The sequence below is a fragment of the Homo sapiens genome, chromosome 10 (assembly GCF_000001405.40).
Source record: "Homo sapiens chromosome 10, GRCh38.p14 Primary Assembly".
Taxonomy (NCBI): domain Eukaryota; kingdom Metazoa; phylum Chordata; class Mammalia; order Primates; family Hominidae; genus Homo; species Homo sapiens.
The window spans coordinates 100,830,155-101,055,684 of record NC_000010.11 but is presented as its reverse complement, the minus strand read 5'-3'; the positions used below and the strand labels follow the sequence as shown (position 1 = coordinate 101,055,684).

General features: G+C 47.9%; 7 protein-coding genes and 1 non-coding gene across 88 annotated transcripts, besides 24 other annotated features; 2 read left to right on the top strand and 6 right to left on the bottom strand.

Annotated features, from left to right (window-relative positions):
• Nucleotides 4,848-5,349: an enhancer, noted in NCBI's record as "H3K4me1 hESC enhancer chr10:102810093-102810594 (GRCh37/hg19 assembly coordinates)". NCBI's record gives its function as "activates a minimal SCP1, AML or CMV promoter by ChIP-STARR-seq in naive H9 embryonic stem cells {active_cell/tissue: H9 hESC(naive)}" and the evidence as "EXISTENCE:reporter gene assay evidence [ECO:0000049][PMID:30033119]".
• Nucleotides 4,848-5,357: a biological region, named in NCBI's record as "H3K4me1 hESC enhancer GRCh37_chr10:102810093-102810594".
• Nucleotides 5,168-5,357: a silencer, noted in NCBI's record as "silent region_2715". NCBI's record gives its function as "represses an Ori minimal core promoter by ATAC-STARR-seq in GM12878 lymphoblastoid cells {active_cell/tissue: GM12878}" and the evidence as "EXISTENCE:reporter gene assay evidence [ECO:0000049][PMID:35858748]".
• SFXN3 (sideroflexin 3) lies at nt 14,444-24,451 on the bottom strand. Of its 19 annotated transcripts, none has more exons than NR_170876.1 (12): nt 23,936-24,451; nt 23,203-23,371; nt 20,830-20,993; nt 20,018-20,188; nt 19,584-19,741; nt 19,124-19,199; nt 18,877-18,962; nt 18,482-18,609; nt 18,254-18,303; nt 16,993-17,042; nt 16,463-16,510; nt 14,444-16,196 (listed from the first exon to the last, which is right to left on the bottom strand). NR_170876.1 is itself a non-coding variant. In NM_001388031.1 (12 exons), exons 2-12 carry the CDS (start codon nt 23,209-23,211, stop codon nt 16,100-16,102), a joined length of 978 nt encoding a protein of 325 aa, NP_001374960.1. In that variant the 5' UTR covers nt 23,212-23,371; nt 23,743-24,451; the 3' UTR covers nt 14,444-16,099. The 19 variants fall into 19 exon arrangements, 11 of the variants coding, with proteins under 11 accessions (NP_001374960.1, NP_001374959.1, NP_001374956.1 ...); NR_170877.1 differs by having other exon boundaries at nt 23,971-24,451; NR_170878.1 differs by having other exon boundaries at nt 18,877-19,018; nt 24,151-24,451.
• Nucleotides 23,929-24,138: an enhancer, noted in NCBI's record as "active region_3906". NCBI's record gives its function as "activates an Ori minimal core promoter by ATAC-STARR-seq in GM12878 lymphoblastoid cells {active_cell/tissue: GM12878}" and the evidence as "EXISTENCE:reporter gene assay evidence [ECO:0000049][PMID:35858748]".
• Nucleotides 24,556-48,006, top strand: PDZD7 (PDZ domain containing 7). 16 transcript variants are annotated; one of them, XM_011540177.4, is made up of 18 exons: nt 24,556-24,612; nt 25,001-25,173; nt 25,301-25,691; nt 31,617-31,757; nt 32,075-32,249; nt 33,300-33,476; nt 33,740-33,887; nt 35,007-35,067; nt 36,468-36,863; nt 37,389-37,586; nt 39,258-39,308; nt 39,874-40,049; nt 43,427-43,518; nt 43,669-43,760; nt 43,924-43,995; nt 44,802-45,413; nt 46,335-46,435; nt 46,835-48,006. In XM_011540177.4, exons 3-18 carry the CDS (start codon nt 25,466-25,468, stop codon nt 47,216-47,218), a joined length of 3,102 nt encoding a protein of 1,033 aa, XP_011538479.1. In that variant the 5' UTR covers nt 24,556-24,612; nt 25,001-25,173; nt 25,301-25,465; the 3' UTR covers nt 47,219-48,006. The 16 variants fall into 16 exon arrangements, 15 of the variants coding, with proteins under 15 accessions (XP_011538479.1, NP_001424358.1, NP_001182192.1 ...); NM_001437429.1 differs by lacking the exon at nt 25,001-25,173 and having other exon boundaries at nt 39,261-39,308; NM_001195263.2 differs by lacking the exon at nt 25,001-25,173.
• Nucleotides 41,394-41,443: an enhancer, noted in NCBI's record as "active region_3905". NCBI's record gives its function as "activates an Ori minimal core promoter by ATAC-STARR-seq in GM12878 lymphoblastoid cells {active_cell/tissue: GM12878}" and the evidence as "EXISTENCE:reporter gene assay evidence [ECO:0000049][PMID:35858748]".
• Nucleotides 42,412-42,541: an enhancer, noted in NCBI's record as "active region_3904". NCBI's record gives its function as "activates an Ori minimal core promoter by ATAC-STARR-seq in GM12878 lymphoblastoid cells {active_cell/tissue: GM12878}" and the evidence as "EXISTENCE:reporter gene assay evidence [ECO:0000049][PMID:35858748]".
• Nucleotides 46,046-46,726: an enhancer, noted in NCBI's record as "H3K4me1 hESC enhancer chr10:102768716-102769396 (GRCh37/hg19 assembly coordinates)". NCBI's record gives its function as "activates a minimal SCP1, AML or CMV promoter by ChIP-STARR-seq in naive H9 embryonic stem cells {active_cell/tissue: H9 hESC(naive)}" and the evidence as "EXISTENCE:reporter gene assay evidence [ECO:0000049][PMID:30033119]".
• Nucleotides 46,727-47,408: an enhancer, noted in NCBI's record as "H3K4me1 hESC enhancer chr10:102768034-102768715 (GRCh37/hg19 assembly coordinates)". NCBI's record gives its function as "activates a minimal SCP1, AML or CMV promoter by ChIP-STARR-seq in naive H9 embryonic stem cells {active_cell/tissue: H9 hESC(naive)}" and the evidence as "EXISTENCE:reporter gene assay evidence [ECO:0000049][PMID:30033119]".
• Nucleotides 47,852-59,097, bottom strand: LZTS2 (leucine zipper tumor suppressor 2). 14 transcript variants are annotated; one of them, NM_001394952.1, is made up of 5 exons: nt 59,014-59,097; nt 52,739-53,188; nt 51,519-52,178; nt 49,970-50,227; nt 47,852-49,200 (listed from the first exon to the last, which is right to left on the bottom strand). In NM_001394952.1, the coding sequence occupies exons 2-5, from the start codon at nt 53,144-53,146 to the stop codon at nt 48,517-48,519; spliced, it is 2,010 nt and encodes a 669-aa protein (NP_001381881.1). In that variant the 5' UTR covers nt 53,147-53,188; nt 59,014-59,097; the 3' UTR covers nt 47,852-48,516. The 14 variants fall into 14 exon arrangements, with proteins under 14 accessions (NP_001381881.1, NP_115805.1, NP_001381880.1 ...); NM_032429.4 differs by lacking the exon at nt 59,014-59,097 and adding an exon at nt 58,451-58,614; NM_001394951.1 differs by lacking the exon at nt 59,014-59,097 and adding an exon at nt 58,510-58,614.
• Nucleotides 55,736-56,115: a silencer, noted in NCBI's record as "silent region_2714". NCBI's record gives its function as "represses an Ori minimal core promoter by ATAC-STARR-seq in GM12878 lymphoblastoid cells {active_cell/tissue: GM12878}" and the evidence as "EXISTENCE:reporter gene assay evidence [ECO:0000049][PMID:35858748]".
• Nucleotides 56,216-56,625: a silencer, noted in NCBI's record as "silent region_2713". NCBI's record gives its function as "represses an Ori minimal core promoter by ATAC-STARR-seq in GM12878 lymphoblastoid cells {active_cell/tissue: GM12878}" and the evidence as "EXISTENCE:reporter gene assay evidence [ECO:0000049][PMID:35858748]".
• Nucleotides 58,416-58,705: a silencer, noted in NCBI's record as "silent region_2712". NCBI's record gives its function as "represses an Ori minimal core promoter by ATAC-STARR-seq in GM12878 lymphoblastoid cells {active_cell/tissue: GM12878}" and the evidence as "EXISTENCE:reporter gene assay evidence [ECO:0000049][PMID:35858748]".
• Nucleotides 58,789-59,658: an enhancer, noted in NCBI's record as "H3K27ac-H3K4me1 hESC enhancer chr10:102755784-102756653 (GRCh37/hg19 assembly coordinates)". NCBI's record gives its function as "activates a minimal SCP1, AML or CMV promoter by ChIP-STARR-seq in primed H9 embryonic stem cells {active_cell/tissue: H9 hESC(primed)}" and the evidence as "EXISTENCE:reporter gene assay evidence [ECO:0000049][PMID:30033119]".
• Nucleotides 58,856-58,985: an enhancer, noted in NCBI's record as "active region_3903". NCBI's record gives its function as "activates an Ori minimal core promoter by ATAC-STARR-seq in GM12878 lymphoblastoid cells {active_cell/tissue: GM12878}" and the evidence as "EXISTENCE:reporter gene assay evidence [ECO:0000049][PMID:35858748]".
• Nucleotides 61,282-68,142, bottom strand: TWNK (twinkle mtDNA helicase). 10 transcript variants are annotated; one of them, NR_160738.1, is made up of 5 exons: nt 66,232-68,142; nt 65,801-66,041; nt 65,022-65,249; nt 64,675-64,816; nt 61,282-62,495 (listed from the first exon to the last, which is right to left on the bottom strand). NR_160738.1 is itself a non-coding variant. In NM_001163812.2 (5 exons), exons 1-4 carry the CDS (start codon nt 67,472-67,474, stop codon nt 64,660-64,662), a joined length of 1,749 nt encoding a protein of 582 aa, NP_001157284.1. In that variant the 5' UTR covers nt 67,475-68,142; the 3' UTR covers nt 61,282-62,495; nt 64,631-64,659. The 10 variants fall into 10 exon arrangements, 5 of the variants coding, with proteins under 5 accessions (NP_001157284.1, NP_068602.2, NP_001157286.1 ...); NR_160742.1 differs by having other exon boundaries at nt 64,631-64,816; nt 65,801-65,979; NR_160740.1 differs by having other exon boundaries at nt 64,631-64,816; nt 65,142-65,249; nt 65,801-65,979.
• On the top strand, nt 68,188-77,865 carry MRPL43 (mitochondrial ribosomal protein L43). 11 transcript variants are annotated; one of them, NM_001394981.1, is made up of 6 exons: nt 68,188-68,372; nt 68,489-68,595; nt 68,710-68,936; nt 71,611-71,737; nt 71,868-71,930; nt 76,674-77,865. In NM_001394981.1, the coding sequence occupies exons 1-6, from the start codon at nt 68,242-68,244 to the stop codon at nt 76,865-76,867; spliced, it is 849 nt and encodes a 282-aa protein (NP_001381910.1). In that variant the 5' UTR covers nt 68,188-68,241; the 3' UTR covers nt 76,868-77,865. The 11 variants fall into 11 exon arrangements, 9 of the variants coding, with proteins under 9 accessions (NP_001381910.1, NP_001381911.1, NP_789764.1 ...); NM_001394982.1 differs by having other exon boundaries at nt 76,313-77,865; NM_176794.2 differs by lacking the exon at nt 76,674-77,865 and adding an exon at nt 74,142-74,309.
• Nucleotides 68,360-68,429: an enhancer, noted in NCBI's record as "active region_3902". NCBI's record gives its function as "activates an Ori minimal core promoter by ATAC-STARR-seq in GM12878 lymphoblastoid cells {active_cell/tissue: GM12878}" and the evidence as "EXISTENCE:reporter gene assay evidence [ECO:0000049][PMID:35858748]".
• On the bottom strand, nt 70,069-86,181 carry SEMA4G (semaphorin 4G). 9 transcript variants are annotated; one of them, XR_007061978.1, is made up of 17 exons: nt 86,094-86,181; nt 85,761-85,993; nt 82,649-83,156; nt 82,408-82,556; nt 82,076-82,138; nt 77,955-78,053; nt 77,297-77,390; nt 77,045-77,158; nt 76,667-76,836; nt 76,414-76,583; nt 75,693-75,837; nt 75,341-75,563; nt 74,992-75,107; nt 74,688-74,863; nt 74,456-74,517; nt 71,328-72,380; nt 70,069-71,195 (listed from the first exon to the last, which is right to left on the bottom strand). XR_007061978.1 is itself a non-coding variant. In NM_017893.4 (15 exons), exons 2-15 carry the CDS (start codon nt 82,770-82,772, stop codon nt 71,554-71,556), a joined length of 2,532 nt encoding a protein of 843 aa, NP_060363.2. In that variant the 5' UTR covers nt 82,773-83,156; nt 86,094-86,181; the 3' UTR covers nt 70,069-71,553. The 9 variants fall into 9 exon arrangements, 3 of the variants coding, with proteins under 3 accessions (NP_060363.2, NP_001380854.1, NP_001190173.1); NR_172054.1 differs by having other exon boundaries at nt 74,703-74,863; NR_172056.1 differs by lacking the exon at nt 85,761-85,993.
• MIR608 (microRNA 608) lies at nt 80,601-80,700 on the bottom strand. Its single transcript, NR_030339.1, has one exon. It is a non-coding gene; the product is annotated as a microRNA 608 (primary transcript).
• Nucleotides 86,165-86,224: a silencer, noted in NCBI's record as "silent region_2711". NCBI's record gives its function as "represses an Ori minimal core promoter by ATAC-STARR-seq in GM12878 lymphoblastoid cells {active_cell/tissue: GM12878}" and the evidence as "EXISTENCE:reporter gene assay evidence [ECO:0000049][PMID:35858748]".
• Nucleotides 89,559-89,853: a silencer, noted in NCBI's record as "tiled region #3697; HepG2 Repressive DNase matched - State 14:Gen5'". NCBI's record gives its function as "represses a minimal TATA promoter and a strong SV40 promoter by Sharpr-MPRA in HepG2 cells {active_cell/tissue: HepG2}" and the evidence as "EXISTENCE:reporter gene assay evidence [ECO:0000049][PMID:27701403]".
• SLF2 (SMC5/6 complex localization factor 2) lies at nt 90,551-142,722 on the bottom strand. Of its 8 annotated transcripts, none has more exons than XM_047425461.1 (20): nt 140,616-142,722; nt 139,643-139,686; nt 138,385-139,115; nt 137,244-137,301; nt 130,713-131,710; nt 129,666-129,736; nt 126,246-126,368; nt 125,688-125,855; nt 124,607-124,709; nt 118,208-118,283; nt 116,949-117,090; nt 111,557-111,659; nt 110,179-110,355; nt 108,549-108,646; nt 107,838-107,925; nt 105,478-105,609; nt 104,932-105,009; nt 99,148-99,234; nt 96,189-96,257; nt 90,551-93,808 (listed from the first exon to the last, which is right to left on the bottom strand). In XM_047425461.1, the coding sequence occupies exons 3-20, from the start codon at nt 139,105-139,107 to the stop codon at nt 93,773-93,775; spliced, it is 3,330 nt and encodes a 1,109-aa protein (XP_047281417.1). In that variant the 5' UTR covers nt 139,108-139,115; nt 139,643-139,686; nt 140,616-142,722; the 3' UTR covers nt 90,551-93,772. The 8 variants fall into 8 exon arrangements, with proteins under 8 accessions (XP_047281417.1, XP_047281418.1, XP_011538246.1 ...); XM_047425462.1 differs by having other exon boundaries at nt 130,713-131,707; XM_011539944.4 differs by having other exon boundaries at nt 142,184-142,722.
• Nucleotides 142,573-142,622: an enhancer, noted in NCBI's record as "active region_3901". NCBI's record gives its function as "activates an Ori minimal core promoter by ATAC-STARR-seq in GM12878 lymphoblastoid cells {active_cell/tissue: GM12878}" and the evidence as "EXISTENCE:reporter gene assay evidence [ECO:0000049][PMID:35858748]".
• Nucleotides 142,643-142,712: an enhancer, noted in NCBI's record as "active region_3900". NCBI's record gives its function as "activates an Ori minimal core promoter by ATAC-STARR-seq in GM12878 lymphoblastoid cells {active_cell/tissue: GM12878}" and the evidence as "EXISTENCE:reporter gene assay evidence [ECO:0000049][PMID:35858748]".
• Nucleotides 142,933-143,202: a silencer, noted in NCBI's record as "silent region_2710". NCBI's record gives its function as "represses an Ori minimal core promoter by ATAC-STARR-seq in GM12878 lymphoblastoid cells {active_cell/tissue: GM12878}" and the evidence as "EXISTENCE:reporter gene assay evidence [ECO:0000049][PMID:35858748]".
• Nucleotides 164,498-165,697: an enhancer, noted in NCBI's record as "BRD4-independent group 4 enhancer chr10:102649745-102650944 (GRCh37/hg19 assembly coordinates)". NCBI's record gives its function as "activates an origin of replication core promoter dependent on BRD2, P300/CBP, MED14 and CDK7 cofactors, and independent of BRD4, by STARR-seq in HCT116 cells {active_cell/tissue: HCT116}" and the evidence as "EXISTENCE:reporter gene assay evidence [ECO:0000049][PMID:35650434]".
• Nucleotides 164,679-164,973: an enhancer, noted in NCBI's record as "tiled region #13917; HepG2 Activating non-DNase unmatched - State 7:EnhWF, and K562 Activating DNase unmatched - State 9:DNaseU". NCBI's record gives its function as "activates a minimal TATA promoter and a strong SV40 promoter by Sharpr-MPRA in HepG2 and K562 cells {active_cell/tissue: HepG2 | K562}" and the evidence as "EXISTENCE:reporter gene assay evidence [ECO:0000049][PMID:27701403]".
• Nucleotides 180,997-181,663: an enhancer, noted in NCBI's record as "H3K4me1 hESC enhancer chr10:102633779-102634445 (GRCh37/hg19 assembly coordinates)". NCBI's record gives its function as "activates a minimal SCP1, AML or CMV promoter by ChIP-STARR-seq in naive H9 embryonic stem cells {active_cell/tissue: H9 hESC(naive)}" and the evidence as "EXISTENCE:reporter gene assay evidence [ECO:0000049][PMID:30033119]".
• Nucleotides 183,138-183,207: a silencer, noted in NCBI's record as "silent region_2709". NCBI's record gives its function as "represses an Ori minimal core promoter by ATAC-STARR-seq in GM12878 lymphoblastoid cells {active_cell/tissue: GM12878}" and the evidence as "EXISTENCE:reporter gene assay evidence [ECO:0000049][PMID:35858748]".
• Nucleotides 207,455-208,654: an enhancer, noted in NCBI's record as "BRD4-independent group 4 enhancer chr10:102606788-102607987 (GRCh37/hg19 assembly coordinates)". NCBI's record gives its function as "activates an origin of replication core promoter dependent on BRD2, P300/CBP, MED14 and CDK7 cofactors, and independent of BRD4, by STARR-seq in HCT116 cells {active_cell/tissue: HCT116}" and the evidence as "EXISTENCE:reporter gene assay evidence [ECO:0000049][PMID:35650434]".

Here is a 225,530-nt window from a genome sequence, read left to right as displayed (position 1 = left end):
CAGGAGTTCAAGTCCAGCCTGAGTGAAATAGCAAGACCCCGTCTCTATAAAAACAACAAAAACCCACTCTCACACATTTGCACACTGTGCGTCTACCTGTTGGGGGAGCTGTGCACATGGGTAAAGTCCCAGGGTCACTGGTTGAAGTTCACTTTGCATTATGACACACTCAGAAGGAAAGATAAGTTTCTGCCCTTACATCCAATTTTACTTGAAGACAACTTTCTGTAGGTGAGGCCAGTGAGATAACTTTCTGCTGACACCCCACAGCATCCTCGTTCCTTCTGCCGGACTTCCAGATTTCTATTTCTGGCCCAAACCTCTCTCCTGAACATCACTCCATGGATTCGTCTACAACCACTTCTAGTATTTTCTTCCACAGCCAGGGAAGAAGTCCATAAACAGCTCCCGGCTACATCATACTTAGGACGCCCAGAAAAATGTATCAGTATATCACATCTCAGGGAAACCTTTTATTGACTCTGTTTAGGTGATGTGCTCAACAATAATTCACCACATGGCCCAGGAGCCACCACCCTGGACCACAAACCCCATAGCAGATGCAGTCAGTACCTCACTCATATACCCTTGGCTCACTCCAAAGGTTACCTGCAGATAGTTCCTTTATGACCCGGTGTGTCTGTCTGTCGGAGGGAGTTCTTTAGCCCCTAGAGTCAGCTTGGCTGACATGCAGGGCAGGCTGGAAATGCTGTGGAGGTAACAACTCAGGAGCAAGCCACATCCGGTGAGGAAAAACAATAGAGGACAGATAATCCTGTTCCTTACCCTTCAGTGGGATAATTTTGAGGTGTGTTCTCCACAGTTTTGCAGAAGGCTTAGAGAGACTGAGTCACAGTTGTCCTCAGTGGTAACCTGCTCATTAATGCATCCTTTATTTGGTTTTCCTCCTCTCTCTGACTTCCCTTCCCCCTCACTGTGTTTTCTGGGATAAACTCCCAAATAAACTACTTGTACCAAAATCCTTGCCTTGGGATCTGCTTTCTGGGAAATCAAAATTAAGACAACCCCTGTAAAGGGAGGAGGCCATCTTCCTGAGTGCCCCATCAAGACCACAGGGACCAGGGGGAGATCTTAGACCCCAAAACCACATTGTGACAATATCTTTGCTGACATCCCACTTTATTTCCTTCCTTTTTTTTTTTTTTTAAGAGATAGAATCTTTTTCTGTGGCCATGGCTGGAGTGCAGTGGCATGATCATAGCTCACTGCAGCCTTGAACTTCTGGCGTTAAGCAATCCTGCCTCAGCCTCCCAAGTAGCTGGAACTACAGGTGCATGCCACCACACCTGGATAATTTTTTTTGGTAGAGACAGGGTCTGGCTCTGTTGCCCAGGCTGATCTTAAACTCCTGGTCTCCCAAAGCACTGGATATCCCACTTTTTTCTTCTTCTTCTTCTGTTTTTGAGACAGTGTCTCTGTCACCCAGGCTGGAGTGCAATGGCACGATCTTGGCTCACTGCAAGCTCTGCCTCCCGGGTTCAAGCAATTCTCCTGCCTCAGCCTCTTGAGTAGCTGGGATTACAGGCACTTGCCACCATGCCCGGCTAATTTTTTTGTATTTTTAGTAGAGATGGGGTTTCGCCATGTTGGCCAGGCTGGTCTCGAACTCCTGACCTCAGGTGATCTGCCTGCCTCGGCCTTCCAAAGTGCTGGGATTACAAGCATGAGCCACTGCACCCGGCCTGGATATCCCACTTTCAACCTTTGCACTTGAGAAATAACAGAGTCTAGTGTTGGCTTCTGTGGAGTGTTGGGACTCCCCTCAGCTGACCAGTTCACTGAAACTAAGGAAGAGCCTGACAAGTGTATGCTCAGAACTCCAAGCAAGAAACAGTGGGGGCTTTCTCAGGGCTGATGGGAAATAAAAAGGACTAATTAGCTAGGAACTACTTGGCTTTTAAGCAACCAAACCACATGGAGAATCTCAGGTCCCAGCAGAGCATCAGAATATGATTCATAGAATGCTGTGCATGTATAAAAGTTCATAAGCATTCCATGTCAACATACTCAGCCTGCCAAAATCCAGAATTTTTTGTGCCTTTTCTATCATTTTCCCCAAGGGTAAGATACAAGAAGAGAGGTAGCAAAATGTCACAATCACAGGACCAGGAGCAGTGGCTCATGCCTGTAATCCTAGTGCTTTGGGAGGCCAAGGCAAGAGGATCACTTGAGGCCAGGTGCCTTGGGCACATAAGGATACCCTGCCTCTACCCCCCTCCCCAAATAGCTTAGCATGGTGGCCTGCACCTATAGTCACAGCTACTTGGGAGGCTGAGGTGGGAGGATTGCTTGAGCCCAGGAGTTCAAGGCTGCAGTGAACCACGATTGTGCCACTGCACTCCAGCCTGGGCGACAAAGCAAGACCCCGTCTCCAAAAACAAAACAAAAAAGTGGCAATCAGGAGAACTTCCCAACAAACCTGCTGGATCTGTCCCCCAGTGTGGGGGATACAGATGGGAAATCTGTTGAGTAGAATTAAATAGAAGTTGATGAACTAAAGAAGTGTGTAGAATTTGAGGGCTCTAAATTGGGGGTTAAGATCCCCTGGGTCCTGGGACTTTTTGACTTGCTGTCACACTCCCCTCAACAACTTTTTTTTTTTTTTTTTTTGAGAAAGGGTCTTTCTTCATCTCCCAGACTGGAGTGCAGTGGCGCAATCACAGCTCACTGCAGCCTTGACCTTCTGGGCTCAAGCAGTCCTTGTGCCTCAGTCTCCCAAGTACCTGGGACCACCGCCGCCTGTCAGTACACCCAGCTAATTTTTAAAAATTATTTGTAGAAACGAAGTCTTGCTATGTTGCCCAGGCTGAACTCAAACTCCTGGGCTCAAGCAATCCTCCCACCTCAGCCTCCCAAAGTGCTGGGATTACCAGCACATGCCACCACACCTGGCCTAACATTTTTGTTTTGTTTAGAGACGGAGTTTCGCTTTGTCACCCAGGCTGGAGTGCAGTGGCACCATCTTGGCTCACTGCAACCTCCGCCTCCCAGGTTTGAGCAAATCTCATGCCTCAGCCTCCTGAGTAGTTGTGACTACAGGTGTGTACCACCATGCCTGGCTAATTTTTTGTATTTTAGTAGAGACAGGGTTTCACCATGTTGCCCAGGCTGTCTCAAACTCCTAAGCTCAGGCAGTCTGCCCGCCTCAGCCTGCCAAAGTGCTAGGATTACAGGCATGAGTCACTGTGCCTGGCCTGGCCTAACATTTTTGAAAGTGTGGCTGCATCACAAGAGACAAAGCTGCTGTGACCCAGGTCTTATGCTTCTGGAGCTGCCAAGTGCAAACAATAGCTCAGCCACTGGGCACTGCCTGTGACGGGCAGCATCTATGGTAGGTGGCAGCTAGAGGCCCCACAGCCTAGGAAGGGCCTCCCAGAAGTTTTTATTTTGACTTAGAATCGAGGCTTTCAGTCTCAGCTTTGCCAGCAGCTGAGACCCATCTGAACCAAGGTTTCTTCTGAGAAACAAGGGTGAATTTGGACTTAAGGCATGTCATATTTGGCATGGTGTTTTTAAGTTTCTACTCAAACGTTGAGACATTTTATATAAAAGTCCAGAATTTGGGGCCAGAATTTTCAGGCCAGGATGTTCAGAGAGGCTTTGAGGAGAACCCCCAGCTGCTCCTAGTGCTAGGATAGAGAGGTGGGAGGGGTAAGGTAAGAAAGGCCAGAGATGATATCCAAGCTGCTGATGTTGCCAGATTGTTTTGAAAACAAACAACAAACAGTGGGGAATCTGGTCTACCCAGCAACAATTGAAGGTGAGTACTGGCTGCCGTTTTAAACAGGACTAGCCCTCTCCAGCTCAACACAATCCCAACCTAGTGTGCTTCCCTTATTTAAGATTCCTGACATAGCCTTTGAGTTCATGTTCCTTGAACTAGATGGTTCCTTCAGCTCTAACATGCAATAATAACAACAGGCCAGGCATGGTGGCTCATGCTTGTAATCTCAGCACTTTGGGAGGCCGAGGTGGGAGGATCTCTTGAGCCCAAGAGTTCAAGATCAGCCTTGGAAACATAGTGAAACCCCCATCTATACAAAAAGTAAAAAATTAGCTGGGTGTGGTGGCACATACCTGTAGTCCCAGCTACTAGGGAGGCCGAGGCTGGAGGATGATCACTTGGTCCCAGGAGTTGAGGCTGCAGTGAGCTATGATGGTGCCACTACTACACTCCAGCCTGGGTGACAGAGCGAGACCCTTTGTCAAAATAATTATAATAAAGATGATAACAATAACAATAATAGCTATCATTTATCAGTGCGCCAGGCCCTATGGCAAACAACTTGCATATGTTAACTTGTTTCAGACTTACAAAACCGTGTAGGGTAGGATTATTAGAAGAGAAAGCTGAGTTTCAGACCTGTAGGAAAGTTTGCCCAGTGTCACTGGCCAGTAAGCAACAGAGCTAAGACTTGAACCTGGGGCTGCCTAGGTCCAAGGCATGATTCTAACATCACACTATCCTGCCACTATTAGAGTATCTTTGCCAGCCTAACTTCATTGCAGCTGGAGCCAGAATAGCAGCAAGTGTTTTATAAATGTAAATACCCCATATTCAGGGGACAAGCTGTGGAAATGCAGGCGAGTGTGTGCCCAGGTGGCAGGAGATCAGGAGGTAGGGAGATGATGGGGAAATCGCAGGTCACAGCATCTGGGCACCTGAGGCCAAAGTGCTTCAGGGTTGGCCTCAAGAGAAGACAAGAAAGATGAGGTGGGGGGAGGAGAGAGGAGGCCAGGCTGTCTGAGAGTCCCTGGGGAGAACCTCCAGGTGTTCCTCCTGCTGAGATAGGCAGGTGGGAAGTGAGAGAAGCGAGCGCTGATGACTGAGCTGCTGGCGTTCGCAGGAACCTAACTGACTCGGTGGTTGGAGCGGGGGAGTGAGGTTAATGGGAATCAGGAGGCTCTCTGAGCCCCGGGGCCTAGTCTTCCTCGTTCTTGTTCCCCTCTCCTTGCCTGAGTGGTCTGTGGTGACCAGCCAGGTTCCTTTACAGGAAACAGCCCAGCAACCTTACAGGGGGAAAAATGGAGTCCTCCTTAGGTGCAGAAACACAGCAACTTACCTAAGGTCTTGGGGCCCCCTCCCAGGGCAGTGCATCGAGGTGGGACGTGAGAAGAGAAAAGGGCTTGTCCAGAGGCGCGCGGTTCCACAGCCCATAAGGTTGGGGGTGGCCCGAACCTGAAACGGAGCCTTGGCCAGGATCCTGCAACCAAAGTCTGAAGCGCCCCCCGGTGGGGGCCGAGAGCGCTGCAGGCAGGTGGCGGCGCGGGGCAGGCGGGCGGGCGAAGGGAGCTCCGGCTACGCAGAGAACGCGGTGCGCCCCCTTCCCACCTGCGCGAGGGCATCCTGCCCGGGGGAGGAAAGGCGGGAGTCCGAGGCGGGTCGGATTCCCAGCCAGCTCCCTCCTCACAGGAGGCGGCCCATTATCCGGCGTCGTTAAAGAGCAATTAGATGGAAATTAAGCCGAGAACAAGTATTGATTATCTCATTAAGGCCGGGGGAGCCCGCTCAGTCGGGGAGAGTTTACCGCCGCTCACCCCATTATCTGCAAGGTGAAAGCCTGCGGTCATCAAAACCCAGTGATGTATCGATCTTGCCCCCATCCCCAAACCCATTCCACCCCTCCCCCCTAGAGTAAGTGGGTTCTAGAGAGGTGACACCAGGGGTGTGATGAGCTGGAGGAAGAGCTCAGGCCCCTACTGTCTCTCTTAGCACTTTCTCTTTAGTTCCCTTTATTTCTTCAGTTTCTGGTCCCAAATTTCTTTCTTTCTTTTTTTTGAGACGGAGTCTTGCTCTGTTGCCCAGGCTAGAGTGCAATGGCGCGATCTCGGCTCACGGCAACCTCCGCCTCCCGGGTTCAAGCGATTCTCCTGCCTCAGCCTCTCGAGTAACTAGGATCGCAGGCATGTGCCTGCCACAACACCCTGCTAATTTTTGTATTTTTAGTAGAGACGGGGTTTCACCATGTTGGCCAGGATAGTCTCGAACTCCTGACCTCAGATTATCCTCCCGCCTCAGCCTCCCAAAGTTCTGGGATTACAGGCGTGAGCCACCGAGCCCGGCCCACATTTCTTCTAATGGTGGGGAGGGAGGGAAACCAGAGACAGTTCACCTCTCTCCGAGATTGGAGAAAGAGGACTTCTGTGGTTTTACATCCAAAGAAGAGAAACTGGAGTTGAGATGTAATTGAAAGAATTTGCCCCTGTTGACACACAGTACAGGGCACCCCTGCGCCCCGAACTCCTTTACCTCCCAGGAGAGGTTGAGTTCTGGGTCACCATCATCGCCAAAGGAAGAGATTCCTAGGACAACCCCACAGGCTCCCCAAAGCCCAGCAACTTCAGAAGTCAGAAGGGGCTTCCTTGGGGTCCCTGATGGTGTGATCTTTGTAGAAAAATCACAGTGTCGAAGAGGAAAGTTTTCATCCTGGCTTTGCTTCTAACTGGCTATGTGACCTCCTGCAAGTCACTCTGCCTCTCCAGACCACAGAGTCCTCAAAAGAATGGGGCCAGAAGAGCCCCAAGGCTCCAGTCCAAGTGCCTAGTTCCCTGCTGGCAGGCACTGGGGAGGCGGCTGTGTGCTCTGCTCCACCTGCCTCAGGAGCTCATGGTCCCAAGGGGGAGAAGACGCTGAACTGACATCATGGAAATCAGTGTTACAATTATAATAGGAGTCAGGAGAAAGAGTGCAGGTGCTGTGAGGAAGTTTAAGCAGCCAGGAGGCTTGCACAGGAAGCAGATATTCCAATAAACAAACCGGGGACAAGCCTGTTGCCCACTCATTCATTCAACACACAATTACTGAATGCACATCGGAGCCCCTGGTGAGCAAAACTGCGGCGTCTTCCCCCTGGAACCCACAGTCCAGTGAGGGAGCCAGACATCAATGATATAATCGCCCAATAATTGCCGCACAAATAAAGGCAAAAGCACAAATACGGTAGGTATGCTGAAAAGTATGACGGGGCGCACGGAGAGAGAATAAGAGAACTGAATTGAGGGAGGGCGGGGGCCAAGGAAGCCTGTCCAAAAAAGCGATGGTCGGCCATCATTTAAGGTTGGAAGTCCTTAAATCGAGGCAGCAGGAAAGCTGGAGGAGTCTCCTGGAGAGGGCGAGCCCTTCTTCCCCGAAGTGCCAAGACTTGCCTTCGAGCGCGCCCAGGTCGGCGACGCAGCAGAGAACACTGACGCTCGCAATCCCATTGCTGGACTCACCTGAGAGCCTCAGGTGCGCGGGCGAGTGGTAGGAGGAGAAGAAAGGAAGGCGGAGTGGAGCGACAGCAGCGGCAGGTGGTGCGCCCAGCCCGTGCCGGGTTGGCTCGCGCGAAGCGAGCGCCGCCGCCGCAGTATCTGGGCTCATCTCCCTGCCCCGGAGCCGGGCAACTATTAATCTTGGTTGACGGTTTCTAATGTCCTGGTTGGGAGGCGGGGAGTGCGGCCCAGTCCGCCCTAAAGGTAGAAGTGGTTAATGGGCCTCTTCATCACCGCCAGGAGCCGGTACCTTGCGGAGCGCGAGGGGCGCTGCAGCAGGTGAGCTGCAGAGCTGGCGGAGGCCCTTAATGAAGCTGCCCGGGCTGGGGCGGACGGAGAGGGAAGCCGGGGGAGGGAGGCGGTTCCAGGGGTGAGAGGTAGGTTCGTCCGCCCCGACAGTCCAGCTTTGGGTGTGTGGAGTGGGGGAGCTCACCTGGGCGCCCTTTACCTGAGGGGGCCTTCTGAAGGCGCAGTGCTGGGGTAGGATGCTGAGTTAGGCCTGCCTAGATATGGATCTTTTCTAAGGTGACAGGAGTTGGGTGGGATTGGGGTGGGAAGGGGGGGTGTCCGATAACCCGGGTCGTCCTGCAATAAGCGAGGACCAGACACAAATTGGGTGCTCCGAAATGTTTGCTGACCTGCAAGGCCTGTGCCTCACGTGTGCAGGGGAGAGATGTTAGGGTCAAGTGAGAATTTCGGGACCTCCGGACCCCAGTGATCAAGAGCGTCCTGTCTTTTTACTGCCGCTCCCGTTCCTTCTCTGTGACTCAGTTTCCCCTCTGAGGCGGGTTTTCAAGCTCCCCAGCCCTCCAACTCCCAAGCCCGTCCCCTCCTCCAGCATAAGCTAGTGGGACCTGTCCCTAACCCCGTCCTTTCAATGCAGTCACCACCACCCTCGCCCCCATCCTGGCCCAGACTGCTGGGAAAGAAGAGGTGGTCCCACCCAGCCGCGCTGGCGCCACTCCATGGCCCTCCGCTGGGACCCGCTGCCTCCCGGAGACCGGGCTTCTCTGCGGGTTTGGCTGTCTCCCGTTTGCTGTCAGCTTCTCTCCCGCCCTCTCCCGCCTCCAGCTGCATCAGAAATATATTGTATTCTCACCTAATCCTGTTCAATTACAGCATAATAAAACACATAATAAAAACCTAATTCATTTTTCTCCTGCGCCCCCCATCTCCCAGCATGTTCTTGCTCGGGATTAAAAATTTGTCTTCATGTTTGTGGCACGCAGTCCCAACGCCTCCACATATTTAATGTATGAGCTGGGGACCCGCGGGCTCTGCGGTCTTTGAGCCGGGACGGCGCCTGCCAGTCACCTGAGGATGCCGGCAGGAAAGAGGGAGGGGTGTGGACCTGCGTGGAGCCCCAGCGGTGCCCACTCCCCTCCTTCTCCTGGATGAGGCGCTTGAAGGCCCCGAGGTCTCCAGTGGCGGAGAGAGATAGCACATCCTTCCCTTCCAGCAGACCCACAGTAGCTTCCAGTAGTCACAGCTTGGAGCAGGTCCTCGGGGATCGAGTTGGGGAAAGAGACTCCGCCTACCTGGTGCCGCTCGGCGGGAGATACAGAGCATAGACACAAAGAGGGGCCCCTCGGTCCTCAGCCTCCATTCCCTCCTCTGTCTCTGACCTTCTGAGATGGCTTGGCCTGGCCTGGCCAGTGAAGCTCTGCCTTCCCTGCCTGGACCACCATGCCCAGTCCCGATGGGTTCCCTAACACCCTCTGATCACATTGTAAACAACCTTGAACTGCTGAAATAAGGTTAGAACTTCCCACCAACAAGGGAAAATTTCCTGCAAAGGCACAGTACCTGGTGGGTTTACAGAGGGCAGGTCTGACACCCAAATGCAGCCCAGTGATATTCCTTTGTTTTCTTTTCTTTCTCTTTCTCTCCCTTTCTCTCCTTTCTTTCTCTTTCTTTTTCTTTCTCTATTTCTTTCCTTTTTCTTTCTTTTGACAGGCTCCACTCTCTTGTCCAGGCTGGAGTGCAATGACATAATCATAGCTCACTGTAACCTCGAACTCCTGGGTTCAAGTGATTCTCCTGCCTTGGCCTCCTGAGTAACTACGATTACAGGCACATGCCAGCACACCCAGCTAGTTAAAAAAAATTTTTTTTTTTTTAGAGATGGGGTCTTGATATGTCCCCCAGGCTGGTCTTGAACTCCTGGGTTCAAACCATCCTCCCACCTTGGCCTCTGAAAGTGTTGGGATTACAAGTGTGAGCCACAATGCTTGGCCTGTATTCCTTCATTTCTTCCTTCATTTATTTAGGACAGAAGTTCTCAAACTTTCTACATCCATAGAACCCTTAGTTTTTCAGTAATTTTTTTCACAGCACCTTAAGTCAAAAGAAATAGCTAACAGCCGGGCATGGTGGCTCACGCCTGTAATCCCAGCACTTTGGGAGGCCAAGGCAGGCGGATCACCTGAGGTTGGGAGTTTGAGACCAGCCTGACCAACACAGAGAAACCCCTTCTCTACTAAAAATAAAAATTAGCCGGACGTGGTGGCATGTGCCTGTAATCCCAGCTACTCGGGAAGCGGAGGCAGGAGAATCGCTTGAACCTGGGAGGCAGAGGTTGTGGTGAGCCAAGATCGCGCCATTGCACTCCAGCCTGGGCAACAAGAGTGAGACTCCATCTCAAAAAAAAAAAAAAAAAAAAGAGAGAGAGAGAAAGAAAAGATCATTAGCAGTGATGAACAAATCCAGCAGGATGAACCAGACTCAGAAGACTTGAGAATTTAGAAAGTAATGCTGCCAGGTAGAGTGCAGGGTGATGTTTTACCTGATACCGTCACTGACCAGCATCACCATCCCACCCCACTGTGCCTTGGTGCCTTGGAAAGAAGGTCATGAAAATGAAATCCTATATCACTAAGGCCAAGCAACACAGCTGTGGGACCACTCTCTAGGAACTGGACAACAGTACGGTGAAGTTGTCTCCCTTCCAGCCTGCCTTAAGCGATAGCAGCTTGGTGCCAGCCCCAAGAAGCTGCAGATGTGAAGGGTAGGTCAGCCCCACAGGGAACTGCCAAAGGAACTAGGCATTGGCTTGTGCAGGGAAACAGATAAACAACAGACTTGGAGAGAGTGGCTCTGATTACACATGAGACACTCTCTCCAACACCCCATTCTCTGCATTGGAAACTCCTGAAGAGACAAGAGAAGAGGGAGGGAGGAGCTGAGTTCTTCCTTCATCTTGCTGACTATAATAACTAGGGGGCAAGCGTCACTTCCTCAGGGGATTTTTCAAGGCATGCTACCCCCAAGATTCTGATATGACTCCCTGGGAGGACATCCTTCCCCATCCTCCAGGCTGAAAATCACTAAAGCTGTGAGCCATCATTTGTTTTGAAGGTGTCACATTTTTACGTTTGTTGAGGTATAAAACAGATTGAGAACCACTGTGTTTGTGACCTTACCTGAGATCAATATATGGGTGGGAATTAGGGCACATTTGGATTCCTCATTTATTTATTGAGCAAATAAGTATTGAGTACCTACTGTGGATCAGGCACTATTGTAGATGCTGTGGGCATTTAAAAGTAAATATATGAATTGGTGTTTAATGGGTATATAGTTTCAGAATTGCAAGAGAAAGTTCTGGAGCCTGTTTCACAACAATGTGAAAATATATATATGTGTGTGTGTATATATATATATATATATATATATATATATATATATATATATATGTAAATTTTTTTTTGAGACAGTGTCTCCCTATATTGCCCAGGCTGGTCTCAAACTCCTGGGCTTAAGGGCTCCTCCTGCCTTGGCCTCCCAAAATGCTAGGATGACAGGTGTGAGCCACCATGCCCAGCCAACAATGTGAATATAGTTAACATTATTGTACACTTAAAAATGGCTAAGATGGTACATTTCATGTTATGTGTTTTTTACTACAATTTTAAAGTGAAGATATGGTGCCTGCCCTCAGTGGGGCTTTCATTTAAACTGGAAAGAAACATCTGTATAGGGCCAGTAGTACATGTTGTAGTAAATACCAATCAGGGTGATTCCCAGTTCACAGCAATTGCCCTTCTTTGGTTACAGCCTCAACGTCAGAGGTAAACCTGAATGTCCAATGTCCTTGCCTGTTGACCCTGACCCCTGGCCACCTCCTAGGGGTACACAACTGATCTAAGCTGCTCCAGTTTTTGAAACTTGGAGTAAGCAGGGATAATTCTGTTATACAATGTTCTTAAGGGTTTTGTTTCGCAGAGATTTCTGTACCTCACTTCCCAGATGGGGTTATGTTACATAGATTTTCCAGTAAAAGTGTTAGGTTGGTGCAAAAGTGATTGCAGTTTTTGGCAATACAAGGCCTCTTTTCAAGGGGATTGCCATGCCCATAAACTCCAGCTGCTGACACCCCCAAAGTTGGCTTTGTCCTTTCCAGTCCTATTGTTCACCTCCATCTCTGGGTATGAAAACTATAGCAGAATCCTTCCAATATCTCCCCCTATTTACTGAAGCTAGCCACAATTATTTTCTGTTGGTTTCAACAAAATAATCTCAAAACCCAAACCAAAGTGTTCCTTTTGGGAAATAAAAATTGTCAATTGATGAGGACTTGCTGGTGATAGAGGAGGAGAGGTCGGAAGGAAAATAACATAGCTGGTTAATTTATAGGTTAACATAGCAAACTCTTGCCCCATAAGCAAGCACTTCAGCCTGAAGGAGCTTCTCGTTTCTTTATTAAAGGCATGGGGTTATTTTCCTACTGGATGTGTTGGATGTGGGATTGTGTGTGTAGTCCAAGCTATGCAAGGTTCCTCCTGCCTTCTCCAGGTCGTTATTTAGTTGCAAACATTGCTGGTCTGAGAAGACAGGAAGGAGGAAGCTATGGGAGGCTGTGGCCTGGAGCGGAGGCTGCCTTTGTCTGGCAGCCTGAGCTGACACTGGAGCCTAGGAGAGACCCAATGAGGGAAAAGATGTGTATAATAAAAGAAGAGAGAAGGGAGCATCTTAGGAAACTCCCCTTTTGGGGATAATACAGCTGAATCAAGATTCCTCCACAATTCCTAGCAAAAGGTTGTCCTTCATGCCTTTCGGGCACGCGCGGTGTCCCTGCAGGTGAGAGGGTAGCTTCTCTGTTCACCCAACCGCCCATTTCTACCCAGCGCCGGCCACAGAGCCACAATTAAGAGTTCAGCAAACGTTTCCTGGACTGTTAGGCGCAAGGGTGGAGAGAGGGAAAGGAGGAGGACGGCGCCGAAGAAAGAGCCAACAGCCTCAGAGGCAGCTGAAAAAAAAACCTGGGCTTGGGATCCAGGAGGAGAGTCCTCGCGTGATTCCTCGAAAACCTCGCGGATTTTTGGGCAGGAAGTCAAAGGGCTGGCGCTAGGGAATTCGTGGGTTTCGATATTGGAAAGGAGGGAGGGGGACTTGGTGGATTTAACGGCGCAGGATCGAGGTCAGCGGGAAGGCGGATCTGAGACGTAGCTTCCAGGCTCCGACCCGGAAGGTGAGCGAGAATCGGGGCCTGAGGTACTAAAGCCGTTGCTCGGGAAACGGGAAGGAGGCGGAGCCGAGCCTAGCTTTGACTGACAGGGACCACAGCAGGGGCGGGACTCTGCTTCTGACTGTTCCCAGAAGGTGGTGGCTTACTTTTGACCGCGAGGGCCCGGGGGCGGGGCTTGAAATGGACAGGCTTCACTGGGAGGAAATGGGGCTTGGCTCTGACCTGTAGGGCATCAGACCCAGCAGGACTAGGCCAGAGTCTGGCATAGCCCCACAGTGCCAGAGTTGAAGCTGGTCCTGATTACCTGTCCTTAGGAAGCAGGTGTCATTGGTTCCGGTGATCCTGGAAAGGAGCAGAATATCCCTACTTGACCACCTCCCTATGGCCAGGCTAAACTTAAAACATGGGCAGGGAGAGAGGGAAGGTTGTGGTCTTTCGGGTCTTCATAATAGGCAGGATGGGGGCTCTGGAGCAAATGAGGCCAGGCAAGGGGAAGAAGATGGGAGGGAAGGTCAAAGACACCAATTCAGGCTTCCAGAGAAAGTTCCTAAAGTCTGAGGTCTGGGAGGAAGACAGGAGGCCCACCCAAGAATGGGGCAGAGCACTTTCTAGTGAAAAACGTGCTGCGTCAGCCCAAATGCTGACTTCTGAGGAAATTTCCAAGTATAAGGAGGCAGTTTGGAAGGTATGATTGGCTAAGGTTTGTCCCTAGAGAGCCTGTGATGTGCCCTATAGCTAACTCTTTTGACGTGTTTGAGAAACTGGTGTGGAATTAGGAAGGAAAGATGACAGAGAAGCCCACTAGTGCCCTGGCCAATCTTTTCTCTGACATGGTTTAGTGATACCTGTGGAGCACAGATAATTCTGTTATAAAATGTTCTTAAGGGTTTTGTTTTGCAGAGATTTCTGTACCTCACTCCCCACATGGGGTTATGTTACATAGATTTTCCAGTAAAAGTATTAGGTTGGTGCAAAAGTGATTGCAGTTTTTGGCAATACAAGGCCTCTTTTCAAGGGGATTGCCAAAGGCCAAAAGTGTAACTGCAGAAAGAGCTTTAAGAGTTGACTAAGGATTCCAGTGGGCTTGGTGATTGACAGGACAGGATGAAATTAAAACTGGTTATCTAGGCCGGGCACGGTGGCTCACGCCTGTAATCCCAGCACTTTGGGAGGCCAAGGCAGGTGGATGGCTTGAGCCCAGGAATTGGAGACCAGCCTGGGCAACTTGGCAAAAACCATCTCTATAAAAAAATACAGAAGATTAGCTGGGTGTGGTGGCACGTGCCTGTAGTCTCAGCTACTTGGTAGGCTGAGGCAGGCGGATCAATTGAACTGGTGAGGTTGAGGCTGCAGTGAGCTGTGATCCATGATGGTGCCACTGCACTCCAGCCTGGGTGATAGAGTGAAACCCTGTCGCAAAAAAAAAAAAAAAAAAAAAAAACAGAAAGAAAGAAAAGAAAAGGAAAAAAAAAAAGGTGAAAGCATCTACATTCGCCCTCTGTCTTAGTACATACTTGGGGGTGCCAGAGGGAGGACTGATTTTCTAATCTCAGAGCTCCCTCTGCTGGGGCATGAGGCTCCCTACACAGGGGGAGGAATGAGACAAGACCTGGACTTGGGGAGAGTCCAGGGAGAGACGGAAGGCTGCAAGCAGGGGACTCTTTCTGGGCCCTCAGGACGTGGAATCAAGTGAAGACCAAGAAGTAGACAAGTTTGCAGTTTATTGAGTAATGGCTGGCTTCACAGATGTTATCACTGGGGGCGGTTGATAGGGGGAACAGGAAAATGCTCTCAGAGGTTCCCACTGAAGCCCTTTCATCTGCCCTGCCCCACCCACCACTGAAGCCAGAGGTCATGGGAGTTGGGATCTAACTACACTCTGTGAACTTACCACCACCCATTCCATCCCCAAGCCCATATTTTATTTGGACTAGCCACTGATGCCCGGGCCCTTCCTCTTCCAGGGGGTGGGAGGGTGGAGGTGGGGACAGGACCAACCCTCAAGAAAGAAAAGAGGTTAAGGTGGGGGTTTTGCTGAATGTCTAAGAAATGTCAGTGGAACAGGCTGGGCACAGTGGCTCATGCTTGTAATCCCAGTGCTTTGGGAGGCCAAGGCAGGTGGATCACCTGAGGTCAGGAGTTCGAGACTAGCCTGGCCAACATGGTGAAACCCCCATCTCTGCTAAAAATACAAAACTAGCAAGATGTGGTAGCACACACCTGTAATTTCCACTACTCGGGAGACTGAGGCAAGAGAATCACTTGAACCCAGGAGGCAGAGGTTGCAGTGAGCCAAGATCGCACCATCGCACTCCAGCCTGGGCAAAATAGTGAAACTCCATTAAAAAAAAAAAAAAAAGTCAATGGAACACAAAATTCCCTGTCTTAACATTGTACATTCGGGGCCTAGCTGCCCTTGAGGATGTCCTAGTTACACCCTCTCTGATACCTGTGGAGTTTAAGCACCATTCCTACCGCTGTGTCCCTTGGGAGGGGGTGCAGTGGAAGCTCTTAAAGGGGAATGCTTGCTCTGCCTCTGTGGCTTTTTGTTTGGGAAAGGGAGTTGGGATTGGAGGATTTAGATTTGAGGTCATGATGTCAGAGCACACCAGGAACTCCCAAGGCTGTGCCTGAAGATGCCCACGCTGTCAAGTAGGGTGGTGGGGGAGACAGCGAGGGCAGTACAGGACACAGGCACTCCTTTGTCTGGTAGAGAGGAGGAGGGGAAATGGAGCTATTCCAGGATACAAGGGATGGCACTGAGGGATGCATAAGTCCCCTGCCTCCCTTGTCTCAACATGTTCTCCTCTGCCAGCCCAGTCAGCTTGGGGAGCTAGGTATCAGAAACCTGAAGGATTCAGCCCGCTTTGTCCTACTAGTGTCTATAAGTCTCTGTCCTGAGATCCTGGGGCTCCTCCTATTTCTAGAAGGGATGAGGTGCCATCAAAAATAACTTGGCTGGTGTAACAGTTTAGAGAAGGAAGTCACACCTGTAGCCTGGCTGGCAGGCAGGTGGACATGAGGCTGAGAAGGGAAGCCAGATGTCAGAACATACTAGGCTAGCATGCCTGCTTCTAGCTTTCAGGACCCAATGTACACATACACATGTGTATCATGTATGTATATGCATGGACACTCAAGCACAGGAGGGGTTATGTGCTCTGATCTTTGAAACCAGAGAAGGGAGGAAAAGCCTTATGGAGGTCCCTCCCCCACCCTAATAGGTTGCTACCCTCAATTGCCATCTGCCCACCAAGGCCCCTGCCCAGTGCTAGGCAGATAGCCAAGTGGTAGGGGTGACATGACTCCACTAAAGCAGCAGCCCAAGGAAGTGAGGGAGGGGACAGAGGCTGACCCTCCTCAAAGCCCCTTGTTGTAGTAGACCACTTCAACGCTGGGGTTTTGCTCATGGATCTGAGCTCTCAGCTCTGGTTCCAGGTTGCTTATGTGTATGGAGCTGCAATAGAACAGCACAGGCCAGTTAACGTCCCCTGAATCCAACCCCACTCAGGCCCAGGGATTGCCATCCCACCTCCTCCCAGGCTGAAAAATCCTCTCCTTCTACTGCCAGAAGGACTGGCTCACTGTCATTCCCCCACTCCCAGAATCAGTGGAGTGCCTGCCAGGCCTCCTCCTGAACACCCTGGAAGACCCTAGGTCAGCTGGTCCAGAGATGCAGAGTCCAATCCAGAGTCCCCCACCCAGCCCAGGGACAGCACTTACCTCTTCTGGGGGAATAGGGCACAGCACAGGGGGGTTGCAAATACCAGGCTGGGGGAGACAAGTGTTGGAAAGGTTTGTAAAGCTTTGGCCTTAGGGTGTTCCCTCCCTGCACCCCACCCCATCCTTGGAGATAGGCCCTAGGGGTGGAGATTGATAAAAGCTGAAAGGACCTTTTAGGAATAGTAAACCCAACCTGGACATCAGGTTCTGAGGAAAGAGAGCCCCACAACCAGTAAGTGGCAGAATCAGGAATTAAATGGGCATGAATCTCCTGGATGGCACCAAAAGGTACATTTCCATGGTTTCCTCTTATAGATGAAGACTGGAACCCCCTCACTAGGATCTTGACCTTCAAGGACAGGGACCACCCCGTAACACACAAAGTAGACCCTATAGTTGTTCCAAACACACACCCACTGAATGTATGAATGGATGATGTCTATAAACATCTTAAAGACAATCCATACCCACCCACATCCACCATGGACAAGGCACTCCCACACACCCCAGCTAACTCCTTGCACACTTACCAGAAGCCCACCAGTCCCACCTGCAGGGGTGCCCCCAGCCAGGGGCGGCGCTGTGGAGAGACAGAAAGACAATGGAACGGCTTGTGTCCCCTGCCTCACTGTCACCCCATTTCACCCACCATAGCTCTATCCCATCAGCCTTGCCTTGGAGCCCTTAGACCTGTGGCCGTTTTCTTTCTCCCAAGGCAATGACAGGGCTGGGACCTCCAGATCACGCCCTTCCACTCCAGCCAGGCCTGTCTGCTGATCACCCTCCCCGGCATCCCATGACCTCTCACCTCTCAGAATTGGTTGCCATGGCACTCCCTGGCCCTTTTTTTTCTTCCCTCACTTCCTCCAGGAGCTGATTTCTTCAGGAAACCTCCTGTGAACCTCCACTTACCTCTTCCCATCCCAGTGGCATGAATCTGACCCTTTCCAAGCACATCTCTTCCTCGGCACTCTTCTCAATTTGCTCTGGCCACAGGGACCACCAACCTGTTCCTCAAATGTGCAAGCCCCTCCTACTGCAGTGCCCTTGCACTGACTGTTTTCTGTACCCCAAACACTCTTCTCTGCGTTATTTGGCTCTCTCCTCATCCTTTGCGGCATTAAAGACCCCTTCTCTGATCATCCTATCTAAACAGCTCTCCCCCATGAATCTCAATTACACTACCCCCATTGCTTTCCTACAAAGCACATATTACACTTTCTAAGAATGTATTTATTGGGTGCCTCCTTGTTTATTGGTTTCTGCATCAGACTATAAACTTCATGAGGACAGGGGCCATAACCATTGTGTTCAGTGCCATCTCCTCAGCCCTAAAACATGCCTGGTGCATGGCACTCAATACATTTGTGAATAAATGATTCTGTGAATGAGCCAGAGCTTGTTCCTGTGCTTTGCTTTCGTGTCCTGTTCATGTCTGTGTGTGCGTGTTCACCCGTGTGTACCTCTCAGTATGGAGGCACTAGGGGGTAAAAGAATGAGCATGAGATCAAGCATGACTATGACAGTCCCCTTCTGTGTGTCAGAAGCCACTGGAGTAACACTGATGAAGTTGGTTTCCTTCCTTTGTCCTCTCCTCCTGCCCCTGCAGAGTTCCTTCACCCCAGCCCAGTTCATTCTTGCTGAATGAACGAAGGTGGAGGAGGCGGTGCAGGGGTCAGGAGAAGGGCTGGCAAGTCTTAGAGAATCAGGCGAGGCTGGAGAGAGAGTTGGGGCCTGGTCACTTCTCCCAGCCATCGCCCATTCCAGGACAAGAGAGGTACAGTCGCCTACCTTCAGGAAGTCTTTCTTCTCCAGAGTGTCCATGATCAGTGGTGGGATGGCTGTGGGGAGAGCAGGGCCAAGAAGGAGAACATTAGTAGTGGAGTTAAAGTCAGGAACTGTGAAGGGTGACCCCCCTCAAAGCTCCTCCCTCTCTCCCCAGAGTCCTCCAAAGTCCCTGAGAACTGCACCTGCTTCTCTCAGAGTCTCCTATGCCCCACCCAGCCACTCCCGCCTTACCCATGGCAGGAATCGCCATGCAGATTCTTGAAATCACCACCTGGAAGATTCCCTGCTTGGCTGCAGTCACCGAGTAGCCAAGCCTCTGACCTGCCTCATCAGCCACCGGGATGCCCACCTGCAGCTCTCTGCAAGGGAGGGGGGTTGGGGTCAGATCACAGGCCCCGGATCCCACCTGCAATGCCCGAATGAGCAGCGGCTCCTCAGGGTCCCCTCACACACCCCAGGCTCAAAGGCTGGTTCTCCCACCTGAGGATCCCAGGGTCAGACTGAGCCAGGGCCCAGCAGCTCATGTCTGGGGAGGGAGAGGGATGTCCCCATTCTGAGGTGGTCTGCGTGGATGGACAGTGTGCTACATTCTGGGCATGCACATGCCAGGAGCCGGGGTCACTCACCTCTGCCTCATCAGGGGGATGTTGATGCAGTTGGCAGCTGCCACTGCTGCAAAGGGCACAAATCTGCCGACCAAGGGGGGCAGGTGCTGGGGAGGAAGGGTGTTGTTCAGTGGCCCTAAGGGCCATGGGGTGGTGAGGGACTCTGGGGAGATATAGGGGGCATATAGGTCAGAACTGGAGGTGTGATGAGGAAGAAGGAGGCAGATAGAGGATGAATGGGGTGGTCAGGGGAGTGAGGGGCCTTTACCTTGGTGAGGGATTTGAGTCCCAGGGCCGTGGCCACAGCTCCAGTGGTGGCACTCACATAGGCTGTCCCCAGCTGCCTGTGGGTGGAAAAGCCAGGTCACGGGGAGAGGTGACAAGTCCAGCAGGTGGCCCTTTCCTTTAGGGATATGCCAAGTCCTCAATACATGAGGCATAAAAGGGGAAGCTCCTTGCAGAAGAAGCCTTCCCTCCATCTCCGGCGTAAACTTGTCTAGAAGCCCCAGTAGCACCCTGTGAAGAGGGGTGGGTCCCCCACAGCATACATAAGAGGACCTCATGCCTTCAGTTAGGCAGGGTAATTCGGGGTGGGGCAGGCTGAGGAGAGGGCGCTGAGCACTGGCTGCATGGTCCACAGGGAACCGGAGAGAAAGGAGAGGGCACTGCAGGCTGGGAGGAGAGGGTCAGATGGGACAGTGCAGCTGCTGCTGGGGGCTGGCTCTCACCTCACAGTGATGGGAGTGTCACCACTGCGGTTGGAGTAGTTAACAATGGCATTGAAGGACTGATTCACCCACTGCCAGAACACCACGGTTGGGGTCTTCCTGAGGGAACAAAGACACTCACTTCTGCCCCGTCTACAGTGGCCCTCATCTTTAGACCCCTGTAATGAAACCAAAGGTTATTCCCCAAGCCTAAGAAGGGACCCAGTTAATGGCCCTAGAACCTGTTCTGGTAACCCCTATGTACCCCCACCCCCATTTATACAAACACACCTACTGTCTCTGGGGTGAGAGACCTCCTGAGGCTGAATTCTGAGGAATGGAAGCGATTCTGACACAATCTTTCACTCACCCAGTTGGCCCAGACAAGAAGCGCACCTAGTCAAGCTATGCTCTAGCTTAGGGCACTGAAGAAGGGGACGTGGGACAAGACCTGCCTGTAGAATGTGAGCATGCAGCCAGTGATGGTCATGTTCATGGGCACCTGGGCTGACATGCGGCCAATCAGGACCACCTTCTCCCCTGTGTCCGGATGGAAGGCGGAGTCATACACATACTTGGCCCTCCACAGCTGGTCCTCGGTGATCCCTGGGGTCACCACGCCGGCCCTGCAGAAGTTGGCAAGGAGCAGACAGGCTATGCCAGGGGGCAGATCTGCCCTCACAGGCCCCACCTGCCCAGCTCAGGGTAACTCTGGACAGAGAACCAGGAACTTCAGCCCCCAGTCTCAGCATAAGGAAGCTCCTTATCTTTGGGAGAGGGCCAAAGTTTCCCAGAAGTGGAGGCTCCTATTTCTATTTCCCTTATAGCCACACAAAGAGGGGTACCCTTCTGTTTCTGCCAAAATGCTGGGTCAGGGATGATGGTGGTTTCCAGTGGGTCAAAAATGGCTGCAAGCATTGCAAGAGTTTTTCCTCCCAAAGATAAGGGGATTTCCCTCCTATCTTCCTGGGACTCCACTTTGAGCACCTCTATCCTTGCAGAGGGTGACCCCGCAATGGGATAGATCCCTGTAGAGGTTTGTGATGCATAGAGCAGCCCCTCCCATAAATATCAATGCCATCTTCTCAACCCAAATGCCCTAAAATCCTTTGGGTTAAAGCTCTGTGATGCCAACAGACGGGGCTAGAGAGTGAGGGGATTGAGGGACAGGGTCACTGTCAAGCTTGAGGAGGCAGGTACAAAACATATTATATTAATCACAGAAAATGAGATCCTGGCACACAGGGTCAGATTGAGGGGTGGTCACCTGTAGTTCTGCACGATGTTCCGAGAAGCTTCCAGCTGTGCCCCGGACAGCAGCAGATTTCGAGGATCAGTAACAGTGAAAAAGTGCCGGGCTCTGCCCAGGAAAGTACTTTGGTCCCAGCGAGGTTCCTGGATGTTGATGTCTAAAGGCAATTCACCCATTTTCTGCAGGACAGAGATAAGGGTCAGAGCGGGAGTCCAAGGGTCCAAGGGCTCCAGCTAGGGGAAATCTTTGGTGCCCCTGCCCTGGCCCCTGAGCTTATCATCAGTCCCTTCAAGAGCTCAAGGTGACTAGATGTAGGGAAAAGAAAGAGAGATCAGACTGTTACTGTGTCTATGTAGAAAGGAAAGACATAAGAGACTCCATTTTGAAAAAGACCTGTACTTTAAACAATTGCTTTGCTGAGATGTTGTTAATTTGTAGCTTTGCCCCAGCCACTTTGCCCCAGCACTTTGACCCAATCTGGAGCTCACAAAAACATGTGTTGTATAAAATCAAGGTTTAAGGGATCTAGGGATGTGCAGGACGTGCCTTGTTAACAAAATGTTTACAAGCAGTATACTTGGTAAAAGTCATTGCCATTCTCTAGTCTCAATAAACCAGGGGCACAATTAACTGCGGAAAGCCACAGGGACTTCTGCCCTTGAAAGCGGGGTATCGTCCAAGGTTTCTTCCCATGCATAGTCTGAAATATGGCCTCGTGGGATGAGAAAGACCTGACCGTCCCCCAGCTTGACACCCATAAAGGGTCTGTGCTGAGGTGGATTAGTAAAAGAGGAAAGCCTCTTGCAGTTGAGATAGAGGAAGGCCACTGTCTCCTGCTTGCCCCTGGGAACTGAATGTCTCCATATAAAACGCGATTGCACATTTGTTCAATTCTGAGATAGGAGAAAAACCGCCCTATGGTGGGAGGTGAGATATGTTTGCAGTAATGCTGCCTTGTTATTCTTTACTCCGCTGAGATGTTTGGGTGGAGAGAAACATAAATCTGGCTTACATGCACATCTAGGCATAGTACCTTCCCTTGAACCTAATTATGACATAGATTCTTTTGCTCACATGTTTTTTGCTGACCTTCTCCTTATTATCAACCTGCTCTACTACTACATTCCTTTTTGCTGAAATAATGAAAATAATAATCAATAAAAACTGAGGGAACTCAGAGACCGGTGCCGGTGCAGATCCTTGGTATGCTGAACGCCGGTCCCCTGGGCCCACTGTTGTTTCTCTATACTTTGTCTCTGTGTCTTATTTCTTTTCTCAGTCTCTTGTCCCACCCTACTAGAAATACCCACAGGTGTGGAGGGGCAGGCCACCCCTTCAACTAGGTAGGTAAGCAAGGGTGTGGGGAGGAGCTGTTTCCTGGGCAATGTCCCAGCCCAGGGACCTGCAGCCACTGGAGGAGGGGGAAGGGAAGACCAGAAACAGGAAAACAGATCTCCTTGTGCTCTATCCTGGTACAGATTTTCATGAGTGAGGATTTACATATATGTGGTTGACACATAAGCAGCAACAAACATCCCAGCCACGTGTGCTACAGATGCACAAGAATATATAATATATATATTACACACCCATGCTCAGGTGAGCTTTAGGCCCCAGCTGCACTGAGACCTGGATACAAACCCCCAAGGCTGTTTTGGAAAATGGCACAAGACATCCCACACTCCAGTCCCTGATTGGAGGAGAGCAAGGCCTTACTGGCCACCCAGGGCTTATCTGTTCCAGATCTCAATCAGGGGACTCTGATGTCAGCCATGTGTGTGCATGTGGGCACGCACAAGTCCTCTCTACAGACCCATTTTTCTCCAACTCACACTGAATGACCCCAGGCTCTCCCTGGTCCCTGGCCAGGCAGGGCTGGCACAGACACTCATCCACCTCTCTCTGGGCCACTTGCCTCCGGATAAGAGCAGGATTCAGTGGCTGCTCCCTCCACCCAGCACAGAGAGGAAAGCCTGGTGCAGCCATCTGGCTGAGTTGGGCAGAATCCTACAGAATGACTAATCCTCTCCAGCCACACTTCCTCCCGCAGAGGCAGAGACGCCCTCCCCTCACACTCACATACCCACACACAAAGACACTATCATGCACACCCTGCCCAGACATACAGACAGAGTGGAGGTGTCCTGTATACACCGGCCTTCAAACACCTTTACAGGCGCACACTGTGCCCATCTGCAGACACTTGAATGTGTGACTACACACAGCCCCACCCTGACATTCCTCCCCCCAACCTCCCTTGTGCCCTGTGGACTTGGACCTCCACAGAGCCGAGGACATTGACTGCACCAGGACAGACAGTTTCAAGGCAGGCCTCCTTCTCTGACCCCCATTCCAGAACCCCGCCCGCCGGGGAGAGCGAGCACTTACGCTTTCCATCGCTCTCTGAAGCTCTCAGAACCGCCTTCCTCTCTGCCTCCGCTGTCGCCGCCGGGCCCTCCCAGCCATCACGCGGGACGTCACGCGTGACGCCGACCAGCAGGGAGGGGCAGGAGCTTCCCGGCCGCGCCCACCCGGTGGGCACGGGGATTGGCAGAACCTGAGGGCGGTGGGTGTCATTCGAGGCGATGCCCCCAGCCTGGGCCACCTGGACCAGGCCCTAAGCTGCTTCCCAGAGCCAATCCCACCTCGGGGATCAGTTCTGGCCCCCTCCCCAGCCAAAGGGAGGAGGGGCTGGAGCCGCGGGCGCTGCTCCCTTGGTTTACAGTCCCCTGGCGGGCCTCAGCAGACCCCCAGCCCTGCAGCAAGCGGTCTAGGTGCCCAGAGAGAAAGCCCCGGGCGCAGGTGGGCGGTGTGGAGGGGCGGTCCTCTGCTGGCGCGCCGGGAGGGACTCGGGTTACCGCCTGGCTTGTTTACTTGATGGCTGCCTTGGCAATGGCCTTTGGCTTGCTTGTCCCCCTGGGCTCCTACCCCAGTATCCACAAGCTCCTCTTGTAGCAGCGCGGCATTCGCATCACTTCACAGCCCCGTTCCTGTCGTGCCTGTGCCTCTTCTATGTCCCCAGCCCTCTCCCTGCTCCCCCTCTGTAACCCCTAGCTCCACTGTGTCCCTGGTCTCCTTACGCTCCCAACCCCTAGCCCTGCACCCCAGACCGTAGCCCCACCCCTGAGATGTGGAGGGGCAGACGACCCCAGGAACCTCGCGGTCTGCATCCGAGCAAGTGCATCAGAAGGATTCTTAGGATTCTTCCGGTCCTGGGACCAGCTGCCCCACCCTGCGACCATTCCAGAACTGGGTAGCCAGAGACGCCTTCTGACAGAGGAGGAGGATGCAAGTGAAGAAGGCACCCCCTCCGCCACGCACATACTCACAACTCACCCAGCCACCACACAGAGCACGCCTGCAGCAAACTCAGGCTCACGTCCCGCTCTGCCCCGTGACGTCCCTCCACGGAGGCCTCAAGGGTGCCCAGGGAGGGGTGGCAATTCCAGGAGCCCCGGTAGCTGGCTCGGCTCAGAGAAGAGGTGGTTCGAGCCGGAGGGGAACAAGCCAGACCCAAGCCCTAAATTTGCGGAATGAGCTAGGGCGTCAGAACCAGAACTGGGGTGGGTAAAGAACTCCGCTGCCCGGGACCAGGTAACGCTCGGCTGTCCCTGGCGCCTAAGGGAGGTGCCGGAATAGAATGACTGGCGGCCCTACCAGCCAATGGGAGCCCGGGGCGGTGCAGGCCAGCCCAATTCCCGCAGCCTCCGCGCAGCGTGGGTGGGGTTTGCCGGCTGCGGCAGTAGCTCTCGCCTGCGGGTGGTTTGACAAGGCTGGCGGCGCCACACCAGCGACCAGGTGAGGCCGACCAGGCACAAAGGGGTGGGGGGCCTGGAGGGCCGAGTTGATGTTGGGGTGCTTCATTCTAGGTCCCAGAGCTTCTCTGAGGGAACTGGCCCTGGGTTTTGCGCGGGATGTCGTGGGACCCCTCTCCAGCAGATCCTCCCCAAAGCTTGGGAGAGGTTCATGCAGCCTCTTTAGACCCGGAGCCGCAGCCTGGAGCCCGCGGGTGTCTGGGGGTCTTCCTGGGCCTCAGCTGTCTAAGGTCCTGAAGCCCTATCCTCGAGGCCCAGCCCGCCCCACGCAGCCCCCGCCCCACCCCGGGCCACCTCCATGCCCGCATATGCATGAGAGAGGTGATGCCATGAGCTGTCCTGACCTCTCTTTTGTCTCACACCTCTCTAAGCCCCAGGGCCCGCAGTAATCCCAACTCCACTCTCAACCTCTACTGAGGACTGGGGACGGGAGTAGATGACTCAGCCCCGAGCAGGAATGAGGGGTGAAAGGTTCCCACCTGCCTTGTATAAAGTCAGCGAGAGTCCAAGATGGTGCCTGGACGGGGCAGTTCTCTGGCCTAGGGTGAGACAGGAGGGGGGCCTAAGGCATGGGAGGGCAGGATGCTTAAACCAGGGGGAGGGGTGGAAGTTTTAGGGGGCAGCAGGGGAAACATTTACACCCCTCCCTCATCCCTGCTCTCCCTGCCCAGGCCTGGAGCTCACACTTCTGAGAGGCATCGCAAGCGAGGGCCTTCACGTTACTGAGACCCCAGCCCCGCACAGAGGCTCATGGAGCTCGAAGCACGCAGGGCTGGCCTCTCCAGAGCTAGCAGATTCCTTCTGGACCTGTAGGGTGCCGCCCTAGCCCAGCCGCCATGGCGCAGGGTTTCGCAGTGGGCTTCGACCCACTGGGCCTAGGAGACCTGAGCTCCGGCTCTCTGAGCTCCCTCTCCTCCCGAGGCCACCTAGGCAGCGACTCAGGCTCCACCGCAACGCGATACCTGCTAAGGAAGCAACAACGGCTGCTGAACGGGCCCCCCCGCGGAATCCGAGCCTCATCGCCCATGGGACGCGTCATCCTCATCAACTCCCCCATCGAAGGTAGGGGCGGGACCCAGCCACTGGCCTGGGTTGGGGAGGGTGGGGGTAGGGGACAATGGGAACTCAGCAGGAGGAGGCAGAGCCAGTATGATTGGGGGAATTCAAGAGATGGGAGTCACAGGGAGGTGGCAGGCCGCCTGGGAACCCATACACTCTTCCTCACCTGCCCTTGGCCTCTCCTCCAGGCCAATCCTGCAGGGGTCCAGGGTCGTAGAAGGGTCAGAGGAGGGAAAGAAGGCCATGGCAGCAGGGACAGGCATGCGTGTGGTATGCTAGCCCCTGGTGGACAAGGCAGGGGATTGAACTGGCCTCTCTCCCATGGGCTCTGCCCTTCTCCAGATCCATTGTGTGTACTTCTGGGGGATGGGGCAGGATAAAGAAGGACATCCTCCATCAACCAGTCCATTGTGTGACAAGCTCTGTGCTGGGCTGCGAGGAGTCAGTGCCCAAGCGGGTAGACAGAATTCAGGGCTTCCGTGCTGAAGGAGGGGAATGAAGGCAGCACAGCAAATGTTCAGAAGAGGAGGGTTGAGGGTGGAGAGGGAGCTCCATCAGGGAAGGGGAGACCTAAGCTTATGTAGTTGCTTAATGCCGCTTCATGGAGCACAATTCTATACCAGCCCTGGGGAGGTGTTACAAGGGACCTAGAGAGAAATCAGGCTCCCTCTTCACCTTCCAGGAATCTACAGTGTAGCAGGACAGAGCAATAAGAACAGCTGGTGGCAGGGGTGAGCTGTCACCAACAAAGGCTGGAAGTGAAAAGCATGGAGCATGGTAGGTGGGCACTTAGGAGCCAGCCTGGCTGTAGTGACAGATGTGAGGTGACTAACAGCTGATGAGCAAGACAGGACCTAGAATGCCAGGTGCGGAGCCAGGCCCCCTGAGTCTGAGCTTTCTGTGAGCAGGACCAGATAAATATCTCCAGCTCCTCTCCTCTTTCTTAGCCAGCAGAGCTCCCCTGGCTGGATCCCAGACTGGACTGTTCAGGCCCTGCTCCTCCCCCTCTGACCCAGCAGGGCATCTCTCTTCCCCTCCCTAGGCCACTGGAGCAGGGTGGGGCATGTTGCTCAGGGAGCAGGCTTTCCTCCACCAGTGCCCTGGCACGCTCACCCCTGTCATACACCAGTCTATGCTTCACCCTCTGGTGAGCACAGGGCACTGCTGAGGGTCACCACGGTCATTCTGGTGAGGGAGCAGAAGTCCCCAGAGGAGTTAGGAGACATTGGGGAAAAGGGAAGCAGGCACCGCATAACTGTCTTTATTAGTCCCATTCTATTAAAAGAACTATGCTATACTCCCTCTGATACACTCTTTCTGTTTCTCTCTCTCTCCCCTTCCCTTTGCCCATGTATGATGCAAGCGCTGTTTATAACGTCTTTTTTTTTTTTTTTAAGAGGGAAAGGGTCTTGCTCTGTCGCTCACCCAAGCTGAAGTGCAGTGGTGTGATCATAGCTCACTGCAGCCTCAAACTTCTGGGCTCAAGTGATCCTCCAGCCTCAGCCTCCTGAGTAGCCAGAACTATAGGCATGCAACACCAAGCCCAGCTAATTTTATTTTATTTTATTTTTTGTAGAGACAGAGTTTCACCATGTTGCCCAGGCTGGTCTTGAACTCCTAGGCTCAAGTGATCTTCCGGCCTCAGCCTCCCAAAGTGCTGGGATTATAGGCATGAGCCACCATGCCTGGCCTATACTGTCCCTCTAAAGATCCTCTTCCAGGGGTTTCATGATTGCTTTCTCCCTCTGCCTCATGCTAGCGCCACTGTGCAGCCAAGGAAGCAGCATCTCCTAGCAGTGAGGGACTGAGGAGTTGCTCTGACCACTTGGCTTCTCCTCTGACTGGACTGGGACCCTCTGAGCTCAGAATTCTCCCCTCTGCCTGAGAACAGGTATCTCCCAAGTCACCGCAGCCTGGAACCCTGCCCCATGTTATTATTTAGATCACTCCCGGGGAGTAAAGTAACTGATAAGGAATAAACGGTGACATTGCCACCTACATCGGCCCCATGAGATCCCACCAGCTCCTTAAATTCAACTGGTCCCAGAGAAAATGCATTACCTTTAATCCAGGAAAGCATTACCCTTAATGCATTTCTCCTCACTCTCCTAGTTTGACCATCCATCCATCCATTTATTCTTTCACTTATTCAAAAAAAATACCTATCAAATACCAAGCACTGTCCAACATATTGGAGATATACTAGAAGAGTATTACGAAGTCCCCACCATGATTGAACTTATGGTCTAGTGAAAAGAGACAGATAAATCACAAATAAGCGAACGACGACAAAGGATGGGAAGAGTCAGAATGTGATCATCTGATGACATGATAGAATGGTGCTTCTCAAACCTCAGATGCCTCAGAATTGCCGGGAAGGCTCATTCAGGGATAGATTGCAGGGCTCAGTCCCAGAGCTTCTGGTCCAGTGGGTCTGTGGTAAAGCGAAGGAATTCCCGTTTTTAGCAAGTTCTCAGATGACACTGACGCTGCTGATCCAGGATTACGCTTTGAGAAGCCCTACAAGAGGTACTCACTGGGAGGAAGGGAGGACACTCCAGGAAGCCTTCTCCAAGAAAGTGGTGTCTGAGCCAGGAGGGGAACGAGGAAGAGGAGCTGACCTTCTAAAGGCCTGGGCAGGAGCACTGCAGGCAGAGGGAACACTGGAAGGGCTTGGCCTCCATGAGGAACAGGAAGATCAGTGTGGCCAGAGCTCAGTGAGGGAGGGGAGGGTGGAGGGGAGGGCGGAGGGGTGGGCAGAGGAAAGCCCAGGCAGGGCCTTATAGGGCATGGTGAGGAGACTGGAGTTCTAGAAGCAGGAACAGGTGTTGAAGTTTTTAATCAGGGAAAAGACATGAGCTAATGTAAAAGCTGACTCTGGGTACTGTATAGAGAATAGCTAAAGGCGGCAAGAGTGGAAGCAAGGATAGTGCCGGGGCTGCAGTGGAGCACCTGGGGGAGAGGCTGGGGCAGTGGAGGTAGAGAAGATTCCATCCTTGCAGGGCTCAGGCTCCTGGAAAATCTCAGATTTCACATTCCCTGACCTAGGGCCCTAGGGAGGCCCCAGTGAGGCCCTGAGGAGAGAGGGTTGGTAGCAAGGGAGTAAAAGGCTCCTTGGCTAAGGCTGAAAGTGTCCTGAGATCTGTGTAATCTAATCAGCTGGGAAAGCCCTGGCCCCCCACATCTGTCCTGCACCACCCCTCCCCCCAGGCTGCCCTCGGGGATTTCTTTCTGAGCTGCCCTGGCCGTGCCCTGTAACCTGACTTCTCTTAGATCAAATTGAAGTGTGTGTGTGTGTGTGTGTGTGTGTGTGTGTGTGTGTGTGTGTGTGTGATTTCTCCCTGTCAAACACCTCTAGAGTAACCCTTACCTATGAAGAAATCTCAGCTTCTCACCTGGGACCCAACTTACCCCTCCAGCCTTCTTGCTTTTCTGTAACTGGAAGGCCTCCTCAAGGGCCCACAGCTGAGCCTCCCTGGCTCTTTCCCCCTCATCAGTGCCCCCCCTTACCCCCCACCCATCAAAATCCCACCCATCAGAGTCCTTACAGAAACCTTACCTGGCCTGGGCAAGGTGGCTCACACCTGTAATCCCAGCATTTTGGGAGGCCGAGGCAGGTGGATCACTTGAGGTTAGGAGTTCGAGACCAGCCTGGCCAACATGGTGAAACCCTGTCTCTACTAAAAGTACAAAAATTTGCCCGGCATGGTGGCACATGCCAGTAATCCCAGCTACTAGGGAGGCTGAGGCAGGAGAATCGCTTGAACCCAGGAGGTGGAGGTTGCAGTGAGCCAAGATTGAGCCATTGCACTCCAGCCTGGGAGAAGAAGCGAGATTCCGTCTCAAAAAAAAAAAAAATTCTTCCCCGACAGGTTCAACCTTTAGGAACCCCCTTCCCCGCCTACTTTCCCCAGCGTGATGGAGAGGGCCGCCTTGGGCACATACGTATTGCAGTGTGGTGTGGTCTGGGGTTTCTTTCCCTTTGTAGCCAGGTAGTTCCTAGAACTCTGACTTCCAGAATCACAGAGTCTAACAGATGGGAGGACCCTCAGGGATTCCATAACATCCCAGACAGAGATTTGCTGGGTCCCAGCTTGCATGCCTCCAAAGATGGGAGGCTTACTATCTGTCTTAGAAAATCTCTTCCATTGGCCGGGTGTGGTGGCTCACGCCTGTAATCTCAGCACTTTAGGAGGCCAAGGCGGGCAGATCACGAGGTCAGGAGATCAAAACAATCCTGGCCAACACGGTGAAACCCCGTCTCTACTAAAAATACAAAAAATTAGCCGGGCGTGGTGGTGGGCGCCTGTAGTCCCAGCTACTCGGGAGGCTGAGGCAGGAGAATAGCGTGAACCTGGGAGGTGGAGCTTGCAGTGAGCTGAGATCGCACCACTGCAGTCCAGCCTGGGCGACAGAGCGAGACTCTGTCTCAGATAAATAAATAAATAAATAAATAAATAAATAAATAAATAAAATCCCTTCCATTTCAAGGCTGGGGTGGTGGCTCACTCCTGTAATCCCAATGCTTTGGGAGGCCAAGGCAGGTGGATCACGAGGTCAGGAGTTCAAGACCAGCCTGGCCAATATGGTGAAACTCCATCTCTACTAAAAATACAAAAATTAGCCGGGTGTGGTGGCACACGCCTGTAATCCCAGCTACTTGGGAGGCTGAGGCAGGAGAATCACTTAAACCTGGGAGGCCGAAGTTGCAGTGAACCGAGATTGCATCACTGCACTCTAGCCTCAGCGACAGAGCAAGACTTTGTCTCGGGGGAAAAAAAAGAAAGAAAACCCATTCTATTTCCAACAGCAGAATGTTTTAGAAAGTTTTTCCTTACAAAATCTGCCTCTGTCTAATTCCACTGTGTGAGCAAGAGTACTGCAGGCAGGTTCTGTTTACACAGATGAAAACATCTAATGCCTTCCACAGGGTAGCTCTACAAGCATTTGAAGATAGAGCTAATATACTAATTTATGCTGCAAGCTGATGAAGCCAGACACCCTCAACCATCCCCCATAGAACAGAATCCTGAACCTTCTTGTCTGTCCATCTGACCCTGGGAGTATCAGAATTGTTTATTAATTTGGCTTACCCCAGGCCCATGGGCATGTGAAGCTCAGAAAGCACTGATACACACACACACACACACACACACACACATATTAGGAAGGAAGGAGAACAGTATCTTTTTTTTTCTTTTTCTTTCTTTCTTTTTTTTTTTTTTTGAGACAGGGGTCTCACTCTGTCACCCAGGCTGGAGTGCAGTGGTGTGAACACAGGTCACTGCAGCCTCGACCTCCTGGGCTCCTGCCTCAGCCTTCCGTGTAGCTGGGACCACAGGCATACACCACTACACCTGGCTAGAGAATGGTGTCTTTAGCATAGAGTCCTGTCCCGCTGATCTCACCTTCTTTCACACCTTCCTGGCCCATGGTCTCAAAATCACTCAGAGCGGGCAGGATATGCGGCTCATACCTATAATCCCAACACTTTGGAAGGCCAAGGTGGGAGAATTGCTTGAGGCCAGGGATTTGGGCCAGTCTGGGCAACAAAGTGAGACCCTGCCTCTACAAAAAATTTAAAATTAATCCAGGCACAGTGGTGTGTGCCTGTAGTCCTAGCTACTTGGAAGGCTGAGGCAGGAGGGTTACTTGAGCCCAGGAGTTTGTGGCTGCAGTGAGCCATGATCACACCACTGCACTCCAGCCTGGATGACAGAGCAAGACCCTGTTTCTTTAAAAAATAACATAAAAATCACCCAGAGGGGCCTTAGAAATGGGCTGACCTGCCCCACTGCATTTAGGCCCCTACGTGCCTGTGTGACTGTGCCCAGCAACCTAGCCTTTGCAGGCCCCAAGTTGGGGAACCCAGGGGCCCTCTGTGCCCACAATGAACATGGGGGCATCCCTAAATCCCTGTCCTCACAGCCAACAGTGATGAAAGTGACATCATCCATTCAGTCCGGGTGGAGAAGAGTCCAGCAGGGAGGCTGGGCTTCAGCGTGCGCGGGGGCTCAGAGCATGGCCTGGGCATCTTCGTCAGCAAAGTGGAGGAAGGCAGCAGTGCAGGTAAGCAGAACCCCCAGGCTGAAGTCCACGCTTAGGATGTGACTCCAATCTCAGTGAATGGCAGGGGATGCTGCTGTCAGGGACAGACGGAAGAGTCCCCAGCTCTGGAGGGCCTGATTGATGGGGAGACAGGGCCAACCCTCAAGTCAGAATGGTTTAAGGGACAGATCCCTAGGCACTGGGAACACTCAGCCCCTGCTCTGACAATCCTCACTCTGATTGAGAAGCTCAGTTTGACCCCAGGGAGCTCCATCTGATGGGGGAGGCTCAGCCCCACCCTGGGGACCCATGCCAGCCACTCCCATCCTGTGGTGCAGAGCGGGCTGGCCTGTGCGTGGGGGACAAGATCACGGAGGTGAATGGGCTGAGCCTGGAGAGCACCACCATGGGTAGCGCCGTAAAGGTGCTGACCAGCAGCAGCCGCCTGCACATGATGGTTCGGCGCATGGGCCGTGTGCCGGGCATCAAGTTCTCCAAGGAGAAGACCACGTGGTGAGCAGCAACTCCCTCATCCTAGCCCTGGCCTTGCCCCAGCCCACCCCAACCCTACCAACACCCAAAACCCACTGGCAGGAGAGGCTTCTGTTCCTCCTGCTCGCTGGCTCAGGAAACGCAGGGGATCCAAAGGCCTGACCTCAAAATAAGGAGAGGCTGCATCTTTCCCCTGCCCTCCTCCAATAGCTCTGCTCTCCCAGATCCCAGTGGTTCTGCTGCCACATTGCCGCTGCTCCTGCTGTGAAACCCAGAGGCAAAACACCACCTCTCTACAGGGGTGCTGTAAGGATTAGAAATGGGGCCTAGCCTGGGCAACATAGCAAGACCCCTTCTCTAAAAAAAAAAAAAAAAAAAAAAAAAAAGCCGGGCATGGTGGCTCAAGCCTGTAATCCCAGCACTTTGGGAGGCTGAGGCAGGTGGATCACCTGAGGTTGGGAGTTCAAGACCAGCCTGACCAACATGGAGAAACCCCGTCTGTACTAAAAATAAAAAATTAACCGAGCGTGGTGGAGCATGCCTGTAATCCCAGCTACTTGAGAGGTTGAGGCAGGAGAATCACTTGAACCTGGGAGGCGGAAGTTGCAGTGAGCCGAGATCATACCATTGCACTCTAGCCTGGGCAGCAGGAGTGAAACTCCATCTCAAAAAACAAAACAAAACAAAAACAAAAAAACTGGGCATGGTGGGCATGTACCTGTAGTCCCAGCCATTCAAGAGGCTGAGGTGGAAGGACTGCTTGAGCCCAGGAGGTTGAGGCTGCAGTGAGCCATGATCACACCACTGCACTCCAGCATGGGTGGACAGAGCAAGACCCTGTCTCAAAAAAAAAAAAAAAAGGAATGGTCCTGGCACATTGCAGCTGCTCAATAAAAAGAGGCAATTAGGCTGGTTTCCCAGCTAATGAACCTATGCCCCACTGCAGGTCTCAGGCCTGGGGAGTCCCCCAAAGGCAACCCCCACTTTCCCTGCAGTTGTCAGAACTGCTGGGAGGGTGGTGGGTGGCAGTGGATGGAGGACCCCACCTGAGGGCCCCCTGCTGTTGTCCAGGGTGGATGTGGTGAATCGGCGCCTGGTAGTGGAGAAGTGCGGTTCAACACCCTCCGACACCAGCTCAGAAGATGGTGTCCGGCGCATCGTCCACCTATACACAACCTCCGACGACTTCTGCCTGGGCTTCAACATCCGTGGGGGCAAGGAGTTTGGCCTGGGCATCTATGTGTCCAAGTGAGGGCTGAGGCAGGAAGTGTCTTCGGGTAGAACTGAGAATGGGGTCTGGAGTGGGGCCTAGGCTGGGATGTGGGGATGGTCAGCAAGTGAGGCCTGGCCAACCACCTGTCTCAGTGAGGGCCTGGGAGGGGGCGGGAGGCCCCAGTAGGAGGGTCAAGGACCTTGACTGGTGCAGTCTTGTGTCCAAGAGAAGGGGGTCTGGAGTGGGGTAACGGAGGGCAGGCCAGGGGCCTATCAGACTGACGCCTGTCTGGCCTCAGAGTGGACCATGGTGGGCTGGCCGAGGAGAATGGCATCAAGGTGGGGGACCAGGTCCTGGCAGCCAACGGTGTCAGGTTTGACGACATCAGCCACAGCCAGGCCGTGGAGGTGCTGAAGGGCCAAACGCACATCATGCTGACCATCAAGGTGGGCAGAACAGTGGGGGTAGGGAGAGGTGAGGCTAGAGTAGGGGCTTCCCAGACCACCCTAGTTCTTAATAATGCTCTGCAATTTATGACGTTCCCACAGCCACTAGAAGGTAGACAGGCATTGTTCTCATCCCTGTTTTGAAGAAGAAGAAACAGGTTTAGAGAGGCACAGCAACTCACGAACAGGTCACTTACTCAGCTGGTCAGTGGCTGGGCTTGGTTCCAGTCCTGCTCCCCACAGTGCTAGAGTGGTGCCCCCTTCTTATGAAGGGTGGAGGCCTAGGGTTGAAAGGAACAAATGTCTTGCCCAGAAGGGAGGGGTGGTGGCTGCGGTTTGGACAGGACCTGGGTGATGGGCATCCCCAGGGCATACAGCTAGGAGGGCTGGGCTGGGGCCAGAGGTTGGATTTCACGGGAGGTGGCTGGATTCATTATTCATGTGGGTCTCACACTTGTCTGAGGATCAGGTCTTCTCATTCCGGCTCCTGGAGGATGCCACCTCACTCTCCCCTGGTGCCCAGCCCTGGCCCCTGCTCTACCTTTCTGCTTCCCTAAGCCTTCACTTGGGGTGAAGGCTTCACTGGGTGCCTCCTCTGCCGCCTTCCCCCGCCAATTTCTACCTCTCCCCCATCCCATTTTTCCTTTTCCTTCCTCTCAGATTATCCCAAACATCTTTCCTCACTCCCACTCTGCCCCTCATTCATTCAACAATATTTTTGAGCACCCACTATGTGCCGGCCACTGTGCCAGGTACTGGGGCTGCAACAGTGAACAGGACAGATAAGTTCTCTGCTACTGGAGGGAGACAGACCAATAAACTAGATGCTTGCAGATAGTGACAAATGCTCTAAGGAAATTAACAGAGAGATGGAATGGAGTAATTCAGGAAGGCCCCTGTATCTCAGGGTCAGGGCTGCCTCCAGGCAGAGTGAACAGCAAGTGCAAAAAGGAACTTGGCACGTTCAGAAAGAAAGTGGCCTGTGCGGCCAGAGCATGATGAATTTGGAGGACAGAAATGAAGTTGAAAGTTTACTCCCATCCTGTCACCCCCGCCCCATTCTCACTCTCCCTCCTCACTGCTCCCCCTTCCCTCCTATGCCCACCATCCCCTCCCCAGGAGACCGGCCGGTATCCTGCCTACAAGGAGATGGTTTCTGAGTACTGCTGGCTGGACCGACGTAAGTGGCTCAGATCTCCCAAGGTTGGAGGGAAAGGGCTGAGGCCTTAGGGTGGGGCCCGGCTCTCTGAAGAAGAAAAGGGCCAGGCTTGGTGGCTTACACCTGTAATCCCAGCATTTTGGGAGGCTGAGGTGGGAGGATCGCTTGAGTACAGGAGTTCAAGACCAGTCTTGGCCATATAGGTAGACCTCGTCTCTACAAATAATAATTTAAGCCGGCCGCGATGGCTCACGCCTATAATCCCAGCACTTTGGGAGGCTGAGGTGGGCGGATCACCTGAGGTTGGGAGTTCGAGACCAGCCTGACCAACATGGAGAAACCCAGTCTTTACTAAAAATACAAAGTAGCTGGGCGTGGTGGCCCATGCCTGTAATCCCAGCTACTCGGGAGCCTGAGGCAGGAGAATTGCTTGAACCCAGGAGGCAGAGGTTGCAGTGAGCAGAGATGCCATTGCACTCCAGCCTGGGCAATAAGAGTGAAACTCCATCTCAAAATAATAATAATAATAATAATAATTTAAAAATTAACTGGAGTGGTGGTGAGGGCCTGTGGTCTGTGCTACTTGGGAGGCTGAGGTGGGAAGATTGCCTGAGCCCAGGAGTTTGAGGCTGTGGTGAGCTGTGGAGCTGTGATTGTGCCACTGCACTCCAGCCTGGGTGACACAGTGAGAGCCTGTCTCAAAAAAAAAAAAAAGCCTGGCGCGGTGGCTTATGCCTATAATCCCAAAACTTTGGGAGGCTGAGGTGGGTGGATCACCTGAGGTCAGGTGCTCGAGACCAGCCTGGCCAACATGATGAAACCCCGTCTCTACTAAAAATACAAAAATTAGCTGGGTGTGGTGGTGGGCACCTGTCATACCAGCTACTTGGGAAGCTGAGGCACAAGAATCGCTTGAACTCAGGAAGTAGAGGTTGCAGTGAACCGAGATCACATCACTGCACTCCAGTCAGGGCCATAGAATGAGACTGTCTCAAAGAAAAAAAAAAGAAGAAGAAGAAAGAAGAAGAGGAGGAAGAAGAAGAAGAAGAAGAGGAGGAGGAGGAGGAGGAGGAGGAGGAGGAGGAGGAGGAGGAGGCAGAAGCAGAAGCAGAAGGGGAAGCAGAAAAGCACAGGAACCAAGACCCTTCACACAGTCCAGAGCTATTTCTGGGCTCCCCTCTGAGAATCTGCGGATAAAATGCAGGCTCTCCTAGGGTCTGGAGTCCCAGTGGGTGATTTGAGAAGTGACATGCCTTAGGTCAGTGGCAGCATTTCGGAGCAGCGGGTTCCTCACCACTGCGGTTCTAACCCTGGCTGCTGCCTGACCTTGCCTCCTCCACCCCTAAGCCCAAGGGTGGTCTGCAAGCCGGGCAGGGCTCTGAAGCAAGCCCGCTGATCCCTGGCTTCTCTACTCCCTGCAGTGAGCAACGGGGTGCTGCAGCAGCTGTCCCCGGCCTCTGAGAGCAGCTCCAGCGTCTCTTCGTGCGCCTCCAGCGCCCCCTACAGCTCGGGCTCCCTGCCGTCGGACCGCATGGACATCTGCCTCGGGCAGGAGGAGCCCGGCAGCCGCGGCCCAGGCTGGGGGCGGGCGGACACAGCCATGCAGACGGAGCCCGATGCGGGAGGCCGGGTGGAGACCTGGTGCAGCGTGCGGCCCACAGTCATCCTCAGGGACACCGCCATCCGCTCGGACGGCCCCCATCCCGGCCGCCGCCTTGACTCTGCGCTCTCTGAGTCTCCCAAGACGGCTTTGCTGCTGGCCCTCAGCCGACCCCGGCCCCCCATCACGCGCTCCCAGAGCTATCTGACCTTGTGGGGTACGTGGGGGATGGGTGGCGGCTGCTCCCTCCACAGCCTCTGGTCCAAAACCTGTCTCACATCCTGTCCCGGGCTCAAACCTCCCTTTGCCCCAGGCCTTGACGAAGCCCTTGCCCAACCCAAGCTCCAGGCTGCTCAGACCCTGCTGTGGGCTCCACTTTAAATTAGTCCTGGACCCCACATTCACCCTTAGTCTCAGCCCCTGTTCCCCGAACCAGCCCTAACCCCAGCCCCTGGATCCTGGAGTTCCCAGGCCTATTTACACACACAGTTGCTCAAACACACGCACGCATGTGTGCCCTTCTCTAACTGGGCCTCAAGGGAGATTCCTTACATAGCCACAGCTGTGCGGTGGGGAAAAGGGTCAGAAAGTCGGAAGAGGAACCGCACTCTCACCCCGGCGTAGCTGCAGATCCTGTCTGCCCTCTCCTCTCCCTTCTCTCTGTCCCTCCCCACACCCCTGCCCCTCGTCCTTCCCTTCTGCCCACCCCTCCAGCTCCCCCGTTGCTCCCTCGTGTCTGCAGAGGAGAAGCAGCAGCGGAAGAAGGAGAAGTCGGGGTCCCCTGGGGAGAAGGGTGCCCTGCAGCGCTCCAAGACGCTGATGAACCTCTTCTTCAAGGGAGGGCGGCAGGGGAGGCTAGCGCGGGACGGGCGCAGAGAGGCCTGGACACTGGACAGCGGGAGCCTGGCCAAAACTTACCCTCGCCTGGACATAGAGAAAGGTAAGTAGTGGGCTGATCAAACAGGAAGGCAAAGTGAAGTCCACTAGCTTCGGCATTCAGCAGTTCTGAGTTGAGATCCCACACCGCGTCTTACCAGCTGAGTCCCTACTCAACCCCTGAGAGCCTCAGTTTCCTCATGAGTAAAATGGGGGTAATAATACCTATTTCTTTTTCTTTCTTTCTTTTCTTTCTTTCTTTCTTTCTTTTCTTTCTTTCTTTCTTTCTTTCTTTCTTTCTTTCTTTCTTTCTTTCTTTCTTTCCTTCCTTCCTTCCTTTCTTTCCTTTCTTTCTTTTTCTTTCTTTTTTTTTTTTGAGATGGAGTTTTGCTCTTGTTGCCCAGGCGAGAGTGTAATGGCACCATCTCAGCTCACTGCGACCTGCGCCTCCCACGCTCAAGCGATCCTCCCACCTCAGCCTCCCAAAGTGCTGGCATGACACGTGTGCATCACCATGCTCAGCTAATTTTTTTGCATCTTTTTGTAGAGATGGGGGTTTCACCCTGTTGCCCAGGCTAGTCTCAAATTCCTGGACTGAAGCTATCTACCCGCCTTAGTCTCCCAAAGTGCTAGGATTACAGCGTGATCTACCACACCTGGCCAATCCCAACTACTCTGGAAGCTGAAGCAGCAAGATCACTTGAGCCCAGGAGTTTAAGACCAGCCTGGGCAACATAGCAAGACCCTGTCTCTAAAGAAAAAAAAAAAGTAAAAGAAAAATAAAGCACGTCTTGGCTCAGCTGCTGATTTAAGCTGGGTCTAAACATCTGAGCAACATCATCAGACATCTGTCCCCCTCCATCTCTCCCATGAGTTGACTTCGCTATTGTGGGGCTTTGCCCACCTGGGGGTAAGATGACCTCTATTGCATAGCAACCCCAGGGGAAAGTGCTTCTCCTTAAATAGTTCCAGCTGAAGTCCCAGGGTAGGCTCTCCCTGGCCCAGCTGAGATCCTGTGCCATGCAGAATAAATCGCTGTGATGTGGGAGGGAAAGTGCTTTTGTTGGCCAGCCTGGGTCATGTACCCACCCTGGAGTACACGGGCTAAGAACAGAGTGGGGTGGGTCCCCAGGGGAAAATCAGGGTGCTGTTTTCAGAAGAGGGGGGTGGATGTCGGATCAACAAAACAACCAGAGGATGAGGAGCTGGACCCTGCTTTGCCCTGGGGTGGGATGTTCTGGGGTCTCAAGGTGATTGTACCATGGGAGAGACAATCCCTTCCAATTACGGCTGCCTGGCCCCTCTCCGTCAGTGCATCTCTCTTCCCACAGTTCCCAAGTCCCTGCCCTCTGCTGGTTCTCCTCCCACCTCTCTGGCCACTCCTCTATCTCCTTCCAAGGCTCCTCTTTTTCCCTCTGTCCCCTGAAGGTAGGTACTTCTCCAAGCTCTGTCCCTGAGGTTCTTCCCTCCATACATTTGCTTCCAAGTGAATTTGCATAAGCAGTGCTCAGACTGCACCCTGTTTTGATCCAAAACCGTCCTGACTCCCCATTGCCTATGAAGGAAGTCCATAGCCTGAGCATTGCCTTCAAGCCCCTCAGGGCCAGGCCTCTTGCCTCCCTATCCCACCTACTTCCAGTCTGAATTCTCCATTCCAGCTTGTCCTGAGCCCTCCTGAACCCCATTTTCAGACTGGGGGCCAAGGCCTGCAGCTGAGCCTCTTTCTTCTTCATAGCAGGGGGCGTGGGCCCGGTACAGAAGTTTGTCACCTGGAGACTGAGACGTGGTAATTCATGCATCCCTTTACCAAGGCCTAGTTTACAGTAGAGCGGCAGATGAGGGTGCATACTGGGGGCCAGCTGAGTGGCTCTGGACTAAATTCAGTCAGGGTCAAGCATGGGGGATCAGGCAGCTAGAATGGTATGTATTGGGGGCAGCTAAAAGAATTGGACTAAGCTGACTAGGAAAGATAGGGTGGCAGACAGATATTGGGATGCATTTTAGGAGCTTGTGTTGGGACTCCCAAAGATATATTTGGGGGTGATGAGGGAGCCTGTGCTGGGCCTCCACTGGGCAACAGACTACTATGACAGTGCATGTTCAGGGGGCCCTGGGGGCACTGGGCTAAGACCCCATTAAGAAACAGACTGGTATAGGGGTCCATGTTGGGGCTGAGGGCTGGGGTTTGTGCTGCATTGGTGGGCAGGTTGCTGTGGGCTACCATGGTGGGGAGCATATAGGCTAGGCTAGGATTCTGCCCCAGGTACCTGGGCTCTCAGCTGGCCAATTCTGGGGCCCAGCCCTGCTGAGGGAAGCCCCTCTCCCCTCCCCTGATGGTTCCTGCCCTGCAGACCAGGAGAGGGGCCGGGCCCTGCTGTCTGCCAGGTCTGGGAGTCCCTCCAGCCAGCTGCCTAATGTGGATGAGCAGGTTCAGGCCTGGGAGAGCCGGCGGCCCCTCATTCAGGACCTGGCCCAGAGGCTGCTGACTGATGACGAGGTGCTGGCTGTCACCCGCCACTGCTCCCGGGTAAGCCTTCATCCCATCCGCAGCCCTGGCACACGGTCCTTCAGTCACCCAGCCCATCATTCATTCAGGCCACTGTCCACTGACCAGTGTCTGGGCTTGACACCAGGAGGCTAGTGGTCAGTAAAATCAGAAGTCACTCCTGTCACACACACACACACACACACACACACATCTGCCAGCTCACAGGAAGAAGAGCTAGAAAATCACTAGAACCTAAACGCCCATGGTGATGAGTCACATGAAGAGCTGAAGAAAAAGAACATGAGACGGTAACCCAGGAGACACACATTAGATGGTGTGGGCTGGGAGGCCCTCCTAGAGGAGGTGATATTTAAGCTGAGAAGAGAAGGAGCGGACAGGTGCCACGTGGGGAAAGTGAGTCCCTGCAGTCGCCTGCCTCTGCCCTCTGCAAGCCTCCATCCTTCACTGCATGCCACCCTCTGCTCCTAGGTCAGCCAGTAAGCCTGGCTTCATGCCAGGTCCTCTCCCCTGTTGCCCAAGTAAGTAATCCTTTGCCTCCCCCAACACCTAAACTGTCGTTCTCTGTTCTCTTCCACTTCAAAAAGAACCAGAGCGCCCCAGGGTGGAGAGAGAGTCAGATTTGAAGGAGTCTCTGGGGCCCACCTGTTGGGGAGGCTGTGGGGCACAGGTCACTCACTCCAGGACTGGCAGGTCCTCTCCTGTCCCTGTCTCAGGAAGGCCTGTGTGTGTACACTGGGCTCTTTGTGAGGAGTCTGCACACTGTGTGTGAGGGCGAGCTGGGGGGTCTTGAAAAATTGTTTGTGGATTCCCTCACCCTTCATCTTACTCAAAGTGGGGCTGTGTTGTATGTCTGTGTGGTGTGTGCACTGGCGTGTCTGTGGGGTACCTGGTTTGTACTGATATGACTGCATGATTGTGTGTGTGTGTGTGCATGTGAGCAAGCACGTGTCTGGCTAGCGTGTGTGTGTGTGTGTGTGTGTGTCCATGCATTGTCACCTGGAGACTGAGACATGGTCATTTATGCATCCTGTTATCAAGGCCCGGTTTGCAGCAGAGCTGCAGATAGGGGTGTGTGCTGGGGGAAGCTAAGGGGCTTTGGGCTAAACTCAGAAAGTGTCACCCTTAGCTCCCAGCGCTAAGTAGGGCAGCGTGTACCAGCCTCCAGTGGGCCGGCAATGCAGGCTTTGGCCACGAGGTGGGGCTCTGGGTCTGTCTCTTTGGAGGCTCCTTTTCCCTCATCCCTCCCTTCTCCTCTGCCCAAACCTCCCACTTGTGCCCCCATACCACCTGCCGAGCTCAACCACCACCCAAACCTGACCCAAGCCCCCCACACCAAGAGATCAGACCCTCTGCGATGGAGCCCTGGCTGGAGTGATGAGTAAAGTTCTCCTAGTGACTGGGGCATGTAGCCCTGAACTCCAGGCTTCCCTTCTCTCCCCATGTGAGCCATCTCTCTACAGCTGCCAGACCAGGAATCAGAAACCCCTGTCTGGTTGGCCAGGCACGGTGGCTCACGCCTGTAATCCCAGCACTTTGGGTGGCCGAGGTGAGCGGATCACCTGTAGTCAGGAGTTCGAGACCAGCCTGTCCAACATGGTGAAACCCCATCTCTACTAAAAATACAAAAAAAAAAAAAAATAGCTGGGCATGGTGGTGGGCGCCTGTAATCCCAGCTACTCGGTAGGCTGAGGCAGGAGAATCGCTTGAACCCTGGAGGTGGAGGTTGCAGTGAGCCAAGATCGTGCCATTGCACTCCAACCTGAGAACAAGAGCGAAAATCCATCTCAAAAAAAAAAAAAAAAGAAAGAAAAGAAACCCCTGTCTGATCGCTGTACACTCCCCAGGCCACCTGGTGACCCATTGTCTTTGGCAGAGGTGACCCATTGTCTTTGGCTCTCACATTCGAGGTCCTCCCAGATTCAACTCCCTAACCCACCAACCTCCACTTTCCCACGGCCGCCGCATAGGTTTATACAGGTTACAACCTGCACAACCTCAGAGACGCTACTCATATAGTCACAGCCTGTGCAGCAGCCCTGCAGGGAGGCTCTTCATGGACCCCATGGCCACGTTTAAACCACTATCTACTCGTTTTTCCACACCACCTTTGCAACACTTTCTTCCCAACTTTTGTGCTGTTCCCTACGTCTATCTTCTAAGAGTCAGTCAAAATACCACCACCTCCATGAAGCCCACTGGGATCTTCCCACCTTCCTCTGAGACTCCCTGTGCCCCATTGCCCATGGTTTGTAGTTCACCAGGGTATGTGACTCATCTTCCCCTCGCTCCCACTAGACCCAGTTCCTGAAGATCTGAGACAGGATCATTGTGCCCCTGCTGGCCAGTACAGGGCCTGGCACTTAGTAGGTACCGAATCCAAGTCCATGGACTTAAAGCGTGTGCACATATGAGGCTGGTTCTGCACCACATGTGTCTCTCCAGACAAAAGGGAATGTATTATTGATATGTGTATGTGTGAGTCGCTGTAACTGTGTGTGGTTTGGGGCCACACACATCATTTGTATTGTATTTATTTCCAGATATTTATGAATGACTCACTCTGACCACCAAGGCATGCTCTGTCTCTGTGCCTGTGCCCATAGAAAGTGTTCTATGCGTGCGTGTCCCTGACTCAGTCTCCCTCTTGCCACGAGGGGGCGATGTGCTGTCCAAATGGGATGGCTCCCAGTGTTCAGGTCTTCAGAGTCAGTGGGGTGTGGCTGGTGGCATCCGGGCAGTGCCAGGCAGAAGGGGCTCCACCCCGCCCCCCTCCAAGGGAACTGATTGGAGAGGCCCTTCCCCAAGGCTCCTATTCTAGCCCCGAACAAAGCCTAATTTGTAGGTCTGTGTGCAGACATATGCTGGGACAGCCAGGCACACAGCCTAGAGTTTGGCTCAAATTCCTTCCTTCTGCCTGGGATGTGGGGGTGGGGAGGAGAGTCCACTCCCTGCACATCCTTTTCCGGCACCAGAGCAGGCAAGAGTTAGACTTCCCGGGTTCCAGTCCCTCTTCACACTTCCTTATCTGTGTGGCTTTGAGTGAAGTCCTTCTCTCTGAGCCTGTTTCCGCATCTGTAAAACGGGAATAATTAATGCCATTTCTCAGGGTGGTTGCTGAGAGACAGTATGTAAAAGGCTTAGAAAAGTGTCTGTCCCAAAGCTGTTATCGATGCTGTTGCCATTTATTGCAGGTCTGTTATTACTGCAGGCTTCCACCCTGTCACCAAGATCAGACCACCCTGTGGCAGCTGGGGGTGGAGTGAACCTTTCCCAAGGCACGCAGGGCTGGATAGGTCCCTACATGCGTAGAAGAAACACCTGCATGCCCTGGTGTCCCCCTCACTCAGCTCTGGAAGCCCCCACTGCTGTCTGACCTGTGCTGCCTCTATCTGCAGTATGTGCACGAGGGAGGCATAGAGGACCTGGTGAGGCCCCTGCTGGCCATCCTCGACAGGCCGGAGAAGCTGCTACTGCTGCAGGACATCAGGTGGGAGGAGGTTGCAGAGAGGGCTTGGGGGCAGGAAGGGGATCCCTGGTACCACCCCCAACCTCCCGAGGGCTGAAGGGCATCCTGGCACCTCCGGAACTGAAATCCTGCCTGCCCCTCCCACCCCTGCTGTCTCTCGCCCTCTCCCAGGAGTGTGGTGGCCCCCACAGACCTGGGCCGCTTCGACAGCATGGTGATGCTTGTGGAGCTGGAGGCTTTTGAGGCCCTCAAGAGCAGGGCAGGTCAGCAGTGGGGGGCGGGGCTTCTGGGTCCTGAGCCCTGCTGGGGGTGGGGATGGGACCCCGTGGTGGAGAGGGCTGCAGAGATTGCCGAGCCCCTTGAGCTGCCTCCGTCCCGGAGCCTGGCGGGGTACCTTGCCGCTGACCTGTTCATCTCTCCAACCAGTCCGGCCTCCTGCTTTGAGACCAGCCCGGCAGGACACGCCACCCAAGCGTCACCTTATCACCCCCGTGCCTGGTCAGTCAGAGTCCCAGAGCCCAGGGAGGGGCACAGCCCTGGGGAGATTAGGGAAAGGAGGATGGGCCTTCTACTTCTTTCCCCACTAGGGGCAGTTGTGGCTTCCAGGCACATTGTGGTTCCCTGAAGGAAAGCTCTTGTCCACCAGAGCCATTTTATCACATCTGCTGGTCACCACCTGTACTATTACTTAATAGTTGGTTTGAAACCCACTCACTTTTAAAATCTAGTCTCATTCTATGCAGTAACCTCTGAGAAATTACGTTTGGTGTGCTAGTCGTATTTTTTCTTAGACACATTAAAATAGAACGGTAACGATTCCAGCAGGAAGCATTAAAATGTAATTCTAGGCCGGGCGCGGTGGCTCACGCCTGTAATCCCAGCACTTTGGGAGGCTGAGGCGGGTGGATCGCTTGAGGTGAGGAGTAGAGACCAACCTGGCCAACATGGCGAAACCCCGTCTCTACTAAAAATACAAAAATGACCTGGGCTTTTTGGTGCACGCCTGTAATCCCAGCTACTCCGGGAGGCTGAGGCAGGAGACTCGCTTGAACCTGGGAGGTGGAGGTTGCAGTGAGCCAAAATCGCGCCACCACGCCTGGGCAACAGAGTGAGATTCCATCTCAAATAAATAAATAAGCGATTCTAATAGAACATGTCTGTCTGCCTCCCCGGTGGGTGGGCCGCACTGCAGTGGTGCCTGAACAAACTCGGGCCTGGCTCTCACAGGCCCCACACAAACCAAAGCAAGGCCTGGGTCCTGGAGAGGGGAGGAGTGGGCAGCTGACCTTGGCGCTCTTCCCCAGACAGCCGCGGAGGCTTCTACCTGCTGCCGGTGAACGGCTTCCCGGAAGAGGAAGATAATGGGGAGCTGAGGGAGCGGCTGGGGGCCCTCAAGGTCTCCCCAAGTGCCTCTGCCCCTCGCCACCCCCATAAAGGGATCCCCCCTCTACAAGACGTGCCAGTAGATGCCTTCACCCCCCTCCGAATTGCCTGCACACCCCCTCCCCAGCTACCCCCCGTGGCTCCCCGGCCCCTGCGGCCTAACTGGCTGCTGACAGAACCCCTGAGCCGAGAGCACCCTCCGCAGAGCCAGATCCGGGGCCGGGCTCAGAGCCGTAGCCGCAGCCGTAGCCGCAGCCGCAGCCGCAGCAGCCGGGGTCAAGGCAAGTCTCCAGGTAGACGCTCCCCATCCCCGGTGCCTACCCCTGCCCCCAGCATGACCAATGGGCGCTACCACAAGCCTCGGAAGGCCAGACCCCCTCTGCCACGACCTCTGGATGGGGAGGCAGCCAAGGTGGGGGCCAAGCAAGGGCCCTCGGAGAGTGGAACTGAGGGGACGGCCAAGGAGGCAGCCATGAAGAACCCCAGTGGCGAGCTGAAGACAGTGACACTGTCCAAGATGAAGCAGTCCTTAGGTGAGTCCACGTGGGACTGGGCCCGGCAGAGGACACTAGGAAGCCTGGGCCTAGGAAAAGAATCTGGAGGAGTATTGGGCCAGGCGCAGAGGCTCACACCTGTAACCCCAGCACTTTGGGAGGCTGAGGCAGGCGGATCACTTGAGGTCAGGAGGTCAAGACTAGCCTGGGCTACATGGCGAAACCCCGTTTCCACTAAAAATACAAAAGAATTAGCCGTGTGTGGTGGTGGGCGCCTGTAATCCCAGCTACTCAGAAGGCTGAGCGGGAGAATCACTTGAACCCAGGAGGCGGAGGTTGCCGTGAGCCCAACTGAGGTTGCGCCACTGCACTCCAGCCTGGGTGACAGAGTAAGACTCTGTCTCAGCCGGGCGCGGTGGCTCACGCCTGTAATCCCAGCACTTCAGGAGGCCCAGGAGGGTGGATCACCTGAGGTCAGGAGTTCAAGACCAGCCTGACCAACATGGAGAAACCCTGTCTCTACTAAAAATACAGAATTAGCCTGACATGTTGGCACATGCCTGTAATCCCAGCTACTAGGGAGGGTGAGGCAGGAGAATCGGCTGAACCCGGGAGGCGGAGGTTGCGGTGAGCCGAGATCGTGCCATTGCACTCCAGCCTGGGCAACAAGAGTGAAACTCCGTCTCAAAAAAAAAAAAAAAAAAAAAAAAAGACTCTGTCTCAAAAAATAAATAAATAAAAGGGAATTTGGGGTATTGGGGTGCAGTTGGGTGGGGTCTAGATTTGAGGGGCTGGGATCTGGAGGATTTTGGAATGAGTTGAGATTTGAGTAGTAACAGAATGTAGGGATGTGGGAGAAGTTGGGGCCTTGGATTTGGGGATGGGATTCTAGGTTTCTCCAGGGAGCTTGCATTTTGGGGTCCGGCTGCACTCTCACACGGTGTTTCTCCCTGTCACTAGGTATCAGCATTTCTGGGGGCATTGAGTCCAAGGTGCAGCCCATGGTGAAGATAGAGAAGATCTTCCCTGGGGGGGCCGCTTTCCTCAGTGGGGCCCTGCAGGTGGGTGAAGCATGCCCTGGCCCACCCTCTCAGAGCACAGCTGAAACCAGGCAGGAGGTGGGGCTGGCCATGCTCAGCTTCCAGCCAGACATGTTTAGCCCGGGTTGTGGGAGGAGGCTTGGGGTGAGGGGGTTCAGGTGAGCAGGATGAGCAGGCCCAGGGAAAACTCTGTCCCCTCATGCTAGCCTGAGCCTGAGCCCCAAGGGACAAAGAGCCCTTGTCTGTGCCCCACCCTGCCCCCAACAACTGCAGGCACAAAAGTCTCATTGTCCATCCCCTCCACCCAGATGGGGGAGGAGTGTCCTCATGGGTGGAGGTGAGAAGATGCTGCCTTCAGGTTGGGGGCTGATGCAGGGTGACATGAGGAGGGAGGGATGTGACTCTCTCACCCCACCCTAGGCTGGCTTCGAGCTTGTGGCAGTGGACGGAGAGAATCTAGAGCAGGTGACCCACCAGCGTGCAGTAGACACCATCCGTCGGGCTTATCGAAACAAGGCCCGGGAGCCCATGGAGCTTGTGGTCAGGGTCCCCGGGCCCAGCCCACGGCCCTCACCCTCTGACTCATCAGCCCTTACTGATGGGGGCCTTCCTGCTGACCACTTGCCTGCCCACCAACCCCTTGATGCTGCTCCAGTTCCTGCCCACTGGCTCCCAGAACCTCCCACCAATCCCCAGACTCCTCCCACTGATGCCAGGCTCCTCCAGCCAACTCCCAGCCCAGCCCCCTCCCCAGCCCTCCAGACTCCTGATTCTAAGCCCGCACCCTCCCCACGCATCCCATGACCCTCCCCCTAACCTCAGATTCACCCACTGACTCCAGCATCCCGTTATCCCCAGGACCTCTCCTACCAACTTCTTCAGGACTCTCCAGCTCCTGCCCACCCTGCCTCCTCCCAGTGCCACACTGGTGGCTCACATCTTTCCACTTTCTTCCCTCCTCAGCTGTCATTAAGGCTCTGCCTTAGTGTCCAAGGACAAGGTGCTAGTGGGCAGCCTGTGTCACCTGCACTCACTGCTCCCCAACCTCCCAAGCCAGGATAGGGGGTGAGAAAGCCAAGGTCTGGAGCTTGGGATTGGTGGGCACTTTCTCACATGCTGTCCCTTATGAGTCGCCCAAGCCTCCAGGGACACAGACTCTCAGACAGGGCCCTGAAGGGGTCAATGCATCCATTCCTCAACCCCAAGCAGCATTCTGTGCAAGGAAACGGATGAAAGGCTTTTCTAGTCCCTGAAATCCTGAGAGATCATTTCACGTTGGGGTCCACTAAGACCTCAGACATTCTACTGGATTTGTCCTTCCTCCATCACCTTTTCTCCCCAAGAGAGCTCTATGAGGGGGAGGAGAATAGCCAGCAAATGGTGGGGGGGGGGGGGTCAAACAAGTTCCTGTACTCTTTATCCAGCACATTCACATTATTTTTAAACAAAAAAATTTTTTTTAATTTTTTCTTTGGGTTTGTACAAGAAATTTACAGTGTGAAAAATATACAAGTGAAAACGAGGCCATAAACCTGGGTGAAGGGAGAGGCTGCTTGGTCACAAACACAAATAAACAAGACATTTCTGAGTTCTTCCTTTGGTCTGACTTCAGCCCCCTCACTCCAGGAGAGAGGCTGCAGAGCTCAAACCTGGGAACCGAGCCCAGGCCCGGCCCTGTCCCCCAATGTGGGCAGGCACATCCGGAGCAGCTGGTGCCATCTGGCTTTCTCTGGCTTTGGGGTCGGGGGGAATGTGAAGAGGAGGGAGCCCCTTCTTCTTCCCTGCTCCCCTGGCTGGAGTGGGCTGGAAGCGCCTGTGAACAGGGTTGGCAGTGGCACTGGCAGCGGTGGGGAATGAAGTGGGTAGTAACAAGAGCCTCTGGGTAACAGTGAACACGGGGACCTTTGAGCGGTCTGATCTTGCTCCTCCAAGTCATAGGGCCACCCTGAGTTCTTGGCAGAAGCCCAGAGGCCTGGATCCTAGGAGACAAGTGGCTTTGGGGCCCTCAGCCTTTGGGGCCATCCGTGGACCCTGGGGCCTAAGTGGATCTGCAGCTGCTGCCCCTCTGGCAGAGCTCCCTACAGAGCTGGTTGCTGAGGGCCCTAGATCTCAGTAGCAGTGATCTCCTCCAGGCAGATGCAGGGGGCCTGCTCGGCCAGGCCCAGGTCAGCGAGCTCCCGGGCCTCCAGCTCCAGGCTGAGCTGCTGCAGCTCCTGCTCTAGCTGCCGGTTGCGCCGGTACATCTGGATGTAGTTGTGCTGCAGCTGCTTCTGGTAGCGGATCACCTGCTCCTTCTCTGCCTGCCAGGCCAGCCGCTCCCCCTCAAAGCTGTCCCGCTGCTCCTCACCCCGCCGCCGCTCCCGCTGCAGCTCCACCCGCAATCGCTCCACCTGGGCCCGCAAGCTGCCCCCAACCCCGGCTGCTGCCCGCTGCACTTTGGCCTCATCACTCTCTGCCAGGAGGAATGGGTCAGCGGTGGCAGGTGGCACAGGGGGCTCCCGGAGTCCGGCCGCCTCAGCATCCAACTGCCCAGCTTTCTCCCGCAGCTGCTCAGCTTCCTGGCGGTGTCGCTGCAGCTCCTGGGAACAGGCTTCCAGCTCCAGCTCCCGAGCTCGGGCGGCCTCCTGTAGACCCCGCGCACGGCCCTCACTGACCCGCAGCGTAGCACGGGCCTCCCGCAGCGCCACCCGCAGAGCCACCAGCTCGCTGCCCTTCTGCACCAGCTCTGCCTGAGACTCTTTCAGCTGCTGCTTCAGCAGGGAGATCTCGCCTGATTTCTGGCACACCTGGGGGTGGGAGGAAGTGGGGAAGGATGGTGAGACAGGTTCTCCTGGGGGGACAGGCCCTGCACATCATGCTGGGCATTTGGGAGAGAAGAGTCCATCTTTATCCCCATTTTACAGATGGAGACACTAAAGCAAGTCTAGTGACATGTCCAAGGTCATACAGTTAAGATGGGGCTTAAGTGGAAAGCAGACCTAGAACTTTTTGCTTCAAAGCTGGTGTCTTCAAAGCATCACAAGACACTGCAAGTACCACCAAGCCCTGGGGACTGGGGACTGGGGACTGGGTCCTGGCAAGTGCTGCAGGAGTGGGGACAATGGAGGGCAGTGCCCAGGTGCCTGCTGGAGAGGTACTACAGTGACCTAGTTAAGAGCTCAGATATTGGAGCCAGACTGCCTGGGTTCAGATTTGGGGCTTCAGCCTTTATGGGCCTCAGTTTACTCATCTCTAAAATGGGGAGACTAATGGTAGCCCCCTCAGTGTTGTTATAAGGATGAAATGATCTGTTCCATGTAACATGCTTAGAATAGTGCCTCCACACCACAAGCACCACATTCTTACTACTGGCTGGAAGCGTGGCTACGTGCCACTAGACAAGGCCAACAAGGAGACCCCCCTCCCAGAAAGGGACAGAGGGGAACCTCATCTCACGGAGGTGAGAAAGGGGAGGACCTCTGGGGGTGGCAGGCTGAGGGAGGGTGGGGCTGGGCCCCTTTTTCCAGGGTTTCTCCCTGTGTGACCCTGCTCCCTGCCCCTCCTGGTCTGGCCCACCTCCCACTTGGTCTCCTCAAGCCTCGGCCCGAGCTCCCGCTGCTCCCGCTCCAAGGTGGCGCAGCGCCGCTCCAGCTGTTCGCGCTCCTGCAGCAGCTGTGCGAAGTCGTCCTGCAATTGCCGCTTCTCCTGCTGCAGCTGGAACACCTGCAGCTGCAGCAGCTGTTGGGCCCGCTGTGCCCGCTGTGCCTGGGCCGCACAGTCCTCTCGCAGGGCCTCACGCTCTCGCTGCCAGTGCCGCTGCCGCTCCTCGTATGCCTGCAGGCGAGAAGAGAGACCTGGCTCCTGGGCAGTTTTCCCAACTCCCCACTCAGTGTCTGCTCTGGCAGCCCACTTCCGAGGGCTCAGGAAGGGTGGATTCCATTAAACAACAATAGTAATTGCAACAACAATACTAACTGCTTTTATGATGATCATAGAAACAAACACAAGAGCAAGCAGACCGGGCTCGGTGGCTCACGCGAGGTGGGTGGATCACTTAAGCTCCGGAGTTCGAGACCAGCCTAGGCAACACAGCAAAACCCTGCCTCTCCAAAGACCAAAAATTAGCTTGGTGTGGTGGCATGCGCCTGTAGTCTCAGCTACTTGGGAGGCTGGGGTGAGAGGACTGCTTGAGCCCAGGGGGTTGAGGCTACAGGGAGCTGAAATCACGCCACTGCTCTCTAGCCTGGGTGACAGAATGAGACCTTGTCTCAAAAAATAAAAAAAGCAAGCACTTGGCCGGGTGCAGTGGCTCACGCCTGTAATCCCAGCACTTTGGGAGGCCGAGGCAGGTGAATCACTTGAGGCCAGGGGTTCGCGACCAGCTTGGCCAACATGGTGGAAACCCTGTCTCTACTAAAAATAAAAAATAATAAAAAATTTTAAAAAAGGCAAGCATTTATATAGCACTTCCTAGGTACCAGGCATTAGTCTAATCACTTTACACCTTTTGCCTTATTTAATCCTCATAATAATCCTACGAAGCTAGAAATATCCCTATATAGATGAAGAAATAAAGGCTGAGTAAAGTTAAGCAACTTGCTCAAGCCCAAAAACTAGTATTTGGCAGTGGGAGGTTTGAATCCATGCACTCTGACTCCTTTCCACCCCACAAGTTTTGTTTTTTGTTTTGAGATAGAGTCTTGCTCTGTCGCCCAGGCTGGAGTGCAATGGTGGAATGTCAGTCCATTGTAACCTCCTCCTCCTGGGCTCCAGTGATCCGCCCACCTCAGCCTCCCAAGTAGCTGGGACTACAGGTACATGCCACCACACTTAGCTAATTTATTTTTAGTAGAAATGGGGTTTCCCCATGTTACCCAGGTTGGTCTCAAACTCCCGAGCTCAAGCAATCCGCCCACCTCGGCCTCCCAAAGTGCTGGGATTACAGATGTGAGCCACCACACCTGGCTACTCCACACATTAAACCAGACAACTGGTGGGGAGGGCAGGGGGGTCACAACTACAACTACCCAACCCCCGTTCCCTGCCAAAATGGAAATGCCGCTTGCATCCCAGGGCCTTGGGATGTCCTGCCATGCCCCTTCCCCATCATTGCCTCTGACCACACCTGGCACATGGTAGCCTCATTCTCGTCCAGACTGTCCCGCAGCTGCTGAAGCTCTGCCTCCCGGTCTCGGAGCTTTCCTTCCAGGACACAGTGCAGCAGGGCCTCATCCGAAGGAGGTGGAGGCGGGGGTGGTGGTGAGCGCTCCCCACAGGAGCTGCTGTCAGGGGAGGCCCGAGTACCACTGCCCAAAAGCCCCCCAGCCACACGGCCCCCTAGGGAGCCTGTGCTCTTGCTGGAGGAGGACCGGCCACTGTCTGAGTGGGAGGGCCCAGTAGGGACCCCTCGGGCTGGCCCAGGCAGTGCCCCTCGCCCAGAGCCATGGGAAGGCAGGTGCCCGCCTGGGGAGCTGGTGGTTGGCTCGGCACCTCCGGTGCTGTAGGTGGGCAGGCTGGACAGTGAGTTTCGGCCAGAGTCGGATAGCGTCCCTGATGGGCAGCCACTGGCCCAGCCACTAAATGCCAGGGGTTTGTCAGCAGCTGAAGAGGAGGAGGAAGAGGAGGAGGAGGAGGCAGGGCCCCCAAACAGCTGCGTCAGGCTGCCCTGGCTCCCAGACAGCCCGGTGGCCCGAGGACCCATGAAGCTAGGCAGGGACGGAGCCCCTCGAGGTTTGGGCAGCACTGGCTTGAAGGCTGTTGGGCGGATCAGGATCTTCTCCATGTTCTGAAATGAGGTGCCATGTGACACTGGAGATGAGCTGCCCAATCTTGCAGAGCCCTTATGACACTCCCTGCCCTCCCGTCTTGGGTCCCCAGTGCCCATATATTCATAACAATTGCGGCCACTGGTGGAGGTGGCCACCAGTGTCAGCTTTGTGTCAAGCAATTTGAAAAGTTTATCTCCATTATCTAAATATGATCACTATCCCCATATTACAGATGAGGAAATGGAGGCTCAGCAAGGTTAAAGGCCTTGCCCAAAGTCAAACGTATAACTGGTGCAGAATAACCAGAACGTAAGCAACTAGCACTTACTGCGTACATGCTACGTGCTAGGCACTATGCTATACATTATTTGACCTTCATGTCAGTTCTAGAAACTGAGGCTCAGGTTAAGTGACTTCCCTGAGGTCACACATCCAGAATGAGAGAGAGCTGGGATTAGGACCCAGGTCTGGTGAATCTGGAGCCCACACTCTTTCCTCTATATAAGCTTCTAAATTCCAGTTTCCCAAGCGAGGACTCCCGTTCTACCCAGGCCCACAAGGAAGAGCCGGTCCTCACCTTCTCCAGCTTTCCAGAGACAGGGATGAGCTTTGGTGGTGGGCCGCGGAGGTGGGCATTGTGTGCCCGCTGCTCTCGGGCATCCTCAACATCACTGCTTGGGCTGGGGGGTGACTCTGTCCGGAAGTCCTCATTGATGTAGGTGAAGCTGGTGACAGGGACAGCCTTCCTAGGGGGCACAGCTGGGCACAGCGGCTCCTGTGCCTCATAGCCACCCCGTAGCAGGCCATCCTGCTGGCGGAAGAAGGTGGGCCCAGGAGGGCCGTGGTGGCGGGGAGGAGCTGGCCCCCCGGGACAGGGCCGGCCTGAGATAAGGCTGCTCACACTACCCATGACTGGAGCTTGTGGGGCAGTGGCAGCTTCAGGAGCAGGCTCCAGTGGCACTGGCAGAGTCTGCACAATGGCCATGGTGGCAGAGGCTCAGGCCTGGCCAGCGGCCTCGCAGGCGACCTGTAAGCAGGGCAGTGGTGTCAGAGTCCCTCCACCTTGAGACCCCTCCTGACCCACTGATCCTGACCAAACACCTCCTTGACATCAGTAACAAGCCCTGATCCCCACCAAGACTCCCCCTTCAAGTGCTGGAATGAATCTCAATTCCCCCTGGGCCCCAAACCACACTGCCCAATGCTGGTCTGAACAGGGCTGAGGAGTGAATTCACTCAGCAGAGATGCTGAGAGGCATGGGAGGCCTGGATGATTACCGCAGGGCCACCTGGCAGCAAAGACCCAGGCCCAAGCCCAATCCTGCATCCTCCACAGAGGCCAGGACTCAGGTGAGGGAGGGGCCTTCTCTACCAGCTTGAAGCACAGGTCCCTGGTCCTCTCAGCCAGGTGGCCTCATTACAGGGCAGTTTGGGCAGAGGTACCTCAGGGGTGCAATCAGCACCTCAGATGGTAATTAGGGAACAAAGAGCCAAGGCCAGGCAGTGCCCTGCCTCCCTCTGCTGGGCCTCAGTTTCTCTCAGACAGAAAGGCGGCTAAACTGCCTCTCTGTCGATCTGGCTAAATAAGAAACCCGCGGCTCTTAGGGAGTCCACAGGTGTCCTTTGGGGTCTCCTGCCTCCCAGAGGTGGATGCAGGCTCATACCAGTTTCCATGACAACTCCTAGCCTCTGCACACCCAATCGGTGAGGCCTGAAGGCCTGAAGGAGCCTCCACAGGCTCTGCCCCACTGCCAACCTCTCTGAAACCCTACAGCTTCAGAAGGTCCCCAAACTAACCCTGAGGGGAGGAAGGTAGATGCCCTGCCTTCACCTCTGGAGGCTGCTCCAAAACCTCACTTCCACAGAGCCCAGGCAAGAGGGCTCCACCTCCCCAGGCTCTGCTCCTTCCTGGAAGCAGCTGCAAGCCTCCACCCGGAACCCCCTCCCTAGTCCCAGTCCCGAGGCCGCTGATGACCAGGACTTAGGCATCTGCTGAAGTCATCATGCAGAGCGGGGCCAAGAAGTGGACAGAGAATTGCACTGGGAGTAGGAGTGTGTGCATTTAGTTATTTGTTGTGTGACTACATGCACAGGAGCATGAAAATGAACACGTGTGTATGAAAATGTGTGTGAAAACATCATGTGAGTCTATGCATGTTTGATATATCAGTTCATTCACATACATATGAGTTCATGTGTGAATTCACATGTGTATATCTTAGAAGAGTATGTGGATCAGGGGTCATTAGAAAGCCTGTGAAAGTTATAAATGTGGATCTAACAAGTGAATTTGTGGTGTGTGGGAGAGACGGTGCCTGGACAGACTTGTCAGTAAGTTCATGAGTTTATGTGTGAGCTCCTGTGTTTGTGTGTGACTAGGAAGGTGAGTGGTGCAGTGGAGCCTGTGAACGTGGGCACGCAGGTATGAGAGTGGTGGGAGCCTGGGTGGCTTGAGGGCCCATTGGTGGGGGGAGCCTGTTTCCTTCTCTCTTCGGCGTGTGGGGAGAGGTGGGACATTATCTAACTCCTTTGCCTGATCTGTTCCCCTTCTTTCTCGCATGCCCTCCATTAAATCCACCGCCCTCCTTCCCACCCAAGTCAAAAGACACTGCGAACCAGGAAGAGGTGTCCACGCTGGGGCAGGAGCTGCGGGGAGCTGGGGGAGGGGTAGGCCAGGAGCAGGGAGTGACCACAGGCCCCTCTGTAGGGCTGGGGCTCAGACCACCCCACACACCCCAGCCCCCAGCAGAGCAGATAGAGAACCCCCTCCCCTCCCCTCTCTGGGCCCACTCCAGGGTGTGGAGTGAACAGTGGGGAAGGGACTTCTTAGGGGGCCAAGGGGGCTGGCACCTCTGTTGCATTTCCCCACTTCAGCGAGCACGGAGAAAGTGAAAATTGAAGGAAGGAGACAGGCTCAGAGAAAGACAGGGACCCAAAAGAGACAAAGACTCGGAGAGGCCCGAGGGTCAGGCCGACAAGGGGACAGCCAGCGGGACCCAGTGAGCCAGGGCCCCCCAACCCCACGGAGCCGAGGGCCCATAAGTCCAAAGTGCCACAGAGCCGGGCCCTGAGAGCCACACATCCAGGGAGCCAGAGCCAGGAGTCTGGAAAGCCAGGCCCAGCCAGGCCGGCTCCCGCTCTTGGAGCCCGAAAGAGAAGGAGGGGCAAGTGGAGGCTCCATTTTGAGAAATGCGTTTGTGGCTGTGGGAGATGGGAACCCCTCATTCTCCCCAGCACTCCCTGAGCAATCACTCTGGCCCAGGAGCACCCCCCTTTTAGTGGGCTGAGGAGAGCAGAGGGCTGGAGCTGGTTCAGGGCCGGAGACGGATCTGAAGAGTTGGGGAAAGTCTCCCTCCCACCCAAACTCCAAGGACCAGTCAAGCGGGGTCAAGTCTGCGATCACGAGTTCCCATTCTGCGGCGGGAAGCCAGGAGCCCCTGACCCATTCTCCAGAGTCCAGCCCCCCTTCCAGAAAGTGGGGGCGACTGGGGAACGCCGTCCCCCCGGCTGGATTCCACCGCGCATAAGTTGGGGGCTCCCCAGGCCGCCTCCCAGACCCGGCCCCCCTCACCTCCGCCGCGCTGCTCCATGCTCAGCCCCAGGCCGCCCCCAGCGCTCCACAGGCGCGCCGCCCGGCCCCGGCTCCGGCTCCGGCCCCGGCCCCGGCCCCGGCCCTGGCCCGCGCGCCGCCACTCGGAGCTGCCCGGCCCAGCCCCGCCTCCGCCTCCGCGGCGCCCCCGGCCCTGGCCAGCCCCCGCCCGGTGCGAGTGGGCGGCACCGCGCAGGGGAGGGTCCGAGGGGCGTCTCCGCCCCGGGGCGCGGACACGCGCAAGCACCCGCGTCACGCGAATCCGCCGGGGCGCACGTAGGGGCTGCTCGGCGGCAGTCGGGAGCCCTCCCTCCGACGCCCTGTGACTGCGTGTCTGGGGGCTCGGTTCGGCTCGACGCGGCGGCGGCGGTGGTCACCCTCAACCCCAGCCGGGGCCCCGGGGCCAGCGGCAGCTGGTCATTGTTCCAGCACAAAGGGCCACGGCGCGGCGGCGGCCGCCCCTCCCCCTCCGCTTCTCCAGGCGAAGCTTCCCTGACACGCTCTCAGCCTCAGAGTCCCAAGCGAGAGGCCGATGGCCGGCCGTCCCCCACTCTCCGGTGCCGGGACCCCGCGCCCTAGCCCGAGTAGGAGGCCGAGGCTCGATCCGCGCCTGCCCCACGGCGGGTTGGAGGCGGCAACCTGGGCTTCGCGGAGGCGACGCCACCTGGCGGCCGGCTCGGAGAACACACCCAGCCGCCCCCAACACGCGGGCCCTGCCCCACTCCCCGGCACGGTGCCCTTTTCCCCGCGAACCCAGGCCGGCCTCTGGCGCGACCGCGTGCTCCCCAGCCTCCCCTCGGGATCACTTGCTAAGAGAGAGGTCATTTATCGGAGAGGAGCGGCCCCTGGCTCCCCAACAATCACTGGGGCGAACCGGTGCAAGCCTACAGCCCAAACCTACACCAGCCTCACGGCAGACAATATTCCACTTCCTCAGGGTCAAGTAGTCTCACCTTCTCGCACACAATACAGTCTCCCTAACACCCACAAGACCTTTCCCACATGCAGCCGCAGTCTCAGCCGTCACGTGGGTCCGCGTTCCTTCTTTCCATAATCTTCCAGTCCACCTCACACACAGACACGGTGTCACAGGCCTGTTGGGCACAGGCTTCCACAACAATCCGCAGTCCTTCGCACCCAGTCACAGTCTCAAGTGCACTTAGTCTCCTAACCATCTTTCACGCATTGACAGCCTCTATTCACAGTCACTCACACAGACAACTTCTTACACGCCGTGCTTCACAAATATTCTACCGCACAGCCTTTCCCCTAGGGGTCTCGGTGACCCGGTCAGGTCAGCTGATGCCTGCATCCCTGGGCAAAGGCAGCCTTTCTCCCCTAACCACCCCCTCCCCCGCAGGGCCAAGGCCTGCCGGAGCTCGCCCGGGCCCCAGGAAGGAGCATCCCCCCCTTCCAGGCCACAGCCCTGGCCGGCTCTCAGCTCTATTTTTAGCTCCATGGACAGGGTTGTTTTTCTTTCTTTTTCCCTGGAAAGGGAAACACAGCCCAGCCACCCTGACTCACCCCAGACCCTCAGCCTCACAAGAACAGACTGAGCCCCTCTCCCCAGCAGAGCCCCCTCCTCTGGCCTTGCCCTGATCCCTGCCTCCTGGGGCACCGAGAGCCTCCTCCTCTTTCTGGCAGCCTGCCCAGCTCAGGCGGCAGCTGGGCTCAGCGTGTGTGTAGGGGTAGGGGGTGGGGCGAGGAGGAGGCATCGGGCTACTGCCCACTCCCTCATTCCCTGGGGGGAGGGGCTCGTCCTCCTTTTTCTAGGGGGGCAGGCCCACTCTGGTATTGAGGGAGCGTTTACACTCATGCATTTTCTGGGGGGAGGAGACTCCGACTCCCGCAAGGAGTGGAGGTGAGGGTAGGAAGGGGACCCGCAGGCGCTCAGGCAGCTGCTCTCTGGGCTGGCGGTAACAGGCGGGGGCAGCTGTCCACTGCCATCAAGGGCCTGTCTCCGAAACCTTCAGGGATGCAGACACCAAGAATGTGCTGGGGAGAAGGACGTCCAGGAGCCCGAGTTAACCCCAGCCCTGCCCAGCAGCCGGGCCCTCCTGCTCCGCCCCGGCTCCAGGGGGCGCTGTGCTCCGGTTCCCGGGAGAGGGCTTATCCCCGCTCCAGGCGGAGAATGGAACGCCGTCCGGCCTGGGACCAAGCAAACGCGCCCCGGACTAGGGTGGATTTCCGCCCCGTGGTTGGGTTGGGGGCACAGGCCACTGGTCTGCGGAGCTGTCACGTGCTCGGCGTCTGTTTACGTCTTGGTCTTCACCTGCGGGAGGCCAGGAAGCAGGAACCTCCGGGTGCGTCCCACCCGGCCCGCCCCCGTCGGTAGTCACAGGGCTGCCCCTTTCCCGCACCCAATACGCGACCGCAGAGTGCCCTGCCCGCTGTGGGTCCGCGCGGGCCGGCTGGCGCTGTCCCTGGGAGTGCAAGGGTGGCCAACTGGGCGCGTCCTTTCCGAGTGCATGTGTGTTCGCGTGTCCCAAGTGCGGGCGTGGGTCTGTGCACGCGTGTGTGGGGCCCGTCGGCGTGCGTTTTCGTGTCACTTCCCTGTTCGGACTCTTCGCGGGGACCCCACCAAGTGCGGACCCCCCTCCTCACCCCAACCCCTAGCTTCCCTAGAAGCGGAAAGTTCGTTCAGGAGCGGGGATGAGCGGGAGGCGGGAGTTCCTGCACCTCCGCCGCCCCACCACTCACCCAGCGCCACCTGCGCCTCGGCTCCAGTTCCGGCCCCGCTCCTGCTCCAGCGCGCCCACCTCCTCGCCGCGACAACGCCGGCTCCCTAGCCGGCTCCGAACTCTAGGTTCCGAACTCTGGGCTCCCGGCTCCCAGCTCCCGGCGCCCGCCTGGCCCGACCTGGTGGAGCGGGGCGGGGCGGGGCGGCTCAGGCCGCGCCCCCCACCCAGGGAGGGGAGTGGTCTGCCCCGCACTCCACCAGCAGCCGACCCAGTGCCCAGCCTAAGAGTGACTCGACGGTGGCCGAGGCTGCCCCTCTGGCCTCTGACTTCACAGCTTACTGGATTTGGTTTTTGACCTGGGGAAGGGGGCGAGCATCACGTGACCGAGAATTCGGCTACCTGGCTGCCTTAAACTAAGCTTAAACTAAGAGCTTGACTCTGCCACCCTCCCTGCTCCGATGGGAGCCCAACCCGGTCCACTCTTGGCCCAATCCCCAAATACAGGGACAACCCCTGGGAAGCAGACAAAGAAGGCTCAAGTTTCACCAGAGCAGCTCCCACCTACCCCTACCACGCACACACCTCAGCGTGGGGCTGCCCAGGCAGAACCAGCACAGCCCCCTCCCTAGAGTAGGTATCTGCCCAGGTGAGCAGGCCTGCGGGTTCTGACCCCCACGGGGCATGGCTGGGCTTCTCGAAGACTCATAAAGTCCCACCCACAGGCACAAACAGGAAGTTGGCCTGTATTGCAGGGAGGCCCCAAGGGCTCCCTCCCACCATGGCACTCAAGGCAGCATGTAGGAAGGTCTACAGGTATCTGGCCCATATGGGCTACAGGAGACCTCGGTGAGTTGTTTTTTGAGACGGAGTCTCGCTCTGTCGCCCAGAATGCAGCGGCACGATCTTGGCTCATTGCAACTTCCGCTTCCCAGGTTCAAGCGATTCTCCTGCCTCAGCCTCCAGAGCAGCTGGGACTAGAGGCGCGCACCACCACGCCCGGCTAATTTTTGTATTTTTAGTAGAGACGGGGTTTCACCATATTGGCCAGGCTGGTCTCAAACTCCTGACCTCGTGATCCACCCGCCTCGGCCTCCAAAAGTGCTGGGATTACAGGCGTAAGCCACCGCACCCGGCCGAGTTGTTTCTTCTTAAACCCATCCACAGCAGAGAGGAAGCTGCCAGAGGACCAAAGCTGTCCCCTCATGGCCAAGTGTGACATACATTATCAATTAGAGGACAAGGCTGTAGATCCAACTGGACCTGGCTTAGCCAGGCCTTTCCTGAGATCTCAGGGAAATTTTTTTTTTTTCCTCCCAATCCACCGAACCTGTGAGTCAGGGAGATTCTTAACATCCAGTTGGGTGTAGACAGACCAGTCCTATCCCAGGGAATCCGCACAGGCCCTAGGGACCCCCCACTGCTTTCTAGAATCCAGGGATCTGAACAGACTGGGTGGAATCATGATATGGGGTATTTAAGGCAGGTATGGAATAGAACGTGTTTGTGCAGCGGGTAGGGCTGGGGGGAGTATTAGCTTCCCCTCCCCCTCATCATTCTGGTTTGTGCTGTGTGGGGGTGTCTGCTAGAAGGGTGGGGCAAGACAAACAGCCAAGTCTGTATCTATCCCTCTATCCCCAGTTCACAGAGACCTCACAAAGGTCCCCTACTGGAAACCCCTAAAAGATCTCCTGAGAACCCACCAGGCATTCTAGGGAGACAGGAATGTGGAACCCACATCCTTACAGGTATGACTGATATGGTATTGTGCCTCTGGAAGGCATGGCTGCCGTTCAGCGTTACAGACTCTGGATGAGGCCTAGACCAGCCAACGGCTGGGAATGATTACTGCGGGATTAGGGAGGCCTGGCTCCAGCCAGTCTGGGAGAGACCCCCAAGAAGGGAGGCCCTGGAGGAGCTCTCCCCACCCCCCCAGGTTCTTCCTCACAGAGAGCAGCTTTCCAGCAGCCTTGCTCCGGATGTTTCAGGAGACATTTGTGACCAGAGTTCTCACACTCCAGAGACCACAGACCCCTCCATCGGCCCCAGAAGCCCCTTCATAGGTTGAAAGGAAGAGCCTGACAAGGCAGCCCTGCTTCCAAACGGAGCAGGAAACCTTCCCCCAACCCTTACAAAAGGATTCTCCCCAGCCCCCTCAGAACATATTGCATTCTCACGACTCTTTCAGGCAAATCCAAAGGGAAACTGGGACTTTGGGATATCAGAGGACGAGAGATGAGAAGGTGTCATCATTTAGGAATACTTCTGACAGTCCCTCTGGGTCACCTATTTTACAGTCTCCTCCACGGCTTGTTAAAAATGAGGATTACTGTACCCGTCCTCAAATCCAGAATGAGAAATGTACGTGGTGGAGGATGGGGGGAGAATGGGGCCTAGTTTCTGCATTTTTCACAAGTCCCCAGGAGTTCTGGCACGCATTAGCATATGAGAAACACGGAGAGGGTACAGGAGGGAGATGGATGGGGGTGGACAGAATATGTTGAGTCTAAGTCCACTTGAGAGGTGAGTGGCTCACATCACAGAGGAATGGCCAGTCAGGCAGGGCACTGGGCTCATGTGGCCCAGTGATGAGTACCTGTGCCAGGAATCACTCGAGATCCTCAGGGAAGTTAGGTATGAGGACAGATCATCTTGTCTTCCCTAGGCCAAGAAGAGATGTAAATGGAAGGTGGGGTGTGAAGGCCCTTTAATGTCCCTGCTTCCTTGGAAGCCCACCGCTCAAAGGCTGCAAGCAGTGGGAGGGGACCCGTCCATTCCCAATCCCGAAAGGGAAATTCAGCTACGGACTGGGGAGACACCTGGTGGATGAATAAGAAAAAGCACAGAAACAAAGGCAATGGAAAAATTTTTTAGTAAAACTGGAAAAGGCTCTATAAAATGTCCTGACTCCAGCAGTCTTGAGGCAGCACACAATGGCATCAGTGTCTAGGTGGCAGGCACTCCGGGCTGACAGCTTCCTTCTATGGCTCTATGACCAAGCAACCCAGCCCGAGGCAGCTCCCACCAGTGAGGCCCTGATATTGCAGGGCTAAGCACCTAGGATCCAATTCTAGTACATGCCACCTCATGCTAGGCTCTACAAAGTGGGGAGCAGAGGAGCTTGGTACCCACTGTATCACCCTTTGACTTTGAAAGCCTAGGCTGGAGTTTCGCATGAAGTCCCCGATTCCCCTCCAGGTTCATGCGGCCTGACCTCACTGCCTTGAATCTGACCTGCTCATTCCTACCTCAGGGCTTGGATTTCCTTTTCTCTCTGCCTGGGTCCCCTTCGCCGGATGTTCACGTGGCTCTCTCCTTCTAGTTGTTTAGGCCCCAGCTCACATGCCCTCGGCTCAGAGACACCTTTTCAGACCACTTATCTACACTAGCCTGCCAGCACTCTATCGCATTTCTATTTTCTTTACAGCATTTTTCACTAAAACTAGGTTTTCTGCTAATTTGTTCATTGCTTGCTTGTCTCTTCCGCCAGAATGCATGCAGGCAGGGACTTTATCTCTCTTTTCAGTGCTGTATATACAGGACCTCAAACAAAGCCTGAGCAACACAGTAGTTTCTCAGTAGTCTGCTACATTGAATTTTCTCACTATGGAAACCTGCTCTAGGTTAGGCCCCTCAGACTGAGAAGGGCACACAGCTCAGGACCACAGGATAGAGGAGCCCTTGCAGAGTTTTATGCTCCAGCCTATCCTATCAGGCTCATTTCAGTGACCAGCTCTGCACGGCCTTCACTTTGAACGCTTGGAGGTGTCTGGCTGGTCGGGAGTGGGGGCCTGGCCTGAGCAAATCTCAGAGTTCTGTGTCGTAGCCCCCTTTTTGCCAGAAGAGGGCTTTTTGGCCACTGGTCCAGTGTCATCCTTGATCTTCTTGAGCCGGGCCTTGTTCTTTGGTGGAATGGAGAAGGTGAGGGAGTTCTTGTTGAACTCAAGCGGGAAGACACCTACATCTCCATCAAAGCGGTTCTTGGACACCTGCAGATACCGTTTCCCTGGCCCGGTTACCAGCTTCCTGTCCTGCAGGATCAGAACATTGTCTGCTTCCTGGCTTGCCTGGGGAACAGGGGGCAGAAGGAGGAAAGCAGGAGTAAGAGGACATGAGCAAAGCAGAAAGGGGGGCTGACAGGGCAGGGAGGAGTGATAAGAATGGGGAGAGGGGCTGGGTACAATGGCTCACGCCTGTAATCCCAGAACTTTGGGAGGCCGAGTCGAGTGGATCACGATGTCAGGAAATCAAGACCATCCTGGCTAACACGGTGAAACCCCATCTCTACTAAAAATACAAAAAATTAGCTGGGCATGGTGGCATGCACCTATAGTCCCAGCTTCTTGGGAGGCTGAGGCAGGAGAATCGCTTGAATCCGGGAGGCGGAGGTTGCAGTGAGCCAAGATTGTGCCACTGCACTCCAGCCTGGGCAACAGAGCGAGACTCCGTCTCAAAAAAGAAAAAAAAAAAGAGAAAGAATGGGAGAGGGAAAAGTACTTCCCCCCATGACCAAAGCTCTTTGAACTACTGACCACGATGCTGGGGCCACTCAAATCTTTCAGTTCCCTGACAAGCTTGCTACTGTTTCAGACGCTGCCTGTGCTGTTCCCTCTCCTTCTCCACAGCGGGCCACCCCACTCAACCTCAGCTTCTTCTCTTTTAGGTCTCAGTCTAAATGTCACATCTCATGAAGGAGACCATTCTTTTTTTTTTTTTTTTTTTTTTTTTAAAGACAGGGTCTCAGCTGGGCACGGTGGCTCACGCCTGTAATCCCAGCACTTTGGGAGGCCGAGGCGGACGGATCATGAGGTCAGGAGATTGAGACCATCCTGGCTAACACGGTGAAACTCCGTATCTACTAAAAAAATACAAAAAATTAGGCGGGTGTGGTGGCACATGCCTGTAGTCCCAGCTACTTGGGAGGCTGAGGCAGGAGAATCACTTGAACCTGGGAGGTGGAGCTTGCAGTGAGCCGAGATCGCGCCACTGCACTCCAGCCTGGGTGACAAAGCGAGACTCCGTCTCAAAAAAAAAAAAAAAAAAAAAAAAAAGATAGGGTCTCACTCTGCTGCCCAGGTTGGAGTGGAGTGCAGTGGTGTGAGCACGGCTCACTGCAGTCTCAACCTCCCAGGCTCAAGCAATCCTCCCACCTCAGCCTCCTGAGTAGCTGGGACCAAAGGTGCATGCTACCATGCCCAGCTAATTTTTAAATATATATATATTATATATATATATTTTTTGAGACGGAGTCTCACTCTGTCACCCAGGATGGAGTGCAGTGGCGCGATCTCCGCTCACTGCAAGCTCCGCCTCCCGGGTTCACGCCATTCTGCCTCAGCCTCCCAAGTAGCTGGGACTACAGGTGCCTGCCACCACGCCCGGCTAATTTTTTTTTTTTTTTGTATTTTTAGTAGAGACAGGGTTTCACCATGTTAGCAAGATAGTCTCGATCTCCTGACCTCGTGATCCACCCGCCTTGGCCTCCCAAAGTGCTGGGATTATAAGCGTGAGCCACCACGCCTGGCCAATTTTCAAATATTTTTGTAGAGACAGGGTCTCACTACATTGCTCAGATTGCCAAACTCCTGGGCCCCAGCAATCCTCCTGCCTCAGCCTCCCAAAGTGTTGAGATTACAGGTGTGATCCACTGTACCCTGCCATTTTTCCACTTCTGCATTACTCTCTTTCCCAGCTCCATGTTTGTTCCATCATGGCACATGATTTGTGCTCCTTGCTCTGAATTCCCTAGGCCCAGCCCAGGCCTCGTATGTAATAGGCATTCAGTGTAACACTAGAAGCTCCAGGATTGGGCTGGTCCTGATGCCCAGAAGGCCCTCACATTTATCTGATTGTCTAATACCCATTGTCTACCAAACCTCAACCCAACCTTTGTTGTCACCTCCTCTGGAAGTCTCCCAGATGTCCCGGGCTGACTCAGACATCTTTTCTCTTTGCTCTCCAAATACTTGTGCTGCCTATCATACTCTTATCATACTGAATTGCAATCACTGTCTTACTGTTTCCCCAGGAGAGGATGTGAGCTCCTGGGGGACAAGAAGAGCATAAGAACCAACTATCAGCCTTTGTATTTCCAGCACATATATTCCTCATGTCATGGCCCCAGAGGCATTGCCTCCTGCCTGTTCGGATGGACAGTCAAGACGATTAAGGCTGAATGAGGGCTGTCCCTGGTCACACCTACCCACTCTATTTTCCAAAGCTTGAGCTCCGCTAAAGGCCACTCACTTTGGCTGAGCCAAAAATGGACGCTGTCTGCAGTTCCTTGTCATCATCCTCTTTCCGGGGGTGAATGACCAGTGTCACATGGCAGTTATTGTCTGTTGCAAACTTCCGAAAGACCCCGATGATGTAGTCTTGAGCTGCGATCCTACGCCATCCCAACAACACAAAGAGCTTATCAGACACAGAAGGACAAGAACATACACATACTCTTGATCCATTCACATCTCCCCACAAACTACCACAACCCACTCTACCTCCCTCTACCCAAGGACTCACACTCAGATCCCTGTCCATACATCCTGCTGCCATACCCCACACCTCCATATGATACACATGGGGGTGGTACGTGCCTGCACACATCTCAGAAAATAGGAGAGCACAGCATGTGTGCCTAGAGGCCAGCTGCCTGAGAAGTGTGTGTTGTATGTCCAAGCGGGCTCAAGCTAGACAAGAGAGGATGTCACCGTCACCTGTCTGTGGACAGCTGCTCGTGACCCATCATGAACTGCAGGTTGTCGATGATCACATGACAAATGTCATAGACGTAGACTGCATGTTGCATTGTATCTATTACAGTCCTGGGAAGAGGAAAGGCAAGGAATTTGACAAGTTGTCTCTAGACCACCCCAGGCAGAAGAACTAGCATCCTGAAAACTCTCTTGGCTGCCTCCTCTGCCCTTCTATTATTATTACTATTATTTGAGACAAGGTCTTGCTCTGTAGCCCAGGCTGGAGTGCAGTGGTGTGATCACAGCTCACTGCAGCCCCAACCTACTAGGCTCAAGCGATCCTCTTACTTTAGCTTCTTGAGTAGCTGGGACCACAGGCATATGCCATCACCATGCCCAGCCTAATTTTTAAAAATTTTTTTATAGAGAGGGGTGGTCTCCCTATATTGCCCAGGTTGGTCTCAAATCCCTGGGCTCAAGTGATCCTCCCACCTCAGCCTCCCAAAGTGCTGGGATTACAGGCGTGAGCCAGTGTGTCCAGCCCTGCCCTCTCATTCTTTGAAAAACTCCAAACCTAAGGAGATGGGGGAGTTCCTACTGGAGCTGGAAAAGGAACCAAAGGTTCCTGAGTGCTGGGATATGTCTGGGAAAGCAAGGTGGCTGGAATCTGGGAGTCTCACCTGATGCTTTGCTGTCCATGGAAAGTCATGAAATAGAGGGGCAGGTCCTCAAAGCGGTCAGCCCAGTGATCATATTTGTCCAGTTGATCTTCCAGCCGCCCCTCGGCAAACTGTGTCAGCATGACCCGGGCTAGTCTCACATTGCTGATCTCGAAGCTACCCCACAGTGTGTTCACCCCCTGGGAACACAAATCCAGGGCATACTCACTGATGAATGTCGTCTTTCCACTGCCTGTTGGCCCTGCAGTGGGGTGGAACAGACCTGGGTGAGGAGGAAGTCCTACCCTTGAAACCAAGACATAGGTCAGGGCTTTAAAACTGGGGGGAAAGGGCCAACCTTCTTTTCAACATTGTCATGGCCCAAACCCACTTGCTTTTGTCACCTGATCTTCTGCCCCTTTACTCTAAGTAGTGATTTCTCAAAGGGTTACCTGTGAAGACCGTCAGCTCGCCCTTTCGATGTCCCTTCAAGATACGATTGAGGTCTGGAAAGCGGCTCCAGCGGAGGCCAGCTGCTTGCTCCACATTTGACAGTTCTCCTAGCACCTCCTCCCGAAGCTGCCGGAAAGATACGATGGACTTGTGCCAGGCAGGCAGGGCGGTACGAAGAATACGAGAAAGATTGAAGCCTCCGTTCAGGGCCTCCAGGGGACGGGGTTGCTGGTCTCCTGGTCGCACCAAGAAGCATCGTTTGGGGTTCAGTTTTCGTGCAAACAACTTGGCGGCTTCCCAGGACCGAAGGTCATCCCCCAACCAGAATACAATCCGCCGGAACTGTTCCAGGTAAGGGAGTAAGGCAGGGGGTAAGCAGGTCGTTCCTCGGGGTAGAGTAAGGGTAGGCAGCCCCGTGGACTGGTTCAAGGCCAGGCTGTCAAGCTCACGACTCGTCAGTACCACCTCAGCATCTCGACGACTAATCAGTGGTAATCCAAACAGATTGTGGTAGGCGCTGGGTCGGGGAATAGTGGTTTCCTCGTAGCTCACTCCATCCCCCTGGCATTTAGCCTCTAGGAGCTTCAGGCCTCGTAATCCTGAGCCCCCAGGGGAGAACCAAGGGAAGACAAGACTGCGAGCAGGTCGCAGATATCGCACACTGAAACGCTTGAGTGTGTCATCTGTAACCTTGGTAAGGCCAAACATTGTATCAGCCAGCTGAACCTCCTCCTGATCAGGCAGCTCCCAGAGAGGTATTGCTCGGTTCCAGATCCTCCGGACCTCCTCGCTGTCCTCAAATTCTGGTGCCTTGCTAAGCAGAAACCCCTCCCTGGCCCCATCCCCTCGCCCCTCCACGCTGGCCTGGAAGTCTTCCCAGCTCCCTTCTGCTAGGCTGGTCATGCAGAGAAAGTGGCCTGTGGTCTTGTCAATGAAGAGGCTGAAGGAAGTGGTAACACCAGTCTGGCCTTTGAGCTGTGAAGACTCTGCAAAGGGGCTCAGTGCCCGCAGGCAACTGTGACCATCCTGGAAGGGGATCCCATGCCCCCGCAAATACTGGCGGATTTCAGTTGCAGTTACAGGCAACACTGGCATATCCAAGGCTTGGAGAGTCTCCTTCCTGTAACGTCTGCGAGGAGGGCCTGGGGCCAAGTTTCGGGGCAGGCCCCTCCGACCCATCCACTCCCCACGCAGGGGTAACAAGATACGGAGGGGGTACCCACTTCGGAGGAGGACCCACATTCCTAGCCAAATGTGGGAAGTCACTACTTGAAATGCCTTAGGTGCCTGGTTAGCGTGCCTTCACTAGACCAAACTCTAGGGATATCCCACGCAGCACTCTGCAGAGCTCACTCTAGGTGCATTCTTTCTCTCCATGAATTTCTCCTCTTCAGCCCCTCTACGTTGCTGCTTCACACATATGCCCATCTACACGACCCTTTCGCGTCCACGTCCTTCTACAATGGCTCCCCCACCTCTATGGTCCGTTAGTTAGTTTCTCTCCGCCACCTCACCTCTATGACCCTCTATACAGTTCCTCACTGACACAGTTTCTTTGCATCATCTTCTCACCTCTACTGCTCCTCCACAGCATCTCCTCGTCGTCCTCATTTCTATAGTCATCTGCATCCTTTTTGTAGTCCCTTTGCCCTAGGCCCCGACTAGAGACCCTCTTCCGCTTCTCCTTCCCCTCACTGGGACCTCAACACGGCGAGAGCACCCAGCACGACTCCCGCCAATCCCCCGGCCCAAAGGAATGCCAGTCTCTATCCTCCCCCGTGTCTTCACTCCGCTCTACTACTCCGAGCTCCGCCGCGCCGGCCCCCAGCCCCAGGTTACCACTTTTCTCTCTCCCACTTCGCCGGCAACGTGAGTCTCCCGCACATGCTACTCGCCTTGACCTCGGAAGCAAAACTCCGGGAGCGGTCGTCCCGGAACCGGAAGCCTCGAGGTTTAGTCCCGCCCCCCTCTCCTCGCTGCTTAGGCTCCGCGGCCTCCAAGCTGTAGCTATGACGGCGCGCGGGACTCCGAGCCGCTTCTTGGCCAGCGTTCTCCACAACGGACTGGGTCGCTATGTGCAGCAGCTGCAGCGTCTGAGCTTCAGCGTCAGCCGCGACGGCGCCTCGTCTCGCGGCGCCAGGTGAGCCAAGGGAAGTGCGCAGGCGCGGGTCGGGGTGGGTGTGGAGGTGGCAACGACTCCCCGGGTAGGTCGCCCCCAGTCAGGGGTCATACTGCTCACTGTCCCGGGTCGCTTAGGGAGTTCGTGGAGCGGGAGGTGATCGACTTCGCCCGACGGAATCCAGGGGTCGTAATATATGTAAACTCGCGTCCGTGCTGCGTGCCCAGAGTAGTGGCCGAATACCGTGAGTGGGGCCGGGCTCGGGCTGGAGGGCGGGATCAGGGGCTCGACCCGCTATCCTCCTTCTCGCTTGGTCGCACCGGCCAGCTTCCACCCACTCTCACCCCTCTTCTGCCAGTTAACGGGGCTGTGCGCGAGGAGAGCATCCACTGCAAGTCGGTCGAGGAGATCTCGACGCTGGTGCAGAAGCTGGCCGACCAGTCGGGCTTGGACGTGATCCGCATCCGCAAGCCCTTCCACACCGACAACCCTAGCATCCAGGGCCAGTGGCACCCCTTCACCAACAAGCCGACCACGTTCCGCGGGCTACGCCCCCGAGAGGTTCAGGATCCTGCCCCAGCCCAGGTGCAAGCACAGTGAAGAGTTGCCCCACCAACTGCAGCCCCAGGCTTTGGACTGTTACTCCGGTAAAGGTGGTTCTTCCCCTTTGGGATTCCAAGCCCAGGCAAATGGAACCCATCAATGGGCAAGTTGACAGAGGTTCTGCTTGGGATAATGAAGAGCTGCCTGTTTCTTTCCAGTGCCTGCTTCTGGGGGCAGTGACCTTGTGAACCACTCATTTTTATGCAAGTGGCATCCCTAAAACCTGAGATGAGGAAGACTTCAAGGGTTTTACAGGGCCCTTGTTTTTTAAATCCAAATTGATAATAATGATCTCAAAACACAGTGAGAGGTCTGAAGGCTGGCTTCTGAAGAATCCCTGATGTCTTATTGGAACAACCACTGAGCTACGGAGAGCTCTGCTGTGATGGGCTAGGCACTTTATATCTGTGTGAATACAGATTTATAAAACAGGTTAATAAACTTATCCAAGGTCACATTTCAGGTCTGTCTTCAAAATGTGTGCATATGTTAAGCACAAGCCTCAGTTTTCATTATTTTAAAACTAGACGCAGAACATATAACAACTGTCAGGTGGTTAGTATCAAAGGCCAAGTGATTAATCTAGGCCTGACCCCTGAAAGGGAGAGGGGAGTGATTCTCAGACCAAGTCCTGGCTGACAAGCTTTCTCTGGTCTTAGCTATACATCTCCTTCCCCCCACGTCCCTCTTTGTGCAGAAATAAAATCCATGTCCCTTGAGCCAGCTGGTGGGGGGTGCTGAGAACCTTGGGGAAGGGCAGGAAGGCTGATATTAATGAGTATTTTCTAATCTTAGTTTAAAAAGGGGGGATGGTGGGGAAATGAGAGGCAGGAAATGAAAATCTAGAAACCCCTGTAAGAATTCTTGAACTGTTGTCATTTTCTTGTCATGCCCTAACACCATGATCAATGAATAGTGTGAACCTTACTAAAGAGGCCTGTGTGCCTGCCAAGGAGTCAGGATGGAAGCGGAGGATCCCAATTTCCTCTGCAAATAGTTGTATTGGGGAGCAGAGCCAATCCTGGAGGCAGATATCACCTTCTGTATAGGCTCAGGAGCCTGTCCCCTGGTGATCAGGGGTGGGCGCATCTAGATGAAGCAGACTAGTCATAGCTGTGGGGAAAAAGGGTGTTTATTAACCAACGGCAGGGGGAGGAGCTGAGCCCAGGCTCCCCACTCTGTCACATGCCTGTTCCACCCACCTGGTTGTAAGTGGGGGCATTCCTAAAGAAGTGTAGCCATTCTCACAATAAATACATTCATTGTGGGGTGGAGGTGGGAGAGGTTGGGTGAAGGGCAGTAAAAACCCGTGGGATTCCACGTTCTCAGCTACAAAAATAACAGTCATCCTCACCCGAGGGGAATGGGGGAGCTCAGTCAGAATTGATTGTCCCATATAGGCCTAGAGACTTCAGAGGCCCCTGGCCCCTGAAAGTGCCCCGGTGAGGTAGGACAGGGGTAGGAGCTAAGCGTCCAAACTCCCAGCCTCTGCCCTTTGCATAGTTCCAAGAATGGGCTTCATGTGCCAGTTGAGACATCAGATTTCTCCTCCCTTTCCCTGCTGTAGTCTAGAGGAAGCAAATGCTTGATTCCCCCAAAAGAGAGGCTGGCTCATTGAGTGCAGTGTTGGTCATCCATCCTAGGCAAGGGCCTGTGAGGACAGTTAAATGGGAGGGGGATCTCCCTCTGAAATGTCCACGGACTAAACCCAACAGACAGGTCCAAGACAGCAAGGGAGGCTCAGAGGTGCATGTGAGTGGAAATGTAAGCACATGTGTGATACAGGTGTGTGTTACCACATGTGCATGGGGATGGGACATGCCTGGAGCTCTGTCTCTCATACTCTTGAGAATGACCAAGGAGAGTGGGGAGGCTGATTCACAAGGGCCACACAGGAAGGGAGAGGAGGGGAGTGATGCAGTCTTACCTCCCCAGGCTGGCCCGTTCCCAAGCTCTTGACAAAGAGGTCACCACATGGGGCTGGGGAAGAGGACCAGATAGGATGTGGCAATTGGGAGGGTACCCCAAGTCCAGAAGCAGGGATGAAACAAGAATGCACCAGGAGAAGGTGAGGGTGGGGGCACTGCAGCCCAGCCGATAAACATTCTTCCATGTGTGCATGTGAATGTACGCAGGGCTTAGGTGGCTGGCAGAGGTCTTGTCTGGTTTCAGGACCATCCAGCACACAGGGCCATGCAGAGGGTGGTGACATTGAGCCCATATGGACCTGCAGAGCCCTGCCTGGGAGAAAGAGAAAGGGTTTGGGCAGATGAATGGAACAGGAGGATGGAGTCCTCACCTATAAGTGTTTAGGTTAGGGGATAGGAACTGGCTCTGGGTCTGCAGGGCACCTGATCCTGAGGGAGCACCTACCTCTGAGGAGCACCGATGGGCCTGGGCTGCTCACATGTGGGTCTGTGGAGACTGAGGAGGGGGCTTTGGCTGGGCCTGACTGGCCAGCCCTACAGGGACATCAAAAAGTTGGGAGAAGGGTATGGAGTGGGGGTAATGAAGGGAGGGTGGCTGTGTTAGGGAGGCAGTGGCCCAGCCTGGGACAGATAGGCTGGCTTGGAAGAGCATTTGTTCTGGGAGGCTGGGCTCAGACAGAGCTCTCATCTAGCTGCTCCACGAGCTGCGTGTGCTTCCTTTTTTCCAGGATGCGGCTGAGTTCCTCGGCGAAGGAGCAGGGCCCTGCTGGTACTCCATTGTTGCTCTGCCTCAGAAGCACATAGCTATTGCCATTCATCCTCCGCAGCCGGCTGGGCAGTGCCACCAAGCCATTGGTCAGCTCAGCCGGTGGCGGTGGGGGCGGTGGGGGTGGTGGGGCTGGGGCTCCCTCCCCAGGGATGATCTGGAGACAGCTGCCCTCCAGGCCCCCAGCCCCCTCATCATCACCCTCATCTTCCTCTCCAGGACACTGGCCTGAGACTGTCTGCAGTTGCACCGCAGATCCTCCTGCCCGGCTGGCCCGACCCAGTGAGTATTTCCGTCGGCGCCCTCGTCTGCCTTCCCGCAGACAGGCCACATAGAGGAGGGAGGAGGCCAGGATGAGGCAGAGGCCACCAAGCGCGGCAATGGCTAGCACATAGAGCAGTCTCACATCAGGTGCCAGCTGTGCCCCAGGTGTGGCAGGGGCTTTTGGAGCTGGGGCAGGAGTGGCTGGCCGGACTGTGAGACTATAGGAGGCCAGCAGGGTGCGGAGGCCATTTTCCTCGGCATAGCAGCCATAGTTGCCACTGTGCTCAGGCTGTGCATCTGTAACCAGCAGCCCGTCCACGCCCACACGGTAGCCACCCTGCCCATCGCTCAGGCCCATGCTCCCATTGAGTAGCCACAAGGCCCGGGCCAGGTTGGATGGCTGGTCACAGGGCAGGAGGACATCATCACCCCGGAGCACAGAGCGGGTCTTCAGTGGTGGTGGTGGCCCTGTGGGGTTTGGGGGAGAGGTCAGTACCAGCCCGTCCCAGGAAGGGATTAGAGATGGCAAGCCAGACTGTTCACTGCCAAGTCCCTGGCACCAAGCACAGAACCCAGAATCACAGTGACAGCTGACCCAGGCTCTGTGCTCATGCTTCCACAGAAGGTTCACGTTGGCCCTTCCCAGGAAGCAGGCAGTGCCTTGGGCCCTTTTCCATTCTCTCTCCATGCTCTCATCCTCTCCTGTGGTTTCAATTTCTGCCATCTGCCAGTAACTCCTAATCTCTACCTCAGACTTCTCTCCTGAGTGCCAGACTCGGATATCTACCATGTGCTGGGCATCTCCACATGAGGTCTCTTGGACACCTCAAAACCAAAGCTTTTCTCCCCAACGACACCAAGTCCTTTCCTTGAATCGCCACCACTGTGAATGGCACCACCAGCCACACAGTTGCTTAAGTCAGAAACCTGGGAGTCTCCCTTCTCTTTCTTGCTCGCCTTTTTGTTTTGTTTTGTTTTTTTGAGACGGAGTCTCATTCTGTCGCCTAGGCTGGAGTGCAGTGACGTGATCTCAGCTCACTGCAACCTCCACCTCCCTGGTTCACGCGATTATCTTGCCTCTGGCTCCTGAGTAGCTGGGATTACAGGCATATGCCACCATGCCCAGCTAGTTTTTGTATTTTTAGTAGAGACAGGGTTTCACCATGTTGGCCAGGCTTGTCTCGAACTCCTGACCTCAAGTGATCCACTCGCCTTGGCCTCCCAAAGTGCTGGATTATAGGCATGAGCCACCGTGCCCGGCCCTTCTTCACGTTTGTATCTAACTGTCACTAAGATTCTGTTTCTGGCATCTATCTTAGACCTGTTGATTTCTCTCCTTCCATGACTCCTGGCCCACTCTGGCCCCATGTAATCCATTCTTCATGAGAGGTATTTTAAAAACACAAATCTGATCATGCCACTCTCCAGCCTAAAACTCTTCAGAGGTTTCCTATTGCTTTTCGGATAAAGACCAAAATCTTCAACATGGCCTTTGCCCACTTGTCCAGCCTATTCTCCTGTCACTCAAATGTGCCAGCCTCCCTCTGCCTGCTGCTCCCTCTGCTTGCATGTCACCCCATTACCCCATGTCCTCTGCTTGCCTGGCTAACTTGTGGGAGATAGCATAGTATAGTGACCAGAAGCACAAAGTCAAATCAGACTGCTTGGGGTCAGGTTTGAATTCTTTTTTCTTTCTTTTTTTTTTTTTTTGAGATGAGATGAGGTCTCACTCTGTTATCCAGGCTGGAGTGCAATGGTGTGATCTTGGCTCACTGCAACCTCTGCCTCCCAGGCTCAAGTGATCCTCCCACCTCAGCTTTCCAAGTAGCTGGGATTACAGACATGTGCCACCACACCCGGCTAATTTTTGTATTTTTTGTAGAGATGGGGTTTTGCCATGTTGCCCAGGCTGGTCTCCAATTCCTGAGCTCAAGCAATCCACCTACCTCAGCCTCCCGAAGTGCTGGGATTACAGGCGTGAGCCACTGTACTCAGCCAGGTTTGAATTCTGGTCCAGTTTCTTAATAGCTGAATAAGTTTGAGCAATTTACTTACACTCCCTGGGCTTCAGAGAGGTCCCTCATGGGGATAATAATAATGGCACCTTTCTCATAAGAATGCTGTGACAGTAGATGACATCATGCATAGAAGTATTTAGATCAGTGTCTGGCACACAGTAAATACTTAATACATCTTAGCTGTGATGATTAACTTTTGTTCTTTCTTCAGATATCAGTTCAGTCATCCGATCTTCCTTGGGGAAATACCCATTACCGTCCTGAACCCTTGTCATCCACTACTTGGCTATAAGCTCCAGAAGTGACAAGACACTTCACATCTTAAATATGTTTCCTAGTTTATAATTCATTTGGGCAGTAAATGTTTGTTGAGCACTTACTCTGTGCCAGGCTCTGTGTTTGAGTCATCCTTACCAAATGTACATAGCCACAGCCACTCAGATACAAACATATACGTACACATGGCAGTAAATGGCAAAGAGGACAGTCTGCGTAGCTAGACCCACACTCATATGAGTCACTTACCTGTATCCCTGCTGCTCTCACAGCCTCGATTTCCTCTCTCTATGTCCTGTATCAGTGCTGTCCTGGGACAGAAGATCAGGTTTTATGAACAAGGGGAACTGGGTTTCAGTTTCCCAGTGAAAGGGTAGATAGGTCTGTTACTAATAACTAGCCCCTGCACTCCCCCAGTAGCTATCAGGCCTTCCTCCTCCACTCAGACCACATGTGACTGTCACCCCCCACCACTTCCCACCTGCTTCCCTGGGACCTGTTGGCTATGGTGGTGGCTGCTGCGCAGGCATGGGTGCCAGGGTCCCAGCCACAGTAGGGGTCTCGGGCCAAGATGCAGTCATAGCAGGATCGGTAGCGGGAGCAGCTGGAGAGTGGTAGCTGGATGACTCCGCTAGGAGCCCCCACATAGAGGCTGTGCTGGGAGCCAGATAGGACAGTTGGTCGGCAGCGTCCCCACTCATACAGATACACAGCCTCTGCCCAACCTCCCCACTCCCTCTTCCTATTTCAGCAAGGCTATATTAAGGGTCACAGAGAAGGGCTACCTGCAATAGAGAGATGACTAGATTTTCCACAGACTGGGACTCCCTGAACACTTGTGTCTCTTCAATAATGTGCATCCCAGAGCCCAGGACTACGGCCTTGTGGATCCAGCCATCAGCTGGTATGGAAAGAGCAGAGAGTTAGACCCCAACTATGGGATCTGCTCTCAGCACCCTGCAAGAGGCCTAATACGAACAGCTCAGGAGTCCTGAGGTCCAGAACAAGGACTCAGCCAGGAGCAGTGGACCCTCAGGACACTGGGAACTCCAGACTAGTCATGGCAGGAATTAATGGATTCAGAAGCATTAGTGATCAGGGCCAACAGGGATCAGGGATTGGGATCAGAAGCACCTGTGCCCAGAAAGAGCAGGTCATAGGTAGGTCCAGCAGGCGTGGTGACAGGTGTCCCTGTAAGGTGTGTGTAGCGTATGTTGCGCTTGAGCAGCAGGGGCCGTCCACGTGTGGGCACAACGGGCCGAGCCATCAGTGGGTGCAACTTTACAAAGTCCAGGACCAGGGATGGCAAGTCTTGGGATGAATTGTAGCCTTGGCTGCGCAATGAATCTGTGATACACTGGCGTGGGGGACGAAGGTGGTGAACCTCGGGACTCCACCACCTGCCTGCCCTCTCCACAAGGCCAGACCCTTTGACCCTTCCCTGGGCTCTGTCTACTCAGCACTGGCCCCAGGCCTGGGCACTCACCGAGCCAGGCCGGGGCTCAGGCACCCCACCCTCATAGCGACCCCAGCGCCGGGAACCATCCTGGTATTCCATATAGGGTCCTGCAAAGACAGCCTGGATCTCTGCCAGGTCATAGCGGCAGATGGCTGAGGCCTCCAGGGTCTTCCTAGAATGGGACATAGGGCAAGGGGGGTGAGTTACATGGAGTCAAGCCTGCCCCCCAACTCGTGCTCAGCCTGAAGCTCACTGTTACCCTGGCCAACCCCAGCTATAGTCCCACAGGGCCTCTCCTGTGAGTCAGTGGACCACTGCATTCATTCTCTGGCTCTAGCCTAGCTTGATGTGCTTAAAATTCTCACTTTGCCAGCACTTTGAGAGGCCGAGGCGAGCAGATCACGAGGTCAAGAGATCGAGACCATCCTGGGCAACACAGTGAAACCCCATCTCTATTAAAAATACAAAAATTAGCCAGGCGTGGTGGCACACGCCTATAGTCCCAGCTACTCGGGAGGCCGAGGCAGGATAATCACTTGAACCCGGGAGGCGGAGATTGCAGTGAGCCGAGATCGCGCCACTGCACTCCAGCCTGGCAACAGAGCAAGACTCCCTCTTAAAAAAAAAAAAAAATTCTCACTTTGCAGCCAGACCTCCCCACAGTGGATCCTATCTCATCCTCATTGACCTCTGCTCCAGCCCCTATGCTGTCCGCAGTTTCTTGCCTCCCGATTGTCCCTGCACTGACCACTGTGTGCTCAGCGTGAAGGCTGCATAGAAGTGTGTACGGCTTGAGGTTTCAGCATCCAGGCTGCAGACCCCACGCAGTGTCTCATACAGTGGAATGTGGCAGATGAGACGGGCTTTCAGGAAGGAAGTCCACTTCTTCTGCAGGATCTTCTTCCCTCCCAGGTCTCCCTGGGGAGGTAGAGGCACGGGATAAGGGGCCAGGGTCAGAGGTCCAGCCTCTATACCCGTGCCCCAACGTCAGCCCAATCCACCTTGCAGACACGAGCCACACGGGCCACACGGTGACTGCTGCGGCTCTGAGTGAAGCTGCCAGAGCCCTCCTCAGTGGCACGCTCCGTGAAGAAGTAGTACACCTTGTCATCATCACCCACTGCACTGGCCTTGCTCTCCCGCACGAGGACGGAGAACACAAACTCCGCATCTGTGGGTCAGGCAGTTTGAGAGGCTTTTGAGACAGGCTGGGGATTCCTTTCCCTCACTCTGAGGCTGACCCCTCACTTGACAACACACAGGAATGGAATGGACAGGCTCACCTGGGGATTTGGGGGTGGGGTGGTCAGCTGGCCAAGGGAGTAAAAATGAAGAAATAGTCCCCTACCCCCCATCATCCTGTGCCTCATCCTCCTAACCATTGAGCCAATGCATTGGTGTCTCCTCAGTTCTCAGGGAGTGTGGGTGGCGGCTCCGGCGGATGTCAGGAATGCTCCGGAATTCATACCTAGTGGCTGTGTAGAGGCCTCCATCTGGCGTGGGGATATTCCAGGCATGAGAGACATGTCATATTCAACAGGGCACATGACATATACATGGTGGCAGGTCCTAGAGATGAGATCCACATCCTAAAAATACCATGTCTGTGATAGGGAAGAAGGCCTGCTCACCAATGATGAGGCCTGTGAAGCCACGGGCTGGGTCATAAGGACACTTCTCCTTCCCCTCCTCGAAGCTGGTTGGCAAGGTGAAGGCCTCAGCATCCTAGGGAACAAGGAACCAGCAGTAAGTGGTTCCGAAGACAGGCAGGGACAGTGGCTCAAAGTCAGATCAGTCTGGGGTCAGGGATCAGCGATCAGGGATAGGGGCAGGTTGTATGGCAGATGCACCTGACAGCAATAACTTAAGCATCCCCTGAGAATGACCTTATGGCCTCAAAACAATGTATGTTTGGAGTTCCAAATCTGCAAGTGGCCAACCTAGAGATTCACTCCTTATCTATGAAGAACATCTGAGCCCCTAGCCCATCCTGTGGAACACATGCTGTCCAGGGGATCAAGGCCCTTTGTTTTGGGTTAAATGAAGTTTGCCAGGTGGAGGTGATTAGGGGGAGGATGCTAAGTGAAAATGCTATAAAAACTGCATGGTTTTTACAAAGGGGAATGGTTCTCCAGTGCAGCCCGCCGCCACTGGAGTGCCCTGTATGGAAGTCCCCTTAATAAACCATCCGTCTCCTTCACTGGCTCTGAGTCTCTTCTTTGGCATCTTGAACATGATCCCATCCCTAATGAAGTCAACAGAGATCTGGCACAACACAGGTATACTCACAATGGCTGCACAGAGGGGCTGGAAGGCGTGAGTCCCACATGCATAGAGGTGGGTAGAATTGAGCCGCTGCAGGAACCGCACATGGTTAAAGCACTCCGTCTGTGGGATGAGGTGGAGAGGGCTGTGAGCCCCCTGCCTGACTAGAAGCCTCCTCCATTAGTCTAGCTTTGTAGTTTGGCTCTTGCCCCCACCCACAGGACAAACGGTTCTTTCCAAGATACCTGTGATCCTTCTCACTGCTCCAGAATATTTCCTGGAACTCACTGTCCTTGGCCTCCCAGTAACATGACCCTATTTCTCTCCTCTGTCCCTCAGATTACCTGACACCATTCTGCCAATATCTCCTGTGTCTCTTGCAGTTCCCTCCACCTCTGGTTCAAGAGCTCCCAGGGATTCCACCATCCTGAGGTGCTTCTCCTCTCCCATCCAGCTCCTTCTCAGCACCTCTTTCTATTCTTGGAACTCCTGCCCTCCTCGCTGGGGTGATACAACCAAATCTATCCCTAGATGCCAGCTTGCTCTCCACCCGATATCCCAGGGATGTTTCAAACTCACCTTGTCAGAAGCCAAGTTCATCCCCTCCTCCATAACCTACATCTTTCCTAAACCTGTTTATCCAGTCTTTCCCACCTCACTTCATCCAACCTACGACTCAACCTAGAAGCCAGGGATCATCCTTGCTGCTTCCTACTTCCTCACCCCCACATTCAGTCCCTCTCCACAATTAATTCATTGTCCTAAAAGTCTCTTGACTTGGTCCACTTTGACTCCACCACCAGCACCCAGTCCAAATGACCACCATGACCTCTTCCTTAGACATCTGCAGTTGCTACCTGATAGCTCCTCCCAACCTTCTCTTTTATAAAAACGACTTTATAAAGCTATTTATTCAGTCAATGAATACATGTACATAGTATAAAACTTAGAAAGTACAAAGGGGTATGTTATAAACAGGGAGTCTCCCATTTATCCCTGTCTCCCAGGTTGCCTGCCAAGAAGACTGCTGTTACTATTGTCTGAAGTTTCCTTCCAGAGATATTTTACCAAACAACACACTTTTGCTACTCTCCAACCACTTTCCAAGGGATATTCTAAAAATGTAAACCTAGCCAGGTGTGGTGGCTCACACCTGTAATCCCAGCACTTTGGGAGGCTGAGGTGGGAGGATCACTGGAGCCCAGGAGTCCAAGACCAGCCTGGACAATATAGCAAGACCTCATCTCTATGTGGTGGCATGCACCTGTAGTCCTAGCTACTTGGGAGGCTTAGGCAAGAGAATTGTTTGAGCCCAGGAGGTCGAGGCTGCAGTGAACCACTGCACTCCAGCCTGGGCAACAGAGTGAGACCATGTCTGAAAAAAAGTCAAGTGGATCACACCACTGTATCGGCTCATCAGTGACCTGAATATAGAGTCCCACATGCTCCTAGCCCTGTGTGATGGGACTCTGCCCATTCCTCTGGTCTCACTCACCCTACTCCAGCCACACTGGTCTTCTCTGCCTGTCAAATGCCCTCAGCTGCCAGCCTCTTGACTCCTTTGCCACGTTAATGATTCCTCCTCTTGCCTGTTACCCAGGGTTTAAATCCATACAGGCCTCTTTGTGTCTCCTCCTGCTCCCTCACCTGGTACAAGCCACTACCATCTGTCCCCCGTCTCCATAAGCCTGCTCAGGCCCCTTCCTCTGACCCAAATGATGCCCCCAGCCTCCTCACTGCTTTTCCTGCCTCCAGACTCACCCTATTTTCATCCATCCAGTGCCTGGGGCCAGATAAATATTCCTAAAGTGATGTTTCCCCAAGATGTTTATTTATTTTTTTAATTTTATTTTTTTTGAGACGGAGTCTTGCTCTGCCGCTAGGTTGGAGTGCAGTGCATGATCTCAGCTCACTGCAACCTCCGCCTCCCGGGTTCAAGAGATTCTCCTGCCTCAGCCTCCCGAGTAGCTGGGACTACTACTCTCAACACCATGGTGATGTGACTGGGACTACTACTCGCATGGATGTGCATCACCATGCCGGGCTAATTTTTGTATTTTTAGTAGACACAGGGTTTCACCATGTTGGCCAGGCTGGTCTCGATCTCTTGACCTCATGATCCACCCGCCTCGGCCTCCCAAGGTGCTGGGATTACAGGCCTGAGCCACCGTGCCCAGCGGATGTTTACATTTTTTAAAGGGGGGTAGGGAGGAATTCTCTGGTCAAATAACTTTGGAAACCACAGGTGAAACCTATCTTTACTGGGCTTACTTCCTAGAGCCTGAAGGATGTTGCTGTGCATTGTGGGACTGGGCATGTAGTGTTTCCCAAACTCATTTGACATTTAAACCCCTCCTTTGAAAATTAATGTTCCTCAGAACATGCTTTGGGAACTGTTCTATAAAGCCTTGCTATCCAAAGTGTGGTCTGGGGACCAGCAGCATCAACTTCACTTGGGAGCTTGTTAGAATTGCAGACTCTTGGGCCCTTCCCCAGACCTACTAAGTTTAGCATCTGCATTTATAATATACCTGGGTGATACATTAAAGTTAGAGCCTCTAAAGTATCAAATTCTGAGGGTGTTCACTGTCACAGAATAAAACCCAAACTCCCAGCTGGGCATCTGTGGCCTTCCATGACCTGGTTCCATCTGCCTCCCCAGCCCCATTTTCTACCTGTGCTGCACCAAGAGGCAGCCTTTGATGGAAGCTCTTGGAGATGCCTTTTTAAACGGAGCTGTCCCAACACCACCCCTGGCCCACCTTGGCCCAGTGGATCTTGGGAATTTTTTTTTAATTATTTTTTATTAGAGATAGAGTCTCATTATATTGTCCAGGCTGGCCTCGAACTCCTGGGCTCAAGTGATCCTCCTGCCTTGGCCTCCCAAAGTGTTGAGATTACAAGTGTGACCCACCATGCCCAGCCCAGGGCCGTTTATTTTGTAAAAGCTCTCCAGATGGAGCCATTACCTAGCCAGACATGGGACCCCTGGAGACACCCTATTCTTTAGCTGGAAAGGGCTGATGCTTCATTAATGCCTGTCCATGGAATACTGGGTATTTGACCTATTCCTTGACCAAAGACTCATTTTTCTCATCTGCAAAATGCAGGATAATACTATTTCATAGGGTTATTTTAGAATTAACTGAGATAATAGCTAAATCATCACTTGCTGTAGATAGTTGCTGACTTAACAATGGTTCAATTTATTATGATGGTTTTATTGGTAAGTAACCCATCGTAAGTAAGCATCTGTAGAGGTTACTTACTGTTTTTTGTTGGTTTGTTTTTTTGAGACAGGGTTTTGCTCTGTCATCCAGGCTGGAATGTGTGGCTTAATTATAGCTCACGCAGCCTCAACCTCCCAGGCCCAAGTGATACTCCCACTCAGCTTCCCAAGTAGCTGGGACTACAGGTGCACGCCAGCATACTTGGCTAATTTTTGTATTTTTTTTGTAGACAGATCTCGCTGTGTTGCCAAGGCTGATCTTGAACTCCTGGACTCAAGTTGTCCTCCTACCCTCAGCCTCCCAAAGTGTTGGGATTACAGATGTGAGCCACCGCGTTCAGCCTACTTATTGCCATTTTGATTATTTGGGATCCCAGAGGAGATGAAGATGCCACTGCGGGACAAACTAGTAGGCCACCAGATGGTTGAATTAGAAGTACTGTGCCCAGATGCCGGGGGCAATGGCTTACATCTGTAATCCCAGCACTTTGGGAGGCTAAGGTAGGGGGACTGCTTGAGGCCAGGAGTTCAAGACCAGCCTGGGCAACATAGCAAGACCCTGTTTCTACAAAAAATAAAACACTTAGCTGGGCGTGGCATGTGCCCGTGGTCCTAGCTACTCAGGAGGCTGAAGTGGAAGGATCCCCTGAGCCCAGGAGTTTAAGGCCACAGGGAGCTATGATCATGTCACTGTACTCCAACCTGGATGACAGAGTGAGATCCGACCTCAAAAAAAGAAAAAAAAAAAAATGCTGTGCCCATGGCTTGCCACTCTGGCAATACTTACAATGTTTACTGTGGTTGCTGAGATTGACTGGCAGGTCTGTACCTACCCATCTGTGTCCCCAACAATCCTGGCATCCCTGATTGAGGAAGAAGGGGAGGAAAGGAGCTGGGGACAGGGCAGACCACATACCTGGTTGTTTTTCCCTTTTTGATGACATTTGCTTTGCATCTCTGGGGAGGCTTCCCAGTGGATCTAGTGGAGGCAAAGGGAATAGGCTGATGCACTGACCCCAATACCTATTACTCATAGGACCAGGCAATAGGACCCCACAGAGTTGGGGAAATTGGGGTGGGGATCAATTTCAGGAGGAACACTGAATGCAAGGAACACCTGGGCTGGGAAGGGCAGTGCTGTCTGACCAGGGGGCTATGGAAGGCTGGCAGGGTTTTAAGGAAGTTGAGGTCCCAGGGAGCTGGATAAGCATAGAGACCCTCTGGGTGGTCCAGGTTCCAGGGCCTGACCTCTTTGTGAGCCCCATCTCCTATGTCGTTGGCACTGAGAGAGAACAGGGCACCTCGGGCTCCCACCAGCAGCCTTGCTGAGGCCTCCTCCAGCAGCAGTGTTGAGTAGTTCTGGGCTTGGCCCTTGAAGTGCCGGGTCCCAGAGAGCTCTGGGGAGAGCAGGAACAGTGAGCCCTAGTTCTGGGGTGCCTCCCCACCCCCAGCCCTGGCTTCTGCTGCCTTTTGAGGTTGAGGGTCTAACCTTCATAGGGTATGGTCATCCGAGGGGTGGCATCTAGTTCTCTAGACGGTCTCCGCAGTGAGGGTCCTGGGACTGCAGTTGCTGTGAGGATGCTGAGGAGGAGGGGCCAGAGCCTCCCCCACATCTTCCTGGGGAGGCCCAGACTAACAAGACCCCCAAAGGGAGCCAGAGTCACAGGTTGTGGGGGCGGGGAATGGGAAGCACAGTCACAGGGGTCAAAGTCCAAGGAAGTCACTTGGAAGGTCAGGGGTCATAAGGTCATAGGAGTCAAGGAATCATGGGGCCATGGGGGGTCCTGGAATCGGGGGGACATGGAGTCACAGGGTTGTGTGGCCATGGAATCCCCAGCTAAGAGGTCAGAAGGAGGGAGGGATCACATGCCTTTCTGCATCAAATGCAAACTCCATGGTGAGAGGGAGTTGTGAAGTTCTAGAGGGGTTGTAGGTTACTGATGGGGTCACCCTGCCCCCGACAGTAGAGCTAGTCCTGGTTTTCTGAGGTCCGTTTTCTGAAGAAAAAACGGGGAAAAAAAAGCCCTTTGATCTGTATGTGGGTGGAAGATGGATGGCGTTACCCAGACTTCAGGGGGCACTGAAAGAAGGAGGCCCAGCATCCACAGAACGCCCACGCCAGGATCGACTCACAATCATTCTGTCTATCGCTTTGCTCTGATGCAGGAGGCTGGGGTGGAACTTACCTTCCTTACAAGACCCTAGATGCCCACAACCCGAAACCCAAGGTCATGACCCTCTTCTGGCCAAGTCAGAAGCTCCACTAGGCCCTCAAGTCAAAGGAGCTGGGGTTCTTGGAGAGAATGCCTGCTTCTCCCAACAATGAGATGCAACTCGGTCAGCAGCTGCCCCTGCTGCCTGCGGGGGTGCCTTATGCAGGAGGGCCTAACCAGAGAGGTTTAATGGACCTTTGTTTATTTTGTCCTGCTTTCCCTTTGTTTTTTCTTTTCCCTGGCCTGAGAGCTCCCTCTGGAATTTCTCTTTAATTATAACTTCTTGGTATTCCTCTCCAAGGGGGTGCACATCTCTGCCCACGCCAGTCTGTATTGCACCCTCTGGCTAGGCATCCACACGTGTCCCTATCTGCAAGTAGGCATTCACAGGCATTGGGGTGGGTACCTAGGATCCCCCTGGTTGCACAGGTATAATGTCTGTGCAGAAGGCTGTAGTGTGCAAGGCCAGTTGAGACATAAGCAACGTGAAGAAGGTAAATGATGGGATCCCTGAGCCCTTGGCCCCTCCCGACACATCTTGGACCCTCCCTCAAGCCAACCAGTTGGGGATGGGATGGGGGTGGGTGGCAGGCCTCTCCCAACCCCTGTAACAGGCCTCCTAATCACCAAGGGGTTCCTTGAAGAGTTCCTGGGCTGGGTGAGGTGTGGAGAGACCTAATACATTCCATCTCATCAGCCACCCACAGGCAGGGCCAGAGGGTGCCACTGGTGCCTCCTCTCCCAGGTCAAATATTAACTATCTGGCCTTGGAAAGAGGGGAGGAATCAGGAACTGGCCAGAGGGATAACAGGAGCAATTATTCAAGAGGTAAAGGTCAGCACTGCAGGGGCAGAGCCCTGAGGGGTAGAGTCAAATATGAAAGGGAGAGAAGAGGATTCCCTGACCCTGAAAGGGCATAGGCTCCCTGTTTGGGATCTGGGACAGCAGGAAGCTTCAGGCAAGCCGGCCATGCCCCACCCCTCCCTGTGGAGGCACACCTGTTTACCTTTGGGACCTCCTATTTGCTCAGTGCAAAAGGCATGTGTGTGGGGAGCACTATGGCTAGGAGGAACATGCCCCAGGTTAGAGGAGCCACTCAGTGTGGTGCATGTCACACTTATAGTTTAAGAGTCACATGGGTGACTATTAGGAAGGTGATATACATGCACATGGGTGCACACACACACACACACACATGTTCACAAGGAGGACTGTGAACACGTGGATTCACAGGGGTCATTCACACATATACTCACAGGGAGTTTTGTGCACACATATGCTCATACAGAGGGCCACAGCCACAGGTAATCATACATATTCACATGTGACGTTGAATTTACATGCCCATCCATTCAGCAGGTCACACAGCCTCAGACATTGAGGAGAGATAAACCCACACATGTGGGTTTGTGTCAAGGACTGTGCACCTATTCAACAGGAGGGTCCTATACATACACATGTATGTGTAGGGACATGCACACAAACCCATTGATATAGTGGGCCAGGCAATCATGTTCACAGAAGGGTCAAGTACATGTGTGCTCACACGCAGTTCTTGAACACACAACTACATCCATGCAGAGACAAGCACACATGCATACAGGGGTCCAGTTTTTGCCATAGGCTTGGAGGCTGCCAGTGTCCACTGGGGTGAGATGCAGAGCAGAACCCTGCCTCTGTTCCTGAAAGTCCCAATTCTAAGGCCCAATTTCAAGTGTGTGTTTGTGTGTGGGGGTGGTGAGGGGGTTGTGTGTGTGTGTGTGTGTGGTGATGGGGGAGGCTTCTGACCTTGGATGGGCAGATGGGATGGGTGCATGAGTCAAGGCCGCTCTACAAGGGAGGGAATGGGAAAGTAACTCAGGCAGGAGGAGGCCCCTAGCTTCAGCAAAGATGGAATGGAACGCATAATTTAGTACTCCTCCACCCCTATGTATATTGCGGTTCTAAAGGTGGGAGACGGGCTGGAGCTCTCAGCCCCCACTTAACCTGTGGGAGGGGGCGGGGCTAAGTGGGCGGGGCGGAGCATATCACCCCTCCCTTCAGTGGCGAAGTACGGGTTTAAGGTCTCCAGTCCACGCCCCACACTCCACCCCAAGTTCCACAGTTCGGGTTCTTCCCCAGGGCCAGCCCCCTGAACTCTGATCACCTTTCCTCTATTAGATCTTGGGGTGGAGGGAACTGGGGAGGAGAGACCCTTCAAACAGGATCAATGGAGGATCAGCAGGCTCTCGACCTTCATCCCAGATGTCCACCTGCCTAGTGTAGGCGGTATTTCCCTCTGCCTAGTAGGATGGCGGTCTCTCCTGGCTTGAGAGAGCCCCTCCCCCGGGACCCCCTCCCTCCAACATCCTGGACAGTCCGCGGTCCTCTCCCTTCGTCAGGTCTAACCTCAGTCTCTACTGCTGCAGCTCGAGGACAAGCTCTCCTTCGATCCCGCCGGACGCCGGGAGACGTGACCCAGATCCTGGGGAACACTGTTCGCCACGCGGCCCCCTCCCCGCGCTGGTCCCCGACTCCGTGGTGGCCGGTTTGCACCCCGCGCAGCCCGAGGCCTGGCCCGCGCCCCTCTAGAGCCGTCATGCAGGACCGGGGGACTTGGTGGTGAGAAAGGCCTGGCCCAGCTTGGAGGGTAGAATGGACGTGGGGGAGGCCTTGCCCGACCCCCGGCCCGCAGCCCCAGGCTCACGCCAGGGCGCCGCCCGCACTCCTCGCCTTGCTCACCTTTGCGCTCGGATCCGGGGCCATAGAGACAGCGACGCGCGGCTCCGCGGCCCCACAGCACCAGCTGCGAGAGGAAGGGGCCGCGGCTGGAGGCGGGGCGGGGGGGGGGTGGTGGAGGCGGAGCCGGGGGTGGGGCGGGGTCCTGAAAGGCGGGGCCGACTGGGTGGGGTGAGGGGAAGGTCGCCACTCTCTTCTTTGCGCCCCCTACTCTAGCACAATAGAGGCGGTTTGAGGGCGAGGCTCACACACAGCCTTCGGCCATCGGGCGACCCCCCACCTCTAGGCGCTGCGGCCCTGAAATCGCCCCCTGGTGGTGGCCTCGCCACCCCGTGCACCCTCCACATGCTTATAGCCCGTCCTCTCCTCCGCTGTAACCCTAGGACCCCCCTGACTTGCCTACTGCTGGGGACGTGCAAACCTGTCCTGGCGTTGCGGGGTTGGGGGACCCTCTCGGAGGGCCTTCTGGCCTGTCCTCTAACCTGGACCTCACTCCCTGTGCTCCTGCCACCCGCTTCTGCTCTCGGCCTAGGGTGTGGAGGGAAGGCTACCCTAGGTGGCGACTGGACGTTAGGGAAGCTCTGAACACAAGGTAGGGGCTTGATTCCCAGCTTCAGGGGCTGTTCAGCTTGAGCTATGCGTGGGGGAGATGGGGTCAGGCCTGAAGGGGATAAAGTAACAGCCTGACCTGAAAGGCACACAGAAAATGCTTTTTCTGGATAAATAAGCCACAAGCGTTTGCACCTGTTCACTCACCAAATCTTAACCCTAACCTAGGCTCACCTCAGGGACTGGGTCATTCAAACACTTGCCTTCCCCTCCAGCTCATCTTGGGCACCATTCTTATCCAGAACTTAGAGTGCACCCTTCTAGGCAATCAAGTACCCTATCCTTCCCAGATTCAATCACCTTACCCAGCAGCAATCTAGGAAACCCCTCACAATCAACTCCCCAACTCCTTTAACTCAACTAGGATGGTCCTTCTGTGCAAACTTGGTTCCTGCCTCCTTTAATAGGTCACAGCCTATTAAAGTGAACTTAGCCCCTATAGTCCAAACAAAACCTGCATTCAGGCCCTGACCCAGCCTGGTCCTTCCTCCTCCATCCATGACAGTATTCATGTGGGCTCAAGAGATGGACCAAAATGATAAAGGCCACAGGAACATATGTGATTGACTCTTGCATGTGCCTAGGAGTCAGAACAGGATTCAAGTGGCACATTTAACTAAAGGAAACTTGGGAAAGGCTTCATCCTTCTTTCTGGATTCCCCAAAGCTCACAGTTTGGCACTGAATCATATACAATCTCGTAGTTTGGATGGCTGTGTGTGACTGCAGACTGCTAGACAGCAGGGCCCACATCACAGTTCCACCTCCCCCAACACTCTGCAAATAGGATGTGTGTGGCGGGGAGAGGGAAGGTAGCTGGGGAGAAACACAATAAAAAATGTACACACACTTTTACAAAGAATATCCTGCTTCATTTTTTATTTGTACCCTCATCCCATCCTGAGGAATTTATAGCCCCATTTTATGGATGGGGAAACAGGCTCTAAGACATTAAGTAACTTGCCTTGAAGTTCATTCTTGTGTTTATGGAGAGGACAATCAAGACTGGAAAAGTCTGAGAAGGAGGAAGCAGGGTAAGCCAGAAGGGGAAATACCATTGGCAAAGGTAGAAATGTTCAAGCTTATGCACAGGCTTGTGTTGGGGAACTAAGGAAGGGGCATGAAAGAGGGCAGTGAGTTTGATTTGATGAAATGGCTGGGGGGGGGGGGGGGGCGGGGAGGGGTTCCTAGTGGGAAATAAAAGGGAAAAGTCAGCTAGTAGTTTGAAAAAGACCACAGAAGAAAATCCTGAAAGAGATGATGGACTGAGTAAGGACGTCTGAGGTGGGAAGACCAGTCAAGGCAGGGCTAAGAAAGATAAATCTGCAGTCCTTATCAAAAAGTGGGTTGGTGGTAACAGTGGAGGCAGGGTAGGAAGACTGCTGGTCCTTCAGTAGCAGATAGGAGAGCAATTAAACTGTAGGGGCCCAGGGGGCTAAGAGGCACAGCTTCCCAAATGTTCACAGAACCTGCAGTGCTGACTTCAGATAGCTCTGGAGGTGGCGAGTAGGCCAGTGTGGTAGGCTCAGTATCACTCAACTTCACTTTATGAACCAAGCTTTGCTCCTCTGAGGTGCTGATGGCAAACTCAGACATTGTTAAATGAGCAAAATGTGTGATTTCAATGATCACTGGGCAGTTACTTCAGTACTTTTGATAGCAGACCACAATCCATTTCCTTCTGCTAGCCTCCCAGTAAAATCTCTAAACCTAATGAGAGTATCAGATGTAAAAGCAATTAATGGAGCTGCCCATAGGAAGCCCTTTTGATTGACAGTATGTCTCTCTGCAAATCCAGCTGGTAAAATAAGAACGGGGGAATACTGACAGACAGTGGAAAAGAAAACTGGAAATCAACTAAAGAAATTAACCCTAACCCAGCCATAAATCTGCATCCTGGGACACAGGCAGGTCATTCTTTGAACAGGCTGTCACTCATCCATAAGGTCACTACCCTGGCTGCTTCGCAGGGTGGCTGTGAGAGGATTCCATTTGGAAACCTTCTGGAGAACTTCACACACACAGAAAAGTATGAGTTTTGTTTTTGCTAGTCTATTTTCCCCAACTTTGCTGTAAGAAAGTGGCTGAGGGTAGTGCTGGCCGTCTTCAGCAGTGATTGTCAGCCACTTACACACCAGAGTTTAGCTCCACTTTGCACAGAACAGTTACTTACTGTAGCAGGGATCCTAGGTGAAGGGGGTGGGTATGAATTCCTGAAACTTGAGCAGGTTCCCTGAAGCAAGAGAACTCTGGCCTAGTCAAGTTGTCCTGCTTACTGTTCAATGTGGCAGCATTTCTGTTCCTGCTTTGCCATCTCCATCTCTGGTTTGCCCAGCACTTTCCCTTTAGGTGGTGTGGTCTTTATTTTGGCTATATATACAGCTGAGGTGCTTCTTCTGTAGGGGCTGTCACCAGTGCAACAATGCGGAAGTCTCACTATTCCACTGTGCCTCAGAAGCCTGTTTAGTTTTCCTCCCAGCCAGTCGTCTTGGAGTCAGACCCAAAGCTGGGCCTTCTGGTTTGCCCTCTCTTGACTCCAGCCTAGGGAATGGTTAGTAAGGGAAAGGGAGTGTCAGGACATTCCCACAAATGCTGGAAAACCACCACCCATCACCAATTTCTCAGCTTTAGCATGCTGGCTTTTAAAAAGTGAAAATTTTAATTAAAAAAAATCAGCAGAGATAGCTGGACAGAGAAGCTCCAGCTCCCGGTATCCAAAGAAATAGGGCACACTTACAACTATAATTTTTGGAGATATGGTTTGCTCAGATGTCAGTACACCCTGAGGTGTCTGCTTAAGATCAAATCTGTCATCAGAGAAACGCCTCGTTAGAGCAGCAAGCATTTGCTGAGTTCTTGCTATATGCCAGGCACTGTACTAGGCACTTTTCATGCATTAGCTCGCTTAGTCCTCACAAACCCTGAGGTAGACACCATTATTCAACAGATGAGGAAACAGTGAGTTTAAGTAATTTGGCAAAGATCAAAAGGCTAGTATGATGAATCTGGGATCTGAGGTCAGGCCTTGGGGCAAGGTCAAGGCCCTTAACTTGCATAAAGCTGTGCTGCCTGCCCTCTAGTAAGTACTTACGGCAATGTCTCTGCTTCTTCCTGGGCTGTCATCCCCTCATCCCTCCGCCCCACTGTCAGAGAAAAATGCTCCCATTTAGTCTCTTTCTAGCCAGCCTGTCAGAAGGCAGAAATACTGGCATGGTTTTGGAACTCAAGGCCTCTGACAATGCCAAGGCCTTCTATGAGCTCCAAAGTTCCTCCTATGAGGTTTCAACCTCTGCCTCCCAAGTTGGCATACCCAGATCTCTATCTGCTTGGCAGGTTGGAGGTGATCTCAAGCCCTGCTTCTGCATTGTACAGCTTCTTCTTTCTTGGTCCTGGGCTCAAGAACAAGGGAGTCAGGTTAAGGGTATTTGTTTCTAATTCTCTTTGCCCAAGAACAGAAAGTATTTTAACCTGGATACCAGGAGGTAAGATTCATGAGTTCTCTATGTTGTTCACCATCAAATCCTTACTGAATCCTAAAAAGAGTGCCTAGTATGTAGTTGAGACTCAATTGTTAGAATGAATGGTGGAATGAACATAGTGAATGAGGTAAGAATGAGATTACTGAATTCCTGATTGCAAAGTATACAGCAATTAACTGGGTTATATAAAAGTGAACTGTGTACAATGGTGGCTTTATGTTTTCCAGAAACAGGAGACATCAAGCTAAAAAACTGGACAATCCAAAGCAAGAAGAAATGTTTAAAAGCCAGGGGACTGGGGTGGGCTGAGGGAACAGGGCATTCCAGATAACTTAGCCTCCCCAACTCCCAAACAAATATTACCAAACACATGTTCAAACTGAGAAAAAGCAGTTTTAATAGCACACACACACACACATTCATAGGACTTTAACAAGATGTAGTATAAAATCTTTAAAAAAAAAAAAAAGGAAAGAAAAAAATCTGTATTTACTTCCTAAGAGCTGGTGGATTAACTGGCTGACAGGACTGCCCAGGAAAAACAAATGCACAGATAATGAGGTGCGCCGACACTGTTCATGAGTAAGGAATAACCATGGATCATGCTAACTGCTCTACGTGCCCCGCCGCCTGGACCCTACTGTTGCCTCCTTAGCGACAAACCACCACAGTCATCCCCTAATTCTCCAACTCAGTAGCTTGTTTAATGGGCTACCTCTTAAAATTTTCATTTTTAATTTAAAAATTACTCTTGGCTTAAAGACGCCACACATTATTACTGGCCAGTCCCCACCAATTATATTTGTTTTGATAAAAATAAAAATGCAAATACTCCAACTAAGCCTGGATGATAACACGCCATTTTGTATCTTTTACATTTGAGGAGATTTTTGTGAAGCTGAAAGCAAGCTACTATTTGCGCTTGAAAGCAGAAACAAAATGCAAACCTTCCAAAAGGTGACAAAGGCACCACTGCCATCAGGAGATAGAAAATGTACAAATGCTGTTACTTTACGGCTACATCAATGCATTTTGTGCATGGAGAGCCTCTTAATGTGATAAAACTAGTAGAATTATATTTTCAGTAACAAGAAAAGCAGTTAGAAAAGGCAAACAGTTACACACAAAAGCATAAACACTTACAAGTACCTTAATGTGCAGCTTGCAAGAAGGGTAATAAGTTTGCCATACATATCCATAAAATTAGACAAGGTGATTTTTGGCACAGTAATATTGCCAAACACACCACCACTCAGTGCAAGCTTCGTTTGCCAAGTCCCCAAAGTGGCCTGACATTCTCTGTGCAATGAACATTTCTCCCTCTCTACCATCCCATTCACCGGGCAATAGCAGCAGGAGGGAGACAAAGCATGGGGACTCAAGGGAGAAGTAAAATACTTGATTTGGAAGAAAAACCATGGGCTACTTGTGCTAAAAGAGAGTCACAAAGTTTTCATGAGAACCCAAATGCAAATACTGACTGGACTATGACCTGGAGTCTGAAGACCTCTACCAGAGTCATAAATACAAGGGCCTAAACTGAGGTCTGGCCATTTATTTTAGAGGGACCATGAAGTATTTTTTTTCTAAAGGAGAAATATAATTAAAAATAGAGATTTTTTTCTTATTGGAACTGTTAAATAAAAATGTATCAAAGTGGTTTTAAATTTGATGGACAGTTATCTGTTGAAACTGCAATACAAAAGGGTCATTAAAAAAAAACCTGAATAACCCACTTGTCCCCCCCATCAATGTACACAATTAGAAAATATTTACACACTGTAAATTACAAGCAATATAAGCAGTATTTTATACTTTGAGATTTTGTACACTTTACACAATGCAAAATGAGAAAAATATGAACACGTATAAAATTACACACAAATAATGTATCTACAAAGGATTAAATTACAGAACGAAAGCCCCCATCGTTGGGCAGATAGATGCCAGAGTTTCAAGCTTCTGTCAAATAGAACTCTTTGTATCTATCTCTTTAACCATAAGTGGCATTTTGTAACAATACCCTTGAGAGGTAGTATCAAGATAATAATATTCTTACCAGTAAACAACACAGAATAAAACTTTTGTTGGTCTGACTCTTGGAGCCTCAATCAGTTTAGGTTCTTGGAAACTGGATTTACTTAGTCTTCCCTATAAAATCTCTGACTGCCAATGCTTGATTGACATGAGCTCAAAAGTTACTGATGCTATTTTAAATGATAAATTTAGGACAAAATGCTTTTTACTCCTAAGCCTCAATTTAGAGGTAGAAAGTTATTTTATTTTCTTGCCTCTCAAACCGCAAACATCAAGTCCAGTTTCTGTTCCCCTCCATCATCTTTCCCCCCCACAACTGGAGACACTAGAGCACTCAGGAGAACAGGTCACTCAAGCCAATACTGAAAGAACAACAAAAAAAGTTGGCATTCTTTCAGGAAACAAACCCTCCTAAAAGGGACATCTCGTCAACAAAATAATTTTCTAGTTGGCTAGTAAGAGTTTGTTACTACCCCTGGGCTAAAAACAACGTGTGCACTTCCACTAACCCTCTACCATTTAAACCAAAGGATGGCTCTCCAGTGTTTAAGAATTTACAGCAGCTGTGGTTTTGAAGTGCAACAACTTCAAGATACAAGCGCACACACACACACACACACACACACACATACACAGACACAGTGTCCCAAAGAATTCAGGTGTCTGCCAAAATTATATACTCATGGAAACAAGGTTGTTGGAAACTTGTCCAGATCTTTAGGCTTTTACAATATAGACTTCTGTAATATGGTTACCAAGAGCCAGAATTCTAAGATATAGCCAAGATTCTAAGATTTAACCAGTATTTAAAATACATGCATTTAAAAGAAATCCAGAACAAACAGCATATGAATGTTCTGGCATCAAAACAGGGCCACTACTTTACAGCTTAACCTCTTCCTCTTAAGGGGATCTGACAACATGCCAAACTTTTGTTTCTCAACTGTTTGTTTAGATGTATTTTAAAAACAGATTTATAATCTTGAGTAATGAAGGAAAATGCATGGATTGAAACCTCCCTGTGGTTTATAAAAGTTACAGAAGAGATTTATGCTTTTTATTACTAAACTCAGTTTTAAGCATTCCCTTTGTGTCCGAAAATAACCAAGAGGGAAAATTAAACCCAACTGGAACTTGGTCTTGCTTTCCATGTCCAACTTCTCAAGTTAGTCCAAGCTCTTTTCTTATATATTTCCTGTGATTATCCAAGTGACAAAAATACTATCTAAAAAAGATAACTGGCTTATAATTTAACAAGAGGAGTTAACTGGGGCAGGTTAGACATATGACTATTATTCTGCTTCTACCCCTCCCCTCTTTTAATAAGACTCTGCACTTTTGAAAGGTCAGTTGCCTTAACAATTAAGCAGATCATATTTCATATCTGCTTCAGAAATGGCAATTTCTTCATTACCAGCTTCATACTAGATATTCAAGTGGCACATTTGCTGTACATTTTCTTGGCATTCATTGGATTCTGTAATAATCCTTTCTACTCCTCTATGAAAGGCTCTTATTGAATTTCTCTTGGTTCATATTTTTGCTGCTGCAACTCCTATTAAGAATCTGGTACCCAGAAGTCATGAAGCTGCCCCTAAAAAAGGGAAGGAGAAAAAAGAGGGTAAAGCAAAATTTAATCATATTATGAATTAATCCTTATAAAACTACTAATCATCAGACAATGGGCTTTGATAAGACAAGTAATAAAATCTTTATATTGACTTCTCTGAAAATTTATGGTAATCAGATTCAAATTTCACATTCAGTAGTCAAACAACAAAAAACAGTAAAAAATAAGTGCAGGATGTTTTTCTCACCACTGCACACATGGAGGGGCTTAGTTAAGCAGATTAAATAATGTTAAGCTGATTAGTATAGTTTTGCTATTAAATTATTTTCTGTTTTAATACCACATCAGTACATGACCAGCATTAAAAGAAAATCTATTAAGGTTAGAAACAAATACAAAAACAACAAAACATAAATATAAGATTTCTCAAAGACTTAAAATAGAGAGATTGCTTTATCTACTTAACATTCAGTGTTCCTATTATTTTGATATAAAATATAAGCAACTTCTAGGCCCTGGCTACTCAAAGTTTAGTCCCTGAAGCAGCAGCATTGGCATCAATCTGATAACTTGCTAGAACTACAGAATATCAGCCAGGCGCGGTGGCTCATGCCTGTAATCCCAGCACTCTGGCAGGCCGAGGCGGGCGGATCACGAGGTCAGGAGATCCAGACCATCCTGGCTAACACGGTGAAACCTGTCTCTACTAAAAAATACAAAAAAATTAGCCAGGTGTGGTGGCAGGCGCCTGTAATCCCAGCTACTGAGGAGGCTGAGGCAGGAGAATGGCGTGAACCCAGGAGGCAGAGCTTGCAGTGAGCCGAGATTGCACCACTGCACTCCAGGCTGGGTGACAGAGCAAGACTCCGTCTCAAAAAAAAAAAAAAAAAAAAAAAAAAAAAGAAGTACAGAATATCTCAGTTCTCACTCCAGACCTATGAGTCAGAATCCATATTTCACCAAGTTCCTAGTTGATTCCTATGTACATTAAAATTTGAGAAGCGTCATTTTAGACAATCCTATGCCAGTTACTCTGTAAACAAGCAGGCTGGCACACTTACTAGCAGGTGTTAAAAAAAATGTCCCTCTTAGGCAAAGACTCCTTAGATATAACATCAAAAAAAAGTGTCAAAAATATATACATAATAAATAAAAATAAAGGAAAGGCAACACACAGAATGGAAGAAAATATTTACAAATTATATCTCTAATAAGGGATTTGTATCCAGAACATACAACTCAATAATAAAAAGACAAATAACTATATTCAAAAATAGGCTTTTTGAAATGAAGTATGGGATGAAAAAAATGGGCAAAGGATCTGAATAGACATTTCTGCAAAAAAGCTATACAAATGACCAATAGGCATATGAGAAGATGTTTAACACCATTAATCATTAGGGAAATGCAAACTAAAACCACAATGAGATTCTACTTCCCTACTCCCTACTATGGCTTTAGTAAAAACAAGTGTTGGTGAGAATATGGAGAAATTAGAAACCTCAGACATTCTGGTGGGAATATAAAATGATGCAGTCACTTTGGAAAACAGTCTGGTAGTTTCTTAAAACACTTAACATAGAATTACCATATGGCCCAGCAATTTGACTTCCTTTTCAAATGTTTCATTTGAGAACACATATTCACATAAAAACTTGCATACAAATGTTCATGGAAATATTATTTGTAATAGCCAGAATGTGAAAACAATACAAATGTCTGATAAGTAGATAAATAAATGTGACATATCCATACAGTGGAAAATTATTTGGCAATAGAAGGGATGTACATGCTATAACATGGATTCACTTATTATTATATTAACTGAAAACAGCCAATTACAAAAGATTACATAGTATATCTCATTTACCGATGTCCAGAATAGGGAAATGTATAGGGACAGAAAGTAGATTAGTGTTTGCCTAGGATTTGGGAGGAGTCAGGAGGGGAACCAAGGTAGTAGAGGAAAGGGGAATGAATGACTGCTAATGGGTATGGGATTTCTTTTTGGGGTGATGAAAATGTTCTAAAATTAGACTATGGTGATGTTATTCACTCTGTCAATGTAATAAAAACCACTGTACACGTTAAGTGGGTAAAATCTATGGTATGTGAATTCTATCTCAATAGATCTGTCTTAAAAATGCTCTTAATTGAATAACCTCCATTTGATGCAATGCAATATTTTTAAATGGGCTCAACCACTTCTGGAAATAAATTAATGAATATAAAGCAAACGAAAACTAAAAAAATTACAAACCATGTATTATACTGGCGTTTTCAGTTTATCTTAAGATAACTAGAAGCAAGTGCACTGTTATACCCTATTTTATTTCAAACAGTATGAAGAGTGCCATTCAGCAAAACTATTAAGAATACATGAAATTGTATAACAAAATGACACCTGAGTAGGCCGACAGTTCTGGATTATTTCCTGCCATTTTCCATGTATCCTGGCGACCAAGTCTTTCACCTTAAAAATATCAAAAACAGGAAAAGGGATCAGATTAAAACATTCTCACCTACAATCAGCTTAACACTACACAAAATATCTGACAGCTGCAACAGGCCCACACTCAACAACTCAATTTGATTTCTGTCAACAAAGAGAAAATAAACTACTCATCTTTTGAAGGAGATTTCAAATCATAGAAATTAATAAGACTCCCTTTATCATCATAATCTAAACTATTGAATGCTTATGATTTAATTTTCCTGTTATTGAAGATCATCCCCAAAAACACATTCTCTGCCTTCAAAGGAACTTAACTTTAACTCGCTGGCTTTTGAACAACCAGATAGAGAAGCTGAAGGGTGGTCTGTGTCAACAGGGCCCAAGGCTTTGGCTGTTCTGTGCCTTCCCTTCCCAGCTTCCCTTTGAAAGGATCAAAGCCATAAAAAAAACGTTTATTTGTCCCTCTCCACATTATTAGAAGATCCAAAATTCACTGTTACTCCTCTCCATGCTTGTGCCCAAGTACTACGAATCCCCTTTAAATACCTCGTATTTTCCTACATTTGGAGGTTTAGCAAGTGTCTGTGCACAACTGAAACTGTAACACAAAACCCAAACTCTATCACTCTAGAGATTCTCAATTAGCTATTGAACATAACTGCTTGAGAAACATGTTTTCAACAAGTCAGGAATTTTATAGCAGCTTTAAATTTATAAAGTAAACTACAATCTATGCTTTTTTCTTCATCTACAGTTCAAATTTCTCCAAAACAATCACCAACTTTTCTATAATAGAGGCTTTTGGAGAGGCAGGCAACTCATCTATTTCAGCAGGACCATCCCTTGAAGCAATTTCCACAGACCACTGTGTCGCTTTCCACTTTAAGTAAGAGAAGCACTGGCAACAATCTGTGCCAAGCCCTTGTCTTTAAGAAACATAAAACTTGGGTGGTCCCCTTTTAGCATGGCTGTCAGTAGTAGCCACTACCAAGTTCTACAGGCCAGCAATTCTGGTCAATGAATGCTCAAAAGAATGTGCTTCTGAAACTAGAGTTCTACTCTTGGGGAAAGAGCTATCCCCTACATGTATTTGAAAATCAGAAATCTGATAACTTCATTAGTTGCTTATTTTTGTATTTAACTTAAATTTACTAAAATAAATACATATGTTAAATCTGAATGGGCATTGTTCAAATGACTAACCTTTGCAGCTAATTAATGTAAGATATTAAGTTACAAAGCTGAGGCTTCACATTCAATGACTATCCAAAGACAAGAGGCAAAAAGAATCAGCATTGTATTACATTATCAAAGCTAAAAGATAATCTTGGAATAAAAAAATCTTTAGAAAAAAGTATGTTTATTTTATTTTGTTTTATTTATTATTATTATTTTTTGAGACAGAGTCTTGCTCTGTCGCCCAGGCTGGAGTGCAGTGTCGAGATCTCAGCTCACTGCAAGCTCTGCCTCCTGGGTTCAAGGGATTCTCCTTCCTCAGCCTCCTGAGTAGCTGAGACTACAGGCACGCACCACCACACCTGGCTCATTTTTGTATTTAGAAAAAAGTATTTTAAAAGTGTCTGATTTTATGTTTCAGGAAAAACTGTCAAATCATTCTATTAATACTAACATTATTTTCCTACTCCATACTCATATATTTGGCTTTTCTACTGTCTTTGAGTATATAAAACCTTTAAGAAAAAAAGCTTAGCAAGCTTAGTGCTGAAATCATTTCCACCCTAGAGCTCAGACTAGGTGTTGTACGACCCAAAGATTTGAAGACTCCTGGCTGGGTGTGGTGGCTCACACCTCTAATCCCAGCTCTTTGGGATGCCGAGGCAGGCAGATCACGAGGTCAGGAGTTCGAGACTAGCCTGGACAACACAGTGAAACCCCGTCTCTACTAAAAATACAAAAAAAAAAAAAAATTTGCCGGGCATGGTAGCGGGCGCCTGTAATCCCAGTTACTTGGGAGGGTGAGGCAGGAGAATCGCTTGAACCTGGAAGGCGGGGGTTGCAGTGAGTCGAATTTGTGCCACTGCACTCCAGCCTAGGCAACAAGAGTGAAACTCCATCTCAAAAAAAAAAAAAAAAAAAAAAAAAAAAAAAAAAAAATTGAAGACTCCTTCCTTTAACATATTCTTCAATGAAACATTCAAAGAATAACAGCTAATCTATTTGTACTCTATGAATAAAACAAGTTTTCAACCATCATAAAATTTCAAAGCCACTGTTTCATAACTTACGTATTTATTTAAATAATGCTTCAATCCTTGATGGTAACTTAAGCATGAAGGTTTTAATTTGTGTAATGGGGAAAAATATGTATCATTAGTACTAGAAGTATTTTTCTCCTTGGGTGTCAGGAGTTTCAGAACAGAAAGTAAAGTGAAAAGTGTATTTGCTTTGAGATTTTTTTTCCTTTCACTTTTAATTTAGCTACACTAATTTAGCAGGAGCTGATTTCTGTTATTAAAAGAGAAAGTCCTATTTCTAATCTTACATGTTTCTTTTTGTTTTCGAGACAGAGTCCTACTCTATCTCCCAGGCTGGAGTGCCATGTGTGTTCATAGCTCACTGCAACCTCAAACTCCTAGGCTCCAGTGATCCTCCTGCCTCAGCCTCCCAAGTAGCCAGAACTACAGGTGCATGACACCATGCCTGGCTATTTTTCAAAAATTTTTGTAGAGATGGAGTCTTGCTATGTTGCCCAGGCTGGTCTTGAACTCCTGGCTTCAAGCAATCCTCCTGTCTCAGCCTCCCAAAGTATTGGGATTACAGGCATGAGCCACCATGCCTAGCCTTATATGTTCTTTTTCTGAATATAGGCCTGTATGCTTCTATCCTTAAATATTAACGTAACCAAGATTAAGAAAAAAAAAAAGAAAAAAAGAAAGAACACACTTACCTTAGTTCTGTAAAAAAGTCTTGCATCTTCCCTAATATCACATTTAACATGCTTTTCCAAAGCCCCACAGAGTAGCACAAAGTGTTTCTGTGCAAAACAAATGCAAGGGATGAAAACAATTCTGAAGCATTACAAATTAACAAAGAAATTATGCAGCTAGAACAACTAAATCATTTAAAAATCTATTATTCCTGTTAGCAATGACTGATATTAACTATTCAACGTAACAGTAGTTGTATCAGTGAAAGCTGCTTCCATGACAATAAGATTACTAGTTTAAAAAATACACACTGTAACAAAAGTTGTTTTGCTATGCATTAACTCGCATTAATGAAAATTAACCCCAGAGCTCTAACTGGGTAATATAGTACTCAGAAATTTAAAGAGTCCTTCCTTTAACATACTCGCTAACAAAATATTCAGACAACGGCTAGCCTTTTAAAAAAAAAAAAAGAAAAAAATTTTTTAAAGAAATGGGGTCTGGCTCTGGTGCCAGGCTGGAGTGCAGTGGCACAATTATAGCTCACTGCACCCTTGAACTCCCCAGCTCAAGTGCTCCTCCAGTCTCAGCCTCCTGATTAGCTAGGATTACAGGCATGCACCACCGTGCCCAGTTCTTTTTTTTTTTTTTTGAGACAGAGTCTTGCTCTGTCACCCAGGTTGAAGTGCAGTGGTGCGATCTCAGCTCACTACAACCTCTGGCTCCCAGGTTCAGGCGATTCTCTGCCTCAGCCTCTTGAGTAGCTGGGATTACAAGTGTGCACCACCATGCCCAGCTAATTTTTATATTTTTAGTAGAGACAGGTTTTGCCACGTTGGCCAGGCTAGTCTCAAACTCCTAACCTCAGGTGATCCACCTGCCTCAGCCTCCCAAAGTGCTGGGATTACAGGTGTGAGCCACCGCGCCCAGCCAATATTTTTTTAATTTTTAAATTTTTTTTGTGGAGACAGGGTCTCACTTTGTTGCCAAGGCTAGTGTCAAATGCATGGCTTCAAGTGATCCTCCCACTTCAGACTCCCAATGTGTTGAGATACAAGCATGAGCCACTGCGACTCGCTAGCACAACACTGGCCCATTTGATATTTGGTGATGTTGGTATCTTATGAATGTATTATACTGCTGCCAAGGTATAATGGTTAAATTCCACTCCAACAAACAGAGCTAACATTTGTTGACAAATAATGTTTTCAATATGACATGATTACAAGACCACTATCATGCCCCTCTTTCTGGTATATATGGGAATTCTTATAGCAAAATCAGTTTGTGACTTTTTTTTTTTTTAAGAGATAGGGTCAGCCGGGCGAGGTAGCTCACACCTGTAATTCCAACACTTTGGGAGGCCGAGGCGGGCAGATCACAAGGTCAGGAGATCAAGACCATCCTCACTAACATGGTGAAAACCCGTCTCTACTAAAAATACAAAAAAATTAGCCGGGCGTGGTGGCGGGTACCTGTAGTCCCAGCTACTCGGGAGGCTGGGGCAGGAGAATGGCGTGTACCCGGGAGGCAGAGCTTTCAGTGAGCCGAGACTGTGCCACTGCACTCCAGCCTGGGTGACAGAGTGAGACTTCATCTCAAAAAAAAAAAAAAAAGAGAGTCTTGCCTTGTTATCCAGGCTGGAGTGCAATGGTGGGATCATAGCTCACTGCACCTTTGAACTCATAGGCTCAAGTAATCTTCACATCTCAGTCAGTCTTCTGGGTAGCTGGGACTACAGGTACGTGCCACCACACTTAGCTAGTTTTTGTTTTTTTGTAGAGACAGCATCTTGCTATGTTGCCTAAGCTGGTTTTAAACTCCTAGGCTCAAGCAATCCTCCTGTCTCTGCTTCCCCAAGTGTTGGATTACAGGCATGAGCCACCACACCTGGCCTATTTTTTTTTCTATAGGAACAAGATAACCTTTCATTAATAGAGGTTCATACTTAATTCTTTGAAAAATTATGCATCTTAAATTTTAGAAATGTATAGACCTAAGCAGTTCTCTCACATATACTTGGTGAGAACGTAAATGAACACTTTCTGGGATGAAAATGTGATAATAGCGATTTAAAATAATTAAAATTTGAAATATTTATAAACTTTGATCTAACAATTCTACTTCTAGGAATTTACCTTATAGCTATGCTTGCAGAAGTGGGCAAAGATATATGAATAAGCATGTTCATATTAACACTATGTGCAATCACAAAAAACATACTGTTTATCAATAAAGGTTTCAAAATACTATAGTTATTAGATAGAAGTACAAATATTTGATTTTTTATATATTTTTTTGAGACAAGGTCTCACTCTGTCACCCAGGCTGGAGGGCAGTGGCATGACCACAGTGCATGGCAGCCTCAACCTCCTCAGGCTCAGGTGTTCCTCCTGCCTCAGCCTCCCAAGTAGTTGGGACTACAGGCATGCATCACCATGCCCGGTTAATTTTTTTTTTTTTTGTAAAGATGGCATGCTGCTCTGTTGCCTAGGCTGGACTTGAACTCCTGGGCTCAAGCGATCTGCATGCCTCGGCCTACCAAAGTGCTAGTATTACAGTTGTGAGCCACTGCGCCCAGCCAAGTGCTAATGTCTTAAAGAGGAGGCCGGGCACAGTGGCTCACGCCTGTAATACCAGCACTTTGGGAGGCTGAGGCGGGTGGATCACTTGAGGTCAGGAGTTCGAGACCAGCCTGGCCAACATGATGAAACCCCGTCTCTACCAAAAATACAAAAATTGGCCAGCATCATGGCACATGCCTCTAGTCCCAGCTACTCGGGAGGCTGAGGCAGGAGAATCACTTGAACCCAAGAGACGGAGGTTGCAGTGAGCTGAGATCGTGCCACTGCACTTCAGCCTGGGTGACAGAGCAAGACTGTCTCAAAAAGAAAAAAAAATTTTTTTTTAAAGAGGAAAAAAAGGAAGTTGCAAATGATACTATGATTACATTTTTGTTAAAATAATTGTTAGTATATTATATGTAATATATTAGTAAATTGTGAAGAAATTTACAGGAGGGCACTGGATTGTAGGAGTCTTTCAGGTTTTACTTTATATAAGTTTTACAATAATCACTAAATTTTTTTTTTTTTTAAACAGAGATGGCATTGCCCAGGCTGCTCTTGAACTCCTGGGCTCAAGTGATCCTCCTGACTCAGCCTCCCAAAGTGCTGGGATTACAGGCATGAGCCACCATGCCCAGTCACTGACTTTTTTAATCATAAAAAGTAATTTATAGCCGGCATGGTGGATCAGGCCTGTAATCCCAGCACTTTGGGAGGCCGAGGTGGGCGGATCACAAGGTCAGGAGTTCGAGAGCAACATGATCAACATGGTGAAACCCCATCTCTACTAAAAATACAAAAATTAGCTGGGTGTGGATGTGGTGGCAGGCGCCTGTGATCCCAGCTACTTGGGAGGCTGAGGCAGGAGAATCGCTTGAACCTGGGAGGCAGAGGTTGCAGTGAGCCAAGATTGTGCTAGTGCACTCTAGCCTGGGTGACAGAGCAAGACTCCGTCTCGAAAAAAAAAATGTATAAAATATAAAAACCATGTAAGAACATTACAGATGACTATATTAGCTTCTAATCAGAAGAGCAAACACTTTTTGTTTTTGAGACAGAATTTTGCTCCTGTTGCCCAGGCTGGTGTGCAATGGCGTGATCTCAGCTCACTGCAACCTTCGCCTCCTGGGTTCAAGCAATTCTCCTGCCTCAGGCTCCCCAGTAGCTGGGATTACAGGTGCCCACCATCACGCCCGGCTAATTTTTGTATTTTTAGTAGAGACAGGGTTTCACCATGTTGGTCAGGCTGGTCTCGAACTCCTGATCTCAGGTGATCCACCCGCCTCAGCCTCCCAAAGTGCTGGGATTACATGTGTGAGCCACTGTGCCCAACCGCAAACACAGTTTTATATACAACAGCATTTATAAAAACATAAGAATTAGTCTTGTGTCTTTTCTATCATGTCTAGGAGATACTATGTATTTTTTTCTTTTTTTTTTTTTTGAGGTGGAGTCTCCCTCTGTTGCCCAGGCTGGAGTATAGTGGTGTGATCTCAGCTCACTGCAACCTCCACCTCCTGGGTTCAGGCAGTTCTCCTGCTTCAGCCTCCAGAGTAGCTGGGATTACAGGTGTCTGCCACCATGCCCAGCTAATTTTTTTTTTGTATTTTTAGTAGAGACAGGGTTTCATCATGTTGGCCAGGCTGGTCTCGAACTTCTGACCTCAAGTGATCCGCCCGCCTTGGCCTCCCAAAGTGCTGGGATTACAGGCATGAGCCACCACGTCCAGCCTAAGGTTTTTTTTTTTGAGATGAAGTCTCGCTCTGTTGCCCAGGCTGGAGTGCAATGGCACGATCTTGCCTCACTGCAACCTCCGCCTCCTGGGTTCAAGCGATTCTCCTGTCTCAGCCTCCCGAGTGGCTGGGATTACATGCACGCACCAACACGCCCGGCTAACTTTTTGTATTTCTGTAGAGACGGGGTTTCACCATGCTGGCCAGGCTGGTCTTGAACTTCTGACCTCAAGTGATCCACCCACCGCACCCTCCCAAAGTGCTGGGATTACAGGGGTGTGCCACCGTGCCCGGCATGTCCGACCTAAGTTTTAAAACAGGAATTGGAATAGTTAAGATATGAAATAAAAGGAATTAAGCAAGATCTTTCCCCAGGAGTATGGGAAGAATAATTCAAAATGAAAATCTGAATATTAGAAATGCATTTCCAAAGCAGCCTGCCTTACCATCAGTTTAATTTTGAAGGCAAATGTTATTTCTAAAGGAACAAAAGGGGAATGGCAAAGAAATGGGAAGAAACGAGCTAAAAGCTGGCTGTATGGCAGATGCATCTGACAGCAATAACTAAAGCATACTCTGAAAATGAACCTATGGTCTAAGAAGAATGTGTAACTGGAGTCCCAAGCCAAATAATCTGGGAGTGGCCAACATGGAGTTTCACTCCTTACCTATGAAGGACATCTGAACCCCCGGCTCATCCCTTGTAAGGCCATACGGGATGCAGGCCCTTTGTTCTTGGTTACATGGAGGTTGCTAGGTAAAGGGTGCTAAGTGAAAATGCTATGTAAACTGCATGGTCTCTACAGATGGTAGCAGTTCTCCTGTGTAGCCTGCTGCCACCTGACTGCCATTTCTACTGGAGTCAATATGGGTCCAGCACAACACCAGCCCATTTGGTATTTGGTGATGTTGGTATCTTATGAATATATTATACTGCTGCCAAAGTATAATGGTTAAGTTCCACTCCAACAAACAGAATTAACATTTGCTGACAATTCTTTTCTTCTTTTTTCTGAGATGGAGTTTCACTCTTGTTGCCCAGGCTGGAGTGCAGTGGCGCAATCTCGGCTCACTGCAACCTCCACCTCCCGGGTTCAAGCGATTCTCCTGCCTCAGCCTCCCGAACAGCTGGGATTACAGGCACCTGCCACAACGCCTGGCTAATTTTTTTGTATTTTTAGTAGAGATGGGGTTTCACCATGTTGGCCAGGCTGGTCTTGAACTCCTGACCTCAAGTGATCCACGCACCTTGGCCTCCCAAAGTGTTGGGATTACAGGCGTGAGCCATGGCGCCTGGCCAACAATTCTTTTCAATACGATATAGTTACAAGACCATTATCATGCCCCTCTTTCTGGTATACATGGGAATTCTTATAGCAAAATCAATTAGCTTTTATATTAAGAAAAGTTTACATAGTTTTCTCCTATATAAAGCATGCTCACTCATTCCATCATCAGTAACACCTATTTAAAAACAGCAGCAACAACACTAAACACTACCTACCCGTTGTCCAGAAGAAAAAGAATGAGAACAACTAACTTCACCGACTAAATGAAGAAGAATGTAGGTCAGGTAATATGCCTGTTAGAGAAATGAATAAAATTAACACCTATGAATTAGCTAGCATAGATGTCATTCCAATTTACACATTAGGAAAATTGCCCAGGAAGGATAAAGGATACGGTCAAGTTAACCCAGCTGGTCAGTAAGTAAAAGCGAAGCATCTAAACTAGGCTTTCTCATTTCTAACTCAAGTGCATTCTTTTTACCATGATTCATGACCTCACGACTGCCCTAATAAAGGGCTACAAAAAATACTCTTGGGAGCAAATTACCAACAATCATCCTTTTACCTAAATTTTCAACTCTCAAATTTATGGAAGAATTTCATGACAGTGATAAATTAAAAATATTATTCGCTTTAAAATTATGTTTGCTAGAATGTGTCTAGTGTCCAAATCCAGAAATGCCTACATATCAGTCTATGGTTAGTAAGCTGATAACAGTTATGCTTCTATGTACTCTTTGAGACCTTCTAGCACTGGATACCTGCTTTTCAAGTTCTAAATGAAGACTGTCATCAATAATGCCATCTGGTTGTTCAGCCTTTTTCTTCAAGACCATTTTCTTTAACAAATCAGAAGGCTTCATCTGCACAAGATAGCGATGTAGGACTGATACCTATCAAAAGAAAGAGGAGACATTGAACAAAGCTAAATAATATAGTTGTTCTTTCTTAGGCTATTTTTTTCCAGTGTGTACTCTTTCATTTTGTCCTTTTATTATAGCTTTCTTTACACTTAACAATATCCATTTTCCCTTTATGTAAAACCCTGAATTGCTTAAAAAGGGATTTTAAGTGGTCGGGCACGGTGGCTCACACCTGTAATCCCAACACTTTCAGAGGCCAAGGGAGGTGAATCACCTGAGGTTAGAGGTTCAAGACCAGCCTGGCCAACGTGGAGAAACCCCGCCTCTACTAAAAATACAAAAATTAGCTGGGCATGGTGGCACATGCCTGTAGTCCTAGCTACTCGGGAGGCTGAGGCACGAGAATCACTTGAATATGCGGGGTGGAGGTTGCAGTGAGCCGAGATTGTGCCACTGCATTCCAGCCTGGGTGACAGAGCAATACTACATCTCTCAAAAAAAAAAAAAGGGATTTTAAGTTAAAGATTTAGTACTTGTAACTTAGGATAAATGCTTAGGAGACCAAACGATATTATCATAGAGGCCACAGGGAATGCTTTCTCTGTTAAATTATTTGAAAGTCAACAAAGTTGACTCTGTGGTTAGAAGTCATTGAATTCTGAGAAGAACTACAAGAAGTTGTGGTAAAAATCACAACTAGATTGTTACTTGAATATCAGTTAGTGAGTTTGAGGGTTAATTATTCATGTAATTATTCAGCTAATTATTCTATTTTACATGGGCAAAAAAGGAAAAAGTAACAGAACAACAAAAGTTAGGAGAAATGGTAGAAATCCTATCCCCGGATCTCTTTTGAAGGCAGTAAATATCAATGAAAGGAATGAGAACTATCTGCTAATTATCCTGGTAGCTCCAGCATGATCCCCATATATCTGGAATCAAATCTACCTCAATTCTACTAAAGCAGAAACCAGCTGTGCCCATCAGTCTCTCCATCCCACAGCATCTCGTGCATGCTTCGATTACTGTTCTTACCACACTAACCCATAAGAGTTGGTTAATTTTGTTTCAACCATTAGATTATGTTTTCAAGGGCAGAGTCTCTAATCTAAATCTTTGTTTGTTTTAATTCCTAGGATCTGGTGGCATACCTTGTACCAAATTGCAATTCAAACAAGAACAAAGGGACATCCAGATCAGGTTCTATGGGGCTTTTTTTTGAGACAGAGTCTCGCTCTGTTGCCCAGGCTGGAGTGCGGTGGCGTGATCTCGGCTCACTGCAAGCTCCACCTCCTGGGTTCATGTCATTCTCCTGCCTCAGCCTCCCGAGTAGCTGGGACTACACGTGTCCGCCACCATGCCCGGGTAATTTTTTTGTATTTTTTTTAGTAGAGACGGGGTTTCACCGTGTTGGCTAGGATGGTCTTGATCTCCTGACTTCGTGATCCACCTGCCCCGGCCTCCTAAAGTGCTGGGATTACAGGCGTGAGCCACTGTGCCCATCCTATGGTGAGTTTTCAAATCCAAGCAAGGGCAGCCCCATTAGTGCTATCAATGTTTATAAAAAGCCTTCAGAATTTTACTCAGAGTGGGACTTCCATTGGACATTTTTTTTAATTAAAAACATTCATATATATATTAAAGACAAGGTCTCCCTATGTTGCTTAGGTTGGACTTGAACTCCTGGATTCAAAGGATCCTCTGGCCTCAGCCTCCCAAGTAGCTGGGACGATAGGTGTGTGCCACCAGTACCCAGCAACAGCTGGACATGTTTATCCACACTCTCATATATACATGATATATTCTTACTGAACAAGTACTAGAGGGCAACTACATTTAAGCTCTATGATCTAAAAAGACTCATTTTAAAACAGGTTAAAGATGCAATCAATGTACAAGGGTTTTGCAATTTCTAATCTTGTGATAAAATTGCTAACTTGGAAAAGCTGAACTAATTCAATAAATGAAATCATATTCATATAATTGCACATTATGATTTTCCCAGTAGTTTCTTTATACATTAATTCACATCTGATTGTCCACAACCACCCTAAGTGGTGGAGGGTGCAATATTATCTCCATTTCACAGATGAAAAAATTGGATCTTGTTAGTTAAGTGTGCTAGAGATTACATGAACAGTATCAAGCTTAAGAGCTGAGCTCTGACCCCAGGACCTTTGACTTAGGGTTCATCAATTTTCCTTACACCTCTCATTACCTCTCCCATTTATTAAAAATAAAAATGTATTTATTTATACCTGCAGATTACTGGCATTAGGAACATCTTCGTGTTTCTCATCCAAAAGCTTTGAAATAATCACTAGACTGAGGCACTGTCTCAGTTGCCTAGAATTAGAAGTTAAAAGTATTTAGAATGTATTTTAATTAATACTGCTTGAAAAGCAAATGAATGAGCCAAGAGGAGCTCTAGTTCTAATTGGAAATATAGGCAATGTTTCAAGAGAAGTCTGTACAGGAACATATAAGCTGTTATAGAACAGTAAAATTTTCATGTAAAATATCTGTACATAAAACTTGAGTTATCTGAAGCTCAATAAATCATTTAACGGCCTTATCTTTGACCCTGATGATTTACTGACAGAAAACCTATTTTTTTACTGATGAAATTTATTTTTACTAAAGCAAAAAAAAGCTAATTCATTTATTTTTGTGGAATATGTCATCTGTATTAAGGTAACAGATAAACTAAAATTAAAAATAAAAAAATATTCAGCTTGGGTGACAGAGTGAGACTCTTGTCTCAAAAAAAAAAAAATTACATAATGACCTGAGTTAAGAATTAGAATAAGGCAGAATCAGGCTATCAATGCCTTTTCTCGCAACTGAATATGAAATAAACATATCTGATCTAACATTCAAAGAATGATGAATGGAAATAAACAACCCAAGGCATTTCATTAATGTAAAATTATAAAATTTCTTAATGTTTAATTTTCACTTTTTAATACCTTCCACGTGATGTCCAATTAGGGACCAGCTGTACCAACCACAGGAGGTTGTGGGGATGACTGGAGAGTTCATTTATGCCCAGACAGAGTTCAGGCACCTGAAAAAAAAGAACATGTAAGATTTCTTTTCAAACAGAACAGTAGAATAAAACACCCAACAGATCATCTACAACCCTTCTTGACATAATGGAAGCACTAGTACAAAACAGAGCACATTTTTAGAAATAGCATGGAGTCTAGAATCTGCTAAAATGTACACAATACACAGATTCAGTTTTACTTATACTATCTTAAATGGACTGAACAGATACATTTAGCAGAATTTCACTTGGCTTTCACGTTTTGTACTACATCATATCTCCCATTGATATTTAAACAGTCCTTCTTGGAAAGATAAACTGATCTAAATACAAATGTGTATGAGAGCTGTACAAGACCATATATGTTCCTGATTTGGGATTTCTTGCACTTTAGGGATCCTATTCCAGTATTTTTAAAAGCCTAACACCTGGCCAGGTGTGGTGGCTCAAGCCTGTAATCCCAGCACTTTGGGAGGCCGAGGGAGGTGAATCACTTGAGGCCAGGAGTTTGAGACCAGCCTGGCCAAAATGGTAAAACCCTGTCTCTACTAAATACACAGAAATTAGCTGGGCGGAGTGGCATGTATCTATAGTCTCATCTACTCGGGAGGTTGAGGAATGAGAATCGCCTGAATCCGGAAGGCAGAGGCTGCACTGAGACAAGACTGCGCCACTGCACTCCTGCCTGGGTGACAGGAGATGCTGTCTTACAGAAAAAAAAAAAAAAAAAAGCCTAACACCCCCAAAATATGTATTACCATTGTGTATCAATTTTTAAAAAAGCGTAACAGTTGCTTCAAAATAATCTGATGAGCAGGGAAAGGAAATATAGGGTCGGTTTTACATTAGGCAAGATTATGTCTCAATTATTGAAGCAAAGTGATACTTAGGAATTTATTATACTCTTTGCCTTACTTTTGCATATTTTAATTTTTCCACCAAAAAAGACTGAAAAATATAATTTTTAAAAAGGCCTAACAAAAATTATACATGTTCATCCTCCATATGGTTGCAGAAGTTCAACTCAAATTCTGGTTGTAGGTATGACTCACTCCATCATTTCATTTAGGTCTCTGCTCCAAGGTTATTTTGGAAAGGCCTTTCCCTGCCAGCCTTATATGAAATAGCATAGCATCTGGTCTTGCTGTACTCATGTCCTGCTTTATTTTCATTTGTAGTACTTAACTACTACCTGACATGATAATATAATCAACATTTACTTGTTTATCTAACCCTTTGACTAGGACAAAAGCCCCATGAAGGCAAAGGCTTTGTCTCTTTCACAGCTCAATCTCTAGCACCTACATTAATGCTTAGTCCATAGGAAATCCCCAATAAACACATTTTTGTTGGATAAAGAGTTGAAGTTTTAGAAAAAATTCAATTATCACGAATTTAAATAATACAGCTCCAGCAAACATTCCCTTCCTCAGTTCATTTTTAATCCGCCAAAGATCTTGAGTTTAGAAACAGTATTAATTCCATATGCACTATGAGTCAAATTGTAATGCTATATAAAAAATGAATAATGAAGTTTTAAGTAACATTACCTTTGTGTTCCAATCTCTGATGTTTTTCATCAGGTTTATCAGGAGGCTTTGAAAGTCTACTAAAGGAATCTGTTTCAGCTGTTTTTCCAAACTCATTTTAAATAACATTAAAATCAGCAACATTATTTCACGATCCTGGTAACCTTCTGGATGTATAGATGTACACAAGCCTAGAAACTGTTTAACATAAATGCACAGACAAAAATATTTTAGGAGGTATATTTTACTTTTAGAGTTTTAATTATAAACTCTTTTTGACAAAAGATGCAAAAAAGAACTATAAAGAAAACAAACATCCGATGTCTAGAGAAAAGAAGGCAAGAACTACTCAATGTTAATAGTTGAATTAAGTGGCATTTTCTTCTCCATTTTCCATTTTTGAGATTTTCTTAATGGTTCTGTATCACTGATTCAATTCAGCAACTAAAAATGTTTCACACTGTCATTAACTCTTTTTTTTTTTATCTTCTTTTTTTTGAGACGGAGTCTCACTCTGTCGCCCAGGCTGGAGTACAGTGGTGTGATCTCGGCTTACTGCAACCTCCACCTCCCGGGTTCAAGTGATTCTCCCGCCTCAGCCTCCCCAGTAGCTGGGATAACAGGCACCTGCCACCACGCCTGACTAATTTTTTTTTTGTATTTTTAGTAGAGATGGGGTTTCACCATGTTGGCCAAGCTGGTCTTGAGCTCCTGACCTCAGGTGATCCACCCGTCTTGGCCTCCCAAAGTGCTGGGATTACAGGCATGAGCCACCGCGCCCGGCCTCTGCCATTAACTCTTGATTACTAAGTTGTATTGTAAGTCTTTTTTCTTCATACATCCTACTTATAAAAAACTATTGGTTTCAAAACTATTTAATGATGTAACTGACTTAAAGTTCTGTTCATCACTAATATTAAAACAAAATAAAAACAGCAAAAACAATTTTTAATACAAAGATTATTGCTAAGAAATTTCAGAGACTGGAAATCACCTGGTAAGAAACTAGAGAGTTTTTTTTTTTTTTTTTTTTGAGACAGAGTCTTGCTCTGTTGCCCAGGCTAGAGTGCAGTGGCACGATCCCGGCTCACTGCAAGCTCCGCCTCCTGGGTTCACGCCATTCTCCTGCCTCAGCCTCCTGAATAGCTGGGACTACAGGTACCCGCTGCCATGCCTGGCTAATTTTTTGTATTTTTAGTAGAGACGGGTTTTCACCGTGTTAGCCAGGATGGTCTCGATCTCCTGACCTTGTGATCTGCCCGCCCTGGCCTCCCAAAGTGCTGGGATTACAGGCGTGAGCCACCGCGCCCGGCCGAGACTTTTTTTTTTTTAAAAACCATTAACCACAGACTAAATGGTTCTAGCTCTGAGCAGAAGACACATAAAAGTTCTTTCCTACCTTAACCACATTTAAAATGTTGGTTTCAGGAAGTGTTGAAAAAATTGGCTTATAAGATGAATCTTCACTTTCTTTCCCCCTTGATGTTGTCTGTGTTTCAGAACTATTGAGAAGTGAGTAAAGCAATGTGAAGTTAGGCACAAAATATATAACTCACTTTAAGAAATTCTGGGCTACTTTTTAAAAACTATGTTTTATCGAGGTATAATTTACATACAATAAAAGGAATGTACCCATTTTAAGTTTTGATAATCATATATACTAATGTAACCACCATCCAAATCAAGAAATAGAACATTTCCATTCCCCTCAAAAGTCTCTTTATGCCAAATCCAAGTCAATCTGCTATCCCTGACTCAAGGCAAACACTAATGATTTCTATCATTATGCATCAGTTTTCTCTTGAACAAGCTACTTTTTATATGGTACTATCCTCATTGCTGTTGGTGTTAGAGAGCTATGTAGAAGATGGCTCTGACTAAAAAGAATTCATAATAGGTAAAAGACTCATAAATGGCCTAAAGAAACTGCTATAGCAATATACAGAAACAATTCAAAGCACTCTAGTTATCAGAGGTTATCAGTGAAGATTCATGAAAAAGGAGATGCATGAACTTAGCTTTCAAAAGATAGATAACATTTTTAATTTTTTGAAAAAATAATACTTTTATATGGTTTTAAAAAATCAAAATATATTAAGGTACAGTATGCTGTGATAAACTGCCCTCCTAGCTCCGTTCTTTATAACCACTCGTTTCCTTCCTAAGATAATTACTACAAGTTTTAGTCCTTCCTTCCATTGGCATTTTATGTATAAACAAACAAATATGAATATATGTCCCACTGTGGTATAAGAAGAAATACATTTGATCTTTGTCCCCAATTCCTGGCACAGAGCTCCTAAAACCTCTGGAATGTCTGATAAGGTAGAAGGAGCCTCTTTTGTTATTTATAATAAGCCCTTTTCAACCATACCTAAATTTATGCTAATAATATTGTGACTCCTAGAGGATGGGGGCTGGTTGCCAGAGTTATCAATCATGTGACTAGAAGGCTGAAACTTTCAGTCCCACCCAGAGGGGTTAAAGATTAAAATGGCTAATGCTTTAATCAACCAGGCCCGTGTAATGGGCCCTCCATAAATACCCTAAAGTTCAGAGAGCTTCTGGATTGGCTAAGGCATCAAATGATGAGAGAGTGGGTGGGGTGGGGTGGGCTCACACCTGAATCCCAGCACTTTGATAGGCTGAGGCAGGCGGATAGCCTGAGCCCAGGAGATCAAGACTAGCCTGGGCAATACGGCAAAATTTGGCTGGGCATGGTGGCTCACGCTTGTAATCCCAGCACTTTGGGAGGCTGAGGCAGGCAGATCACCCGAGGTCAGGAGTTCGAGACCAGCCTGGCCAACATGGTGAAACCCCATCTCTGCTAGAAATAGAAAAATTAGGCTGGCGTGGTGGCGGGTGCCTGTAATCCCAGCTACTCGGGAGGCTGAGGCAGGAGAATCACTTGAACCTGGGAGGTGGAGGTTGCAGTGAGCTGAGATCACACCACTGCACTCCAGCCTGGGCGACAGCAAGACTTCAAAGGCAAAACTCTTGTCTTCTCTATTAAGGAAGAAAGAAAAAAAAATGATGGGAAGGTGGAGTACCTGGAGAGGCCAGGGAAGTTCTATGCACTCCCATCCCCATACCTTGCGCAACGTATCTCTTCCATTTGGCTGTTCTTGAGTTGTACCCTTTACAGCAAACCAATAATAGTAAGTAAACTGCTTTCCTGAGTTCTGTGAGCCATTCTAGCATATTATTGAACATAAATGGGAGGAGGACTGTAGGAACTCCTGATTTATAGCTAGTTGTTTAGAAGAAAAGGAAGCCCAGACTTGTGATTCCATATGAAGTGGTGGCAGTCTTGTGGGATTGAGTCCTTAACCTGTGGGCTCTGTGCTAACTCTGGGTAATTAGAACTAGAATTGCATTAAACTGCAGGACATCTAGTTGGTGTCTACAGGGAACTGGAGAAATGACAATGTGTAGAAAACCTATATATTTGATGCCAGAAGTGTTGTAAATGTAGAGGAAACATTTTTTTACCCTTTATCACTCCCCCTCCACCTTTAATACAAATGTTAGTATATTACATACCTTTGCAGCTTCCTTTTCTCACTTAGCAATGTATCTTGGAGATACTTCCACAGCTACATGTGAAGAACTTGTTTTTCAAAATAGCTGCTTAGTACTTCTTTGCGCCCCTTCCTAGTTGTATAACCTTGGGCAAGTTACTTAACCTCTCCGTGCTGACCTTACTTGTAAAATGGAAATGAAAATCTTACTAGTATTTGTAGTAACTACTAAGTGAGGTACTATGTGAAGCCCTTAGAACAGAGTCTGGCACACAGCAAACACTATATAAGGGCTAGTCATTATGGTGTGGAGGGACAGCAGGCAGATCAATTTGATTAGAAAGCCGACAACAAAACAGAAAACAGGTCAGGGTAAAATCGTAAAGTCTTAAATATAGGGTATAAAGGTTTGAGAATAGTAGAGAGCGAGTTCCTGCAACAGTGAAAATAATACCTTGCAGGTGGAAAGGCCCTGGAAGAAAGATTTTTTTGCCAGGCTAGGCATGAAAAGAGAATCTGAATTAGACTGACTCAGGAAATGAAAAGGAATGAATAGATATGACATAGGTGGAGGAAAAGGAACATAGGGATGTGAGAATTGAAGGGATACAGAATTGAAGGAGGTTAGAATGTATTTAGACTTAAATTTTAAGTCTATGTATCTAGCAGAATAATGGTCAAGAAAAGAATTGTACTAGTATCCCTTAATATCTGAATTTTCTCTATCTAAATATTTACTCTGACAATCTGCAAACATTTTCACTCTACATCTACTATTTGTATAGAGAACTTGCCATGATGAATATGCATATACACACCAGCAAAAATGGGTAAGCTGTGAGTCCTGGTTAAAAAAAGAAAAGTGATGGCCAGGTGCAGTGGCTCATGCCTGTAATCCCAGCACTTTGGGAGGCCAAGGTGTGAGGATTGCTTGAGCCCAGGATTTTGAGACCAGCCTGGGCAACATAGCCAGATCCACTCTCTATAAAAAGATTTAAAAACATTGGCCAGGCATGGTGGCGTGTGTCTGTAATCCCAGGGTACTCAGGAAGCTGAGGCAGGAGGGCCACTTGAACTCAGGAGTTCGAGGCTGCAGTGACCCATAACCGTGCCACTGCACTCCAGCCTCAGTGACAGACCAAGACCTCATCTCATGGAAGGAAGGAAGGAAGGAAGGAAGGAAGGAGAAGGGGCAGGGGCAGGGGGAGGGGCAGGGGCAGGAGCAGGGGCAGGGGAAGGGGGAGAAGTGGGGGAAGATGGGGAAGGGAGGGAAGGGAGGGAAGGAGGGGAAGGAAGAGAAGAAAAGAAAGAGAACAGTGAGTGGGGTTGTATCTTAACAAGTTCAAGCCAGGCACAGTGACTCACGCCTGTAATCCCAGCAGTTTGGGAAGCTGAGGCCGGCGGATCGCCTGAGCTCAGGGGTTCGAGACCAGCCTGGGCAACATGGCAAAACTTCGTCTCCACAAAAAATAAAAAAATATTAGCTGGGCGTGGTGGTGAGTACCTGTGGTCTCAGCTACTCAGGAGGCTGAGGTGGGAAGATCACTTGAGGCTGGGAGGTGGAGGTTGCTGTGAGCTGAGATTGTGTCACTGCACTCCAGCCTGCGCAACAAAGCAAGACCCTGTCTCAAACAAACACACACACACACATTTCCAGACTCATGCTCATGTTGTTTAAACAGGCATTTTGTTACACAGCACTCATTCCTTCACCAGATCACTTTTGTTAAGCTTGTGCCCATCTTTACTCACCAGTATACAACAATAGTGACTATAGCCACTACCAGTTTATTTCCACTACTGTACATGCTCACTAAAGTAAGAAAAATTCAAATTGTTGTATACAACATACAAAATTACTACACACTACTGAGTTCACTAAATGTTAAATAATAAAGTAGGAGGTATGTTAAATGTTTATATTATGCAGAAACTTGTGGTAACTTTTAAAATGTAAGTGTTTAAGAACATTCTTGTAATATTTAGGGGAAATAGTTGGGATTTTTGGATGGGCTGGGTAAACTATTTTTCCTATTTAAAGTGATGAAACATAGTCTCTAGCTGAAATGTTGCTATCCAACATATTTTCAGATACAGATTACATCTGAGTAACCAGGGATCCTATATGGAGTAGAAAGAGAATTTTCATAATGTTTAAGTGAAAACATTCAACTTTTTCCTCTTTTATTTCCTTTACCTTTCCATTTTTACTTCCTTTTCTGTGATCAGTCTATTCATTTCCTCTGCCCATTTTTCTAATAGGTATTGATCTTTTTCTTATTGACTTGAAATTAATACTTTGTCTGTAACCAGTTTCCTTTTTTTTTTTTAGATGGAGTCTCACTCTGTCACCCAGGCTGGAGTGCAGTGGTGTGATCTCGGCTCACTGTAACCTCCGCCACCCGGGTTCAAGTGATTCTCCTGCCTCAGCCTCCCAAGTAGCTGGGACTACAGGTGCGTGCCACTACACCTGGCTAACGTTTTTGTATTTTTAGTAGAGACAGGGTTTCACCATGTTGGTCACTGGTCTCAAACTCCTGACCTCAAGTGATCCGCCCGCCTTGGCCTCCCAAAGTGCTGGGATTACAGGCGTGAGCCACCATGCCTGGCCCCCACCTTTTTTTTTTTAAAGACAAGGTCTCACTCTGTCACCCAGGCTGCAGTACTGTGGTGAACTCGCTGCAACTTCCAATTCCCGGCCTCAAGTGATTCTCCTGCCTTGGCCTCCCCAAGTGTTGGGATTACAGGTGTAAGCCACCACACCCAGCCCAGTGTATCTTTTAACTAGTTACACTTCAGATATTTGAAGGTTATTGATTTCTCTTTACTAATTTTATACCCAGACACCCACACCAAATTTTCTTAGTTATTTGTCATAGTTTTTCACCTGAGTCTTAGGCTTCTATGTCTAGATTAACTCACATCTACAAATAATCTTTCAGCAACTCCTTTCCAATTTTTGTATCTCTTGTTTTTTTTCTCTTGTCTAATTACTTTGGCCAATACTTCCACCAAAACAATGTTAAATAACAAAGGAAAGTCTTTTAAAAAAGAAAACAAAACTTTTATGAGAATATTTCTATTATTTGCCTGCTAAACATGATGATGGCTTTTAGATTAAGACATGTTAAAAATGTATCTAATTCAAGATTGATCTCAACTTTGAGAGATCTTTTTAAAAATCAGAAATAAATATTAAACTTTAGCTATAATTATATATAAGTCGTACGAAATGATATTTTTGGCGTTAATTATGATGAGAAAACTTACACTAGATAGTCTTCATTAAAGTCTGGCTGAAGATTCTCCAGGGGAAACAAAGATCTAAAATCAATCCCCATATTGAAAAACACAGCTGCTACATCAGACAATGATGGGATCCATGGCCAAACTGGTGAGTCACTGAAGGTATCTAATTAACAGAAGAAAACATTTCATTCTAAATCTGTGGTCTACAAACCCACATTTGCAAGGTGACAGTCTGCAGGTGAAACATGAATAATTACAATGGTTTTATAGAAATGACAGCTGCTAATTTTATGCTAACAATACAGTTATAGGATGATCATAGGAATTACAGATTCCCAAATAAAATAAGAAAATGACATAAAGAAAATATCTGAGAGTGATGGATAAAAGGGTGTAACTCAGAAGGAAGTAACACATTTTAAAATGGCTGGAAATACCACTGATAAAATCCCAACTATCAATAACACAGGAAGACTTTTTATCATCTTCATTGCCTTTATAGTCCCAATCCCCAGGACAGATGAAACAGGTAAACCACTATGCTTGTTTTATTATAAGGGCTCTCAAAGATGAGAAAGCAAATGTTACACTTTTACAGTGGATGCTTTCAATATGCCTTACTGTATTATCAGTATAATACTGTTGCTTACCAATAAGCCAATTAAACTTAATTGGCTAAGTAAGTTTGGAACCATTTCCACTTATCAAGCAAAGTAAGCCATGATTTGGTAAACAGTAAGTGAGGGTTTCCACTTGCAAGATCTTATATTCTTTTTCTCAATGCAAGTAAGAAAATTCAGATACTCGTTGTTTAACTGAAGTTCCATTTCATTATTAAAGACTTTTGAGGTCGGGTGAGGTGGCTCATGCCTGTAATCCTAGCACTGTGGGAGGCCAAGATGGGTAAATTGCCCGAGCTCAGGAGTTCCAGACCAGCCTGGGCAGCAAGGTGAAACCCTGTCTCTACTAAAATACAAAACAATTAGCTGGGTATAGCGGTGTGTGCCTGTAGGCCCAGCTACTTGGGAGGCTGAGGCACGAGAATTGCTTGAACCAGGGAGGTGGAAGTTGCAGTGAGCTGAGATTGTGTCACTGCACTTCAGCCCGGGCGACAGCAAGATTCTGTCTCAAAAAAAAAACCAAAAAAAACGACTTTTGATTAGAAAAATAATTTTGTATTGTATATTTCCAAATATACTAACATTTAGCAATGTGAAAGATACCATGTAAATAGCAACCAATAATACACACGGTAAATCTTAATAAGTTGATATACTTACCATTTCTAATTGTTATTTCCATCAATGTACTTAAAATCTGCACTGACACAATACAGTCTGTATGAACTGACATCATCTGTCAAAAGCAGAGAAATGACAGGATATTAAGAAGAAAGAAAACACAAACATTCATTATTTGCTAGGCACATATAAAGTTGTTTTATGTAGGCCAGGCGCAGCAGTTCATGCCTGTAATCCTAGCACTTTGTGAGGCTAAGGCGGGCGGATACCTTGAGCTTAGGAGTTTGAGACCAGCCTGTGCAAGACGGCAAAACCCAATCTCTACAAAAAATACAAAAATTAGCCAGGTGTGGTGGCGCACACCTGTAGTGGAGGACTGGTTGAGACCAGGAGGTGGAGGTTGCAGTGAGCCATGATTGTACCACAAAAATAAAAATAAAATACAATAAGATAAAATAAAAATAAAGGCATTTTATGTGCATTTAATACTAATGATAACCTTATGAAGTAGTACTCATTACACATATGAGCAAATAGGTTCAGAGAGATTAAATATTCTACCCAACTAATATATATGATACGTGGAGAAGGTGGAATTTAATTCTAAAGTCAGAGCTCTTTACATTCTAACATGCTGCTTTTTTTTTTTTTACAACTTTCATTTATAATTAGACAAATATAACATTTGAAACTATCAAAAAATGTCTTTTTAGTATACAGCATGACATGAAACCAAAAAACCACAAAGGAAAAGGCTGCATGCAAAAATCAAACCACAAATTAATAAGATACAAATATACAAAATAATATACCAACATAGTTTTTCAAAGATGCTCAATATCACTAGATCAAAGAGATGTAATAAAAACAGTAAGATATCACTGGCTGGACGCGGTGGCTCAGCCTGTAATCCCAGCACTTTGGGAGGCCGAGGCAGGCGGATCACGAGGTCAGGAGATCGAGACCATCCTGGCTAACATGGTGAAACCCTGTCTCTACTAAAAATACAAAAAGAATTAGCCAGGCGTGGTGGCGGGTTCCTGTAGTCCCAGCTACTCGGGAGGCTGAGGCAGGGGAATGGTGTGAACCCGGGAGGCAGAGCTTGCAGTGAGCTGAGATCGTGCCACTGCACTCCAGCCTGGGCAACTGAGCAAGACTCCATCTCAAAACAAAACAAAACAAAACAAAACAAAACAAAAAAAGATATCACTGATTGACTTCAAAATTGGCAATGATCAAGAATATCGATAATACCCTAGTATTATCGATTTTCTAGTATTCATAAGAATACTAGAAAAGAGGAAAGCAGTCTTAATGCCTCAGGTGAGTGTAATTTGGTTAAAACTTTTACACTAGGGCCAGGCGCAGTGTCTCACACCTGTAATCTCAGCACTTTGGGAGGCTGCAGTGGGAGGATCATTTGAGCCCAGGGGTTCAAGACTGGCCTGAGCAACATGGCAAGATCCCGCCTCTACAAAAAATTTTTAAAAATTAGCTGGGTGTGGTGGGGCATGCCTATAGTCCCAGCTACTTGGGGGGCTGAGGGGGGAGGATCACTTGAACCTGGGAGGTTGAGGCTGCAGTGAGCAGTGATCGCACCACTGCACTCCAGCCTGGGTGACAGAGCAAGACCCTGTCTCAAAAAAAAAAAAAAAAAGAAAAAAAAAAAAACCCAAAAAATCCAAAACAACTAATTGGTAATATTTATGCCAAGTTATTATTTTATACTTTCATCTAGTTAGTCTTTGTACATACAGGAATTCAGATGCAAATAATATGCCTGTAATGCCTTTTTACATACAGGAATTTAGAAACAAATAATATACCTTTTTTTTTTGAGACAGAGTCTCACTCTGTTGCCCAGGCTGGAGTGCAGTGGTGCAACCTTGGCTGACTGCAACCTCTGCCTCCCAGGTTCAAGCGATTCTCGTGCCTCATCCTCCCAAGTAGTTGGGCCTATAGGCCTGCGCCACCATTAGGCTAGAGACGGGTTTCTCCATGTTAATCAGGCTGGTCTTGAACTTCTGGCCTGAAGTGATCCACCCATCTCATTCTCCCAAAGTGCTGCGATTACAGGCTTAAGCCACTGCACCTAACCTCTGATATAACTTTTTTTTTTTTTGGGACAGAATCTCGCACTGTCACCCAGGCTGGAGTGCAGTGGTGTGATCTTGGCTCACTGCGACCTCCGCCTCCCAGGTTCAAGCGATTCTCCTGCCTCAGCCTCCCCAGTAGCTGGGATTACAGGCACCCACCACCATGCCCGGATAATTTTTTGTATTTTTAGTAAAGACTGGGTTTCACTATGTTGGCTAGGGTGGTCTCAAACTCCTGACCTCGTGATCCACCTGCCTTGGCCTTCCAAAGTGCTGGGATTACAGGCATGAGCCATCACGCCCCGCCTGACATAACTTTTTACAAGACAATTTTTTGGGAACAAAAATCTCAAGTTTAAAAAAAATTTTTTTAAATCATTTAACAAAGTAATTTTATAGTGGATTTGTAGAGGAACACATATTGTATTTCTATTATTATCTTTTTCATTTGCTTAGAAGCCATAGATTGTAATACATTTAAATTTAAAATGTAAAGGGTTGCCGAGCACAGTGGCTCACACCTGTAATCCCAGCACTTTGGGAGGCCGAGGCAGGCAGATCACTCGAGGTCAGGAGTTCGAGAGCAGCCTGGCCATCATGGTGAAACCCCATCTCTAATAAAAATACAAAAAAAAAAAAAATTAGCTGGGCGTGGTGGTGGGTGCCTGTAATCCCAGCTACTTAAGAGGCTGAGGCATGAGAATCGCTTGAATTCGGGATGTGGAGGTTGCAGTGAGAAGAGATCGTGCCACTGCACTCCAGCCTGAGAGACCAAGAGAGACTCTGTCTCAAAATAAATAAAATAAAATAAGATAAAATAAAATAAAATAAAAATGTAAGGAGGAGTAACCTGAACTCTACTTTCAAACAGTCATATGGCTTGTGTCATTTTGAACACAATCTATGTGAAAAAAAAACTTCTGCTATGATGTTTGTGCTGTTAAGCTCTGCCACTAGGAGGCAACACCATTCACAGACATGTTACACATAGGACAAGGTTTCTAACAATCTTTTTGCGGTGGGTGAAAAATTCCACGGTGGGAAATACAGTGATTTCAGATAATTAAGTAAATGTGTAAAGGAGTATATACAGCAATCTAATGTCTATCAGTTGAGATTGGGTTAAATAAATCATGGTATAGCCTAACAAAGGAATACTATGAAGCCACTGAAAAGGATAACGTATCAACACTCTGAGATGAAATGCTCAATAATTTACTGCTATCTGAAATAAACAAGTTATAAGACACATTCACATGTTCTGTTTATGTTAAGTTACATGGCAATTTTTGAATGCAGAGAATACTCTAGAAAACACTGACCAAAATGTAACAGCTCCAGAAATTAGGACTTGGGAGTTCAGCCTTCTTATTTTAATTAAAAAAATTTAAACTGTTCACTCAAACAGATTCTGACAGAAACTTCTTTTTAAAAATATTTTAGGCTGGGTGCAGTGGCTCACGCCTGTAGTCCCAGAACTTTGGGAGGCCGAGGTGGGTGGATCACTTAAGGCCAGGAGTTCGAGGCCAGCCTGACCAACATGGTAAAACCCCATCTCTACTAAAAATAGAAAAATTAGCCAGGTGTGGTGGCACAGGCCTGTAATCCCAGCTACTTGAGAGGCTGAGCAGGAGAATTGCTTGAACCTAGGAGGCGGAGGTTGTAGTGAGCAGAGATCACGCCACTGCACTCCAGCCTGGGTGACCAAGTGAGACTCTCTCTCAAAAATAAACAAACAAACAAATAAATAAATAAATTTTAATCTCCTTTCCATTTTACTTGAACTTTTCATAATCAAACCTGAATTCCTTTTGAAAATTGTTAAAAAAAAAAAGTACTAACCTTTTTCTGGTCTACTACATTTAGACACTCATGATAAAATCACAAAAATGCAAGGATTTTAATTACATTTTAACATTAAACTTACAAAATACTGGTTAGGAGTATAGCATTAAAATGAATTGACATAATTTCTAAAAACTACTTACAAGTTGGTAAAGCCTCCCACGATGAAAACGGACTTGGAATCAAAAAAGGAGAAATGAGACAGTGTCTTACACAGGGAAAGTGTTTAATGAATGATTAGTCTGGTTTTCAGAAAATAAATATGAAATGTATTAAAAAACTGCTTAAATGAAGGTATGCTTGTATGTCATAATTAGGGTTTGAATGGCTATAACAATGGGCCCACATCAACAAGAGGCAAATTAACATAGATAAATGCAAAGTCTTACTTGGAGGTTTAAGAAATGATATACACAATTAGAGAATAATGAAGCCCTGGCATAACAGTAAAGGAAATTTTTTGTTTGTTTTTTTGATATGGGGTCTTTCTCTGTTCCCCAGGCTGGAGTACAGTGGCATGATTAGTTTTGAACTATAATAAGTAGAAATTTGTAGGTTTCTTCAGATGGGCAAGAGTCTCACTGAAAACTGCTGGTAAGACAGACCTTATCTGGAGCATGTGTCCACGTATCTTTAGTGGAGGCAGTGAGGGAACACTTTAGGAGTGACATTGACAAGCTACTCCTTTACTTGGATCTTACCTTAACCGCAAGACCTTCAACTACTTTACACTTTAAAAAAGCAAACTTTCTCTCTCACCCCGGTACTCTCTGTATCTACCTTACCCTACGTTTTCTTCATAGCACTTATCATCTGACACAATACATTTACAAATGTGCGCGCGCGCGCGCGCGCACACACACACACACACACACACACACACTTATTGTTTGTCTCCTCTACATTAGCATGTGGGCTTCATGAGATCAGAGACACTGATTTTTTCATTGCTGTTCTCTCCAGTGCCTGGCACAGCTGGCACTCAAAATGCCAACTATATAAAACAATGAACGAAAGTCTGTACTGGAATATCTCTCCAGTTCTCACCAAATACGAGATTTCTTGAAATGCTATCATAAAACCCAGAGTAGAAACTCCATGTTTTTCCCACTTTTCACTTTATATATAATAGCTGTAGTTCTCTGACACCATTGATACTTTTTTCCTTTTTGTTATAGGATTTCTGGGGCCAATACTCACATATTATAAAGGACTCTTTTATACTACGATTCCTTTTTCCTGAATGTATATTTTTCACACATTTAGGATTTTATTAAAGTGGAACACTCAGTAACCTGAGAATAATTTTTTTTTTTTTAAACAGATGTGGTCTTGCTATGTTGCCCAGGCTGATCTCAAACTCCTGGTCTCAAGTAATCCTCCTGCCTTGGTATCCCAAAGTGCTAGAATTACAGGCATGAGCCACTGCGAAGAATAACTTGTCATTCATAATCGTTCTCGTCTTTGAAAGAAGCATAATTCCAATCTAACTGAGTAGTTACTATAGTACTTGTTGATACAGAAGCTTTTATACTGGAAAAAGCCCCATCCATGCCCTCCCATATAAATGTCTTTTTTTTTTTTGAGACAGAGTCTCACTCTGTCCCCCAGGCTGCAGTACAATGGAGCAATCTTGGCTCACTGTAAACTCCACCTCCTGGGTTCAAGCAATTCTCCAGCCTCAGCCTCCTGAGTAGCTGGGATTACAAGTGCCCACCACCACACCTGGCTAATTTTTGTATTTTTAGTAGAGACAGGGTTTCACCATGTTGGCTAGGCTGATCTCCAGCTCCTGACCTCATGATCCACCTGCCTCGGCCTCCCAAAGTGCTGGGATTGCAGGCATGAGCCACCACTCCTGGCTGATACAAATGTCAAGAGTAAGAAACTTCTACATTTATCTGCATGAAGGTCCGAAGTATCTAGAGTAACACCAGAACTCCATACATAAGCATCAATGATACCACTGATATTTAAAAAGTTACCAATTGAGTTAACTTTCTGGAATTATCATATCTTAAATTTAAGATAATTATTTAAGTGGATTTAAGCGTTAAATATGAATGGGGAAAAGAAACACTTGGTTGGATTTGCATCCAAAAAAAAAACCATATATACGAATGGGGAAATATTAGCATACAATTAAAATTCTGAAAATGTATATAGGTACCACCATAAACATGAAAAAAGGTTAAAAAGAAATTTAGGTATGTAAGCATTAGAAGATCCCTTCTAAAACTAACTATAATAGTGATTTATCACTGTGGTGAAGGGTTCAGGCACAACTAACACTGACTGTCCTGTACAACTATCTACATTATCCCTTTCTTCATAATCTCTTTATATTGACTCTTTTTGCTACATTCTAAGCCACTGACATCATGGATGTGCTACATTAATTTTTTCTGCAGTAATGTGCAAATAAAATTATGTTTAAAAGCTTTTGACTTAGAAATATAGTAGGAGGCAACTATAACCCTCTAAACATTCCTCTTACCCGAAACAGCCACTTTAACACAGGGACAGGACACTGGACATAGTGATAAGCAGACGTAAGGAAACCTTGTGTTGTCAAAAAAATCTGATCTGTTTTTCCCGATCTGAAAAAATAAAGTAAAATCAACATGGCTATTAACTTCATGGCAAAATACTTCTACTATCACCACCAACACATCTGACATAATCAGAGAAATGAGCAAGCAAACTGTCTTCAGTCCATAGAGGTGGACTCTATACCAATATGGATGAGTTACTCATAAAATAAATTTAATTGATGGCCTAAAGCTGATCCAATCTGTTGGCTAGGCTCCACATTTAACTGGCAGACAAAGCTACATTTGCTGGTAGTGTTGAGAAAGAGCCTATCAAGTCTCAGACTGGGGAAGTACTTTAAAAAATTGGCAGCAGAACTGATGTGATCTCTCTAGAGCTGAGATATCATGCACTGAGAGAAATTAGATCAGTTTGGGCACTGTGGTGGAGATTACTAGTTGCACATCCCAGCATCTATTTTTGCCTTTCTTCTTGGTAACTGAACCCTGATCTGTAGCTGCAAACACTGGCTGCCTGAAATAAACATCACTCTCTGGCTTCCCTTGTGGCCAAGTGTGGTCATATTGACTAAGTTTTCTATTCAACTAACTTAGTGTGTGGGAATGCTGTGTGGAATTTCTGGGAATTTGAACTAAAGGCTGGAGCTAGAACAGCACCCGAAGCTAGGTGCTAAGAATGGTGGAGAAGAAAGATTATATGGTAAAACTGGCACTCCAGCCCTGGACTTCCTGCTTTTATACTTCTTTCAAATATACTTCTTGTTTAAACCACTATTATTTTGACAATCACTGTTATTATACACTGATCTTAATCATAATTAATAAAGGCATGAGATGTGTCAAACAACTATCCTACACTGCTTCCTATAATTAAAGAAGAAAACATAAAGATCAATAGTAATAAGAGGATTAGGAAACTTAATAGGTCATAATAGAAATTAACCTTTTAGAAGATTACGTGAGTCAGAAGTGTTTTAGAGTAATTTTTTATACATATAAAAGTAAAATGTCTATTTTTCTACTTACTTAAGAATAAGTTTTTCTACAGCACTTTGTCCAATAAAACCAGAGTCTCTTAAATCCAAGGTATACTGATTGAAAATTTTTCCAGAATTGAGGAAATTAAATATTTCTTCACCTGGATGATGATCAGGAATAGCATCAATTGTAACTGAAAATTTCTTTAGAAATTCCCTGAAACATAAAAAAAGTCAATCAATACCAAATTGTTACACTACATATAGTTTTGTATTTAAAAGCTGGGTGCAAAGAAAACCATTTTTTAAGCCAATGTTAATCCCAAATTAGAAGACTAGCATGAGAAAAGTATGCTTTGCTTCTTCCACTTTTTGTAGTTGTTAGTCAAAAGCCACTAAATGTGTCTATGTGAAAAGAAACAATAACCAGGAGAAAAGATAAAAGATGAAACCTGGCCCTAACATTTGCCTTTCAAACCCATTACAGACAGAAACCTATCATAAATTATTCACTAACAGCCATCAATGGCCCATTTATTTTACAAAAACAAAACTAAAAAATGTAAAAACTTTAATAAGGTAAAATACATTATGAAAAATGCTATACTTGTGCTCTTCTAAGAGGCCATCCTCATCATCTGTACTGTCTTCTTCTCCAATTCTGATTGGGGATTTAATGCCTCGGCCTTGCCTTATGTCTTCTTGTAGTTGCTTCTGCAGTTCATCTAGCCTGAGAATTGGAAAGAATGTTATAACAGTTTACTCTAAAAATATTTTTAAAAAGTCTTTAGTTTATATCTAAAAGCAGCACAAAGAAAACCCTTATTAAGTACCCTGGTATATAACAAATTTTGTTATACTATCGGTCAAATTATGTCTCCCAAATACATCACGACGTACAATTTTCATGAAAACAGATATATTTCAGGTGCTAGGCTTTTACCCAGTTACCAGTGTGGCATTAGAATAGTGTTCCACTGCATAAAAGACTTGAGGATTTCCATAAAGCTAGAACTTCAAGAATGATCTGTCCAAACCACTCACAGAATGGGAAAGGAAAAATGGCAAAGAATAAACATCACTAATTTGATTATCCTCTCTACTCTTTAAAGTTCACTGGGTTCTAGATGCCCAACAACCTGATAAGTTAACTAGGCTTTCTAGCAGCAGTAGTTGTCACTGTCATCATCATCACAACACCTAACATTTACCGAGCACTTAATATGTGACAGGCACTGCACTAAGGGCTTTATATATTAACTCTTTTAACCCTTACAACAACTCCATGTAGTAGTTTATAACGCATTTTATAGATAAGAAAACCAACATTAGAAAAGCAAAGTAACTTGCAAGAGCTTGTAATGCAAGGATGTGGGATTCATAGCGAGAGAGTCTAGCTCTAGAGTCCTTGCTTATACTGCCTCTCCAAGATTAAGTTATTTTAAACAAGGTCCTTACCCCAGCCACAAACAGTGGATAAGTACAGCTGAGGAGTAAATAACTAGTAAATGTACTGTTCTATCATTATAGAAAAGGGTCAATCATTCAATTAAACTAGTACTACTGTCTTTCATTTGTGAAGTGCTCAATTTTAAAGGAGGAACTTCAGATTTCATATCACAGATCACAAGAATTCATGAAATATTTAAAGAATTTTAAATACAGACAAGTTCTCTAATTAAATTCAGAAAGGGGGAAGCTTTTGAACTACTAATCATCTGAAAAATTCCTAAAGTTAGCTACTTGGTTATCAAGTTTGAGATATGTAGCACATACCAACTTCCATGTAATCAAGTCAGCTGAGCTGTTAGTGAAGTTCTCCAGGCTAGGTTCAAGGACACTCCTTGAATTAACAAGGAATATATTTTTCCCCTCTTATTAGCAAAACCTGTCCATAATTAGTCACATAAATTTCATTAAGATCATTATGATCCTCAACTTTTCTCTCTCTCTCTCTCTCTCTCTCTGTCTCTCTCTCGTGTGTGTGTGTGTGTGTGTGTGGGGGGGGGGGGGGGTGTTCATCATAATTCTAAACTTTTTCCTCAAAAGAGTAACTTGATAGAAATATTTCAGAAAATTCTACCTGTGTGAACCGCCCCACCCACCAAACAAGCCAATTAAAAACAGGCAAAGAATCTGAAAAGACATTTCTCCATTTGTATAACAAATGGCCAATAAGCACATGAAAATATGTTAACATCATTAGTCATTAGGGAAGGCAAACCAAACAATAAGGAGATACCACTTTACTGTTAGGATGGCTATTATCAAAACAAACAAAAAACAAAGATAAAATAATGTGTTGGCAAAGATGTGGAGAAACTGGAACCCTTATTAATTGTTGGTGCAAATGTGCAATGGTGCAGCCATTGTGGAAAACAGTGTGGCGGTTCCTCAAAAAATTAAACGGAATTACCATATAATCCAGTAAGTCCACTTACGTGTATATGCCCAACAGAATCTAAAGGAGAGACTTGAAGAGATATTTGTATACCCATGTTCATAGCAGCATTATTCACAGTAGCCAAAAAGTGGAAGCAATCCAAAGGTCCACTGACAGATGACTAAAGAAAATGTGTTATATACATAATACAATGGAATAATCAGCTTTATAAAGAACGGAAATTCTGACACATGCTACTATATGAATGAACTCTGAAGACACTGCCCTGAATGAAATAAACAGTCGTAAAAGGACAAATATAATACCACTTACATGAGATAACTAAAACACAGTCAATTTCATAGAGACAAAGTAGAAGGGTAGTTGCTGAGGGTGGGAGGAAGAGGAAAATGGGGAGTTATTGTTTAAAGGGTATGGAGTTTCAGTTTGGAAAGATGAAAAAGTTCTGTAGCTAGATGGTGATAATGGTTGCACAACATATAAATTTACTTAATGCCACTGAACTGTACATGTAAAAATGGTTAAAATGGTAAATTTTATATGTATTTTCCATTAAAAAAACACAAAAAATTCTACCCATGCTTTCGATCTAGAATTTCAGCTATCAGATACTAGTTGTAATAAACAGAAAGGAATTTATATTATTAGTTAGTGCAGTATACTATAAAAACCTGGATCTTTTGATCCAGTCTATGAACAAGAGAACCCATCTTATTCCCTTTTTTTTTTTTTTGAGATGGAGTCTTGCTCTGTTGCCCAGGCTAGAGTGCAGTGGCGCAATCTCGGCTCACTGCCACCTCCGACTTCCGGGTTCACGCCATTCTCCTGCCTCAGCCTCCCCAGGAGCTGGGACTACAAGCGCCCGCCACGACACCCAGCTAATTTTTTTTTTTATTTTTTAGTAGAGATGGGGTTTCACCATGTTAGCCAGCATGGTCTCGATCTCCTGACCTCATGATCCACCTGCCTCGGCCTCCCAAAGTGCTGGGATTACAGGCGTGAGCCACTGCGCCTGGCCCCCCACTTTTTTTTTTTTTGAGACGGGGTCTTATTCTGTCACCCAGATTGGAGTGCAGTGGCTCAATCACAGCTCACTACAGCCTTGACCTCCTTGGGCTCAGGTGATCCTCCCAACCTCAGCCTGTTGAGTAGCTGGGACCATAGGTATGTGGCACCATGACTGGCTAATTTTTGTATTTTTTGTAGAGATGGGGTTTCACCATGTTGCCCAGGCTAGTCTCAAACTCCTGGGCTCAAGAGATTTGCCTGCTTTGGCCTCCTAAAGTACTGGATTACAGGCATGAGCCATCACACCTGGCCTCTTTTTTTCATTTGAGACTGGGTCTCACTCTGCCACCCAGGCTGCAGTGAAGTGGCGCCATCACGACTCACCGCAGCCTTGAACTCCTGGGCTCAAGTAATCTTGCCTGGGTCTCCCAAAGTGTTGTGATTACAGGCATGAGCCACTGCGTCCGGCCAACATATCTTATTCTAACACAGTTGACAACAGAGTCCAAAATGCACGCTAATTTCTCATGATTTTTTAAAAAAGGTAAATTAAAAGTAAGCCACACAAACAAGCAAAATGTTAAATTTAGCAAATTAATCTTTATGCTAACAAACCTTTGTGTGTCTTCCATTTCCTTCACTAGACGTTCTAAGGTATTTGTGTAAGTTCCAGGATGAACATGTCCCTAAAACAAGAACATTTAGAAATACTTTACCACATGTCTTAGTAGAAGAACTGGGATGTTTTAAGTAATTAAGGGTACGAAAGACTATTTTCTATTTCAATAATCTGGGCCAGGATAACACCTTTCTTAAAGGATAATTTTCACCATCATGCTTTAAATCTAGTATTTTGCACTGCAGACAATTTGATTTTACTACCTATTAGGAAAGGCAGTACTTATAAAACCCTGCTAACTTTGAGATGTGACTGCAAACACTCAAGGACTCTGTGGCTACCCTGTCTTTACTTTTAAATTCTATTTTAGTAGAATCAAACTACTAATTTTTAGGTGTTACCATGGAATATTAACACCTTCCCCACCAAATTTTACAGACATCTTAGAATTTAATTCAGCTTATTCCCAAGATAGAATGAAGCACTTTATAAATAAAATTGCACACCACAATCAACAACATTTCTACACTCTACCTTCATTTACAGATGTGGTCTCCAAAGCAGGGGGTGTGCAAGGTGATCCATTGGGGTGCAGGAAGAAAATAATAGAACTTCTATTTATATGGAACTTCTATAGAGACTCCAGTAGAACTTAGTCTATAGTAACTTCTACGTCACTTCTACAGGAAAATACTTATTTTTCTCTTCTTCTTCCTTTTAAATTCTGTTTTTGCATATGCTTTAGAAAGTACACAGTATTACAGTGGTACATATATATAATCTAAAGGTATACATATATGTTGGGGTACATGCTCAAAAATTGTTAAGTGTGTGTGATCAAAAGAGTTTGGAGACCACTGACTTACAGTAATAAAACTAAAGATATGGAAACTCATTTACCAAACAAGAATTATTCCATTTTCAGTACAAATATGAGTTATAATAAATACTAAATTTTAAAGTAAGTTCCGATAATCCACCCCTTTCACTAATTAATCATCTTTCCCTCTTCAAGTAAAGATAAACGTCACAGAACTACTTACTGTATAGTCTGATGACTGAGATCTAAGCCCCTTGGAAAGAGCAGGAGGCTTTCCTGTAGCTGCAGGAGTCTGATTGAAGTTCAAAGCCATTATTTCTTCCAGTGACTTTAATGTTTCCTCTTCCTCATCACTGTCTAGGTTGTAACCTAAACTTTCTTCATCACTATCAAAATCACCCCTTAGTTTTCTTTTCAGTGCACTGCTACCTGCATTGGAATTTCCTGAACTCTCTCCTTCTGAAGGGGCTTTATCTGAAGGTGCTGCAGGGCTTGGGATACATGGCACAACTTCCAAAGCAGCAGGGGGAGACTTTGTAGGAGTGCCATATTCTGAGCGCAAAGGTCCCCCAGAAATTTTCCCTGAAGATACATTAGAATCGGCCTTATTAGTCTTTGCTTTGTGTTCCTTGTGTTTGGTGGATTCTGTAGAATGCCCAGAACATTCTTTAGATGAGGAACGCTCTTTATCTTTTTTAGAAACTGGAAGAGCACAATTTTTAGCATTTAATGGTACTAGAGAGGAACCAGCACTTGGAACACGGGAAAGTAAAGGTAGTTTTGTCTCCTTCTCCTTTGTCGTGGAGCTAGCGGTTTTATTTTTCTGAAGGTTGCTAGCTTTTTTAATTGCAGACTTTTCCTGAGATAAAGGTAAGTGGGGTTTCTGCATCTTAGTCTCCTTGGTACCTGCCACTTGGATTTGGTCACTATTCCTGGTAGAATGGTGGCCAGAATTGCCAGAATTTGAAGGTGCCAAGCCTGCAGAAGAGCCATCAGTTTCATCACTCGGTTCCTTGGATATATCTTCTAAGCGCAACACATCACCAGGTGTCTTCAGTGCAATATGTTTTATAAATTTTTCTTTCTGATGTGGTCCATCAGGACGCTTCTCAAGGAAGGACTCTCTTGCTTTTGGTATCATAGATTCTCTTGTGCTTTTCAGATCTGAGTCCACAGAGTTCCTTTTTCTTTTTTCAGGGAATTTATTCTGCTTAGAGCCTGCTAAAATTTAATTTTTGTTAGATTAGTGAAAAATATACTTTCCAACTTTAGTAAAGTTTATTCAGTGTCTAGAACACCCTAATGAAAGGTTTAAAATTCTAAGTATTAAGGCTGAGATTAGTCACCATATATGGAATGCAGAAAAAGAGTTACTTATCAACTGGATAAATACTGGTGTCCAAGAAATTTAAAGCTAATGACAAATGCTCATTTTCATTCCAAAGCTATGAAAAGTTTACCACCTTAACAGAATTAAAGATGCCACTCCCTAAAACAAACAACTGCATATTTGTACCAAGTTAAGGATGCCATAGGTACTTCTGGAAATTCTTTTAGACCTAGGACTACCTGGTTGCAGAAATGTAACACTTCTACATTTAAATGTATAGTACCTTAAAACACGTATAGGATAAACACTTGAAGGCAGATAAATGTTAATTTCTCATTAAAAAAAAAAAAATCACGCTGTGTCCCAATGCAGTATGACTGGTGTACTTACAAAAGGTGTCTTTGTCTTTGGAGACAAAGACAGACATGCACAGAGGGAATACAAGGTGAAAATACACAAGGAAAAGATGCTATGTGACTGGAGTGATGCAGCTGTAAGTCAAGAAATGCCAAAGATTGCAGGCAAACACCAGAAGCTAGACGAGGTAAGGAAGTATTCTCCCCTAGAGTTGCCAGAGACATTACGGCCCTATTGATATCCTGATTTCAAACTTCTAGCTTCCAGAACTGTGAAACAATAATTCCTGTTGTTTTAAGCCACCCTGGTTTTGGCACTTTGTTATGGCAGCCCTAGGAAACTAATATAAGCTATATTTATTATAGCCCCATCCAGAAGTACTTTAATAACCACATACATTTGAATGAACCAGTTTTTAAAAATTCATATTGTGGGCTGAGTGCGGTGGGTCACACCTGTAATCCCAGCATTTTGGGAGGCCGGAGTGGGCAGATCACTTGAGGTCAGGAGTTTGAGACCAGCCTGGCCAACATGGTGAAACCCTGTCTCTACTGAAAATACAAAAATTAGCCAGGCATGGTGGTGCGTGCCTGTACTCCCAGCTACTTGGGAGGCCAAGACAGGAGAATCGCTTGAACCTGGGAGGTGGTGGTTGCACTGAGCCAAGACGGCACCACTGCACGCCAGTCTGGGCAACAGAGCAAGACTCCGTTTCAAAAAAAAAAAAAAAAATTCACTTTAACCTGGTGCAGTGGTGTGTGCCTATATAGTCCCAGCTACTCAGGAGGCTGAGGTGGGAAGATAACTTGAGCCCAGGAGTTCAAGACCAGCCTAGGTACCAAAGCAAGACTTCAACTCAAAAAAACAAAACAACAACAAAAAAAAACACAAAAAATTCACTATTTGTGCAATCAGTATTCCCCAAACCAGATTTCCCTAAATCAAATTTTCTGCACATGGACAGATGTCTCCATTCCCCAAGAGTTGCTTTAAAAACCTAAAATGGCTGGGCACAGTGGCTCATGCCTGTAATACCACAACTTTGGGAGGCCAAGGTGGGAGTTCGTGAGCTCAGGTGAAACCCTGCCTCTGCGAAAAGTACAACCCCGTCAATCCCTTCTCTAGTTAGAAAATTTCTTATCTTTTGGCCATGTCTAGTGGCTCATGCCTGTAATCCCAGCACTTTGGGAGGATCACTTGGGCTCAGGAGTTTGAGACCAGCCTAGGCAACATGGTGAAATAGTCTCTACAAAAAATACAAAAATTAGCCGGGTGCAGTGGCATGTGCCTGTAGTCCCACCTACTTGGAGGCTCAGGTGGGAGGACTGCTTGAGCCCCGTGAGGCTACAGTGAGCTGTAATTGTGCCATTGCACTCCAGCCTGGGCACCAGAGTAAGACCTTGAATCAAAATGAGTAAATAAAATAAAATAAACCCGCCAAAACCAAACTTGAGAGGCAATTATTATTTGGATAGCTTGATCAATATATAATCTGAAAAATTCAATTTATAAAAATTAAATTAACTAATTAACAAATGCCCTTATCTCTGCTCTTTTACAGATATCTCCCATTACCTGAGGAAATCATTCCATCCTATTCAGTTTTCTGGGGTTAAATGTCTTACAAAAAGGACAGGGGTAACAGGATGAGAAATTAAATGACTAAACAAAAGAGAAGATTTGGCTCATTATCTTACTTTTAAGTATGGGATTACAAAAAATGAGCTACAGAGCTGCCAGTTTGAGTTTTGTTCCATTTTTCTAGAGAAGTCAGATAATTTAAATATAGCTAGAAATGAGGAGAAATTCCTGCTTTGCTCAGGCATTATTCAGGGTTGATCCAGGAGGAGACAAACACTGTTTGTGGAAGATGTTTAGGATAAGTCAGCTTATTAAGGGGTTTCATCATCTAGAATTAGAGAAAAGTGAATTGGTACTGCAGGTAGGATCCCCTTTAGCAAGCTCTTCAGGTCAGGTGATTAATTGCAAAATGTTCATAATTCTTTTTGTATCCTTTGTCAGCCTGTAGAGAATATTTGTTTTACAGTTTTTCAAATATTTCAAATATACTAATACATAAAATATTCATATAAGAGAGAGATTGAGTTTGTAAAAAGAAAAAAAGGAGGCTGGGCATGGTGGCTCACGCCCGTAATCCCAGCACTTTGGGAGGCTGAGGCAGGAGGATTGCTTCAGCCCAGGAGTTCAGTGCTGCAAGTGAGCTACAATCTCACCACTGCACTCCAGCCTAGGAGACAGTGAGACTCCATCTCAAGAAAAAGGAAAAATCCAAAGGCCATTAATAGGTGATTGGTTATTAATCAGTTACGAAATGTACTAGCAATGGATTAAATTTCCCCTCACAATTCAGCCAAAAGACAGGGCTCTAGAAGACCAAAGGGCTAAATGCCTAGTCTAACATTACTTCTGAAATCCCTGAACTTGTATGTGATTAATGATTGCGTGATTATGTACATTACCATGACAATTGATTAAGTGTATTAACAAGATGAACAAGACATATCATTTGGATTTTTATTTTTATTTATTTATTTTTTTCGAGATTGAGTCCTGCTCTGACACCCAGGCTGGAGTGCAGTGGCACCATCTCAGCTCACTGCAACCTCCACCTTCCAGGTTCAAGCAATTTTCCTGCCTTGGCCTCCTGAGTAGCTGGGATTACAGGCTTGGGCACCATGCCCAGCTAATTTTTGTAATTTTAGTAGAGACGAGGTCTCACCATGTTGGCCAGGCTGGTCTCGAACTCCTGACCTCAGGTGATCCATCTGCCTTGGCCTCCCAAAGTGCTGGGATTACAGGCATGAACCACTGCGCCTGGCTTAGATTTTTAATAATTTTGCTATCAGACACAATAAGCATTCTTCATGCTATCTAGATTGAAATATCCCCTTGTCCTTTACATGTTGAAATTCTGTTGATGTTAGTCAATTGAAGTATAAATGTATATTTATTAAGAGTATAATGCTATAATTATTAGTGATTATGAAACACATGCAAAAATATTGGTAATAAAAATATAAGTGACGGCAACCATCATAAGTCAGCCTCTGAAAATATGTAGAAAGCATCTTTTCCAAGCAGTACTCAAAAACTTTGCTAGGTGGGATTATATAAATGAAACTACTTTAGCCACCATGAATGAAATTTGCAAATCCAGGAAATGAAAAGATTTTTTCAAATCTTAAGTCAGAGAAAAAAGAAAAGGAATAATGTGGTAGCCACACCACCAGCAGCAGCCCCTTATATAAAATAATATTTTGTTCTTCCATTAACTTTGGTGCAAGGTGATCATGTATTTAGTATTAAAAATGTGCAATACAGTGAGTGCAGAAGCAATCTCCTGGCTGAGAAATTCCTGTTCTTCTACAATAATGTCAAAATTCACTAAAATTTGGTCATAAAATCAGCAACATTATAAAAATTAAATAAACAAAAAACACACAAAACTTTAGATTTATTCCTGTATCCTAGAAGTTCCTTCTATAATGGTAAAATATGGTTTCAGCCTTGGCTGAAGATTGATTTTACCAGTTGAGAGTTCTTGGTCAAAATGCAATGCACCTCTAAAATATAAATAAAATGAAGTAGATGAAACCTGAAGGAGGAATTAGAACTGACTCTCTGTACTTTGGCTTTTCCATCTCTAAAAGTAAACCACTATCATATAAAGTTATGAGGTTCAAACGAATTAGAAGCACATAAAATGGCATAGCACACAGTAAGTACTCAATGAAAGCCAGCTATTATTATCGTGTCCAATGTATCTTACTGAATGTGGGAATTTGTTTTTCAAAATGTATAGTCACATCAGGAAAAAAATCGGATACACTAGACTATTAACTGTTGTTAGTTGTGGAGACCTTTCATTTCTTGTTGCAAACTTCTGCAGTGTTTGCCTTTTTAATCTTCTATTTTCTAGTTTTAAAAAAAGATAAAATGTACTGAATTAACAGATTTGTTATTTTATATTTTTTTCAATCAATAAATGCTAAAAGTACAAACTAATGTCATGTAGATATCCTTGAAATTTAATATTAAAAAGGGATCCTTGGATTTGAAATATTAGAGAACACTGCTTTTTATCATGGTAACAGTCTCAACCCTATACAAAGCATCTTCAACATAATACCAACAACTCAGTCTACAATTCCAAGATAATAAGATTATGTTTCCTGGGGGCCCGGTGCAGTGGCTCATGCCTGTAATCCCAGCACTTTGGGAGGCCGAGGTGGGCAGATCACGAGGTCAGGAGATCGAGACCATCCTGGCTAACGTGGTGAAACCCCGTCTCCACTAAAAATACAAAAAATTAGTCGGGCATGGTGGTGGGCGCCTGTAGTCCCAGATATTTGGGAGGCTGAGGCAGGAGAATGGTGTGAACCCGGGAGGCGGAGCTTGCAATGAGCCAAATTACACCACTGCACTCCAGCCTGGGCGACAGAGCGAGACTCTGTCTCAAAAAAAAAAAAAAAAAAAAAAAAAAAAAGATTATGTTTCCTGATGTAGCCAAGGATTCAGAAGGAAACACTGAATACCAGTATGAGAAACATACTGTTAGGAACTCCTGAAGAGGGCAGAGATTCAAGACAGATTACAAATTATATGCACTAGGTCAGGTGTGGTGGCTCATGAGCTCAGGAGTTTGAGACCAGCCTGGGCAACGTGGCGAAACCTCGTCTCTACAAAAATACAAGAAATTAACCAGGCATAGTTGCCCACATCTGTAGTCCCAGCTACTCAGGAAGCTGAGGTGGGAGAATCATTCGAGGCCAGGAGGTCAAGGCTTGCAGTTGAGTCGTGATCATGCCACTGCATCCCAGCCTGGGTGACAGAGTAAGACCCTGTCTCAAAAACAAACCCAAATTATAAGTACTAGATTCAGGGACTAGTCTTTTTTAATATGATCTTACCAAACTCTTAATTAATATGAGACACTTAATTCATCCCCAAGAAGGGAACTGCATATTTAAACAAATTTATTTTAAAAAGCAGTGCCATTAAAATGGAAATTTATTTAGAAATCCATAAATTTAATTTTGATTCTACCTGAAGTAGGTTCCCATGAATCAGAAGAGGATCTTTTTCTTGAGAGATGTCCATTTTCCTATGAGCACAATGAGATAAAATTAATTAAGTGTTGGGGACAGTAAAGAATGTGAAGGCATTCTTCCTAACATTTAAACACAGATTTCTAGATTGAATAAGGCAAGCACCCATATTTGGAGGTAAATCCTAATGTCTATAATAAAATATTTAAAGATCTTAAGGTTTTTGTCATAAAAATTAAGGGCATTTGTATCATAAACATGTAAAAATATCATAAAAATGAAGTCAGTTTTCAAAATGCTGATTTACGTTTATATCAATAATTCAAGAATATTATATTAGAACACTGTATTTTTGAGACAAGGTCTCGCTCTGTCACCCAGGCTGGAGTGCAATGGTGTGATCAAACTCACTGCAACCTTGATCTCCTGGGCTCAAGCGAGCCTCCCACCTTAGCCTCCTAAGTAGCTAGGAGAACAGGCACATGCCACCATGACTGGTTATTTATTTATTTATTTATTTGTAGTAGAGCCAAGGTCTCGATATGTGGCTCTGGCTGGTCTCAAACTCCTGAGCTCAAGCAATCCTTCCACCTAGGCCTCCCAAAGTACAGGAAGCAGGAGGATCGCTTGAGGCCAGGGGTTCAAGGCCAGCCTGGGCAGTATAGGGAGACCTGTCTCTACAAAAAAATACAAAAATTAGTCAAATATGGTGGCAGGTACCTGGAGTCTCGACTACTTGGGAAGCTGAGGTGAGAGCATCATTTGAGCCCAGGAGTTTGAGACTGCAATGAGACATGATCACGCCATAGCACTCCAGCATGAGCAACAGAGCAAGACTGTCTACACATAAATAAGTAAGACTATACTTGCCTTAAAAAAAAAGAATGCTTACTTTTCTGACTAAAAAAGATCTTTGTTCCCAGTCTGAAAAAACTAAGGATAAGAAACACTGCTTTACTGAGTTCGATGAAGGGCAACTGGAGGAAATGTAATGAAACCAGCTTCTACACAAACTGTGCATAAGTATTTCCTTCAGGAAAGACGTCAATGTGATGTAACAACTCTTAAATATTTTTAAATTTAGTATTCTAAATATGACATAGCAGTAGCAATGCTAATTCAATAATTCTTACACATACCACATTTGACAGATTATTTTTTCCAGGTATGATGTCATTCTGTTTCCTTTGTTCCTGCCTTGGTTTATATTTTCTTTCTATACTAGATTTTAAGGAAAGACTGCTTGCTTCTGAGAAAGAATTCTCGGAGTTGATTCTCTGCTCCATTTGCTCCTTTCTCAACCTCTTTAGTTCTCGTTCTCTGCAGTAAGAAGCTAGTGACAACTGGAATTTAGCTCCCAGTGGGCTTTCTTCCGGGTGGTGCCTGGACAGGCTGCTCCTGCTGCTAAGGCTTCTGGAGCTGTTATTGAAGATGTCAGCTTCTGCCACTGTGGTCTGCTTTTTGGAGTCTGCATTGGTTTTGCCTCGATCTCTATCATTCTTCTCATTATTTTCATGAATGAATAGTGACTTCCTTCTCTCTGGGGATCGATGTTTTTTCTTTAGTGACTTCATCTCCTTTGGCAAGTGATATGAAGAAGGAACATAGATATTTGTTCCTTTGGCTAAATATTTGGAGGCTAGTGACAGACAAGGCCGACGTGACTCATGTATACCATGATCTTCATGGTGCTCTTTAACACCTTTCATGAAAGCTTCTATAATAGGGCTCTTTTCTGGTGGCACCCTTTTGGGTTTAGATTCTTTTGGTGAGGATAGTTTCCTTTCAAACTGCTCTGTCCCAGTGATAGACAATCTACTTCCTCCATATTTGATGTTTGATTTTTGTGGTGAATCCAACATGTGTCTGTCTAAATAGCCAATTAAAACACATACAAATTGCATGTTAGTAAAATATTTAATATTTATCTAAATTATTAATGTTTAAAATATAAATTAAACTATACTAATGTTACCACAAAAATTTTCAAACCAACAACTTGGATAATGATACACACTTTATTGGGGGGTATAGGAGAAATTAAGAGATGATTTATTTGTTAAAAGCCTTAGTTTCATAAAGCTCTCTTTTGGTACATCATATAACCTCCCTATGGCTCTATAAATTACTGTATTAGAGAATCAAAATAGTATGTATTATGAACATTAAATTTTTTACTAGAATAATATTTTAAATGTAAGAAAACATAACAGCAAAAAGACTTTCATATTTAGAACTTCAGTTTATCCTTGTAAAACAAAATACTGCATCTTCATTTTATTTTCAATTTTGAACACTACGTTTACTAAAACAGTTTAGAGTAGGTTTTAAAGTTGAATCTGTCTCTCTCCTCACCCCCAAAATAGCCCACAAAAAATGCATCAACAGTGTACATACCTTGTTTTGAAGCTGGTTTGAAGAAATCTATAATTGACTGCTTCCTGAAAATAAAAGCATAATATGGCATCATATAAGCAAATATTAAAACCTTCATAACTCAGATTAAATGGAGAAAGATTTATAAAATAAAGGCTGGATTTCACTATTTGGTTTAATAAAGTTCTGACAATGGTAACAATGCTTTGCTAAACTGTTCATTAAAAAAACAGAAAATATAACGTATCACTTCCTATAGGAGTTCATTTATAAAAATACAACTGAGGTTTATATTATTTATAGTACTTAAATAGGTCAGACTGGTGTGTAGACCCAAGGAATTAGTACAGAGTGCTTCTTAAGACTGAAATGTTCACGGCTACATGGTAGAATGCAACATCTTGGGTATCAGCATATGAACCTACTTGTTCTCTGCAGACATTGATACAAAATAATTACTTGGTATCTAAGCACAGCTGCGTTTTAAAATTTAGAATAACAAGCTAAAAAAAAACTCAATAGATGTATGCCAAATGAATAATGGGGATTATAAAAATGGAGTAAAACTTGAACAGACTCTCATAACAAGAGTAGAACAGTAGATGGTAGAATGGCAATACAGGTGATTTGGCTGATCTAGGGAATCAGTTGAAGAGGAGTTTGCTGGACAAGGGCAGAAAAGAAAAATACCAAACTTATGCTACCCTCTTTATACATTAAGATGTTAATCTAAGTAACAGCAGAAATTAGAATGAGTTGTCACAACTAGTTTCAAATTCTTAATTTTTTATCAAAGAATCCTTAAGATAGTTACAAAAATAACACATTGCTTGGGAAAAACACAAGGAGAAAAGGAAGAAAGTTAACAAGAATAACAAAAACCAAATTAATTTTTAAGAATTTCTGTACCGTAAAGACTGGATTTCATTATCTGGCTTAACTAATCAAGTTCTGACATTGGCAATAATGCTAAAGTGAAATAGGAATCCATTACCAGAATTCGTATTCTGATTTGTTCACTGTAGAGTTGTCAGCTGCAAAAAAGGGGATGTTATGATATGCTGAACAAAAAATTAACTTTCTGGTAAATTTTGCTAAAATGTATCATTTTACTGAAAGAGAATAAGCTATAGACTATTGATTTCCCTAAACATTCATCCACTATGAGGTTGGAATGCTCAGTGAAAATTCCAACAATCCAAGTTTCTTGAAGGTTAAGCTTCTTGTACACTTTACTGGTCACATTAGAAGAGCAATGCACATCTTTACTGGTTTACCAAGTCCATCACGCTTGTTTGAGATGCTGGTATAAAAGCTAAGTGCTTATGAGATGAATATGAGTGACGGGCTATGGAAGAATATATGCATTTGTTTACATAAATTATACTAGGCAAATTAACTCCACCAGAGTAAATGTTGGAGGTTCTGCAAAGGGAAGAAGGATGATACCTTGTTATTGATCTTGTTATTGATTGAGGAGAGATGGGAAGGGACCCAGAAGCAGCTCATTTGTTGCACACAAGATAATTCTAAATGCATTTTACTAAATGTAACACTGTATCTCTTCCCTAAAATATTGGACCTCAGACTCCTTTTTGATTAATACACCAGAAAGAGAAAAAATGATTTTGGGTAAAACATACAAGAAACCTGTAAAATAACCATGAATGTAACTTTCAAGAGGTAGGTTCTCTAAGTTCATATGCACACAAAATGTCCACTGCTTATTTAACAACTGGCTTAAAAAAAAACACACACACACACACAATTATAACAGTTTCACAAACCCTTATCTGAACCTTCTGGGGCCAAATGTGTTTTAGAATTCTGAATTTATCAGATTTTAGGAAGGGGATAACTTGGATGTATTATGGAAAGTCCCCAGTGGGGTCTGGTGCTGCAACCTGTAATCAAATCCACTGACATTTCTCCAGCAAAACATGAATATTCACACTTAATGGGATAAAGACCACAAACAGCCTTACATTAGTTTTAGTCAGATCTGGCTGCCCAGTAAGATGTGGTGCCAAACTTACTGAAAACGTTTTGGTTTTCATAGCTTTCTGGCTTTCAGAGTTAAGATAAGGGATTGTGGGCCTGTACCACAGTATTAGTAACATGAATATTGTTAAAACTTAATACAATTTAACTTAAAATAAAAGACAGTACCAAGTTCGTAGGGAATTTAAACATGTTTTATTGTCAGAGGATGTCATTAGATGAAACTCCCCATCTCATTACATAGCTCCCACAAAATCTTTACAAAAAAATTAGCCTCTTGGAGAGGCGTGAAGTTACTGAAAGAGAAAACACGTCACATTCCAAATCTGCAAGTTCTTTTAAGTATGAACTAGCGTGCACGCTGGACTACAAAGTAATTCGTGGAAGGGATTCCCTCATCACAGGTTACATAATTTCACCCACAACATAGAAAAGGTTTATATTACTAAACCACTAGGATCAGTAGAACTGACAACGTACAGAAAACGATCTAAATATGCATTAAGCAGTTAGGGTCCCGGGTCAAACTCTTGCAAAGGAAAAAAATCACTTTCTTTCTACCTAAGGCGGGTTCTCCGTAGCTGTCCAGGCTGGTGGTCACTAGACCAAGAGCAGCTGCCCAACTACAGAGAAGCAAACTCCAACTCCCAGTAGCCCCTGCGCGGAGGCGGGGCGGGGATTTGCCAGGCCCCGAAATGCCAACGCCTGAGCTCGCGGAGGATGGCGGGAACTGGAAGAGCGGCGGTCTGCAGCCCTCCCCTCATACCCTTGCCCCCGCGACCCGGCCCCTTCTCAAGCCCTCTGCACGGTACCTGTCCCCAGGACTCTCTGTTCTCTTTCCCGCTGCAGCATGGGCGGTACTACCGGGTCTCAGATGGCAGCGCGGGGGCGACGACCCCGGGGCTGGGGATGAGGGGAAACCTGGCCTAGCGGGCATGCAGCGCCTTGTCATGTCGGCGCCGCTGGCGACGGCGGCATGAGCCGTGGCTGGAGAAGTTGGGTGCGTGGTTGCCGTCTTGCTGCTGGGACTCCGGGAGGCTGTCGGAGCAGAGGTGGGCGGCACCCCCTTCTCTCTTCATGGCGGTTCTCTCTTCGGAAGTGACTCCGGCGTGAGCGGGAAGGAACCTGGGGACCAGTAAGGGGCGGGTCTTACTTCATGAATCACGTCTTGATTGGCTGGCACGGTGGTCATTTCGGTGGTGGCGCAATAGGAAGCCGCAGCCTCTCTGGAGAAGGCGGGGCTTGGGGACGGGGGAGGAAGAAACCTCCCCCTCCCACCCCGTCACATGCACTGAGGGCGCGCGCCTCTGGTCCCGGCCGCCTCGGCCTTGGCCGGCGCGCGGGGGCGGAAAGGCGCGGGCAGCAGCTGGCGGACAGCTGACGACACCCGCCTGGTTGAAGGCGAGGGGTGAGGGTTTGCTGAAGCAAACCGGAGCCCGGCAGCTGCCTTCGTTGAGGATGGCCAACACTTGGGCTTCCTGTGTCACACAATTGTGCCTCAGAAATCCGCAGCTGTTCATTACATCGTCTCTTTAACAGCTTAGGCCAAAGTGCCATAATACTGTCACAATTTGCTGAGGGATCTGCACAGCGCGATCCGAAGACTTGTCCATTCTACGACGGTTCTTGTTGAGTGTCAGCGGTAGATTATTTTTTTGTCTTTAAGAAGAAGAAAAAACCCCCAAAAAACTCCATTGGAATAAAGACAGTTGTTAATCCACAAAAGCATTTTGTTTCTCATGAGTTACCATGAAGTCTCTGCAGCCGACTTCCTTGGAGATTTTTTAAAGGAACACAAGGTCAGCTTTCAGTTTTCCATGTTAAGCGTGGGCAGCATAGATAAGTAAAAGCTGCCTGCAATCTCCAACCCTCCTTTGTAAAGGGCTTGTGCTCTGGAGGCTGTTAGCCATGGTTTTCCTTATAAACCGAGAGACTGGTCAGTATCTCTGAACCTCAGCCTCCACATCTGTAAAACGGGCATTTTACTCACTTTTCTGGGTAATTGTAAACCATAAAAGGATAAAACAGTGTACACTGCACAGTTCAGATTCTCTCATGTAACAGGTACAGAGCAAATTATAGTTCCCTTTCTTCCCCAGATAGATTCCTACAGCGAATTTTACTTCTTTACAAAATCTTCCAGAGACAGGTCAAATACTGTTGCAATAACTGTTAACAACCAAAATATCAATTTCAAGATGTCCAAGCTTTAATTGACAGAGTTATTTAATCAGTTGGATGGAAAAAAATCTTAAATGATATAAAATAATTTGGACGGGTCTTTCAAGTTTATTGTATAGAAATTGAACTATTGGCCTGATACAGTTGCTCACATCTATAATCCCAGCAGTTTGGGAGGCCAAGGCAGGTGGATAGCTTGAGCCCGGGAGTTGGAGACTAGCCTGGGCAACATAGCAAGACCCTGTCTCAAAAATAAATTAATTAATTAAAATTTAGAAAAAACGAAATTGAACTGTTCTGGTCACTAAGCATGCCTGACTGACTCCAAGTTCACCTCCTTTTCCCTTCCCCTTTAGTCCCCGGGAGGAAGAATTAATAAGGAATAAAGTGGACAAAAAGCTGGCAAAGTAGAGGGTCGAAGGTAAACAGTGAATATACAGGTTTCACATTCACCCCAAAAGCACATATGTACAGCTGTATACTAGCTAATGGTGGCGGAAGAAGGGAAGTGCCAAAATAGAGGGTACTTTTCTGCTCCTAATAGCGGAGAATTTACTATACGTAACATTGTTTTTTACATAAAAAAACATGATACTCAAAATGTGTTGAATGACTTACACATTTGCATTTTACATGTATTATTTCCTATCTCTTAGTGCTTTCTGTTGGATGTTTTTACACTAGGAAGTTTCTGTACTATAACAGAGCACATCTACGAAACATTTAATCCGATTCATTTCCTTGCATGCCTAATCGATAAAGAGTAATGCATAAAAACACGTTCTGCATGATCATTTAGTTGCTTTTCTTGGATTATAGTACTTGAATCATCCAGCCTCCAAAGTATCACTTTAAAGCCTGTACTCAAACTACCAAACAATAGTTTTCTCATTTTCTTAATCTGAGTAACAGATTATGGAGTTAAGTGAGGCAAGAAATCCCTCGATCAATAAATGGAGATGGAGTCATAATGAAAACACAATTTTAAAAATATCTTCTTAACGGGAAGTAGTTATCTAAATCCTCAATAAGCATCAAGACTCTTCTTTGTTTAAGCTGTGTACGAAAGTGGTACAGATTTGGGTTGCAGGGTGAAATATGTTCAACATATTAATAAGAACCCCAGGGGAACTTCTAGGGCCTAGGGCTCTTCTCCACCTCCCACCCCCAAATAGTACTGGACAGTCTATTTTGTGTTTATATCCTTTCTCCTAGTTTAAATGTGTACGTATATACCATGCATGCGTGTGCACGCACACATGTTTATTGTAAGGGTTTTTTACACTTCAATTTGTAGTGGGCTAAAAGGAGATGACCAGGAAACTACACTAGGTAAAAGATTTAAGGAGTTCAGATGCGTGCTTAGGAGGAGCTAATAGGGGAGAGAAAACTAGGATGGCAGGGGGGTTACTGGGGGGAAAGGACATTGAACAATGTAACCAAACCCAGTTAGAGACTTAAGACAAAACTTAGCTGGGATTTGGAAGAAAAGAGAAATTAAGGCTGGATGACCATAAAAGGCTAGTTTGGGAAGATTTCTGGGCATGGGGATGGGATGAGGATGCAAAGATTGAAGAAATGGAGTGGCTTCTTTGCACAAAGCTTCTGTGGGGGTGCAGCTCAGCTCAGTTTAGCACCCTGCCTTGTTAAAGACAACAGGAGGAGGGGGCTCTGGCCTTGATGAGAAGGAATGGGACAGCAGCAGAAACAATGTTACATGAACAACAGATCAAGTTTGCTGGGAAAATCAAGCCCAACGTGGGAGTTCCTGAGAGGAGTGACAGTATAACTCATGCCAGAGATCTTAAGCAGTCACACAGAGAGAAAACAGCTTGGGCAGATTGGTTCACACAGTACCTTAAGCAGGCAGGGACTGAGAACAAAAGGTCAGTAAGTGACAGAGAATGTTACCAAAAAGCAAAGAACTCTAAAAGTAATTTCTGATTGTACCCAGTAATAAATTTTTGCTCTGAAATTGCCACACATTTAATTAACTCCAAGGCTCTTGTTGGAAGGTGTTCTAGGGCAGGCCAAGAGACAAAGACTGATTTTCTGTAGAACTGCTGGGGGGAGGTGAAGGTGAGGGTAGAGGGTGGCCTGGGAAGGGGGATAAGGAACAGACTCAGAAAAACAGGAAATAATTAACTTGAAAGCCTGACAGAGAAAGACAGACCACGTGATGATCTCAAGAAGGGATGGCAAGCTCACAGCATCTCAAGATCCACACAAATCACTGTGCAAAAGGATGCCAAACTCGAAACTGCCCAAGTGCTTGGAAAAAGGACCTCCCAGGTTTAAGCGGCTGCTGGGGAAAAGCCAAATGTAAACTAATATCATGTCATGTAACCTAACGTTCTGGGAGTAATTAGTAGAGCTGCGCAAAAGCAGATCTAATGTGAAGGAACGTCCATTTCTTGTTCTATCATGATAGAATGGTGCCAGATAGTTTCCCACACTTCAGATACATGAGACACGTATTTGTGATTTTCAACATGTCTGAATATTTCCTATGCTGTTTATTAATGTTTTTCCTTAAATTGCTTTTTAAATTTAAGTACATTTATTTTAGGAGAAAACTTTAAATCATTCCCGTAAGTGGAAAATCAGTATCAATTTCCTAAAATGGAAGATAACTAAAAACTAATACTAGTAAAAATATATAACTAGTTTAAAAATATAAATATATCCAAGTTTCTTCTAGAGTTATCTTGTTTACCAGTGGTGGTGGTAGGCATTGATAGGCGTAGATATTACTCGTACATCTGAAATATAAGAAACTCTTGGGGAAATATTGATTTTAGGGATTCTATCCCATATTTAGGTGTTTTTCACACCCGGTTAGCAGCTCCTTAGAGGATTTTGAAATTGATGTAATGGGTTACAGACCATGTTTTTAAAAAAGAAAAAGACAATGGAATAGAGAATGTCTGTTCACTGCACACAACATATGGGCATGTGTTGTTTTGCAACTTTTTACTTCTTCAATTGTATATATATTTTATATGGTAGTGATGTAAAAGGTATTCCTGTGGCCCCTGCTTTGGGCCATGGTCGAAATATTTAAAAGTCATTGCTGTAATCTGTGTTCATATTTCATACTTGTGTGTATTGGTGGCACTGAACAGCCAAGGCTGGAGTGCAGTGGTGCAATCATGGCTCATTATAGTCTCAACCTCCCGGGCTCTGGTGATTCTCCCACCTTAGCCTCTCGAGTAGCTGGGACTACAGGCACATGCCGCCATGTCTGGCTAATTTTAAAAATTTTGTAGAGACGGGGTCTTGCTATATTGCCCAGGCTGATCTTGAATTCCTGGGCTCAAGCCATCCTCCATCCTCGCCTTCCCAAAGTGCTGGGATTACAGGCATGAGCTGCTGCACCCGGCCAAGAGTTGTTTAAAGACACGGAGCAACATTTAAAAACCAAAAGATTTCACACAAAATTCTAGATTTCTGGCTTCAAGTGGTACAAAGAGTGGTCTCGCACTTATGCTTACAGGGGCTAGGTAGGTAACTGAAGTGAGTGAATCAGGTCGATTTTCCTAACTTTTATAAAGCCTTGGGATTAAAGAAATATTTCTTAACAACAGCAATGACAATGGCCAACGCTTACTGAACCTTATTATGGGCCAGAGACTGTTCTAAGCACTTCATGAGTACTGACTCATTTAATCTTCACCACATTCCTACAAATTAGAAAATGATGATCATTGTCTAGTGTCTGCATGGGCATGATAATAAGAGGCACCTACTACTGAGCCTCAGTGAGGAGAGGGGCGGTACTGTAGAACTAGAGAACACATTCCCCACTAAATGGGGGCAGCCTCTCCAGGCTATAGCTTCCATATGGGAATGCAAGCCCCGGGTTGCCTCCTCTCCTCTCAGTGTCAGCCCCTGGGGAGTAGTGGGTGAGACATGACAGACCTGCAGTCAAAGCATGCAGCCTCTAGTGTCTTGACATATACCCTAACATTTGTTTATTTCTATAGCACTATGAGATCATGTTCTCTTAAAGCAAATGTCTCTTGGGGCCAAAGAGGAGAAAATAGTGAATGCTTTTGGTTCCCAGTGCAGTATTACAGAGAGCAGGTAAGAATGTCACTCAGGGCTTCATACTTAAAGAAATTGCTGTACTTTACCTATGAATAATACCTATGGGAATTTAAAAGGACCAATGGCCGATATCTATCAAAAATATCAAATGAACATGTCCTTTGACCCAGCAATTCCCCTTCTAATATATTTTAGATATGTACTTCTATGTTCACAAAGATGGATGTGTAAAAGTACTGATTGCAGCATTATCAGTAGCAAAAGACTGAAAGGGAACTAAATAGTCCAGCAACAGGGGACTGGTTGAATATATGCTCATGCACACAGTAGAATATTAGGCTGCAGTTAGGAAGTCTGAGTTAGAAAGTCTAAGTTAGATACACAGGACGTTTTGTGGTTAAATGTGCAAGGCCTGGGGCTTTACTTCCTGGGTTCAAATTCCAGCCCTGCCACTCAGTAGATCTATGACCTTGAGCAAGTTACCCAACCTCTCTGTGCTACTGTGCTCATATGTAATGGAGAATGATGCTACAGGTAGTATCTGCCTCATAAGTTTTTGTGAATTTTAAGTGAGCTAATACACAGCTAATTGATCACAACCAGTTACAGATTTCTTTGTTCCTTCTCCACTCCCACTACTTCACTTGAGTAACCTTAAATTTTTTTTTTTTTTTTTTTGAGACGGAGTCTTGCCCCGTCGCCCATGCTGGAGTGTAGTGGTGCCATCTCAGCTCACTGCAGCCTCCGTCTCCCAGGTTCAAGCAATTCTCCTGCCTCAGCCTCCCAAGTAGCTGGGATTACAGGCACGTGCCAGCACACCTGGCTAATTTTTTAATTTTTAGTAGAGATGGGGTTTCGCTGTGTTGGCCTGGCAGGTCTCAAACTCCTGACCTCAAGTGACCCACCTGCCTCAGCCTCTCAAAGTGCTGGGATTACAGGAGTGAGCCACTGCGCCTGGCCTAAAAAAATTTTTTTTTAAAAAATGAGTTAGTATACAAGTAGAACAGTGCCTAGCATGTAATAAATATAAGGTTAAGCAATTGTTACTTGTAATATAAGCTGGTGTGGAATAATCTCTAAGATATATTAAGTGAAAAAATTAAGTTGCAGGCCGGGCGTGGTGGCTCACACCTATAATCCAGCACTTTGGGAGGCTGAGGTAGGTGGATCACTTGAGGCCAGGAGTTCGAGACCAGCCTGGCCAACATGGTAAAACCCTGTCTCTATTAAAAATACAAAAATTAGCCAGGCGTGGTGACACACCCCTGTAATCCCAGCTGCTCCAGAGGCTGAGGCATGAGAATCACTTGAACCCAGGAGGCAGAGGTTGCAGTGAGCCAAGATCGTGCCACTGCACTCCAGCCTGGGTGAGAGTGAGATTCCATCTCAAAACAAAACAAAACAAAAAACAAAACAAAAAAATTAAGTTGCAGAACAGTGTATGTTACTATTATACATAAGTTATTTTTCATATAAATAAAAGCAGTTATTTGCATGTATGTGCCAAGACTATCTCTGGAAGGATGCTGTGCTTCCTAAGTGATTTTCTTTTCTTTTTCTTTATTTCTTTTTTTTTTTGAGACAGGGTCACACTTTGTTGCCCAGGCTGGTGTGCAGTGGTGTGGTCACTGCAGCCTCCCAGGCTCCCACCTTAGCCTCCTCAGTAGCTGGGACTACAGGCATGCGCCACTATGCCCAGCAAATTTTTGGTATTTTTTGTAGAGACAAGGTTTCACCATGTTGCCCAGGCTGGTCTCAAACTCGCGGGCTCAAGCCGTTGGGCCACCTCGGCCTCCCAAAGTGCTGGGATTACAGGCATGAGGCACCATGCCTGACGCTAAGTGATTTTCTTTTCTTTTTTTTTCTTGAGATAGGGTCTCCCTCTGTTGCCCAGGCTGGAGTGCAGTGGCACGATCTCGGCTCACTGCAACCTCCGCCTCTTGAGTTCAAGCAATTCTCATCTCTTAGTCTCCTGAGTAGCTGGGACTATGGGTGCGTGCCACCACAGCTGGCTTATTTTTGTATTTTTTGTAGCGACAGAGTTTTGCCATGTTGGCCAGGTTGGTCTCGAACTCCAGACCTCAAGTGATTTGCCTGCCATGGCCTCCCAAAGTGCTAGGATTACAGGTGTGAGCCTCCATGCCCGGCCCTTAAGTGATTTTCTAACTGCAGCCTAGTATTCTACTGTGAATGAGCATTTATTTAACTAGTTCCTGATTGCTGGACTAGTTCCCTTTCAGTCTTTTGTTACTGATAATGCTGCAGTGAATACCTTTATACATCCATCTTTGTGAACATGGAAGTATGTATCTAAGATACATTAAAAGGGAAATTGTCAGGTCAAAGGACATGTGCATTTTATATTTTTGATAGATATAGACCATTGGCTCTTTTAAATGTCCAGCTTGCTCATAGGTAAAGAAGCTCATGACAGTGGTTGCCTCTAGAGAGAGAGGTTTTCCCTTATTTGTAAAATTTACATTTTATCAACTGCATATATAATTTTTCCAAGGAAATATGTGAATATATATCCATGCTTTTTAATGTCTATGTATCTCATTTTAAAAAAAAAAAAGGACCAGTGGTTTTAGATGAAAAGTTATGCAAAGTGCTATGTTAAATGCTTTCAGAGAAGGCCTTGCCAGATGGCCTCTGGTATCTCTGCTAGCCTCTGCTCACGTCTCTGTCTCCCTTTCTCAGGACCTCACCACTGAGAAATCCCCACTCTTACTTTCTCCTTGTGGGCAGTGTGGGAGCCAGCCTGATAGGGGATTTGGTAGCAGAAACATCTGTTGCTGGGTTCTCAAACTCAATGTGTTTGAAACATAACTCTATCTTCCCTCCCCAAACCCCGAATTTGATGCTGTCCCCTCCATTATTCTCATCTCAGTGAATGATTTTATCCTCTCCCCTGACCTGTCACCCAAGCCAGAAATGTGGGAGTCCTACTAATTCCTCCCTCTGTCAGCTTCAGACCCTACCTGTTATCATCACCAAGTCTCATTGATTTTCACACTAAATAGCACTTGTTTCCTTTCTTCTCTCCTACACACACACACTCCTATATGATTCTTTTTAGAAATGTAAAAGGTATAGACAAACACCAATAATAGTATTACAAACCCATATGCACCACTCTGGACTCACAACTGTTAACATTTTATCCAGTTTCTTCTTTGCTGGTCTTTTTGTTTTTATAGTAAAACATTACAGGTCCTTTTTCCACTATCACCCCCAGGTTAATTCTCCTCTCCACCACTATTGTGATTTTAAAGTCCACTAAACATTTTAATATACATATATATTTAATCATACAGAATATATAGGATTATTTTGTATATGTTTAAAAAATATGCATACATGTACATTTTATTTATGTATGCCAGTTAATATGTCACATTTTATTTGTCTGTTACAAACAATGCTGTCATGGACATCTCTGTACATGTTTCTTTGTGTCCATGTGCAAGAATTTCTATGGGTTATATAATCAGAAGGGAAATTACTGGGTCATAGGGTATTTGTATTATCAAGTTTATTGTATACTGCACAATTGCTTTCCATAAATGGCTGAATTAATGTACAATCCCACTAGCAATGTATGAGAGCACTGTTTTCCTTATGTTCGCTCCAATATTTGAAATCATCATCCTTTTTTGTTTTTGCTAACCTGAAGGGTGAAAGTGGTTTCTCATTGTTTTATTTTGCATTCCCTTAATTATTAGCTTGAATATCTCTTTCGACATCTTTGGGGAGCCCATTTAGATTCTTCTTTTGTTAATTGCCTATTTGTAAATTTCACTCATTTTCTACTATATTGCTTATATTTTTCTTTTTTTTGAGACAGAGTCTTGCTCCGTCGCCCAGGCTGGAGTGCAGTGGCACGATTTTGGCTCACTGCAACCTTCGCCTCCTGGGTTCAAATGATTCTCTTGCCTCGGCCTCCTGAGTAGCTGGGACTACAGGTGCGTGCCACCACACCCAGCTAATTTTTTTGTATTTTTAGTAGAGACGGGGTTTCACCGTGTTAGCCAGGATGGTCTTGATCTCCTGACCTCGTGATCGTCCCGCCTCGGCCTCCCAAAGTGCTAGGATTACAGGCGTGAGCCACCATGCCTGGCCTTGTTTATATCTTTCTTATTGGTTTGTACAGTTTTTAAAAAATACATATTTTGAGTACTCTTTTCTATCTCATCTGCTGCACCCCTGTACAGGTCCTGATCGGTCCTTGCAGAGTCTTTTGAAACAGCTTCCAAATTGGTCTCCTGTCCTTCAGTTTTTCCCTTCTTCAATCCATCTTACACATTGCAGCATGAACTATCTTTCTAATAAGCAAATCTGAGCATGCTACTCCCAAACTCATTACCAACAAGCAAATAAAACAAAAACATAATCAACAACAACAACAAAATCAAACAAAACCCCCTAACACATTTTAACGTTTGCCATGCTACATAATCTGTGATCCGGTCCCTCTGTACCTTTGCTGTGAAATCATACTGATCCTCCCCGTGCATCTTACGTTGAGCCATTCAGGACAATGCTACTGGCCATTCTTTGAACACCTCAGCCTCATTCATACTTCGGGCTTTTGTGCAAGCCCCTTGTAGTGTTACTTGTCCTCCTAGTAAAAATCTCCTTGACATCCCTGAAGGGGCCTGGTTGCTCCTGGCTGAACTCTCATATTCACTGTGACTCTAATATTTATGACCTTGAATTAAAATAATTTATTGTATATATGTCTTCTCTCTAGATTGAAAGCTTCAACTAGACAGGGCTCTGTCTGTTCATCTCAAGAGGCTGTACAGGCTGGGTGCGTAATCCATGTAATTACATGCCTGTAATCTCAGCACTTTGGGAGGCTGAGGCAGGAGGGTCACTTGAGCTCAAGAGTTTGAGACCAGCCTGGGCAACATAATGAGACTTTGTCTCTACAAAAAATAACAAAAGCCAGGCATGGTGGTGCGTGCCCGTAGTCCTAGCTACTCGGGTAGCTAAGGTGGGAGGATTGCTTAAGCCCTGCAGGTCAAGGCTATAGTGAGTGATTGCGCTACCGCACTCCAGCCTGGGTGACAGTGAGACGCTGTCTCAAAAAAAAAAAAAAAAAAAAAAAAAAAAGCAATATAGCAGAGTGGTTAGGAGTGGTGGACTCTGAAGCCAGACTGCCTAGGTTTGAATCTTAGTTTTTGCTACAGTTCAGAAAGGTACTTAGCCTCTCTGTGCTTCAGATTCTTCATTTGCAAAATGGAGATAGTAATAGTACCCATCTCAATGGCTTGTATTAAGTCAGTTAGCATATATAAAGTGCTTATATTGGGAGACCAAGATGGGAGGATCGCTTGAAGACCGGAATTTGAGACCAGCGTGGGCAACAAAACGAGACTCCCATCTTTACAAAATAATTTAAAAATTAGCCAGGTGAGGTGGTGTGCGCCTATAGTCCCAGCTGAGGTAGGGGAATCACTTGAGCCCAGGAGTTGGAGGCTGCAGTGAGCTATGATCGCACTGCTGCACTCCAGCCTGGATGACAGAGCAATACTCTGTCTCTTAAAGTGCTTATAATAATGTCTGATATCTAGTAGCTCAATAAAGGTTAATTCCGATTATCCCTATTTATTAAACCCATTATTAAGAACTATTTTATTTATTCATAGTAGGCACTTGGCATGCTTGCATGAAGACCTTGTTGACTTGTCCTGGATGTCTTAATGCCTTTTTTAGAATTAGGACTGAGGATGTTGAAACACCTGTCCACTGAAATTGGGGTGGTACATTCTCCATGGAGGCTAGCTCTTACAACCGAGTTAGTTCCCCCAGCCTGTCTGCTTGCCTAGCCCCAACTTCCTCTGATTTTTTGACACAAGGCCCCTTCCTGAAAAGGTGATTCCTAGGGCAAGAGGATGCAGTTGGTGCAGGGACAGAGCTAGCCTATGTGGCACTTGAACATTCCCAACTGAAGTTCCAGGAGTAATCCCAGTTGTCACTTATTCCTGGTTTGGGCCTTAGTCAATAGTGCCCTCCTTCTTCTTTCTTTCCCCAGCCCCTCCGTCCCAGGCACTTACTTCCCAGCCAGAAACAACTGGAGACATTAGAGAAATGCATTGCATTAGATGAACCTGAGAACATTCTTTGCATTTTAAGGAACTAGGTGAGCCACTCTGTGGGACTTCCACCCCAGTCCTCTCCAGGTCACTCACCAAATCTGTCTTTTTCCTCTTCTGTTTGCTCTTGAAGCAGGCTTTAGTCTGAGGTCCCAACATGTGATAAACCCAAACCATCCGTTCCAAGATTTTCCCAGAATCTCTAGTTTCCCATGTTGGAGTCTCATGTGCTCTTTCTCATAGTGTTCTCTTTCTGAACTCTTCCTAGCACAAAATTCTCACTTTGTGTTCTTATGACCAGAGCAGAAACAAACCTTTCCTGAGTAGTCAGGAGCAGGAAAATGTCCTTTGTTTTTGTTTTGTGGAGCGTGCCTAGAAATGTCGCGTCTGAGTTTCTAGAGGCCCTTAGAGTGCTGCTGGCTTAGATCACAAACGAAAAATTCAGATGTGGACAGGTGTGGAAAGTCAAGGGATCAGCCTAGGGGATTCTGGGTGTCTCCAACTCGGCAGAACAAATGGCAAAACAACAGATGTCCACAGATGTACCGACCCATGAGGCACTCATATTCAAAACTTGCTTTGGTATTACATTTACTCATGAAACCTTCCCCTTCTTTCTGCAGTACCCACCACCCAATCTCTACAGGGCTTGGGAAATTATGCATTCTGCAGACCTTATGTTATAGGTACCAGGAGGTTATGCATGACTTACTCAGGACTGGCTTTAGGACTCAAAAGTTCTGACATTTTCAGACTGTTCGTTAGTCATAGAATGTTGCAGCCTACCTATAGATGTTGCATAATGATTAAAATGTATATGTCGGTTTAAGTAAATGCACAGGGGCAGCCACGACTGACGAGATTGAGACCTGTTGAATTGGGAACCCAGTCTAGGACCCTCAGAGTCATAGAGTGCTCTCTTAAAATAGAAGACATTTGGCTGGGTGAGGTGGCTGTCTCCTGTAATCCCAGCACTTTGGGAGGCTGAGGCGGGCAGATCACCTGAGGTCAGGAGTTCAAGACCAGCCTGGCCAACATGGTGAAACCCTGTCTCTACTAAAAATACAAAAATTAGCTGGGAGTGGTGGCGGGCGCCTGTAATCCCAGCTACTCTGGAGGCTGAGGCAGGAGAATCACTTGAACCTGGGAGGCAGAGGTTGCAGTGAGCCGAGATCGAGCCACCGTACTCCAGCCTGGGTGACAAGACTCCGTCTCAAAAAAAAAAAGAAGACATTTTCAGGCTGGGGAAGAAGGTATATTATGGAAAAAAAAAAAATCAATATGATTTTTCCTAATGTTGGAATCAGAAATGTGGTTGGTGAACATTACAAAGTGGGCATTTCATTTACTATTTTGTAAGGCAGACAGAAACCAGAGCCAAGAACTAACAAAAGTAAAAATTTTGTAAGCTTTTTCCCACCCCACACTTGTTATTGCTATTCCTCGTTTGCTTCTAGGAGTGATGGCAGAAAACACTTACAACTAATAGAGTCTGTGTGCTGGTCATCAGATGCATTAACACAGCAGGGAGTTTAGGAAGCTACATGCTGTTTCTAAGCCAGGCTTAGGGGAAAGGACCCCAGAGGATGGGTGGCAACCTCCAAAGGAGAGGAAGCAGTTTCAGTACCTAGGTCTGCAGCAAAGAAGGAAGAAGAGAGCTTTGGGTGAGGTACACTTGGGAGGTAGCAGTTGGTCTTGAGAAAGGGCCAAGCAGCAGCAAAATTCATGTGTGAACAAAGGTTTCGAAGCAGCATTGTCTGCAATAGCCAAACTGGGAACGAGTCAGGTGTCCACCAAAAAGGAATTATTAAATAAATTACAGAACAGCTTTACCATGGAATAGCAGACAACCATTAAAAAGACTGGAGAGGGCTGGGCACGGTGGTTTATGCCTGTAATCCCAACACTCTGGAAGGCCAAGGTGGGTGGACCACTTGAGGTCAGGAGTTCGAGACCAGCCTGGCCTACAGGGCAAAAATCCCGTCTCTACTAAAAATACAAAAATTAGCCAGGCATGGTGGCGGGCACCTATAAACCTAGCTACTCAGGAGGCCAAGGCAGGAGAATCGCTTGAACCCTGGGGGCAGAGGATGCAGTGAGCTGAGATCTTGCCACTTCACTACTCTAGCCTGGTCAAAAGAGCGATACTCTGTCTCAAAAAAAAAAAAAAAAGCCTGGAGAGGATCTAAAGGTGCTGACATGAAAAGATAACTGAGATATTTTAGTGAATTATGAAAGTGAAAAAAGCAAAGTCTACAATAACATGCATATTGTGAAATTCCATTTGTATGTGGGTTTTCTTTTTAAGGATAGCCATGCAATGTTTTCTTACATATTCTTGTATATACATAGAAAATGTCTGGAAAGAAATAACATAAGACTGTTAGTGCCTCACCCCACTCAGCTCTCTAAGATTGAGAAATACTGAGGGAGGCACCAAGGAATTACTACTTTCTTTTTTTTTTTTGAGATGGAGTTTCACTTGTATTGCCCAGGCTGGAGTGCAATGGCGCGATCTCGGCTCACTGCAACCTCCACCTCCCAAGTTCAAGCGACTCTCCCGCCTCAGCCTCCTGAGTAGCTGGGATCACAGGCATGTGCCACCAGGGCCGGCTAATTTTTGTATTTTTAATAGAGACAGGGTTTCACCATGTTGGCCAGGCTGGTCTCGAACTCCTGACCTCAGGTGATCCACCCACCTCGGCCTCCTAAAGTGCTGGGATTACAGGCGTGAGCCACTGTGCCTGGCAGGAATTACTACTTTCAACTTTATAATCTTTTATTCTGTTGGAAAGTTTTAAAAACCATTTATAATTAAAAATTTTTCTTTTCTGCAAAAGGCTTTGAGCGTTTCAGCCAAGTGAATTTCAGGATTTACAATATATGAAAGCATATCTCTCAATGCTAATTTCAAATAAGAATATGGGCTTTAGTCTTCTGCTTTTTTCTTTTACTCAGGATGGTGGACAAAATTGCAGTATTAATATACGCTCTTTTCATGCACATGCAGAATATTTAGAAAGAATGACTGTTCTAAGCCATGGAAGGATTCAATGAGATGTCAATAAATGGATAGCACACAAATAATACTCTCTGTCTACAATGCAATACAATTAGAAATCAGAGACAAAAGTACTATATTTAAGTAATAGTTAAATAACCAATTTACGACACAGTCCAATTCTACATTCTCTCTCTAACAGAGTTAAGACAAAGGAAAAACTTGTACTAATGAAACTTTGATGATTTTTACCTTCACTCCTAAATATTATTATTTTTTCTCACCAATGGATTCACATCACACTCTCCTAATTATGAAGAGAACATTCATTGCTCCTGAGTTGAACTACATGTAAATAAATGAATGAGTTCATTTATATCTCACCTCCTCCCATAAAGATTTGAAGGCAGTTCAGTTGCTTGTGAACTCAATTCTGAATCTGGAGAAACCTTCCTTGCCAGTTAGTGGTTGTAACACTAATTTATTAAAGCCATGAAAAATTCCTCCAAGATCCTAACCCTTGGCTACAGGCACCAGCATTTGAAAGACTCTGTTTTTCTCTGGAGAGGAGCTCACACGCCTGCCAGGCACAGTCATGCTTAGATACAGACATAGACAGATCCCCAAATATATCTTATGTGAAAGAAAAAAAAAGTTGCAAGACAATGTGTAATATGTACTGTATGAATTGTTAGATTATCTAATTTGCAAATCAGGTATATGCTTGGGGCACCAAGAAAGCAAAAGACAAAAAAAAAAAAAAAAACCAGACACAAAAACCTAAAAAACCCCACAACTTTTTGAAAGAATACATTTAAAAAATACTGAAATAAATATTAAAGAAAAAATTAAAACTTTGACTTTTTGCTTATTTTTTTTTTGTTTAGTATTTTAATTTTGAATTATACATGTGTAGGGCCAGGGGACAGAGTAACCATTTTTAGGCTTAGGGTTGCTTAAGTTCTAAGTCTGGCTATGATTTTATAAAAATATTTTATATAAATTTCAAAATTTATATTATATTTTTATATTATATTTACATTTTTAATTTTATTATAAAAATAAATTTTGTAAACTTTACATATATATTTATATCTATTAAATATTCATATATGCAGGGAAAGCAATCTGGATAAATACACCTCAACTTAAAAGTGGTTATATCTCTGAAAGACAGGATTTTAACATCTACCTTATATGTTTCTGTAACTTTTGACATTTTCACAATGAGTATGAGTTATTTTTGTAATCAGGAAAACAATGAAGGTTAAAAACAACATAAAATATAAAGTGCAGGCAGTGGACAGTTAGGCCTTGTCCAAGAATGTCACTCGTCAGTTGTATGGTTGTGTGTGGTCTCACCTCGGTGTAGGCTACTGAGATATTGCTGCCCAGTCTGAAGCTTCACCCTTGATTCACTGCAGTTTCCTTTGATTCCTCTGTCCTGCTGCTGCCACCTCTGACCTGTGTTCCCCTTGTCAGATGGGGCTTGCTTGACATTCATCTGACTATTAAGATTCCAACCCCTATTTTTCTCTTTTCCAGCTGACCCCCTGGAATTGACATTACCTCAGACCCTCTAATAAATCATCAGCTCTTTTTCCTATGTAAACAGACCCTCTGGGCTGTCTTCTTGTGTGATTCAGAGCTTTATGTAAATATTCTGGCAAGCTGGGTCAATATAAAATGTGGACGTGGGGCCGGGCATGGTGGCTCGTGCCTGTAATCCCAGCACTTTGGGAGGCAGAAATGGGAAGATTACTTGAGGCCAGGAGTTCGAGATCAGCCTGGGCAACATATCAAGACTTCCTTCTCTACCAAAAAAAAAAAAAAAATTAGCTGGGCATGACGGCATGCTCCTATAGCCCTAGTTACTTGGAAGGCTGAGGTAGGAGGATTGCTTGAACTCAGGAGTTTGAGGCTGCAGTGAGCTATGATTGTACCACTACACTCCAGCCTGGGTGACAGAGATTCTGTTTCTAAAATAAATAAATAAATACATACATAAGTAAATGAAATGTAGATACAATCATTTAAAGATATTGAGCACAGTGAGTTTTCATAAGCTGTGTTTAAATGGGAGGTAGCAATGGTACCAGCATAAAAGCCAGCTTTGGCCAGGTGCGGTGGCTCACTCCTGTAATCCCAGCACTTGGGAAGGCTGAGGCGGGCGGATCACTTAAGGACAGGAGTTCGAGACTAGCCTGGCCAACATGGTGAAACCCTGTCTCTACTAAAAAATACAAAAATTAGTCATACGTGGTGGTGGCCACCTGTAATCCCAGCTACTCGGGGGGCTGAGGGAGGAGAATCACTTGAACCCGGGAGATGGAGATTGTAGTGAGCTGAGATCATGCCACTGCACTCCAGTGCACTCCAGCCTGGGCAACAGAGTGAGATTCTGTCTTAAAAAAAAAAAAAAGCTAGCCTTTCCCGGGCGGAGGATGCTCACTGGAACACAGAGCCGGACAAAAAGTGGCCAGTTGGCAGCAAGGAGACTACAATGTTTGGAGAGGAGGGGTATCAGGTGGTGATGGGGGACTTTGATGGGCTGAGGGGACTTCTCTGAGTGGAGAATTCATCAGGGGCTGGTGCTTCCTGAAGACAAAGGCTGCTGGGGCCAACTGGGATTTACTGGGCTTTAGCTAATCCTTGGTTTGGAGACACACAGATTACCTGTCTGGCCTATTTGTTAATGTGTTATACAGAGATGAAAACCCAATAAAAGAGAGGCCTGGGAGAACAGAACTCCTGTGAGGTGAGAGGCCCCCTCCCCAATGTAAAGCTGATGGCCACTCTGAGTGGGTCTTGCTTGATGGATAGTTGGCTACCCAAGGAGAGAGAGAGGGAGGGAGGGAGAGAGGGAGAGAGAAAGGAGAGAGAGTTGAAAGGGAGGGTAGCACCCAGTGAGGGCTTCCAGTAACCATTTCAGAAAGGAGTCGATGGCACAGATGGGAGAACTGCAAAAAAAATTTAAAAAGAAAGAAAAAAAGACAAACCAAAAATAAAGGAGTCAAGAGGCAGGCGGGGGAACCAAACCTTGTTACACCTGTAAGATTCTTGATTATGTGTGGCTTCCTCAATCGTGTTGTTTATATTTTCCACGTCTGTTTCCATGGTGATTAGCAGTAAATCAGTAGCAGCAAAGCAATAAAAGCTTTAAAATAAAATGTATTTGTCTTTGGGGAGCAGCAAGAAAGGAGGAGCTGGGGAGGCTGGCAAAGGTACCTCCCCAAGGAGAGGAAAGCAGGCTGGTTCCAGGACCCACTGCAAGAAGGTGAAGGAGATCTAGACTTGGCAGCAAGCTTGGGTGGAGGAGGATCCTTGGGGCTTATTTAAAAAACAACTACAACAACGAAAACCCCAGCCCTTCTATTATTTTGCTTGTCCTTCCATTGTGGCATTTATTTCACACCTACTTGGAGATAATAAATTACCCTGTGGTCTGGGTGCGGTGGCTCACGCCTGTAATCCCAGCATTTTGGGAAGCTGAGGCGGGTGGATCACTTGAGTCCAGGAGTTTGAGACCAGCCTGACCAACATGGAGAAACCCCGTCTCTACTAAAGCTACAAAAACTAGCCGGGCATAGTGGCACACGCCAGTAGTCCCAGCTACTTTGGAGGCTGAAGTGAGAGGATTGCTCAATCAAGCCCAGGAGGCAGAGGTTGCAGTGAGCTGAGACTGAGCCACTGCACTCCAGGCTGGGTGACAGAGTGAGATTCTGTCTCAAATAAATAAATATGTAAATAATCCTGTGATCATTTGCTTTTATATTTTCAGCTAGATGTAAGAATGAAACCATGTCTCACGTGTTCCTATATTCCCAAGCAGCTGATACAGAACAGGGCATGTTTCAAGGGCTCAATATATTTTTCTTTCTTTTTTTGGTTAAAAAGAATCTTACTTCTATATACATATGTATAATGCATAAATGTGCCCTTTTTACTTCCTCTTTTTGCTTGGCTTCCTCCTCCCCATCTTCTCAAAGTCATACAATCATATGCAAATAGAATGCACACATACATATATAGATTTTTTTGTCTATATATATTTCAAAAAATATGATTATATGATATTATACACTTTTCTGCCACTTGCTTTTTTTTTTCCCTCAACAATACCTTGGAAATCTACCAAGCAAACTTCTGCAATACAATCTCATTCTTTTTTTTTTTTGAGATGGAGTCTCACTCTGTCGCCCAGGCTGGAGTGGAGGGACAAGATCTTGGCTCACTGTGGCCTTGACCTCCCAGGTTCAGGTGATCCTCCTACCTCAGCCTCCTGAGTAGCTGGGACTACAAGCACAAGCCACCATGCCTGGCTAATTCTTTGTATTTTTTTTTATAGAGATGGGGTTTTGTCATGTTGCCCAGGCTGGTCTTGAACTCCTGTACTCAAGCAATCAGCCTGCGTCAGCCTCCCAAGGTGCTTGGATTACAGGTGTGAGCCACCATGTCTGGCCCGTCATTCTTTTTAATAGCCAGAGGTGTGGCTGTGCTATATATAACTTATTCAAGGTGTGGCTCAGCTGGAGCTCCTGGATTTCTGGAGCTGATTGTTCACATTTCTTTCCAACCTGGCACTCAGTGACATCAGGCTGGTAGCTTGAAATGAGGCATGACGGGAATATTCACATCATAGAAATCTGCAAACACTGCAAACCAGGGCTTTTTCCTGGTTTTAACTAGCATACCACTCGGTGCCTATTACTGGGTTTTAATTTGTTTCTGTCTTTTTTCCTCAGGGATGGGGAGAAGAATGGCCAGTACAAACAATCCTAATATGTATGTGTGTGTGTGTGTGTGTGTGTGTGTGTGTGTGTGTGTGTGTGTGTGTGTGTACGTATGTATGTATAATCTCTTGGCATTTGCTCTTCTATGGGATATAAGAGTGTGATTGATGGGTCAAAGGGAATATATATTTTCAATTTCTAAAGATGTTTCCAGATTATAGAGGGTTGTGGAAATTTGCATTTCTACCAGCAGTATAAAAACTGTTTTCCTTCTATCCCTGTCAGCAATGGAAATTACCCTCATTTTAATTTTTGCTAGTCTAAAAGGTATAAAATAATATCTCATTGTATTTTAATTTGCATCTCTCTGAATACTAATAATTTTGAGCTTCTTTCCCTATGTGTGTTGACCATTTAAATATGCTCTTTTGTGAGGTGTCTGTTGATGCCCTTTGCCTATTTTTCTATTATTTGTATCCCTTTTGTCCGTTTATAAAATCTTTTTATTTTTAAAAAATCATCTGTCCTATACATTACAAATATTTTCTCCCAAATCTGTTGTTTGTCTACTGACTTTGTTTTATCTTTTGCCATACAAAAGTGTTTTTTAATTGTTATAAGGTAAAATAAAATGTGTCTATATTTTCTTTTATAGCTTCTGGATTTCCAGTCTTGGTTTACAAAGCACCTCCCTTCCTGCCTCCATATTGAACATGTAGCCTCCTAAATTTCCAAGTTGTTATTGTCTTATTTTTTACATTTGTTTTTAATCTATATGGAGTTTATATTTGTATGTGGTATAAAATAGGAGTCCCATTTTATTTTCTTCCAGATGGAAGTTGTCTTGGTGCCATTTATTAAATAATCCATTCTTTCATGGAATTGAAACACGAAGTATGTCATATAGTAAATTTTCATGTATATACTTGGTCTATTTCTGGGTTCTCTATTTTATTCCAGTGATCCATTTATCTATTCCCATGCCAATACCAAATTGATTTAATTACGGTGGTTTTATAGTACATTCTGTTGTCTAGGAAGACAAGTCTCACCCTTTATGTTTCTTTTTTTAACATATTTTTTGCCATTCTAAAGCATTTATCCTTCTATATAATTTTAGGATGATTTTATTTAATTTTTCCTCCAAATCAAAACTTTTTTGTTATCTAATTAGAATTGTATCAAATGTGTCCATTAATTTTGGAAAAGTTGACATTTTCATCAATATTCTTTTATCCATTCCAAATATATTTACTGAGTACCTACTTTGCAACAAGCTCTGGAGATACAGCAGTGAAGAAGACAGACATGGTCCCTACTGTCTTTGAGTCCAGGTTGTTTTGTTTATAAATAAGTGGTCCAGTAATTCCACTCTTGGGTGTATACCCAACAGCAATGAGTGCTAATAACAACAAAACCAGGTGCAGTGGTGCACATCTGTAGTCCCAGCTACTCAGAGGTAGAGGCAGGAGGATCACTTGAGGCCAGGAGTTTGAGGCTGCAGTGCATCATGATCATGTGGGAGAATAGCCACTGCACTCCAGCCTGGGCAACACAGTGAGACCCCCATCTCTAAAAGAAAAAAAATGAGTGCTAACATCCACCATGAAACAGACACAAGAGTATTCATAGCAGTTTTATGCATAATAGACAAAAACTGGAAGTAACACAAATGTTCCAACAGTAGAATGCATAAATTGTGGTATATTTCTACAACGGATTACCACACAAGAGTGAAAAAGAATGAACTATTGATTCCCACAACACCATAGATGAATCTCACAGATATATTGAGCATGAGAAGGTAAACACAAAAGAGTATATACTAAGTGATTCCATTTCTTTTTTTTTTTTTTTTTTTTGAGATGGAGTCTCACTTTGCTGCCCAGGCTGGAGTACAGTGGTACGATCTGGGCTCACTGCAAGCTCTGCCTCCCGGATTCACACCATTCTCCTGCCTCAGTCTCTTGAGTAGCTGGGACTACAGGTGCCTGTCACCATGCCCGGCTAATTTTTTTTTTTTTTGTATTTTTAGTAGAGATGGGGTTTCACCGTGTTAGTCAGGATGGTCTCGATCTCCTGACCTCGTGATCCGCCCACCTCGGCCTCCCAAAGTGCTGGGATTACAGGCGTGAGCCACTGCACCCAGCCAAGTGATTCCATTTCTATGAAACTTAAAAAACAGGCAAAACTTATTTAGAGAGAGGGTAGAATGTGGCTACTTTTGGGAGGTGGATGCATATTGACTGTGAGGAGACACGAGGGAATCTTCTGGAATGGGGGTCATGCTTCACATTCGATCTGGCTGGTGGTTACATGAATACACATACAGTATACCTTCATCAAGCCAGACACTGTGAACCATCCATTTTACTGTCTGCAAGTTGTACTTCAATTAAAACCAAAAAGGATAAAGGTAAACTTTTCCACACAGAATTCCCCCCTCCACATCAGGGTGCCTAGGATAAGCAGCCATCCATCTGTGGACCTCTGTCTTATGCCTTCTCCATCTCTGAAACACTGAGTTTTCTAGTGCTTTCTAGGCTGGGCTATTGCAATCTGGAATCTACAGCAGCTGCTGCTCATATCATCATTTTCCAGCCCTCCTTTAAAAAACGCATTAAAAAAAATCTTGATGGACTACAGTATTGTGGAAAAGCAACAGACCTGGACCAGCGAGCTCAGACTCCCTCTCCCCGACTGGTCAATGAGAAACCCTGGGTTTATGTGCCTTACCCCCAAAAGAGTTATAAAGTTTAGTAAGTGCCTGGAAAGCAGGCAAGACTCTGCGATGCAATCTGGATCACCCATTACCAATTTGCTTTGCTCATCCACCGTAGTGGCTGGGCCTTATGCTTCCTAGGGGAAAATGAGCAGTTTGAATGCCTGCCCCCTCCTTCTCTCCTCTCCCATCTTATCCACTCTCCTCCCTTTGTTCTCCATTAATGTGTTCTCTAATGTGGGGGTGCCCATATTTGTGGCTATTTGGGGAGAAAACTTTGAGCCAAACTTGGGGCTTCACACATAACCCCAAGTTGTAAGCATGCGATGTAGCCTGCAGAGGTTACAAAAGGCAGATTACCATGTGGTGCTGCGGTTGCAGTTATTTCATGCCATTTTGTATTTCCGCTCTCTAGGGTAGTGACTCACTGCTTTCCAGTTCAATGTGAGGACATGTCCCACAGTGTTGACTGCCTGATGCTCCTGGAGGACATTCCTAACCCACCACTCACCAAGTTATTAGAAATCTAACTCCGAAATCACTAATCCCCAAATAGCCTCTATTCTCTCAACTGCTGGCTTCCTTGCTTTGATTTTATGCACAGTAGTTCTAAACTCAAGGCCAAAAATTCTACCCCATGCCGAGCCACTTTCAAAGGAGAACCAATATGCTAGGACTAGAGGGGGATTTGAATAGCAGCTAATTGTCAGTTTGTCTAGTGAATAAAGCTTCCTCTCTCCCCTGAGCAAGCTGGTTATTTGTTAAAGTTTGCTGGGGTTTTGGAGCACCTCACTGTTAGGGGCAGTTCAAACTCAGCAGTTTTAATTATTAATCAGGTCAAAGGCTGATGACAATTTTTCCTCTCTTCAGGGGAGGGTCTTGAGAGTTCACAGGAGGGGATGTCCAAGCCCTGTCCTGTGACGGGGTGGAAAGGAAGGAGAGAGGGAAACAATTCAAGTCAGACCAGTCCCGAGTTCCTAATGGTTCCTTTGCCCTAGACAGACCGTATTGGAAAGTCGCTTAATCTGCCTCTGGGTTCATTTTAAGCGAATATAGGTCTTCATCCTTTCCAGGGGGTTGTAGCTTTCTGAGTTGATAAAAATTCCAGACTTGATAGAACATGTTAAAATGTTGTACCCTTGCAAATTGGAGTGCAGAAAAGGTGGTATGCTCTTCAAATGTGTCTACTCTGAGGTATCACCTTCCTCGGGGTGAGAATGGGGAGGGGTGCCTTCTGCTTGAGCACATGTAGAAAAGGCGTGAGGCTTTTTCCAGTTTGAGTTTGTAACATTTTCAAATACAGCCCTTCCTCCCACACTTCTTTCCTGATCCCTGTGGGTCTCCTTTCTCCTTTTGGCCTGAGACCCCAACTTGACAAGATCCAGAAAGGTCTCTTTTACATCTGCCTATTTGTTAGCCATTCTAAACTATTCCAGCAGCCTCTGCCTCCCACCCTCGTTGCTAGGCAGATTCCCTGGTTGCTAGGCCACCACTGCTCCTTCCCTGCCTCAAAAAGAGGTACGAATTTCCGGTGACCCACTCAACCATCCACCCACCCACTCACACACTGACAAAACAAATAGGTCCTAAACACCTACTAGATGTGAAACTCTGAGCCCAGCGTAGAACAGTTCCAAATGGAAAGAGAGATGGCAAATCCAGGGGTATCTGATATAGAGGTGACCAGTTGTGGGGGTGATGAGCATGCTGTCTCCTGGGAGTTTTCTCCGGGAACAGCCATAGACTGGGATAATTTTCTCTGACCCTCAGCCTTTTGGGTGCAGAAAACTCATTTTCTGCCCAACCAGAAACAGATCCTTGTCCTAGTGGCAAAAGCATATTGATCAGGCTTGAGAGACTAATGCCTAAAACCAGAAAGTGAATTTATTAATTTATGATGTGAATGAAGTCTGTCACATGGATCCAAGATAATCTACTTTTCTAGAAATGATGGTGTCACCGAAGGATATTGGAGAGCTGGTATAGAGCACCAGTTTGCATAGGAAAGGGAGTATATCTGTATATCTATATTAATTTTAACATTCTTACTATATGTCAGGCAAAATGCTAGATGGTTTACAGATGCAATTTTATTAGTTCCTCCTATCAACCATGAGAGGGAGCTACAAAACACTCCTTCCAATGTCACAGAAAAAGCAGTTCCAGTTAAACGACTTAACTCAGGTCTTCCAGCTAATAGATGACAGGACCAGAATTTGAACCCCAAAGCCCATGGTTGGACCAATGGATTCCAGCTACCTGGCAATAGTAGGCTGACACGTTAGCTTGGGGGCAAGTTGGGTAATGGATGCTAAGGCGCTGATGAATGAGCCTGATGGAAATTTCCAATAAATGATGGAACATGTGGAAGTGGAACTCTGTTGAACCTACATCTAGAGATGGGAATTGGAGGCATCATCTAGCATTTAGCTCACTTCTTCTGGAGGTGCTCTGAGAGAACAGTTTCTCAATTCTTGGTGATAGTTGATACGTATTTGTGCTTGTTAGCTCCAGTGTAGCAGTGGAATATAGGAAGGTCATGTGGGCTGGCATCTAAATGGTGGGGAACAGGGGACCTAAGAGGGATTGCTAGGGCTGGGAGCTCAGAAGGAAAGGCTTCTGGAGTAATAGCTTCACCACCATCCTGCCAGACAGACATCAACCCAAGAGTCCCAGCACCTAAAGCTACCAAGAGACCAAGATCTTAGCTTTTTTTGTTGTTGTTTTTTAAAGAGACAAGGTCTCACTCTGTCACCCAGGCTAGAGTACAGTGGTGTTCACTATGACTTCAAACTTCTGGGCTCAAGCTATCCTCCTGCCTCAGCCTCCCAAGTAACTAGGACTGTAGGTGGGTACCACCACGCCCAGCTAGCTTTCTAAAAAATTTTCTTTGTAGACATAGGCTCTCACTATGTTGTCCAGGTTGGTCTTGAACCCCTGGCCTCAAACAATTCTCCCACCTTAGCCTTCCAAAGTGCTGGGATTACAAGTGTGAATCACCATGCCTGGCCAATTTTAGCTTTAAGGAAAGGTAGAAGCAGCCTTGGGGAGAAGGTCGCATGTTTGTGGGTGGAGCAGAGTCACTGAGCTCTCTGGAAGGGGCACCCCGGAACCGGCATAAGAAGGTCGGCAGAGGAGTGCATTCCTCGTTCAGGGGCCAGGTCAGGAGCCCCAACTAGGGGGCAGAGCAGACATAGCACAGCCTAGATTTGGGAGCCAGATTCAGACAGGAGCCTGGGTGGCATTGTTCTGAAAGCCGAGAACTCAATGAGACATGGCAATGGTGTTAACCGCTGTGGAGACAAGAGCGACTCCATCGCGGATGCTAACCCGCCATGTTAACTTATGAGTAGCCCCAGTCCTGAGTGCCTCCTGATTCCTACCTTGTTTGTCTCTAGTGTAAGAACAAAGCAACCCTGATGTTATCGCACAAATTATAGGCTATGACGCATGTAGCATTCTTGCCTCTTCCGGAGGGTTGCCTTGCATTGTCCTGCTGGAGTGTGTGCACCCTTTCTCTATGGTATATAAGCCATGGGTCTGGGGAGTAACAGTGCAGAAATCTACCTATCTTGCATCCATGCAAGACCATGCTTCTCTCTGTAAGTTCCCCCCAATAAAACACCCTTTACTGACAAATTGGATTTGTTTGCCTCGTTCTTTGTTTCTCAGCTCCTTCAGCATTTGGGGGCCACTTTGCACATATGGCCCTTTCCCAGAACAACCTCTATCTCAGGCTAAACTCCAAGCCCTAATGAATTGAGGAAGAATGAGGAGCAAGGGGTCAAAAACCTGTACCTTTTCTTCCTACCCTTCTTAGCCTCTTGTTCTTGCAACAAACTATTCTGGGTCTAGACTTGAATTATGCTGGGGAAGGAATCTGTGTTCCGTAAGTTGTCTGTTTCTCTGCCTTTGTAATTTACTTTTTTGGCGTTCCCCCCAGTTTCCTAGCGAAGTGCTTTTTGAACAATCTCAGCCTTGTCTGGACGCCTGAGATTTGCCCACATTTGGGCCGAGACAGCCAAGGGGTTCCAGGGCCCCTGGAAATTTAGCATGGTGGGGCCAGCAGCTGTCTCAGCTGGATTTGCAGGAAACAGCTGGTGGAGCCAGGGCAGAGAGAGGTGAAATCTCGAGAGAGGAAGAGATTGAGAAACAGAGAGAGATGGGAGCAGCTGCAGTTGCTAAGCTCTTCCAGCCTGGGTTCTTCCATTACAGAGGCCTGCCACCGTCTCCAGCTCTCCCCACACTGACTTTACTCAAAAAGACATAAACAAGTTAAAGTAGTGATGCCCCAGGGACTATAAACAGTGAGCATGGAGAGTATCTGATGGGGAATCAGACCTAGGGTTCTTACCTTAGAGCCTGGGTTGTGTTCACCTGCAAAGCTTAACAGCACCTGGGGTGTGATTCAGTTGGAGGGGGGATTATGCCCCAGACATTAGACCATGACTGTTTGGGGATAAGGTCCAATCAGAGAACATAGCATTCAATTGAAATAGCAGGGAATTGGAGGAATTTGGGCTCTCCTGTTAGTTTAGTAAACTGAGAGTCTCTCAAAGATTTGTGTATGGCTCTGGCCTGCGCCTGATAGAAGGCCCTCCCACAACCCGTACCTCCCTTACTCGGTGAGCCATGATTTTTCTTTTTACTTAAAGACCTGGAATTATGAAACAACCGGAGAAACACACGCATTCTTTGACTTATTGCTAGTTGGCCCTTTGGGAGGAATGGCTGAGGTTAGGAAGGTGCCAGAGTTACTCAGAAAGTTCTGGAGGGTACCTACTTCTAACCCACAAATACTTTGCAGACGCAGGCTTGGTTCCTGGGCAGCAGCGGTTAAATTGAAATCTTGATTCTCTTGGTAACTTGATGGCTTAGTTTAGGCCTCAGATTGCTGTTCCATGAACTGCCTTGAAATTTAATCACCCAAATTTATTTCCTAGAGTGTTTTTCACCATCTCCTCCTCTAGGCCCATTAGTCACCATCCCGTGACCTGACAGAGTGATTATTAAAGACCCTGTGGTTCCCTTTCACTAGATTTAGGGGTGTTGGTAACTCTGGAGGCAAGTTCTAACTTGGGTCACAGTTGGGTGGATTTTCCCTCAATTGGTTGTGAATCTTCCCTCAGGGCACCTGGAGGCCTGGGAGAATTACACTGTGTACCTGCCATTTCTTCTTTAAAGCTGGCGAGATGGTTACTGGTGTCTTCTAGGGCTGGTGTTTTCAGGCTAGGGGTTATATTATCCTTTGCCCCTGAGCGCATTACTGACATCTCCCAGCTTCAATTTCCCTTTTGGTAAAAGAGGGATAATGCCCATAAAAGATCGGTGCTGACTGGGCGCGGTGGCTCATGCCTATTATCCCAGCACTTTGGGAGACCGAGGCAGGTGGATCATGAAGTCAGGAAAGCGAGACCATCCTGGCTAACGCAGTGAAACCCTGTCTCTACTAAAAATACACACACACACAAAAAATAGCTGGGCGTGGTGGCGGGCCCCTGTAGTCCCAGCTACTTGGGAGGCTGAAGCAGGAGAATAGCGTGAACCCTGGAGGTGGAGCTTGTAGTGAGCCGAGATCGCGCCACTGCACTCCAGCCTAGGTGATAGAGCGAGACTCTGTCTCAAAAAAAAAAAAAGTCAGTGCTGAGCCTGGCACATCAGCATGCAACGAAATGTTAGCTCCCTTCCCTTCCAGCTGGTACTAGACCTGGGCCTTCCTTTGAGGATCTTGGAAGAGAAATTTTATTAGTCTGATTTAGAAGCATTCTTACAGAACTTTATTTCAAGAATAGTTCATAAATGTTTAACTCTCTCCCCCTTCCAACCTAGTCCTCTTCTAAATAGGGGCTGCAGACCAGGTGCAGTGGTTCTTGCCTGTAATCCCGACACTGGGAGCCTGAGGCAGGTGGATTGCTTGAGCCCAGGAGTTTGAGACCAACCTGGGCAATGTGGCAAAACTCCATCTCTACCAAAAACTACAAAAAAGTTAGCAAGACATGATGGCACGCGCCTATAACCCTAGCTACTCGGGAGGCTGAGGTGGGAGAATCACCTGAGCCAGGGATCTTGAGGCTGCAGTGAGCCATGATGGCATCACCACACTCCAGCCTAGGTGACCAAGCGAGATCTTGTCTCAAAAGAAAAAAAAATGTAAGACAGTGTCTCTCTCCTAGAAACAGTTGTTTCCAGGTGCGAATGAAAGCCAGAATGATCTTGCCTTTTTTTTTTTTTTTTTTTTTTTTTTTTTTTTTTTTTTTTTGAGACAGAGTCTCACTCTGTCGACAGGCTGGAGTGCAGTGGCACGATCTTGGCTCACTGCAACCTCTGCCTCCCGGGTTCAAGCGATTCTCCTGCCTCAGCCTCCTGAGTAGCTGGAACTATAGGCACATGCCACCATGCCCAGCTAATTTTTGTATTTTTAGTAGAGATGGGTTTTCACCATGTTAGCCAGGATGGTCTCAATCTCTTGACCTCGTGATCCACCCGCCTTGGGCTCCCAAAGTGCTGGGATTACAGGTGTGAGCCAGTACGCCCGGCTGATCTTGCCATTTTAAAAGAGAAGCCAGATACCAGCATGTATGATGAAAAGTCTCAAATTTTACATGTTTTCAATTAATTAAAAAATGTAAAATATTGGATAGGTAAAACACAGTATGGCTTCCCACTGGTTAGGATGGCAGTGGGAAGGCTTTGCCCTCGGCAGGCTCTGGATACAGTGTTCTTGTTTTTGTGGCCACCCCCTTCCCCACCCCAAGGGCTGGGCCTTCCTACTGTCTTCTTGGTTGGCCTCTCAAGGTAACTACGTGAGCCTTCTCCTCTCCTGCAGACATGTTGGGCCAGTTAAAGGTTATTCTGTAGAAATCTCAACCAACAAGTCAAAAGATGAGTTTCCTGCTCTTAATAGATAATTTTTATTGGTTTTGCAATAAACGTATGAAATAGAAACAATAGCAATAAACCAGCTCAACAAGAAATCGAAAGGCGCAGGCCCCCAAAGCCCTTCCCGCCTCTTGTTAATGAGTCTCTAATTTATAGACCGGCTTGCAGGCCCACTTTTCTTTTGCCAAGCTTTGCAAACTTTTCCATCTTGGAGGCCCAGGTACTCTGGGGGCTTCTGTGCTCATTTCCACATAGTGGTTGTAATGGAAGTGGTTGTCATGCCAGAAGTGGTGGGGTGGCACTGCCTTGGGGTTTGGGGCCTGAGCCCAACCTTGTCTCCTTAAGGGGACTTGAGGGTCTGTCCCCTTTGATTTTGTTTATCAATGGAGGGCAGAAAAGGAGAGTGACCAGGATAAAAACTCATGCTGAAATGGCCGAGGGCTGTAAGTTTAAATTTTGGAGAGCACAGAGGCCAGGGAGTGGGCACAAAAAGCATGCAGAGGCTGAGGGAAGGGGTTGCATCTTCTACACCCTTGAACTTCGTCTTTTGGAATGTGCAGACTATTTTTAGTTTGTGGTGCTGGGCCTTTTCTCAGGATCCAAATCGGCGTGCCCCACGCCTGCTAAGGGAGGTAGGGTGGGTGGGGGGCGATCCTGGTGTCACTGTAGACACTGATGAGACCTTGCAGCTGTTCTCAGTGGCAATTCAAGCAAGCTGGAGGCCCAGGGTCCCTGCCAGCGGGTGTTTACTTGCCGGGTTACTGGCAGTGTCAGATGAATGATAGCTAAAGTCAGAAGGGCTCAGTGCTCCATTTGAACATTTCCCCTGGGGCCTGTAGCCCAAAGAACAGGTTATCTGTGTTCCTGATCACGCCTCAAAGAAAGTGCAGGCCTCCTCCGGGCTCATGCTCTAACCGTGAGAGTGAGAAAAGAGGACCAAGCGGGGTTTCCGCGTCCACCTCTCCAGGGATTGGATGACCCAGAGTTTGGACGGGTGGCAACAACCCCGGCAGCCCATGGCAGGAGCCCCCAGAGGGCATTCACTTGGGATGCTGATGCTCTCATCCCTGGGGCCAGGTTGGCACTCCAACACCCCCCTTCTCACCCCTTCTGGCCATGCCCAGTGAGGGCAGAGCTGTGGGCCCATCTCTTCTAGAAATTCACAGCAGTGCCTCAGCTCTCTGTGGCTCTTCTCCTCACCCCATCTCCCCACTGCCCAGTGAGCTTGGGGGAAAAGACCGCTGACTTTGCAACCCACAGCCCCTGAAAGTCCCCTTCGATAGCATGCTGTTATGCTTCGAGGACACAGGACTGTGAACTCGAAATTGTCTCGCCTTTGTCACCTCCTGGCAGGTCTTTAGAGCTCGGGGAAACAGCCGAGTGGTACAAATCGCAGCGGCGTGGTAAAGCCCCCCTAATTCCCGATGGGCTGCCTGACTCATATCCGTTTCCCTGGCAAAAAATAAGTTTTTGTTATTGCTGGCTTGGCAGAAGCACGGAAGAGTGCGCGAGGATCTACTGCCCCATGCATCACTGGCCAAATTGCCTGAGAAATCCCAGCTCTAGAACTTTTCATCGTTGGCTGTGATGTACGGAGCAGAACGGCAGCTCCATTTCCCCCGCGTGGGGCTCAGCGACGCTGGCGCTTAGCAGACCTTCTCTGCTTGCAATTCACAGCAAATGTGGCCTCTCCTTTCTCTTCCCCTCTTCTTGGCCTCTTATCCCCCCAACAACCTTTATCTTTCCCATCCCCCCGTCTGCTCATCAACCCCCTCCCTGCTCTCCCCAGCAGAGCCATAGCTGGAGAATCAGGAGGAGGCCTGCAATGTCATTTCCCCATCACTCTGCAGACGATTCCACACTAATGTTCTTTTAATGCTGTGATGCTGCACTAATTAATAAGCATCCTGCACAGAGGCCTCGCCTCTCCTCTCCTCCCCTCTCCTCCTCTTCCCTCACTGCCCCTCCCCACCAGCCCCCCGAGAAGGCCTCGTCACATCCTGGCATCTGGCAGCAGAGAAAGGATTTCACTCTTGTACCTGGGCTGCCTGATATTGCTATGAGAGATAACTGTATACGAACCAATAATCTAGCCTGACAATCCAATTTACTGACCAATAGCGCACAATCCACCATGTCATCGGCTGTGGGGAGGCCCATAAATTAGTTCCTAGTAATTTATTCTGATCAATAGAATGGGCAAAGTCACTTGTCTCTTTAATCAAAGGCCCTCTCAGAGATGTCAGTGCAGGCAGCTGCGTGGGAGGGAGCAGGGCTCTGTGAGCAACAAGGCAGTGGGTGCTAGCACCACACTCCTGCCCTGGCTTCCAGAACCCAGAAGCCTCCCCAGAATGGGGCTAGTGTGGGAGGGGCCCAAGGTCCAGGCTGCCTATGCTTCCCTTGGTCACCCCAACCATAAAACATTGGCTTTCAAACAAGCTAAGGACAGAAGAGGCCATGACAGTAATTAACAAGAGATAAGCTCCAGGGAACACTGTACAGGGCCCCAACAATGTCTGATTTTTTCTGAATGTTCAGAATCTTCCTTCCTCTCCTGGTCACGGGGCCCTACCAACGCTTGTGCTGATGCTTCTATAAAGAGAAGGATCCTAGCCCCGTGGGTAAGAGCCAGACTGCCTGGCTTTGAATGGTGACTCTGCCATTAGCTACGTGGCCTCAGGCAAGCTTCTTGCCTTTCTGTGATTCACTTTCCTCATCTGTAAAGTGGAACTAATAACAGTACCTACCTCAGGGTTATTAAGAAGATTTAGTAAATTAATTATATGATATATAATAAGTTAATATAAAATTAAACTAATAAATGAATATACAAAGTGCTTAGAATAGTGCCTGACATGCAGCAAGCACTATATTGAGTGTTTGTTAACATAAACAAACAGAGATCAAGGGAAAACATTGATGTGCTTCTCTCTGAAGATGTGCCAAGTCCTTGAGATGGTCTTCCTGACAACTTTGACTGTTTCCTACCCGTCTTCACCTCTTGTCCTCCTTGTCCAAAATAAATAGATAAAGGAAGAGTGTGTTGATGTTAGCTCTTTGAAGTGACAGGGAAACTCCAAAGGCCGCCGTGCAAGGTTTTCCCCTTATCTGGGCCCTCTGGCAGAGCCAGTGTGTCAGCCTTGGGGAAACAGACCGATTTTGCTTTAGAGAAAATAGGCCTGATGTTAGACAGCAGGGAGGGAAAGGAAGGTCTGTTACCTGTGCTGGCTGCAGGGACTGGCTTGTGAGGAAGGAGGCAGAGCTTGCTGACATGAGCAGGACACAGGAAGATGCTGGGCAGGGCGCCATAAAGGGCAGTGGTGCAAGGGTCTGTCACCTTGGATTCCCATCCTGGCTCTGCCACTCACTGGCTGTGGGACTTTGGCCAAGTCACTTCAGGTCTCTGACCCTGATTCTGTATTGAGGCAGGAAGGGGTTTCACAGAGTGATCTCAGAAGTCCCTTCGCGGCCAGGCATGGTGGCTCACACCTGTAATCCCAGCACTTTGGGAGGCTGAGGAGGGTGGATCACGAGGTCAGGAGTTTAAGATAAGCCTGGGCAAGATGGTGAAACCCCGTCTCTACTAAAAATATAAAAATTAGCCAGACGTGGCCTGGGCGACAGAACGAGGCACGATCTAAAAAAAAAAAAAAAAAATTAGCCAGGCATGGTGGTGGGCATCTGTAATCCCAGCTATTCTGGGGGGCAGAGGTTGCAGTGGGTCGAGATTGCACATTGCACTCCAGCCTGGGCGACAAGAGCTAAACTCCATCTCAGGGGGGAAAAAAAAGAAGTCTCTTCAGGCTCTGACGCTCTGAAATTCTGTATGAATCAGTGAAGGAGTCTGTTGGCTTTTTCTTGATCCCCCTCAACCCTGTACTCCCCACAATAATCATCTGAAAGACTCTGAAACCAAGTTAGTAGCCCAGAGAAATCTGCAGTGTCTCAGGAATATTACAGTCACTAAACGGAACTAATGTTATTTGCAGAACAGGGATGGGGTGAGAGCCAACTCATTCGGGATTGGGATTCCTGAACCCCTGGCCCCCAACTGTAACTAGGTTCCTGGATGTGCAAAGGGCCAGGGGTCTCTGTTCTGCCTTCAAGGTCAAAACCAGGACTTCTGATTCTTGGGAACCTTGGAGGCCTCTTTGTTCAATCATTAGCCCTTAGGGCTACCTCATGGCAGGGAAGCCCATGCTAAAGGCAAACACTCACTGAGGCGCAGAGGGGAAACTGAGCCAAAATCACGCCCAAAACTTAAGACTCCAGTGACTGTCCTTGGATCCTATCCTGGCCTCCTGTTCCCCCATAACAGCCCTGGTGTGTCTATCAGAGGTGAGCTGGACGGCTGGGGTGCAGCGGTCATCGGGGTGATGGGACCAGGTTGGAGGCCTGAGGCCAGCCCAGGGTGGCTACATGGCAGGTGGACACAGTTTCTAGTGAGCAGGAATCTGGCACCCTCTGCTGACCCCGCGGCAGGAGACAGCTGGTCAACCAGGCTAGGCTGCAGCCACCAGGAGGGGGAGGGGTGGGGTCCAGGACCAAGAGGCAGCTTCCAGTCAAAAGAGCAACTTCCCTTTCGGAATAGATCATTTTTACTGGTTTTGCAATAAGCTTATGAGACAGGAACAATAGCAATAAACAAACCGAACAAGAAATCGAAAAGATGGACCCCGAAAGCTGTTACTGAGCCCTTCTCACCTTCTCTTAACGAGTCTCTAATTTATAACAAACTCATCAACCCAGCACCTCCAGGGTTCCCTGGTTCCAGGTTGGGAACCCCTGGCCTCTGCCTTGTGTGTGACTTGTCATCTCCAGGGTCCTAAGACCTGGCTCCAGAGGTGGCAGGAGGCTCTGGCTAGTAGGAGGAACTGGCCCAGGGTTGTCCAGGGACTTCCATCATGGCTTCCTCTGGGAGGATCTGCAAAGTGTGGTCCTCCCCTGCCATGCACCCCCCACCCCTGCCCAGTAGGTCTCTCCAGAATCAATGGGGCTGGCTCTGGATGGCCCACTTCCCCAAAACTTCTGCTCCAACCCTCTGCCCAGCCCCAGGCTGCTGATGCAGGCATGGAAATCATGTTCCTTTCAGACTACCAGATTAGGGCTTGGCATGGGAAGCTGAGATAGCTGGGGGCTTCCAAGCCCCCAAATTCCATACTCCTCGGATAGGACTGAGGTCACTGCTGTGGGCTGAGGTTTTTCTCTCCTTAAGATGAGAAGATCCATTAGGGCAGAGCCATGTCTCTCCCCTTCCCCTCTTCCCCTAAAGCTAAGGCTGTCTGTGAGGAGGGCCAAATGCCTCCCATCAGACTGGGCTTCCAGGAGGCCAGGGCTGAGTCTCTTCCTTCACCTGGAGATCCCTGGGGAAAGGCTGTGTCGCCTCCCTAGACTGCAGTCCCCTGGGCCTGGGCCATGTTTCCTTACCTTAGACTGAGGCTGTGGGAATGTGGGACTACATTTCTACCACAGGCTGCAGCTCCCTTAAGCATCCATTTTTTTTCCAGTCCCTTTTGTCACCCAGTAACCCTGAAGCTTTTCCCAAGGTAGCCCCCTGTATTCTACCTGTCCGCGCTGGAGGAACAAGTCAGCCCCTGTGCCTTTCCTGGCAGCTGGGCATAGGACAGGGCATCAGGGATGGGAAGCAGTGTTCTGCCAACGACTTTCTGGGTTGGGCAGGGCTATGCTTCTCTGCAGGGGACTGAGTGTCTCCTTGTGAAGCCTGCAATCATTGGAGATGGCCACAAGATGTCAGCTCGAGGCTGTGGAAATGGCTCCAGTCCTGGGACTGAGCTCAAAAGGAAGGAAATCAGACAGCAGCCTGAAAGGCCCCCTCTGTCCCCCACTCAAACTCACAACAATGCTCCATCTCTCTACTTTGTCCCCAGTTCTTTGCTCCCAGAAGAGTGGGTTCTGAGGCTCCTTGACTTCCAGCTCTGGGAAGGATGGGAGCTGCTGCCCCTATTGCAGGCACCCTTGCTGGGAAGAGCCCTGTGTGCCTGTGTTCCCCTGTGTGTCCTTGTGGGTGTGGCTTCAGGCCACCACAGCCAGTGTGAGTGCTCAGGGCTGCCTGCGTTTGTGTGCAACTCTTGGCAGGAATTTGTGTCTGCCACAATAGACAGAGAAATTCAGACCTGAAAGGGCCCTTCGAAATCTCCCAGTTCAACCTGTTGTTTTATAGATGAGGAAACAGAGGCCCAGAGAGAGAGAGGAAATGGCTTGTCCAAGGCCACACAGCAAGTCCATGTTGAGCTGTTCCTGGAACCCAGGACTCCCACTTTGCAGCATGTGTGTGCACCCATCTGGGAGTCTGGTTGACCAGGACTGTGTGCCTGGTGTACTTTTGTGTTAGTGATTTACATCCAATGGGTCCTGGAAAGTTCCCTGACTGACCATCAGCCTGCAAGTTTCCAAACAGAATCACAAGGAAATGGGAAGAAGGAAGGCATGGAAAGGAAGGAGGGAGAGACAGAGAAGTACATATGCATGTAGATGCACATCTCTTTTTGCTTCACGGGGACGGGGTGTAATGTCAATGGTTGGATGTGTCTGTATCTCCCTAGGTAAGTGTGCCTGTGTCAGATACCTTGATTCATTCTGGTGTTGAGGTTTGAGTTTGTGTACATGCATGTGTACACGTGTGTACAGGGACCCATTTGTGGGACTGCAGGGAGTCGAGGTGTCTTTGGGGAGGCGTTGGTGCTTTTGGCTGGGTACAGTGTGAGCGATGGTGTGTGCCGCGGTTGGCGTGCCTGTCAGTGACTCTGGAGCGAGCATCGGTCAGTGGCCACGTGAGTGACTAAGGGTGTCAGTGAGCATAAAGAAGAGGCTGCTCCCTCTCCTCATCTCTTTGTCCCCAATCAGACTGTCTTCCCATGGCCCCTAAGGTTTCAGTGTCCCTGCCCCAGTAGCAGTGAAGAAATCCTTTATCGGTTGAGGCACCAGCCCCCGTGTCGGGATTTCAAGGTTCCTGTCGGTTCCATCCATCTTCCGGGGCCTCCTGGTATTAGCATTGATCTACAGGGGAAATGGAGAGCGCGGCTGGGTTATTACGCACCCACCCGCCTTCCCTGGGCCGTGATTGAGTGCACACAGAGAATTTTTGAAACATGGCCACCCTAACTTATTCTGTCTTCCTGCCAATAGCGTGGCATGGGTCCAAATTACGGGTCGATACCAGCTGATCTTTTTATGTTAAACTGTGATGAAGTTGCTTCTGTGGGGAGATGGTATTAGGCCCTGGGTCCTCTTTTATTGGAGAACTTTTGGGATGGAAAAGGGAGGGATGGAAGAGTGGGCAAGGGGAGTGGTCAGTCGGGCATCATGGAGGGCAGGTAGTGTGTGCATGGGCCAGGAGCATGTGCATGCCCGCAGGGGAGTCAGAGCTCGCTGCACTGGCCCTGGGATTCCCGGTTCTTGCCTGATTTCTCCCCCTTGTGACCCTTGCCACACTGGGGACCCTCAGGGACCCCCATCAGACTTTCCATCGCTCGGCCAGCCTGCCCCTGGTGAGGCCCCTCCCTACTTCCCTCTAAGGATAGAATTCTGTTTTCCTCTAGCCGCTTCCACCCTTCTCCCCCACCCCCACTCTACACACCTGCACCATCAAACGGGTTTGTCTTTAACCTCCAAACAGGGAACTTTAATTAAAGAGACAGTGACCCCTTTTATGAGTTTGGTCGAGTTGGGTTTCAGGGCCCTTGTCACTAGTGGCTCACATAACCCTAACAAAAGCTTGAAGGCCCCAAGAGGAGCCGGTCTCCCTCGTAGACATTGTGGTGGGGGCACGGGTGGGATGGGGGTGGGGGCATGGAGAAGGGGGAGGCATCCTTGGGTCAGGATCCCCAGTGACTGCATTGGTGAGGTTGAAGGTTGGGGGAGGGGACAGGTGAGGGGTATAGGGAGGGAGCACTGACACTGTGCAGTACCTTTGGAGCGCAACCTCCCTGCATAGGACAGCCGTCTGGACCCCAGCAGTGTAGCGGCTTCTCTCTGCTTGAAATGGTTAAGTTTCCAAGAGGGACTCCTGCGAATGTCCAGGGCTTGAATCCCATTTGCCTATGGACTTGTATTATAAAACTTGAAGTCATCTCCAAGAGGAATAGACTGGATAGAACTCCAAGAAGAGCTGAATTTTTTTACCCACATACTTAAAGGAAAAGTGGTTTTATGATAAAACATAATTGCTAATAACTATAATAACACCATTCAACATCTGGCATGAAACACAAATTCTGTCCTGAACCTGAAGGTGCAAACACCGCACAGCATACACACTGCCAAGAAGGGAGCTGGCCCTCCACATGGAAGAGCTAAATTCAGGCCTCACTGGGCCCCCTGCTGTCCACATTCCCCACCCCCAGCTCCCTTAAGGACCCCAAGTGTAGACGTCTAGTGGGTTCGTGTTGTGAGTTTGAAGGGCCCTTATCTTACATCCAATCACCTCTTGTTGATTTTTAACCAAGGGCTTCTGTAGGTCCTGTAAGGGATGTTTGCTTGCCCTTTGATCTGGTACTTTGATATCCTTTGTGAATTCTTCAGCCTGGAGAGGGCTGCCCAATCTGCCACACTTTTTCATTCAACAAACATCAGGGGCTGTTAAAAACAACCAGTGTGTGATTGGTTATTTCCAAAGGGATGGGTTTTCATGAAGTGGGGTGCACTCCCGTTAACCAGAGGCTGATACATTGTCAGTTATCTGCAAAAGGAATTAGCCACCTAAATGGTAATCCAGGGTTGCTCTGACCAGAAACTAAGGCTCAAACTAGCTAATTTGTGGAGATGAGACTCAAGGCCAAAACTGAATGAAGAAGATTCTCAGCACGCCCTCCACTTCCACTTCCACCATCACCATGGGTTCCTTGCTCCTCCTGGTGACAAGTGTGGTGACTGGATAGGGACACTTAGGTGGAATGTGGGGACACCTGTGGGGAGTCAAATGACCCACAAGGGCATACAGACCAGAACTTGCAACGTCATCACACCCCAGGTCTCCACATTCCCACGCGTGGACCTTCCCTTGTGCACATGCGTTCCCATGTGTGGACCTTCCCCTGTGCACCTGCGGCGTCACCTACCCACGTGAGTGGCCTATGTGTGTGACCTCACCCACAGAGAGAGGTCACAGCCCCTTCCCTCCTCTCTAGGGGAGAGATCTGGAGGCCAGAGGGGCCGGGGAGTAATTGGTTTTGGCGTTTCCTACCTCCGCTGCCCGGGAAGCTTTCTCTGTTTCATCTTCAGCCTGATCAATCCCCAGTCATGTGCCTTTCCACATGGACGCCCCCGACCCCCCAATTCACCATGCTCTCGGAAACTTCGTTAGTGCCATTAATCTGCTGACCCAAGCAAATCACCAACTCTTCCTGCAACACAGCCTCTCAATCCCTCCCCCAGAGACCACCCCCCCAGGATCTCCAGAGCTGGCTCACTCTCCTCTACCTCCTCATGTTCCCACTCACCCTTTTCTGTTTGGTACCCACCCCCAACCCCATCACTCCCAATCTGGGATTCTCCTTCCTCCTCATTCATGTCTGCACACTCAGCGCTTTCTGAGTCTTTTCCTGCATGTGTGTCCCAGCAGGAGCTTAGTCCGTGTCGGCCACCGGCACCCTGAAGCTGAAAGGGTCCCACGCACCTGCTCCTTAGTAGTAGAGGGTGTAGGGTAAGGCTCTGGCCATAGGAACCATATAAGGAGGAAACTAACAGGTACTGAGCCCTTACTGTGTGCCAAGCACTGTGCCAGACCCTTTTACCCAGTTAGATTATTTAATCCTCACAACCCAAGAGGCAGTCATTATTTTCTCCATTTTATAGATGAGGGAAATTGAAGTTTGAGAGATTAATTATTTGCTCATGAGTAGTAGAGCTAAGATTGGGACCCAGATCTGCCTGACTCATAAACCATTTTTTCTGCTGTATAGAAAGGAAGAGCACCCCCATCCTTGAGCCAGGCCCTAAGACCTAGAAACTTCCTATGTGAAGGAGACCCTGACATGAGGTTTGTTTCTCCTTTTTCCTCTGTAATAGCTAGGTCTTGAGGTGTGTGTGTGTGTGTGTGTGTGTGTGTGTGTTCCTATCCTCTTCCTTTCAGCCTAGGAAGCATTCATGGTACCAGCCCCCTGTTGGGGGCCCCAGGTTGCAGGCTGGTGCCAGGATGCACCCCACTCAGCCGGCTCCTGGCCGCACAGGAGAAGGCCCTGTTTCCTCCGTGGCCTCCATGGCTGATGTGCTGGGCCCATTGTCCAGGCAGAAACAAAGACTGCGGATTTAAGCCGAGTGACCAGGCGGCTCTGCCAAGCAGAAAAGACCGCCCCCCTCGAAGCTGGGCCCAGCCGGGGGTTAGGAAGGGGACCCGAGAGAAAGGGGACAGGGAACCTTTGAAAGTAACTAATTAAAGGGCCTTTGCCTGCCCCCTCCCCCTGGGCGCCTAATCTCTCTGGGGCAGCAGCCAGACAATGTGCCCCTCCACCCTGCCCCCCTCACCCGAGTTTTAAAACAAGAGACAACTTGAAGTTAATGAGCGCCACCTGACGGGGGTCCCCTAATGAGAGGGGGCTGCTGGGCAGCTCACACATTCTCTGGTTCCATGAATAGCTCCCCCCGCCCCCTGAGTTTTATTCATCTAGGGCCAGGGGCAGGGGGCAGAAAGGAAGGGGCCCTGCTCAGCTCGGAGCATGTGGACTGTGGTTCAGGGCAAGGAGGGGGCCCCACAACCCCCTCCCCCATGGCCCATGCCCAGCTCTGAGGCTGAGGCTTACCAGGCTTTGGCCTGAGACCTGGGTGGCCCAAGACCCATCTGGGTAGCTCAGGGCCAGCCCTGCTGCATAGGCTCTTGGTCACTGGCATTGCCACTGGCTTTTCCCAACAGGGCAGTGAGGCGTAAGAGGCATTCTTTGGGACTGCTGTACTTGGTGGTGGGGACTGGGGTCAGGAGTCATTTGGGAGCTGGACTGAAAGCCTCGCTTGCATATTTGGGCAGTTTCCACCATCTCTGCCTCATCCATCTAACTCCGAAGTCCTGGTCTTATCTCTGATTCCTCCATCTCTGATCCCTGCCTGGCTGCCATCCCTGAAGCCCTCATTTCCTGCTTCCCTAGATCTGTTCTCCATCTCTCACCCTTCCTTGCCCCCAACAGTTGTTCCTCTCCCAGACTTAGCACCTTTTGCTCCCAGAGTGGGCGGGCAGTTTGTAAACCTCAGGAGACAGGCCCAGCCTCCTTGACGGGGTGTGTGGGTCCTGCTGCTGTGAGTGTGGAACAGCCTGGGGAGTGAACAAGTGTGCAGAACTTTGGGGAAGATGGGAAAATTGTGAATGACTCCAACTCTCTGCCCTCGAACTTCTTCTGCCCCAAATAACTATCCTTAAACCCACTGCCCATCCCTGTTCCCCATCCCAACCTGCACTGTAGCCCGCAATGAGACGTAGAGAACCAAAGACCCTGACTTCTGATAAATCAGAGAAACGGGAACCCAGGGCAGCCTGGTCTTTGCTTTGAGACGAGGAGACAACCAGCAGGCCTCCTCATAGTGACACCACAGAATTCCCCCTACTACCCCAAAAAGGCAGGAGCTGTCGGGGTAGCATTTGAAAGGCCTGAGGTGGAGGTGAGACAGGAACCAGACAGCCTGGGGGTCTCCAGCCAGCAGGGAGCCATGGACAGAGGTGACTAATTTCCCAACTACTCATGGTGAAAATATCACATTTCATGCTTTGTTGCCGATTCATAGAAAAATCCTATTAAAACCCAGTAGATTATTTATACAGTTTAAACAAATGATGATCAAAGATTTTACATGTTTTTAAAAGAACCCAGAGTTATGCAGCCTGGCTGGGGCTTAGGCAGAGTGTGGTGGATAAATGTGTGGTGTGTGTGGATGTCTTACTAGGGGAGGGTTAGGGGTAAGATTAGCTGGGCAGGCTTGGATGGGGAAGTGGTTACAGTCGTCTTTCCAGCAGGGGGCGACCTCTCCCCGGTGTTGACACCCCCTCCCAACACCCGATGAGAGCCCCACAGATGGGCAATGATTTCATGTCCCTTTTTGTCTGGTCATCCTCCCTTATAGCTCCTGGACCTGATTCAAACTGCCCAAAAGTGTAGCTGTGCGGGATTGGCGATTTAGAGACCATGATTGTGTGGGACTGGGGCTTTGCAAGTGAATGTGCATGATGCAAGCACCATGTGCGGCTGTGTGTCCAAGTCTGGCATCTGTGTATGGGGTCAGTGTGGTGCCCGTGAACCGGGCAGTGCATGTGGTGTGTCTCTCTTGTCCGCCTCTGTGATTTACCTTCCTCTTAGTCCCAGGCTGAAGGTCTCTCCATCCTACAATAACCCTGGCCTGTTGTTCCTATTACACATTCACATGCACAGGTCGCACCTGCTCAGAGAGATGCTTTTTGAGAGGCAGTTCCCAGTGGCTTAGCTTGGATGGTGGGCAGTGATAGATGAGTGGAAGAGGTAAGGGCCCCTTTGAACAAGCTTTGGGGAACCCCAGCCTGGGAAGAATTGTTACCCTACCCAACCTCTGAAGGACCCATGGGAACCCCCTGAATCTGCCTAATCCCACCTGCCTTGGGGTTGTAGCTCCCCATCATGCATCCAAACCCTCCAATGCAGGAACCTCCAGGACTATGCATGGCCTGTCCTGGGGGACCCTAGTTAGGCCCCTCAGAATGTTTCTGACCAGAAATTGAACTAGGCCCTGGCCTGGCCCCTGACACCAGAACACGTATTGGGGGTGCAGGGTACATTCCCTTTCAGAACAAGCTGCCTGCCCCCAGGGTCACTCCATCACAGGCTGAGGCCCTGCAGCAGGACCCCCCATCTTGAAGAGAGGTGTGCTAAGTGATTGCGATCCCAAGGTGGAGGTCAGCCTAGAGTCTTGTTGCCCTTGTCGTGAGAACTTGGAGCCTAGTTCAGCTCCAGGAGTTGGATGAGGGCCGGAGGGAGGGTGGATGAGCTGATGCCTGGGGCAGGGACAGAACAGCCCTGCATCCTGCACCCAATGCTGCCTGTGCCTGCCCACCAGGCCGTCCTGCCTCAGCAGTTTTATTACTCACAGGGAGATAAGGCCCTGGGGGGAGGCAGCTTGTTCTGAAAGGGAATGTTCCCTGCACGCCATACGCGTTCCAGCCTCAGGGGCCAGGCAAGGGCCTAGTTCAATTTCTGGTCAGATGGATCCTGAGGGGGCTAAACTAGGGTCCCCCTGGGCAGGCCATGGATAGTCCTGGAGGTTCCTGCATCAGAGGGTTTGGAAGGGGCCTGGCAGGGGGAGAAGAGGCAGAGTTAAGGGGAAGTGTGGTTCCTCCCTTGAAGGGAGGAGGAGCTAGAAACAGCAGGATATGGGGGCATCTGCCTCCTTGGAGAACCCCCCAGCTGGCACAGGGGAGAGCAGGAATCATGGAGGGCACCTCGCCTGGCGTGAGTGCTCAGGGCTGCTGATGCGCCTAGGGGACACGAAGTTTCTTCACCGCTTGGTTTGCTTATGTGTTTATTGCTCCTTCCGCAAAGCTGGCTGCAACAGTGACAGGAGTGCCCAGGGCCTGTGCAGCTAGCTAAGGAGCGAGACCCAGCCTTGGTATATTTAACCATCTCATCATGGAGACCCTGGCCTATTTGTTTTCTTCCCTGACTCTCTCTTTTCTTCTTTCTTTCTTTCTTTTTTTTTTTTTTTGAAACAAAACAGGCCACATTTGGGAGCCTAGAATATCAGCGAGTAGAACAATCGCTTGTGACTGCCGCATCCATCACAGGCTGAGGTCCTGCAGCAGCCCGGCCTGGAGGAGCCGCCACCGGCCCCGCTGCCTTCACCATAGCCCGCACTTTATTAGAATTTATACGTTGCCCCGATTGAGGGGGAAAATAATTAACACCCCTACAAATATATCGTAAACAAAATATTTATTAGAAATAAATAACTCATTTATTTTACATATTTCATTTCAACAATAACATTACCCAATTTATCATTTAACATTTTTGCAAGACAATTTAACGACTACTTATTAGCATTTCCATTTTTCAACCGCGCACCATAAAGCACAGGCGCTCCCCAAATGGCCTGGCACAGGCCGAGCCAGGGGCTCAGAAGACCCTGGGGAGGGCTGTGGACCCCCTGGATCTCTCTCTCTCTCTCTCTCTCTTTCTCTCTCTCTCTTTTTCATTGAGATGGAGTCTCGCTCTGTCGCCCAGGCTGGAGTGCAGTGGCACGATCTCGGCTTGCTGCAACCTCTGCCTTCTGGGTTCAAGCGATTCTCCTGCCTCAGCCTCCTGAGCAGCTGGGACTACGTGTGAGTGCCATCATGCGCAGCTAATTTTTGTATTTTTAGTAGAGACGGGGTTTCACCATATTGGCCAGGCTGGTCATGAACTCCTGACCTCAGGTGATCCACCTGCCTCGGCCTCCCAAAGTGCTGAGATTACAGGCGTGAGCCACCACCGTGCCCGGCCCCCTCTCTCTTATATACCCAAAAGTATGCAGGACAGACAGCCCACAACAAATACATGCAGTCACCTTCGACCATAGACATCCTCGCCTCACATAAACTATAGAGCTGCTCTCCCCAGAGCAGACACCTCCAGAAGACACATATAAGTATACGATTGACACCCCAGTGTTCATGCTCATGTGGACCCCATTATCACCCCCCTACACACATGCATGCACACACACTCACATTCCTAGTGGCCCACACCCAATTGCACACAGACGCAGTCACTGGCTGTGCACTTATGCCAACCTCAGTTCTCACATAAGTGGGTAATGGAGAGAAGGGCAGTGCGGTCTCTTCCCTCTAGCTCCACAGGGGTGGGGTGGGGCATGGACGAGAAGCCCAAGTGCAGGATGTGAGTCCCCTTCAGTCCCCACCTGTGGCCCTTGGGCTTCCCTCTATGTCCCTCTTCTGTTTTCCCCTGCTCAGCAAGGATTTCCTGGGATCATGTGCCCATTTTTACTTCAAACTTCTGCCCCAGGGAGGTCATCCTGAAGGCTGGGTCTCTCCAGTGCCCAACCCCAAGTATATTCTCTGGGAAGGAAGTGTGTAAGAACCAGGCCTCAGCTGCTTGGGTTCTGGGCTGTGAATCCAGGGCTGGGGCTCTGGGCTACAAACGAGAGGTTAGAATCTGGGTGAAGTAAGGTTAAACACCTGCTGATATTTGGTGCATTTGCGTGTCTCTTCTTCACCCAGCGTCAAGGCCCAGCCTAGCTCCTCTGCCTGCTTCTTTCTGTGGGCAGAGAGAAGGCAGCAGGGAGAGTCAGTATCCCAAGTGACAGACGAAGCTGGAAGACGCTTCTCCATCCTCCTGCCCTCTAGTTCTGACCTGGTGCCTGGTGGAGGTGGAGGGTGTCCCTAAATGCTCATGGAATCAAACTGAAGCCCCCACCCCACCCTCCTCTCAATCCCTAAACAGTACTCATTTCTGTGTGTGTCTGTGTGAAGACACGGGCTGAGGGAACAGATGGGTATGCAGCCCTCAAGGACACACAAGGGTACACATATGTGCATGCGTGTGTGCCACTCAGTGTGCATTCTGCCCAGGCTGCCTCACTGCCTCACCCCCAGCACCAGTCACAACGTCTGGGAGATTTGGGTCCATTTTGAGGTGTTGGAGGGCCAGGGCTGAGATGTTCCCCCGAGTGCATAGCCTTTCTGCCCTCTCTCTGGGAGGTGAAGGTGGGAGACTGGTGCCTGGGTTGGGGGGGGTGGCTGGGGCCCAGGAGACAGAGCAGGGAGGCCCTTCAGAGTCATCTAGCCAGGGGATGGGGGCAGGGCCCAGGGCGAGCACACACAATGGCTGGAGGTTGGAGGGTCTGAAACTGGAGACTTTAATAAAAGCCACTGACAGCAAATAAAGCTGCCAGGGGAGTCCCATTACCCACAACAAGGACCCTTTGTGAGCTAAGCAGGACTGAACTGACCCTTCTCCACCAGCCTGGCCCCATACCCACCCACCCAGGCCCCGTCTCCCTGCAGGCTCCACAGTCCCCATCCCCAGCCCAACCCAGTCCAGCTCAGGGGCTTGCCAATGCTGAGGGGATCGGGCTGGGGGATGCTCCACAGCCTGCAGGTCTTTCTCTACACCTACCCCAGTCTCCCTGGTTTCCAGTGCCACTGGCATTTGGTTGTTTAGTGCCCTTCACAAGTGTTCAGTAACTCCACTGCAGGATTACCTTTGGTTAAATAAGTGGGAAACTGATCCCTGCTGTGGGATCCACTCACCCTGGTCCAGTTGTGGGGCAGGGGACTGATAGCGAAGATCGGCCTGGTCCTGATATGGACCCTGGTATGGGCCTTAACCCTAAGACGGCCCCTTTCCTCTCCAGAGACCAATGCTGACCCCGGTACTGTGGTATATCAGAAAGACTTCTGCACTTCGGGTCCGGCAGAGCTGGGTGGAGTCCTGGAGCTGCCCCTTACCAATCGTTTGACCTTGGACAAATCATTTCTCCTCACTGAGCCCGTTTCCTCATCTTTTCAATGGAGCTGGTTTATTTATTTATTTGCTTATTTTTAATTTCTTGGGATTTTTAGACAGGGTCTTGCACTGTTGCCCAGCCTGGAGTGCAGTGGAGTGATCACGGCTCACTGCAGCTTTGACCTCCTGGACCGAAGTGATCCTCCCACCTAAGCCTCCCGAGTAGGTAGGACTATGCCCAGCTAATTTAGTATTTTTTGTAGAGATGGGGTCTCCCTATGTTGCCCAGGCTGGTCTTGAACTCATGGGCTCAAGTGATCCTCCTGTCTCGGCCTCCCAAAGTGCTAGGATTATAGGTGTGAGCCACCATGCCTGGCCCAGTGGGGCTGATTTAAAAGAGTTCCTCTCTGAAGGTTAGGATTAATGACCTAATAGATGTAACACATAAACTTTAAGGCGCCCCACAAATGAGGGTTGTTATAATCACTCACTTCAGCCCCACTTTGAAACCAGATTGTAAGTTGAACTTTGATCTCCACGCAGGTTCTGAGTCTTGCTCTGATTCCCAACCAGACAATGATATTGTTAGGGGCACAGGAAGCTCAATGAACGGCTGTTAAATGAAAAATTGAAGAAAGGGATGGAAGACATTCTAACCCCTGACCTCAGCTAGGAAGCCCACTGATTGCTGGAGGATCTGGGGGAGCCAGGCAGGGAATGGAGAAAGCTAGGGGTCAGAGCACAGGCCTGGAGTTTGGGGACACTTGGAGGAATGGGGGAAAGTGGATTCAGGGCAGTCGGGGTGCTCTGAAGCAGAGTTGGGGGTGCTCAAAGGGCAAGTTCTCTGAGGTTGGGTGCTGAGGAAGGAGGTAGAAAGGGGGCAACCCATGGGGCTTGGGGTTGCTGCTTTAAGGGCAAGGTGGGGCCTGAGATGGGGGCACCACACAGGGTTACAAGATGGGCGTCCGCTATCACAAGTCCCTCCTTGGTCCGGCAGGAGGGGATTCTGGTGCAGGGCGGGGAGGGAGATTAGGAGGCGCTCTCAATTGCCTTAATGGGCTCTAAGAGGCGGGATCCTATTACAGCTCGGGGTGCCCCGGGGTGCCTTGCTGGGAAGACAAGCTAATCTGCCATGCAAATTAAATCCTGCCTCAAGACGCAAAGCCTGCTTAATGTGATCCATTACACAGTTTACTTGTTTATATCTAATATTGGAACAGGCAGCCCGGGCGGGCGGCAGCGGCAGGCGGAGCAGCCCAAAAGCAGGAGAGTAAATTACCAGCAAAATGAGCTTTTCCAGCCTCAGCCGCTGCCACCACCCGTGCCTTCCTGGCTTTCAGCGTCTTGGGCACCCCCTCCCGCCCGCAGCGTCCCCTCACTCTTGCTTCCTCCTCATCGGCCTTCAAGTCTCCGTCTTCTCTTTGTCTTTCTCCTTCTTTTTCTGTCCCTTGGCCGCTGTCTCTGTCTCTGTCTGGTTCCTTGTTTCTTCCTGTCCGTCTTGTCTCAGCCTCATCTCTTGAGGCTATCTGGCTGCTTTTTTCCTCCTCCTGTTTGGATTTCCAGCGCTCACTTTGGGCTTTCCTCTGCAGTGCTTCATCTCTTCCTGCAACAGAGATAGAGACATGTGTCTCTGTGGGTGCCGGGTGGCTGTGTGATGCTGTGTGTGGGGAAGTGGAGGGTAAGCCCAAGCCTGGAGGACACGCTTGTGTACACACTCCTGGGGGAGAACTGCGAGAGGCTGGGCACTGGAATGCCTGACTTGCTGGCAACACTGTCCCTGATGGTGAGGGAGCACACTCAGTGACCTTGAGGTCTTTCTATGGCAAGTGTCATCGAGCCCTGTGCATGGGCATGGATGGGCTCCTGGGACCTGTCTCTCTCTCTCTGTCTCGTGTGTGTGTGTGTGGTAGTGTTTTAATAAATCTTGCAAGAGGTTGCCTGCCGTCTTCCCCATGCACCCTTTGGCTGGGGCGTCCTTCCCTTACGCCGAAGCTTCCCTCACCTTCCTCACACTTCTTCACCCACAGGCCACACTCCTTCCAGCTCCTGGAGCAGCCCCAAGGCTTGCAGTGCCCCAGGGTCACCTGACTGTCCACCATCTGAGTCCCTGTGTGTCATGTTTTGCTCCGCTGTCTTCCTGGCCCACTTCCTCCACCCCACCTCCCACCTCTGTACTCCTCTGTGGAGTCACTATCCCTCTGGCTAGATATCTCTGAGGCCCAAGCCTGTACCTCCAGGAGAGTCAGAGGTCAAAACAGAGCCAGAGACAGGCAGAAAGAGAGTGAGGTGAGAGAGACACACAGAGACCCTCACCATGGAAGAGGGGGTAGACAGGGGAGGTCAGACAGAGAGACCACAGGCGTGGAGACAGACACAGGTCAGGGCCAGGCAGCAGAGAGGCCCAAGAGGGTGGGATGGCCGCGGATCTGTGGCTGGGGGCTCACACTTAAGCTCACAGAGGCCCAGGCCTGGTGTTAAGGGGGCTATTTCAGACTCCAAAGCTGTTTGGGGTTGGAGGGGTATAGGGACGGGGGCTCCCTATCCTCTGGGCTTGATGGGGCACCTGCCCTGTGACCATACTTTGAGGAGGAGACATGAGTGACAATGGCCTAAGCCTCTGGCCCCCTGACCTGTGCCTGTGGTCCTGAGAGGAGCCAGCCCTCCTATCAGGCTCTGAGAGCCTTGGGCCCCCAGGACAAACAGGGGCAGAGGGAGAGAAAGCTCCTACAGCTTTCTGTGATGTGCACAGCTGCAGCTCTTGTGCCTGCCCTGCACACACACTTACACACACGTGCCACGTGCCACGTGCCAGGCTGGAGGCTTGCCAGTGAGGCTCTCCTGGCTCTGGTCCATGGCCCTGTGCTATGGCCCTAGCTACAGTCTTTATGCCTGGGACTCCTGGTTCCCTAACTTCCTGTTCCCCAAGGGTCTTGCCCCCTTTCGGGCCAATGAGCAGTTTTGACCCCCACTCTCCTATTCCTCAGCTCTCTGGGACTACTGGCCCTCTAGTTCCTTGCAGTTCCCAAGAACCCTGGAGCCCCTGGTTCTTCAACTACCTGGCACACGTCTTCTTGTCCCTGACCTCTGGCCCTGGTTGGGGGTGGGGGCTCCTGACGGGTGGAGGGTAGGAGGGAAGGTGTGAGTCTGTATGTCTGTGTGGAACGGGGGCTGTTTAGATAAACAGATGGCAACAAATGGCATAAAATTATATACCCATAATGTCAGTTCATAACATTTTGTTCGACATACTTGATTTAATCGCTTAGCTGACGATTTGGCTTTTGGGCCCATATGGTGGGGAATGAAGCTGCGTGGCACCCGCTCCAATCTGGCTCTTTTATCACCGAGGCTGGGGGGCGGGGATGGGGGGGGTCAGTCGGGGGAGAAGAAGCGACGCAGATGGAAAGAGAATGAGCTGACAGGAGGGGGCCCAGGGAGGGGGTGACGGCAGGGACTGAAGGGGACTGGACCCTGGCAGGGTGGAGGAGGGCATCTGGAGACAGTGTGGGTGGGGCCGAATCATCCAGGATGGACAGGACTGTCCCCAAGGGACCTGAACCCTATGGCTGACCTCACTGGACTCTGCTAGGGCTGTGGCCCAGATCTGCCTCCATGAGCCCAGTGACCTGACACTGTCTTTTTCTCTCTTCAAAACGAAGACCCAGACCCCCAGGGCTATCCCCATCACTCCTGCCAAACTTAACAATTTGTGTGTGCACACATACGTGCATGCGTGTATGCCTGCCTGCTTGTGCGTATGTGCGAGGACGTCTGGGAGACCAAGAGATGCCTTGTGTGATGAGTTCTGTCTGTGCAAATTGCCTGACTTTCACTCTGAGCAACTGGGATGAGGTGAATCAGTGTTGTTGGGCTGAGATTGTTGCGGTGTGACTGAGTGAATGGGTGGTCCTGATGCACCGGGGCGCGCAGTAGGCATTCCAGCAGTGTGCTCAGTACGTGCCTCACAGAGGTTTCTTCTGGGTGTGAATGCTGGACTGGGGAATGACGCGTGTGTGTGTGTGTGTGTGTGTGTGTGTGTGTGTGTGTGTGTGTCCAGGCCCATCAGCGGACTCACCCTGCACTCTCTGCAAACAAGTCAAGCCCTGTGCAGAGTGCCCCCTCTTAGTTCTCTGGCTGTGGTCCCCAATCGCCATTCACCTGGCCTCTGCTGGGCACTCAGAGAAAAGTCTGGCTCTTCCCCACAGAGATCTCCCTGCTTCCCCATCGCCAGTCCAGCCTGCTTACACCCTGCCCACCCCTCCTCCTGGTCTCAGAACTGCGCCAGCCCCCACAATTGTGGCAAATCTGGGCCTAAATCGGCACCCATCACTCATGTCGGAGTCTCATCTGCCCCCGGCAGGGTGCCACCCGCTGGCTCCAGAAAGGGTGGGGAGCTGGCCCAGGATGGGGGCTGGCACCTGCAGAGGGTTGGGAACCTGCTGTCCTCTCCCCAATCCCCAGGACCCTGTCCCCCAACCCCAGCGTGGGCTTTGTGTGCATGGAGGCTCCTGGGCTGTGCTGGGGGCCTTGTCACCCATCTGCCCTTCTGGAGTCTCTGCCACTGTCTCCCTGTGTCTTCATAAGAGCCTCCTTCCCTCTGTCACTCGTCCTGTCTCTGCCTTTCTCCCACATCTCTGCTTCTCCCTCCCACTGCTTTTCTCTCCTTGCACCTCTGAGGATCTCTGAAGGTGGAGACCAGGATTGGGCTGGGGCTGGGGACCTATGCCAGCCCTCTCCACGTGGGAAGTTCTATTACCATCTTCCCCAATCCAGTGGGATCCTTCAGGAATGTTACCGGGCCTTGTGGCAGGGCTGACCCTGCTGGCTGCTCTCTACCTCCTGCAGATTGTGCCCTCAACACTCTGACTCCCATGGGATGTTGTGGTGTTTTTTTTGTTTGTTTGTTTTTGAGATGGAGTCTTGCTCTGTCACCCAGGCTGGAGTGCAATGGTGCCATCTCGGCTCACTGCAACCTCCACCTCCTGGGTTCAAGCGATTCTCCTGCCTCCACCTCCCAAGTAGCTGGGATTACAGGTGCCCACCACCATGCCCAGCTAAGTTTTTGAATTTTTGGTAGAGATGGGGTTTCACCGTGTAGGCCAGGCTGGTCTCAAACTCCTGACCTCAGGTGATCTGCCCACCTCGGCCTCCCAAATTGTTGGGATTGTAGGTATGAGCCACCGCACCTGGCCCAATGCTGTGGTTTGACTAAACTCTCAGCTCTCTCAGGCCGCTTGGCCATTCACTTGTTCAACAATCATGGGGCAAATCTGATGTGCCTGACACTGTGCCAGCCAAGATCAGGAGGACACCCATTTGCCCTGCCCTCCAGGGCCTCACCCTGTAAGGGAGACAAATATGCAAACACATCAGGCTGCTGGTGTTCCAGCAGGTGGAAGAGAGGTCCCAATGAGGCCCAACGGAAGGGGAATTCTGTGGGTAGGGATATGGAAGCCTGAGGAGAAGCTTTAGAGAGAAGGGGGTTCTCAGCTATATTAAAACATTTTCTTTCTCTAGTTACAAAAATAATATTTGCTCCATGCAGAATACATAGAAGGCACAGAAAAGCTCAAAGGAAAACAAACATAAAATAGAACCTCTAAAGAAAATTTCAGGGAGTCTGGAAACATGATGGGGTGGTCAGGGGTGGGAGGAAGCCGGGGTCCAGTGGAGTTTGGAGAAGGGCATTCCAGACGGGCAAGGAACAAGGCACCCCAACATGAATCTGGGACATTTGGTTGCTGTAAGAAGTCAGCTGTGGCTGAAGTCTGGGGTCCTGTAGGCTAGCTGAGGAGCTGACCTTTGCTTTATAAGGAATGATGAGCCTATGAGAATAGTAAGTAGATGAGTGATGTGTTCCTATTTTCCACTTCAGAACAATTGTTCTGGAGGATGGATTGGAAGTGGTGGAGACCCGAAGCAGAGAGACCAGCCAGGAAATCACAGAGAGCATGAGAGGTGGTGGCGGGGAGAGTGTAGTGGGAGAGGAAAGAGGAGAAGCAGTAGGAAGGCAGAATGAATGGCAGTGGAGACTGCTGCGATGTGGGGGTAGGGGTGGTAGAGAAGGAAGGGCTGAGAATGAAGCCCAGGCCTTGGGCTTGTCAGTTGTGTGGCTGGTGGTGCCATTCACTAAAACAGGAAACCAAGCAGAGGAGCAGGATTCAGGTGGGCAAGCGGGGAGGAATGAGTTTGGTTTGGGACATGTTAAGTGTGAGATGGAAACGTGCAAGTGGAAAAGTTTAGTTGACAGTGGAATACACAGGTCTGGAGCTCGAGGGTGTAGATTTGTTCATTTCTTTGTATCAGTTAAAAAATATCTACTGAGCATCTACAATAGATTGGGCTGAGGATTCAACAGCGAATGAGACAGACTGCACCTTTCCCTTGTGGGGCTCACAGCTCCCCATGGAGAGGTAAGATCTGAAGCCATGGAAATGGATGGACTTTCCAGAGGGAGGGGAGAGGTAGGTGCCAAAATGTGAGCATCTCCGGGCTGGCAGCGGGACAGCACAGAGCAAGGGCCTCTTCCCTCTCTCAAATCACAGAAGGCCATCCCATGCACTTGCTCTGCTACCTTCTTAGACTCGCTTTGACTGGATGTCTCCTGGGGTCCCTGTTCCCCAGGCCTGCTCCTGCTAGTGTGCTCATGGACACTCGCATATGTCTGCGATCCTCCCTGTGTCTGCCCTGCTCCCACATGTGGGGTAGTGGAAAAGAATTTCAACAAACTCTGGTTCTATGTGACAAGTAAATCCTATTTAGCACCTGACATTGTTTGAAAGAAACTGTCCGGGCATCATGGCTATTGCCTGTAATCCCAGCACTTTGGAAAGCCGAGGTGGGCAGATCATTTGAGGCCAGGAGTTCCAGACTAGCCTGGCCAACATGGTGAAACCCTCTCTCTACTTAAGAAATAAAAAAATTAACCGGGTGTGGTGGCGCATGCCTGTAATCTCAACTACTCGGGAGGCTGAGGCAGAAGAATTGCTTGAACCCTGTTGGCAGAGGTTGCAGTGAGCTGAGATTGAGCCACTGCACTCCAGCCTGGGCAACAGAATGAGACACTGTCTTAAAAAAAGAAAAATAAACCAAGACTCCTTGCTATGGTCTTTAAAGCCCTTCATGGTCTGGCCTCTGCCCAATTACCCAGCCTCATCTGCAGCCAAGCCTCCCACATGGCCCAGGGGCTACCTTTGCAAACAAACTCCCAATCCCTGATCAGCTCTTGCTCTCTCCCACCTCCAAGCTTTGCAAATGCTCTTTCTCCTGACTCCATCTCCTTCTCCCAGCCAGTCAACCCAGCTGACTTTTTTTTTGAGACGGGTCTCGCTCTGTCACCCGAGATGGAGTGCAGTAGTATGATCACAGCTCACTGCAGCCCCGACTTCCTGGGTTCAAGCGATCCTCCTGCCTCAACCACCCAAGTATCTGGGACTACAGGCATGCACCACTACACTCGGCTAATTTTTAATTTTTTTGTACAGGCGAGGTCTTGCTATGTTGCCCAGGCTGGTCTCCAACTCCTGAACTCAAGCAATCGTCCCACCTTGGCCTCCCAAAGTGTTGGGATTACAGGTGTGAGCCACCATGCCCAACCTGCCCCAGCTAACACTTAATGACCTAGTCCAAGTGCTTCCCATCTGGAGCCTTCCCTAGTCTGCCAGAGTGCACTGCAGGCCCCTCTCATAGGTTTCTGTTATGGCACAAATGTTCATGTCTCCCCAAAATTTGTGTTGAAATTCTAATCCCAAGGTGGTGGCACTAGGAGGTGGGGTTTTTGGGAGGTGATTAGGTTGTAGAGGTGGAGACCCCATTCTCAAGCTGGTATTGCTATAAAAATAAACAAACAAGTCAGTAAATAAAAAGAGACACCAGAAAGCTAGCTAGTCCCTTTCACCATGTGAGGACACAGCAAGAAGGCACTATCTATGAGAAGTGGGACCTCACCAGACATGGAATCTGCTGGTGCTTTGATCTTGGACTTCCCAGCTTCCAGAGCTGGGAGAAATAAATTTCTGTTGTTTATATGCCACCCAGTTTCTGGTATTCTCTTATAGCAGCCTGATGGACTAAGACAGCTTCGCTTTTGGAAGGCCTTATTTTCTCTACCTCCAGATAAGGAGATCCTTTAGGACAGGGCTTGTGTTGTTTTTGTTCATCTTTACACCCCAGTGCGTAGCATAGTTCTGGGTACGTATTAGGTGTTCAGGATTATAAACTGTGCACTGAAGGCAGGCTGCTGTTGAGATCGAGCTCGAGGGGCAGGTGGCCTATGTGTTGGGCAGGGCCGATTTTAGAGACAGAGTTGGTTTTAGGGGGCTGATGTGGGGTGGAGGAAGCCTTGGCATTTGGGGTAACAGCTGGGTGCTGGGGTAGGTGGTGGGAGGTGGGCTGAATGTAGTAGGGGTGGATCTGGTGTTGGCGTAGTGTGGGGTGTTTGCGGGGGTGGTGGACGTTAGAAATGTGGTGTTGAGAGCTAGGCAGGTAACTAGGTGTAGGAGAAAGGGGTGAGCAGAGGAGGGAAGGGGAGGGAGCTGAACGCAGGAGCACAGGAGTCCCCCGAGACCTCTCCAGGGTTCTGACTTTTAATGCTGCTGATCCAGCTCTTCCTCAGTAACCAGCTTCTCCCCAGAAGGAGAGGAGAGGAGAGGAGACCCGAGGAGAAGAGCCTAAAAGGGTGAAGAAGGATTTTCATTATGAAGTTAATTAGCTTCAGAGCCGCTGCACCTTTCAGGACGAGGAATTAGAGGGATTTAATTGCTTTATCAGCCTTCCCTTTGATTTTCAGCAACCAGGCCGATTCCATTTAATTTAACTGCCACAGACGAGGAGAAAATTGATGCGCTCACCTGCCTCGGAGCAGAAAGAGAGAGAGTGGGGAAGAGGGAGAGGGGGAGCCAGAGAGACTGGCAAACACAGAGCCTGCAGATTAATGAAAACCAACAGCATTTGCTCACAATTGGAGATGAAGTGTGCCCTCGAGGTGTTTGGAGCTGTACGTGTGGCCGTGTATCCATGGCTCTGTGTGAGTTTGTGTGTGCGGCCGCGTGGGAGTTTGTGACGTGCATGTGTGTGGGGACGTGACAACGAGTGCCTTGGTTGACATGGAGGTGGGTGTGTGGGTGAATGTTGGTATGTGGCCGTAGGTAAGTGATGGTGGAGGCATGTGATTGACTGTTGAAGACTCTTCATACATTGAAACGACAGTGTGAGGGAGGATGGCTGTCTCTGTCTGCGTAACCATGAACACAGTGACTGTGTGTGTGTGTCATTACATAAATAAGAATTTTGCTCTGTGTGAAACTGCATACCTATTCATCCATTTGTTCAGCAAGCACTGAATAAACTTGTGCTAAGAAGCAGGCACAGTGCTATGGGGCAAAGGACACTGAGATGGAGTCCCTGACCTCAAGGATTCCCAGTCTAACAAGGAGAAAGACTGGTAAATATGCATCATAGTTAGAGTACTGTGCTGCATGGGTTGCCCTGGAAACACTGTCTGGAAGGCCTCCAAGAAGAGGTGGCTTTAAAGATAAGAAAGTCTCTAAGTAGAGAAGGCATTGATGGGGTCGTGGTATAGGAAGCGCATTGCAACCAGATCAGACAGTATGGGTCACATAAAGGGAAGCTGGGGCTGCTCAGGTGGGCAGACCCCGAGAAGAAGGACTCTAGAACATGCTAAGAAACGTAGGATTTCCTTCAGTGGGTACTGAGTTGGAGGTATCTCTCAGATATATGTGATAGAAAGATTGTTGGCCGGGCGTGGTGGCTCACGCCTGTAATCCAGCACTTTGGGAGGCCAAGGCGGGCAGATCACTTGAGGTCAGGAGTTCGTAACCAGCCTGACCAACATGGTGAAACCCTGTCTCTATTAAAAATACAAAAATTAGCTGGGTGTGGTGGTGTGCACCTGTAATCCCAGCTACTCGGGAGGCTGAGGCAGGAGAATCGCTTGAACCCGGGAGGTGGAGGTTGCAGTGAGCCAAGATCATGCCACTGCACTGCAGCCTGGGTGACAGAGTGAGACTTCATCTCAACAACAACAACAACAACAACAACAAAAGATTGCACTGATTCACTGACTGTTGTGTGGAGGCTAGACTGGAGAAGGCAATGGAATGATCTGGGGAGGGGACAAGGCAAAAGGAGGTGAATATTTCTGAACAGCTAGGTTGTAGATGATTCCATAAAGGGGAATATTAGAGGATGAGGAAGTTGAGGGATGATTCAGTCTGGAACATATAGAGTTCAAGTTGCTATGGGACATCCAGGTTGAGGTATCCAGTAGACAGCTGAATATGGGTTTGGAGCTTAGCAGAGAGGTGAGAGGTCCAGCCTGGAGATGGAATTGTCCGCATGTGTAGGCTGTAAACAATGCCTTAGGAAGGGATGAGGCGACTCAGGGAAAATGTTGAGATCAAGAAAAGAGGAGGGTCAAGGACGAAAGCCTGGAGATCAGTCATGTATATGAGACTGGAGAAAGAAAAAGAAATGGGAAAGATGGTGAAGAGTCAGACAAAACAAAGGAAAACTGAGAGAAAGTTAGAGAAAAGAGAACATTGCTGAGAAGTTGAGTTCCATTTTTAGACACGTTGAGCTTGAGGTTTGCTATGAGACATCCATGCAGAGATGGGCAGGATCTAGAACTCAGAGCTCTTAATGTGAGTGAATGCTTGGGGATGTGAGAGTTTATGGGGGAAATCTCGCATGGCTGGAGAATAGGATAAGTGGATGGATGCAGAAAATGATGAGATTGGAGAAGTGGGTAGGGTTATGTAGGGCTTTGAATACCAACCTCCAAGTTAGTACTTTAACCTGAGGGCAGGAGTTGTTTGCTGTCTTTAATAAGGAAAATGACTTGATCAGATTTTCATCTTAGAGATATGACTCTGTCTTAGTTTGATTTTCCCCTAGATCAGAGCTTGAGACAAGGACTTAGGTGAAGGCAGTTTATTTGGAAGGTGATCACAGGGAGCAGTCGTGAGGGAGTGGGGAGAGGGAAACAGAGAAGAAAGCTGGTTGTGGCCGGGCGCAGTGGCTCACGCTTGTAATCCCAGCACTTTGGGAGGCCGAGATGGGTGGATCATGAGGTCAGGAGATCGAGGCCATCCTGGCTAACACAGTGAAACCCCGTCTCTACTAAAAATACAAAAAAAAAAAAAAAAAATTAGCCGGGCGTGGTGGTGGGTGCCTGCAGTCCCAGCTACTAGGGAGGCTGAGGCAGGAGAATGGCGTGAACCCGGGAGGCGGAGGTTGCAGTGAGCCGAGATCACGCCACTGCACTCCAGCCTGGGCGACAGAGTGAGACTCTGTCTCAAAAAAAAAAAAAAAAGAAAGCTTGTTGTCTCTATGGGCAACCAAAAAGCGATCCTTGGAGATCCTCTGAAGAATCACGTAGAATGCACTTCAGAATTGTCCCTTTAAAGGACAGGAAGCTGGGTACTTATCTATTACTGGGTACTCGAAGGAGGTCCCCACTGGTTGACAGTTGCTGCCAGGGTCATTACATTCCCTTTCCTGGGCTAGCTGCACTGAAATCCGAGGTGGGCCAAGAGGAAGAGATGCTAGGAACAATAAAAGCATCTGCCTCATTCTGGCAGCCTCTTGGAAAGTGGATTAGAGAGGGAAAGGTTGGAAGTTGATGATTGTAATTGGAGAGGGAGAGGTTGAAGATAGATTATTGTAATGTCTAGACAATCCAAGATAAAGAACGCAGGAACTGATAGAAGGGCTGTCTTGGAGGCATAGAATTAACAGGACTTGAAGATCAATCTGATATTTGGGGTTTATGGCAGGCAGAATAATGGCTTCCCAAGTGTATTATTCTGTCTTCTGTTACTATAAAGGAATACCTGTTTAGAGGCTGGATAATTTATAAAGAAAAAAGTTTATTCGGCTCATAGTTCTGCAGGCTGCGCAACATGGCACCAGCATCTGCTCAGCTTCTGGTGAGGTCTCAGGAAGCTCTTACTCATGGTAGAAGGCAAACAGAATGGGCATGTCACATGGTGACAGAGGGAGCAAGAGAAATGTCACAGTCTTTTAAACAACCAGCCCTCACGTGAACTAATACAGGGAGAACTCACTCATTACTGTGGGGAGGGCACCAAGCCATTCATGAGGGATCCATCCCAAACACCTCCCACTAGGCCCCACCTCCAACATTGGGGATTGTTGGAGGAATCTTCCACATTTTAATATGAGATTTGGAGGGAACATCCTAACTATATCATCAAGGTCTATATCCTAATTCCAAGAACCTGTGGATATGTTATATTACAGAGCAAGGGGGAATTAAGGTTGCCAGTCAACTCCAGGAGATTTATCCTGGATTATCTGAGGAGATCCAATATACTCACAAGGATTGGCCCTTACAAGTTAAAGAAGGCAGACGGGTCAGAATCAGAGAGAGACTTGAAGATGCTATCCTGCTGGCTTTGAAGATGAAGGAAGGGGCCACAAGCCAAAGAATGCAGGCAGCCTCTAGCAGCTGGAAAAAGCAAGGTAGTAGATTCTCCTCTAGAGCCTCCAGAAGGAACCAGCCCAGTCAATACCTTGATCTGAGCTTAGAGTGAGACCCATGTTAGACTTCTAGCTTCCAGAACTGAAAAATAATAAACCCATGTTGTTTTAAGCCACTAAGTTTGTAATAATTTGTTACAGAAGCTATAGGAAACTAATAAAGGGTCCAAGAAGGATTCTCTAATAACTTTCAATATTTCTAGCTTGGTCCAGAGAGGGAGGAGGAATTCATGGAGAAAGGGAAGAGAAGTAAATTTGGGAGAGCAGCTTCCGAGCTATTTCATCCATGTTCTTTGTGCAACTGGAGGGATTTCCATGTGGAGCTATCCAAATGGAATATGAAGTCAGGGTGTAGGAAAGATTTTGGGGGAAGGGGAGGGCCTCATCAACATGGTGATATTTGAAGCTGGGGAAGCAGATGACATTTCCTGGCAGAGGATGAGGACAGAACCTTGCAGAGATGCCAGAGTGTTGGGGCCAATGGAGAAGCTGCTGCTGCTGGAGGCTCATTCTCTTGATCTCTGTTTCATCTTAATGAGCTTGTTGAGTTCCAGTGTTGGCTCCATGGCCTCCACTCTGTCTTCTCCAGTATCCTCTGACCTTCCCCAGGACCTTGGTTTCTTAGGAGGTAACCTACAGGGCTGCTCTGCTCTGTTGTGCAGGTTGTACACTGCACAGCTCTAAGGGCATCATTCACATAGACTACAATATAAACGTGGTGCCCTCCTAGCATTGTCAGTGCACTACCTTGTGAACAGTACATGACGGCCTGGTTGGTGTGTTTAGAGAGACAGGGAATTGGAATTGGACTCTCCCTTGCCTCTAACTCTGTATCTAGAGTCTTAGCCCTGGCTTGAATCCAGGATGCAAAAGAGGTCTCAGGAGCAAGGCCCAGACAAAGTGGGAGCAGCCCCTGGAAAGATGGGGCTCTGGAGGCTAGGCTCTCAGGTGTCTAGGCCTGGGACCTCCGTCAACCCCCCATTTCTTGGGTGGACAGCTCTTCCCTCTTCCCCCAGCACCCCACCCTGTTGACTGCCTTTTGATTAGAATGTGGACTCTAACTTGGAATTAACCTGATTAATGTAATGAAGGCAGGGCCGGCTCAGCACCGCCTGGTGATGAGGGGAGATGGATTGGGAGCGAAGGCGCTGGGATGGAGGCGCGGCCGTAATTGCTGCGTTTACTGCTACCTGCCTCGCTGACCCTGCTGTTTAGCCCATTAATGATGATGCACAAGCTTCACTTTCCAGAGATAATGACAGAGAATCTTGGGGGAGGGAAACAGAAGTGGGGGTCTGAGGTCTGAGGGAGACATGGATCTGAGGATAGGGCCATGGTGAGGGTGAGGGGTTGAGGGGCCCGGGGCACAGAAGCATATGATGGGACAGGGTGCAACAGTACAAGATGGGGGGCTTGCTCTAGGCTCCTGTCCCCTTAGGATAATTCAGGATAACCACCCACCACTGAGCTTTGGGTAGGGGCTGCAGCAGCTGGCAGGGCTCTCTGTCTGGGCAGGAGGGCAGCACCACAGACTCCCCAATTCAGGAGGGCTTCCTGGAGAAGAATCTTGGAAAGAGGAAAGAAAACCCAGCGGGTGGGCACGAGCTGAGCAATGCTTCTCCTATGCCTTCAGCACCTGCCTGGGACAGGGAGGAGAGCATGTGGGGGTCAAGGCAGAGCCTTGTGGGGCATGGTGTGGGCACACATATATGTACCCATGTACTGAGCCCAAAGAACCTATGCATGTCAATAGGAAGACTTACCACTTCCATTAATTTCTGTTTGATGCCTCAAAGAAGATGAAATTGATGTCCCTAATCTCATCTGCTGCCCCTCTATGTACTTTATCCTTACCTATGTACATCATTCATTCATTCGAGATAGTGGAGAGCTGCCCTAGTTCTACTGCAAACTTTTTGACCCCACAAGGTACACCCCTTCCCCTCTCTGGGCCTCAGTTGGCTGCTCTGTAAATGAAAGAGAGGGACCAGGTGGTCAGCCCTGATATGTGATGATGCAGAGATGCTGCCCGTCTTTCTCGACACCTGCAGCCTGCCTGGTGGCTCTGGGTGGATGGAGGGCCTTCTCAGAGCAGGCCCAAGGACCATGTGTTCCATGCTGTGTTGGATTCCTTCAGAACTGCCCACACCTACATCCTAGCGTTCTGGTAGCCAGTTGGCTTTGTGGACCCACATGAAGCTCCTGGGCATCAGAATTACCTGCTTTTTCTCATACGAGCCACAGCAGCCAGGCCTCCCTCACTGTGCACTAGGGCAATTGATTTGTAAAACAAATTCAGGACTTGACATTTATCCCTTAAATTTCATTATGTTAGTTTTGACCCATTATTCCAAGCTGCCTGTGAGGCCCTAATTTTGTCCTCTGCCATTTAACAAGTTTTACATCTTCTGATGATCTGGCGAGCCTGGAGGTCATTAACAAAAATAGGAACTAGGAACAGCTGAGGGTGGAGTCATGCATCAGAATCCTAGAAATTTCCTTTTGAGCTTACACTCATCTACTTTTTCAATACCTTTCTCCATTTTAACTAGTGGTTCTTGGTGAACCTACATTGGTTACTGCTGTGCATAAATGTTCTCTATTTAGTGCCCTTGCATTGTTAATGATGCATTTTCCAGAATGTAGACTCTATGAGGGCAAGAACCACATTTGCCTGGTTCACCACAGGATCTCCAGTGCCTGGCGATCTCTGTCTGAGATATAGACATAGAAGGTAGAGTACAGGCTGGCACGGTGGCTCACACCTGTAGTCCCAGCACTTTGGGACGCCGAGGCGGGTGGATCACCAGAGGTCAGGAGTTCGAGACCAGCCTGGTCAACATGGCGAAACCTCGTCTCTACTAAAAATACAAAAATTAGCCAGATGTGGTGGTGGGCGCCTGTAATCCCAGCTACTCAGGAGGCTGAGGGAGGAGAATTGCTTGAATCTGGTAGGTGGAGGTTGTGGTGAGCCAAGATTGCACCACTGCACCCCAGCCTGGGCAACAGAGTGAGACTCCTTCTCAAAAAAAAAAAAAAAAAAAAGAAGGTACAGAGTACAGGGTCATTGAGAGAATAATTGGCTCCTCTAGAGAAATGAGGATGGCAGTTGTGTTCTCATGGAGTGACTAGGAATGTCTGTGCGTGTGACAGCCCCAGTGCTTGCCTTCTGTTCTCTCACATCAGGCTTTGACAGGAAGTGATGAAGAGGAGAGGGAGATTTGGTGGAAATTTTTAAGCAAGTACTGAGGTACTTCAAGAGAGAAATGTGGTGTGTGTGTGTGTGTGTGTGTGTGTGAACTTTGGGGTCAGGAAGACCTGGATTTGCATTTTGCTTTAGTTATTTATTAGCTGCATGATTGGAGGTGATTGCTTATCATTTCAGAGCTTCGGGTTTTCATCTGTAAAATGGGGCAAATAATATCTAACCCCCCTCAGTTATAAGGATGAAATATAACTAGATGGACGGCGACTGGATGTGGTGGCTTACGCCTGTAATCCCAGCACTTTGGAAGGCCAAGGCAGGAGGAAGACTTGAGGCCAGGAGTTCAGGACCAGCCTGGGCAACATGACGAGACCCCATTTCTAAAAAAAAAAAAAAAAAAAAACAATAAAATAAAAATTTAAAAATAAAATAAAATAAATGATGGAGGAAGCCCCTAGCACGTGGCTTGGCATTGTGCCTAGGAATGATAGTCTCACCCTCTTTGCCCCCTCCCTCTTCCTTATGTGGACTGAAACTCTCAGGGAGAAAGAGAGGGAGCATGAGGAATGTTATTTGTGCTCCAAAGTATCTCTGTACAATTACGAAGATACTGTAAAGCCAACCTTGACTTTTTATTAAAAGCTGTTTCCTTAGCTGGGTGTGGTTGTGAATGCCTGTTGTCCCAGCCACTCATGAGGTTTAGGTGGAAGGATCACACGAGTCTAGGAGTTTGAGACCAGCCTGGGCAACATAGCAAGATCTTGTCTCTAAAATACATGCATAAATAAATTAAAATGAAAAGTTGTCTCCCCTTATTATATGGGTTATCAATGTTAATTGAGGAAAAGCTAGATTGAGACATGCAAAACACAGCATCGCCTGTAACCCTACTGCCCACACGTGTGTGGATCTCTGTCTACAGGGGGCATGTTGTACTGTTTAGTTTTTAGACACACTGAATTAAAGTTTTCAGGAGAACTTCCAGGTGGAGGTGTCAGCTAGGCAGATGGAAATGTGAGTCTAAACTGTGGGAGAGTGATCTGAGCTAAAGACAACAGCCTGGGCAGTTGTCTGCTTGCATGTAAGTGGGCTGTTGCAGCTGTAGGAAGGAGTCTGGGGCCTGAAGGAGAGGGTTGGGCTGAAGGCTGAGGGCAGAACCCTGGAAAGCACCAGCATTTGAGGGTCAGGTGGAGTTAGAGGAGTCAATGATCAAGACAGAGAATCACCAGCAGAGAGGATGGAAGAAAGTCAGGGGAGAGTGTTGTCAGGAAGCCAAGTGGAGAGAGAGTTTCAAGACAGTGGAGTGGGCAGCTGCGTGACATGCTGCAGGGATGTCACACAGGATGAGGCCCCAGAGAGCCATGAGATGTGCAGCAGGAGGACATAAAGATCTTAGCTAAAGCAGCTTCCCTGGGGTGGTGGAGGCAGAAGCCAGGTGACAACGGGAATGGGGCTAGAGGTGGGAAGGAAAGTAACAAGTGTGGGCTACTCTTCCAGAAAGTGTGGTGAGGAAGGGAAAGGGTCCTATGGGGTCCTGGACTGTGGGGGTCAAGGGATGGTAAGGTGAGCACATGTGCACACTTGGAGGTGTAGAGGTGGGGAAGGGACAGTGGAGAGAGAGAAGAGAATAGTTGAAGCAGAGTCATTATAAAGTATGACTTAATGGTTTATAAAACACCTCTGAGGCTGGGCGCGGTGGCTCAAGTCTGTAATCCCAGCACTTTGGGAGGCCAAGGCGGGTGGATCACCTGAGGTCGGGACAGCCTGACCAACATGGAGAAACCCTGTCTCTACTAAAAATACAAAATTAGCCGGGCGTAGTGGCACATGCCTGTAATCCCAGCTACTTGGGAGACTGAGGCAGGAGAATCTCTTGAATCCAGGAGGCAGAGGTTGTGGTGAGCCGAGATCGCACCATTGCACTCCAGCCTGGACAACAAGAGTGAAACTCCGTCTCAAAAAAAAAAAAAAAAAAAAGAAAGAAAGAAAGAAAGAAAAGTAAAGAAAAGAAAAAAATCTCTATATCTTCCACAAAGTCTGCTGAGGATGTTATCCATTACGTAGGTTCCTCCCTTCCACAAGGAACCACATGAGCGGCGGGATGCACAGTGGTTAGGAGCACAAGCTCTGGAGTTTGCAAACCCTCATTTGAGTCAAGGCTCAGCCATTTACCGACGATGAACTCTTGGGCAACCTCTCCAATCCTTGGTTTCTTCACACGTAAATTGGGAAAATAATACCGAATTTATGTGATTGCCATGCAAATTAGATGGGATGATAGATATTTAACCTGTTATATAGCATCAGGTTTATAGAATTAAAAAGGGAGAAGTTATTACTATTATTACTTCTCATTAAGAGTTCAGTCACAGGAAACAGACACCCATTCTATATTAAGCAGAAAAGAATGTAATACTGGGAACTGAGGGAGTTCTAGGCTGCTTCTCAGCAATGACTCCCAGGACCTTCTATGGTTTGTCTCTGAGGTCTGGCTGAACTCTGTCCACACCCATTCATCCTTCTATATGCTGTCTGCAGAGCTTTGAGGCACTAGGTAAAGACACGGAAGAAATTTGGGTACAATAGGATGTGTCGGAAATGATGTTTCATTTTTTCTGGTTTTGGAGTTCATGCTTCCGGAGGGAAAGGTGAAGAAGGCGTTTGAGCTGTGAGCTTAAAGATGGTTCTGAAGGCCTCAAGTGGTGGCTCACACCTGTAATCCCAGCACTTTGGGTGGCCACACCAGGAGGATCGCTTGAGCCTAGGAGTTTGGGACCAGCTGGGCAACATGGCGAAATCCCATCTCTACACAAAATCTAAAAAATTTGTCAGCTGTGGTTGCGCCTGTAGTCCCAGCTACTTGGGGGGCTGGGGCTGGAGAATCACTTGAGCCCAAGAGATCGAAGCTGCAGTAAGCTGTGACTGCACCACTGCGCTCCAGCCTAAGTGACAGAGCGAGACCCTGTCTCAAAAAAGAAAAAAAAGAGAAAACAAAACAAGAAGATGGTTGTGAAGATTAAAAATGAGGATTTGCTTTAAGTTCTGTGCAGGGGTGATCAGAGAAGTTTTAAGAAGAGATCTGCTGCCTGATTAAAAGAGCTTTAAACTGCAAGTTGATAATGGTATGTCAGGGAAGGAAAAACCAAAAATCTTTAAAATTGGATGCTATGGGGACTGCAGGTGTGATGGCTGCTGTGGTGTCATAAAAGGAGGAAGGCTTTAGGGTCAGGCAGACCTGGGTTTGAATTTAGCTTTATTTACTAGCTGCGTGATTGATTGTCATTTTAGAAACTCAGTGTTTTCATCTGTAAAATGGGTTAGCTTCACCTCACCTTCCTTTGACCTTGTCTCTCCCCAGTCCAGGATCTCATGGTCTCCTTTCCCTTCATCACCCAACTTTCTGGAAGAGTCGATATTATTGGTAAAATTTACTCCTCTCAGTTGTGAGGATTAAATGCAGTGATGGAGATAAAACCCCTGCCCATGGCTTGGCATTGTGCCTACAAATGGCAGCCCCATCCTCTTTTTCTCTCCCCTCCCTCCTCCTTATATTACGGGAGAATGAAATTCTCAGGGAGAAGAGAGAAGCATGTGGAGGAATGTTATTTGTGCTCTAAGATAGCTCTGATTTACCAGAGTCTGGGAAGTCAACCTTGACTTTTTTAAAAAAAAGCTGTTTTCCTTCATTACATGAGTTATGAATGCTAATTGAAGAAGAACTGGAAAATTCAGATGTGCGAAAAAAACATCACCTGTAATTCTTCCACCCATATTACCGCTGTTAATATTTTGGTATGTAGACTTCTGGACTTTATTTTTATGTGTACATAATGAAGGTTTTTTGTTTTTGTTTTTGTTTTTTTACAAAAATGGAATTATAAAATCATATTGCTTTGTAAACTTTATTTTTCACTTAACAAGGTATGGTGGACACTTTTTCATGTCAGTGAATATAGCTCTACAATCCATACCAATATTGTTAATGGCAGCAGAGTAGTCTACTGTAAAAAGGTTCAGATAGGTGTCAAGATGATATGTAATCAGGAATCTGCTGTCAGTGACTTCAGGGGATCCTGGAAATTAGGAGGGGTGCTACGGGGTGGAGTTGGACGAATACTGCCATCATAGCCAGCAAGGAGTAGGCTTTGGATATGGAAATTAAAGAGTGTCCAAATTAATGCTGATTCCTGGCAAAATTCTAGAAATGATTATTATATATGAGGTCTGGCAATGCTTAGCAAGGAGAATGATGTTTGGCAGAAGCCAGCATGAGGTCTCTACAAACACATACCAAAGGACAGCATATCATGCTTCTTTTGTTGATAAGGATACAGAATGAAGAGGTTAGGGGAATGCAGAAGGCACTGTTTTTATACTTACAACAGGGCATAAAGCAGCTTATCATTGTATTCTTGTGTATGTGATGGGAAAATGTGGGCTGCATGATGGCCCTGCTTGGAAGATTCATAGCTGGAGACTCACTCTACCCAAAGAGACGTGATGACAGGTTTTCTGTCTTGCCAGCATGACGTCTCTGAGCCTGTGACTCAGCCCTGGCCACGCGATGTTTCTATCAGTGACTCAAATGAAGATGTAGGTGTCCAGCTCATCACACCTTCAGATGACACAAAGAGGAACAGGCTTACTAATAGATTGGGTGACAGAATTGAGGTTCAAAATGATCTTGGCAGGCTGGAATGATGACCCAACATGAGCAAATGACATTTGGAGAGCATGGATGTAGAGTCCTGCAGGCAGGTTAAAAAGATCAGAAGTGCAAATGTGGGCCCAGGAGTCTCGGCTTAGAAATGAATCACGTGAAAAAGACAAAGTTTATCTGACAGCGAATTCATTGTGAGTCAATTGTGTGGCACTACCAGGAGCCTGTTGACTCCCAGGCTGCCTCGGTAGATGCAGGAAGCCTGGAAGAAGAAAGGTCAGTGTTCCCACCGGGCCCCATAGTTTGCTAGGTTCAGGCCTGGGGACCCCTAAGAACAAAGTCCAGAGGAGGACAATCCCTATGGTGAAGGATCTAAACACAAAGTCTTGTTTTTTGTTTTGTTTTGTTTTGTTTTGTTTTGTTTTGTTTTTGAGACGGAGTCTCACTCTGTTGCCCAGGCTGGAGAGCAGTGGCACGATCTTGGCTCACTGCAACCTCTGCCTTCCAGGTTCAAGTGATTCTCCTGCCTCAGCCTCCTGAGTAGCTGGGACTACAGGTGTGTGCCACAACGTCCAGCTAATTTTTGTATTTTTAGTAGAGGAGGGTTTCACCATATTGGTCAGGCTGGTCTGAACTCTTGACCTCGTGATCCGCCCACCTTGGCCATCAAACCTGGCTAATTTTTGTATTTTTAGTAGAGATGGGGTTTTGCCATGTTGGCCAGGCTGGTCTCAAACTCCTGACCTCAAGTGATCCACTCACCTTGGCCTCCCAAAGTGCTGGGATTACAGACGTGCACCACTGCGTCCAGCCCTAAACACAAGCCTTAAAGTAGGGTGGTCATTCAAGTTATTACCTAAACTGGGACAGATTGGGAGTGAAAGTGTTATTAATAACGAGAATGCATCATTCTACCTTGGAGGCATCTTTGGGACTGGGACTTTATATACTGGAGAAGAAATAACCAAAGAGTTATTATGTATTATATATGAGTCAGGAAACTTGTTTTTATAGTCCATTATCTTTTAAAAAATTATTATTTACAGGTCAAGACTGGAGGATCACTTGAAGAGAGGAGTTCAATACCAACCTGGGCAACATAGTGAGACCCCCATCTCTAAAAAAAAAAAAAAATTAAAATTGGCCAGGCATGGTGGCCCCTGCCTGTAGTCCCAGCTACTTGGGAGACTAAAGTGGGAGAATCCCTTAAACACAGGAGTTTGAGGTTACAGTGAATCTTGGGCAACAGACGGAGACCCTGTCTCTAAAACAAACACATAAATAAATATTTAAAAAGGAATATCTGCTCACTGAAAAAAATTCAAATGATAAACAGCTCTCTTCTATCAAATAAGAATAAAACTAGCACACACTTCATCGATTTGCTATGAGGATTAAATGAGTGTAAAGTGTTTAGAGCAGCGCATGGCATAAGTTTGTAAGATAAAAATAAAAATAAAACTGTTTAAAAAGGAAAAAAGCTCTTTTCCTCACCTCTCCCATCTCTATATCAGTCATATGTTTCAGAGGTAGCCATATTATTAATTTATTGTGTATATTTCTAAAATTTTAAAAAATTTTCTAAAAAATTTAAAGTAATGTACTTACATGAAGCAAGTGTGGCAAAATTTTGATAAATTGCTAATTCTGAGGGATTAGAATATGAGAGTTCATTGTACTATTTTCTCACTTTTGTGTATGTTTGAATTTTTCATTAAAAGTTAAATATAGGCCAGGCGTGGTGGCTCATGCCTGTAATCCCAGCACTTTGGGAGGCCGAGGTCAGATCACCTGAGGTCAGGAGTTTGAGACCAGCCTGGCTAACATGGCGAAACCCTGTCTCTACTAAAAATACAAAAAAAATTAGCCAGGCATTGTGGCGGGCTCCTGTACCCAGCTACTCAGGAGGCTGAGGCAGGAGAATCTCTTGAACCTGGAAGGTGGGTTGCAGTGAGCCAAGATGGCAGCACTGCACTCCAGCCTGGATAACAGAGTGAAACTCTGTCTCCAAAAAAAATATATAAAAAATAAAAATAAAATAAAAATAAATAAATAAAAGTTAAATATAGTTGGCTGCGAGTGGTAGCTCACACCTGTAATCCCAGTACTTTGGGAGGCTGAGGCGGGAGGATGGGTTGAGCCCAAGAGTTTGAGACCAGCCTGGGCAATATAGCAAGACCTCATCTCTACAAAAAATCAAAAACTTAGCCAGGCGTGGTGGTGTGTCGCTGTAGTCCCAGCTACTTGGGAGGATGAGGCAAGAAGAACACTTGAACCCATGAGGTTAAGGCTTCAGTGAGCCATGATTGTGACCCTGCCTCAAAAAAAAAAAAGTTATATACAGTTGACCATTGAACACTGCAGGGGCTGGAGTGCGGACCCATGATGTAGTTGAAAATCCATGTGTAACTTTTCAAATGGCCAAAAAACATGAAAAAAATGCTCAACATCACTAATGATCAAGGAAATGCAAATCAAAACCACTATATGATACCACCTTACTTCCACAAGAATGGCCATAATAAAAAAAATTTAAAAAATAGATGTTGGCATGGATAAGGTGAAAAGGGAACACTTCTACACTGTTGGTGGGAACGTAAACTAGTACAACCACTATGGAAAACAGTGTGGAGATTCCTTAAAGAACTAAAAGTAGAACTACCATTTGACTCAGAAATCCCACAACTGGGTATCTACCCAGAGGAAAAGAAGTCATTGTTGAAAAAGGTACTTGCACACACATGTTTATAGCAGCACAATTCACAATTGCAAAAATGTGGAACCAACTCAAATGCCCACCAATCAACGAATGGATAAAGAAACTGTGGTACATATATGACGGAATACTGCTCAGCCATAAAAAGAAATGAATTAACAGCATTTGCAGCAACCTGGATGGGATTGGAGACTATTATTCTAAGTGAGTAACTCAGGAATGGAAAACCAAACGTTGTATGTTCTCACTCATAGGTGGGAGCTAAGCTATGAGGATGCAAACGCATAAGAATTATACAGTGGACTTTGGGGACTCAGGGGCAAAGGGTGAGAAGGGGTGAGGGGTAAAAGACTACACATTGGGTTCAGTGTACACTGCTCGAGTGATGGGTGCACCAAAATCTCACAAATCACCACTAAAGAAACTTACTCATGTAACCAAATAGCACCTGTTCCCCCAAAATCTATGGACATAAATAATTAAAAAAAAAAATCTATGTATAACTTTTGACTCTCCCAAAACTTAACTACGAATAGCCTACTGTTGCCCAGAAGGCTTACCAATAACAAACTGTCGATTAACACATATTCTGTGTGTTATATGTATTATATACTGTATTCTTACAATAAAGTAAGCTAGAAAAAAGAAAATGCTATTAAGAAAATCATGAGGAAGAGAAAATATACTTACTATTCAATAAGTGGAAGTGGACCGTCATAAAAGTCTTCATCCTCGTTGCCTTCACACTGAGTAGGCTGAGGAGAAGGAGGGAGGAAAGGGGTTGGTCTTGCTGTCTCGGGGTGGCAGAGGTCAAAGATGTGGAGGACGCAGAACAGGAGGCAGGAAAGGCAAGCACATTCAGTGTAACTTTTTTGGAAAAATTCTGCATATAAATGGATCCATGCAGTTCAAACCTATGTTGTTCAAGGGTCAACTGTATTTACATAGCTCAAAAAGCAACCAAATACAAGGTTATAGTTGTCTTCTATTAAGTCCCTATAGGCAACCTTTTTGAAAATGATTAGTTACATCTTCTGATATGTACTTCCCTACTTCTGTGGCCATATCATGCTTATATTGCTATTTTTGACTTTTCACTTTATCTCTAATATTATAGATATCATATGTATTATGTGTACATATATCTATAAATATTCAGGAATTTTAACAATTATTATTCTCTGAATATACCTTAAAAACACACCCTGGCCAGGTGAGGTTGCTCACACCTGTAATCCCAGCACTCTGGGAGGCCGAGGCAGGTGGATCACGAGGTAAGGAGATTGAGACCAGCCTGGCCAACACGGTGAAACCCCGTCTCTACTAAAAACACAAAAAATTAGCCGGGCATGGTGGCACGCGCCTGTAGTCCCAGCTACTCGGGAGGCTGAGGCAGGAGAATTGCTTAAACCCGGGAGGCAGAGGCTGCAGTGAGTTGAGATCACACTACTGCACTCCAGCCCGGGCAACAGAGCGAGACTCTGTCTCAGAAAAAAACAAAACAAAACAAACCACACCCTGTCTTTTTTTCATGGATGTGTTTCTTATACCTCTCTGAGGTTATTAATTGCAGGTTTGTTTGTTTTTTTAAGCTTTCTTCTCTTCTCTGAATATTCTTTGATACTTTCAAGTTCTTTTTTTTTCTTGAGATGGAGTTTCTGTCATCCAGGCTGTAGTGCAGTGGTGCAATCTCGGCTCACGGCAACCTCCACCTCCTGAGTTCAAGTGATTCTCATGCCTCAGCCTCCTGAGTAGCTGGGATTACAGGCATGTATCACCATGCCCAGCTATTAACTAATTATTATAGAAGATGAGGATTGGGATCTCTTATGTCACCACCTATAATCATTTTGTCTTTGGCCCAATATATTTATATCACAATTTGGGGTAAAAATCAATCAATATATCACATTTATGTATATAAGTGTGTAAATTTTTTTTTGAGATGGAGTCTTGCTCTGTTACCCAGGCTGGAGTGCAGTAGCTCAATCTCAGCTCAATGCAAGCTCCGCCTCCTGGGTTCAAGCAATTCTTCTGCCTCAGCCTCCTGAGTAGCTGGAATTACAGTCACCTGCCACCACGCCTGGCTAATTTTTGTATTTTTAGTAGAGACGGAGTTTCACCAAGATGGCCAGGCTGGTCTCGAACTCCTGACCTCAGGTCATCCACCCACCTTGGCCTCCCAAAGTGCTGGGATTAGGGGCGTGAGCCACTGTGCCCGGCCTGGTCTTTATCTTTTATGTTAGAAACTTGTCCTAAATCATTAGCATCTTTTCCTGTCCATCAATACACAAAGGTAGGGCACTAAATGACCGCTTGAAAGCTCTGTGCTAATTTTAGGACCTGTTGATTAGTGGACATCACTGAAGAATGATCAGTTGGAGACCCGGATGTTTTGTGGGGGGACTCTGATTGTCAGTATTTAGAGGTCTTTTTTGGGGGGCTGGTCAGTTTGTTCAGTTTCCAGCTTGGAGGGCTGAACAATGGAAGACAGCTGCCAGCTTTCTGAAGTTCAAGATGGGGGAGATAGCTACTCCCCAAATTTAACCAGCTCATTTCAATATAACATGGGTTAAACATTGAAAACTTCAAACATATATAAAAGTAGAGAGGAGTATAATGAACCCAGCTCCAACGGTTATCAATTTATGGCCAGTCTTATTCTATATATTCCTCAGCCAACTCTACCCCCTAGATTATTTGATAGCAAATCCAAGATATCACATCATTTAATTTATAAATATTTCAGTTTATATTTTTAAAGTAAATGACTTTAAAATAACCATAATATCACTAGCACATCTAAAAACTTAATAGTGTCCAGTTAATGCAGTGCTTACATGTCCCTGATTGCCTCATAACATCTTCTACTCTTCTTTCTCTTCCTCCTCTTCCTGCTCCTTCTCCTCCTTTTAATTACTTGCAAGATTCAAATATAATGCAATTAGTTGATATATCTCTCAAGTCTGTTTTAGTCTATCCATTTTTTTCTCTCTTTCAATTTTTTAATTGAGGAAGCCAGGATATTTACCCATAACCTGGAGTTTTTGGATTGCATCCTTGAGGTTCCTCTGCTCACAGTATTTTCTGCAAGATAGTAGTTACATCTATAGGCTTGATTAGATTTAGATTAGATTTTTTTTGAAATATCACTTTATTTATTTATTTATTTATTTATTTATTTATTTATTTATTTAAGATAGAGTCTCTCCCTGTTGCCCAGGCTGGAGTACAGTGGCGTGATCTTGGCTCACTGCAACCTCGGCCTCCTGGATTCAACCCAAGGTATATATAGCTCATATAAGAAAGGCAGTAGAAATGCTTGGTTTTTTTTTTCGATCAGTTTACCAAATTATGAGTTGGCTCTCTACCATCCTTCAAAGAAGATTAGTAAGGTTTTTCTTTTAAGTATAATGATTATTCATGGATTTAAATTTATTAGATGAGTTTCAATCAATTGCAGTTATTATAAACACTGATGCTCAATTGTATCATCTTTGGCAAATGGGAGCCTGTAATTAGTGCACAAGTCCTTTTGAAATGACCCTAGTAGTCTTTCATAGCTTCCTCGCTTTCTGGTATAAGATTTCCAGAATGATCTTGTACATGTCCTGTTTCAGATCTGAAATTTTTCATTTCCCCCAAAGAGCCCTGGTTCTTTTTAATGCAAAATGGTATTTAAAGACCACAGTCTGGAGACTAGAGGTGCTTATTGCTACTGAGTTGGTTGGTTTCTTGTCTTTTTCAATGCATAAAGCCATGAAATACATTTTTTAAAGATAAAATACATCAACAGTTATTACTGATACTTCCAAATCAAATGCAAGACTATGGGGATTTTACTAATCACCACTGATCTTCCATCTGTTTTTGTTTGTTTATTTCTCCCTTACCAAAAAACTCTAAGAACATCAATCTCATTACTTATTGGCTTTATTAGTGTATATCCCACTAGGGATGTATGTAGAGTCAATTACTGGATTTTAAATTACTTGAAATAGTTTATCTATGTGATTATAATACCAACTTAGTAGATAAGTTCATTTGTTTCATTTTGCTTTTGATTTTTTATGGATTACTTATTTACATACTTGATTTTATTGTGTTATTATATAAAGTATCTATATGGTTTTAATCTATTTTTAAAAATCTATTGAAAATTTATACTCAGTGATGTCTACCTTCTACCCCATCCTCTTCACTTTGTTTCCTCCTTTCTCCAATAATTATTTTTAAAATATTTTGTTTATCTTTTCATTTCAAGAAATGTAAGCAAATAAGAATATATATTCATATCCATCCTTTCTTTCTTAAACACTTGCCCATTACACACATTTTAATCCACCTTAATATTGACCTTTTAAAAAATGTATGTCTAGGAATATGTCACTTGTTTATCCTTTGGCTCAACCTGCTCCCTGGTTTTTTTCTCACTGGTTTGTCACACACTTCTAAAAGCAGATACCCAATGACAAGAGCAAGAATGTGCTTTAAAGGCAGATGTGGATCTGAGTCTGAATTCCAGCTCTGCCCTTTACTTGCTATGTGACTTTAGACAAATATGTTTAATCTCTCTGGGTCTCATTGTCTTCATCTGTAAAACGAATAAGATAAAACCTTCTTCCTTGGGTTATGGTGAATAATCTGCAGAAGAACAGTGCCCAGCACATAGTAAAGATCAGATATGTGAGTTGTTTTCAATTGTGTTACTCTGGGTTTTCTTTTATATTCTTGTCAATGTGATGATTCCAAGAATCTTACAAGTACTGAATATGATTTGCCCTATTTCAGCTCCTGAAGGAGCAGACACCTCTCAGGCTAAGTGAACAGTCAAGAGCACTGAAAGGGGTCAGGGCTGCTCAGATAGTATCCACAGTTGGGGGCTGGCTTGCTTTGATCCTGGCCAGCCTAACAGAGCTATGTCCTGTTCTGCAAAGCCACCACCACTTCTTGCCTTCCTTCTTTTCTTTTCCCCTTCCCTTCCCTTTCCTTTCCTTTCTCCTTCCTTCCTTCCCTTCCTCCCTCCCTCCCTCCCTCCCTCCCTCCCTTCCTTCCTTCCTTCCTTCCTTCCTTCCTTCCTTTTTTTTTGTTTTTAGAGTCTCACTCACTCTGTCACCTAGGCTAGAGTGCAATGGCACGAACTCGGCTTACTGTAACCTCCGCCTCCTGAGTTAAGTGATTCTAGTGCCTCAGCCTCCTGAGTAGCTGGGATTACAGGCGTGCACCACCACACCTGGCTAATTTTTGTATTTTTTAGTAGAGACAGGATTTCACCATGTTTGGCCAGGCTGATCTTGAACTCCTGATCTCAAGTGATCCACCTGCCTCAGCCTTCCAAAGTACTGGGGTTACAGGCGTCAGCCACTGTGCCCAGCCCCCAGTTTTCTTTCTCGGCTGAGCTCTTTCCTATCCCAGGCTGCAACATCCTTCCAGAAGCTTCTTCCAGCCTCTGCAGCATCCTGAGGAAGCTTCCTTTTAAACTTGGAAAGGGCTTTCTTACTCTATTCTCAGAGCCCTGGGGCTTAGGTTAAGAGCTCCATCCTCTTCCCTTCCACTGCCTTTGAGGTTTTATGATCATGTGACATCATTACCACACTCTGCCATCATGTGATTGCATCATTATATCGGTAACCATTACTAAGTTAACACAATTACACTGTCAGATTGTCATATCAAGTTGCTGGGTTGTGTGCCTTGTTACAGTCATTTCAACACTACAATATCACTGATTACATGGTTACCTCATTATAGCCCAGTACTGTTAACCTATAGTGCACCGACCCATCATTTCCTGGCTGACAGTAGCAAATTGCCATATGGTTATACTGTTTTTGGATTACATCGTTACAGCCCTACACTACACTATCACTTGTATCTTGGCAGTGATACATCATCTTTACTGTGCTATGGTATTATAGGATTATTTTGGGTTAATACTATACTGTTACTTTGTTACAGAATTAAATTGGCCCATCCAAACTGCAATGCAAAACTGGAGACTAGGAGAGTGGGGCAGGAGGGTATATCTCCCCATTCTACATCCAGAGGCCAATTTACTCCCCTGAGCTACTTCCCTGTAATTCTGTCTATTGGCCATCATGCCCTGGCATGTCAAACTCAGGCACAAATACTCAATATGCAAAGGCATGTCATGATCTCTAGCCCCAAGTTAGCGTCTCTTCTTACCTCTGCTGGTGGCCCATCAGCTGCCAGGCTCTTGGAACACCCTTGGAGGCAATCATCTTTGCCCTATCTCTCCTCCTCACCTTCATAACCAATTGGCAGCCAAGTCCAGATATGCTACCTCAGTGAGGCTACCACCAGGCCTTCTTGGGCCAGACACTTGGAGATGGAGCCCACCCAGCTTACCTGTCCCCCTCTGTCCCTCAGGGAGACTTCCTTATCACAGATCTTCCTTCCACAGGTCAACCTGCATCTCTCTCTCTCTCTCACTCTCACTCCATTTCATCCCCCATCTCATCATTGCACTAGCCTTCTAATAGTCTCCCTGCCTCAAACTTTCCCTTCAACCACCTTGTCTGGCAGCTAGAATTAACTTGTAAATAAAACTTTGCATCAGGTCACCTTAGAAGTAGTCAGTGCCCTCCCCCCAGTTAAGGATAGGAAAATGGTCAAACAGTCTGGCATTGATTGCCCTTCACAAACTGGTCTCCCTGGCCCTCATCTCTCTCATCCAGTCAGTACCCAAGTCTTGTCAGTTCAACCTCCAGCAAATATATGAGTATCAGTTTTGGAAAGTTCCCTTTCCAACTATTACCCAATATTTCCAACTATTACTTCTCCCTTGAACAACCCCATGCTTCAGCCAGCCCATGTTTGCACAGAGCCTGCTTCTTTCAGACCCCACTTCCCTACTCTTCTGGGAAGTCCTCCTAACCATTCTCTCTGCCATTCTACTCTGCAGCCCTCAGCAGCCTCTCCCTCGTCTGAGCCCACAAGGCACAGCTGATTTGGGTCAGTTTGATGGGCTCACAAATATTCTCTGAGGGTTTCTCAGCCTCTAGCCAACCCAGCTTGTCTTGGGCTATCAAGAGAGTTCTGACACTGGGGAACTTGGCCTCAGACAAGGGGGAGAGCCAAGACAGGGCTAGGCAATTCTTCATTCAGTACATTTATTCTGGTATCCATTAAATGCCAGGCTCTGAGAAAAAAGACATTGACTCCACTCTTGTGAAACTTAACATTTTTGTGGAAAGACAGATAATGCACAAGTACTTGCCAGATGACATGTTGATGAATGAAAAAATTTGAGGAGCTGTAAAAGCATATCAAGCAGTCAGGGAGGGCTTCCTGGTGGAGGTGACATTTAATCTGCGATCTTAAGGATCATCAGGAGTTAGTCAAGTGAACGTGGGGATTGCAGGGTAGGAGTACTTCATGCTGAGAGAACAGCCTGTGCAAAGGTCAGAAGGGAGGGGCAGTGGGGCTGGAGCAGAGAGCAAAGGAGCATGCTGGAGGCAAGGCCAGGGCACAGGCTGAAGCTTCGTGGCTTGTAAGTCAAGGGTTTGAACTTGATCTCTTGCAGGCCCATGATGATCCCCAGAAGAGTGTTAAGCTGGATGTTAGTATCAGGGAGGGAGGCAGTGCAGCAGGATGTTATTTGCATTAAAAAAAAAATAACATTAGCCACAAGCAAGAGCCTGAATCAGGAGAGCAGGCAGAGCAGATGATGGCTCAGCCTTGACTGGTGGCAGAGAGCTAGAAGCAAGTGGACCAGATGTGATGTATTTACAGGAGGCTGAACTCTCAGGATTTGGATTTTGATTGGATGGGAGAGATGAGGGAGTGGGAGGAGTCAAGGATAATGATGGGATTCTGGCTTGAGCCATGGAGTGGATGATGGTGCTGTTCTCTCAGATTAGGATCAATGGATGGGACAAAATTGTGCCTTGGGTTCTGCACACATGTTCACCTAGGATGTTTGAGAATAATGACAGGGGAGTGTGGGGAGTTTGGGCCTCACCCAGTCAAGGGGTTGAAGAAGTCTTCCTGGTTGGACTAGCTGATGGCAAGGCCATGACTAAATGTGGCTGAGGGGCCAAGATAGGAGGTTGGGCCTACGACTGGGATCTGGGGGGACCTGAAAGTCAGAGGAGCAGGAGGCCTGGAGGCTTGGAAGGGGACCCAGGGTGGCCCAAGGCTTGGGTGACTCCAGCATTGGTTGGTGACAGACGGCTAGGTTGGGCTGGGCTGCCCTCTCCTCCTCCGATAATTAATCCCGCACGGGGGCCGCGGGCGATGACAGGGCTGTCTAGCGTGCACTTAAGCATTAAATGACCAATTTCTGTCAGACTAACTTCCCCAACCTCCCCATCCCCTCCCCTGCTGCCCACCCCCTGCCTGTACCCCCTCCTCCGCCCCCTGCACTCTGAGTTTTTCAGCAACTGATGGCTCCTGGTTCATTTCTGTGGAATTAATTGGTCCCTGAATGAATTCTGTTGACAGGGCAATTTATCATGTGTTTGGGCTGACAGTGCGGGTGTTGGGGGTAGGGGGTGGGGATATGGACTAGGGGGGACGGGATGAGGGGGAGGAGGGGGTTTGAGTTGGGGTGAATATTGACCCTAGATGGTACCAATGCAAGGGCTTGGGGTACCATAGAACACCCCAATTGTGGCTTCATCCTTGGCTACACATCCTGACCTCACAAGTTTAAGAGAAAACCCCAAATTGGAGAGGAGCCCCCAAACTTTGTCCGGTCTCTCTAACTCTTCAATCAACCCAAATGGGGATATGGTCACTGGGGAAATGCAGCACCACCCTACATTAACACTCATAAGGCTGGAATGGGGCCTGGGGTTCTGGGTGAGAATAAGGGAGAGTATGTGTGTGTGTGCGCATGCGTGTGTGATGAGGACGCTCATGCACTCAGAGTGAAGAACTGATTAGTCTGCGGGGTAAAGGGGCTGGTCCCCAGGGAGTTGGGCGCTCAGCCGGCCTGGCTAACAGGGGCCTAAGGGACTGGCTAATTAGGGTATTGGAATGGTTTGGTCATGCAGAGGTGTGGGGGGAGGCTGGAAATGTTCTGGGCCCCAAAGAGCAGCTTCCTTTGTCTCCCTCCCCTAGTGCCCTACCCTGCACCCTCAGGGGTCCCCTTAGATCACCATTCATCTGCCTCAATGCTTACAGAGACCCACCCCAGAGACCTCTGGGCAGAGAGTGGGAAGAGAGATAGGAAAAGGCAGTCCTAACTCTCAGATGGGGAAGGTGGCAGCAATAAATAAATCCATGCCTCCTCCTTCTGTAGATTAAAGAGCTTTCCCCCATCCCCTTCCCCATCTGAGTGCACCCACCTCACCTCTACAGAGCTTACTCGAACTCCTTCTGGCCACAGAGATTGCCTGAGCACCTACAGTCTAGAACTATGGAAGCCTAGAATGTCCAAGTGGGAAGGAGCCCTAGTGGTCATCTGGTTTTACACACAAGGAAACTGAGGCACAGAGAGAGTGAGGTCTGTTGAAGGTCACATAGTGACCTTGTGAGCCAGCCTTGTGACTCTCTTGTGGGTCCCTTTTGCCTTCAGTGTGGAGATGCCTCCGTACACACATGGTTTTTCTTCTGCCTCTAGGTTGCATGGTGGGAATTCTTTGGGGTGCAGGTGGTGGCTTTCTCACATAAGGCAGCTGAGGCTACACCTGGGCACTTGAGGATGAACAGTCACAGAGATCAGACTGTGAGCATGGGCTCAAGGTTCTGCCGGGGTCCAGTCAGCTAGGGAGGCCCCTTGGAGAAGGGAGATGTGGATGGAGTTTGGGAGTGGGGGCAGTGTAATCTTGGGGGCCTGGCTTCTGTGTCTTGAAGGATGGAGCCCAGGACCTCCCCACAGTGTGAGCTCTCCCTGCTGCTGTTGGCCATGTGCTCCTGCTGCCCTCACAACTTCCTTCTGAATCCCCAGAAGAGATTCTTCCAAAATTCTCTACCCGCTCAAGGCAGGATCCAGTCCTGCTCCCCTCACTCTCAGCAGACAGCAGCTGTGGCTCCTACAATCTTTCTGAGCAAATCTAGTGGACCCTGTCCCTTCAAGACCTTCCTCTCCCAAGCAGAATTTTCTGGTTCCTCTCCACCCCTCCCCACATGCCTCCACCCCATTCTTTCAGGCCCCTCATGTCCATCATGAGCAGCTTCTCTTCACATCCCTGCCTTCCACCCTCTGCCTCAACCACAGGCTTGTCCACACAGCCCTCGGCCAAAAAGAACCTTCTCTTGAGCTCACAGACCATACAATCCCCAGGCCCCTCTCCTGTTCTCCTCCTTTCCAAATATTTGAAAAGAATCAGTTACACTCTGCCCCTTTCTACATCCTTACATTTTAGCCACCCCCCACTTCCATCTGCAGAAAACACTAGCTTGGAGGTCACCAGGTATCTGCTATTCTCCAAATCAAATGGCCTTTCCCTCAGTCATAATAGAACATCAAGAAAAGCCAAATTTGGCTTATTCATTATGCTTATATGTGTCAAGGACCTGGTTGTCTCTTTACATTTCTTAATTGAAATTTTATTTTTCATTAAAGTCAAAATTAGGTTTTAAAAAATTATAGTCACAGAAATGACTATACTTGCCCTGTCCCCGTCCACATAGTTCCCAGCTCAGAGACACCATTTTATCTTTCTGTTTATGTGTATATAAGCAAATGTGAGAAAGATTCTTATTTTCTCTTTCTCATGCAGCAGGTCTTCTGATCTGCACTTGTCTTTCTTTTTTACCTAAAAATAAAACTGTGTCATGCTTCCTTGTCAGTTTCCTTCAGGAGCTAATCTAATCATTAGCATAGCTTCCCATCATCTCTTGCCTCAACCATGGTAGTGGTCTCTTACAGTTCTCCCTGCACCCACTGTCTCTCCTTGTATTCCACTTCTTCATTATGCATAGAGCACTCTTCCAAAAATGTGACTTATTAAGCTATTCTCTCTGCTCAAAAACTTTCCATAGCTCTCGTTGCCTCTAGGGGAAAAAAATAAAAAATCCAAAGCTCTTAACAGAGCATGTGTGTCTTCCAGAACTGCTTAAATCAGAACTTTTTTGGTTGCAAATGACAGACCCAACAAATTTGTTTAAGCCAAGAAAGAAGAAGGTATTGAATTTTGATCCTGGAAATCCAAAAATGGGGCTTGCTTCGGGCCTAGCTGGCTCCAGAGGTTTGAATGATAGTACCAGAGTTGGTGTTTTTTTTTGTTTTGTTTTGTTTTTTGTTTTTTTCCTCTACCTCTCAGCTCTGCTGGTCTCTGTTTGACTCTGAGCATGACTTCACCCTTGGGCAGACATTCTCCACGTGGAGTCTCAAGCCCTCATCATTGCAGCTCACAGGCCAAAAACCCCTCCTCTCTTCCAGGACTCCATAACAACGCTCCTGAGAGAACTCCCATTGTTTCTAACTTTTTATCTCTGTGCTGTGGCCAGGGACATGGGGTCCTCATTGGCCAGAGGAGCGTCACAAGACCAAATATGTGGTAGGAGCTGATGGGGCACTGTGATTGACAGTCCCACGAGAACTACACAGGATGGTAGAGGGGCAGCTTCCCAATGGAAGGAGGGATGCACTCTCGATGCCCCCCACGGGGACTGTGAGAGGTGCTTTGAGTTGTAAGGAACAGAGAGTCACCCCAAGGAATGGTGGGAGTTATTTGAGGTGTTCAGTGCAGTTTGAGTCTCAATCCTCTGTGCTGCAGGAGAGGCAGGAACATGTGCCCTCTCAGTCCTCCTCATTAGCGACTCAGCTACTCTCTCTGTGGGTCATCCTCCTCTTCACATGATTGAGGGCTCCTACCATCAGGCTCAGAGAGCACGGTGAGCCTAGGGAGGTGATGGGAGGTGGGTTAAGATGGTGGTGGCGATGGGGAGGGATTTTGACTTTGACGCTGAGAGAGATGGGGAGCCACCGAAGGTTTCTGGGCAGAGGAGGGACATGAATTGCCATACATTTTGGGGGACCATTCTGGCTGCTGGAGGGAGGCAAAGATGGAAGCAGGAAGGCCAATTAGAACTTTCTGTTTGCAAGCTCAGGTGAAGGACCACAGTGGCTTGATCCTGGATAGTCCAGTACAGGTAGTTGGAAGAGGTCATGCTCTGGATAGATTTTAAAGGTAGAATTGTCTGGTTTTGCTGATGAATCAAACGTGGGATGCAAAAGACAGGAGGAGTCAGGGAAGATGTGGGTTTTTGGGCTTGAGTGATACAAATGGAGCTATCCTTTACTGAGGTGAGGAGGACTAGGGGATGCCCTCAGGGCCTCCTTTGGGCTTTTCTTTTCGTGGTTAATGGCCTCTTTCTTTCCATACTTCCTAGTTTTGTTTTCCGAAAGAGGAGGATTGATTGGTTCAGCGTGGACTTGTGTTCCAGTCCAATTCTGTACCAGTAACAGAGTCACTGGTACAAATACATTGTCTACATGGGCAGGAAGTAGCTGTGGGTAGGGCAGCTTCCTTAAAGGAGCTGTGTGTGTGACAGGTACAATTTGGAATGCCCATGACAGTGTTCTAATTACATTTGTAGCTTCATCTCCTGCCACCTCCCTCCACAACCCCCCCCCCTCCCCTGGCACCTGATACTCCAGCCACATTGATTGTATCTGGTGTATTTTCATGACTTCCTGTCTTTGCTCCTGCTCTTCCCTCAACCCAGGACACTTCTGTTCATCTGTTTCTAACTGTCATACTTGGTGTGCCTCAGCTGGGAACTCTGTAGAGGTAGGATGGGGACAGAGCCAGCAGAGTCAAAATGACTTCTGGAGAAAACAAACTGAAGCAGGAGAACAGGCCTTCTTTGTTTCTGGGGTGGGTGAGTGGGGTTGCAACTGGCCAAGGATGATAGATCATGTTTTCGGGCCCTCAGGCTGATTCCAAGCTGAAATCAGTATTCTAGGAGGGACACCATATGAAGCTTCTGGGCAGAGGTGCTTACTGTAAACAGTGGAATGTTTGCTGTCCATCCAGTTCAGTCTGAGAGAGACCAGAAATAGAACAGAAGAGGTTCCAGTGAGACCCACATAAGAGGCCATGGCTCCCAAATTGATGGAGTGGGCAGGGCAAGGCTCCCTGTCTGGGGTGGACCTGGAGGCAAAGCCAGGCACTGGGGGTCTGGTACCCACTATATATGATGAGGGCAGTGTTCACTGGGCTGCCCTGGCCCAAGCCAGTGCCCTGGCAACTTCCAGAAACGTACTTGCTGGGCACCAGGCAATAGTCAGGAGTTCTGCCATGCTGGGTTTTCATGGGTTATGACCAGGATCTCCAAAGTGGGGTGCACGTCTTCCAGGGAGTGCAAGATAATCCATTTGGGTGTGAGAACATTAGAACTTCTATTTTCACATATTCCAAACTCGTTCTTTTAATATTTTATCTTTTACACGATTCATAATATGTTAGCCCAGTAGTATATTTATGGAATTTGTAAATCAGTAAATATACTTATATTGGGAGTACACATTCAGAATTCTTTTGGCTGAGAGGGTGTATGATCAAAGAAGTTTGAAGGCCACTCTTCTAGGAGGCTGGCGGTCAAGACAGCCAACACCAGGCAGGGTGAAGGGTGCAACTGCCATTTGCTGAGATGAAGAATCGGGAGACACAGGTGCAGAGGGAGGGGGAAAGGAATGGACTTTATTGAAGGTTTGCTGATTTGTTGGGGTCCTGTACATCCCCTAGAGGGTGCCGTGATATGGGTGAGCCTGGGCAGATTGACTTGAAAGAAAGGTCTCTGGGATTCTGATGGGAAGGAGGTGTCTAGGAGACACTGTCCCAAGCCAAAGGGGAAGGTCACTTCTTAGTCTGCCCCAATGTCCTGCTTGCATCCCTGGCAGCTCAGAGATTCAAGAGCCTTTCAAGTGGGAGGAAGCTGTGGTAGAAGCTGGGCTGGGAAGGTGTCCCAGGGGCACAGAAGGAAAGTTTCCAGGTGGAAGCTGGGCCCTTTGTGTTGACAAGAGTGTGGGAGGACCAGAGCTGGGAAGCTGCTGAAGGGATGGAAAGGCGATCCTCCCAAGTATCTCTGATGCAGCAGAACAATCCTGGACAGTCACCACATCCCCCTTCCCCCTGCAACCTCTCCTAAACAGAGAACAGAGAGGTGGAGACATACAGATCTTTCACTGGACACCTGGACACAAGAACAGCAAGGATGGCTAAAAAAACAATTCTCCTACTACCACACCCCCAGACCCATCCAGGGACATACAGACGAACACATAGATGAACAGAAAGCCATACCTATGCAGGAACCCGCCGACCGCCCCGCGACAGACATAGGCGCCTGCGCGCCCTCTCCGGGACACACCCAGACCACAGCACAAGGCGCACCAATTTCAGCCGCTGCTTGCTGGGGCTGGGGCTCCGCAAGACACTGGAGGCGCGTGAAGTCCCATGAACCAGCTCCTAGGGCCTCTGCGGGGCATTCTTCGGGCCCAGAAGTAAACGCAGAGCGAGGAAACTTGCGGCAAGCGTCTGCGGTCTTCGCGTTTCATTGCAGACTTCGGGGATAAAATTGCTGCTGCGCCCACGCGCAACTGCACTGGATAGGGAACGGAGGGAGGAGATAGGACAGACGACCACCCCTCCACCCACGTGGAGAAGGCCTCAGACTTCGGGTTCTGAGAGCCAGCACCCTAAATCTGGGTGCGGGTGTACTGGTAGGACCACAGAGTTGGCCTAGTATAGGCGCCTAACTAGGAGTTATTCTGAAGTTTCGGAGAGTAAGAACTTCCTGTCCCCAGG

What these genes read in the sequence shown, in the direction of transcription:
- PDZD7 (NM_001195263.2), top strand. Translation starts at nt 25,466, where the DNA reads ATGGCGCAGGGTTTCGCAGTGGGCTTCGACCCACTGGGCCTAGGAGAC. An exon ending in CACCTGGAGACTGAGACGTG is followed by an intron (nt 39,309 to 39,873) that starts GTAATTCATGCA and finishes CCTGCCCTGCAG; the next exon opens with ACCAGGAGAGGGGCCGGGCC. An exon ending in CCTTATCACCCCCGTGCCTG is followed by an intron (nt 43,996 to 44,801) that starts GTCAGTCAGAGT and finishes GCTCTTCCCCAG; the next exon opens with ACAGCCGCGGAGGCTTCTAC.
- LZTS2 (NM_001394952.1), bottom strand. Translation starts at nt 53,146, where the DNA reads ATGGCCATTGTGCAGACTCTGCCAGTGCCACTGGAGCCTGCTCCTGAA. An exon ending in TCTCTGGAAAGCTGGAGAAG is followed by an intron (nt 52,179 to 52,738) that starts GTGAGGACCGGC and finishes ACCTCATTTCAG; the next exon opens with AACATGGAGAAGATCCTGAT. An exon ending in ATGAGGCTACCATGTGCCAG is followed by an intron (nt 50,228 to 51,518) that starts GTGTGGTCAGAG and finishes TCTCGCCTGCAG; the next exon opens with GCATACGAGGAGCGGCAGCG.
- SLF2 (NM_001136123.2), bottom strand. Translation starts at nt 142,574, where the DNA reads ATGACAAGGCGCTGCATGCCCGCTAGGCCAGGTTTCCCCTCATCCCCA. An exon ending in CAAACCAGCTTCAAAACAAG is followed by an intron (nt 139,116 to 139,642) that starts GTATGTACACTG and finishes TTGGCTATTTAG; the next exon opens with ACAGACACATGTTGGATTCA. An exon ending in TTCATGGGAACCTACTTCAG is followed by an intron (nt 131,711 to 137,243) that starts GTAGAATCAAAA and finishes ATTAAATTTTAG; the next exon opens with CAGGCTCTAAGCAGAATAAA.
- SEMA4G (NM_017893.4), bottom strand. Translation starts at nt 82,772, where the DNA reads ATGTGGGGGAGGCTCTGGCCCCTCCTCCTCAGCATCCTCACAGCAACT. An exon ending in GTGTGGCTCGTGTCTGCAAG is followed by an intron (nt 76,584 to 76,666) that starts GTGGATTGGGCT and finishes CTACCTCCCCAG; the next exon opens with GGAGACCTGGGAGGGAAGAA. An exon ending in TTCACGCTGAGCACACAGTG is followed by an intron (nt 75,838 to 76,413) that starts GTCAGTGCAGGG and finishes GTCCCATTCTAG; the next exon opens with GAAGACCCTGGAGGCCTCAG.
- SFXN3 (XM_047425806.1), bottom strand. An exon ending in GACTCAAATCCCTCACCAAG is followed by an intron (nt 18,963 to 19,123) that starts GTAAAGGCCCCT and finishes CTTCCTCCCCAG; the next exon opens with CACCTGCCCCCCTTGGTCGG. An exon ending in CATGGCGATTCCTGCCATGG is followed by an intron (nt 18,304 to 18,481) that starts GTAAGGCGGGAG and finishes CTCTCCCCACAG; the next exon opens with CCATCCCACCACTGATCATG.
- TWNK (NM_021830.5), bottom strand. Translation starts at nt 67,474, where the DNA reads ATGTGGGTCCTCCTCCGAAGTGGGTACCCCCTCCGTATCTTGTTACCC. An exon ending in CATGGACAGCAAAGCATCAG is followed by an intron (nt 65,250 to 65,800) that starts GTGAGACTCCCA and finishes TCCTCTTCCCAG; the next exon opens with GACTGTAATAGATACAATGC. An exon ending in CCATTTTTGGCTCAGCCAAA is followed by an intron (nt 62,496 to 64,674) that starts GTGAGTGGCCTT and finishes CCTGTTCCCCAG; the next exon opens with GCAAGCCAGGAAGCAGACAA.
- MRPL43 (NM_001394981.1), top strand. Translation starts at nt 68,242, where the DNA reads ATGACGGCGCGCGGGACTCCGAGCCGCTTCTTGGCCAGCGTTCTCCAC. An exon ending in GCCTCGTCTCGCGGCGCCAG is followed by an intron (nt 68,373 to 68,488) that starts GTGAGCCAAGGG and finishes CGGGTCGCTTAG; the next exon opens with GGAGTTCGTGGAGCGGGAGG. An exon ending in GCAGTGCCACCAAGCCATTG is followed by an intron (nt 71,738 to 71,867) that starts GTCAGCTCAGCC and finishes CTTCCTCTCCAG; the next exon opens with GACACTGGCCTGAGACTGTC.